General features: G+C 40.9%; 15 protein-coding genes across 16 annotated transcripts in view; 9 read left to right on the top strand and 6 right to left on the bottom strand.

Annotated features, from left to right (window-relative positions):
* Positions 1–1,804, top strand: part of LOC311006754 (ras-related protein Rap-1b) — a 17,284-nt gene extending 15,480 nt beyond the window's left edge. For both annotated transcript variants that reach the window (XM_083999688.1, XM_083999687.1), the window contains exons 7-8: positions 181–273; positions 989–1,804. In XM_083999688.1, coding sequence (XP_083855814.1) covers positions 181–267 — 87 coding nt within the window. In that variant the 3' untranslated portion in view covers positions 268–273; positions 989–1,804. The remainder of the gene's footprint in view (positions 1–180; positions 274–988) is intronic.
* A 5,165-nt stretch (positions 1,805–6,969) lies between these two features.
* mdm1 (Mdm1 nuclear protein) lies at positions 6,970–28,582 on the top strand (the record flags this gene model as incomplete). Its single annotated transcript, XM_083999354.1, has 17 exons — positions 6,970–7,014; positions 7,933–8,032; positions 8,229–8,354; positions 8,493–8,645; positions 9,404–9,495; positions 9,625–9,762; positions 11,000–11,161; positions 11,352–11,473; positions 12,413–12,500; positions 19,538–19,788; positions 20,609–20,693; positions 20,772–20,839; positions 21,009–21,091; positions 21,222–21,286; positions 21,969–22,227; positions 28,314–28,376; positions 28,473–28,582. Exons 1-17 carry the CDS (start codon positions 6,997–6,999, stop codon positions 28,580–28,582), a joined length of 1,983 nt encoding a protein of 660 aa, XP_083855480.1. The 5' UTR covers positions 6,970–6,996.
* Positions 28,583–34,201: 5,619 nt separating this feature from the next.
* Positions 34,202–36,553, top strand: il22 (interleukin 22; the record flags this gene model as incomplete). Its single annotated transcript, XM_083999353.1, has 5 exons — positions 34,202–34,423; positions 35,277–35,342; positions 35,446–35,595; positions 35,821–35,880; positions 36,401–36,553. The coding sequence occupies 5 exons, from the start codon at positions 34,202–34,204 to the stop codon at positions 36,551–36,553; spliced, it is 651 nt and encodes a 216-aa protein (XP_083855479.1).
* Positions 36,554–57,418: 20,865 nt separating this feature from the next.
* LOC311006504 (uncharacterized protein) lies at positions 57,419–59,439 on the top strand (the record flags this gene model as incomplete). The annotated part of the gene is made up of 4 exons (XM_083999352.1): positions 57,419–57,554; positions 58,115–58,189; positions 58,693–58,941; positions 59,359–59,439. Exons 1-4 carry the CDS (start codon positions 57,450–57,452, stop codon positions 59,437–59,439), a joined length of 510 nt encoding a protein of 169 aa, XP_083855478.1. The 5' UTR covers positions 57,419–57,449.
* Positions 59,440–67,231: 7,792 nt separating this feature from the next.
* On the top strand, positions 67,232–70,805 carry LOC311006503 (interferon gamma-like; the record flags this gene model as incomplete). The annotated part of the gene is made up of 4 exons (XM_083999351.1): positions 67,232–67,480; positions 68,248–68,322; positions 69,847–70,101; positions 70,650–70,805. Exons 1-4 carry the CDS (start codon positions 67,361–67,363, stop codon positions 70,803–70,805), a joined length of 606 nt encoding a protein of 201 aa, XP_083855477.1. The 5' UTR covers positions 67,232–67,360.
* A 9,136-nt stretch (positions 70,806–79,941) lies between these two features.
* LOC311006755 (nuclear factor 7, brain-like) lies at positions 79,942–81,366 on the bottom strand (the record flags this gene model as incomplete). Its single annotated transcript, XM_083999689.1, has 1 exon — positions 79,942–81,366. One exon carries the CDS (start codon positions 81,364–81,366, stop codon positions 79,942–79,944), a length of 1,425 nt encoding a protein of 474 aa, XP_083855815.1.
* A 1,678-nt stretch (positions 81,367–83,044) lies between these two features.
* Positions 83,045–87,849, bottom strand: LOC311006502 (uncharacterized protein; the record flags this gene model as incomplete). The annotated part of the gene is made up of 2 exons (XM_083999350.1): positions 86,381–87,849; positions 83,045–84,461 (listed from the first exon to the last, which is right to left on the bottom strand). Exons 1-2 carry the CDS (start codon positions 87,802–87,804, stop codon positions 83,045–83,047), a joined length of 2,841 nt encoding a protein of 946 aa, XP_083855476.1. The 5' UTR covers positions 87,805–87,849.
* Positions 87,850–89,763: 1,914 nt separating this feature from the next.
* On the bottom strand, positions 89,764–95,752 carry LOC311006501 (uncharacterized protein; the record flags this gene model as incomplete). Its single annotated transcript, XM_083999349.1, has 2 exons — positions 94,305–95,752; positions 89,764–91,210 (listed from the first exon to the last, which is right to left on the bottom strand). The coding sequence occupies exons 1-2, from the start codon at positions 95,723–95,725 to the stop codon at positions 89,764–89,766; spliced, it is 2,868 nt and encodes a 955-aa protein (XP_083855475.1). The 5' UTR covers positions 95,726–95,752.
* A 15,217-nt stretch (positions 95,753–110,969) lies between these two features.
* dyrk2 (dual-specificity tyrosine-(Y)-phosphorylation regulated kinase 2) lies at positions 110,970–140,584 on the bottom strand. The gene is made up of 7 exons (XM_083999686.1): positions 140,502–140,584; positions 126,510–126,613; positions 118,780–119,128; positions 117,695–117,858; positions 116,600–116,989; positions 115,525–115,615; positions 110,970–114,991 (listed from the first exon to the last, which is right to left on the bottom strand). The coding sequence occupies exons 1-7, from the start codon at positions 140,539–140,541 to the stop codon at positions 114,312–114,314; spliced, it is 1,818 nt and encodes a 605-aa protein (XP_083855812.1). The 5' UTR covers positions 140,542–140,584; the 3' UTR covers positions 110,970–114,311.
* A 3,456-nt stretch (positions 140,585–144,040) lies between these two features.
* LOC311006500 (F-box only protein 15-like) lies at positions 144,041–154,075 on the top strand (the record flags this gene model as incomplete). Its single annotated transcript, XM_083999348.1, has 9 exons — positions 144,041–144,282; positions 145,487–145,591; positions 145,698–145,934; positions 146,838–147,038; positions 148,079–148,202; positions 148,298–148,380; positions 149,166–149,311; positions 150,366–150,490; positions 153,809–154,075. 9 exons carry the CDS (start codon positions 144,041–144,043, stop codon positions 154,073–154,075), a joined length of 1,530 nt encoding a protein of 509 aa, XP_083855474.1.
* Positions 154,076–160,724: 6,649 nt separating this feature from the next.
* LOC311006344 (uncharacterized protein) lies at positions 160,725–163,385 on the bottom strand. Its single transcript, XM_083999158.1, has one exon. The coding sequence runs from the start codon at positions 163,243–163,245 to the stop codon at positions 161,752–161,754; it is 1,494 nt and encodes a 497-aa protein (XP_083855284.1). The 5' UTR covers positions 163,246–163,385; the 3' UTR covers positions 160,725–161,751.
* Positions 163,386–174,530: 11,145 nt separating this feature from the next.
* LOC311006499 (uncharacterized protein) lies at positions 174,531–190,013 on the bottom strand (the record flags this gene model as incomplete). The annotated part of the gene is made up of 6 exons (XM_083999347.1): positions 189,911–190,013; positions 187,933–187,994; positions 186,125–186,404; positions 185,205–185,996; positions 175,172–175,689; positions 174,531–174,545 (listed from the first exon to the last, which is right to left on the bottom strand). The coding sequence occupies exons 3-6, from the start codon at positions 186,393–186,395 to the stop codon at positions 174,531–174,533; spliced, it is 1,596 nt and encodes a 531-aa protein (XP_083855473.1). The 5' UTR covers positions 186,396–186,404; positions 187,933–187,994; positions 189,911–190,013.
* An 817-nt stretch (positions 190,014–190,830) lies between these two features.
* Positions 190,831–202,547, top strand: LOC311006365 (tetraspanin-8-like). Its single transcript, XM_083999180.1, has 8 exons — positions 190,831–191,041; positions 198,396–198,458; positions 198,841–198,960; positions 199,778–199,852; positions 199,937–200,032; positions 201,351–201,461; positions 201,550–201,633; positions 202,296–202,547. The coding sequence occupies exons 1-8, from the start codon at positions 190,985–190,987 to the stop codon at positions 202,374–202,376; spliced, it is 687 nt and encodes a 228-aa protein (XP_083855306.1). The 5' UTR covers positions 190,831–190,984; the 3' UTR covers positions 202,377–202,547.
* Positions 202,548–231,588: 29,041 nt separating this feature from the next.
* On the top strand, positions 231,589–236,900 carry LOC311006498 (uncharacterized protein; the record flags this gene model as incomplete). The annotated part of the gene is made up of 9 exons (XM_083999346.1): positions 231,589–231,659; positions 232,763–232,828; positions 233,636–233,761; positions 233,839–233,913; positions 234,808–234,903; positions 235,014–235,087; positions 235,817–235,898; positions 236,010–236,093; positions 236,778–236,900. Exons 1-9 carry the CDS (start codon positions 231,600–231,602, stop codon positions 236,898–236,900), a joined length of 786 nt encoding a protein of 261 aa, XP_083855472.1. The 5' UTR covers positions 231,589–231,599.
* A 23,407-nt stretch (positions 236,901–260,307) lies between these two features.
* On the top strand, positions 260,308–270,889 carry LOC311006866 (tetraspanin-8-like). Its single transcript, XM_083999869.1, has 9 exons — positions 260,308–260,527; positions 261,744–261,800; positions 265,228–265,347; positions 265,450–265,524; positions 266,516–266,611; positions 266,786–266,908; positions 267,971–268,003; positions 268,099–268,182; positions 269,311–270,889. Exons 1-9 carry the CDS (start codon positions 260,468–260,470, stop codon positions 269,401–269,403), a joined length of 741 nt encoding a protein of 246 aa, XP_083855995.1. The 5' UTR covers positions 260,308–260,467; the 3' UTR covers positions 269,404–270,889.
* The last annotated feature ends 17,469 nt before the right edge of the window (positions 270,890–288,358 follow it).

The following is a 288,358-nucleotide window of genomic DNA, read 5'->3' as shown; positions in this document are numbered from 1 at the left end:
TTGTAGTTGGGCTCTTGTTTGCCTGTTGCCTCCTATGGTCTAATCTGTTTTCTTTATATGTTGTTTTTGTCAAGCACTTTGTAAACTTTGTGTTTTTAAGTGCACTATATAAATAAAATTATTGTTATAATTATTATTAAGTGTAAAATACAAATCTGAGTGTTGTGTTTTCCGGTGCAGATCTTCTACGACCTTGTGCGACAGATCAACAGGAAGAGTCCAGTTCCGGGGAAAACTCGTAAAAAGTCGACCTGTCAGCTTCTCTAATGACAGGTAGGTGTGTGTGTGTGTAGGTGTGTGTGTGTGTGTGTTGTGTGTCAACACTGCTGCACACACTGCGTCACGTGTCCTTATTGTTTAAAGGGATAGTTCAACATTTTGGCAAATTGGCCCCATTGCAAGCTATTTTTAGAACGGCGGAGCAGAGCCGTGAGCTGCTCAGAGCTACGCTACGGAGGCTTATGGGATTTCTTGGTTTCCCTCATCAAACTCATCAAATACACAATCCAACAACTCCACAACGCTCTGGTGGACAAGTTGTGACCTGCACATTCACCACGCTATGAGATAATAACACAACGTTACCAGACAGAGTTGTTTTAGAGGCAAATACAGAGACTGCTTGATGAAAAACTGTCCCTGAAGGCAACGTGCATCAGCGGTTTTGCATGAATTTCCCTCTAAAACAACTCTGTGTGGTAACGTTGTGTTATTATCTCATAGCGTGGTGAATGTGCAGGTCACAACTTGTCCACCAGAGCGTTGTGGAGTTGTTGGATTGTGTATTTGATGAGTTTGATGAGGAAAACCAAGAAATTCCCTTAGCCTCCGTAGCGTAGCTCTGAGCAGCTCACGGCTCTGCTCCGCCGTTCTAAAAATAGCTTGCACCGACTGCAAGCTATGACTATAGCGATTATTGCAATGGGCCAATTTGCCAAAATGTTGAACTATCCCTTTAAACTCACTCGTTCTCTCTTGTTCTCTCCAGTTTCCTGCTCATCTGACCAACAACCAACCAACAACCAACAAAAACAACCAACCAACCAACCAACCAATCACAGGACATCTTCCAGCTGGCCACGCCCCCTTTAACACAGCCACATGCCATCATCAACAACATCGGAGCCCACACCTCTGACCTCTTGTTTCCATGACGACCACATCTCCCATCCCACCCCCACCCCCCCCCCCCCCCCCCCCCCCCCCACCTCCCCTCCTCTACCCCTCACCACACTGTCTAATGGAGACTGTTGCCTTGGAAACATTAAGACCAAACATCAAAAGACTGCGGCGGTGGCGACGATAATGACGACGACGACAGCAACGACGATGATGATGATGATGATGATGATGATGAAGATGCAGTTGCAGGAAATAACGGGGGAGGGGGGGGTTGGGGAGGCGGGAGGGCTGTCCAATCAACTGCCCAGATTTAAACTACGGTTCCCATCATGCTCTCTGCTAGGCCGTCTTCGCGCTGGGGGAGTGGCTTCTTGCTTTTTAAAAGAAAAAATTTTAAACATTCCTTTCTTTTTCCTTTTTCCTTTTTCCTTTTTCCTTTTTCCACTTTTCCTTGTTTTCCAGCAGCACCGAGCCGTTCACACGCAGCTCGACCACCTCGCCGCCGTCAGCCGTCATGTTGGTTACCATGGTGATGTCGTTTCTAACATGGCCGACTCTGTATGTGTGTGTGTGTGTGGCTCTGGTTGAACCTGTGGAGTCATTCAGTGATGATTATTATTATTATTATGATTATGATTATTATTATAGTGGTTATAATTATGATTCTGTGTGAAAAGATATAAAAGTCATTTAATGTTTTTGTTTTTGATTTTTGAGGGGGGGGTTGGGTGGGGGAGGGAGGGGGGGTTTGGGGGTGCAGCAGGTCGTGATGTCAGCTCACCGTGTTAGCAGCTTTGAGCTAATTCAAGTTAGCGAACCACTTTGAGAGAAGATACTAAATGTTAAAGTGATAGTTCAACATTTAGTCAGATTCTCCTCTCACCATAATAATCCCTATAGTCACAGCAGTAGGTTCATCACCTTTAATTGTCGGTGCATGTTGTTTTGAGATGGGCGGGGCAGAGACGTGAGCTGCTCAGTGAACACAATGGAGTCGCACGGTACTTTCGCTTTTCCCTCATCAAATACACAATCCAACAACTCCATAACGCTCTGGTGGACAAGTTGTGATCTGCACATTCACCACGCTATGAGATAATTCATGTAACATTATGTAACATTACGACACATGAAGCAAATACTCTGAACTACTTTTGCGCTTTTGAAATCCCTCCGCCCAGCAGCAGCCGTGTCTGGAATGTAGTTCCGGCTGCATTTCCCTCTAAAACAACTCTGTGTGGTAACGTTGTGTTATTATCTCATAGCGTGGTGAATGTGCAGGTCACAACTTGTCCACCAGAGCGTTGTGGAGTTGTTGGATTGTGTATTTGATGAGTTTGATGAGGGACAGGGGACTTGTACTGTTCACCTCCATTGTGTTCACTGAGCAGCTCACGTCTCTGCCCCGCCGATCTCAAAACAACATGCACCGGTAATTAAAGGTGATGAACCTACTGCTACGACTATAGGGATTATGGTGAGAGGAGGATTTCTTAAAATGTTGAACTATCCCTTTAACATGTAGCAGAGTTAGCTGTTAGCATTTGTTTTAAAAACATCAATGTGCACTTATTAGCTTAGGGCTACCTCGTTAGCCTAGCAGTTACAATGATGTGTTTGAAACTCTCTGAGCATATTATGTTGTTGCTGTTTTTTAAGTTAGCATTTTTAGCATACGATATTAGCATATTCACACAAAAACAATGAATAGGTTGCTCTAAACTAGTTTGTAAGCCACCATCTTGAGAAATAGTGCATTAGGATCATCGCTAGAAATGCTAATGATGCTGTTGTGTTTCGAATATCAACAACTTCAGCAAAATAAATAAAAATCTTGGAGCATGTTTGTATAGAAATTACAGCTATGAGTGCTGTTAGCTGCACGCTAGCACATAGAGCCAGTAGACATTGGAGTTTATATGATACTGTGAGGGGATGCTAACAATGCTACACTCCCACTGATTTAGCCGTGCGCTAACCTGTGAGCTGACCTCAGATCTGCTGCTCAGGGCGGACATGTTGCCTTTAGACAGCAGACTCACACTGGTCCAGTACCTTAGCTTTGTGTGTGTTTGTGAGTGTGTGTGTATTGTGTGTTTGTGAATGTGTGTGTGTGCAAATGAGCTTCATAACAACAAAGAACGAGGCCAGTTTCTGTAATGACAATTTTGGTCCGGGTGGCTGTTTGTATGTGTGTGTGTGTGTGTGTGTGTGTATGTTGGTGGGGTTGTGTTATATTTACTGAGCAGGACAGCCAGCAAATGTTGTTTCTGTATTATTAACCATATTATTATTATTATTACCTGATAATTAATATCATTAACACAACACATCCTAGAAGGAAACGCTGAGTTATTGGTTGAAGGTCCTGTTGGTCAACCGTCCCTTTAACTGATGGGAATATATAATGAATCTATCCAGGTATGGAGGCCCAAATGTGACAAAACTTAAACAAAATTGACTGAATCAAAACATGCATTTTAATTTTGAAAGCCAAATTTAAACTGATGAAGTGTTTTTATAGACGCGTGGATGTTTTCGATGTCAATATTCTCATAAGTTAAAGAAGAACGTTGAACTAAAATCAGTGTTTCTAAAAAAAAAAAAAAAAACAGTATCATGGCTGAAGTTGAGAAAAGGGGGTTGGGCTTGAAGCTGAGGCCCCGCCCTGATGATGATGAATTATTATTATGTTTTTTTCGGGGGGTTTGGCCTGTGAAATAGCAGCAGCCAGATAAAAAAAAAAAAAAAAAAGCCTTTGAATAATCTGTCTTCTGTCTGAAATGTGAGAGTGGTCGACTGACTCGGCTTACAGAACAGTGTGTTGTTGGACCAGTGACCTCTGTGAGTCCTGCTGTGCACAGTAATAGTTGTACCACCACCAGGGAGCGAACCACGCCAGCTGAGCGCGACGCCGGTCGGTCGGTTTAAATGCCGCCGCCGCCGGTGGCCGTCCTGCTGGTTTTTTCTCCTCCAGTTTGTTCAGTCATGTAGCATGTTGATGTTTCTGTCAGTACTTATAGTCTGACCTCCAGGAGGTGCTGCGACAGTTTGCATGCCAAACAGAAGCTTTCAAGAGACAAAAAAAGGGTCTGGTTGTAGCCGTGGCGGGGCGTTTCTGTTTCTGTCGATTCCACTGTAGCTGTGTCAAAAATACTATTCTGAAAAAGCCTAAATTTCACCATCGTGTTTGTATTTTTGTCGCTGTGAAGTCTCGTTACTGCCCCCTTGTGGGCAGATTGGCAGAAAATACCTAGAGTAAGAAGAACCACATTTTAATCCACACTGAAAAACAAACTAGGATCAATCACACAATGGTGAAATTTATGTTTTTTTTCTTGTCTCAGAAGAGAAAAGAACTAATTTGGTCTAAAATCTTCTCTCTTTAGCGTTTATAAACAGTATATTAACACCTAATAGATGCTTTATAACACACCATAACATCATCTTATGAGGATATTTCAAGTGTTTATTTTGTTAATCAACTCTTCTTACACAGTAAAGTCAATGAATGATTGATAACACAGTATATAACAACAGTAGTGATATATAATTTTTTGTTACTGTATTTATTAACGGGTAAATCTCATTAACATCATTCATTAAGCAGTTGTTGGTGGCAAATTCATAAACACAACATCCTAATAATATATTCGACTACTGTAGAGTGTGTTGTAAACATTTCATTAAGTGTGTGTGTACTGTTGCTAAATGCTAAATTGGTAAAACGACAGACGACAGGTGAAAAACGCCCACGGCTCCACTCAGACCTTCCTGGCATCCAGAGTCACAGAGGCTGCAGCAGCACTCATCTTTCTTATTTTATTTTATTTTATTTTTTAAAGTCTAACTCCGCTGATGAACTGTTTTTTGCGGCTCAGTCCTTCGAGGCCTCAGCGTGCTTCACCTCAACACGGTTGTTTTCTGAACGGTGAAGCTGATGATGATGATATTTGTAGCGTTGCACTCGGTCGTTCATGTGAAAAGTGACAGAAAACGTGAACTTGGCTCGGCCTTATACTTCAACTCCTCACTTCTTCTACTTCTTCTACTTCTGAAGCAAACTGAGGCCTGAGCAGCTCTGATGGACTGGGCTTGTGTGTTTTTTTTTCCACTTTTAATGGAGGTACATTTGATTTTAAGGCCTCATATTTATCATTCATACGCAGTATATTATAAGCATTAGTAAATACTGTCATGTAGTTGTAAGCAGCTGTTTAGTATTTATGTGTTTGCCAACAGCTGTGACTGTATAACGTTCTTACATCTGCTTACAGCTACATTATGATGTGTTATACGCTATTTATTAAATGTGCATGTACTGCTTATGAATGCTAAATAGAGGGCCTTAATATAAAGTGGTACCGGCTAGCAGTTTCCCTCTGCTTCCAGTCTTTGTGCTAAGCTAGGCTAAACACACTCTGGACCTATCTCTGTACTGGACTCAGATAAAACTGATTCTGTCAAATAACAAAAAAAAAACATAAAAACAAAAAAAAAATGAAAGTGTTGAAGAGACGATTGCAGCTGCAGCCAACTGGAATGATTCATTCACAACAAGAAGAAATTATTTTACCTTACTGAAACAAATCTGCTTCTTTTTTTTTTTCTCTGTATGGCATGATGACCAGTGAAATGTAAAAGAAACCAGTTCAGCGGAGTGTCGGTATCAGGTTTATATCCCCGTTCAGCTGTGACTGGGGGTTTAAACACTGGTGGAGAAGTGAGTCTGAACTGGTTTCTTCAGTACAGAAACCCACAGCAGCAGCGGGAGGTAGGGGACGGGGGAGGGGGGGGGTGAAGCCAAATGTAAAGTAAAAACTAAAAAGCCTTAAATGAATAAAAGTGGTGCAATTTTGTAACAGCAAACTGCAATGTGGATTCATTCTGATAGATAGATAGATAGATAGATAGATAGATAGATAGATAGATAGATAGATAGATAGATAGATAGATAGATAGACGGACATGAATTACTTTTTTTTATTGGATGGATGATATACATGTTTAAAACTTTTTAATAACGTAACATTAACACATACACAATATAAATAAATGATAAAAAAGATATATAATTAAATAAATAAAAATACAACACACACATATAGAACAATGAAATACAAATATTTCAATACATTTTTCTTTAAATTTCACAAAAGGAATCTCCCAGGATGTAATTGGTATTAGAGATCGTTAGATAGATAGAAATTATATTGAAAAATATTTTTATAATATACAATATTATTATTATATTAATTATTTTTTCAACAAATATATTCAATTAATTTAGGGCATTAAATAAGCAATCATTTGAATTGATATACATATTTAAAACTTCTCAATTACGTAATAATAACAATAACACACGCAAAAACACACAGATAAGAGAAATACAAAAGGTATCTATTCTGTATTTCTCTTAGATTGATAGAAATTACATTGAAAAATATTAATTCATATTTTAAGAAATATATTCAATTAATTTAGGACATTAAATAAGCAGTCATTTGAATTGATATACATATTTAAAACGTCTCAATTACGTAATAATAACACATGCAAAAACACATAAGAGAAACTGAAATACAAAAGGAATCTCTCAGCATGTAAACATTGATGACGTAACCGATCAACCGTCCTGCTGATGACGCGTTACGCATGACGCTGAGCTCCATGGCAACGGCGGCGGCGGCAGCAGCAGCAGAAGCCGAGGAGGAGCTTTATTAGCCTCCGGTTAGTTAGTTAGCAGCACGCCGGTCGGGTGGTCAGTTAGTTAACTAGTTAAACTAACTACACCACTGTTATAACTAGTTAACACGATGCAGGCGGTGGCGTAACGAGCCGTGGTGTCCGGTCAGCGGCGGGAGCGTCACCATGACGGTCCGCTTCAAGGTAACTAAGCAACAGGTGCAGCTGTTAGCATTAGCATTAGCCACACGAAGCTAACGGCTAACTCCCTAACCGGACTGTTGTTATTGTTTATAAACTGGTTCTGGGTTCAGATAAGCGTCAGTTTTTCCAGTTCTGGTGAACCAGTCTGGTCCTGTTGAACCGGCACGAGACTGCAGAGTCAGGATCAATGCGATTTAATCATCTGAGGTGATCAGATAATCCAGATAATCAGGGACAGATAATAGACCCGTTTGTATTGTGGACAGAGCACGTGACAAACTGACGTCACATCACGTCACGTCATTGTAAAGTAACGTTCTAGTAACGTGTTACCACTACAGTTACAGTTACAGCTACTGAGGATGTGATATGGAGCATAACGTTATACGTACAACTCTGTAAACTCTCTGTATTGATTATTGATCATTCATCAGTAAGTTAAGACTGTTGTCATTGCTGCAGCTGATGAGTATTATTATGGTATGTTACTGAATGAAGTCTCAGTTATATTATATTTTATTACTTAGCAGTGTAAACACAGAAGCAGAACGGATTCACACTGTGGAAACTCAGAGTTTCCTGAGCGTAATCATTAGTCAATTTCAGAATCTAACTTTTATTGTTTGTAATATTATGCAGAATGAATTTTAGACTTATGAGTTGAACCTGCATCTTCCTTTCAATTCAATACAAAGTTATTGTCTAACTAACCTATGATAGTGTCTTACACTGTATGGCTCAAGTGAAGCTGAATCATTCTTATAATAATTAAAATAATAAAACATTAAAATCCAAGATTCTCTGGGTTTTTTCATGGCTGTTTATCTAATGCATCATTTTATTAACTCTGGATTGTTTACTGGACCATGTTTGAGCTCACAGCCACCAAACATGCCTGTCTGTGTGTGTGTGTGTTAGAGTCAGAGTGAGTACCAGAAGAGCTTCGGGGCTCCTCGGTCCAGGAGCGTCTCCCCTCAGCGCTGCACGCCGTTGACCGGGCTCCGCCCTGATCACATGGGTAAGAACTGTTAGATGAACTGTCGTTCTGCGTTTTTATCAGGTTTTTCCTTTTAAAGAATTTAATTACCTGGTTAGAAATGATTAAAATGTCACTTATACCTCCTCCCTCATATAAATAGACCATAATCAATAACAAATATTTATCACTATCCTTCAAAAATCTAAAGTTTAAACACCTTTGCTTTGTTTCTCAGGTAGCAGCAGAGAAGCAGGTTCCCAGCGCCAGAAGAGGCTCGGTCATTCTGGTCTGGCTCAGTCCTGCTCGTCTCTGCTCAGTCCATCAGATGCAGCTCATGTTCACAGAGCAGCGCCCTCTGCTGGTAGGAAGTCTGCGTCGACACTTTACATCCAATAACAGCTGAAGGAACAAGTGTTTCTGGTCACAGCTGGTGGATCTGTTCAGGTTTGATCCAAGACTGCGTTTTAATATTGAATTCCTTCCTCCTCCTCCTCCTCAGACGCCTCCCGGAGCCGCTCAGCCCACAGGAGGAAGCCCTCGCTGGAGCGAAGACCTCCAACGCCTCCTCCTGAGTCTCGGGCAGAATCTGAATTTGCTGCTCAACCAAAAACTCCATCGGGACCACGGCCTGCTGCAGAACCTGGAAAACCCAGTAAGTAATAGTTATATTCTGAAATAAAACAATGGAAACAATGTTATTAATATTAATATTAGTATTAATGTAGTTTGAGTTGGTTTGTGTTAATAACGTCAGAGCAGTGAGGGAATTATAATAATAGACTTTATTTATAGAACACTTATAAAATGAAAGTACAAAGTGCTTAACAGAGAATTTGATAACAGTTAAAACAAGAAAATAAAATCACAGGGGATCAAATTAAAGCAGAAGTAAGCAATCCGGTCGTTTTGGCTAACTTCTTGTCAGCCGATCCCTTGGCTGCACACACAGAGAGGACCGCCCCTTTATGCCGTTCTCTCTCCTCATTGGATAAAGGTTGTAGGATACAAGGAAAGTTTTCTCCTCGGCTTACAGCAGAGCAGAGGGACTGACAGACCCGTGTTTCAGACCAAACACTCTATATAAGTGATTGCTGCCGGAAGATACAACTATTTAAGACTTATATTAACACAAATATTCCGCTTACTTCTGCTTTAATGTACTGTAGTTTGAGTTGGGTTTGTGTGAATAACGTCAGATAGACTTTATTTATTGAGCACTTATCAAACCAAAGTACAAAGTGCTTAAAAGAGAATTTGATAACAGTAAAAACAAGAAAATACAATCACAGGCGATCAAATTAAACATTAAAATGACAATAAAACTGTGTAGAAACAAACAGACACAGACTAAAAAGACGATACTGACTCCAACCAACTTCTTTAATTAATCAATATCGCGTGTCTCCTCAGGAAAGCTCCACCCCTCTCAGCCTGACAGCCAACCACAGCCCGGCCGCCCTCTGACATCAGCGTCTGACGAGCAGCAGCTCTCGGCCAATGAGGTGAGTCGAATCTAAAAAACACTGCACAACCAGCAACAGGAACAAGTGTCAGGATGAAACAGGACCAATGACGACTCCTCTCCCTCCTCTCCTTCCTCTCCTTCCTCTCCTTCCTCCGTGCTGCTGCAGATGGATCAGGCTCTGAGGTGGAGGGCGGGGCTAAAGACCGGAGGTCAGAGGACCGGGGGTCAAAGGTCAGAGTACCACAAACAGTTCAGCTGGAGGAAACATTTACCTGCTGCTTCACCTCTACTGACGGCAGAACGGGTACGACGCTGCATCACGCTAGAAATAAATACACTTCATACAGGGTTCTTACGGATCCTTAAAAAGTCTTAAAAGGCATTGAATTCATTAATCTAAAAACAAGGCCTTAATTGGCATTAAAATGTCTTAAATACATTTTTCAAAGGTCTTAAAAATGTTAACACGTGGTAAGTGGGATTTTATGATTATAATTAGTCTCAAATCTCAAAATAATTGGTAACATTCTGACATAGAGAAGTTAGTGGCGGCCGTCAAGGCTAAATTTCTCCCCGCCACCAGCTCCCAAATCAGTTTTTTTTTTCCCCCAATCATTCATGTAGCAGTCACTTTACCTTGGACCACATAGGAAAGTGGGTAAAATTGTCCCTAACCCTATGTAATAGATGTGGTGACGTTTTTCTTTTTTTTGCATTTGTGTTTATTGTGAAGTCGGTCTTAAATTTCATTTCAAGTGGCATTAAAAACGTCTTAAAAGGCCTTAAATTTAAGTTGGCTTAAGCTGTAGGAACCCTGTCATACTGTTAAATCATACTAAATACTAATATATACTAATATTAAACAATACTAAATAATAAATACTCATATATATATACTAATATTGAATACTAAATACTAATATTAAATACTACTAAATACTAATATTAAATGCTACTACAGGCAGACAACCTCAGTAGCTTCTTTTAAATCTCTTCATACGGTAAATTGATTGTATTGTATTTAAACCCATTCTAATTGACCTCATCAATTAACTTTATTGGCTTTTTATCAATGAACGAAGACTGAAAAAATATCAAAGCAGTCGTCAATGTTAACGAAACTAAAATCAATGTAGGTGAATAATAAAAACAGTCATGCAGCAGGTTGTTTGACAGAAGCTGTGGATCCAGTCTGGGATGGCAGGTTGCTATGGTAACCACAACGGCAGTGTAGTTTATTCAGTTCATGATAAATATAAATAAATCAATAAAAGAACTGACACCCCCTCTGTGGCTGGGGAACAGGTGTGTGTGACTGAACAGGTGCAGTTCTGGGCCGTGTCCACCAGGTGGAGCTAGAACGTCTGTTTGACGAGCTGAACTCAATCAGTTATTGATTAATTGATCGATTGATCTTATGTTTTCAAAGTGGTTTAATGATTCATTCAGTCTCATCACTGTTTTCATTGATAAATATTTAAATGACTTCTCTCTGACGCTGACCTTTTACCTTTGACCTTTGACCTCCACGTGTCCTGCAGGTGCTGCACTCCAGCAACAGGTCCGTCCCTCCCTTCAAGACCGACTGGGTCGCCATGGAAACGGAGTATCAGCGCAACTTCCAGGGCGCCGCGCCCCCCGCCGGGCCGCGCCTCCGGAAACATCTGGAGCATCAGCGAGTCCCGCTGTTCCAGAAACACATGGTACACACACACACACACACACACACACACACACACACACACACACACACACACACACACACACACACACACACACACACACACACACACACACACACACACACACACACACACAGCACTTTTTATTTTGACTTTTGTGAATTAAAAACCTGTTTGACCTCAGTCGACTTGAATCTGCTTCTGTTTCCAGAGAAACAAGAAGAGGAGGGAGGAGTCACAGAAGAAGCCACGCCCACATCCCGACGCCCCCTCCCCTCCACATGGTGATGTCACACCCCCTCCTCCTCCTCCTCAGGTGCGGAGAGGACACAGGTGTGTGTTTTGTTGTTTGTGTGTGTTTGTGTGTGTGTGTTAGGGGCTGTCAGAACGAACAGAATTCAAATTAGCTGAAGCTTCAAATATACGAGCAGAGTTTTTCTAATTGCCCGTCTATTTGGCAAGTGATCCGCAGACCGGTCGTGTGCCGATCCGTGGAAAGATCGGCACAAATCACGGATCAACTGTGATCCGTTGCACCACTTCTTATAATATTTCAATTTCTCTTGAAGTTTTTAAATTGAGTTGGTAAAACTTAAGTGTGTTGCAAACGTTACATAACTGCACGTTCACACCCCAAAAGCAGCGGATTGACGTGCAGTACGGAGCAAAGGAAGCAATTAACAAAAGGCAATGTGATTTATCCACCACAGTAACATCATACCCAAACTTTTACAACTTTGAAATATACTTAAAATATGGCAGAACCGAAAAAAGGAGGATGGCGATTAAACTCAGAACATATACAAATAAATAACAGAAATAACAGCTTAAAACTTTGCAATACAGGAAAGAAACCGCCAAACAAAATACAAATTCAATTCACAACATGATCAGAGCTAATCACCATAAAGTGAACCGAGACTCAACTTCTCGTCTGGTGACGCTCTGGTGGCTCATTGAAAATGAATGACTTCTGGCGTTTTTGAAGCTTCGGAAGCTTTTGGTGTGAACGCACAGTAACGGATTTGGTTGTAATGTCCTTTAGTAATAATAAGCTGGTATCGGTGTAGGCGTATATAATGAGATAAAAAAAAAATAGAAAGTTTGAAAAGAAAATTAGCATATAATTGGAATATTTAACATAAGAAGGGTTAGAAATTCAAGTCTGGTTTGGGGGGAAGACTGATGTGTGCCCTAGTGTGTGTTGTTTCCTTGTGTGTCTCTGTTGTGCGACTCCATGTGTGTTTATGAGCCCGTCTGTCTGTCTGACAGGATGTTGACAGAGTATCAGTCCAGATTTCGTTCTCCCCTCTACAGGATCCCAGAAAAAGGCGGAGCCACGGACGGCGACGCCCCTCAGGTCAGGAGTCACTGTTGTGTGTCTGTGAGGGATCGGGGGATAGGTGGGAGGGGGAATTTTATTATTTTGAAAGGACAGCAGAGGAAGTATGTGAAAGTTTCCTCACCAATAACAGATGGAAGGATGTTTATTTTACTATATTCATTTTAATTCAGTCAGTCATCATCACACACTCCATAAAAACACACATCGAACTTCACAATATCAACAACAAAAAGCCAATAAATATATGATGGTAATGACAGATGAAAGTTTTTATTTGACTATCCTACATAGAATCCTAAATTAAGTGACTCATCAAAACATTATTTATAGGAAAAAAACAAAAAAACATTTCAATCTTAACTTTCAAATAAAAACGAACAATGATCGACAACATTGGTAAATATAAGTCAGCTTCATTTCAGCATCATGTGATAAAACTCTCAGAGGTTTCAGTTTGATGATTCTGATGTAGAATCACAGAAACTGGAGAAACTGCAGCAGAAACTGACGCCTGAGTTTCTACAAACAACTTCACCCACACACACACACACACAGTGACACACTTCACATGTTGCGTCTTGTCCTCTGGTCTCCCTCCATCATGAGTCAGCTGCTCTCAGGTAGATCGGCCCCAAAGCATCCAGCCCGTCCTGATCCGAGCCCGGACACGTTCTGTCTGAACCCGGCCCATAAAGTCAAACCAAGTCAAGTCGACTTTATTTCTATAGCACATTTTAAAAACAACAGGTGTTTGTTGACCAAAGTGCTTTACATACACGACTCACATTCAAACAAAAACAAGACAGACACAGAGAGAAAAGAGGAAAAATAAATAAATAAACTGTAGCTAACTAAGAGCCTGAGCCCGATTTCAACCCAACATTTCTTCAATAAGTCGACCGTTCAGTTCTAAATTAACCGGATAAAGCTGTTTACATGCATCTACTTATGCAGCACAGTATGACGTGTTACTGTTATATATGTGACCTGATGCAGCAAAATGAGTCACAGTGACCCAAATTTCAAAATTGAGATTTTGGTATCAATGGAAATAAGCTTTAAAGGCCTCATGCTGTGCACTTTTCTCTGGGTTTATTTACCTGCTGATATCCCTAACAAGATGTATCATTGGTTTTGAGTACCTGTGATCTGCTTAATATCGTTTCTACTGCCCCTTTCTGTTGCCTCTTTCTGGAGCTCTAGCAGGCACAGGTCATTTGGCCAATCAGAAGAGAGAATGAGAACCTCTCCTCTGATTGGCTCACTGTTTTTGAGTGGCATGTGGTTGGGCCAATCACAGGCAAGTAACTGAAACCTAAGCTGCATTCATAAAAATTGAAAAAAAAAAAAAAAAGGTCACGGTGGGCGGAGTTACCTTGTGTGTGACATCACAGAAAGGAGGAAGTGCTATCTGCTCGTCTTAAAGAGACAGTTCCTACAAATATGCGGTGTGCGTTTCTCCGTTTATGACCAGTTTGATGCATGGGGCAGTATATACGTGGCCCAAAGACCTCCCCAAGCACAAAAACATAACCAAAATCACATTTTTCATGCCATGGGGCCTTTAAAATGACGCCCTGGTCAAAGTCATACATTGGATGGTTTTGGATGGTTTTCAAGATATGACTATTTGAATTAATCTCTTTTTCTGATTAAAAACCTGAGAAAATTGTGTTTAAAGGCCGGAGGAGGAATATTTCACTTCCATGACACTGGCCTCACTTCCTGTACCACGTGATTACACGCACCCTATACGGCCCCTTGTTGTCATATATGCAACATTTAATGCCCCTCGGAAATCAGAGAATCTCACGATCCAGATGCAGTTTACAGCTTGACTCGTCTCTGTCATAAACGGTTTAGAAGTTATTCCATTTTTTGTAAAACATGTGCAAGCATTGCATCGCTGCTACGCTCTGTTTAGCGTCTGTTTCTGTACCACGTGATTACACGGACCTCATACCGTCCCTTCTTGTCATATATGCAACATTTAATGCCCCTCGGAAAGCGGAGAATCTCACGATTCAGATGCTGTTTGCAGCTTGACTCGTCTCTGTCATAAACGGTTCAAGAGTGAGTTAGAAAGTTGCAAGTAGAACGTCATTTCTTTGAAATGAGCTTTTTTCGATTTTTTTATTGGTTTTCCACGTCGTCATCGGCTGATTATCTAAAAATAGAATGTTGCAACTTCCGACTCATTTCGCCAGAGCGGGTGACATAACATTAGACATTATCACAACATAGCTTCATATAGCCTGATTAATAATAATAATAATAAACAAAACATAAAAAAAAACGTACATCACAGGACATTCAGAGAATCTTAACTCTGGTGCACACACTGTTTCTTCTGTGTGCATGTGTGTGTGTGTGTGTGTGTGTCCCACTGAAGACATAAATCTGTTGGCGACTATTTTCAGCTGTGAATTAATCGTCACTGTTGCTGCAGCTTGGAGCAGCAAATAAAAGTGTGTGTGTGTGTGTTTGTAGTGTTGAACCTTTTAATTCACTTTGAGCAACAACAGATCAGAGACATTCAGAGTTGTGTATCTGTAGTTGTGTAGCTGTTTTCTTGTCTCATCAGCTCAGATCAAACTCTGCAGAACTTCGACCACCTGAAGATTTCAACCTGTCGATCAGCTGATTCGACTGAGCGGGGATTTGCCCGCCTTCTAGATAAACTCTGTGTGTTTGTGTGTGTGTGTGTGTGTCGTTGATGGAAAACCAGAGCGCTGAGTGTCAGCGGTGAAACCACAGAGCTTCATTTCAGGGAAACAACGCACTGTTAGTCACACACGCACTCACACACACACAAACGCACACACACACAGGTAGGTTCCCACCAGTCCTGTGGAAAGTGTCGTTGCAGAGGGGGGGCAGCCGCTGAAGAAAAAAAAAAGTTTCTCTCTGCTGACACCAGATCAGCTGAAAACGTCCAACAACTGCAGAAAGTTTGCAAAGAAAGAAAAAAAAAAAACCCAGAAACCACAGAGTCTGAAGCAGAGAGGAAAAAAACTGTCGAGTTCTACGAAAACTGGGTTTTTTTACGCCGTACGAGACCGTACTGGACCTGGACTTGGATCTGATCTGCAGCCGTCGCTCTGTGAAGGCCGAACTGAGAGTTTTTGTCCACGGTGCATTTTCTCTTTTTGCATCGTCACCTGTTCTGTTCTGTTCTGTCCTGTCCTGTCGCCTAGCAACCTTTGCATCATCATAATCAAAAGGAGTTGTTATCGATGTAGAAAAATGAGCTTATTCAGTTTTTTGTTTTCTTCTAAATGTGTACGTGCAGATCAGCAGATCTAAGCAGATCTTTTTTTTGTCGGAGCTTCTTCGTCCTCCAGGAAACTTCTTCTGACAGTTTGTCGTCTGCACGTCGTCACGTTTTAATATCTTTATTCAAAACAACCACAACTTTATTTTCCCACTAAACCACAAACTGTTCATGAACCTGAACCGTTTACAGACTGAAACTCGCTCTTTTTTTCCCACAGAATTCAGTTTTAACATTTGATCTAAAGCTGAGACACAACACACACTGTAAACCTCGGCCTCTGTCTGTTTGGTTCGCTGCCTCACCTGCCTGCGATGCATCTTGGGACAGGTTGGACCACGATGGATCCACCTGTTGCAGCTCGTCCAGCTCCTTTTAGGACAAACATGTTGCTTTTAGAGATAAATGCAGAGACTGATGATGAAAAACTGTCCCTGAAGGCAACGTGCATCAGTGGTTTTGCATGAATTTCCCTCTAAAACAACTCTGTGTGGTAACGTTGTGTTATTATCTCATAGCGTGGTGAATGTGCAGGTCACAACTTGTCCACCAGAGCGTTGTGGAGTTGTTGGATTGTGTATTTGATGAGTTTGATGAGGGAAACCAAGAAATCCCATGAGCCTCTGTAGCGTAGCTCTGAGCAGCTCACGGCTCTGCTCCGCCGTTCTAAAAATAGCTTGCACCGACAATTAAAGGTAACGAACCTACTGCTATGACTATAGGGATTATGGCAATGGGCCAATTTGCTAAAATGTTGAACTATCCTTTTAAAGTCTGTGAAAATAGAAAAATGACTTCAGAAGAAAGTGCAGCTGAGTTTTTTTCCACATTTTTGCTTCGTTAAATCACAAAGTTTTGTTTCTCTAATAAAAGGTGAGGCTGCATGTTTGCAGTGTGAGGTCTGGAGGAAGTTACAACATCATTAAAACTCATCACACATGTGACCTGATTCTCTGCAGATTTATTAAGTTGCACAACCTCCTTCAGATTAATACTGAGTTTTTATTCTGATGTGAAGAGAGATCTCTGAGTCCGTGGGCGACGTGGAGCCGTTGGTCCGATCAAACTTTTTTTTTTCCGTTGTCCTGTGGTAACTCTCTCACTCTCTCTCTCTCTGAGCGACGACGTCATCGCCTGTTCACAGGAAACAGCCTCAGAGCTGCAGCGTCAGGTTTGCGCTGTGGTGAGGCTGTGGTCGCCCCTGACGACGGCCCCGCGCGGGGGGTAATCCAGAGTGTGGACCGAGGTCAGGGTCGAGGTCAGGTTTCGGGTTATGACCAGGTTTACCAGAAGCAGCAGCAGCAGGAGGAGGAGGAGGAGGAGGAGGAGGAGGAGGAGGAGGCGTCAAACGACATTAATGATGAATTTCCCTCAAATATCATCAGAATCTGCAGCTGCAACTTTCTGGATCAAACAGCTGGAGCCGCCAGATGTTCCCCACAAAAGTCACATCATCGTCATTTTTTATGTTTGATTCAGTGAAATTGCAAAAAAGTGACTCAAACTGAAATCTGATCCGTAGATGTCACACGCTGCTCTGTTTAATATGCACAGACGTGGACAGAATAGTGTTGAAGAAAGAAAAACCCACAAAGCAAGACAAGGCAATTTTATTTGTATAGCCGGTTTTTACAAACAGTTTATCTCAAAGGGCTTCACATCGCATCGTAACAACATCCTCTACCCTTAGAGACTGGGTCTGCGTTGTCCTCGTCCCTTGGACCTTGGAGCCCTCTTGAGATTTTCCAATGCAGCATGTAAAGATGTAGATTTGCCTGCTTTTGTTAACTGTCGGTATGCTGTGCTTTTTCATATCACATTGACTTGTTTTTTCTTTCTTTCCACACATTTGGGGATAATGGAGAAAATACATGGAGGCCAGAAATCAGTGGGAGTGGGAGGGAAAGGAGGAGAGTGTGACCCATTCAGTCTAGATGCGTAAACTGTTGCAGTTGGTTTCGTACTAAATATTGATTATGACATGCGTCAGTGAAACACAATATAGAACCTCACATTGACTGAGGAAAAACTCCATGGAAAACCCTTTTAACAGGGAAAAATGTGAGAAACCTCAGGGTGAGCAACAGAGGAGGGATCCCTCACCCAGGACGGACATACGTGCAATAGATGTTGTTACAGACAAGAAAACAGTTTCTAATGCAGAATGTTGGAAACATGGGACAAGTGTTCCTGAAATAACTTGAAACTGACAACAGTAACGGACCAGAGGACGTTCTTGTCCCAGAAACTTCGTGGACAGATGAGACGAAACAAGTCACATCAGCTCATCGTCGTTCACAGATAGAAACATGAAGCAAAGAAACAACTCTGTAGCTAATGTGAAACATGGATCAGACTCGGTTCTGTTCTGGTTCTGGTTTGCTGCACCTGTTGTCTTGAATCTGTGCACGGTTCAATTAAATATCAAGTTTATTAAAGGGATAGTTCAACATTTTGGCAAATTCACCCATTGCCATAATCGCTATAGTCATAGCAGCAGGTTTGTTACCTTTAATTGTCGGTGCAAGCTATTTTTAGAACGGCGGAGCAGAGCCGTGAGCTGCTCAGAGCTACGCTACGGAGGCTCATTATGGGATTTCTTGGTTTCCCTCATCAAACTCATCAAATACACAATCCAACAACTCCACAACGCTCTGGTGGACAAGTTGTGACCTGCACATTCACCACGCTATGAGATAATAACACAACGTTACCACACAGAGTTGTTTTAGAGGGAAATTCATGCAAAACCGCTGATGAGCGTTCCCGTCGGGGGCAGTTTTTCAGCTCGCAGTCTCTGTATTTACCTCTAAAACAACTCTGTGTGGTAACGGTCCCCAAGTGCGACCATGGGAAAAATCCTGAGAAAAATATGTGCACCTACAAAAACACCAAAAAATGATTTTGGATGGGAAAAATGCATCAATTTGAATATAACTGCGTTTTTTCCCATCCAAAAATCTTTTTTTTTCTCCTAAATCCATGTTTTCCTCACGTTTTTGTCTTTGTTGATGGAAACAGTCCCGAGCTCGACAGTCAACTAGTAAGGTCTACCCGGGAAACTAGAGTAAACAGAGCTATGTGACAAAAACTCACATGTAGCACTGCTCTCTCATATTAACAGAGTTTATTCACAGTCAGTGTTGTGTCATAAGGAACAGGTGGATGTTGCAAAGCATGTGTGATATTTTGAGGATAACAGAGGCCAAAATCACGGTTTTAAAGTTCTGCCTTCATTACTTCACTGTTTAACTGCAGTGTAGCGCAGCTAGCAGGAGGAGAGCTAGGTCCGGGCTGCACATATTTGCAGAGTTTGCAGAGTTTTTGTTTCGTAAACCACATTTGGTCTTGTTTTTATTCGTCAAGAATATTATTGCATTATACATTTCATCATAGTTATCGTCACATGACTGTAAAGTTTTAGAAATAAGACTCCGATGCACTTCGTGACTCACACACTTTTAGTTAGCTTTTCAAAACACAAGAATACAGCGTAACTCTTATGCAAAAACCTGTGTTACACTCGCATGCTATCAGTCTTTCTCTGAACCTTATTTCTTCCTCTTCCGGCTTAACCAACACAATAATAACTGAAGAGCGCCTCCTTCTGGACGAACTACAACATTGCATGCACAACAACATTAAAATGACCAACATTTATGTTGCATCTCGTCTCGTTTTCATCACGTTGACAACGATATTTCATCATAATAATTCAAAATAATAATAATTTTCGACTAAAGCAACACTAGTTGACGTCGCCTCCTCTCTCCTCCAGGTGAAGCAGCTGAAGCAGCTGCGTCAGGAAGCCTCTGTGTATCGTCGTCGAGCCTGGGGCATCAACTTCTCCAGAGATCACCTCAACCAGCTGCAGTCGGAGCACAACGTCCTGTGGGAACCGTCCGACACCACCGAGTCCTCCGCCTCCACCGACACCCCCACCCCGCCCCCGCGCCTGACCTTTGACCTCTGTCCGGACGAAGACAGTCACAGCTCAGCGCCGAGCGTTGAAGCTCTGGACCTGGCCAGGTATAATTCACTAAAACTAAAACTAGCAGTGGAACAATAGTCTAGTAAACTGAAATGAAGAAAACTAAAACTAAGACCAAACTAAATAAAAACCAAGAGAATAGTGAATTCCTCAGAAATAAAAAATAAAACTGTTTAAAGGGATAGTTCACCCAAAATTGAAATTTCACTCATTATCTCCTCCCCCTCATGTGGACTAAGGGCTGGGAGAAGTTTCAGAGTCCTCCGTGGCTTCTCTGAGTTACAGGGGGTCTCGGCGTAGCAGTGCATGTCCATATAACGGTTGCAAATGGATACCAACTGTCTTCGTAACAAAAAGACACACCAAAAAACATCCAAATACCTACATGCTGCTTGTATGTAATGTCCGTCTTGTATTGAAGCCCCGAAATGCGAAATTGTCCCGAAAAAAATTAAATAAGTCTATATTTCAAGCTTGTTTGTAGCGGAAGCTTCTCTTCCCAGTTCGTCCAAATTATACCTACACCGAGACCCCCTGTAACTCAGAGAAGCCACGGAGGACTCTGAAACTTCTCCCAGCCCTTAGTCCACATGAGGGGGAGTAGATAATGAGTGAAATTTCAATTTTGGGTGAACTATCCCTTTAATCACTTGTTGAACTCACTAAAACTAAACTGAAATAAAAGATAGTAAACTGAAAAACTAAATAAAAATAAAAACTAATGGATTTTCAATTTTAAAACTATAATAACCCTGGTGTGTGTGTGTGTGTGTGTGTGTGTGTGTGTGTGTGTGTGTGTGTGTGTGTGTGTGTGTGTGTGTGTGTGTGTGTGTGTGTGTGTGTGTGTGTGTGTTGCAGCGGCTCCTCTGTCTCCAGTAAGAGGTCGTCTGTCGCAGGCTCAGAAATAAACAACACAAACAACAAAACCAGACAAAGAACGAACGCACAGAGATCCAAAAGTCCTCCTGCTGAAAGACGCACGGCCTGGGGCGGAGGAGAAGAAGAAGAAAGAGAACAAAAACAAAAACAAAAACAAAAAGAAAGAGAAGAGGAAAAAGAAGAAGAAGGAGGAGAAGAAAATTCAGACGAGTGAGTTTTGACCTGATGTGAAAACACAACATTGTTCGAGCTAACACCAAGAAGAAGAAACGTGGAGCTGCTCGAACGATGTTGTGTGTGTGTCTCTGTGTGTGTGTGTGTGTGTGTGTGTTGTGTTGTGTTGTTTCTGATGCTGACTTCCTGTTTGCCGCCGCTGCAGGGAGGAGGGGAGGCTGCCGACGCCGAAGCTGAAGATCAGACCGGTCCAGAGAACTCACCACGACCTCACCACACCTGCTACTGGTACACACACACACACACACACACACACACACACACACACACACACACACACACACACACACACACACACACACACACACACACACACACACACACACACACATTGTTTAAACCTCTGTCCGTCCTGCAGGTGGCGCTATCCTAGTGGGGAAAGTGAAGAGCGGTGATGAAGCTGCTTCTCCTCTGAGACAACAGGTGACGCCTCCTGGAAATAATGATGATGAATAAAAAAGACACATGTTACAAAGGGTTAAAGGGATAGTTCAACATTTTGGCAAACTGGCCCATTGCCATAATCCCTACAGTCATAGCAGTAGGTTCGTTACCTTTAATTGTCGGTGCAAGCTGTTTTTAGAACGGCGGAGCAGAGCCGTGAGCTGCTCAGAGCTACGCTACGGAGGCTCATTATGGGATTTCTTGGTTTCCCTCATCAAACTCATCAAATACAGAATCCAACAACTCCACAACGCTCTGGTGGACAAGTTGTGAGCTGCACATTCACCACGCTATGAGATAATAACACAACGTTACCTCTAAAACAACTCTGTGTGGTAACGTTGTGTTATTATCTCATAGCGTGGTGAATGTGCAGGTCACAACTTGTCCACCAGAGCGTTTTGGAGTTGTTGGATTGTGTATTTGATGAGTTTGATGAGGGAAACCAAGAAATCCCATGAGCCTCCGTAGCGTAGCTCTGAGCAGCTCACGGCTCTGCTCCGCCGTTCTAAAAACAGCTTGCACCGCCAATTAAAGGTAACGAACCTACTGCTATGACTATAGGGATTATGGCAATGGGCCAATTTGCCAAAATGTTGAACTATCCCTTTAATATATAAAGTGTGTGAACTAAACGACATTGACGCGTGTTCGTCCTCAGAGGAGCGGGTCGGCCGTTTCCATGGCAGCAGCAGCAGCAGGAGGAGGAGACGCCACAGCCGAGCTGCCCGTCAAGCGCAGAGAGGCGTGGTCAGAGAGTCTCCACCCCTCCCCCGACCACAAACCGTCGGCCTCTAAACCAATCAGGATGAAGGAAGCGCCGCCGCCGCCTCCACCTCCCGTGGCCCCGCCCCCTCTGGTCCCGCCGCCGCTGCACGGTTTCCACGGCACCCTGAGACACCCCGACTTCCAGCACAACGGTGAGTAGCAGCACCGATCAGTCACTCAACCTGCATCTATCTATCTATCTATCTATCTATCTATCTATCTATCTATCTATCTATCTATCTATCTATCTATCTATCATTAACAAGATACAGTATTAAATTACCCAGAATTCATTGCACCACAGTGACCATACAGCGATCATTTAAAAAAGTGTATTTATATTAAACCAAGTGGATTACAGAGATTAAAACTGAATAAGTGTAAAAGAAGACAGGAGGACATTTGTCTTCTCCGTTTGTTTATTTTGCATAAAGTGGCCGGATTTAAAACATTTCAACAATCATTCACACGACTTTACAGTTTGTAAAACTGAGAAGTTAATAATTAGAAGAAAAAATAATAATCATCAAGTTGTTGTTTTTTTAACCAAGTATTTATTGGCATTCAGATGTATATATTTTGGTTTACATCAGATTTTTCTGTGTTACATACATATGAAAAATCAAAGTTATTCAAGAAATGTATAAGCTGAGCAGGCGAACAAATAATAGTTTGGCAAACAACTTCGGCTCATTGGATTGTTTCTTCATTAATCACAAAAACACTTATACACTCACATAGTTTGATAGTGTTTTCACATTGGTAGATTTAACTATTTGCTTACGGGAGCCCTTCTTGTTCTGAAAATGTCCATCTTATTTTATTTTAGTTCTTGGTTCTTTATTTTTGCACAATACACATAAAACATGATAGGTAACAATGAAACAGTGCAGGGTGAGGCAAAAAACCATGGTGGGCTTATTTATTTATAAGCCTCCACCTTATAATATTAATATTACAATTTCATTTCATGTACAAAAGCACAAGGTATCAGAAAACATGAAAAAAATAATGACGTAAGTGGTAGGTGAAGGTGTGCTGTTTCTTTATGTTTATGTTTATTTGCACGATTATAAAAGCAACAATAAAATTAAAAAAACAAACATGTGCGGGTGAGGTAGAAACCCACTACGGGCCTATATTTAAATCTCACCTATAAAAGCAATTGCACAAATAACAAAGCAAAACAAACAAAAGAAACATAATCTTCCTTAATAATATGATTCACTAACAAGGACCACGCCACAACAATGTGCCATTAGACGATTTAATGGGATGAAATGATGAACATGAATGAATGATATTGTACGAGAGTGGTAAAGGTGCGGGGAGGTTGATGTCGCGTCTCGTCTGGGAAGATAAACCGGAGACCGGCGGAGGGAGACTCAGAGTGGGGGTTCCGTCTCGGCGTTGTTCCGCCCGAGCTGGATTCGTGCCCCCCAGACGATGCTGTGGAGGAGATCTGAAAGGGAATGCGTTGGTTAAGAAGAAAGGGATGGAGGAAGGGAGGGAAGGATGGAGGGATGAGAGTGAGGATGATCCGGGAGGAGGCTGGAGCCGGGAGGCGCCTAGACAAGGGGAAGAAGGGAGGGTGGGTCGAGAAATCGAGGCAACTGAGGAAGGAAGGGGTTGACCCGGGTATTTGTAGGCTTGACCGGTGATTAGAGGCGTGGTTGAGGCGTGGCCCTGCTCCTGAACTTAAGTTAACTCCGTGAACTTTCATTTCACTAACAAGGACCACGCCACAACAATGTGCCATTAGACGATTTAATGGGATGAAATGATGAACATGAATGAATGATATTGTACGAGAGTGGTAAAGGTGCGGGGAGGTTGATGTCGCGTCTCGTCTGGGAAGATAAACCGGAGACCGGCGGAGGGAGACTCAGAGTGGGGGTTCCGTCTCGGCGTTGTTCCGCCCGAGCTGGATTCGTGCCCCCAAAAGTTGAATTAAATAAAATCGCATCGCGAGCAGGCTGAACAGGTCGTTGTGGTCGTAGTGGAGGATGTGTGCGCGAAATGCTATTGACGACCGACGGCCCGGACCTTGGCGGTTGGTCCGAACATGTCTTGTCTGGCTGCTGAGGACGCAGTGCTTATTCTAGGAAGGGCGAGAGAAGTATGTGGGAATTATTTCTGAGCTGACGGCGTTGCGGAGGTGCGTTAGCTACGTGCCTAGAACTGGTGCATTTAGGGATGATGCGACGGATCGTAGGAGGATGAGGTTGGGATGAATTTGGAGCACCTCGAAGTTAAGACGTGTATAGCGTAGGCGCAGAGTACGAATGCAGAGGGTCGGAAGGGAGTGGCAAGCGTCTTGCTGTGTGAGGAGGCTCCCATTTTCACGAGCCTTGATTAATGCGGTAATGTGAGAATGAGTAATGGAAGGACGATGAGTCCGCTGTGGAAGATGGTACATAACATATACGATGTTACGGCTGTGTGTTTTGTAGACTTAATCATAAACAAAGATTACAGGTTACGGAGCGCGTTTGTGTCGCGGAGCGCAGAGACGAGAGCTGGGACACCGAGGCGGCGACCGTGTAACTACGCTGATGTTGCAAGGTTGGTTTTCAGCAGTGAGACGCCAGGTGAAGGCAGAGAGCCTCTGTTCTCGCTTGTAACGGTCGCAAGTCATGTATTTAACATACTTACTCTGGAGCTTTTATTAAGGTTAAGTGTAGCGTAGCCACCGGGTAATCCTGCTAAGTTCCTCTTTAGATCTATGGCTGTGGTGTTATCGGAGTAGTATTAAAGACATCTGGGACGCTTCGAACCCCCAAAAGAGAGGCAGCGATGAGGAATGGACTGCCCCGTACACGACGAACGAAGGAGAGCGGGAGCCCGAGTCTAGCGAGACAAAGTCAATGAGCCGTGCGGAAAACGAACATTTGCCTACGATAGCCATCGAAGCCCTTGGACAGAACCGAGTCCTGGTAAAGGCGTCGGCACATCAGAAAGTGGAAAACAGAACTAATCTGGCGAGCGACGAGAGAAGAGCGACGGTCCGACAAAGCAGGCCGGGAAAACAGTGCTGCTGAAAGAGAGATTAGTTACATACACACCAATATGCATACGCACCACGGGAACACCTGCGGAAAGAACAAATAGCCGCCAGCGTAATGCCGGAGTTACAGGGGGGGGGCGATGGGATGGCTGGGTGAGCAATGCCGCCGAGACTGAAAAGAATAATAGTTAGTGATGCATGGAGAGAAAACAAACATTTGGGTGATGGGAGGAGGCAGAAGGTAAGATGCCAGAGAGCCCGTGATGGGGCTGCGTGGGGCTGCTGAGCCGGTTGGAAAAGAGGGAGGTGCAGAAGCTGTACCGCCGAGAATGGCTGAAGGCTACGTGGAGAAAGGGACAAAGGGATGCGTACGGGAGGTCTGTGAAGTCTACGGACGCAGGAATGTGTACGGGAGGTCCGTGAAGTCTACGGACGCGGGGATGAGAGGAAGGCAGACGTTGCCTGGGCTGAGAACATATGGTGGATCGACCGCGGAGCACGCGCAAGCTTGTACAATGCGCGCACCGATGCTACAGACCTCCACCTTACCGTTGCGCCACATGGGACGAGAAGTGATGGAAATGTTTTCCTTTTAATTTGAATAATCGATGAATTTGAAACTTATACCCCAGGTGACCGAATGCGGGGTCCGTTCGTGCTTTCGCAGCAAACAGATTCAAGACAGAGACAGAAGTGGAGCAATAAGTAGACGAACGGCAGAAAGCATGTCGCGGTTTTAACGAAAACATTTGAGTCAATACTCACTAGAAATTGCCGATGACCGTCCCTAGCTGCCGAGCCACGGTTTGACATGCAGCTTGGTGACGCAGCAGGAAAGGTTAAACACGAGGAGCCATCGAGGCTGTGATGTAAAGACCTGTGAGCCCCAGAGGTACCCGCCGCGGGTACGAGCCACGTGATACGGAAGTAGAACAAGAAGCGCGTTCGTAACTCCATGAGCTATGGCACGGAGTCGGACGGACCTACGGTAAAGTTACGTTCAAACGAAGTCGGACGGAGGCTAGAGAGCAACACTTTAACAGAAAACAACATTTGGGTGCTGGGGAAGGGATGGGGGTGGAGGGACGAGGGATGAGGGGTGGGGGGGGGGGGTAAGGACAGACCAGGTGGAAATGAAAGAGGCTGCGAGTGAAGAGAGTGATCCCGTGGTTGGACCACTGAGTAGCTGAACTGGCTTGTGAGCCGCCGAGCAGGTAAACGGAAAGGAGGGAGGAGCAGAGGCCGTGGCGCTGGAGGCGGCTGAAGGAAGGGTAGGGGAAAGGATGATGGGATGATGGGATGAAGGGATGCATGTGCACGGGAGAAGCCTGCAGAGATGGGGGACGAGAAGAAGGCAGAAATCGCCAGACAGAGGCGAGAGAGGATACGACCTGTCCGCCGCCGGGAGCCGATGAAGCGGGCGGCGGAGGCCCCGTGACGACGTCGCCAGAGCGTAGTGAGCGACACGTGAGAAAACAAACGTACGGGTGGTGAGGAAGGGATGGGGGGAGGAAGGAAGGGTAGAGGGGATGGAGGTTCGTGGAGCCTGCAGGCGTGGGGATGAGAAAAGGCAGAAATTAATAAAATGCGGTAAAACTCTTTAATTTAAGGAATAGCTATAATTTACAAGAAAGTCCCCGAGCCATTAAGTTAACCTTTTGCAGTTATTGTATTACAAGTTAATGTTTTCATAAGTTCTATGTTGGTGAACACTTATTTTGGTGAATTTGGTGATTTCGGAATCCGCTACAGACGGGAACCAGAAAGCAGACGAATTCGGAGGTAACAGACACCAGGTGACGCGAGGCTAGGAGGTGAGAGGGAGACGGCACGATAGGCTACCTGTCAGTCAACGATGAGGGCAGCGGAGGCCCTGTGACGCCACGTGCGCCGCCGCCGCCGCCTGAGAGTAGAGCAATACACGAGAAAACAAACATACGGACGGTGGGGGGAGGGAGGAAGGGTAGAGGGGTTTGTGGAGCCTGCAGGGCAGGCATGGGGATGAGAAAAAGAAAATTACCTGATGGAGGTGAGAGAGAGCCGGCACGATGCCTGTCAGCCGACGATGAGGGCAGCAGAGGCCCAGTGATGTCGCGCGTGGCGTGGCCGCTGCCTGAGCGTAGTGAGCAACACACGAGAAAACGAACATTCAGGTGTCGGGGGAGGGAGGGAGGGAGAGGGGGTGAAGGGTAGAGGGGATGGGATGAGATGTGCACGGGAGGTTTGTGGAGCCTGCAGACACGGGGATGAGAAGAAGGCAGAAGATGCCTGGTAGAGATGGGAGAGAGGATGCACAGGGAGATACGACCTGAAGCTGCTGGGGGGAGCCGATGATGAAGCGGGCAGCGGAGGCCCCGTGAAGTCACGCGTGACGCCGCGGGCGGGCTGGCCCGGAGGAGGAATCCGGAAGCGCGGTTGACTTGGTTGCAGTCGTTGCCAGCATGTTGATAGAGGTGGAGAAAAGATGAAACGACGGACGCGGAGCCGGCCGAATCCGTGAGGAGGGCGCGCCGAGCCGGGAAGAATACCCGGCGTGGCTGCCCGAGGTGAGCCGCTGCGGTGACGAGGAGAGGCGTGTCGGCGTCGGGGCTCCGCACGCTGCGGCCGCGGATGGAGGAGAGGAGACCGGGGATCCACCGACCCGGCGGAACCGGGAACGGGGGACCGTCAGGAGAGCCGAGGCGAGCGGCTCGGCGGGAGGCCCGAGGCGGGGACGAGACGTGCAGGTCGGGGTCCGCGGCGGTGGCGGCATGGAGCGACGAGGAAGCGCGTCGTGTCCCCTCGAGAAATCGAGGCAACTGAGGAAGGAAGGGGTTGACCCGGGTATTTGTAGGCTTGACCGGTGATTAGAGGCGTGGTTGAGGCGTGGCCCTGCTCCTGAACTTAAGTTAACTCCGTGAACTTTCATTTAATGTAATAGACACAGCTTCCTTAGGGAGTTGCTCCTATAATATAACATTGTGGGGTCAGAGGTTAATCACTGTTCAATATAGAGAATAATTCTTTCCAAATCCCCTCCCAATAATTGTGTGGCCTCCTATCAGGTGACAATCCCTGCAGCACAAATTCATTTTACAATAATCACCAAGTTACAATGTTACAAACTTTTCATCTTTTTGCAATTAATATATGATATTATGTGAATAAAATATATAAATAACATAATATTATAAATAAGATTGTGACAGGCCGTGTGATTGATCGTGTGTGTGTGTGTGTGTGTGTGTGCAGGTGAGCTCGGCCTGAGGTTCAGGGAGCTGCAGTGTTCGGGTCGAGGCTGCGGCTCTGACGACGGTGAGTCCACCACTTTTATCTTTTATTTTATTTAACTTTTTTTTTTTTAAACCTTCACCTCCGTCGTTTACACACTCCTGTCCTCCCGTTGCCCAGACGACCGGCTCTCCGTGATGTCGTGGCGCTCGGCCGCCTCCTGCTCCGCGGCGTCCGTCGTCCTGGCGCGCGCCCAGAAGAGACGGGAGCACTTCTGGGGCAAGAGATGACGACGCTGCTGTCGCCATGGAAACCAGAGGATTGTTCGTAGAGTGTGTTAGTTTATGAATCGACAGTGTAACTATAGCCAGAGTTTTTATTTTTATAGACATCATGTGTGTTTTTTTTCTAATGTTAGTTCACACGTTTGTATTAGAGCAGTTAAATCAATGTGATGATGACACAATGACCTCACTTTGTGTTCCTCAAGTATCAATGGACTGAAATCTAGAAAAAAATCCTGGAAATTATGAGAGAAAACCCCAAAGAAACAAAAGAAAAGTTAAAGTTTCACTCTTTTTTTTAAAAGAAACTAAAAAAACTGGAAATAAACAGAAAAATTCCTGAAACATTTTTTTTTTCCTCCAACTTGAAATATTTCTGTGACGCGTCGGAGACGAAGAGCAAACACATCGTCATCGCTTCCTCCGGACAGAGAGAATGGATTACCTGGCAACTTCTCACACTGTGCAAACACAGACACACACACACACACACACACACACACACACACACACACACACACACACACACACACACACACACACACACACACACACACACACACACACACACACTGTCAACCAGGTGTACAGTAGATAATCTGGCTGAATGTGAATTCCCCTCGTAACAATAAATGTACAGGCCAGAACAAACAATGTAAAGCTGTGTGTGTGTGTGTGTGTGTGTGTGTGTGTGTGTGTGTGTGTGCGTGTGTGTGTGTGTGTATGTGTGTGTGTGTGTGTGTGTCAGGCTGTGTCATGTTCCTGCTGTAAAGTTTCCAGTGACAGTGAATCAGAGCAATCAGTGTTTTAATCATGAGTCGTGTTTTTTATTTCTCCAGTTTTTATTTATTCATAAGATTTTAAATTTAAATCACTGTTTCATAACTAATGGTTTAATTTTCACTACATTAAAAAAAAAATGTCTTTGAACGCCTCAGTGTCCGTCTCCTCTATAATCATCTCCTCTGACACTAAAGGTCCCGAAAGCTGCAGTGAATGAGTATTATTATTATTATTAGTGATTTTTTTATTTTTTTTAAACGCACCTGTAAATTCCTCTGATGCGTTCAGGAAAGTCTGGAAAAATCAGATGCCGGTCTAAATCCAGGGTTATTATAGTTAACTAAAACTAAAACAATATAGTAAACTGAAATAATAATACAAATGACAAGTTTTCCAAAAACAAGAACTAAATAAAAACTACAATGAACAATGATAAACTAACTAAAACTAAAGTGGAGTCAGATAACAGCAGCTTAGTTGTAGTTTTCTTAGAGATGTCTACTGTAAAGCTGCAGGAAGGAAACGCCACAGCTCAATATGGGACGACCCACAAGTAAATAAGAGTGAATGGAACCTGATGAGGACTGATGGGAACATTATGGGATGCAACTAACCGGGAAAATGCCACAAATTTGGAAGTTCATCTTCAGAGGTCTCACTTTCACCTAAAACCTGAAAAAGTAAGACTAAGACTAAGACTGAATAAAAACTAGTCAATTCCTCATAAAATAAAATAAAAACTAAACTAAAACTGCTTAATCAGTTGTTGAACTCACTCAAACTAAACTGATAAAAAAAAAGCAAACTGAAAAACTAAATAAAAAATGAAAACTAATGAAAATTTTGGGCCTGACGTGACATCACCTGAGATCTCGGGTCACTGCTGCTCGCTGACGTTCGTTCACCTGTGGTCACTTCCTGTTCCTCGTTAACCGCGTGCTCCACTTAATTAAACATGTCGCAACATCTAAGTCGTCGTGACTCATGTGACACAGATGTTTTATGATGAGCCGATCAGAGGAATTCCGGGTTGCAAACGTCAGTTATCAGAAAAAAACAATTACATAGCAATTTTTTCCCCCACAAATTGGCCTATTTTGAAAAAGTATTCCCTAATCTAAAGGGATAGTTCAACATTTTGGCAAATTGTGCCCATTTCCATAATCCCTATAGTCATAGCAGTAGGTTTGTTACCTTTAATTGTCGGTACAAGCTGTTTTTAGAACGGCGGAGCAGAGCCGTGAGCTGCTCAGAGCTACGCTACGGAGGCTCATGGGATTTATTGTTTGGTTTCCCTCATCAAACTCATCAAATACACAATCCAACAACTCCACAACGCTCTGGTGGACAAGTTGTGACCTGCACATTCACCACGCTATGAGATAATAACACAACGTTACCACACAGAGTTGTTTTAGAGGGAAATTCATGCAAAACCGCTGATGCGCGTTGCCTTCAGGGACAGTTTTTCATCAAGCAGTCTCTGAATTTCCCTCTAAAACAACTCTGTCTGGTAACGTTGTGTTATTATCTCATAGCGTGGTGAATGTGCAGGTCACAACTTGTCCACCAGAGCGTTTTGGAGTTGTTGGATTGTGTATTTGATGAGTTTGATGAGGGAAACCAAACAAGAAATCCCATTAGCCTCCGTAGCGTAGCTCTGAGCAGCTCACGGCTCTGCTCCGCCGTTCTAAAAACAGCTTGCACCGACAAATTAAAGGTAACAAACCTACTGCTATGACTATAGGGATTATGGCTAATGTTGAACTATCCCTTCAATGAGGGCCTAGTTCTGGGCCAAACCACTCATTCTGGTTTATTTCAGCCTGATGCACGTGTTGTGTCGTGGTTTTTGTTTGATTTTTTTGCTCAGCCGATGTCAGGTGCAGGTCCCGTTCCCTCTGGGGGATTCACACCCACAACCTGCACAATAAACGAGACGTTAAAGAGAAAAACGACCCGGCCACTCGATCCGACACTTCACCACCAGGAAACTCCTCCTGACGGGACAATACTGACGATCTGACGGCGCTTGAACGCAGCACAGACACAGACACACACGGAGGGGAACTGGGTTGTTACTGAGCAGCGTTTATGTAACTGATAGAAATCAGCCCGGAGTCCCTCAGGGAATCGAACCTGGGCCCCAGGAACTTCCCTTCTTCTTCCTCCTTCCTCCACAACCAGACTGACACCATGCAGCTGATTATCATGATATGAAATAATGTTTCTATAATAATGAAAATGTCCCAAATGATAATAATAGAATATAATTTTATTGATCCTTTACATTGAAATTATTGCAGCAGCTCCAATAGAAAAGAATAATAAATACACAATAATGAGCAAAATAAAATAACTTAACACTTGCAATAATAATATTATTGCTAGTACAGTAGGATACAGTAACAAAATCTGTATAAAATTATAAAGAGACATAAAACATATTTACAGTAATACAGTTAGTGCAGGATGAACAATTGTACCATGTAATGATTAAAATAATACTAATAATTATATATTATATTGATTGAACCAGTGGTTCCCAACCTTTTTTTTGCTTGTGACCCCAATTTGATGTCACAAATTTCTAGCGACCCCGTGATCACGTTTAGTTTATAAACACAGTTAAAAATGTTTTACTCATCATTGATAAGCACTAACTGTGTTTATAAACTACATACTAATGAGTATTCATGCGTTATAAATGAATAATTCAGTATTTATTAATGCTTAAAGCAGAAGTAAGTGATATTTTTGTGTTAATATAAGTCTTAAATAGTTATATCTTCCGACAGCAATCACTTACATAGAGTGTTTGGTCTGAAACACGGGTCTGTCAGTCCCTCTGCTCTGCTCTGAGCCGAAGAGAAAACATTTATCGTATCCTACAGTTTTTATCCAATGAGGAAAGAGAACGGCATGAAGGGCTGTGTGTGCAGCCAAGGGACGCCGTGAATGTGGCGACGTAGGGACGAGTGACTGTTATGGTGCGTTCAAGGAAACTCGTATTTTTCCGACCGTTAAGTGGTACCAGTTCAATCTGGTACGAGTTCACCGGTCGGAAGTTACGAGTGGCCGTTATAGTGACTTTCACAGGTAAAACAGGTCGGAAAAACACGAGTGGGTTGCCTGGAACGCTACAAAGTCGTAAGTCGTGACTTGAAGCTGTAATTTACGGTTTCAAAAGCCTGCCTGGAACGCAGCATTAGCCAAAACGACCGGATCGCTTACCTCTGCTTTAATACATGCTTAATAGTGTGCACTTATTATAAAGTGTTACCGCTGCGTTTTATTTGAACTCGATTTATATTCAAGAAAGTGAAAGTATAGAAGACAGTTGTTTAAGATTGCGTCTGGTATTTTTAATCATCATTTTAAAAGAATAATATTTAGTTTAAAACATTTTTTTTATCAGTTTTTTTTTAAAATCAATTACTAGACATTTCAGGCGACCCCATTTGAATTCAAGGTCCCGACCCCAAGGTTGAAAAACACTGGATTAAACCTGTTTCAAGACGCTCAGTTGTACACTTATACTGTATAAATATAATATTCAAAACATATACGTATATGTATTGTCTGTGCATATATAAATGTATTAGTACACATTTATATATAGTAAGTAGTAGTAGTATAGTTTTTTTTTTTACCCATTTCCCCCCCTACGAAACCCAGTAACCAGTAACAATGGCAACAGAAGTAGCTTCACCGCTGCTCACGGTACAGGTCGGTTTGTTTGTGTTGCCGTAACCATGACAACAGAGGCATGGGATTGGGTTTTTTTTTTGCACCCAATTTGCATTTTTTCTTTTTGCTTGATTTGATCACGGAACGCCGACCAGCACATTGGTGTTTGCTGCTGTTGATATCGACTATTAAAAAACCAATTCAAACACACTCAGAGATGTTATATTGGTTCATTGATTGACTGATTATCTGGATTTGAAAAAGATTAATGATAAGTTTACGCAGCCATATGCAGTTCAATATATCTGTGTGGCGGCACCTTTTGTACCACACTGTACCACACGATTATTATGTAATAAATCTGATGCGGCTGCACTTTGATGTGAAACACGTGTTGCATAATGCGATAAAATAAACTCTACTGTACTGTACAAACACGTGCTGCTGCAGCTCGTCAGACTGGTTCGGTTTCTTTCTTTCTTTCTTTTTTTCTCTTTTTTTTTTATTGTCTGTCTGAAGGAAGTTTAAACAACATTGTTGACTTCCAGCTTGGAATCCACCAGGGACACACACACACACACACACACACACACACACACACACACACACACTGACACAAAAGAGGAAATGATGTCACTGTGAAGTACAATTAAAATTCCCTCTTAGCAAATCGATGTCAAACACCATCAGAGGACGTCGTCGTCGTCACACCTTGACTGACTGACAGTTAATTTCCTCTTTGTGCAAGTGACAGTAAACACACAGTTTGCCCCAGCTCAGCACTGACCTGTGTGTGTGTATGTGTGTGTGTTATAGTGTGTGTGTGTGTTAGTGTGTGTGTGTGATTGGGGTTTTTTGGCTGGTTACCTGTCCTATATTTCTGCAGAGGGGGCGGAGGGTTGACGAGTATAAAGAGCCGAGACGCAAGAGTCGTCTTCACAGCAGCAGCATCAGGTGAGGAAACACCAGCAGCTGCAGCTTCACTCGTTTATTCTGTTTCATCTTCATCATCATCTTCATCATCATCTTCACTTTAAACTCACTCTCTCTGTGTCTCTGTCTTGCAGGTGAAACCTCTGTGACCTCCATCTCCTCCTCCTCTTCACTCTGAAAGGATTAAACTCAACTCAACTCAACTCAACTCCAGCAAAGATGATGAAACTCGCCAACATCGCCTCCTCCTCCTCCTCTTCCTCCTCCTCTTCCTCCTCGTCTTGCAGCAGCCAACGTTTCGCTGCCGCCTTGCTCGTCTTCCTGCCGCTGCTTCTGATTGGCTGGGCCGAGCAGGCGGCGGCGTTGCCCGTCGACCGGCCGCTCAGCGAGCCGCTCAGGAACCCGCAGACCTACCAGGCCGTCCGGGACGTGTCGCAGCACGTGAGTGGCTCATTTAATAAAGTTTTATTCTGAATTATTAGACAAAAGAAGAGTTTATTCAAGAATTCAGACCATTTTCCAAAATAAAAGTATGATAAAAGTATGAATTCACTCAATTTGACTCATTGAAAAGTTTGTAAGTTACAATGTGTAAAAAAAAAACTGTTATAATGTTAATTATTGTATGATATTGGACTCAAAAAGTCACAATGAAGCCACTGTTAACTGCCAAATGTTTCATAAAAATGCTTCTTATTCTATCATATGATCCGGATGTAAAACCTGAAATAGCTTCAATATTCACAAATGTAACAACTACACATTACATTCTGAAAAAAATATTTCAAACAATTTTATTTTGAATAATAATTAATAATTTGTTATTGCATTGATTACATTTTTAACAGTGTCAAAACCATAATTTCAACTTTAATGTGAAAAATCTGGATTAAAATCTCATTATTTTTGGCACTGTTCTTCCTCCATATGGTAACCAGTGTTTATATCTCCTCTTGGCACTGATCATACTCCATACATTTCAGCTTCATATCCTTCCTCTATGAAACCAGCTCATATCACAGGTGTTTTTAGACTCAGTGTTTTACATTTTGATTATTTTCTTAAATACATATTAGGAATACATACAGAATGTGTAAGAATTTAATATTATATCTTATTATATTATATTTTATTCATATTATTATAGGTTGTGGAGGGTTTGAAGCAGCGTTCAGGGTCTAAAAGTGACTAAAACAGCGACAGGAAATATAATTAATCAGATGATAGTGAATAAAATGTGATAATAAAATAAAAGCATGAAGCTCATCATGTGTCACTTTTTTCTGTCTCTCAGGCTCAGGCTCAGCAGACGGACGACGACTCCAGCTCCAGACTGATGCCCCGAGTCGACACTGACCCGGTGAGGAGCAGCTCCAGCTCAAAACCATTGATTAACATGTTCAGGTCCAAATATATACCCTGACCTCTCTGACCTTTGACCTCTGACCTCCTCTGCCATGCAGGACCACATGAAGATCTGCTGCCTCCACGCCAACATCCTCAACTTCTACCTGAACAACATCCTGCACCACCAGGTCAACCAGCATCCCAGCATGCACCGGCTGAAGACCGACCTGTCCCGCGTCAGCGAGGACCTGCAGAACCACGGCTGCGTAAGTCTCTTATTAATTATATAGGTTATTATCATTTTTTTTAAACAATAATGACTCAAAGTAAAAAAAGAATATTAAAAAAACAGTGAAAATCAGTCATTGTGAGTGTGGAGCTGCGGCGACGCTTGTGGTCGATCTTATCTGCCGCGGTTTCACACACTCACACAGCTGATGAGGCGATAACGTTCGTGTGTTAACCTGTGTCACCTGTGTGTGTCTCTGCAGAATGTGAGCCACTACCACGACCATCAGCACACCGTGGAGTTTCGCAAGAAGCTCGCCAAGGTGAGAATTCATTGATTTTATTGATCCACAAAAAATCCTGCTAAAGAAAACACAAAACAGCTCATTTAAAAAAAAAAAAATCACATGTCTACACCAAATATGAACATCAAACAGCTGTTTTAAACTTAAATTATTCAATATATTTCCTGTTTTGGATGTTTTAAACACATTTATTTTGAAATTTTTATTATTCAATTTGGCTAAAACAATAATAATTGGCTTATTTAAAGGTTGTATAGTGAAAACTTTAAAGGAAAGGAAATAAACAGAAAGAAAATATGGAAGGTAAAACAATTTATGAGTTGATCAACAGAAAATGAAAACTACGATATAAATTCTTCGATCATTGATTGATAGTTGGTAATTTTTCAATTTTGGTTCCAACTGAAATAGCCTATATAAAGGAGAAAACAGTGTCAGGGACTATTTTCAGCAGTGGATTAATACATCACCCGCTTCTACCTCACAGTTGTGTCGGTGTTTCTATTGTTTTTCTAATGTTTCTCTGTTGGTTTTTTAGATGGGGGGCGAGCGAGGCGTCAACAAAGCCATAGGAGAGATCGACATCCTCTTCTCCTACCTGGCCGATTTCTGCGTCGTCGGCAGCAGCACCACCGGCTCCGCCCACATCACCGACGTCACCGCCGCCGCCGCCAGCTCCACCACCCACTGAGGCCTCCACTGATGTTTCTACTGATTCTACTGTTTCTATTCATCCTATTTATCACCTTTTTATACGGCATTGTTTTATACCATCCACTTTTATACTTTTATTTATTCGTCTATTTAAATTGAGATACATATTTAACATTTTTTTTAAATATTTATAGAGAAAACTCGAGTATGACTGATTAGTTATTGATCTATTTATTGATCAGAGTGTTCCAATACCTTTCCAGGTGTTGATCAAGTTGCCATGTTATGGCCGATTGATGTTTATTGTTGCTCTGACTGTTGACGTGATGAATGAACTGTGTGTTTCAAGATTTTACATGAAAATAAATAAAGTTTGGTTCAAAGACAAAAGTTGTTTTTTTCTGTCAAATAAGAGATTTATTTAAATATTATTTCCTGTCTCAAATAACACACACGGATGTAGAGTAAATGATATAATAAGGAAATGAAGTGTGAACTGAAGTGGAGCGTGTGGTTGTGTTTGAGCAGCAGGATTAAAGGTAAACATCTGGACTCGTTACTGCTGCTAATGTGTCTAAATAAAGTCCAACAATAGGAGCAGATGCTAAAAATGGAAGCAGACTCTATTCTTAGTTCATCAAACATCAGCGTTCAACATCACAGTCTGGTTTGTTTGACTTCATGTTTTCCACATGGACGAGTTGTTGACTCATTCAGTAACGACGAGTGGGTTCAGGAACGTCAGAGTCACTGAGACTCTGTGTCTTATTACTCACCTGTCGCCTGTTTTACCTTTGGCCTTCACTTTACTCTACATTTAGTCTGAAATGGACAAAACATGATTTTTCCAGTCATGAAAAAACTTAAGGCTCCAATTGATAAAACTTTCCGATGAAGGCTGTGTTCAAAACGAGGACATGGGTTTGCGCAGGCCTTTGGACGGTAACTATTGACAAGACCATAACAATATTTAGAAAAAGCAGCCAACTAAGTTAAAAAGAATTTAATAAACACAAGGACTGCAGGTTTCATTTATACATATTCATCCTCCAATAGCAGGACTGCTTTACCAAGTAAAAGATTTCCTCAGAAATTTCAATTGGGTACCATTGGGGGCTTTGCCAAGTTATGATCTCTGTCAACCCTTGACCTTAAAAACCAACCTGTCATGGAACTGTTGTCTGTTATGATGGTTGAGCATTATCTCCTGTAATCAATAAATAAAGTCTGGATAAAATCAGAAGTCATATGACAGAGCTAAATGATCATCTCACTCTCTCTGGCCACTGACATGAAGGAGCTGTCAACCTGTCAGACGAGTCCCTGATCAACACATCGAGCTGGACAGCTCAGTGGGTAATGGCATTGGCTTTGGATTCGGGGGCCGGGGGTTTGAATCCCAGGTGTTAATGATGGAAATGGCGGTGTTGATGGTGTTGATGGTGAAAATGATGGTGTTTAGGGTGTTGATGGTGAATGGTGTTGATAGTGTTTGATGTTGATGGTGTTAATGGTGTCAATTGATGATGGTATTACAGTAATGGTGTAAATTATGGTGTTGATAGTGTTTATGGTGTTAATGGTGTTAATGGTGTTGATGGTGTTGATGGTGTTACTGTAATGATGGTATTACTGGTGTTGATGGTGTAAATGGTGTAAATGATGGTATTAATGGTGTTAATGGTGTTAAAACAGAAGTAAGCGATCCGGTCGTTTTGGCTAATGCTGCATTCCAGGCAGGCTTTTGAAACCGTAAATTACAGCTTCAAGTCACAACTTACGACTTTGTAGCGTTCCAGGCAACCCACTCATGTTTTTCCGACCTGTTTTACCGGTGAAAGTCACTATAACGGCCACTCGTAACTTCCGACCCGTGAACTCGTACCAGATCGAACTGGTATGACTTCACAGGTCGGAAAAACACGAGTTACGAGTTTCCTTGAACGCACCATAACAGTCCTCGTCCCTACGTCACCACATTCACAGCGTCCCTTTGCTGCACACACAGCCCTGCATGCCGTTCTCTCTCCTCATTGGATAAAAACTGTAGGATACGATAAATGTTTTCTCTTCGGCTCAGAGCAGAGCAGAGTGACTGACAGACCCGTGTTTCGGTCCAAACACTCTATGTAAGTGATTGCTGTCGGAAGATATAACTATTTAAGACTTATATTAACACAAATATATCACTTACTTCTGCTTTAATAATGGTATTAATGATGTTGATGTTAATGATGGTGTCAATGGTGTAAATGGTGTAAATGATGGTATTAATGGTGTTAATGATGGTGTTAATAGTGTCGATGGTGTTAATGATGGTATTAATGGTGTTGATGGTGTTAATGGTGTAAATGATGGTAAATGATGGTGTTAATGGTGTAAATTATGGTATTAATGGTGTTAATGATGATGTTGATGGTGTTAATGATGGTATTAATGATGTTGATGTTAATGATGGTGTTAATGGTGTAAATGGTGTAAATTATGGTATTAATGGTGTTAATGATGGTGTTAATGGTGTTGATGGTGTAAATGATGGTATTAATGGTGTTAATGATGGTGTTAATAGTGTCGATGGTGTTAATGATGGTATTAATGGTGTTGATGGTGTTAATGGTGTAAATGATGGTAAATGATGGTGTTAATGGTGTAAATTATGGTATTAATGGTGTTAATGATGATGTTGATGGTGTTAATGATGGTATTAATGATGTTGATGTTAATGATGGTGTTAATGGTGTAAATGGTGTAAATTATGGTATTAATGGTGTTAATGATGGTGTTAATGGTGTTGATGGTGTTAATGATGGTATTAATGGTGTAAATGGTGTAAATGATGGTATTGATGGTGTTAATGGTGTTAATGATGGTATTAATGATGTTAATGGTGTAAATGATGGTATTAATGGTGTTAATGATGGTGTTAATGGTATTTATGATGTTGATGGTGTTAATGGTGTAAATGGTGTAAATTATGGTATTAATGGTGTTAATGATGGTGTTAATGGTGTTGATGGTGTTAATGATGGTATTAATGGTGTAAATGGTGTAAATGATGGTATTGATGGTGTTAATGGTGTTAATGATGGTATTAATGATGTTAATGGTGTAAATGATGGTATTAATGGTGTTAATGATGGTGTTAATGGTATTTATGATGGTATTAATGGTGTAAATGGTGTAAATGATGGTATTAATGGTGTTAATGATGGTATTAATGGTGTAAATGGTGTAAATGATGGTATTAATGGTGTTAATGATGGTGTTAATGGTGTAAATGATGGTATTAATGGTGTTAATGGTGGTGTGAATGGTGTTGATGGTGTTTGACTTGACTCATGTTGATGTTTGTTTGTTGTTATTAAATGAAGGAACTGATTATTGATTATTGTCCGATCAGCAGCTCGTTTGCTCTGATCTCAGTATTAATGTTGTTACTAAACTGTACAGCGACATGAAGGAGTTCATTGTTGCACACACATTAAAATTCCAGTTCTCACTGAACCTGTAGTTTTTTGTTGTTGTTTTGTGCTTCAGTGTTTTCAGATTTTCTGCTCTTGAAAAATCTCTGAGAACTGATTTAAACTTTAACATAAATTATAAAATTATCAGACTGAATTCAATCATATCATATCTGCAGTCTAAGATATTGCAATCTAACACACACACACACACACACACACACACACACACACACACACACACACACACACACACACACACACACACACACACACACACACACACACACACACACACACACACACACACACACACACACTGGCCTATATCACAAACTGGTGCAGAAAACTGCAGAAACCACAAGAACAGCAGACCTACTTATCTACTTTCAATGGTGTAGGTTTGGTTTCAGGTCAGTGTCTGTGTGTGTTTGTGTGTGTGTTTGTGTGTAAATTGGTTCTGTACAGTATGAGTGTGTTTGTATCTGTGTTTGTGTTGGCGGGGTGGGGAGTGCCCCTTCACCTCTGTCTGACCAAAAGTACGACTTGAAGACGAATGAAGAAGCTTCAGACTGAAAGTCGTCAATGATCATAATGATAAAACTTTATTTATAAAAGAATCCAGAGTGAAACAAAAAAACCTGACAGATAGCCTGGCAGCCTGGTGTACGTACTACAGCGTATTTGCACATCAGACGCATTGCTGATATAGTACAGGCCTAGTTTCATCCCTGAGTCGTAGTTTTTACTCATCAATAATCCACCTGCAGCTGGATCTGGATGAACTCGGGCATCAGATTGAAACTGACCCGTGTTCATCAAGATTGGAGATCCTGGAAAAATGGTTCTATCAGGTCGCATTTTGAAAATACACAAGTCAAAAGTCCAAGCTTCTTTCCTCAGCGTTGGGTTCATATCCAGGTGAAGCCTCGCTACATGCAACGGTACCATGGAAAGCCACATACCTCACATTAGGATTAGTGTAGGTCGCACCGCAAAGTATCGCCCAGCTTTTTCTCATGGCTCATTCACGTTAAAGTAACACCTGACATCATAATACATTGTCACCTACCAGACTGGAGTGTGGTACATTGGATCACTGGCGTTGTCTTTTCCGCGGTCGTACCTCGTTGAAGACTCTGAAGACGGCAGCTTGATTGACACATCACGATCCAATCATCCAAAATGTCGTGTTCAACCTGATTGGATGGTGTTTTTCCAGGCTTGTTCATCCACAGGTGACAAAAAAACATTAAATTACTTGGTTGCAATCGGGGTGTGGAGAGGATTTCAAGCAATTCCGTAAAAAATGCCACAGAATAAGATCTTCAACTTTACCTTTAACCTCATTAACAGAGGTAACGTATTTTTCGGGGAGGTATTTTGTGTAAGTGCATATACTGTAGGGTTTTGACCTCTTAGTATTCTTGTTTTATTTCTGTTTTTGTAATTGTCCTAGATTTTTATGGTGCAAATACATGAAACTCAATGACCTAAACAAACTCTTTGAGTTGATGATTGATCAGCAGTTTTTTCAGAGTTGGGTATAAACCAGCTCGGCTACGACTCTTCTCAGTTTCACATCGTTAGGTAACATTTGGTTTTCACTGCAGCTCTGACTGACTGCTTGGTGGTTGATGTCGCTTTCGGGTTCGCCAATCAAACGTCTTACATAAGAGTCAGACAGCCACCGATACAGATGCAGACATCGTCTTGGCGACGGATCGAGAAACCGCAACTCACAATGAATAACTGGGTTTCTACCACCAGAGAAGTGGATCAGTTTAGATATTGACGGCCTGCTGAGAGGCTGCTGTTGCTATGGAAACATGAGTCTGTTCATGGTCCCTCAGGATGAACCATCATACGTAACTTGACTGATCCGCCATCAATAGGACTTTGGGTTATGACCAAAAACCTGTCAGACTACGTTAGTACAGTTTGTGTTTGAACAATTAGTTGATCAAGAGAAAACAAAATCTGCAAATAATCTGATAATTCATATGTAATTTCAATAATTTCAAGACAAAAATGTAAAAATTATTCCCTGATTTCAAACTCAAATGAAAAAACTGTTTGCAAATCTACACAAAAAATGGAAAAACTTAAATTCCTTTGGGATCAATAATGTAAAGGAGACCGGGGATGGTTGTAACAGCATCACTTTCACCAATAAGGGACAACATTAGAGTTATGTGACCTATATCATGTGAACACACTCACTCCCTGACATTGTATGCGAATTTGCATGGCTGTATGAATAATTGTGTTGGTTTTACAGCCAAAAAACTGTTTTTTTAGGTAAGAAATCTTTTGGAAGACTAAATTTTGACGAGTATCGATACCGTTGGAAGTTTGAATCAGGTAACTTGTATAAGATGAAAGAGCAGGTTATTAGGTGAAATGTGGGTCATTTCATTAATGTTTATTTCAATCCACCATGCTGCTGGTCCAGCTGGTCAAACAGTGGCTGTCAGGGGCGGGGGATGGTTGTTACACCTTTTATCTTTGCTGTTTTATTAAGTGTCATTAAGTTTCACCATCTTTACTGGAATTTTACACGGATTATTAGCTGCTTCCTGGTTTACATTCATTCATGTACATCAGAATTATTAAACCACAGGAAGATGCTTTAGTGTTGGAACATGCACAAAAAACGTACATAGATGCATCTATGGTCTCACTTTTTAGTTCTTAAAGAGATAATTCAACATTTTGGCAAATTGGCCCATTGCCATAATCCCTATAGTCATAGCAGTAGGTTCGTTACCTTTAATTGTCAGTGCAAGCTATTTTTAGAACGGCGGAGCAGAGCCGTGAGCTGCTCAGAGCTACGCTACGGAGGCTCATGGGATTTCTTGGTTTCCCTCATCAAACTCATCAAATACACAATCCAACAACTCCACAACGCTCTGGTGGACAAGTTGTGACCTGCACATTCACCACGCTATGAGATAATAACACAACGTTACCAGACAGAGTTGTTTTAGAGGGAAATACAGAGACTGCTTGCTGGAAAACTGCCCCTGACGAGAACGCGCATCAGCGGTTTTGCATGAATTTCCCTCTAAAACAACTCTGTCTGGTAACATTGTGTTATTATCTCATAGCGTGGTGAATGTGCAGGTCACAACTTGTCCACCAGAGCGTTGTGGAGTTGTTGGATTGTGAATTTTAATTGCACGAATGCACTTTAAAGGAGATATGTCCAAATGTATGTAACTTTATTAAACATGAATCCAAAACAGTGGCAAATACTTTGTCCAGAAACCGTCAAAAGCCTCAGTGTATTTGAAGTTAAAAGAAAACATCTTCATCTTCTTCCGCTTAATCCGTTAAAAAAATCCGCTAAATAAAAACTATATGGCTCCATCAACGATAGGTCAAAGGTCACAGCAACAGAATGTGTGTTAATTGCAAAGAAAATAGGCGATAAGAGGCGATAAGGGGAAATCTGGGTTAATTGGTTTACTTCTAATGTGGGAGAAAACATAAACATAAAAAACATCTGGATCTGTGGACACACTATAAATGAAATTAAGAGTTTATTAATTGAGGGATCATAAAGTCAGTTTTGTGCAAATAAACAGCTGATAAACATAAGTATAAATACATACACACTCGGTGAGGAGGCGGGGCTGCCAGCTGTCTACCTGTGTGATGTCATCACAGGGTTTTCCCACACACACAGGTGACCAGGAAGTAGGGAAACAACAGCAAACTTCTCACTGTGTATACATATGTGTGTGTGTGTGTGTGTGTGTGTGTGTGTGTGTGTGTGTGTGTGTGTGTGTGTGTGTGTGTGTGGGAGAGAGTAGCGGACAGATAAGGATCTATGTTTAGCCGCAGTCTTTGTGTTGATAGAAACAGATCAGGTCACAGTCTATTTATAGAAACACTCATGTAATTTCATCACCTGTGTTGTGTTTTTTTTCTTCTCCTGTGTGTTTTCCAACAGGTGAGTGATGGAAACAGAAGAGAACATTAATGAAATGTGTTTCTCTAATTCCTGTTTTTACTCTTTGTGGATAATCCAGTAGAGTTCCTATTATTGTTTATAATAAAACAGCTAAGTTAATGCAAAAGTTACGTAGCTTCTCCTTCCATCCAGGCAGCGTTATTATCATTATTATTATTAAAACTTATTTTACTTCATTCATTTTGCAAGACTGATTAGTTTTGCTTTAATTTCTACAGGAGACAAGGCGCGGGAGTCTTTCCCATCATGCTTTGCAGCCGTCAATGATCATTTGGCAGACATGCATTTCTGAAGCAGAATGCTGTTGTCATTGTGGCGGTTTGACCTGGTTACCGCTCCGACTTCCAGGAACAAGCTCCTTCACCTTCACTTGTTTTTTTGATCATCATCATCATCATCATCTTCTTGGTCTTCTACGGTGCAGAGATGCTGCTGACGCCGTCACATCGGCTCCAAATCTGGGTCGGACGACGATGAAGAAGAAACGAAAAGAAAAGAAAAGAAAAAACCAACCGACCAACCGACGCTGAGTCACAGTTTCCTTCAAAGCTTCAAAGCTTCTTTCAACCTACTTTTATCTGTCCGCAGAATCTACACGCTAAAACCAGGTGAACCGTCAACATCGGAGGGAGTGACATCATGAAGGCCACCGCCATCGCCATCGCCGCCGCCATGTTGACTCAGCAGAAAGATGAAGAAGAGAAGGGGATAAGGAGGTGAAGGGAAGATGGAGAGACGCAGGAAGTGGAAGGAGAGGAAAATAAGGCAAGGCAAGGCAATTTTATTTGTATAGCCCGTTTTTACAAACAGTTTGTCTCAAAGGGCTTTACATGGCATCACAACAACATCCTAAGGGAGGAAGAAAGCAAAGGCCAAAGAGGAGAAAAGAGAAGAAAAGAAAGGAAAGTGAAAACATGGGAGGACATGATGGATAAAAAAAGAGAAGGAAGAGGAAGAGTTGAGGAGGAGAAGATGAAGAAAAGAAAAGAAAAGAAAAGGAGGATGTGGGAATAACGGAGGGAAGCACAAGGAGAGAAGCATGAGGTGACATCACAGCAAAGAGTCCATGGAAATTTGCATGAGTCAGCGATTAGGAAACTTCAGAAACCAGAGGGGGAGGAGGGGGGAGAGGAGGAGGGGGAGGGGGGGAGTGATGAGGGAGGGGGAGGGGGGGCGACGGTATAAATGAAGCACAGGAGGAGTGAAGCTGCTGCAGTTGAAACATGCGTCTCCTTGTCGTCAGGACGACCGCTCCCACTCTCCTCCTCTTCCTCCTCGTTGCTGCAGCCTCCTCCTCCGGCCCCGTTGCCATGGCGACGGCCGGGCGGCGGCCGCTGCTGCTCACCTGCCGGCAGGAGATCCCGGCCACGCTGATCAAAGACCTGTGGAGCTGGACCATCCAGCTGATCGATCGACTGCCGGTAAGATCAATAGATCAATAGATAAATGACCAGGGATCAATAACTATTAGATAATCTTTTATTACACACTCAGGTCCATTATAGGGAGACAATACAAAGACACATACACACTAAAAAATGTTGGGTTATCTCTGTAACCCAATTTCTGAGTTATTGGTGTTGAGTTACATTTTTGGGTTATTTTTCCAGAGTGTAACCCATTTTCAGGGTTATAGGGCTATTCATTTAACCCAATTCCTGGGTTGTTCACGTAATTGGGTTATTTTTCAGTTGGGTCAAAAAGAATAACCCAACCTGTTGGGTTAAAATTAACCCAAAAAAGGGGTTCGTCCTTATTTGAACCAGCAGTTGGGTTAAAATTGGGTTATTTTTTAACCCAACTGTTTTTTAGTGTGTACAATACAAAATATTGTATAGTGTATTGATCAATACAGTGATTAAAAACTGTGTTAAAACTGTATTAATCCATTTCAATTCATGGATGTCAATAATCTCTCTTATTGATTGTTGTCAATATATATTGCTCACTGTCAATTTACCATCAATTATAACCTGTCAATCACACTGACAACTCTGTTTATCAATATATATCTGTATTGATTAATTCACTAAATTATAACTTCCATTGATAAGTCTTCCACTCAACTCTTCAGTTTTCATTCATTGAAGATCATTTAGGTTTTATTGATCGAATCACGATGTCAAATACCAATACCGATCAATGTCAATGGATTTAATGTGAAAAATGACTTTTAATGATTTGTCGTAGATCAATAAGCATGTGATCACATTTTTCCACAGGTTCCAAAAGTAAATACTGATAATTGATTATTACCTGCTCATCAATCAATCACACAATTCAATGGTCAAAATAATGTGAACATGTCGCCGGCTGCAGATCAGTTGATTAGAAAAAAACAAAACAACTCTTTCAAAATAAAAGCCTCTTCCATTGAGCGTTAATATTATTTTTGTCTGATCAAACTGTTAGAGATCAATAAACAGGACGGTTTCACTGTAGCTGAATAATAACTGATATTGATGAGTGACTGAGCGAAGCAGCGGTTCTTCAGTCGACGTTCAGGATCAGACAGGAAGTGAAGATGTGAAAAGCTGCAGGTTTTGAAGCAGATCAAAGAGTTTGAAAAAGTGAAAGTACGAGATGTTTTTTCTCTCACATTGTCACAATATTCACTGTTTCATTTTCGATTCTTTACACACACACACACACACACACACACACACACACACACACACACACACACACACACACACACACACACACACACACACACACACACACACACACACACACACACACACACACACACACGCACACACATTCATCTAATGACGCTTAATTTTATTCAAAAAGATGTTTGATGTTTCCATCTGCAGGAAGAAGAAAACTTCTCCCGGCGTTGGAGACTGCTGCCCAAGTTCTGCACCAAATGTCCTGAGGTCAGTGAACGCCTCACACTCTTATCTTTAAAGGGATAGTTCAATATTTTGGCAAATTGGCCTATCGCCATAATCCCTATAGTCATAGCAGTAGGTCCGTTACCTTTAATTGTCGGTGCAAGCTGTTTTTAGAACGGCGGAGCAGAGCCGTGAGCTGCTCAGAGCTACGATACGGAGGCTCATTATGGGATTTCTTGGTTTCCAGAGTTGTTTTAGAAGTAAATTCATGCAAAACTGCTGATGCGTGTTGCCTTCAGGGACAGTTTTTCATCAACAGTCTCTGTATTTCCCTCTAAAACAACTCTGTGTGGTAACGTTGTGTTATTATCTCATAGTGTGGTGAATGTGCAGGTCACAACTTGTCCACCAGAGCGTTGTGGAGTTGTTGGATTGTGTATTTGATGAGTTTGATGAGGGAAACCAAGAAATCCCATTAGCCTCCGTAGCGTAGCTCTGAGCAGCTCACGGCTCTGCTCCGCCGTTCTAAAAACAGCTTGCACCGAAAATTAAAGGTAACAAACCTACTGCTATGACTATAGGGATTATGGCAATGGGCCAATTTGCCAAAATGTTGAACTATCCCTTTAAGAAATAGTAGTTTTTTTGTAATGGAGTCTGGTTCTTCTGGACTTCACTGAGGTTTCAGCTTCCTGGTGAACCCCGAACCATCTGACCTGAACCAATCTTGGAATTTCTTCCTTCAATCATTAACCTGTCAGACAGCTGTACAGGTGTTGTACATACCTGTTCAGCCGAGTGTACAGTGGGGATTTAGAGGAGGAAGTAATACGACACCTGAAGTGTGGAGTTTCTATACATCGCAGTCGAAAACAGGAAACTGTGTGAGAGGAAAAAATCCGAACAACGATTAAAATCAAGGAAGTAAATGAGAAAAAAAAACTGCCAGACCATTCATATAGATGAATGATCAGAGTTTGATGGTCAAAGGTCAAGGTCAGTTTTAATCCGATGTTTATCTTTAATGTTCCCTCAGGATGAATAATAATGAATCTACGTATATCCTCTGATTCTTCATCTTAAGCCTTGTTAGTTCAAAATATGTTCATGAGTTTGTTTTATGATCAAACAAGGAAATAACTATATATCATATCCATTCTGCTAAATGAACGAACTGCAAGACTTCCTTCCCCGGTTTTGTTAACGATTTTAAGTTACTTTATAGAATAGAAAGCAAAAATGCCAAGAGGGTCCTCTTTTTATTTATTATTTCGCTGCTAAATTAAAATGTCTGATATGATTTATCTTCTGTACCTATCTGTGATATCTATTTGATATTGTTTTGCTTTTGTTTTGTTTAGTTTTCCTTCATGAATCCCCTAATGTTTTTTTTTTCTGCACCTTTATACTTCACTTAAAGCAGAAGTAAGTGATATATTTGTGTTAATTTAAGTCTTGAATAGTTATATCTTCCGACAGCAATCACTTACATAGAGTGTTTGGACCGAAACACGGGTCTGTCAGTCACTCTGCTCTGCTCTGAGCCGAGGAGAAAACATTTATCGTATCCTACAGTTTTTATCCAATGAGGAGAGAGAACGGCATGCAGGGCTGTGTGTGCAGCCAAGGGACGCCGTGAATGTGATGACGTAGGGACGAGGACTGTTATGGTGCGTTCAAGGAAACTCGTAACTCGTGTTTTTCCGACCTGTGAAGTCGTACCAGTTCGATCTGGTACGAGTTCACGGGTCAGAAGTTACGAGTGGCCGTTATAGTGACTTTCACAGGTAAAACAGGTCGGAAAAACACGAGTGGGTTACCTGGAACGCTACAAAGTCGTAAGTTGTGACTTGAAGCTGTAATTTACGGTTTCAAAAGCCTGCCTGGAACGCAGCATTAGCCAAAACGACCGGATCGCTTACTTCTGCTTTAATTTTCACCTGTGTTATTATTGTTATCTCCTTTGAGAGTTTGTATTAGAGAAAAAAAAAACAAGGAAAGAAATGACATCAGGTTTTTTCTGTTTATGGTGCTCAGTAGAAAGTCTTAGCATGCTAATCTGCTAAACTTAGATGGTGAACATGGCAACCATTTTATCTGATTAATATATACATGTAGCATTAGTTACTGTATGTTGTCGCCACTAAAATACTGAACTGAGTAAGTGACAGAGTTGTTTGCTGCCGTCTCCTCCTGAGCAGGCGATTGGCTGGCTGGAGACTCGTGAACTGATCGACGTCTACCAGAAGCGCGTGTTCAGCAGCGAGGTCGTCCAGAAGCTCCTCCCCCTCCACTACAACGACCTGCTGTACCGACTGCAATACACACTGCACCACTGTGTGAGTAGGCCACACACACACACACACACAGCAACACACACACACACACACTGCAACACACACACTGACACTGACTCGTGTTTGTAACTGTTTGACGTTCAGGTTTCTTCGTCCAAACCGTCAAAATCGTTCAAAATCATCAAGAAAATGGAGAAAAAAATCAAAAAGGTAAATATTTAACTATGACTACAATAAATAAAATATGGAAATAAAATATTATAATTCACCAATTATTGATTATAGAATTATTTAGTTCTCATTGATACAGTATAATGTTTCAGTTATCAGTGTGAACAAACTGTTGTTGTGTCTCTGCAGAAGAGGAGGGATAAAGTTGCGCTGAAGGCCGTCAGAGAGTTCACCTTCGTCCTCAGATGGATCAATGATCTGGCACAGCACCACACGCTGTAGAGCATCATCATCATCATCATCAATCACAGCCTCGTTATGATTATCAGCATTATCTCCACCAGCTCTGTCCTTCTCCTCCTCCTCCTCCTCTGGAAACATTATATATATTTTTTTTCTTTTATTCCTAGCCCTTTAAAGTCTGTCAAAGCTGAACTGGTTACTTTGAAAAAAAAGTAGTATTTTTAAGTTACAATGGGTAAAAACTGTAAACAGTGAGTTTTAACCATCACCAGCTGTTTGTCTGGAAAATCCTGGAGATGTCTTGAATCTTTTGCTTAAAAAAAAAAAAATCTATATTTTAAATGTTTTACAGCGAATTTGTTGCTTTGTTTACAAAAGTAAGTTATTTTTTTAGATAATATTTATCGTGTTTCAGTATTTAATGATGCACCCAGAGAGTTAAAACTACCTAAAAGTTAATATATTGATTTAAAAAGTTCATATGTTTTTTTATTGTATTATTTTTATGAATTTGTGAAACTCAGAATGAAATAAATTAGATTTTTACCTTCATCACTGGTGTCACTTTCTGATTCATTGACTCTGAGTTTTAAGGGTTGCCTCCCTCTGCTGGTCAAAATGTGGTATTACAATGTGTTGGTGACATTTCTGCGCGTCTCCACAGAAAAGAAAAGAAACAGATGGGAAGAATAAGAAAAACGGAAGAATGAAGTGAAAGTGGTATGATGAGACAAACATTAGAGAAAAGAAAAAGCCAAGAGAAGTTAGATAAGAAGACAGAAAAAAAACTGTGACAAAACAAAAAGGAAGTTGATGATTAAAGGGGGATAAGAAATGACGCTTTTCGTTCTAAATTTAAACCTTGAAGAAGCAGAACTGAGTCATTAAATTCTCACTTATCTGGGGAGAAACCCATGGTCATGGGGGCAATGCCACCACAAACCCACATCATCATCACCATTGGCATCACCATCACCACTTTCTCCGTGCACAGTCATTCCCATTTTATGTCAGAAAACCGGTGTCCCAAAAGTTTTAAACGTGAACCTCTTTTATCTGTTATCTCCTGATTGAGATGTTTTTTTTATCGGCCTCGAGTCCCAGACGCAGAAAAAAAAACACAATCTTCATCGTCTTATATCAACAGGCAGAAGTTATGTTTGGTTAGCCACACTTGATTTGATTTGACCACTGGTGAACATCTGAGATCTTCGTAGTCCTGAGTTTGTTTTGAAGGGCCGAACCATGGCTGGGACCATGTGTGAAAAACACCCTTAGTACACGGCTGTGACTTAAAAACAACTGCAAAAAAGACATGAAACAACTTCAAGGTGACATCAAGAGACACAAAGAGTCTACAAAGAGATAAGGACCAACTACAAAGAGACGTGAACCAACTACAAAAGAGACGTGAACCAACTACAAAGAGATATGGACCAACTACAAAGAGACATGAACCAACTACAAAAGAGACATGAACCAACTACAAAGAGACATGGACCAACTACAAAGAGACATGAACCAACTACAAAGAGATATGGACCAACTACAAAGAGACATGAACCAACTACAAAAGAGACATGAACCAACTACAAAGAGATATGGACCAACTACAAAGAGACATGAACCAACTACAAAAGAGACATGAACCAACTACAAAGAGATATGGACCAACTACAAAGAGACATGAACCAACTACAAAGAGATATGGACCAACTACAAAGAGACGTGGGCCAACTACAAAGAGATATGGACCAACTACAAAGAGACTTGGACCAACTACAAAGAGACATGAACCAACTACAAAGAGACATGGACCAACTACAAAGAGACGTGGACCAACTACAAAGAGACATGAACCAACTACAAAAGAGACATGAACCAACTACAAAAGAGACATGAACCAACTACAAAGAGACATGGACCAACATCAAAGAGACATGAACCAACTACAAAGAGACATGGACGCACTACAAAGAGACGTGGACCAACTACAAAGAGACATGAACCAACTACAAAAGAGACATGAACCAACTACAAAAGAGACATGAACCAACTACAAAGAGACATGAACCAACTACAACAAAGAGACATGGACGCACTACAAAGAGACATGAACCAACTACAAAAGAGACATGGACCAACTACAAAGAGACATGGACCAACTAAAAAGAGACATGGACCAACTACAAAGAGACATGAACCAACTACAAAAGAGACATGAACCAACTACAAAGAGACATGAACCAACTACAACAAAGAGACATGGACGCACTACAAAGAGACATGAACCAACTACAAAAGAGACATGGACCAACTACAAAGAGACATGGACCAACTAAAAAGAGACATGGACCAACTACAAAGAGACATGAACCAACTACAACAAAGAGACATGAACCAACTACAAAGAGACATGGACCAACTACAAAGAGACATGAACCAACTACAAAGAGTTATGAACCAACTTCAAAGAGACATAAACCAACTACAAAAGAGACATGGACCAACAACAAAGAGACATGAACCAACTACAAAGAGACATGAACCAACTACAAAGAGACATGAACCAACTACAAAGAGACGTGGACCAACTACAAAGAAACATGAACCAACTACAAAGAGATATGGACCAACTACAAAGCGATATGGACCAACTACAAAGAGACATGAACCAACTACAAAGAGACGTGGACTAACTACAAAGAGACATGGACGCACTACAAAAAGACATGAACCAACTACAAAGAGATATGCCTACACACAGATGCAAAACAACCACAATAATGTAAAAATAACGAAACAGAAAACATCTGACACGGAAACATCAGCTCCAAAGCGACAGTCAGGCTCAAACTAAAACTAAAACAACCCAAGTGGGACTTCAAACAACTACAAAGAGACATAACACAACTACAGAGAAATGAAGAAATCGCCTGCAAAAAGATGCAAAGTGACCACAGTGATGTAAAACCAACTATAAACAGACATAAAGGAGCTTTATTGAGTTGGTAGCACAGCAACAGAGATACAGGAGAGGAGGTGAGGCGACAATAACTACAAACGTAAGACAACCATGCAGAAAGGCCGAGCAAATGATGTGATGTCAGAGTTGGAAGAACTACAAAGACACAAAGTGAGACACAGTGAATCAAAATGTCCAGACTGACCAAAGGAACAAAATGTAAAGCAACAGGTTGTGTCTCTGACTCTAAATAACGAAATAACGAAAATACTTTAATCCACGTCCATGTATTTAATCACCTGATGTGTCACATTTTGCAGACGATGTACAACTCTACGTTTCTGATCAGTCAGACGCTTCCATGGGGATTTCTGTCTTGCATTTTTGAAAAGACAAATTAACAATGTATTTAGACAATGCATATCATAAACTGTTTTTAGAGTAGTTTATTGACTCTTATGATGCAAAGTGATGGTGAATTGTCTCTGTAGGGTCAGGGGGTGAGTAAGGCTGATGGCATGGAAACATACATACAAAAGGATGTGGTGTGTGTGTGTGTGTGTGTGTGTGTGTGTGTGTGTGTGTGTGTGTGTGTGTGTGTGTGTGTGTGTGTGTGTGTGTGTTTATATTGACTGTTGGCCCACAAAAGAAAAACACTGTCTGGTTTAGATTTCTAGGTAACACACAAATTCACACAAATGAGATGCAGGAAATTCCAGTTAATTAACTTTTACCTTGAAAGCCAACTGCCAGTGTGTGTGTGTGTGTCAGATTGCATTGCACTAATGGTTTAAATTGTTTAAAAAAGCACACAAATGCTTCCACCTGAGCATTTTCATTATAAAACATTTGGTGCATCTTCATCCCATCATCATAGTAAAGTGCTGTTGGGCCACTTTCACTTTGCATTCTTAAGCTGCTGCAGCATGGAAAGTCCCCCAATGAGGGATCAATACAGTCTTATACTTTCACTTATCTTACCTTATATTATCTTAATTGTATCTTATCTTATCTTATTTTATCTTACCTTAATCTTATCTTATCTTTAAGAGTAACTCAATCCTCAGTTCCTCAGCTCCAGAACCTGCGGGGAGTTTGAGGGAAAGTCCACCTAAAAAAATCGTTCAACCTGACCAACCACTTGTTTTCCCCACACTCTGAGATGATGTATTAGAAAGTGTCCTGATGCCATATAAGGCGTCACCTGTGCAGGACCATCGTCACCGTGGTGATGACTTGCATGGTTAGAATGATTCAAGTGACACTGATGTTCCTCTGATGGAAACTAACCTAAAATATCCTTTAGTTTTTGTTAATTAAACCAACAATCAAATGACTCAAATGTGAATAAAGCTAATTAACATTTTGTTCCAAAGACCAAACATAAAAACAAAAACAGTTGCAATCAGTTGCCAAAAATAAATACTTTCACCCGTTTATATGTATTTATTAGCCTGATGTGTCACATTATGCAGACGATGTTCAATTCTACTTCACTGTTCAGCCGGACGCCCTCAGCTGGTTAAAGCAGAAGTGAGTGATATATTTGTGGTAATATAAGTCTTAAATAGTTATATCTTCCGACAGCAATCACTTACATAGAGTGTTTGGACTGAAACACGGGTCTCTCAGTCCCTCTGCTCTGCTCTGAGCCGAAGAGAAAACATTTATCGTATCCTACAGTTTTTATCCAATGAGGAGAGAGAACGGCATGCAGGGCTGTGTGTGCAGCCAAGGAACGCCGTGAATGTGGTGACGTAGCGACGTAGCGACGAGGACTGCATGGTGCGTTCAAGGAAACTCATATTTTTCCGACCGTGAAGTGGTACCAGTTCGATCTGGTACGAGTTCATGGGTCAGAAGTTACGAGTGGCCGTTATAGTGACTTTCACCGGTAAAACAGGTCGGAAAAACACGAGTGGGTTGCCTGAAACGCTACAAAGTCGTAAGTTGTGACTTGAAGCTGTAATTTACGATTTCAAAAGCCTGCCTGGAACGCAGCATTAGCGAAAACGACCGGATCACTCACTTCTGCTTTAATGCTAATGGATTTTGCTTTATTTTTGCTTTATTTTATTATTTTTGCTTTTTTTTTTTTTTTTTAAATCAAATCAAATCAAAATCAAAAGACAAATCAAAAGCATGTTTAGCCAGTACATCATCTATTGTTTAGTTTAGTAACCAGTGTTGTTTAACGGTAAGCTAAGGCCGCAACCTCAGGCGTTTTCTTGGTATCCAGGTGGAGATGTGTCATGCAATTCAAGGAACTTTGATAGCTACCACACACACACACAGATGAGGTTTCCCATGTATATTCTTTGTGTTGTTCCTGTCTGTTGTTGCCATGGTTAACAACAGTGATGAACCAGGAGAACCCGTGACTTATCAACTGATGATGTAGCAGAATTTTCGACTTAAAACTTAAAAATACAGTTGTAGTTGGATTGGAAAATATAAATATTTGCGTTGGATTTTAAATGAATTAAATGCAAATACAAGTTTATTGGGGAGTCCCTGAAAATGAATTCTTAATTCATAGTAATCACATTTGAACCTGCAGTGATGATTCAGGTTTCGCCTTGTGGTAGTGTTTCCACAGCGATGATGAATCTGCCGTAAATAACAGCTTCCTCCGGCTGCAGCGACTCTCAGCTGAAACTCTAACCTCTGCTGATGATATTTCCGTGTGAGCAGTGGCATCACTACCCACTGGGATGAATGCGTTTCTTTTCCGCCGCTGTGACGCTTTATTCTTAAACTTTTTGATATGACAAAAGTATGTGGACACAGGAACATGATGTAATAACAAGCTGCTGGTTCATACTTTCAGCCACAGGTGCATCACTCCGACTCTGATGTTGGCGATCGAGGTGAAGTCGGAGCTAGACTAGAAATGTAATTTCTTCACAGATCTTTTCCGCACAGTGATTTGGTTTCTTCTTGTTCTGAACCTTTGGTCTTCGTAGGCAATTGATGAAGGTTTTCAGACGGCCCAGGTTGGGACCTACTGGTCTAAAATGGAGAAACCATTCTTCATGGATCTGGTTTTGTGCAGGACTTCATGTTCAAAGTATCATTATGTTGGTTCACAGGGTTGCTCACTCATATAGTGCATCAGATATCTGAGTTAAACTGAGATCAGAGATAATTGTTTGGTGTCAGATTAATCTATGTGTCTGTGCATGTGTTAAGCCTTGTTTAGCACAGACACTAAAACATCACTGATATCAGATCTGTCCTGTTGTAAATTGTTGTACGTCGGGGGTTCCACCAATACACAACACATCGAGATCACAGCTTTAGCCTCCACACACCTACAGAATGAAAGTAAACAATCACCTCAGTGACCTTTTTGCATCATCCAAAGGTCCACCGCCATCTCCCCCAAACACCAGAAGTATCAAGATGACTAAATCTGATGCCATGATGCGCTTTAGTCTTTCCTGAGAATGGGGCTGTGGTCCTGGTTTGATTCAGTAATAATGATCACTAATGATACAGTTTAATGCACCGAAAACTAATGAGCAGAAAAAGAGTAACAGCACAGTGTAGAGTTGTTTGAATCCAGATCACAGCAGTCGAGGCCTTTTCTCACCGGCCCCTGTTCAGTCACGGTCGGGGTCGTAGGGCATCGTCAAGGACACTGACATCTTGTGGTTGCTGTGTTTTCTGACAATTAATTCAAAGTCATTGTTTGAAAGTTCTAGTGAAACTTTCTGACGACACAACACAGCATTTACAACAAGTACAATGAATGATCACATTGAAGACCAATCGATAATAAACGTTTATTATCACTACTGTTGTCTGTCATTTATTGGCTTTTGAGGCGGGTTGTATGACGTACTGACAGACACAGTGCTGCTGCACCAGTATAAATACTTACAGTGGCGTAGGCTTTGCAAAGCTCCAATGCAAAAGTAACCACAGTCATGCACACACACATATAGAAACTACTAAAAGCAAAAATCAAGTCTTTAGATCCAGATCCTTTTCTTAGATACAGTTAGAAAGCCCCCGCTGCCGGTAGCTTGTACCACTGCTCCGTCCTGGCTGCAGGGGCCTGGGTTCGATTCCGGTCTTTCCTCCGTCACTATCTCACTGATCTTATAGATTGAAGACAAACCACCAAGAGAGCTGCAGCCACCCACATGCACTTTACTCTAATTTTCAAGACTTAAAGACGGATTTTGAGTTTTGTGTAACACTAAACTGATTTTATACTATGTTTGTCTTTGCATGAGGTCATTTAGGTCAAACTGCAGTTTTAATAGACTTAAAGACAATTAAGTAAAAACAATAAACAACAAACTCAAATGGCGGGATCATAAAAGTGTCTTAAAGTCAAGTTTCTTACACTGGGGCGACTTGAACTTGTGAGAATTTAGGCCATTTTAAGTGTGTTAAAGAACACTGCACATGCAATCAGATAAATGCATGAGCGTGCATACCAAAATGCATGCACACAACAGGGCTGCATAGTTTCATAAAGCTTACCTGAGGTTTTATGAACTCTTTGAACCACACACGCAGACACACACACACAAGCATCAGCTTTACTTCACTTAGTTTGGCATCTACCTAGAAACACACAGGTTTCTAGGTAGATTGAGGAACTGGTCTTCCTCCCATTAAACCACTGTGACCACTCCTCTTGTGGTGGTGGTGGTGGTGGTGGTGTGTGTGTGTGTGTTCGGTGGATAGAAATGAAGGGAAACCTGACCAGGGATTCTCCTGTGTGTGCGTCTTTAGCAGCAGCAGAGTGAGTTTTAGAGGAAAACGTGTGTATGCTGCTTTTTCTGATGCTGCTGCTGCTTACAAGCCCACAGACCACAGACGAGCATGAGCACAGGCACTCACAATATATAAAGGGCCACAGGTCAACAGATAGCATCAGTGACTTAAGAGACACATCATCACACACTAACCTCACTCCTACGAGACTCTTCATACCTCGTCTGTGACAGATCATCCAGCATGTCTTCGACAGTGTGTCTACTGGTTTTACTGGGAGTTGTGATGGCCTTTGGAAGTCCTCTGAAGGGCGATCTTGCAGTTTCTCAGGACATTTCCAAGCTGCTGGTGAGTTTTACCGCTGGCATCCCGCAGGGCACGATTTTAGATCCTATGTCGTTTTCCTTTTTTCAGCTGAGCCTCCGCTTGTGATTATAGGGATTTATCCCTGTAATTAAGGTTCATTGATGGACTCCTTTTTTTTGGTCTTTTGAGATTAGACAGAAGATGACATCTGACGTCATATTATAGGATGTCTATGCATTAATTCAGAGGTGATATAGGCTTTTTAAATATGTTTGAAAGTGATGCTTATCTTTTATTTACACACATAGATGAGTTTTTCAGCACTGCAGTGACTGACTGCTATTACTCATCAACTGTGAGCCTGAGTCAGAGGTTTTCTGATGAAATTAATTGAAACTGCCTGTGTTTCCTGGTATGAATGAAAGGCAGACGTATAATCAAATTTTTATACTCATGTTCTGTTTTTTGTTGTCAAACAGAAATGTTTACTTTGTTTGTACTTTGTTACTAGGAAACTGAGGAGTAAAACTAAACTGCAAGTTTTTAAAACTTACAACAATAATATAACACAACTATTTTTTTTGTGTTTTTTTTTCTTCCAGAAATTAGACGAACAAGAAATCGGCAGCAAACCTCTCTTCAGTTCTGTCGTGAACAGCATCAACACGTCCTGCCAGGTAGAGAAAACAACCCCCCACCCCACCCCACCACCACCACCACCACCACCACTACCACCACCACAAAACACTTTGCTGCTGCTGTGTTAAAGATCGGCATCGTTTTCGTCCTCCAGTGGAAACGTGAACCGTGGGATTAAATTAAATCTAATTTTGTGGTTTGGAGATACATGGTTTGTAAGGGGTTTTGCCGCAAAGGAAAAGTACAGTGACGCCATTAGGAATCAGTTAAAGAGGAACTAGAATGGGGCCCTGAGGAACTCCGACCAAGAGAAACAGGGGTCCAGTATCAGTATTTACAATACATGAGTTTTCTGTTAATATAACAGGAATATTCTTGGACTAATACCGAAGATTAAATCCCCGAAAAATCATTTAAAAATCCAGCATTACCACAAAACAGTAGTAGAAACATTTTCATCCTCAGTAAACCCTAACAAACCCACCGGTGTCTCTAATCCCTGTGTACTGACTCCCAGGCGTCTCCCTCCTCTCCCCCACAGAGAAAAGAAGACATGGTGCTGTTGAACGCCACTCTGGACGTCTACACGCGCATCTTCTCCAGCATCCTGCAGCACGGCAGCGACCATCATCACGCCTCCACCCTGCTGGAGCATGTGCCCAGACACGACAGGAAGGGTGTGAAGGAAACGGTGAAGCAGCTCCAGGTGAAGATGGAGGCTCTGAGGGGAAAACTGGTTTCACTCAACAACAACAGAGAGGACCTCATCAACAAGCTCAACAATATAAAGGTAACAAATTGTGAATGATGCATTTTGTTTTCTCCTGCAACAAATGTTGATTCATCCGCTGCTAAAAATAGTCCCCAACAACAGTGAGTGAGTGTCTCAGGAAATGTCTGACCTTTCTCTAAATGAGTAGACAACGATATTTGATAAGTCACAGGAACAATTTATCTGACATTTGTTCAGACTTGAAGTCAGACTTCAACTTTATTCTGTGGAAATGACTTAAGAAACAAAACCAACTGTTATCAGGTGCAAGATCACTGACAGTGCAACTTCCTGTGTGCACTGGAAGTGGTTGTTTGGTGTTGCTGATTCAGTTTTTCTCTGTTGATACATTCAAATATTTGACTAATAATAAAACATAATGTCAAAAAGCCTAATTTTAATTATTAATTCATTCATTATTTCTTCTCTCTTCAGGTCGATGACCCCACGAATCAGCGCCGGGCCCTGGCTGAGTACAACGCTGTGTTAGGAGTAGTCTCTTCGATCCGAAGCTGAGGGCTGCTGGGAAGTTTCCACGTCAGCTGAACATCTTCTTGGTCGACATCATCTTGTTTAGTTTAGTAGAGTTTTTAAATGTGTCTGTTAGGATCTGGAATAAAATGTAGCATCTTTTTTATTTTTATTTATACAGAATTAAGAATTTTAAAGCTGTTGTTATTTAAGGGTTACTTCATCATCATTTCTCAATACAGTTCTCCACTTCCCTGAATTATATTTATTTTAGTAATAATTTAAGGTATTTTATTTATAATTGATTTACTTAATTTATTTTTCTTGTTTGTTTGAATAAAAGCAGAAATCAACATCAACCCAATGCTTCATCTTGCCTTTTTAAAAAACACAAAATAACAACAAAAAAACATTTAACTGCCAATTGTATGTTAAGAGCAGACCGTTGGCGTCTTCAACCGCCTATAGAATCATTAGTAGTAAACTGAATTTCCCAAAAGAATCTTGATGTGCAATATCACACGTTTTACAACAAATACTCAGCTGGTTTCATGTGATCTGATATTTTGTGGTTTCCGATCTGAAATCTGAAATGTGAAACGTTGCATCATTGTACTGATGGTGATGGTGAATGTCACTGAACTTCTACAGAAAGAGAAAGTCCAACCATGTGAACGACAGATGTGGTTTTACTGTTCTAAAGTATTAAAACTCACACCCACATGTGGCGTCTGAATGTACGATGAAGAGTTAAATGGACAGAGTTTCACGTATCAGTGCCAACAACAGATTTTCCACGTGAGAGGAACTCCAACACAAGAATCAGACAAGTTTAAACGGCTGAGATCTGTGTGTTCATGCTTCAGGACATGAAGAACTTGGATCAGATGGACGTATAGAGGGTTGTTCGGTCCTGGCGGAAGGATACGATTAGCACCACACATTTTATTTTATTTTATTCATATGAATTATTTTATGATACAAAGGAAAATAATTGTGCAGGAGATTAAAAGAAGCCCAAAGGTCTTACATAAAATCCTCCCCTCCAATACAAAGTCACTAAAACAGATCAACCAATAGAAAAGGGAAAGAAGCAGAAAGGGAAAGAGACAAGGAAAAAACACAACAAACAAGCAGAGTAAAAAAAAGAAGGAAGATAGGAAAAACAAGAGTCTTTTTGGTGGAGGGATGAGCCGGGTCATGGGTCAGTGTGAGGACAGTCAAAGACACGGAGCCAGGAATTAAATTTATCAATATTTCACCTTAATGAAGGCTTACACTTTATAGATAGATAGATAGATAGATAGATAGATAGATAGATAGATAGATAGATAGATAGATAGATAGATAGATAGATAGATCAAAACAAACAAAAAAAGAAGGGTGGGTCAGCAAGAGAAAAGAAACCGAGAAGAAAGGAAGGGTTGGCGAGTAAAAGGAAATAAAGAAAGAGGAAGAACGACCGAAAGACTTCCTGTGTTGAGTTGTGTTATTCCTGTGACATCACTCTTACATCACCGTGTTCCCCTGCTCCTGCACCAATCACAAGGAGGGGTTTCCCCTCCACCTCATGATGTCATCAGACCCTTTAGGGAAAGACTGAGAGGCTGATCCGTGGTCACAGCGCTGGTTATGGGTAGTAAGTCAGAACGACTGACGCAAATCATCCACAACCTCAGGTGCGTTCACCTGCCATACTGGTGTCACCACGGATACGGACCACCATAGGAACCATGACATAAACTTTCACACATCTAAAGTGAGAGGCTTCCTGTTGTGTGTTCCCTCTGATACAACTTTGGTTTCGGTTTGGTTGAGGTACAAATGAACTGGATCAGGTTCAGGTCAGGGTTTGGGTCTAAACAAGCTCAAAGTCCAGTGTGTTAATAATCCCTCTGTCCATGGACACTAGGGGGCGTCGCCTCTTCAACAGAAACATGTTGCTTCTGGGTCAGTTAGTAAAAAGAGGTTGGAAGCACCAGCAACTCATTGGTCATTTTTGATTGGAAGACGGTCTTGTTTATATGGTCAGTCCTCACAGATCTTCAGTCCTGTAGAGCACAGGACTGAACAAGAAAACACAAGTTCAGTTGCATTACACTTGCTTGCATTGTTGAACCAGTTACTGTACAACCCCGTTCACAGCTGGTGTCAACATCTGTTTCAGGTGATCAGATCTGAATACAGATATGAAAACAAGAAGCTTTTGGAGGTGGAGTCCACACAACTGTAAACTGACCACCAAAGGACCATCCGACATCTTCTGAACGACTACCTACTCTACTGACGTCCTCTACAGACGTCCTCTAATGGACCGCCTACTCTACTGATGTCCTCTAATGGACGGCCTACTCTACTGACGTCCTCTAATGGACCGCCTACTCTACTGATGTCCTCTAATGGACCGCCTACTCTACTGACGTCCTCTGGGAGACCGCCTACTCTACTGACGTCCTCTAATGGACCGCCTACTCTACTGACGTCCTCTAATGGACCGCCTACTCTACTGACGTCCTCTAATGGAAGGCCTACTCTACTGACGTCCTCTAATGGGCGGCCTACTCTACTGACGTCCTCTGGGAGACCGCCTACTCTACTGACGTCCTCTAATGGACCGCCTACTCTACTGACGTCCTCTGGGAGACCGCCTACTCTACTGACGTCCTTTGAAGGACCGCCTACTCTACTGACGTCCTTTGAAGGACCGCCTACTCTACTGACGTCCTCTGGGAGACCGCCTACTTTATTGACGTCCTTCAAAGAACCATCTACTCTATTGATGTCTCCATTAGTTCTGTCAGTTTACTTTCTTGTCTTTTATCTCACAGACCAAAGGTGCAATGTACTGTATTGAATTAATAAAATTAAGTATTTAAAGGCCTTCAGTGTTTCATCTGTAACCCTAACCCCTAACCCTGCCCTAATTAATACTGTTTGCTTTACATAAAATGACAGTACATATACTGAGTTAATTTTAGAAGCAATTATGTAAATGAGGAAACTTTGGGGAAGCAGTTTCTATAAAGGTGTTGACATTACGGACTAAACATGGTTTTTCTTTAAAACTTTTTGGTCACCAGGTGTGAAGAGGGAAGGAAGGCATTTTGACTCGAAGTAATTTTCCCGGACTTCACACTGACCATGTTCATCTCCAAGGAGGATGATTCAGATTTTCTAAACTTTAACTTTTTGGTCAGAGGATATCACCCACTCTACTTTGAGTCAAAAAAGTCCCATCTTCACACTGTGTGTTAGGGGGAAACCCCTCCACACATCACCTGAATCAAAATCTGTAAACCTGTAAATCCATTCAGAGATGTGTTTAAAGTTTATATAAATAGACGTGTGTGTGGTTCTCCTTAAGTTATGTACTCACAGAATCTGTAATATTTTATTTTGCAGTCTTTTTTTATCTTGGAATTAAACTTCATCATCTCACAATCTTGTCGTGGCTTTTCAGAAATACAGTAGATGGTATCACTGAAACTTGACAAAACAAATGACAACTTTTTAGAGATAACAGCGAAGTCAAAATCAGTAGGCCTATATATTACATTTTCTTTTCCATTAATTTATTTTCAGATTTTTCACTTTAAATGAATTTTAACTTTATCCCCTGGCTCAACAGTGTGTTTTTAATAGTTCTGGGACAATAAAGTTAGGAGTGTAACATCTACTGTAATCTCAGCAGTTGTTTTCTTTGATCAAGGTCTTTTTTTATTTTTCAAATATAACAAACAAAAGATATACAATTGACACATGAAATAGTCAAGTCTAGTTCCTGTCCATTCAAACCAACCTCCCAGTGCCCCCCACCCACAGTCACTGGACCCATTCAGATATCAGTTTGCAGATTCGTAGATATATAATTAAAATATCTAAGTAAATAAAAGCAGACAAAAAAGACATAACAGAAAAATGAATGAACGAATGAATAAATAAACAAACAAGGTACACACACATTTGGGTTACATAGAAAGTGCAATCTCAGCAGTTTAATGGCGTCATGTCTCTTCTGTTCATGTTCATGGAGACATTTTTTTGGGATTCAAGTGGGATTGGATTTGATTTCATTCAATTGGGATGAGACAGGAAAAAAGACTGTAGTTCTAATATGAAGGACATTTAGGACTAGTGGACTACGGACAGAGCTGTACCAACAGACAGCAGATTGTTGTTGCTAGCGTGTTAGCAACATGTTGATGACAATACATTACTTGATATTTTCTACATGTATTGTAGCAGTCTGTGTATGTCTGTCATTCATACGAAATAAAACAATCATTCATTCATTCAGTGCAGATACAAGAGTGATTTTAATGGGACACAAAAGACAGGAGTGCTTCTGTTGGTGCAGCCATCTTGGATTTTGAAGGCCGTTTCTTCCAACTTTATGAAATAGAAATTTGATTTCGTGGGATGTGGGAACGTGGAAATGATGTTCATGCCTAAACCTGTCCATGTGCAGGTTCTAGCTTGAACTTGTATTGAAGGTTTGACTAGATATTGGAGATTCACAGATTCAGTTTTTAGAAGTTCAAGCAGTCATGTCTCAGAAGAGCCCACATCGCTGCTTTGAGTCCAGCTGTATCAATATCCACGACTAATGGTCACTGCCTGATGTGCATGTCTCTGAACCAAAGGATTGTGTTTGCATTGAAAAAGTTTAACCAAATCACATAAAGTTCATGTTTACTCACACATGCAAAAAAAAAAAAACGTTTTCAGTCCAAGTTTCTGATCAAAACAGGAGATTATTTTGAAGTTGCAGGGAAGTTCAGGGCTTCCAGAGCGTCAGCAGAACTTCAGCAGAAACTGAGTCAAAGATCATTTAAGTTCAAGCTAATTTCTATAAAGAAACGTCTTCGAATTCCTCAAAACAGAGACAAACTCTACCTGTGAAACCTCTTCCTGTTTATGCCTCCTATGTGAAGAGGGGATACCCATGCCCTGCCGTATACTCTTTGACGCCTGAAGAAATCTACTCATCTCTCTTCCTGTTGTCTGCCTTTCATTCTTGCTGAGCTCAACACTTGTCTCAACTTTGCCTTCTCAGGCCCAACACTGGCAGACAATGTTGTTCAGGTTGGTCCTAATCCAGCATGTGGTCCTGTGGCATTCCTGAATGATGATGATTGGGAAGTGAGGAATGTGGTAACCCATTAATTAACTGAACAAAAACACAATGCAATCACTGATTTAAAAAAAACATAAATGCTGAACTTTCAGGCAGACTGTTCAATCTGTTCAGTCACGGCTCGGCATGGCACGGTTTAGGTGCTTTTCCATCACAGCTGAGTTCTCCATAGTACCTCTTCATGGTACCTTTTGTTTTGGTTTTTTTTGTCTCTGACTGGGTTACATTGCCTGGTTGTGTCTTGTTTGCACAGACAAATGGATGTTGGTTGGAAAGAAGCAACGATTTTACTGGTTCTGTTGGACATTTGCAAGCTAATGCTAAAGTTGTGGGTCATGCAAAGTAATTGGAAAATGCCAGGGTGAAAAAAGTCTGATTCAACTGTTTGGTCAAACAGAGCTGGAGTTATTGGTTAATAATAATGAAGGTGAAGTCAATGTGCAAAACTTTGTTGAATTTTTCACAGTTTCATTTTTTGTCTAAAAAAATAGGGATTTTGTGATGTCACAGTGACCTTTGACCTTTGGCACCGAACCTCCAAACTTCCTCGAAGTGGACGCTGGCTCCAAAGTTAAGGACGGTTCTTGTAATATGGCCTTCACAAAGATTTACAGACTGATGGACACTGAGCTCCTGAGCATCACCTCAGATTCTCATTCCCATTCTCATTTACAATAAGACTCTTTCTGTGAAGTTCAGACACTTCTCTGGTTTCACTTTGCTTTTTGTTACTTTTCTTTTGGCACCTTTTACAGGTGTTTTCCCACCTGTAAAACACCTACTGTACTTAATTTCACTGTTACTGCTGCCCAGGACCTCACTTCCTTTGTTTTTTCTGTAATTACCTCACCCTGTGTGTGACGATAACCTTGTTTCGCTGTATTTGAGGGGACCATGAGTTTTACTGTACTGTTGGACCACACAAGTTTGAATGGCTGTTTCAGGGTCAAGACTTGGTTTTAGGGTTCGGGTTGGGATCAGGTTTAGGATAGGGTTAGGTTTCGGCCTTCGGTTGATTATTTCAAGTTTGTGAAGGGACTGAAGAAGGCATTATGTCAACGACGGGTCCCCGCAAATACAGCTTGACGAGAATGCGTGTGCGTACATATACTGTATGTATAAAAATAGGTGTGAGGGTGACAAGAAGAGCCCCAGATTATGTCAGTTTCCTCTTTACTGAATGAGACACTTCTCAGTTGGAGCATTACTCAGTAGAATCACCTCACACCTTCGTGGAGTATCCGCCCCACGACCTCATTTCCTGTCTGTCAGTCTCTGCTTCTGATAAATTATTACCGACGTTACTGTGTCATCACTTCATCAGTTGGTTGTGGTCATTGATTTAATCGTTTCATTTAAAACTATTAAAAGGAGGATTTTGTTACGTGCATATTTTCACATCGTCGACATAGAAACATTCCCTCATCAGCTCACAAATTATTTTCTTTTTATTCAGGATTTATTTCTCTTATTTCATGCTTTCATCGGATTAATACATCACTTTTTTATTATCTGACATGCAGCTGGCAGCCATGTTGAATTTCTATCTAAAACCTCTCAGTCAATACCACAATCAGAATTCCCACGCGTTAGCTTGCTACATGGCTAACCACAGTAACCAGTGCTGCCTTTATTATTATAATGGACACACATGATGTGATTAGCGAACTTGCTAACCAGAGACTGAAACTGACTTGTTCGACTGTTTCGTTCACTCCTGACTGCATTTTGTTCTCAGTTTCCTGCACGCTCGGATTATTATCTTTTGCTGATTAAATGTCTTTATTTTAAAAATCTTTGATATCATCTTGTATTGTCACTTTGAAAAGTGTAATGAAAGTTCTGCTTGCAGCAAAATGCACCTTTATAACGAAGGTAAACTCATTCTGCAGAAAAGGCCCGTAGAGCTGCAGCTGTGGTGAGTTTTCTCTGCAGGTTCACAGAATCATTTAAGGTGTGATGTTATAAAAATAGAGATAAATGCAGCTCTGATGATAAAAGGTCCACATACTGTGGCCCAGTCCGACTCTTTATTTTGAAATATGCATGAAACACCAAATGTTTTCGGCTGTTTTCACGTCTTCACAGGAAACCATGGAGCTGACCGTGTTGAACGGTGGTGCCCAGTGGTTCTCCACTTCCGCCAATCACACCCGCACTAGACACCCTCTATAGTTCCCAATGAAGCCGCAGGTGCAGCTGATTAATCAAGGTTTCCTGACTGATTCCACTACGTTCTACTGGATTCTAATGATTTCCGACGCAGCTGCTGCCTCAGCGTTTTGGGGTTGCACGCTTTCCAATGACTTCCACTCGAACCTCAACATGCTCCATTGAGTTGCATGCAACTGCAAGTGCCTCTGTCCGAAAACAGAACTCCCAGTATGACCAGTAAGACATCAGTTCCAGTGAATTCCATTGGGTGGATTTCTGCAGAGTGCTTGCTTCACATCTGCATGAGTGGGAGACCCCTCACCCACTTCTATGAAGTTTGGTAATTTAAAGGAAACAGAACAACCACATTTTCACACCTAGATCATCGCTGCATCACTCTCTCTCTCTCTCACCCTGTGTGTGTCTATGTCTCTCTGCCCCTCCATTCGCGCTCTCTCTCTAGACACATATAAATATGAAGACAAAACGACAAGTCACTCAGTTTGAGCCAACATCAGGGCAGGAGACACACGACTGTCACTCAGATCTTCATTCAGTCAGATCTTCAGTCAGAGGAGGCCGTCGCTCCAACAGGGATAGAAACACAGCGCTCTCAACAGGCCGGGGAATCGAACCTACGACTTTCGGCAAAGGTTTATTACAAGAGACGATACAATGTCTGCAACCGTGAGGACAATAGTCTGTCTGGCCGTCTGGCTTTCTGTGTGCCAGGTCCGAGGCTTCCACATCCCTCCAAAGATGAACAAGACCATCCAAGACCTGATTCATCACTATGTGAGTATTTCATGTACTTCAGGTACTCTCGGTACTCTCGGTACTGCTGGTACTGCTCTGTATTGATACTTGTGCCTGTGTGTCACTCTCTGTAGCACCACAGACTATTGTAAACTCTTTGTTTCCTCCTCTTTCTCTCTCACCACAAACTCACACATGCGCAAACACACTTTTTTTTTCCATTCTGCACTTGGGTAAAGGTCAGCCCAGGTTGTGTGTGTTTTAAGCCATTAACACACACATAGAATTTACTTAGACATTATTATTTCAAATTGAATTAATGTAAATTCTAAAGTGATGCATTCAGGGACACTTTTAAAAGAAACTTTTTAATGAATGAAACACCCACGTTGTCTTTTGGGGTGCTAGGTGAAATGCTTGGCAGGAAGTATCACTCACGTTGTCCCATACGATGGAGTGTCCTTGAATGCACCACTATGTGAAATTCTAGAAAGTGTAAGAGACACTTTTGCAACTTTCGCACTTCCTCACAACTTCACAAGCTACTTTTAAATATCAGATGTCAGACTGTCTGACTAATAAAGGTTTACTACTGTCCTTTAAAGCACGACTCATCATGACAATATAGGAAAGTGTAAAAGTCATTCATACTGGTAGATTGTTAGATGATTATTTGTCCATTAGATTTACCGAAGATGCCTCTAAGACTCTCAGCTGTCTGATTACCCTACAATGCACCACTGAATGCATGGCTGTATTTACTATATGTGAGACGAGACCTAACATTTGTCTTTTTTGTTTTGCAGAACGTTCCACAAAAGCTGATGTTCACCGGGAGTCCCGTCTTCTCCAGAGAGCTGCTGCTCAGTGGCAAAATGGAGGTAAATAAAAGTCCGGTTTAGATTCTACACAAACAGGAGCGATCAGTATCTGCGGTCAGTGTGTGTTGGGTTGCGGTTTTATATACGATTCATCTGTTCGCTGCCTTTCAACCTCAGACTCTCTGCTTTTAAAACGATCAAAAAAAAAAAAAGACACTGAAAGCAGTCGAGACGGATCATGAGCCTCGAAGACGAAGCTTCCTGTGGGGAGCGTGGGATGTTTTGCCCTGAGTCAGGTCTGCCAGGCGCCATTTTCTCCAGTAATAACCAAACCTGGCAACCTCACCCACTGGTAATAAGCTGGGCACCGTCGCCATAGTAACAACAAATAGGTTTCCATGAACAAACAATTTGGCATTTTCACACGATGTTTAAAGGCTTAATTAATATTTATATGTCAAGGTCGTGTAGAGGTTTTTGTGGCTTTGTTTTCTTTGTTTTGCTGCTGCTGCTGCTGCACTGTGCAAATGTTGTGCAGCTACTTTCACTCTTCACCAGCAGTGATACAAACAAGCCACTTCATTTAAGTTTCATTTACCGAGCAAGTCAAACCACTCAACAAGCTGGAAGTCTTTACATGGAGGTGTTGGTAGTTTGTATAAAAGTAAACATTAAGTATAGAAAGAAAGATGTTTGGTTCAGGTTCAAGACTAAACTTTTTTAATAAAATATTGCCATGTATTGGGTTTTCGGTTGAGTCGGGCCAAATGCGGCTGGTGGTCGGCACAGTCGGCTGTGTTCTGGCATTAGTATCAGCGCTTTGATCAAGTTTGCCCCAGTGTTGGCGCTATTATCAGGATTGTGATATCTGAATTGGCCCACATGTGGCTGTGATCCGGTACAGCTGGACACTGTCTCTATATTGATTTAGTTTTCTTATTGAGCTCAGTTCGCTTTGGTGTCCGGAGCAGTCTCTCTACACCTATTTTAAGAGAAAGTGAAACTAAGTGGTGTTTAGCAGACACCTAACAAAACCCTGCGCTCTGGGTTTTCCCACTGTGTCTCTTCCTCACCACAACTAGTTTCATTGCGTCTCAGCATTTTTGAATCTGTTCCAGACCAAAGGGAAACTATTAGAAACATCCAACAAACCAAACTGGACCGTGTTGAAAACTGTTTTATTTTAGGACCAAGAACCCAAAGAGAAGCACAGTGATTGGTCAGTGCTGTTCGACCTGAGCTTCAGACCTGTTGGACGTTCATTCATTCATTTGTCACTCTTAGTGAGTGGCATTCCCCCTCAAGGGCTTAATTTAACCTGTGAAACCACAGAGTTTTTCCACTGTAAGACATTTTCAATGCACCGAGACTTCTTCTGAGTTTGTGAAACCTGAGAAGACAAGATTATGATGAATTTAAATACCTTTACCACTGTTTTATGTTTTTAACAACCACAATATCTATTTGTATGTTTTATTTCTGACCTTTTTTGTGAAGGTTTTGGTTTGAAATTAACCACAAAAAATGCATTTTATTTGGTAAAAACAGCAACTTAATTATCACCTCTTCATCTCTCCCTCTTAGACAAAAAGAGTGTTTCTGGGCAGCGTGCTGGAGACCTATGAGAAGATCATCAACCACATGTTGAAGGAGCTGCCAACTCCAACTCCTCAGACGGACGCCAGTGTCCCTAATGCTGCTGCTGCTGGGTCACAAGGGAGCGAAGATGTCAAGATGCAGCTGAACTACATCCTGAAGATGGTCCGGGAGCTGAGGAAACACCACTATGAGGAGCAGGACAAGCTTCTCCAGAGACTGCAGGAACTCAAACACATCAAGGTAGAGAGACATGACAAGGAATTAGGTTAAAGAAGGTCATTGGACTGTAGAGAGCCCTTAATATAAGGCTGGTGGAAGGTTTCTCCACCTCTTCAGGGGCTTTAAGCACAAGTTTCATGTTGGCCCTGAAGTAGATTAAGGAAGTTTTTCGTAGGCGACTCATGGAAAGTTTCTGTAGGTCTGTAGGTAGGGAACTTAAACTTGGACTTAGTAGGGTTTTTAAAGGGGCCCAGAAACAGCTCCTGTAGGTCGACGGTAAATCTTTCAGAGGGTTTCAAGTGGGAGCTGAGAGGATTTTATCAGACATATGTAGGACTTGATGAAAACTTTCAGGAAGTCAGATGTGTAGGTAGGACTTCAGGATGTTGAAGTGAGTCCTGTCAAAGGTTCCTCCATAAACCTTCAATGAGCCTCCAAGCTCTGCAGATTCCTTTGTATTCCTATACGTAAACCCTTTGTAGGTGTGACTTCACAGCAGTTGTTGTTGTTTCTAACCTGTTGGTTTGTGTGGTCGTTGTTATTAATGTCAGATTTCTGTCTCCTCGCAGATGGACGACCGTATCATCCAGAGCAAAGCGCTGTTTGAGCTGCAGCAGCTGTACGCCGAGGCCAGTTCGCTGCCCACCGACATCAGGGTGCAGAACAGGCGTCGGCGGCGCCGTCGTCAAGCATGGAGGGTCAAAGCTCAGAGAGCCAGAGGCTGAAACATGAGGAGATGACAAGAAGAAAACGACCAAAAATGACAATAATAGTAAAACATGAGATAGAATAGATGAGAAAGAAGTCCGAACTAATATACAAACCTCAATCACCTTTGTTTTGTTGAGAAGATGATTTCATAGATATTTATTACAGTAAACCAGCAGCCTAAGTCTAATAGATAGTTTTGTTCAGTTAACATAGTTTAAGGAATTAAAATGCTTGATTGATCTGTGAAGGTTTAATTTTTTTCAATCTTTTTTATAAATGAAGCAGAACTTCCTTTCAGTGAAAAGGACTGTTGCTACCTGAGAGAACTGACGATGTTTACAGTACAAAATGCACCAGAGCTTATCACTGATGCTCTTTAGGGAATTTTGTATTTTACTGACATTTTGTAACTTTTCTAAATATTTATTTTGATATTTAAGGTGTTAATTTAATTCTTATAGTTGATTATTTATTATGTATTTATTGATTGGCACATGGAGGCACTGAATAAAAGAGAATGAACATTATTTATTTCTGTTGTTTGTTTCTTTCCGTGATTTTTAGGATTCAAGATACATGACTGGGTTTTTGGGACTGACATTTTTTTTTCAGCTACCGGTCCATTAGCTTCTCTGGATCTTTCAATAACACTACATGCCCAGTTGTTGCATCAATGGAGTTGTTCAAGTTAAGGCAAATTTGGACAAGAGGCCCTTAAACATGATTTCCTATAAAAAAAGAGGTTCATGTGATATGATTAAAAGCTTGTGGAAAGGTTACATGGAACTTTAGTTTGCTGTTTTCTGAATTGTGTCAAAGTTCAAGAATCAACTTCAGTCACTAATTTGCTCCATTCACATAACTGGAGTCACTGTGCAAAGCTGCAACATATACTCGGATGTCATCTGCATACAGTCTGATCGGACTGCTGCAGAGATGTAGAATTTGTTTTGCATAGAAACATGAATGACCATGAACTTCTGCTCCGTTTCTAAGTATTTAACTGTTCACACACTCAGACAATCTTGGCTGCTGGTGACAAACTGATGCATGCAAGAACAGCTGGTCTTGCATGCAACTAATAATAACACAAACAAAAGCCCGCTCCCCTGCAGGCAGGCACACGGGTGGGTCTGGGTATTTCTGCAGCTAGAAAAGCTGCAAAAGCCCACCCTCCCTCCAACCCACAGCTGTCATGTCACTTCCTGTGACATCACTTCTGTTAAGCAGAAGGTCGCCTCGTTTTACAGTAAGTGAAGCTCTTACCCACAATGCTCACTGCTCTGTGTGAGGCTGTGACTTCTAAGAACTGGAGCTGTGCTTCCCCACTGTGAGCTGTGGTGCTGTGTATTTGTGTGTGTGTGTGTGTGTCAATAAGCAGCCTTAAATGAACCACATAAACAAAAACACAGAGACAAATAAACACATTTCTTTATAACACCTTTTCTTTTATAACTCTCCTCAAAGTAGTAGTTAGGTAGGTAGTTGATGTGGATGTCTTCAGAGGTAATGTTGAGTCATTACATTTCACTATGACTCAGCCTTTGACACTGTGCTCATTGTCCCACTGCAAAACCCATATGATCTGTGAGGGGTAAGAATCTAAATATCTAAATATCTTAAATGTGTTAAAGTTTTGCAGAGAAACATCACAGCAAGACAAAATGAAAAGTAAATTATAAAATCACAAACCACTCCCTGGCGATCTCTGTCACTCCTCCTGTCAACAACTCACTGCAACACAATGAATGAATCTGACAACATGCAACAATATCCTATCTATCCACGCTATCTATCCAACAAATGTTTCTGTTCAGGTGGGAAATACCTTGAATTCCGACCGGGACCTTAGACTTGTCTCTATTTTTATGCAACAACTCCGTCCATCTGCCCTCCTCTGCCACGTGGTAAGTGCACATGACAAATGTATGGCTTAATTTCATTTCGAAACTGGACATGTTGGAGTAGAGTCAGTAAAGTTTACAACTCCAAACAATCTACACATTTGCTTAGTTCAAGGTCAAAGTGTTGGGGGGTATGTAATCTGCCCCTGGAGCTGCCTTGTGGAAATGGAGGCCACCACAATTTAAAGGGCGTTGGTAGCAAAGTCAAGGTTTGTGCAAATCAGTTCAGTTATTTTTCCTTTAATAAACCCAACAATTAGACAATGGAAAAGACACAACCATAACCCTTTGCCAACATGGCACAATGGTGATGGTTTGTGCATGATAATGATGCGAATCGTATGATTTTGAGTTTTTTTTTCCAGTGGTGGTGTGATATGTAAATATATCAGTCTGGGGGTGTTTGATGTGGTGGCGGCTAAAAATGAGAAGCTAGATGTGCAAAGAAGGATGCTGCCATGCCCTCTGGACTTCACTTGGTCTTTGACCACGTGTTCCTGCTGCAGGTGGTAGCTGGGGTGGTGGGTGTCGTGGACAGATGACATGGCAAAGGGCACTTCAGCAGGAAAGCAATGGAAACCATGACTAAACACAGAGAGAAACACACTAGGAGTCAGCTTCACCATCACCTAGTTCTGTGGTTTGTGTGTTCATGTGTGTGTGTTCATGTGTGTGTGTGTTTCAGTGTGAGTCAGCATGCTGCAGATGCTCTTGCAACAGGGTTTGCATGACAAATGATTCTCAGCTCTGGCTGCAGGGTGGTGTAATGGATACATCGGTGAACACACACCTCAGTTCACCTTCTTTTTTGTTTTACGTTACCAGTAGCATCATGTTTGCTTAAGACCGTGCACATTGGAAAGATCGACTAGTTGCACTTTTGTCTCGGGTGGTAATGATTGGTCTTGCTGCTAAAACAAGACAGTTCCGTAAAAGTAGAAGACTCTACAGCTAACAGTAGCTCTGTAAGCCTGTGGGGGGTTTAGCTAAATGCTAACATGCTCATCTTTACCATGTAGGCCTATTAGTCCTTTTCTACTGCACGTTCCAATTAGGCTCAACTCAGATTTCTTTGGGGAATGGTCCAAACTTGTCAAGAGGACCTGGTACTTCTTTGGGCTATCACCTCCAAACACCTCTGAACACCGATTGGTTAGAAATAAGCTAAACCTTGCATGCACAACTCTCTACATTGTTCTGTTCTTTTTCTTTTAAACATGTAAAACCGAGATGTGGTGAACTGAGGAGCAGCAGACGTTCCCGTTTGCTTTCCCTCGAATACCGTCCATTTTTGTTTGTGTGTAATGTCGGTAGGCCGATAGGTTTGTGGGTCATTGCTACAAGTGCAAATGAAGTTCCTGGCACCAGTTGAGTGCAAAGTCACGATATGAGTGTGCAGCCTTGGCAGCAGCTCCGACAATGCTAACACACTTGAGTTTTAGTCAGTTATCATTCTAAATCTAGCTACTTAGCAGTGACGAACAGGAATGTGATTAGCGTGCCAATGTATTATCACATAATCTGATCAGATTCATGCTGTTGAGTCAAAATATTTGAATGACTAACTTGTCACTGCTGGCGCTGTTAGCATAATATCAGTTTTTATGTTGGGAGTCAACTTAAAGTAAATGTGACAATGTTTTATTTCCTCTGTGACTCCGGCTGCAAACACAATGAGATGTGTAAAAGATGCATTTCAAGAGATTTAGTGATTTATGAATAACTTCAGTCATGTTCACAGTGGCTGCAACACTTTAATATGACAACAACACAACTGTGAAATCCATCCAGACAAACAGCTGCTGGGTTACAGACCCCATCAGCCAGGTGGCGCCGGTGGTCCCTGCTCTGTGTGAGGTATACAATATGGTTTATTATGATTTAATTTAGTTAAGTGAGTTTATTTCGGTCCTTTTACAACTTGTAGAATCAAATACACACATAGATAAACAACAATATATGATTTAAACATAGGCTAAGCAAAAACAATAATTATTTTTTCTCTTTTTCAAGACGATTGAAGCTTCTTAAATAAACAGTTTTCATCAACTCATTTTAGAAATTGAGAAAAAACAAAACGTGTATATTTTACATACAAAAGGCAGATTTTTACAAGCACACTGGCGTTCATAATTTGGTTTTTGAGTCTATTACCTATCCAAGTGAGTTACATATCTTAATTTCGATTTCTAAATGATTGAGTTTTATCACATAACGCATAATTGAATGAAGAGGTCAAAATGTTCAAAGTGACAAGATGTTGTCAACAATGTGCAGTCATTTATTTATCTTTATTTTTCCTGCTCGCTGATCTTTTCTTAAAAAAAAACAAAAAAACCCAAAATGTGAAATCAGAATAAATCCAAAGAGCTTCTGTGTGTGTGTGTGTGTGTGTGTGTGTGTGTGTGTGTGTGTATTCAGAAGGAAATGTGTGTCTTGCACGCAGACGCATGCACACACAGTCTCAGATCTCTATCTTAACCACTGAAACAAGATAAAATGATGAGGAGATAAAAGCGAGAAATACTGGAGAAGTTGCAGAGAATTTAAGAGTTTATATTTAGAGTCTCAGTCGGTTTGAGGTGTCAACGGCACATGAGCTGCTGGACCCCTTAGAAACTCACAACTAATATATATATAAACGTCTGTTACATATGTGTGTCCTGTCCTCAGTGTATACGTGCACAATACAACATGGTGATATCTGCAGACGGACGGAGGCCTCAGACTGATTAGACCAGGGTTGGAAAAGGTCAAAGCTCAACACATGACAAACGATGATAACTGTGATAAAATACACTTAAATTCCCGTCCACACCTTCCCAATGTATACATATTCTTAAAAATGTGAAATGTAAACAGGTGACATGGTGTTGCGGTGGTTAGCGCTGCAGGTTCTGGGTTCGATTCCCTGCAGGCCTGGGTTCTTTGTCTATGTGGAGTTTTTGCATGTATGTTCTCCTTGTATACTGCGTCCACAGGTTGTCTTCTACGGTCCACCCACATGCACGCTATACAGGTTGAGTGGCGACTCTAAATCGCCCGTAGGTGTGAACATGAATGTGTGAGCGTGTTGGTTTCTATATGTTGTTGCTGTGACACTCTGGTTTTCACAAGTAAAAGTTCAAATCCGGCGTGAAACATTTTGCACAGTTTCATTTACAAGTAGCACGAAGCGATTCTGTTGGATTGAAGTGATTTCACCGTGAACCGCTGCAGCTGCTAACAGGCAGAAAATGAGACCAATTAAAAAGCCTAATTGGAAATACACTGTGATGCATTCATAGCCCAGACTGCAGAGTGTTTGATATCTGCACTCGTGTGTGAATGAAACTGTGTGCGTGTTTGTGCATTAAAAAAAAAAAAAAAAGATGATTCAGTTGTTTTTCAAAGTTTGTGTTTCATGGTTTCAGTGAAAATTGCTGAGTGTTCGAGGAGGGAAAAAAAAGCATCATAGTTTAGTGTCATAACAGACAGAGAGAGAGAGAGAGAGAGAGAGAGAGAGAGAGAGAGAGAGACTCATTAACATATGAGACAGAACATCACTGTGGCATTTCCATGAAGTTGTGTGTTGTTTCCTGTTGCAAAGGAAGTTCTGAGTGGGTTAACAGCATCACCCCCTCCCCCTCCACTGCCTCCCTCCTCCGCCCCGCCCCGCCCCCCTCCACACACACACACACACACACACACACACACACACACACACACACACACACACACACACACACACACACACACACACACACACACACACACACACACACACACACACACACACACTCTGCTGTGTTTCACAATGAGGCAGGAGTGCAGAGGAGAAATATATAGTACATACATTAATATAGGGGAGGCCTGGGATGGTTGTAACATGGCTCAGTTGTAACACTTCCAATTTCTCCAATCAGGAACAAGTTATGAATGGGATCATCCCTATGTTCCCCGGGTCCTATGTCATATATGATCCCCACTTTTCCCCAAAAGGACCCGGGGAACATGCAATTTTTGGTCCCATACCTGGAAGTGCAGTTGTGACTTTGCAGATTTTTGCCTATTTTTGAGTGAGAAGTTGAGTTGTGACTTTGAGTGGGAAGTGTAATTGTCCCATTGGTTGGGTTTAGGCAATGAAGAAAGGAGTTGGTTAAGTTTAGTAAAAAGACCAGGTAGAGACTAGACAGGCCAGATAGATAGAGAGTCCAGGTAAGTAGAGAGTCCATCGACCAGCAACAGCGGGGAACATAGGACCCTTTTTCAGAAAAAAGGTCCTATAGGACCCGGGGAACATAGGTACGCTCCCGTTATGAATCATCTGACTGTGTATCCGCTCAGTTTAGTCCTTCTTCTAACTATGAAGAAGTAGCACGCTGTGGCAGACAGAGACAGTTTTAGAGGGAAAAAATTGTAATTTTGAGGAATGAAAGTATTTTTTACCCCTCCATTTATTTCTGTGATAGCATCCATTGCCTGCTTTGTAGTTAAACTCATCAAACTTAAATCATGTTTATTGTGTGTCTATGTAGATATCTTTCATGCAAGTTGTGCTAATGTTTTAGTTGTTAGCCGTAAGGTGCTAGTTAATGGCCACAAGAGTCTGGGGTAGTTGTAACAGCAATTTAGTATGTTAACCTACTCCAACCCAAATTTTAATTGCATTTATGTTTCCGTTGAACTGCAGCCTATAGGTCTTGAAAGACAAAGACGAACGTGTTAAGATTCAGGTTAGGATAAGACAATTGCCGAAAGTAACAAATATACTTGAGACACCACACGCACCTACACACCTTCACACATGCACACTTATGTTAAAAAGTGATTCCGTCATCAGCTTCATGAGGTCGAATCGTCACCTGGAATGGTTTTTGTTTTCCAACAGTGTTGAAGGAGTTCCCATGAGGAGTTGATCACCTGTTCGGTCCAACTCATCCCAAACCATCTCAGTTGGGTTTAGGTCAGGTGACAGATAACACTTTGGGTTTAATTTACACTTTTGTGTTTACTGCATAACTCCATATGGGCTCCTTCATAGTTTTAAAATCTTTAGTTTGAATCTACAATGTAGAAAGCGATAAAAATAAGGAAGAACCATTGAACGCGAAGGTGTTCCAAACTTTTGACCGGTTGTGTATATATAGATCTAAATTTAGGGTTGTCAAAGTTAATGCAAGGATGATGCATAAATACAAATGAAAACTTTTTTTGCTTTATCCTGACCTTTGACCCCTAGAATGACTCAGGATCAGTCTCAGTCTGAAGCGTCTTTACCAACAGTTTCCACTCTGATGTTTTAATCAGCATCATTTTTTAAGCTTCATTCAGTGAAACCCACAAGGGTTTTTTCTGGACAGTATAGGCCTATGTCATTGTTGTTGGTTCATGTTAAATAAAGTTACATTTGTATAAAACAGCATTTTGTCTGTTATTAAACACTTTAAAGTTTATTTAGAGACAATGTCGTGCAATTGATTTGCATTGAAATACTTAATTTGACTGTATCATATCTGTATCACTGATTGTGTATTTTCTCTGTCAGATCAACATGTGCTCCTTCTCAGAGTTACTTCCTTCATTGTTGGGTGGCAGCAGCCAATCAGGAGCAAGTATCTGATCCGAAAACGAGCTGATCAGCATCTAAAGGTTTTGATTGGTCAGATATTGACGAACATGATTGGACAGATCAAACAGATAATGAGGACGTAACGATCTGAAGCTGCTCACTCAGTCTGTGGTCATAACATAATTTGTAGCCTACAGTTTGTCCTGAAGGTGGCGCTAGAGGAAGAGGTCACAGAGGTCAAAGTAAAACATTGTCATGGTAACAGGGATGTGACTGTGTGGGAGAATTGGTCATTTGTTGATATGAAGCTGTGACCTCAGGATGAAGCTGCAGTTTGAGCCCAGACTGTGGTGTCGATGGTGAGTTATTGATCTGTGGTGAATGTTCAGCTGTTCACCTGAAGTCTCTGCTGACACCCAGTGGACAGAAACTGGAACTGCACCCAGAGGTTGAACCACCTGTCGAGCTGATTTATTCATTCAATCATGATTCCTACTGTTCATGAAGGCATCACAATGATAATTATTGCTATTATATAATTTATTATGTCTTTTATTTTAATTTAAGACTGTGTGATAAAAACCCAGAAAACATTAATCACCACCTGTTGTCAGCACTTCCCTTCTGTACTTAGGGCCTAGATCATTTCCTAATATCTTAAATTGCCACCTCTTCTCACTAGCCTTCAACTCACCTTGACACCTTCATGATTTATTTTGTTATTAGTTTAGGTTTTATTTGTTTTTGTTTTTACCTTATTTTAGTGATTGTTTTTATTGGCCTACTTTACTGTAACTGAAAATCCTGCAAGACAAAGAGTGACCAGACTTTCTATTGTTTATTTGTAAGGCAATTAATCATCAACTAAAATTTCGTGATAGTGACTGACAACCCTAACCCACACATACAGCAGTTAGTTAGTTTTGCATAGAGACACCAAGAAACAGTTATTAATTCCACAAAAGCTCAATAATGACTGCTACACCTTGTTCAACCAGCAGTAAAAAGTTATAGGATTAAACATAATTCTGCCACAGTTCATGAATTTGAATAGTTCTGTAAATTGTCTATAATCTTTGCTTTTCACCCTCTTTAGACATCAAACAGTTTTTAAATAAGATCATGTGAGAGGTCTAAATGAGACATTTTGCTCATTATGTATGTCGGACAATTAACAGATTTTACATTTAATTTTCAACATCTGATCATAAAACTTAACATTTTAAACTAATACTATATTATTGCACCTGTTTCCAAACTATAAAACAGCAAATCAATAAGTGATGAAAGCATCAAAAACATATTTAAGAGAAGCTGAAAAACTAAAACTGCTCATGAACAAACTGTCACAAAACGGAAATGAAATCAAAACGTCAGTATAGTGGATGTGTGGATGGACATGATAAAAAAAGAAGAATTTAAATGATGTAGAACAAGTTTGAGTGAGACTTCATCAAAACAACTCAATGAAAAACATGTGATAAAATAAAAAAAGTGTTTAAAAAAAGCATCAGTTTAGTGAATGTTACACTGTGGTTGATTAAAAACTAAATAAAAAAAACTAAAACTAATGAGATATGAATCAAATGTGTTATAAAGACAAAATGACCGGTGAGCAGGTGTAGAAGCAGGTTGGCTGTAAAGTGTGATGATGAGTTTAAACCATCATGACAGAAAAACTAACGTCCCTGAACATCACAGACTGATCTCAGTGGGGCACATTTTGATATCAGTGGTTTTAGCGTCACCAGATTGTCCAACCCAGAAAAATGGGAAGAGTTTCTCAGTGAAAGTTTCTCTGTGAGAGCAGATGTGAGTCATGTCTTCAGGGTCGTAGAAGGAAACCTCCCCCCTGTCGTAGTCCAGCTGGACTCTGATCCTCTGGAGACTCTTCCTCACTTTTACAGTCTTACCAACAACATCAGTGTATTTTCCATCATGGTGACATAAACACCAGAATCCATGTTTTGGTGAAAATGAACACTCTCCCTTCCTGTCAACTGACTCTTTAACCAAACCCACATACCAGAAAGGATGATCTCCCACCTCCACCTCCCAGATGTGTTTCCCTGAGCTGAAGCCCTCAGAGCCCAGAACACTGACATACTTAGGGAATCTCTCTGGATTGTCAGGAAGCTGCTGATATGTGTCTCCCCATCTCACACTGGTCAGATCATCAGACAGATAGAGACGGGGATATGCAGTGTTTGGGTCCAGGATGACAGGAGTGAAGTGGACCCTCTCCTTGATCTTCTCCCAGACTCTGAAGGACAGGTTGCCCAGGTGTTTGGCCTCATCTGTCAGAGCTCCTGAGAGCAGCTGTGGATGTGACAGTGAGCACTGGGCTCTGGCTCTGGTCTGAGTGGCTTTATAGCTGCTGAGGAACGGGACCTTGTGTTTCAGCAGCTCTTCTTCAACAGCACTGATACTGTCTGACAGAGAGGAGATCTGCTCCTCAATCTTCTTCATCTCTCTGCTCATAGTCTTCCTCTTCTGCTCCTCTTCCTCCCTCAGAGCTGCCAGTCTGGACTCCTCTTCCTCTCTCAGGAGCTGGTGGAGCTTGTTGAACTCTGCTCTGATCTGCCCTTCAGTGGACAACAGCTGCTTCTTAGTGTGTTCAATCATTTCATTGTATGTTTCCTCCACTTGTTTGTGTTTCTTCCTCTTGTCCTGCAGAGACTCTAAGTCAGATTTCATCTGCTGCTTCAGGTCACTGACTGCTTCTTCTACAGGAACCACCTTGTGACTCTGGTGGAGAGAAAACTCACAGACAGGACAAAAAGCTCTTCCTTCGTCTTTACAGAACAATCTAGGCTCCTCTTCATGTTTACTACAAAGCAACATTTGTTTTTCATGTTGCTTTTCAGTCTCTGGTCCAGATTTCTGTCCCCCAGCAAATGAATCAGCCAGATCCTTCAAAGTAAAACTTACTTGTAGATATTCCTTTGAAGATTTCCTTTTACAAATGGGACAGTTTTTGTTGTTAGCTTGTTCCCAGAAGTGTTGCAGGCAGCTTGAACAGAAGCTGTGGCTGCAGCTCAGAGACACAGGATCTCTGAAAGTCTCTGAACACACGTGGCAACTCAGGAAACTTTCCAAGAGAGCAGCTTTCTCAGCCATTTCAGCAAAACTCACCGAGTTACTGAGTCCTCAACTTTCCTCTTACAGTCCTCTAACCGTGTGTTTTCCAGTAGATTTCTCACACCCTGTAATGGCGTCTGAGCTCCGATCAACACTGTCAGATTTACTTTCACTTTCCTTCACCTGTGTCATTACGTAAATGTCACCTGTACACACTGTCATGTTGTGTTGTCACCAGCAGGTGGAGCTACAGACACGTCCAGTGGAGCTGAACATTTTACTTGAGTCACAACTTCATTTCCTTTTCAAGACTCAACCAATGACACATCGTGTTTAATCTTGTAATTCATGAATACAGATGACTTTAAATGAGACAAACAATGAGGTTTGTGGGAGTTTAGGTGTGAACACTTTAACAGTCTGACTGACGCTAAACCAGTTTGACAAGGTTTTTTTCTTTTCTGTCACTGCAGCAGTTTTTACATTATTGTTCTATTAATTTGAAGTCATGTTGATCTTTTTCATTCATTTGTTAAACATTTTATATTTTTGGTCCTCTATTAATGACATCATCACGTTGCGCCCTATTCTTCTTCTGCTCTGGTTTAATGACACATTCATGGAGCCACAAACTGTTTATCTGGAAGAGCTTCATTTCTAATATTCGACAATCACATTTCAATGAACATCTACTGACATTAGCATCATGGATTCAGTGTCAAAACCAATAAATCTCTCTTTTTCTTCTTCATCAGGTTTACATGTGTATTATTAAACCATGTTTAGGCTTAGACTATAATAGTGTCTTAAAATGATCAGAAAAAGACAATAAAATCATTGATCACATTTTTTTGTTTGGCAATTAATCATCAACTAAAATGTCATGGTGACAACCCTAACCACACATACAGCAATTAGTTTTGTATAAAGACACCAAGAAACAGTTATTAATGCCACAAAAGCTCACTAATGACTGCTACACCTTGTTCAACCGGCAGTAAAACAGTATTTATTTGTATCACAAGATTAAACAACATTCTGCCACAGTTTATGAATTTGAATAGTTTTGTAAATTGTCTATAATCTTTGCTTTTCACCCTCTTCAGACATCACACATTGAAAAAAAAAAGAAAAAGATCATAGGTCTAAATGAGAAATCTATCTGTGTAGTGCAGCTTTAGTAAATCAGGACAAACTGAGTGATGGTTTAACAAAGAAAAACAAGTACAAGGAGGGAGGAAACAGAAATCGTCATAACGATAATAGAGAATCAAACATGTCTGACAATTAACAGAAATTTACATTTCATTTTCAGCATCTGATGATAAAACTTATAATTTTAAACTAATACTGTATTATAGCGCCTGTGTCCAAACTATAAAATAACAGATCAATAAGTGAAGAAAACATAAAAAAAAGAGAAGCTCAAAAACGAACAAACTGTCGCAAAACAGAAATACAATCAAAACGTCAGTATAGTGGATGTGTGGATAAATTACTATACATACACCGCTATGTTGTGTGACACAAAACATCAGTTCAGTGAATGTTACACTGTGGTTGATTAAAAATTAAATTCTGATGATCAGTCCAATGAGATATGAATCAAAAGTTTATGAAGACAAAATGACAGGTGAGCAGGTGTAGAAGCAGGTTGGCTGTGAAGTTTGATGATGAGTTTAAACCACCACAACAGAAAAACTAACGTCCCTGAACATCACAGACTGATCTCAGTTGGGCACATTTTGATATCAGTGGTTTTAGCTTCACCAGACTTTCCAACACTGAAATATGGGAAGAGTTTCTCAGTGAAAGTTTCTCTGTGAGTGCAGATGTGAGTCATGTCTTCAGGGTCGTAGAAGGAAACCTCCCCCCTGTCGTAGTCCAGCTGGACTCTGATCCTCTGGAGACTCTTCTTCATTGTCACAGTGTTACCAACAACATCAAGGTATTTTCCATCAAAGTGACATAAACACCAGAATCCATGTTTTTGTGAAGGTAAAGTCTCTCCCTTCCTGTCAACTGACTCTTTAGCCAAACCCACAAACCAGTAAGGATGATCTCCCACCTCCACCTCCCAGATGTGTTTCCCTGAGCTGAAGCCCTCAGAGCCCAGAACAATGGCATATTTAGTGTTTCTCTCTGGATTGTCAGGAAGCTGCTGCTTTGTGTCTTCACGTCTCACACTGGTCAGATCATCAGACAGATGGAGCCATCTGCTTGCAGTGTTTGGGTCCAGGATGACAGGAGTGAAGTGGACCTTCTCCTTGATCTTCTCCCAGACTCTGAAGGACAGGTTGCCCAGGTGTTTGGCCACATCTGTCAGAGCTCCTGAGAGGAGCTGTGGATGTGACAGTGAGCACTGGGCTCTGGCTCTGGTCTGAGTGGCTTTATAGCTGCTGAGGAACGCCACCTTGTGTTTCTGCAGCTCTTCTTCAACAGCACTGATACTGTCTGACAGAGAGGAGATCTGTTCCTCAATCTTCTTCATCTCTCTGCTCATAGTCTTCCTCTTCTGCTCCTCTTCCTCCCTCAGAGCTGCCAGTCTGGACTCCTCTTCCTCTCTCAGGAGCTGGTGGAGCTTGTTGAACTCTGCTCTGATCTGATTCTCTGTGGACAACAGCTGCTTCTTGGAGTGTTCAATCATTTCATTGTATGTTTCCTCCACTTGTTTGTATTTCTTCCTCTTGTCCTGCAGAGACTCTAAGTCAGATTTCATCTGCTGCTTCAGGTCACCGACTGCTTCTTCTACAGGAACCACCTTGTGACTCTGGTGGAGAGAAAACTCACAGACAGGACAAAAAGCTCTTCCTTCGTCTTTACAGAACAATCTAGGCTCCTCTTCATGTTTACTACAAACCACCAGTCGTCGCTTTTCAGTCTCAGAAAATGAATCAGCCAGATCCTTCAGAGTAAAATTCACATGTGGGTATTCCTTTGAAGATTTCCTTTTACAAATGGGACAGTTTTTGTTTTTAGCTTGTTCCCAGAACTGTTGCAGGCAGCTTGAACAGAAGCTGTGGCTGCAGCTCAGAGACACAGGATCTCTGAAAGTCTCTGAACACATGTGGCAACTCAGGTAATTTTCCAAGAGAGCAGCTTTCTCAGCCATTTCAGCAAAACTCACCGAGTTACTGAGTCCTCAACTTTCCTCTTACAGTCCTCTAACCGTGTGTTTTCCAGTAGATTTCTCACACCCTGTAATGGCGTCTGAGCTCCGATCAACAATGTCAGAATTACTTTCACTTTCCTTCACCTGTGTCATTAAATGTCACCTGTACACACTGTCATGTTGTTTTGTCACCAGCAGGTGGAGCTACGGACACATCCAGTGGAGCTGAACATTTTACTTGAGTCACAACTTCATTTCCTTTTCAAAACTCAACCAATGACACATCATGTTTAATTTTGTAATTCATGAATACAGATGATTTTAAATGAGACAAACAATGAGGTTTGTGGTAGTTTAGGTGTGAACACTTTAACACTCTGACTGACACAAACCAGTTTGACAAGGTCTTTTTCTTTTCTGTCACTGCAGCAGGAAACAAGTTCAGCTTGTTTATCTGCATCAGTTTTTACATTACTGTTTTATTCAGTCAAAGTCATGTGGATCATTTTTCATTCATTGGTTAAACATGTTTTACTTTTGGTCCTCTTTTAATGACATGATCACAGTGCACCCAATTCTTCTTCTGCTCTGGTTTAATGACACATGAATGGAGCCACAAACTGTTTATCTGGAGGAGCTTCATTTCTAATATTCGACAACCACATTTCAATGAACATCTACTGACATTAGCATCATGGATTCAGTGTCAAAACCAATACATCGCTCCTTTTCTTCTTCATCAGGTCTACGTTTGTGTAGCCTATTATTAAACCATGTTTAGGCTCAGACTATAATAGTGTCTTAAAATAATCAGAAAAAGACAATCAAATCATTAATCACATTTATTTGTAAGGCAATTAATCAACAACTTAAATGTCATGATGGTGACAGCCCTAACCACACATACAGCAAGTAGTTAGTTTTGCATAAAGACACCAAGAAACAGTTATTAATGCCACAAAAGCTCACTAATGACTGCTACACCTTGTTCAACCGGCAGTAAAACAGTATTTATTTTTTATCAAAAGATTAAACAAAATTCTGCCACAGTTTATGAATTTGAATAGTTCTGTAAATTGTCTATAATCTTTGCTTTTCACCCACTTTAGACATCACACACTTTTTATATAAGATCATGTGAGAGGTCTAGATGGGAAATCCTCAGTGTCTATCTGTGTAGTGCAGCTTTAGAAAATCAGGACAAACTGAGTCATGTTTTAACAAAGACATTTTGCTCATCCTAAGAAAAAGAGCACAAGGAGGGAGGAAACATAATGATAATAGAGAATTGAACATGTCTGACAATTAACAGATTTTACATTTCATTTTAAACATCTGATCATAAAACTTATCATTTTAAACTAAAGTAGCCTTTATTATAGGACCTGTTTCCAAACTATAAAACAACAGATCAATAAGGTAAGAAAACATAAAAAAAAAATATTAAGGAGAAGCTCAAAAATGAACAAACTGTCGCAAAACAGAAATACAATCAAAACGTCAGTATAGTGGATGTGTGGATAAACGACTATACATACACCGGTATGTTGTGTGACACAAAACAAGATGTTGATAACCAGGATAATGATGATGATGTGATACATTTACAGCATTTTGTTTCTCTCAGATATTAATCCTGATGGTAAGAATAGACATGATCAAAATAAAAAGAACTTAAAGGTCGAAAAAAAGAGGCAGAAACAAAATGTATAACCAAATGATGTAGAAACAAAATATCTTTAAAAAAGTATCAGTTCAGTGAATGTTACACTGTGGTTGATTAAAAACTAAATTCTTTCTAATGATCAGTCTAATGAGATATGAATCAAATGTTTATAAAGACAAAATGACAGGTGAGCAGGTGTAGAAGCAGGTTGGCTGTGCAGTGTGATGATGAGTTTAAACCATCACGATAGAAAAACTAACGTCCCTGAACATCACAGACTGATCTTAGTGGGACACATTTTGATATCAGTGGTTTTAGCGTCACCAGACTTTCCAATATTGAAAAATGGGAAGAGTTTCTCAGTGAAAGTGTCTCTGAGAGAGCAGATGTGAGTCATGTCTTCAGGGTTGTAGAAGGAAACCTCCCCCCTGTCGTAGTCCAGCTGGACTCTGATCCTCTGGAGACTCTTCTTCACTGTCACAGTCTTACAATCACCATTAATGTATTTTCCATCACAGTGATATAAACACCAGAATCCATGTTTTGGTGAAAATGAACACTCTCCCTTCCTGTCAAATGATTCTTTAACCAAACCCACAAAGCAGTCAGGATGATCTCCCACCTCCACCTCCCAGCTGTGTTTCCCTGAGCTGAAGCCCTCAGAGCCCAGAACACTGACATAATGAGTGAATCTCTCTGGATTGTCAGGAAGCTGCTGCTGATATGTGTCTCCCCATCTCACACTGGTCAGATCATCAGACAGATGGAGACGGGGATGTGCAGTGTTTGGGTCCAGGATGACAGGAGTGAAGTGGACCTTCTCCTTGATCTTCTCCCAGACTCTGAAGGACAGGTTGCCCAGGTGTTTGGCCACATCTGTCAGAGCTCCTGAGAGCAGCTGTGGATGTGACAGTGAGCACTGGGCTCTGGCTCTGGTCTGAGTGGCTTTATAGCTGCTGAGGAACGGCACCTTGTGTTTCAGCAGCTCTTCTTCAACAGCACTGATACTGTCTGACAGAGAGGAGATCTGCTCCTGGATCTTCTTCATCTCTCTGCTCATAGTCTTCCTCTTCTGCTCCTCTTCCTCCCTCAGAGCTGCCAGTCTGGACTCCTCTTCCTCTCTCAGGAGCTGGTGGAGCTTGTTGAACTCTGCTCTGATCTGCCCTTCAGTGGACAACAGCTGCTTCTTGGAGTGTCTAATCATTTCATTGTATGTTTTCTCCACTTGTTTGTGTTTCTTCCTCTTGTCCTGCAGAGACTCTAAGTCAGATTTCAGCTGCTGCTTCAGGTCACTGACTGCTTCTTCTACAGGAACCACCTTGTGACTCTGGTGGAGAGAAAACTCACAGACAGGACAAAAAGCTCTTCCTTCGTCTTTACAGAACAATCTAGGCTCCTCTTCATGTTTACTACAAACCACCAGTTGTTTTTCATGTTGCTTTTCAGTCTCTGGTCCAGATTTCTGTCTCTCAGCAAATGAATCAGCCAGATCCTTCAGTGTAAAGTTCACTAGTGGAAAATCCTTTGAAGATTTCCTTTTACAAATGGGACAGTTTTTGTTTTTAGCTTGTTCCCAGAACTGTTGCAGGCAGCTTGAACAGAAGCTGTGGCCGCAGCTCAGAGACACAGGATCTCTGAAAGTCTCTGAACACACGTGGCAACTCAGGAAATTTTCAAAGAGAGCAACTTTCTCAGCCATTTCAGCAAAACTCACCGAGTTACTGAGTCCTCAACTTTCCTCTTACAGTCCTCTAACCGTGTGTTTTCCAGTAGAGATCTCACACCCTGTAATGGCGTCTGAGCTCCGATCAACAATGTCAGAATTACTTTCACTTTCCTTCACCTGTGTCATTAAATGTAACCTGGACACACTGTCATGTTGTGTTGTCACCAGCAGGTGGAGCTACGGACACGTCCAGTGGAGCTGAACATTTTACTTGAGTCACAACTTCATTTCCTTTTCAAAACTCAACCAATGACACATCATGTTTAATTTTGTAATTCATGAATACAGATGATTTTAAATGAGACAAACAATAAGGTTTGTGGTAGTTTAGGTGTGAACACTTTAACAGCCTGACTGACACTAAACCAGTTTGACAAGGTCTTTTTTTTTCTGTCACTGCAGCAGTTTTTACATTATTGTTTTATTCATTTGAAGTCATGTGGATCTTTTTCATTTAATGGTTAAACATGTTTTATTTTTGGTCCTCTTTTAATGACATGATCACAGTGCACCCAATTCTTCTTCTGCTCTGGTTTAATGACACATGAGTGGAGCCACAAACTGTTTATCTGGAGGAGCTTCATTTCTAACATTCGACAACCACATTTCAATGAACATCTACTGACATTAGCATCATGGATTCAGTGTCAAAACCAATAAATCTCTATTTTTCTTCTTCATCAGGTGTACATGTGTATTATTAAACCATGTTTAGGATCAGACTATAATAGTGTCTTAAAATTATCAGAAAAAGACAATCAAATCATTAATCACATTTATTTGTAAGGCAATTAATCATCAACTAAAATTTCATGATAGTGACAACCCTAACCACACATACAGCAATTAGTTAGTTTTGTATAAAGACACCAAGAAACAGTTATTAATACCACAAAAGCTCACTAAAGACTGCTACACCTTGTTCAACCGGCAGTAAAACAGTATTGATTTGTTATCATAAGATTAAACAAAATTCTGCCACAGTTCGTGAATTTGAACAGTTCTGTAAATTGTCTATAATCTTTGCTCTTCACCCTCTTTAGACATCACACAGTTTTTATATAAGATCATGTGAGAGGTCTAAATGGGAAATCCTCAGTGTATATCTGTGGAGTGTAGCTTTAGTAAATCAGGACAAACTGAGTGATGGTTTAACAAAGACATTTTGCTCATTGTAAGAAAAAGAGCACAAGAAGGGAGGAAACAGAAGTTGTCATAATGATAATAGAGAATCAAACGTGTCTGATGAACATGACAATTAACACATTTTACATTTCATTTTAAACATCTGATCATAACACTTATCGTTTTAACCTAATAGGACCTGTTTCCAAACTATAAAACAACAGATCAATAACTGATTGAAAGCATCAAAAATATATTAAAGTGAAGCTCAAAAATGAACAATCTTTCGCAAAACGGAAATACAATCAAAACGTCAGTATAGTGGATGTGTGGATCAACGACTATATGACTATACATGTTGTGTAATATAAAACAAGATGCTGATAACGGAGAATGATGATGTGATACACTTTCAGCATTTTGTTTTAAAATTTTCTCAGATGTTAATTTTGATGGTAAGAATGGACATGATAAAAAAAAAGAATTTAAATGCTGAAAAAAGAGGCAGAAACAAAAATGTATAACTAAATGATGTATAAACAAGTATGGGCGAGGCTTCATCAAAACAACACAATGAAAAACATGTGATAAAATAAAAAAAAATATCTTAAAAAAAAAAGTATCAGTCCAGTGAATGGTCATACTGCGGTTGAATAAAAACTGAATTCTGATCATCAGTCCAATGAGATATGAATCAAATGTATTATAAAGACAAAATGACAGGTGGGCAGGTGTAGAAGCAGGTTGGCTGGAAAGTGTGATGATGAGTTTAAACCATCATGACAGAAAAACTAACGTCCCAGAAAATCACAGACTGATCTCAGTGGGACACATTTTGATATCAGTGGTTTTAGCGTCACCAGACTTTCCAACACTGAAACATGGGAAGAGTTTCTTAGTGAAAGTTTCTCTGTGAGAGCAGATGTGAGTCATGTCTTCAGGGTTGTAGAAGGAAACCTCCCCCCTGTCGTAGTCCAGCTGGACTCTGATCCTCTGGAGACTCTTCTTCATTGTCACAGTCTTACCAACAACATTATTGTATTTTCCATCATGATGACATAAACACCAGAATCCATCTTTTGGTGAAAATGAACACTTTATCTTCCTGTCAAATGACTCTTTAACCAAACCCACAGTCCAGAGAGGATGATCTCCCACCTCCACCTCCCAGCTGTGTTTCCCTGAGCTGAAGCCCTCAGAGCCCAGAACACTGACATAATGAGTGAATCTCTCTGGATTGTCCGGAAGCTGCAGCTTTGTGTCTCCACGTCTCACACTGGTCAGATCATCAGACAGATGGAGACGGGGGTCTGCAGTGTTTGGGTCCAGGATGACAGGAGTGAAGTGGACCTTCTCCTTGATCTTCTCCCAGACTCTGAAGGACAGGTTGCCCAGGTGTTTGGCCACATCTGTCAGAGCTCCTGAGAGCAGCTGTGGATGTGACAGTGAGCACTGGGCTCTGGCTCTGGTCTGAGTGGCTTTATAGCTGCTGAGGAACGGCACCTTGTGTTTCAGCAGCTCTTCTTCAACAGCACTGATACTGTCTGACAGAGAGGAGATCTGCTCCTGGATCTTCTTCATCTTTCTGCTCATAGTCTTCCTCTTCTGCTCCTCTTCCTCCCTCAGAGCTGCCAGTCTGGACTCCTCTTCCTCTCTCAGGAGCTGGTGGAGCTTGTTGAACTCTGCTCTGATCTGCCCTTCAGTGGACAACAGCTGCTTCTTGGTGTATTCAATCATTTCATTGTATGTTTCCTCCACTTGTTTGTACTTCTTCCTCTTCTCCTGCAGAGACTCTAAGTCAGATTTCATCTGCTGCTTCAGGTCACTGACTGCTTCTTCTACAGGAACCACCTTGTGACTCTGGTGGAGAGAAAACTCACAGACAGGACAAAAAGCTCTACCTTCGTCTTTACAGAACAATCTAGGCTCCTCTTCATGTTTACTACAAAGCAACATTCGTTTTTCATGTTGCTTTTCAGTCTCTGATCCAGATTTCTGTCTGCCAGCAAATGAATCAGCCAGACCCTTCAGTTCAAAGTTCACTGGTGGATAATCCTTTGAAGATTTCCTTTTACAAATGGGACAGTTTTTGTTGTTAGCTTGTTCCCAGAACTGTTGCAGGCAGCTTGAACAGAAGCTGTGGCCGCAGCTCAGAGACACAGGATCTCTGAAAGTCTCTGAACACACGTGGCAACTCAGGTAATTTTCAAAGAGAGCAGCTTTCTCAGCCATTTCAGCAAAACTCACCGAGTTACTGAGTCCTCAACTTTCCTCTTACAGTCCTCTAACCGTGTTTTTTCCAGTAGAGATCTCACACCCTGTAATGGCGTCTGAGCTCTGATCAACACTGTCAGATACTTTCACTTTCCTTCACCTGTGTCATTAAATATCACCTGTACACACTGTCATGTTGTGTTGTCACCAGCAGGTGGAGCTACAGACACGTCCAGTGGAGCTGAACATTTTACTTGAGTCACAACTTCATTTCCTTTTCAAGACTCAACCAATGGCACATCGTTATAATTCATGAATACAGGTGATTTTAAATTAGGTTTGTGATAGTTTAGGTGTGAACACTTTAACAGCCTGACTGACACTAAACCAGTTTGACAAGGTATTTTTCTTCTCTGTCACTGCAGCAGTTTTTACATTATTGTTTTATTCACTCAAAGTCATGTGGATCATTTTTCATTCATTGGTTTAACATGTTTCATTTTTTGTCCTCTTTAATGACATCATCACGTTGCGCCCTATTCTTCTTCTGCTCTGGTTTAATGACACATTCGTGGAGCCACAAACTGTTTATCTGGAGGAATTTAATTCCTAATATTCGACAACCACATTTCAATGAACATCTCCTGACATTAGCATCATGGATTCAGTGTCAAAACCAATAAGTCTCTCTCTTTCTTCTTCATCAGGTGTACGTATGTGTATTATTAAACCATGTTTAGGCTCAGACTATAATAGTGTCTTAAAATAATCAGAAAAAGACAATCAAATCATTGATCACATTTATTTGTTTGGCAATTAATCATCAACTAAAATGTCATGATTGTGACAACCCTAACCACACATACAGCAATTAGTTAGTTCTGCATAAAGACACCAAGAAACAGTTATTAATACCACAAAAGCTCAATAATGACTGCTACACCGTGTTCAACCAGCAGTAAAACAGTATTTATTTGTTATCAAAAGATTAAACTAAATTCTGCCACAGTTTATGAATTTGAATAGTTTTGTAAATTGTCTATAACATTTGCCTTTCATCCTCTTCAGACATCACACAGTTCTTAAAAAAGCTAATTTGAGAGGTCTAAATGGTAAATCCTCTGTGTCTATCTGTGTAGTGCAGCTTTAGTAAATCAGGACAAACTGAGTCATGTTTTAACAAAGACATTTTGCTCATCGTAAGAAAAAGAGCACAAGGAGGGAGGAAGTTGTCATAATGATAATAGAGAATCTAACATGTCTGACAGTTAACAGAAATTTGCATTTCATTTTAAACATCTGATGATAAAACGTATAATTTTAATATAATACTATATTATAGCACCTGTTTGCAAACTATAAAACAACAGATCAATAAGTGATGAAAGCATCAAAAAAAATATTAATGAGAGGCTCAAAAACTAAAACTGCTCATGAACAAACTGTCACAAAACAGAAATGCATTTAAAACGTCAATACAGTGTGTTAGTAAATGACTATATACACCGGTATGTTGTGAGACACAAAACAAGATGCTGATAACCGGAGAATGATGATGATGATGATGTGATACACTTTCAGCATTTTGTTTTCAAATTTTCTCAGATGTTAATCTTGATGGTAACTGTGCGTTCACACCAAAAGCGATTAAATCGCCTGTAGTCGCCCTGGCCGCTCCTATCGCGTCGCTTGCCAGCTCTAGCAGGGCCTTGCACCAAGCGACCAAAGGGGCGGGACTTTCAAGCTGTGCTGCAGATGTGTCCATTCAGGCTCTCTCAATTTCTCCGGCTGTGAGAATCCCAGTCCGCTATTGGCTGTCGCCGCGGTCGCGCCGCTGCTCATTTGCATAAAGTTCAATCTCTCCCAACTTTCATCGCTCGCGTCGCGTCGCTCCCATCGCGTCGCTCGCGTCACTCCCGCCGCCGGTCGCTCCTCGTCGCCAGTGTACATTGAAAATGAATGGCAGCTGGTCGCCGCGGTCGCTCCGGTCGCTTTTGGTGTGAACGCCCAGTAAGAATGGACATGATAAAAAAAGAAGAATTAAAAGGATGAAAAAGAGGCAGAACAATCATATTTTTCATGCTGCATTCACGTAAAATTGGGCAGACAGCAGATGGACGACAGTCACTGCACGTTACAGCGTAAACAAGCCTCTATGTAGACAAGTGGTCCGTCAAACAATACACGTGACAATGTGTTGTCATGGCGATGTCATATTGTTTACCTGACCCGCGTTTGACAGGTTTTCTCTCGACTTCTGTGACTAAAATGACATCTGGTTTGTTACCGACGGCCGTCTGCCCGACTGCAGGTGAATGCAGCATCAGTGTAACGCTCCATTCCTCCTCACTGCGTTACCGCGGTGACTTTTCACAGACGCCAACTCAACCTGAGCCGACAGCTCCGGTGTCTCCGCTAGTGTTGGGCGATTTTGACATTCTCAGATCATCCATTTCGCCCTCCCTGGAGATCGCCGATAGACCTATCTATCGCCGGGGTACGGGGGGGGGGGCGGCCGTTCAGTACGTGTTCGTTCGACGGGGGGGGGGGGGGCGGCGGCGGCGGCGTATGAGTTTACCGTGCCCTGCTGTCATGCTGTCATGCATGCGCGCTTCTCTCTCTCTCTGTGTGAGGGCTAATAACGGAGAAAGAGTGCTATGATAAATGAACGGAACGATATTGTGTTGCCGAAAGCCGAAAAATCTATTCATGGCGGACGTAATTTATTTGTGGCATATCAGTGAACACCTCGTCGGGCTGTAATATACAGTAACAGGGCTGGCGTCGGCAGCCTAGTCACAGCCACAACACCAGCTAAACCTGTTTCCTCAAATTTGAGGCGGAGTGGCCACCCTGTTTACCACAGTACCCACTGTATAGAATTATATGAACGGCTAATTCAGAGCTGAAAGGAACACTTTAGTTTGTTGATGGGGGGATTACTGATTAATGACAAACAGACTTTTGAACGAAATAATACATTTTCCTGAATAGATACACAATGTCCGTTTAAACCATCATGATAGAAAAACTAATGTCCATGTAGATTACTATAAAATGTGGCGTTATTACATTATGAGGTGAAAATGTATTACATTATCATATATTGTGGCGCTACAGACCCTGAACATCACAGACTGATCTTAGTGGGGCTCATTTTGATATCAGTGGTTTTAGCATCACCAGCTTCTCCAACCCAGAATAATGGGAAGAGTTTCTTAGTGAAAGTTTCTCTGTGAGTGCAGATGTGAGTCATGTCTTCAGGGTTGTAGAAGGAAACCTCCCCCCTGTCGTAGTCCAGCTGGACTCTGATCCTCCGGAGACTCTTCTTCACTGTCGCAGTCTTACCAACAACATTAATGTATTTTCCATCACGGTGATATAAACACCATATTCCATGTTTTGGTGAAAATGAACACTCTCCCTTCCTCTCGACTGATTCTTTAGCCAAACCCACATCCCAGACTGGATGATCTCCCACCTCCACTTCCCAGATGTGTTTCCCTGAGCTGAAGCCCTCGGAGCCCAGAACAGTGGCATAATAAGCAAATCTCTCTGGATTGTCAGGAAGCTGTTGCTTTGTGTCTCCATATCTCACACTGGTCAGATCATCAGACAGATGGAGACGGGGATGTGCAGTGTTTGGGTCCAGGATGACAGGAGTGAAGTGGACCTTCTCCTTGATCTTCTCCCAGACTCTGAAGGACAGGTTGCCCAGGTGTTTGGCCACATCTGTCAGAGCTCCTGAGAGCAGCTGTGGATGTGACAGTGAGCACTGGGCTCTGGCTCTGGTCTGAGTGGCTTTATAGCTGCTGAGGAACGGCACCTTGTGTTTCAGCAGCTCTTCTTCAACAGCACTGATACTGTCGGACAGAGAAGAGATCTGCTCCACAATCTTCTTCATCTCTCTGCTCATAGTCTTCCTCTTCTGCTCCTCTTCCTCCCTCAGAGCTGCCAGTCTGGACTCCTCTTCCTCTCTCAGGAGCTGGTGGAGCTTGTTGAACTCTGCTCTGATCTGCCCTTCAGTGGACAACAGCTGCTTCTTGGAGTGTTCAATCATTTCATTATATGTTTCCTCCACTTGTTTGTACTTCTTCCTCTTCTCATGCAGAGACTCTAAGTCAGATTTCATCTGCTGCTTCAGGTCACTGACTGCTTCTTCTACAGGAACCACCTTGTGACTCTGGTGGAGAGAAAACTCACAGACAGGACAAAAAGCTCTTCCTTCGTCTTTACAGAACAATCTAGGCTCCTCTTCGTGTTTACTACAAAGCAACATTCGTTTTTCATGTTGCTTTTCAGTCTCTGATCCAGATTTCTGTCCCCCAGCAAATGAATCAGCCAGATCCTTCAGAGTAAAATTCACATGTAGATTATCCTTTGAAGATTTCCTTTTACAAATGGGACAGTTTTTGTTTTTAGCTTGTTCCCAGAATTGTTGCAGGCAGCTTGAACAGAAGCTGTGGCCGCAGCTCAGAGACACAGGATCTCTGAAAGTCTCTGAACACACGTGGCAACTCAGGAAATTTTCAAAGAGAGCAGCTTTCTCAGCCATTTCAGCAAAACTCACCGAGTCACTGAGTCCTCAACTTTCCTCTTACAGTCCTCTAACCGTGTGTTTTCCAGTAGATTTCTCACACCCTGTAATGGAGTCTGAGCTCCGATCAACACTGTCAGATTTACTTTCACTTTCCTTCACCTGTGTTATTAAAAGTTACCTATACACAGTCATGTTGTGTTGTCACCAGCAGGTGGAGCTACGGACACGTCCAGTGGAGCTGAACATTTTACTTGAGTCACAACTTCATTGCCTTTTCAAGACTCAACCAATGACACATCGTGTTTAATCTTGTAATTCATGAATACAGATGATTTTATATGAGACAAACAATGAGGTTTGTGGTAATATGGCTGACACAAAACCAGTTTGACAAGGTCTTTTTCTTTTCTGTCACTGCAGCAGGAAAGGAGGTTCATGAAAGTCTGGGGGAGTATTCACACCAAGAAAACAAGTAAAAGCATGTGTGTCCCACAGTCGCTCAATCATTGGATGAAAATTATCGGCGGGATCTTGCATAAAAAAGTACACAATAAGGGTCATGCATGCGTTCCTCACTGCCCTTTGAAATTTGGTATTCCCAGTGGACATGCACCTTTCGTCACTTTCACAACCTCCTGATTGTACATCGTCAATGACACAGATGTGCAAGACGGGTGTGTCCTTTCCAGCATCTGTTTCCTTCTGACCAAATATGGAGGAGGCAGCCTCTTCCTTCTGTGCTCCATGTTTACCCACGGCTCATTTTGGCCGGCACGTTAGCATGTTGCTAACGAGAAATGATTTCCGCATTTTGCATTTGGTTTGGAAAAGGTTCAGATTGCATTCACACCACAAACGAATCGTACCAGGGTTTGTTTCGGACTCTGGTTCGGACCAAACAAGTGAACCGAGTCCCAGCTGAAGAGGTGGTCTCGGTTTACTTGTTTGTTTGGCACCAGAGTTCGGTGGTTTGTATTCACACCGACCCAAAGGTCTACACTAAGGAAAAAGTCAGTTTCAAGTGAACTAAATGCCCTGAGTTAAAGTTTACTTTAAATAAAGACAGTTGCACAAAATACCCTTAGATGTCCTTAACAATCCCATAAAATACTAACTTAAGTATTTAAGGGTTCCTCTTTATCTTAGTCTTATCCGTAAGGCTTCTGACTCTGAACTGTGACATGATGTGAAGAAAATACCTTGCCTGTCCTGTAATAAAAATTTGTCAAAGGGATCGTGAGTGTGCTGGCTTCCCTCCCCTTTACAGTGAAGGAAATTAACAGAATTCCTCACCTTTCAGGCCGTAGCCAGCCTTGTGGAGGGGGGGGTTCTTTTTTCCCAAAAAGTGGACTCCCCCCCCCCCCCCCCCCCCAAAAAAATAAATAAATAAATAAATAATAATAATAATAATAATAATAATGATAATAAAGGCACACACTTCTTTTTTCCCCCATTATAACTTCACTTTGACATCACATGTTTGTCTTGCTCCACTATCCTTTACTGTTGTTCTCATTTACAACAAAATTTTCACCGTGTAATTCATTTTTTCAATTAAAAAAAAGTCTTAGCTTTTTCATAACAATAATCATAATAATCACACACACACACACACACACACACACACACACACACACACACACACACACACACACACACACACACACACACACACACACACACACACACACACAGGTACCTGCAAACTGTAAATGATAATAAAGTAAACCCCTGTAGGGGGGGTGTGGGGGGATCCTCCCCCCAGAAAGTTTTTATGATTTTAAGAGGTAAATGGAGCATTTTAGTGTACTCTGAGAAGAATATAATGGGAAGACAACATTCACTTCAGATAAAAAAAAAATAAAAAAATAAAAAAAACACATTTGGTAGGCTACTGACTGAGGTTTCTATCTTTGTAATGGCAAGAATGGCTGGACTGTATGACACTGGTCTAGTGGACAGCTGTGGCTGGTGAGAAAAAACAAAACTCTTTTTTTTTTTTTTTCAATCTTTTGACCTGGACCAGCCTTTCAAGGCCAGTTTCCTCTGCTTCACCATGAGCCTCTTTAAGACCACACCACCACCACTTCTGCCCTGTTCTCATCTGTATGATGGCTGTAGCTACTGTCAGATAAATGAGGCTCCCATTCCCATTTGGAGGTTGCAGGTATCACTCGCACACATGCACACACACATTCGCACGCGCACACACACCTGTTGCTGTCTCCCTCTCCTCTGCTCTCTGGACTGGGCTGCCTGGCTGTTCTTTTGGGCTACCAGGTGCATGGGCCTTTTGGATTTGAGTTCTCACGGACCGGACGCGTCAGTTCAGTCCGAAAATATGTAGAAATTAATTCGGTCAGGTCGCGCTCCTACTCGGCTTCTCTCTCTCTTTTTTTTTTTTGGGGGGGGGGGGGTTCGGACCAACTTAATTCAGGGTCCGGGTTTCAACACCCGCGGGTCAGACCGGGTTCGGCTTTTAACTTTCAGGCCCGTTCAGCTTGATGCCAGGTAAGGAGCAGGACTTTAGAGCAGCATGTCAGTGCTGCTGACGCAACACACTGCACCGCAGGTTGCAGAGCGTCAACTCGCGCGGCGCCCTACTGCGCTATGATTGGCTAGAACTCACAGGCTTTGGGCTGTTTGCTTCAGCAGCAGTCCAGTCAACACGGGGACACGCATCCCACACCAATCAGAGAGTTATTAGAGAGCCTAATACACGACAAGCACCGCATTTGCGGCAGCGGCGGGGTGGTGGTGGTGGTGGTGGTGTGTGACGGGGGGTTCGAACGAACCCTCCGATCCCCCTTGGCTACGGGCCAGCCTTTAATGATGAGAAGTCAATATGACATCACAGATCTGACCTGGGGTCAGTTTTACTGTAGTTGGATCCTGTACCACTGATGCACGTCCGGTGGTCACATGTCCGGTCAGTCGTCAAAGTTGATTCATGTTCACAGACCAGAGGTGAAGGACAGGAAGTTCCTGTGGAAACAAAAGAAAGATGACACATTGACACCGGCCTCTAATTGACAATAATATAACAACAAGGTATCAGCAGTAAATACATTTCCATGGAAACACAAGAACCTCACCGCCGTAGCTCCTAAAAAACTGAAGCGTCAAAAACTGGAACTTCCTGTTGCACTTCAGCTTTCTGTTGAATTGGTTCATGGACATGAGAAGATGAAAACCTCACAACACAACAGAAGTGATGGACCAAAGGCTAATGACTACTGCTAAGCTAACAGTCCATGTGATCATGTGATATCGATGTTCTAACCAAACAAACTCAGCTTATTGTCAAACCCACTAACAGGAAGCTGTCTGCACAACTTCTAAAGTCAAGAAGAAGAACAACTAAAGACCGGTCCCTCGCTTTATTGTGACTGATTCCTCACTTTATTGAGTCCCCTGACTGGTCTCTATTATTATTATTGTGTCCACCCACAGAAACAGTTCCTGTTGTGTTGTTTTCTGGATTTGTAGCTTGTTTGTGTCTTTGCAGGATGTCCTCTCTCTTTTTCTCCTTCAGCTGATCGACCACTGGGTGCAGCGATTGTTTACAACCAGCAGGTGGTAGCAGAGCATGAACCTGAAATAAAATGCTGCATGTCAACTTTTTTCACACTTTTACACTTCACAGCAAAACAAAACAATGAAAGCTGTCACTTTGCTACAGTGATTAGTTCCAGTCACCTGGACAGGTGCAGCAGCAGCAGCAGCAGCAGCAGCAGCAGCAGACGACACCTGCTGCAGCTCCTGTCCTGACGTTTTGTTCTGCACAGGTTTGACATTGGTCACATTTCCCAGAGCTCCGTCTGTCCGTCCGTCGTATTAATACTTTCATGCTCATTATTATTTACAGCTGGTTCAATAGACTCATGTCAGGTGGCGAATAACAGAGATCAGACCGAGAGTGTGTGACAGACGGTTGTATGATGAAGAGAGACGCTGAAAATAAACTGACCTCTGGCCCGACAAATCTGACACCGTCTGAACACACACACACACACACACACACACACACACACACACACACACACACACACACACACACACACACACACACACACACACACACACACACACACACACACACAGACTGAGTTTTCCATTTGTCCTGAACTCAGAGACCCTCGGTGCAGATCCACCAGCGTCTATATTCAATTATACAGACAGAGTGTGTGTGTGTGTGTGTGTGCGTGTGTGTGTGCGCGTGTGCGTGTGGAGGGGGTCAGGTAGAGCGACAAGTTTCCATGCCTGGTTTTATATTTAGAGGTTTAAACTGTGAGCAGAAGGTGAAATGTTGGAGAAGACAAAGAGTGTGAGGGTCAGAAGCTTCAGTGAGTTTCACACTGAAGGTTCATTCACTCGGGTTCTTCTGATGGGACCAGAACCGGGTCCAGTCTGTGGAGACAACTGGTGCCACAGTGGGTTCACACTGGGAGGACTGGTGTGAGGTTGAGATGTTGTGTTTTGGTTTTCCAGCTGGTTTAGATTTTAGTTCTCTGTCAAAACCATAAAGAAATGGAAATCCTTTAACCCTTTTGGATTGAAACAAGTTACAGTGAAAAAGTTCAAATATGACATACTGTATAAAGGCAAAATAAACAATGTCAGAGTAGTAAATGTCATTGTTTATAAGGGTTAGGACCAGATTTACATCATTTTGATCTATATCTAATAGATATTTCATGTGTTTCATTGTTTACAAAGAGTTTCATATCAGTTACAAAGGTTTTTTAAGTGAGTCTTATTGTGTGTCTTATTTAACTTTAGATGAGTTGAAATCAGTGTAAATTGAGATGAAGAGAAATTAAACTGGGTTAGAATTGGATTAAAATACTGGTTAATGTGAATTCAGGAACAGGGAAACATATAAAGTGTGTAGAGGAGGAGTGATGCATTCAGGGTCTTAGTAAAAAAAAATCTGAATGGGACAAAATGGGATCAATGGTTTTTAAATGAACTGTATTTGATCATGTTCCACAGTCAGACTGGGCTCAACTGGGTTTTAACTGGGTTTTAAAAGAGGTTGTGGTGTAGTGATGATGTGTGAGTGTGAACACGTGTAGAATAAAGAGTGACAGGAAGTGAACTGGTTCCAGTTGGAACGATGAACGAGCTGAGAAACAAAGACGCCAGGTGTCGATTTAAAAAACCCATCCAGAATTAAAATGTAAAAAACAAACAAAAAAACAAACACTCGGAGCAGCTCTTGGAGAGTTTGGACCGGACGTCACCGTGGCAACGTAAACAAAGTCGCCGGTCGCCACAACAACAGGCTCACAACAGCAGGACAGCGAAGCCAACATGGCCGTCAGGTGACATACGTGACACGAGCGCCACCTGTCACTAATTCATCTCCTCTCTCCTCGCTCTCCTTTCTCTCCAGTATGTGGGTCTTTAGGTCAGAACCCCCCCCGCCCCCCCACCTGCTCAGGTGACAGCCCAGTGCATGCTGGGTAAGTGCAGGGTCAGCTCTCTTGTCACAGAGAAAAAGGGATCTGTCATCGACTCGACCTCTGACCCTCTCTTGATCCAGTGTCTCTCTTTGCCCTCGGCCTGGACTGTCAGGCGGCCCCGCCTCCTGCAGAAAAGACAACCAATAAATGAGAAGGGGCAAGGGGGGCACAACCTAACACATTTTGGTTTGGGCTGAATAATTGAATAAACATATATGAGTTAGATTAATCAAGTTTTCATACAACCAAAATACTCACAATACATGGGTGGTTTACATTACCTATCAACCTTGCAATTGACTGATATTTCTGGGCTATTTCTAGACATTATGATGCAATTAATTGTTATTTCTTGGCTATTTCTTGACAGTATCACATAATAACCCGCCTGTAAATTAAAGGGTTACCTTACAGGGTTCAGGGGGGGAAAAAAACTACAAAGTAATCTAATTACCGTAATCAGATTACATGTTAGAATATTGATCTGGTGTTGATGTGTGGGCACATGTAGCCTACACAATAGCCTACGTCTTTTTTATTGAAGAAACTTTGTTCAAAATGAACAAGAGTCAAATAAAACAACAATGTAGCTGTCAACAGAGTCTGAAAAGGCCTGTAGGATGTTTCATTGTCGTTGCACGTAGCTAACACCACAGTGTGACATTTTATTAAGGCCTAGCTAACATTTTCTAGGAGTTGGTAATGTGATTTCAACACTTTGTTTAAGACAACAAGACACTTAATAAGATAATACATAGTTGAATTTGGTGACAAGCTCAGTAGTGATAAAGAAGTAAAAATTTACTTACCGGTACGTTGACTGAAGACACTCTTCGTTGAACTTTGTTGAATCGCATCCAATACTGATGAAAACTGGCAGCTAACTGTCTTTTAGTTGTGTGGGTAACCGGCCAGAAGCATTTAGAGAGGGACCATCGATTGAAATGTCCGTGTTACAACTGAATCTGTGCTTCCCAGCATATTCAAGAGCTGAAGCTAGCTTTTAGCTTTGATGCTAAACTAGGCTAAACACTGTCTGGATGCTACATTAGCCTATTTTAACGGGTTGAAGCTGTGAAGCTGGAAACACAGTTGTTTCAAACATCAAATTAAATGATTTGATGTTTTATTAAGGCCTAGCTAACATTTTCTCAGAGTTGGTAATGTAATTTAAATCAACGTTTTGTTTTAGACAACAAGACATTTAATAAGATCATAGTTGAATTTGGTGACGTACACAAGCAGCTCAGTAGTAATCAAAAGACAAGTAAGGAATTTACTTACGTTGACTGAAAACACTCTTCATCGTTGAACTCTGTTGAATCGCGTCCCAATAGCCTACTAATGAAAACTGGCAGCTACCTGTCTATTAGTTGTGTGGGTAACTGGCCAGAAGCATAGGGACCCCGCGTATAACTGCTTGACATGTCCGTGTTACAACTGAATCTGTGCTCCCCAACATATTCAAGAGCTGAAGCTAGCTTTTAGCTTTGATGCTGAGATAGGCTAAACAATGCCAGGATGCTACATTAGCCTATTTTAACAAGTTGAAGCTGTGAAGCTGGAAACACAGTTCGTTTCAAACATCAAATTCAGCGATTTGATGTTTTAATGAGGCCTAGCTAACATTTTCTCGGAGTTGGTGATGTGATTTAAATCAACGTTTTGTTTTAGACAACAATAAGATCATACATAGTTGAATTTGGTGACAAGCAGCTCAGTAGTAATCAAAAGAAGTAAGGAATTTACTTACGTTGACTGAAGACACTCTTCATCGTTGAACTTTGTTGAATCGCGTCCATATACTGATGAAAACTGGCAGCTAACTGTCTATTAGTTGTGTGGTAAACTGGCTAGAAGGATTTAGAGAGGGACCCCACGTATAACTGCTTGAAATGTCCGTGTTACAACTGACTCCGCGCTCCCCAACGTATTCAAGAGCTGAAGCTAGCTTTTAGCTTTGATGCTGAGCTAGGCTAAACACTGTCTGGATGCTACATTAGCCTATTTTAATGGGTTGAAGCTGTGAAGCTGAAAACACAGTTTGCTTCAAACATCAAATTCAACGATTTGATGTTTTATTATGGCCTAGATAACATTTTCTAGGAGTTGGTAATGTGATTTAAATCAACGTTTTGTTTTAGACAACAATAAGATCATACATAGTTGAATTTGGTGACAAGTAGTAATAAAGAAGTAAGGAATTTACTTACCGGTACGTTGACTGAAGACACTCGTTGAACTTTGAATCGCATCCAATACTGATGAAAACTGGCAGCTAACTGTCTATTAGTTGTGTGGGTAACCGGCCAGAAGCATTTAGAGAGGGACCACCGATTGAAATGTCTGTGTTACAACTGAATCTGTGCTCCCCAGCATATTCAAGAGCTGAAGCTAGCTTTTAGCTTTGATGCTAAACTAGGCTAAACACTGTCTGGATGCTACATTAGCCTATTTTAACAGGTTGAAGCTGTGAAGCTGGAAACACAGTTTGTTTCAAACATCAAATTCAACAAATTTAGGTTAGCTACATTAAGAGAAGCAAAAAAACAACAACAAACCCCCCCCTAAAGTTTGAACGGGAGAATTTGAGTAACTAAAGTTTTATAGTAACCATGGCAACAAGGTCCGGTTGGCTCCTTCAGGGGGAAATTCTGATCTGTTTGTTCAGGTCCAGGTGCTACATTATAAACCACATTGTTGAGTGTGTGTATGTGTGTGTGTTATATGTTTAACATTACACTAAGTGGATATTAATTTGGAACCGTAATCCCTTGCAGCAAGTCGCACTCTCTCAGGTTACCAATGTGTGTGTGTCTGTGTGTGTGTGTTGGTCCTGATATCCTGCTGAGCTCTGAGCTACATCTAGTTTTAAATAGACACACACACACACACAGACCTGTCCAGGTGTCTGAGGTGAGGCTGTGACATCAGAGACGTCACAGATCAAACATGAGTCCAGATTAACCTCCATCACCGCGTCACCGTCAGTGTTTCCCTGCTGCGAGGCGTTCACTGTCGACTCACACTGTCAGGTCAGGGTGCATTCAGGTTCATCTGACCTGCAGGTAACAGAGTTCATCAGCGACTCAGGATCTTAAAGCAGATATCAGCTTCACGGCCGTTTCGGCTAATGCTGCGTTCAAGGCAGGCTTTTGAAACCGTAAGTTACAGCTTCAAGTCACAACTACGACTTGGTAGCGTTCCAGGTAACCCGTAGCTCGTGTTTTTACCATCCTGTTGTCTGTGAAAGTTCCCTATAACGGCCACTCGTAACTTCCGACCCGTGAACTCGTACCAGATCGAACTGGTATGACTTCACAGGAAGGAAAAACACAAAGTACGAGTTTCTTTGAACGCACCATGAGTTAGCAGCCCCCGCCCTTGTCAGGCATCAATTGGTCCTCGTGCTACGTCACCACATTCACGCGCATCCCTTGGCTGCACACACAGCCCTTCATGCCGTTCTCTCTCCTCATTGGATAACACTTGTATCCCACAAGGAAAATTTTCTCCTCGGGTTACAGCAGAGCAGAGTGACGGAGAGACTCGTGTTTAGGCTGAAATACTTCATGTAAGTGATTGCTGACGGAAAATAGGACTATTTAGGACTTATATTAACAAAAACATTCCACTGATATCTGCTTTAACATCCACCGTTTTCAAAGACTAAAAATAAAATGCAACTGCAAAATAAAAGATCTTTATTACACGGCTCTATTGAATGCTGCTCTCTGATTGGTCCAGCGCTGCGTTCTGCGGTCTGTTATTTCTGTATAACGGACCGTCGTCATGTATAACAGACCGTTGCTAGGGACGCCGCTCTGATCAGCGCAGCACAGAAAAGAGAAACTATGCAGGATATTTACCTTGTGTTTCATTTTTACCGTCATTAAACAGCTTCGGACTAATAGCGATGTTAGATAAATGACTTGTAACTTGTTACAAGGAGAGTGGAGGCTCCTTCCACACCGCTGCTGGAAACCAGACCTGCATCAGAGCCTCTGACCCGGTGTCAGCTCTCCTCTCGTCTCGGTGGCACCGCGGCTCCGCGACACAAACGCACCCCGTAAACAGTAGAAGTTAATCGCTTGTTTATGACAGATACGACTACACACAATACACACATCTTAACACGTGTATGGTAATCCATCGATCCACTGATTGATTATCAAAGGCTTCAAATGCACGAACGGGAGGAGGCTCGGCAAAACAGCGGAAGTGACCGGTACGTCTTGCAGATTCGCTAAATGCAATTTTAAATCGATGAAAGTCGTATTTTGATCAACATTATGTTTCAAATTAATTATTTCACTCGTAAACCGTGTAATAAGCGGGATAATGTACAGTTGGTCGGTTGTTATGGAGAAATAAACCCCTTCATGTTGAATGAAACCCCTCCGCTTCGCGTCGGGGTTCCATACAACCTGTCGGGGTTTATTTCTCCATAACAACCTCCGAACTATACATTATCCCTTACATATTTAATTGTGACTGAACTTGAAAGCATTATACATGGTGCGTTCAGGTGTATTCAGTTATAAATACACACTCTTCAGCTGAAACAGGAGGAAACATCAGCTGTTTTTTACCTGCTCCATTCAAACACCTGCTGACTCACCTGGTTCTCTGCTCCTAACTCTCTCTCTCTGATTGGTCGAGCTGGCTGAGTGGGCGGGGCCGAGTTAATGATGCCAAGAGTATTTTGATTAATCCGACAGTGACAAGCGGAAGCTGAGTTGCTTCCTCCTCGTTCACTGAACTGTTTTTAATGATAGGTATTTTTTTAAACTCTTTTGTCTTTATATGTTTTAATCAGTTTTAATGTAAATGTAACTTTTACATTTATTTATATTATTTCAACTTTTATTCCAGGTATTTATCTCCTCTTCTATTCTTTTTCTTTACTATTTTTTCTTCATTTTATTTCTTGTTCTACTCATTTGTATTTTACCTTTGTCACTCAATTGGCTTTATGCACAGCTCCACTACTTCCTGAAATAAGCCAGTACCTTTATTTCCTGTCTTACATTATTGGACCAACTGATTAATCCAGGTGTGCCAGTCAGGTCAGACTATTAATCAACAGATTAATCAGTTGGTCCAATAATGTAAGACAGGAAATAAAGGAGCTGGCTTATTTCAGGAAGTAGTGGAGCTGTGCATAAAGCCCATTGAAAAGCAACTTTAACCACGTCATGATTTCTATTCTGCAACCAAGATAATCCTCATGACATCACTATGACATCATCAGTGCTATTATAAATCAGTTTAAGTTCTCCAGAGCCAGTTCTGCGACTCGACGTGAACTCCCCGTTAATTAGCTGAATACATATTTAAATGAGTTTGAAGCTCTGGCTCTCTCCCTCCTGCCCTTGAGCCAGGCACCAGCTGTTAGCCTCATGCTAGCTTCTATAATTAGCCGCCGTGTCCTTCCTGCTCAGCTCGGCCGCTGCCTAATAAGGAACGCAGCTGCTCCAATCACATGGCCGCTCCTCGTTACCATGGCGAACTAATTATCTTGTCAATGACGGGGGAAGAGGAAGAGGGAAAGAGTGTGAAAAGGAAAATGTGTATGAATGAGAAACTCAACTGTGTGTGTGTGAGTGTGTGTGTGTTGACAGACTGACATCTCTATGTAAAGAAACCAGTGGGAGCTGACAGCAGCACATGAGGTCACAGTGTGTGTGTGTGTGTGTGTTCACACCTCTGTAATGCTGCTCAACACTCTGCAGACGACCTGATAAATATTCATGCTTTCATCACTATCACTTCAGTTTAGCATGTTAGCATGAGCTTGTTTTTGCAGGTATTTTAACATGGATAAAATAAATAAATCAAGTTATCTGTAGTTTAGTTTCTTTTTGCTCTACTTAATATTTACACCCTGCAGTTTTGCACATTTCGTTACTTTGCAAATATATATATATTTTTTTACATATAAATCATCTGAAATTCTTTAAAAATAAAATGCACTGTGAAAAAGTTAAACATTCGTGTTAAAAAGTGGTTTTAAACGTGTGTCTTTCTCTGCACTGAGGTCTTGTACTTGTAGCTACTGGTCTGGTTAACCCAATTATCCAATCAATCAATATTAGTCCTGATATTTCAGTCTGAACTTGTGGTGGAGTTCAGATTTGACTAACGTGGTTTAGAGACTTGTTGAGTTACGTTACGTGACTGAAACTTGTGATTATTTTTTATTGAACGACACTTTTTCTTTCTGAGTGTGTGTGTGTGTGTAGTGTGTGGTGCATCACCTTCTGTTGTGTGCACTAATATAAACAGTGCTATTTACAGTGTGTACAAGTGTGAGCGTGAGTGCGAGTCCGTGTGTGTTTGTGTGTGCTGGTTGTCGTGACAACGTGCCTCGCCGTTTCCTGCTTCCTCTGTCACAGAACTGTGATGTCACATCCTCCCTCCTCACCGACGACAACGCCGCATGCATTAGCACCCCGTGTTGTCGTGGTAACGGCGGTCTCATCCTCCAGACCTAATTACGAAACAACTTGATTCCACTGTCAGCTTGCACCTTATTTACACACCAATTTTCCGGAAACGATGAACAATAAAACTGTTTTATTAATAATAATAATAATAATTTTTTTCCACCACAATAAAATTTAACAAAGGCTCACTAGAAAAGTGTCAACTTCTGTGTTCTGTACAGTAGATACAGTACGTTGTAAAACTGGCCGCGGCGTGGCACAGCAGCGCATTCAACCCAAAAAAAAAAGAAAAGAAAAAAAAAATCATTATTCAAACATTTTTCCACATTATTTACAGATAAAATCCACAATAAAACGCATCTTGCAAACATCACAGATTAATAGCGCAGCTTCACACTAACAGTGGCTAAAAACCTCCGGCTGCTGTGACCTCCCCGACAGAAGCTAATTGGCTAACGAGCTAGCTGGCTCACTGGCTAGCTAGGCTACAGCTGCTTTCACACATCCGCCTACCAAGAGGTCAGTCGAACCAGACTTCACGTTTCCTGTGTGACTGCAGTCTGTTAAAGGGATAGTTCAACATTTTTGTCAGATTCTCATCTCACCATAATCCCTGTAGTCATAGCAGTAGGTTCATTACTACCTGTAATTATCGGTGCATGTTGTTTCATCAAACTCATCAAAAACACAATCCGACAACTCCAAAACGCTCTGGTGGACAAGTTGTGACCTGAATGTTCACCACGCTATGAAATAATCATGTAACATTACTAGTGTCTCTCCCCCCGCGGATCTTAAAACATGCACCGATAATTAAAGGTAATAGACCTACTCCTATGACTATAGGGATTATGACAATGTTAATTTGGCAAAATGTTGAACTATCCCTTTAATATTTAAAAAACAAAACAAAGAACAAAAACATAACACCTTGTTTTTTTCTCCACTCCTCCTTGTTGTCTGAAAGGCGGCAGCTGCTTCTCCTCTGATTGCCTTTTTTATTCACTTGTTATCGTACTTTCTAACTATACCTGTTTGTCTGTTTGAGCGGCTAGCGCTAAGCTAGCTTTGTAAAGGAATGCACTTTGGTAGATTCAACCAAATGCCCTGGGTGTTAGTCACAACAATGACAACAGTAATAATCATCATAATAATAATAATGATAACTGAGCAATCTGAGGTACCAACATGAAAAAAAGAGAATGCTTTAAAACCACATTAATGCTAATGCTAACAGCCTGCGCGAGGAGCTCGACGCGACTGTAGCTCGCAGGTAAAAACTTGCTGTGTGCTACTAGCAGTCAGTTAGCAGTAGGCTAGTACTAGCTTCACTGTAGAGAATATAAACATCAGTGCAGCAGCTAGCGGCTAGACGCTAGCAGTCGTTCGGCTAGTGTTAGCTTAGCCTGACTGTCATCACTTGGCGACAGTTGGCTGATATGTGTCTGTACATTGTGCAGCCATGTTATACAATCCCTCCCCAACCCACCCACCCACCCCCCGTCACCCCAAAACACACACATAGAGAGACACACACACAAACACATGAAGATGTCAGTGTTAGTCAGTTTAAAGCTACAGTCTGTGGGCGGTGCAGAGATTTCTCCCGGCTCTAGAAACAGAAATGGGTTCAATTAAAGCCAGTTTCTGTCGGGAAAATTTAAAAAATAAATTAATTGTTGGAAAAGCACAACAATAAAATTGGAATTATATATATAAAACTGTAAAACTGTAAGACAGCAAATCAAAAGTTTCATGTTTTTTGTCTCATAATTGGTCAAACTTGGACTTAATTCATCAAAATGAGATTAACATTGTCAAAGTTTCTCATAATAACAACTTGTTGTCCTGTCTGGGCTACCGTAAAACACTCCACCAATTAGCATCAGCTATTTTTACTGCAATCAAGACAACTAGTTGAGTATCCAACCTCCTGCTAACAAAAGGGCCAAACATAGTTATTCTTGCCTTCATTAAATCTTTTTTTTTTTCCAAACAGTTTGTACCATGGCCACTTGACTCAACTTCCATCAACAGAGAAGCGTTGGCACCGTCTTAACCATCCTTTGAATAAATTTAAGTATTGCTAATTAAAGTTAATGTTGTATATTAACAGTATGTTTAAATCATTAATCAACTTCCAGTTACCTGGACGCTTCGTTTACTCAAATTTACGTCATTTTCAAAAACAAAGCCATTGTTATTACATTTTATATACACGTTTCACTAAGAGAAGTGACAATTAACCAATTCATTGTTAAATTTATCAACAGAATTTATTTTTTTTATCGAATAATTGAATAATTAACTAAAAATGTCAGAGGGATTCAATTCTTTTGTTGTTCAGTCGCACTTTTGAGTCATTATTTCACATTAGTTATTTTTATACAATTACATTTATCCTATTTATTTTGTATTTTATGCCATGCACTTGCATATCATTATTATCTGTGGCAACCTTCTATGTTAAATATCAGTTTAAAGGATCTACTCCTGAACGTATCTGATTGGTGGAGCTCTCTGGGATAACACGAGGCTTTGAGATAACATTTTTTTTTGTTGTGATCGTTGCCATGACATCACCAAAATGTGTGTATGTGTGTGTATATATGTGTGTGTGTGTGTGTGTGTGAGACATGGCTATGATACTGAAGGCACAAAGTTACGACTCAGCACTCCCTCTCACTAAAAAAACATAAAAAATTAAAAAAACACAATCAATCAACCAACCAACCAATCAAATCTTTAGAAAACAAACAAAAACATCAAAGAGGAACGCCCCCACCTCCCAACCCCCCCCTCCTCCACTACTTCCACGACTTCCATCGTCCTTCAAGAGGGGGCGGGGCTTCCCCCTGAGATGGGCGGAGCAGGTAGTGTCTGTGTTTTACATTATAAGTTCCTTCTGTGCATCACGTCACTGTCGTCCACTTCGTCTGGGATCATCATCCTCCTCTTCATCCTCATCATCATCCTCATCCTCCTCCTCTTCATCCCAGTGTGACCCAGTTTTTCAGAGTGCGTTCAGATACGGTTGTGTATTCATATCGAGATATAGTATATATTTATATATGTATATATGTGTGTGTTTGTGTGAGGGAACAAGCTTTAAGAAAAAACATCTCATAACATCAACATTGCGTGCACACACACATACATACACATACACACACTCGCACTGCTACACACACACCTGACACACACACACATTCAAGTATACGGTATGAACTGCACATCATAGTAAATATGTAGATTAGATTAATAAATATTAAAGTGAAGTAAATAAATAAGAAGCATCTTCTAAACCCCCCCGACCCCTCCCATCCCCCCTCCCCTCCCCATCTCAATCACATTGATTGATTCATTGAGCTTTGATCAATATATTGATATTACCACCAGACAGTTGGCTGCTCTTCTACACATTTGTCATTTGCGTTTTGTTTTTTTGGATTTTCTTTTGGATTATTTCAGCTCATATTCTGTTGTTGCAGCCTCGTACTGAACTACGACTACGACTGCTGCTTTACTTCAAGCTCCTCAACAATCAGCTGTTGTTGCATTAATCAATATTAACATTTAGGCCCAGTCACATCAGATAGAGGAGAGTCCTCTATGCATATCATCAATATAAATTATGATTTATTACATTTCCTGGATGTTTACGACTAAAGGAAACGATAATCAGAGAGGTGAGTCTTGTTTTTGGTTAATTGATAGTTGATGAAACAGCTAACTAATCATGTTTTGAATTAAACACCGCTCCAGCTCACATGACCGGTTATTTATAAAAGTCTTAAAGTTGCTGAACTGGTTCGATCTGTCAGTTTGCATTTGTTTAGTTTGCTTTGAAAGGAAAGTGGAGTCAATGATGTGACTAATTAATCTGTCAGGGAAAACAGGATCTGCAGGGAGGAGACTTCTCCTGCATCTCGGCTGTTTGCAGGCCATGAAATTAAACAAACTGGTCTGACAGGATCACATAGAAATATATACTAGAGTTCATTTTAAGGAAACTCCTATTTCCCACCAACATTAGCAGGAATAAACACTAAAAAGCCGATTAACCCCTTTTCTACCTGCTGGTCGAGTTCCTTTCTTTTCTTTTTAAGCTCATGTAGAGGCTGCGAATCAACTCTTTTTGTCCCTGAGCACGGTGCAGCCTCGCTGGAAAAAAAAAAAAAGGAAAATTAGCACATTCACCCGGGTGTTGTGTTTACATCACTGCCAATAAATACCAACAAGCACTGCTGCAGAGTGATTGGAGCAGGGCGTGAGTGCTGACTGTTTGCTTTTCCAATGTCGACATAAGCCTGAAATGAACAGGTCTCGGCCTGTTTTGTCTGTCTGTGTCTCTTGACCAGTGGTAAAAGGGGTTTTATTACAAGTCGGCTGAGGTGATTCTACCTCTTTTGTTTTTTTTTAATTCCAGGTTCGTTATAATTTCACTTTATCAGTGTGGGAATTAAAATCTGGGTTCAGTGCTGCTGCAGCGTTAACTCGCACACGCTGAAAGCAGAAGGGTATATCTGTATATAAACAGCTGACCTCTTCAGACACGCTGCACAAGTAACACAGTGTTACAGTGTGCAGTCCTAAAATATGACTCACATTTCTGTGTACGGGGCCTATATGTAGAGTCTGTGAGACTATCACTGCTGCTGCTGCTGCTGCTGCTGAGCCTGAGTTACATAAAAGTTTAAGAACTGTCATAAAACGTTCCTTGTTATTCCAGACATGCATGCAGGCCCTTCTTTCTGTCCCTCCAGGCTTCATGCAGAGTCTCGCTTATTTTTTTTCTTCTTAAATTGGAGGATTTTAAAGCTGTGAAATCCTTAAGAGATGCTGTGTTTTCCCAGCAGCCAGAGGGAAGAAACATCCAGTCCTCTCTCCAAACTTTAACACAACATCTAAAACAAACGCCGCTGTATGCTGCTGTGACATTATGGAAGATATTTTGGTGTCATGTGATTTCTGTGATGGCTCAGTCAAGTCTCTCTCTTTCTCTTTCTCTCTATTTTCTTTTTTTTTTTTGAAGCCTGGAATTTGGTCGACATGCTGATATGATTTTGCCCTCATATCTGGAATAAGTCAGATGACAAACAGTCCTTTTAAAAATGCTACTAAAAGCCAGGAGTAGTCTGTCAGTGGCGGGTCTGGTGGAACATTTGTCATCCATGTTTTTTAGTCTGCAGCCACTGCTTCATACAGTATAAACAAGACTTTGGTTTTCTATCACTCCCAGTTTTTTTTATTTATTCTATTTTATTTATCAGAGCCCTTTGACGATAAAATGATTTATAACTTGTCCTTAAAACCACCTTCAGTCTACTTTCCTCTTTCTCTTCACAGCTCTTTCAGCAGCCATTTTGTGTCATTAATAATCACATTTGGTTGATTAAATAGGAAAACAAAATGATGCTGGCTAATCCAAACACCTTCCTCTTTTCTGGTCTTTTTTTTCCTCCTTCCTCTGTTCTCGTGTCTCTTTTCTCTTACTAAATGTAAAACACTTAAAAAATCTGAGGTGTTATAAAACATGTCATTCTGTCTGTGCTTTGTAAGGCTGGGCAGTGGAGAGCTAACAGGCTATGGCTAAAAAGAGGCTAAGGCTAGCCACCAGACTGCCAAGAAAGGCAAATAGTGAGCCAGCTATAGCTAGCTGACTGAGTCTTTAAAGTTTGCTAGGCTAACTGCTAGCCAGATAAAAGGTGTAAAAGAGTTAGCAACGTGACAGCTAAAGACAAACAAACAGCTGTCCAACAACTTCACAGTCGTCAACAGTTAACAGTTGGCTAGCCGACAGGCACAACGCTAGCAAGGTAACACACACTGTAACACGACGGCTAGCTAAGAAAGTTAGCCAGCTAACAGGTAGATGTCTCAGTTAGGGTTGCTAGGATTGTTTTTTTGTTGTCACTTGAGTCAAAAATAATGACTAATGTTCCCCAACACGGAAATAAAACACAAAGTTATTAGTTATTTCAACGCGATATGACGCAAAGACTAGCAAGCTAATCATTGCATTTTTTTTTCAGCTATAGCCTTACTGTTATAAAGATATATCTGACTCATTTGTCAGCTGACCACATCTTGTAATGAGGCCTTATTATTGTATGTCAGATATGACCCTGTAAGACTAAAATCAACGGATAGTTTGGATTTTGGTGTCTAATTGATTAATTAAACATAAGCTCAGCTACAAAAAACAATAAGTCAAAAAGCCTTGTTCCCTCCGTCAGCACCATGTTTTTCTGAGTGTGTTGTGTTTGTGTGTTTGTTTGGAGCTACAGCGTGTAGAGTGTGGTGTGTTTTGATTGTCTGAGCAGCCTCACAATCACTTCCAACACGAGTCCCCGCTGCTCACCACGTTGTAAAACTAATCGTCTTTCTTCCTGACTGAGACTGAGAACGCACCCCCCCCAGTTTATCAAGTTTCAGCCGAGTCATTCTGCACATTTCAGAATCTCAACGCCAAGAAGTTCCACAACTGTGTTTGTTTTGTTTGTCCTGAACGCACCCCAACCAACAACGCTGTGAAAACCAGTGTGTGGGAAAACCAAAATGCTCAACAACAAAACAAAACTGGACCAGATGGACCAGTTTTGTTTGTTCAGTTCCAGCAGCTGGTTTTGCTCGCGGCTGCTCGTCGTGAAGCCACAGCGAACTCGTGGGGTGCGTTCACTCTCAGCTGACCAGTTTGGGCAGCACCGTCCTCGGCTGAATGTTTCCGTTGGCGTCGGTGATGGCCGCCAAGTTAGTCCTGGTTTTGGAGGAGGAGGATGTGGTGGTTGTTGAGGAGGTGGTGGTGGTGGTGGTGGCGGCGAACTTGGAGATGGAGGTGATGGCGCCGTCGGTGGTGGTGGTTGTTGTTCCTCGCTTGGACGACGAGGTCTTCTCCCCCGGGGTGACGGCGGTTCCGGCCGGCGGCTTGGGGAGTCGCCGCCTCAGCCACGGGTGTCGCAGCGCCTGGCTCGGCGTCATCCTGAGGGCCGGGTCCCACTCCAGACACTGTTTGAGGAAGTCCAGGAACAGCGGGTCGTCGCAGCCCTTCAGCGCGGCGCTCCAGTCTTTGCTGCCCGGCGGGCCGCGTAGCTTCCCGCGCCGCGACCGGCCGCCGTTCAGCACGGTGGTGCCGTCGGACAGCGTGGTGACGGTGCAGTACCGCGGGTAGCCCTTGGACGACACGAAGTTCTTGGCTCGCTTGGAGGCGTCGAGGAGCTTCTGGCCGGGCATGCCCACCAGCTCGATGATGCAGGCCAGCTGGTCGGCTTCGTCCTCGCCCGGCAACAGCGGGTAACCGGTCAGCAGCTCGGCCAGGATGCAGCCCAGCGACCACATGTCGATGGGCATCCCATACCTGGAGCCTGGAGGAGGGAAACCAATCAGAATCAGGACTCAAGTTCACTGCAAAAACTCAAAATCTTACCAAGAATATTTGTCTTATTTCTAGTCTAAACAAATCTAATTCTACTTAAAATAATAATCATCACATTAAAAAGTAGCTTGTTTTTAGACACTTTTTACTTGAAATAAGTAGAAAAATCTGACAGTGGAGCAAGTTTTTCTTTCTTATTACAAGCACAAAAAAACTTGGCAGATTTTTCTACTTATTTCAAGTGAAAATATGTTTGAAACAAGTGAAAATGATCTGAAAACAAGTCCATTTTTAGGTGATGAGTATGAATATACAATATTTGATTGAGTACATCTTTGCTTAGCCAGATGGCTTTGAAGTTAGGAAGGCGACCTTTGCCTAACCTTTAGTACTATCGGGAACTTCTTGACTTATGTAATATCATCATTTTCTGCAATTGTCAACTTCCTGAAAGGTGGTTTTCATTGCTCAAATAAACTGGAATCTGAACTGGCAGTGAAAATCCTTTATCTTTCTTCTTACCTAGAATGACCTCCGGCGCTCGGTAGAACCTGGACTGGATGTAGGTGTAAACTCTCTGATGTTCATAACAGCTAGAACCAAAATCTATGACCTAGAGACAAAGAGAGAGAATGTGTTATTGATCCATGATCAGATGTTGGTATTTACACAGGGAACATTTAAAGGGACAACGAGGAGTTTTGGAAAAGCGAAGCGTTTTCACACTACATTTATGAGCCTCCGCACCGTGAAATTCTTTGACCGGAGCAAGACAGACTCATGTTTTCATTCATCAATAATTAAAGTCAGAGGTTCCGACCATAAACGGCAATTCGGTGGCGTTATTCTCATGACCCGCCGGGCAGCGTCCGCGAAACCAAAAGTAAGGAAACGCTGGTCGGTTCGCCCAGCATTTACGCCACCACTAATAATTTTAAATTTTGTTCCTGCTGCAATCGTTTTATATAACACTTGTTAAAATGTTTTTTGTGTTCATCTTTTTTGTGTTATTGTTGTGTGAGCTACTGGACTAACTTGAATTTCCCTGCTAGGGATGAATAAAGTATTATCTATCTATCTATCTATCTATCTATCTATCTATCTATCTATCTATCTATCTATCTATCTATCTATCTATCTATCTATCTATCTATCTATCTATCTATCTATCTATCTATCTATCTATCTATCTATCTAATCTATCTAATAATAAAATAACGATAGAGACAAAACGATATATTTATCGAAAATGGGCCCATTAACAAGTGTGGGTAACGTAGATTCAGAGGCTCTGACGTTTCGACCGAAGTCTTTTTCAAACTGGCTTGAAAAAGACTTCGGTCGAAAAGTCTGTGCTTGCCTGTCCTACAATAAAGAAACATCAAAGGAATATGCTGGCTTTTCTCCCCTCTCAGTCTGCTGCTGTAGCTGTACACCTCTACAAGATTTATCTTTTTTTTGGGGTGAGTGCTCGCTTCTTCCTTTCGTTAACGTAGATTCATCCACATTAATATGAGACTTTTTTATTGTCGCGGAATTTTTCATTCTGCAGACGGAGAAACTCCTCGTTGTCCCTTTAATACTTCTACAGTCGTACCTTGATGCCGCTGCGTCCTTGCTGCTTGAGTAAAATGTTCTCCGGCTTGAGGTCGCAGTGGATGATGCGGTTCTTGTGCAGCGAGTCCAGACACTGCAGGATGGAGTGGGCGAACTTCCTGACCAGCGGGAGGCTGAAGCCCTGGAACTTGTTCTTCTTGATGAGCTCGTACAGGTTCATGCTGAGCAGCTCGAAGGTCATGCAGATGTGGTTCCTGAAGGTGAAGTTCTCCAGCATGTGGATGACGTTCATGGTCGAGTCCTTGTCCTGCTTCCTGAGGTGCTCCAGGATGCGGATCTCCTCCGCCGCCTGCCGGTGGAAACGCTTCTCGTTGCGCACCATCTTCAGAGCCACGTGGGTCTGAGACTTGTGGTCGAAGGCCTTCACCACCTGGAGGAGGAGGAGAAACGAGATGCTTTAAAACCTTAGATCTATTCAACCAGAGAAGAAACGACATTAAAAGGGATAGTTCACCCAAAATTGAAATTTCCGTGGCTTCTCTGAGTTACAGGGGGTCTCGGCGTAGCAGTGCATGTCCATATAACGGTTGCAAATGGATACCAACTGTCTTCGTAACAAAAAGACACACCAAAAAACATCCAAATACCTCCATGCTGCTCGTATGTAATGTCCGTCTTGTATTGAAGCCCCGAAATGCGAAATTGTCCCGAAAAGAATTAAATAAGTCTATATTTCAAGCTTGTTTATCTTCCCGGTTCGTCCAAATTTGACGAACCAGGAAGAGGAGCTTCTCGAAGCTTCCGCTACAAACAAGCTTGAAATATAGACTCATTTAATTTTTTCCGGGACAATTTCGCATTTCGGGGCTTCAATACAAGACGGACATTACATACGAGCAGCATGGAGGTATTTGGACATTTTTTGGTGTGTCTTTTTGTTATGAAGACAGTTGGTATCCATTTGCAACCGTTATATGGACATGCACTGCTACGCCGAGACCTCCTGTAACTCAGAGAAGCCACGGAAGACTCTGAAACTTCTCCCAGCCCTTAGTCCACATGAGGGTGAGGAGATAATGAGTGAAATTTCAACTTTGGGTGAACTATCCCTTTAAAGACATCTTAGTGGTCGTACCTGTCCAAAACTGCCTTTGCCAATGACCTTCAGGACTTCGTAGCGGTAGGAGATGTGGTCATGCGGGACGTGGATGTAGGACCCTTGATCGTCGTCGTAGCCGCCGTTGTTGGCTCCGCCCATGACCCCCGACCTCTTCTTAGCATTTGGACCCACAAAGTAAACTGGAGAGAGAGGAGCAAGTACAGAAGAGAGGAAAGGATCATGATCATTGTCCAGATCAATGTGAGCCAATCACATAATTGTTATTTAGGTAACACTTTAGATCAGGGAACACATATTCACCATTAACTAGGTGCTTATTAATATGCATATAAGTAGCTTACTAGCTCCTTATTAGTAATTATTAAGCATGTATTAATACCTTATTCTACCTCTATTACACCATGAATTAAGATTTTTCCTGATATTAACTCCTAATTATCGCTTATTCATTGTAAATTATTAATGCATTAATGCTATCTACTAATTCAGAGTGATAAAGGAGGAATTACTGTTCTTGTGCTACTGCCCTAATTACCCACTGGTTATTCACATCATTATTCAGAAACAACAATGCATTAATTTACAATGAATAAGCCATAATTAGGAGTTAATATCAGGAAAAATCTTAATTCATGGTGTAATAGAGGTAGAATAAGGCTATGTAGGTACTCATGTTTAATGTATTTAATTTGTGCAATTTCTTAATCTAAATTTTGTAGCTGTGTTTATTTATTCATGATACCTATTCACTGTATTTGTATTATTGCACTTATTGTATTCAGTATATTTTATCCTTCTTTAGCCTGACCACCAGGGACAAAGACTGCAAATTAGCTGAAGCTAGACGTCTTATATGCATCGCATTTTTCATTCTTTGTGGCAATGTTGTACTGTATGTATCGTCCCTGTTAAATAAACATTAAAATAAATAAATAAAATGTATAAGTTGTTAATACGTGCTTAATAATTACTAATAAGGAGTAATAGGAGTACTAATAGTAAGCTACTTATATGCATATTAATAAGCACCTAGTTCATGGTGAATATGTGTTCCCTAATCTAAAGTGTTACTGTTATTTAGAAGGACTGAAGCTGCTCACCCTCGGGGTAGCTGAAGACCTCGTGGTGTTCGAACGAGGACATCTTGGACATGAGCTGCTTCATGGCCTGCTCGGGGGACAGGGGGTTTGGCTTGGGCTTGCCGTCCATGGACTTGTTGGAGGTGGCGCTGCTCTGGCGGCCGTGGTGGGACGTGTCCGAGGCCGAGGTCTGCCGGTCGGGCAGCGGCAGCCCCGGCCGGGTGGAGCCGAGGGGAGCCAGGCCGTTGGGCTGCGAGGTCAGGACCGGGCGCTTGTTGGTGTTGGTGTTCTCCTCGTACAGCTGCGTGATGTGGACCTGGGACTGAGACGACAGCTGGACGGCCTCCGACATGGCGGCTTTAGAGCCTCCCTGAGGGGAAACACACACACATTTTATTTTTTCACTGTGCTGATGTGCTCTGTCTCCTTCTATTGTAATGGCTGACCGCACTTTTTTAATTGCTCTATTTACCTTTGTATTTACCTATGATATTTGAGATGTCTGTTTTTTTGAATATTTGTTATATTTTTCTACATATTGTTGTATTTTTCTACATATTTCTATTTTTCTAATGTCTGTGCATTGTTAATTTCCTGTTGAATGTTGCACACTGAGGAAGACGTGGTCGAAACCGGTCTGTGTATGTTAAGCACCGACGCAGTATGCAATAAAGGACAATGAGAAGGACACGAGTGCTGCTGGCCTTTCTTTTGTTTCTTTAAACACACACACACACACATCACATCAGCCGAGGCCTCACATGGGCATTTTGAGTAATTTTCTAAACCGAGTAACTATACAGGAATCTTGAAGTTAATTTTAATACCTTTTTAAGACTTTTTCAAGACCTTCTCAATATTTTTCACTATCTCACCGCCACTTCAAGCTGTAACCATTTACATCAGTGACACTTTTTTACTTTTTTCAGTTTTAGTTTGTGATAAAGACTAGAGACCACTATGATACAACAGAATTCAAAATAGGCTAGGATAATAAATCAAAGGCAACGTTTATCAAAAAAAAAAGAAAAAAAAAGAAAAACATTGCTCCACTCTCAAAAAAGAAAAAACAACAATCTTCTTTTCTTTTTATGTACGGGTTCATCTTTGTTTTTTTATAAAATGAATAAATTCACACACTTTTACAATGTTTTTTAGGACTCAAACTCTTGGACGGCCAATTCAGAAAAAAATACCTTCAAAATTTAAGACTTTATAAAGTTGTGAAAATACTTTTTAAGGGTCTTAGTTTTCCCAAAATGTATTTATCACCATTTTAATATTTTTCAAGACCTGCGGATACCCTGTAACTGATTCAGTCATTAGCGGTGCTTATTTATTAGTCCACACTACATTTTGGCGACTGCGCTCCTCTCTGCCTCCCATTGTTGCATGACAGAGTTCAATTTCTCAATGACTCGATGAAGACAGACAGATAGTTCCTTTTCTTTGGTATTTTACACACAGCTTTCACACACTATGTTTACATGACACTTGAAAAAAACGAATTATTGCCTTAATCCGACTATAACTGGACAACTGAAGTGCATGTAAACACCTTAGTCCGACCGAAATCGGAGTTGGAGAACTCCGATTAAGACACCCAGATAATGCGATTGGAATGCGATTTTCTCCGTCATGTATACACCTTAACTACGCCTCGGAGTAGGGCTGTTCGATTAATCGATTTAAAATCGTAATCGCGATTATTTGCCTAGGACGATGTTAAAAACGTGAAATTCTAAAAATCGATTTTTTACTCTAACTAGGGTAATTACGGTAAGCCCCCGTTCATGAATCTGCGCTGCGCTGAATTACCGTAATGACTGCCGCCTCCTTCCTCCCATCACGCTCTCCCACTGCTCTCCCCACACACTGTAAACAAGCATGTTGGCATTCTGCTATGACCAGTGAGGATTTCATTGCCGAAAAGACCAACAGCCCTTTTCCACTACACAGTTACAGGTCTGCTCGGCTCGGCTCGACTCGGCCGTCATATCACAGCGGTAGTGATATGACAAGGATTTTCTAAGTTACAGCTGAGTTCTTCAGCGGGGGCGGGGTCGTCATATAACAGCGGCTACGGCCGTGTCGTCTCGATTACGGACCGCGTGGTTTTCCACACAGCAGACATTTAACTCAGGTGACAGAATAACAACAGTTTGTCGGTGTGTTTTTACTGTAAAATGAGCGGTATTGATTCTCGTGACGGACGCATGGTCGGACGTCGCGCTTGCAACTCTTCCGGTGACAACGCTCTGGCCAATCAGTGGAAGGCAGTCAGTTGACGTCACGTTTTTAGCTAGATAGATAGACAGAAATGCTTTATATATTGCATATTATTTAGAAAAACTGTTTTGTATTGTGAAACAAAGTTTTGAATAAGATAGATAGATAGATAGATAGATAGATAGATAGATAGATAGATAGATAGATAGATAGATAGATAGATAGATAGATAGATAGATAGATAGATAGATAGATAGATAGATAGATAGATTTTTTAATTAGACTCTAGGTCAATTTAAAAAGACACAAACAGCACACAAAATAGTTTGTCATTTAACAAAAAAATCGTAATCGTAATCGGAAATCGATTTTTGAGAGAAGAAAATCGAGATTTTACTTTTGGGCAAAATCGAACAGCCCTACCTCGGAGTATAACTGGACAATGCTTGTGCGCATGCTCCACAACAGTAGAGACGGCACAAAGTGGAGCAGAGAAGCCGCCCGAACCCGGCAAAGTAAAGAAAAAAACCCAACATCAGCGCCAATTCAATGCATTTCAGAGAGAGAGAGATGTAAACGCATGTAAACGTACTGACACACAGACACAAAACATGAATGACAAACATTTGTAGATTTAGCCACGCCCCCAGCAGACAATCAGCCCATTGATAACCGCTGGGACCGTAGTAAAGGTGCGCTTGTTTTGAACACCAGAAGAGTTGTAACACACACGTCTCAGGAAATAACTGGGAAGTTTCAGAGTGTTTGTATTTTATGATACCTATCGTCAGCTCCATCCCTACGGCTCACCCCGAGGGAACCACCACATCTTCTTGTAAAAGGTTTGAAAGTTTGAGGCTCGATCCCAAAATGCTTTTACACAGCAAAGAACCATGTTGTTTGATCCAAAGTTGTTCAACACTACGAAAAACACAAACCGTGTCATGATTATGTAGTTTGATCCGATGCCAGACTGTGATCTTTTTAAAGGTTAACTGGGTAATAATTCGTAACCGATTAGCAGATTGCCTACTACCCGGGTAACCACGCACATGCCTAATCTGTGCAGAAGTGGCTCATGGGGGCAGTGGGCTCTATGCACAGCTCCACTACTTCCTGAACTTAAGGCAGCTCCTTTATTTCCTGTCTTACATTATTGGACAAACTGATTAATCCAGGCGTGTCTGACCATTGTGACTACTCAGACACACCTGGATTAATCAGTTTGTCCAATAGTAGTAGTGGAGCTGTGCATAGAGCCCATTAAAGGGACAACGAGGAGTTTTGGAAACCAAAGTGTTTTCACACTACATTTCCCATGAGCCTTCGCGCGCACGGTGAAATTCTTGAACCGGTGCAAGACGGACGAAAGCTAAAGAATTTGACAAGAATGATTTCATCGATCAAGAACTAAAGTCGGAGGTTGGAAGACGATCAGATACCGTCGTAGTTTCGACCATAAACAGCGATTCTGCGTCATTATTCCCACGACCCGCCGGCCGGCGTCCGCGAAACCGAAAGTAGGAAATGCTGCCACTAAATAATAATATCAAAATAACTATAAAGACAAAATTATATATTTATTGAAAATGGACCCATTAACAAGTGGTAACGTAGATTCATCCACATTAATATGAGATTATTTGATAACCAAAAGCAAACTCCTCGTTGTCCCTTTAAGATTATTCAAGTCTTGGCACCTGGTATCAACAAATTAAATCAATCTAACTCAGTCAGATCTGAACCCGAAAACACTATGAACATGTTTTTACTCTGACATTACATCTATTGTTAACAAACGTCCATAGATCAACTTTAAAACATGATGTTTTTAAATTTACATCAGTATCACAGTAATCCAGTGACTGTTGTGCATGGGATGAGCTGCTGATTCAGCTGCTTTTGACTTTATTCCAAAGGTTTTCCGACCTTCCCTACAACTTTTTTTTGCCTAAAGTTGGTCAAGAACATAAAAAAAAATCACCTTTAATTGATGAAGCTGAAGTCGTAACATAATCGTGGTCATTTGTTGCATTAAAAAACTGCAATTTAGTACATGTACCAGATGTCCCAGTGTTCCTGAACGCAGCACAGGACGCTTTGAAAGCCCCGTCCCTGCTCTGTGTTGAACATCATCAATAAATCTGGATAATTAATGTCGGCAAATTGGTGACGAAGAACTCGGTCCACAGACACACACACTGACAACCTGATGCTGATTAATGGGGCCGCGTGCTCTTTATGTCACTCTGTCTCTTTGTCTCTCGCTCACTGAGTCACTCCCTGTTCCCGTGGCGACCAGCACACCTGGGTCCTTTCAGATAACAGAGGTGCATTTGGTTTCAGATCGCTCACACACACACACATACACACATAAACACTCAAAACACACACACACACACACACAATAAAGGTGCAAATGTGTCTCATATCAAAGAGCGGGTGTTTACTATGTAATAATGATGCGTGTGTGTGTGTGTTGTAATTCAGCCAATCAGGGGATTAAGACGTAAAAATAAGGAAGTGAAACATGACATGAACTCAAAACAATAACACACACATGAGTCAGGCAAGTCTGTGTGTGTGTTGTCAGTAGTTACAGTGTCATATGAGAACAAAGTGTTTGGCTCTGGTGAGTCCTCCTTCACCTGACAACACACACACACACACACACTTTCATTACTAATCGAACAGTCACCGCCCTCCGCAACGCCCCTAAGCCCCGCCCCCTAACCACCACCTGGACCAACCATCCATCCAACAACCTGCAGGATTTGGTTCCTCTGAGTGTTTTATTTTGAAATCTGCTCTTATTTTTTATTGGATTAGTCAGAAAACAGCCGGCCAATCAGAAGAGAGTCTGTTCGACCACCATCGATACTCAGTTTACAATGAAAAGCAACACAAAAACGAGTTACTAGTGAGGAAACGGATCAATTAATCCACATTCAAACTAATTTATAATTTGTGGAGATTAATTCCAGTGCTATCCTGACACCACCCCACCCTCTCTTTTGTTTTAGCATGAGGGGTGTCAGGAATTAATCTCAACAAATTATAAATTAGTTTGAACATGGATTGATTGATCTGTTTCCTCACTGGTAACTTGTTTTTGTGTTGCTTTTCATTGTAACCTGAATATTGATGGTGGTTGAAATGGTGGTTGTCGGAATTATGTCAAAGCAAAATGGCGTCGCACTTTCTCCTCAACCTTTACTGTTATGTGTCGCTCTAATTCAGCGTTTGTGTTACTAGAAGTGTAGAATCACTTTGCAGTGGCATTCCCATTCCCACTCTGTTAATTTGTGATTTAAAAAGGTCTGTGCAGGTATGTTGTAGGGACGAAAAAACACTTTCTCTATCTCCCTTATGTAGCTGATGGATTTCCCAAGCAGTACTTTGGTTTTCCGAGGTTGCGCAATGAAACGCATTTACCTCGGAAGTCGGTATTTCTGACCCAGATCTTTCTGAGTTCCGAGTGCAATCGAACGCAGCATTATTCTTCAGTACAGTCTGTGCGTTTTCCAGTGTCAGACAACCTGCTGCACTTATAATAAGCTGCACATTTTGCATTTCAACATTTTGTCGTTTTAAATTTTAATATTTAATCAGCAAATTGATGAAAAGTGAAACCTCCCACACCGTCCGGCCTCTTTTATAGCCGGAAGAAATAAAAAAAAACACTTCTATGGACTATAACACCGATGATCCCAGAGCAAAGGTCACGGATCAGATCTGTGAAGTGAACTGATAACGAGCCGATATCCGTCTGACTCAGCTCGGCAAAGATTATAGATCGATCAAATCTGAGACTTATCCAGGTTTTATAAGCACTCGGAGCTTCAGCTGTTGGGAACTCTGCACCGTTTACGCTGACGATGCTGCACTGAGAGTTTCCACTGTATCTATCTCCAAACACCAACACAGCAGCTGCAGCTACTGCTCTTTAAGAAAACTGATATTTCCTCCAAGAAACTGGTTTTTAAAATCGGCCTCCTCCTGTTTTCACTGAGAGATAAACAGCCTCTAATCTGTTTCCTCATGAGTGAGCATTAAACTTCATAAAAGCCTCTGTGGTAACAGGCCACGGGGAGTTCAGATCATGCTAATAGCTGGAGTGGTACAGTGATCAGCATTGATATCAATTAGTGTGTGTGTGTATGCATGTGTGTGTTTGTGTGTGTGTGTGGTGTCCTTCACTGCAGCCTATAAACCAATCAGCTGTTTAAAGCGTCCTGCAGCAGTGGGCTATTATTAGCCAGGTGGCTCCAGCTGAGAGCCGTCCTGTCCAACGCCACATGCTAATGCTAACAGGCGGCTAGCTGCAGCTTTCTGTCGCCAAGGAGACCCCGAAGCAAAAGCAGCAACCGGCCGGCGTCAGGGACCACGTTTTTATATAATAACGATAGAGAATATTAAAAATACAAATTGGCCCATTGCCATAATCCCTATAGTCATAGCAGTAGGTTTGTTACCTTTAATTGTCGGTGCAAGCTATTTTCAGAACGGCGGAGCAGAGCCGTGAGCTGCTCAGAGCTACGCTACGGAGGCTCATTATGGGATTTCTTGGTTTCCTTCTTCTTCAAACTCATCAAATACACAATCCAACAACTCCACAACGCTCTGGTGGACAAGTTGTGACCTGCACATTCACCACGCTATGAGATAATAACAGAACGTTAGCAGACAGAGTTGTTTTAAAGGGAAATTCATGCAAAACCTCTGATGCGCGTTGCCTTCAGGGACAGTTTTTCATCAATAGACTCTGTATTTCCCTCTAAAACAACTCTGTCTGGTAACATTGTGTTTTATAGAAAGAAAGAAAGAAAGACAAGATTGAAGACAGAGGATCAAGTTTGCCGATCGGCACCAGTCACAGACATGTAATAGAGCATTTTAATCTATCAGTTAACAGTTAATAATCGGTTAATGAGCGTTGGTTAATGGTCAGGGAAAAAAATAAAATGTGCGTCCCTAAATCGTACTCTTTGCGCGTGTGTTTATCATGCACGTTGACGATGAAAATACGATTAATGGCGCAGCCCCAATAGGAACCGATCATGACGATGAAAGTGAAGGTTCTGCAGGCGTCGGCTGCACAGAGCGTTCCTCCTCCGGGTCAGATAAAGACTGATCTGTTTACTGATGTTTGTCAGCTGATCCCTGACGTCCTCGGTGATTTACCTGCATAACAACCTCTAAAACAAAAGCGGCTGATCCAGGACTCTGGCAGAGGTCTATCTAGGTATGTGTTGTTTACATGTTCTCCAGACACCGTTCTGGCTGAAACCTGATTGCTAGATTAGAAAACACAACAAGACCTGTGTTTTAAAAAAAAATGCTAAATGTGCAAAAACCATCACCGCTGAATAAAATAATGTCTGAGGTTACCAAAACACTTAATCCGCTCAAATTCAATAAGACGCTTCGCTGCATCTGACTTTATTTTCTTCTGACTGGTTAACTGTGATGAGTTTGTGGTGAACTCGTGACGATCATGAATCATAAATCCGTGTCCGTACCGTCAGGGGGTTGTGGTTGTTGTTCCGAAGCGGCGGCAGGGCAACGGGCGATGTCGTCTGAGAGCCGCTGTGACCAGGAGAGTAGACCGGCTCGCCCACTTTGCCTGCAAAGAGACGGAAACAGAGTTCACTTCATTATTTAGGTTCTTTTTTTCCTCATTACTCTGGTGACAGGAGGGAATTTTCCACCCCAAACTACATGAAAATGTTCAAGTTTCATCCCAAAAGATATTTTTCTGACTTTATTCTTTGCAGGCTGAATTATACATTATGTGACCATTATTCTCTTAATTGAAACTCCATATTTTCCTTGTTTTATTTTGAAGGTCTGATCCATAGGAAGATTTATTGGAAGTTTTAAGAGCTGAAAAACCATCTCCGGTGTCAGACTATTCTTCTGATTGGCTGTGAAGCATGTGATGATTATGACCGTCATCCTTGATTAATCAGGAAAGATGAATTGATTAATCTTTTTGTGTAACTTTTTCTATTTTATTTTGAAATCCGTAAGAAGATGAAGGCTCTGAGTCTCTCTTCTGATTGGCTGATTGTTTTCTGAGTTGATCCAATAATAAAAATAGAGTGGATTTTCAGAATAAAACACTCAGAGAAACCAAATCCTGCAAGTTGTTGGATGGATGTTTGGGTCCAGGAGGTGGTGAGGGGGCGGGGCTTAGTTGTGACATCACAAAGTGACAGGAAGTCCCGACGGCTGGTTTTAAGGCTCAGTTTCTGAATACAGGCTGTGTGCGTTTCTCTGTGGACTGAGGCTTTGATACTTTCACAGTATTAATATAGAACCTAGAGCTGCTTTATAATCACACTACACATGGACATCTACCTTTATACTGTATGGAGCTTTAATACAAACATCTACCTTTATACTGTATGGAGCTTTAACACAAACATCTACCTTTATACTGTATGGAGCTTTAATACAAACATCTACCTTTATACTGTATGGAGCTTTAATACAAACATCTACCTTTATACTGTATGGAGCTTTAACACAAACATCAACCTACTACTTTATACTGTATGGAGCTTTAACACAAACATCTACCTTTATTTTGAAGGAGCTTTAATACAAACATCTACCTTTACATAACTGAATTCAGGGGCTTTAATCCACAAAATATTAGCAAAATATTGTCAAATGCTTGAGAGTTGAGAAGCAGGATGCAGGAAATGTTTGGCATTAAAAATAAAAAAAAAACACCAAATCACTTCTCCATTAATGGACCAATCACATCAGCTCTACACACCCATGTGCTTGTGGCTTACATTTAGTTATGTAGTCACATTTTCCGTGGTTAATTCATACCAGTTCAGTTCCATCACACCTTCTAACGTGTCTGATTAACATGTTGTCTCTTGTTCATTAAACAGGTGCAGACACGGGGACATCAAACTCCTCGTCCCCCCGTCCCCTCGTCCCCCCTCATCCCCCCCGTCCCCCCCGTCCCTCGCTGCTGCTGCTGCTGCTGCTGCTGCTGACGTTACAGCCGAGGCAGACGACTTGACACCGGATCAAACTCTCAGAGTACAGGATGTATCGCTGGCTCCCTGCAGCCTGCCAAATATTACATGACGTGACCACCACCACCACCACCACCACCACCCCGAAAAGAGCCGCTTATGTAACTCCGTGTATATCAGACAGACACATGCTGCTCCGCGATCTCCGAAAATATTAGAAAGTACGGTAGTCGTCGGGATCCCTGGGACACACGGGGGAGGGAGGGTTATCTGAGGAGAGGAGAGGAGAGGAGAGGAGAGGAGAGGAGAGGAGAGGAGAGGAGAGGAGAAGAGAGGAGAGGAGAGGAGATGAGAGGAGGCAAAGAGACGAAAGGAACGAAGGAGAAGAGAAGAGAGGAGTAGAGAGGAAAGGAACGGAGAGGAGAGGAGAGGAGAGGAGGCAAAGAGAGGAGGAGAGAGGAAAGGAACGGAGAGGAGAGGAGGCAAAGAGAGGAAAGGAACGGAGGAGAAGAGAAGAGAGGAGTAGAGAGGAAAGGAACGGAGAGGAGAGGAGAGGAGAGGAGAGGAGAGGAGAGGAGAGGAGAGGAGAGGAGAGGAGGCAAAGAGAGGAGAGGAGAGGAGGGGAAAGGAGAGGAGAGGAGAGGAGAGGAGAGGAGAGGAGGCAAAGACAGGAAAGGAACGAAGGAGAAGAGAAGAGAGGAGTATAGAGGAAAGGAACGGAGAGGAGAGGAGAGGAGAGGAGAGGAGAGGAGGCAAAGAGAGGAGAGGAGAGGAGAGGAGAGGAGGCAAAGAGAGGAAAGGAACGAAGGAGAAGAGAAGAGAGGAGTAGAGAGGAAAGGAACAGAGAGGAGAGGAGGGAAAGAGAGGAGAGGAACGAAGGAGAAGAGAAGAGAGGAGTATAGAGGAAAGGAACAGAGAGGAGAGGAGAGAGGAGTAGAGAGGAAAGGAACAGAGAGGAGAGGAGGGAAAGAGAGGAAAGGAACGGAGTAGAAGAGAAGAGAGGAGTAGAGAGGAAAGGAACAGAGAGGAGAGGAGAGAGGAGTAGAGAGGAAAGGAACAGAGAGGAGAGGAGGGAAAGAGAGGAAAGGAACGGAGTAGAAGAGAAGAGAGGAAAGGAACGGAGAGGAGAGGAGGCAAAGAGAGGAGGAGAGAGGAAAGGAACGGAGGAGAAGAGAAGAGAGGAGTAGAGAGGAAAGGAACGGAGAGGAGAGGAGGCAAAGAGAGGAGAGGAGAGGAGAGGAAAGGAGAGGAGAGGAGGCAAAGAGAGGAAAGGAACGAAGGAGAAGAGAAGAGAGGAGTAGAGAGGAAAGGAACGGAGAGGAGAGGAGAGGAGAGGAGAGGAGGCAAAGAGAGGAGAGGAGAGGAGAGGAAAGGAGAGGAGGCAAAGAGAGGAAAGGAACGAAGGAGAAGAGAAGAGAGGAGTAGAGAGGAAAGGAACAGAGAGGAGAGGAGGGAAAGAGAGGAAAGGAACGGAGTAGAAGAGAAGAGAGGAAAGGAACGGAGAGGAAAGGAGAGGAGAGGAGGCAAAGAGAGGAAAGGAACGAAGGAGAAGAGAAGAGAGGAGTAGAGAGGAAAGGAACAGAGAGGAGAGGAGGGAAAGAGAGGAAAGGAACGGAGTAGAAGAGAAGAGAGGAAAGGAACGGAGAGGAAAGGAGAGGAGAGGAGGCAAAGAGAGGAAAGGAACGAAGTAGAAGAGAAGAGAGGAGTATAGAGGAAAGGAACGGAGAGGAGAGGAGAGGAGAGGAGAGGAGAGGAGAGGAGAGGAGAGGAAAGGAGAGGAGGCAAAGAGAGGAAAGGAACGAAGGAGAAGAGAAGAGAGGAGTAGAGAGGAAAGGAACAGAGAGGAGAGGAGGGAAAGAGAGGAACGGAGTAGAAGAGAAGAGAGGAAAGGAACGGAGAGGAAAGGAGAGGAGAGGAGGCAAAGAGAGGAAAGGAACGAAGGAGAAGAGAAGAAAGGAGTATAGAGGAAAGGAACGGAGAGGAGAGGAGAGGAAAGGAGAGGAGAGGAGAGGAGTAGAAGAGAAGAGAGGAAAGGAACGGAGAGGAAAGGAGAGGAGAGGAGGCAAAGAGAGGATAGGAACGAAGGAGAAGAGAAGAGAGGAGTATAGAGGAAAGGAACGGAGAGGAGAGGAGAGGAGAGGAGAGGAGAGGAGAGGAGAGGAGAGGAGGCAAAGAGAGGAAAGGAACGAAGGAGAAGAGAAGAGAGGAGTAGAGAGGAAAGGAACGGAGAGGAGAGGAGAGGAGGCAAAGAGAGGAGAGGAGAGGAGAGGAGAGGAGAGGAGAGGAGAGGAGAGGAGAGGAGAGGAGAGGAGAGGAGAGGAGAGGAGAGGAGAGGAGCCTCGGATGGTTTCAGCTGAGCGCCGGCCAATCGCTCTCAGATTAGATATGACTGAAGACGAGACCGAGGAGATCACAGACACATACGGACGTCTATAGATACACACACACACTGACAGATGACAGACAGAGGCCGACATGTTGCACAAAGAGACGGCTCAGACAGTCGCCACACCACAAATTTACTCAAGGGCTTAACAACACAAACAAACGCGCGTCTGTTTGGGCTTTTCCTGAAAACGCCCAACAACAAACACATCTATTAACAATAAAAACTCTGCACATGGCTTTACCTCTAGCTGTTTTTTAAAGAGATATTTCAACATTTTGGCAAATTGGCTTATTGCCGTAATCCCTATAGTCTAAAGGAGTAGGTTAATTAACTGTCTGTACAAGCTGTTTTTAGATCAGTGGGGCAGAGACAGCGTTTCCCTCCTCAAACTCATCAAATACACAATCCAACAACTCCACAACGCTCTGGTGGACAAGTTGTGACCTGCACATTCACCACACTATGAGATAATCATGTAACATTACGAGACAGAGTTGTTTTAGAGGCAAATGCAGCCGGAACTACATTCTAGACACGGCTGCTGGGCGGAGGGATTTCAAAAAGCGCAAGTAGTTCCAAGTATTTGCTTCATGTGTCGTAATGTTACATAATTAGCCTATATACATTATTATCTCATAGCGTGGTGAATGTGTAGGTCACAACTTGTCCACCAGAGCGTTTTGTGGGAGTTGTGGGATTGTGTATTTGATGAGTTTGATGAGGGAAAACGTGGGAAAATACCGTGCGCCTCTGTTGCGTTAGCTGAGCAGCTTGCGTCTCTGCCCCGCCGACCTAAAAATAGCTTGCACCGACATTTAAAGGTAACAAACTATAGGGATTATGGCAATGGGCCAATTTGCCAAAATGTTGAACTATCCCTTTAAGGTATACAGTTTATTAATTCAACAACTAGTATCCGTATTGGGTATTATACGGTATATACGCTAAGCCCAGTTATTGGCATCAGCATCGGTGCATTTCTACTTCGGATTCTGGTATCGGCATCGTAACATCTCAACAATGAGTTGTAAAATCTTTAAGACCACTTTCTGGACTGAAATCCTCGTTTAAAAAGCAGAACTGACCCCTTGTTAAAGCCTCAACAAACAGTGGCAGAACAACATGTGGCAGGTAAACAAACAAAACAACCAAACAGCTGCAACAACAACAACAAAACTCACACCGTGCTTTAACTCCAAAACAACGTCGAGTGAGTGACCACACAGAGCTGCGCTGCAACAGAACCAGATCAAAGCTACGTGAGAGTCGACATTAAGCTCCAAAGTAATGAGCTGTTGTGTCTTATGTGAACCAGATGTTCGACAGATGTGCAGGTAGAGTCGTTCAATCTGCTCATAAATACTCAGATCACCCACTAAAACCATGTTTCACAGACAGATGTGGCAGCAGCAGATGTTCAGACCGAGTGGATGCTGCTGTTTTTCTGTCTTCCCCCACCATCTGACTCTCTGGTGGCTTAAAGGGATAGTTCAACATTTTGGCAAATTGGCCCATTGCCATAATCCCTATAGTCTTAGCAGTAGTTTCGTTACCTTTAATTGTCGGTGCAAGCTATTTTTAGAACGGCGGAGCAGAGCCGTGAGCTGCTCAGAGCTACGCTACGGAGGCTCATGGGATTTCTTGGTTTCCCTCATCAAACTCATCAAATACACAATCCAACAACTCCACAACGCTCTGGTGGACAAGTTGTGACCTGCACATTCACCACACTATGAGATAATAACACAATGTTACCAGACAGAGTTGTTTTAGAGGGAAATTCATGCAAAACCACTGATGCACGTTGCCTTCGGGGGCAGTTTTTCCCGCAAGCAGTCTCTGCATTGGCCTAAGAATATAGGGATTATGGCAATAAGCCAATTTGCCAAAAATGTTGAACTATCCCTTTAATAGTTTATTTTATTTTTTCCATACATGTCAAAGGAAAACAGTGAATTATCACAATTAAGAAGCAGGAACCAAAGAACGTCGATATTTTATGACATTTTAGTGGACCACGCCATGAAAACAGGAAATAATTGTCTGAGTTATCAATGAAGGAAGGAAGCGTTGGAGCCGCTAATGACTGATCGGTTAGTACGACTACAGAAAAAAGACCAGCAACAACAACCAGCTTTGTAAACTCGCTGGGTTTCACACTATTGATCAGACCGTTGATGTTTGACAGATTGTTCTGGGTCGCCGTAGTGACCCGGGACTCTCCGTGGATCCTGCAGGTCGATTGAGTCTAAGGAGGATGAAGGTTTTAATATAGCCCGGTAATCCTGAATGCACCGGCTACCTCTCCCTCTCTCTCTCTGTCTTACTGCAGCTTCACCTCCTTCAGCACTTTACTGCTGCAACTCAACATATCAAACAGTCTCCTGATCAATAAATCAATGAGCTGATGATCAAAGTCTCTGAATCATCATTCATTACAAAAATAAGCAGCAAATCCATCAAAGGAAATATCCATTATTGACTATTTCAATTAGGCTCTGGGTGTGTCTGGATATTGATCTTCTGATCGTTCAATACCGATCAATCACACAAGCATCAGAGAATCCTGCAGCACAAAAACACCTGACACAAGCAAAAGTGAAGGAACTGAATGTTCTGGTTACTGAGAGACATCGGTGACAACAGGAAACTCTCAACCAACAACATGTCTGACATTTTTGACTTTCTGAAAAAAACAAAAAACAAAACACTTAGTCCATAGTTTAAAAAAAAGGTCAAAGGTCAAATTCTCTGTGTAATATCCCTCACTTGTTCAGATGCTGGTGAAAACTCATTAGCTGATTATTTTCTTGATTAATTAATAAGTTGTTTGGTCTGTAAAACCTTTCCCAGAGTGTTGAAGAAATTCATTTAAAGGTGTACAGAAATGGCCGTTTGTCCTGTTTGTCGCGCCGAGTCGTCACGAGTTGCCGCACAAGTTTACCCGAGTAAGGAAAACGAATTTGATTGGTCGTTATCGAGCGGGCGGGATATTCAAAGCTTGGTGCAAGACCGAGCTCCGTGTGTGTGTGTGTGTGTCTTGATTGACGGATGACGGATCAAATATCAGTGGCTGGTGAATCGTGAGCAACGTGACGTATAATCCGTGCGCCTGCATTATCCAATGCGAAAAAAAAATACCACACTTTCGTCCTTGATTTAATCAAAAATAGACTTTTGCGACAGTATGTGGAGATCTTTTATGGTGTTCTTGGAGGGGAGGAAAGCATTGGAGGCATGTTCCCCCTGTAAGCCATCAACAAACAAAATTACCATGTATTTATTATACGTCTGTTTGTTTATTTGTTTTCCGCTCCTTTTATTTTTTATTTGAAATGCTTTTCTCTAAGAGATGATGGATTATTTATATTTTGGACTGTGTAAATAACACATGCTACTGCCCTGTGATGCTTGTATCATGTAAGATGAGCCTTATTGTGACAGTTTTGTTCTGCACCTGTATTTTACTTGTTGTAGTGTGAATATTTATTCTGAAAAAAATAATAAACACACTTGTTTAAAAAAAAAAAAAAATTTGCACAACGTTTGGGCTACATCGTCTGATAGATGAGTTATTACACTAATGTTAGGACCCAGAGTGGAATCAAATTCAATTTTCTTTTCTGTACAGCTTTAAATGATTGATCAATTATCAGCATGGTTGCTGATTAAGCTCCTGTTGATAAAGTGATCAATTAATCAACTGATTGTTTAAGATGTGACTGATTTTTTTTGTTGGTGACAGGATTAGATAACTGATCAGTCATTTCAGTCGTTTACGAAGACAAGACTGTGACGATTCTCTGGCCCAAACAGCAAATCAATGAATTGATAAATTCACCGGCAGCAAATGAATCAATAATGATGGAAAAAATAATAATTGTGAGGACGAGGAGAGGACACAGCTGGAGCGTCATGGAAACGGATCAAAGCGACGGCTCATCTGAATGGAGAGAGACTGATTGAGATGCTGCTGACCCTCGCAGGCCACCGTCCAGGCTGCAGCGGACAGACAGATGGCCTCTGCCTTTAATCTCAACACTGCAACGCTGTAATCCTGCTAATGAGGACGAGTCGGATGGACGACACGCTGCCGCCGCCGCCGCCCGCTGCTGCTGCACGGCGAGGCCAGGCTCAAACACACGGGCCGGGTCGGTGTGAAGCTGCTGACCGACGCTCGACACACTGGGACCGACGTGAAAGCTGCACACACACGGCGCTAATGCAGCTTAATGCAGCTCCACTCCAACGATCAATATCTCTACACACACTAAGAGCGTGATCAATACTCAGACTCAGGTCTTCGTCTGTTGTGAAGCCGACTGCTTCCTCTGCTTCATTAACCCACTACAGGACATCTTAGTGCATCTTGTGTCTTTGGTGTGTTTTACATCATCTGGTATTGATTAGTGATTGATCAGTGAGGATTTTCTGTCACTGTATTTTCAGATGTTTATTGGCCAAATATTGAAAATGATCTTCGGTTGCGGCCATGGCCCTTTAACAAGACGCACAAAGTGTTGAGGAGAGCACAATACGATGCTGAAATTACACATTAATCAATTTATCTGGCAGGAAATGTCAATAACGTTTCCTGGTTCCGCCTTCTCAAATGTGAAGATTTTTGTGCGACAATAAAACAACCTCCATTTTCACCTCGTTGAGCCGTTGAAACACTCAGATCAGATCAAAGTTAAATTTTACACATCACATTGGTATGTTAATCTAAAGAAAAAAAACAACACTTTTCCCTCATGGATTTATTAAAACCGCCCACTGATGAAGAGACGATGAGCAGCTTTGATCTGTTCCTACACCTGCATACAAGGAAATTATTTTTACCAATTGGCTTAATGCCTCTAATGATAGGAAATAGATTCAAGTTGGTTTTCCTGTAAATATTATACTCAAACTTTTGCACAAATCTGCCTATACTCATGAAACAACACCTACAAACTGAGCTCATCTTATAGTGGCTCATCACAAGCAAAAAAATACAATTATATAATCATATTTTAATGCTTTTGTTCTGTAAATTCCTAATTTGCAAACCTGCAAGACCTGTTATGAAAGGTAAAATGCCTCCAGTGTCTCAGGCTCTGATTCTGTGGGTCCCTTCATCGGCCCCGCGGGGCCTCCCCCTCCTCCTCAGCGTGTAATGACACCGAGCTGTGCCTCTGCAGCACATACTGATAATGTAAGAGGAGGGGATCTACACTGGAGAGCATGTACAGTATTCCTTCGCAGCGAGCCTGACACATGCACGCTAACAGAGTGGAACAGCGGTTGAGCCGAATGTGAACTCGACACTGAGTTCTGGAAATGCCAGAGCGCCGGAGAGCGCGGCCGGCATGCTGCTCGACGGGAACGGGCGGGGAGGAGCGGCCGGCGGCAACGTGACCGCACGCGTGCAGCACCGAGAGAAAAAGGAGAGAAAGAGCAGGAAATCACGGAGGAGGAAGGTGCAAACACCAAAATGCCTCCTCTTATCTTATCATTTTAACCCGCTGACATTTTCTTTCTGTCCCTCACTGGCCACTGTAGGTGAATCAAAGCCATTGTTACGACCTCTTCCAACAACACGTTGGAAGATTAGCTTCTTCAGAAAACTCAACAAAGCTCAAACCGCAACAATCAGTGTTTTCCAATAGTCCAATCTTATATAAAGGTAGATGTTTGTATTAAAGCTCCATACAGTATAAAGGTAGATGTTTGTGTTAAAGCTCCATACAGTATAAAGGTAGATGTTTGTGTTAAAGCTCCATACAGTATAAAGGTAGATGTTTGTATTAAAGCTCCATACAGTATAAAGGTAGATGTTTGTGTTAAAGCTCCATACAGTATAAAGGTAGATGTTTGTGTTAAAGCTCCTTTCAGTATAAAGGTAGATGTTTGTGTTAAAGCTCCATACAGTATAAAGGTAGATGTTTGTGTTAAAGCTCCATACAGTATAAAGGTAGATGTTTGTGTTAAAGCTCCATACAGTATAAAGCTAGATGTCCATGTGTAGTGTGATTATAAAGCAGCTCTAGGTTCTATATTAATACTGTGAAAGTATCAAAGCCTCAGTCCACAGAGAAATGCACACAGCCTGTATTCAGAAACTGAGCCTTAAAACCAGCCGTCAGGACTTCCTGTCACTTTGTGATGTCACAACAAAGCCCCGCCCACCACGTGGACCCAAACATCCATCCAACATTTGCAGGATTGGTTTTCTCTGAGTGTTTTATTCTGAAATCTGTTCTATTTTCTATCATTGGGTCAACTCAGAAAACAGACAGCCATCATAAGAGAGACTCAAGAGTCTTCATCTTCTTACGGATTTCAAAATAAAACAGAAAAAGTTACACAAAAAGATTAATCAATTCATCTTACTTGATTAATCAAGGATGACAGTCATAATCATCACATGCTTCACAGTGTGAAACTAGGACACAAAAAGAACAACACTAAAAAGCAGTCACAACTCAGCCTGCAGGAAAAAGACCGAGGGGAGCAGAAATTAAATGAAAAACCACAAATGAACTGGTTTTGTGTGTGAGAAAACACATGAAACATAAACTACTGCTGCTAACACAACCTGCTTTTTTACAAATATGTCACCTGTCATAATGTCGAGACGTGAGGAGACCAACTGTGAAACACGGTCATTCTCTAAACTTCAAACCTGATGATACAAAACAAGATAAATGACGACCTTAGAATCTGGAGTCTGTTCCACCGGCATTAAGATAAATATTAATATTAACATCATATATTATGCGAGCTGCCTGTGTGTTTACATTCATGTGCATTTGTGTCAACGCACTGCAAAGCTGTGCAAATACAGGAGGAACCACAAGGATCAGTCTCAACACTGAGATTACAGGCCAACACTGTTCACATTAGATTAACTACTTCATGAATATTAACATGAGCTTTTGGGGTAACAGTGGGTGATTTAACAGATCTGACGCGACCTGAGGAGCTGTAACTGGAGCCTGTGTTTACATTTAGGCTATAGCCTCACACTACACTGTCTTTGTTTTAAAACACAAAGTTTTAACAGCTTGCAGCTGTTGTGCAGTTGCTGTTGCTCGTTCGTAGCATTTTCTGCAGCTAATCACCTACAGAATGGACGATCTGCTTCCTGTTTACAACAGCTTGTATGGGCAGAGACTGTTTCTGATTGGTGTTAATTTCTGAATATCACTGGTCTTACAAATAAACCTGTATTTAATTAGAATAAACACTACCTACTGGGAAATAATGTTTAAATATAACTCTACTAGCCGTTTGTGGTGAGCTTGTTATTTCAGCTGCTGAAATGTTCATGAAATTCATCATGGGTATTGAACATTTTGGTAATATGACACACTGCAGGAACATTTATTGAGTTTATATGGCCTTCAGTGTCGGGATAACTTGTGTTTTAAGTTAATTTACATGCAGCTGACATCCTTAAAAGCTACGTGGACTGGCCTTGGGGTTAAATATGAATAACACATCACATCGTCCTCAGTTCACCCCTCCCTCTGTACCGTAACAGTACTAATCAGGGTTCCTGTTGTTCTTTCACAAAATGTCCTTAAAAAAACGGAAAATCTTCTAAAAAAAAAAATCACACTCATCCAGTTTGGCTAGTTTGTATTTTTGTTGAAAGTTGTTCCTGTTTTGAACTCAACACAACTGACACCTCCAGGTTCCCAAAGATAACTCTTCATGACTGTGATACTGGATCTGGTCCCAGCTACCTGACGATGGCTTATCTTTTGATTGACTCAAGAGATAATACCACATCAATCTCTATAACCTCACATTACAAGTTTATAAAACTTCCTGATATTACAGGTAGTTGACCCATATAAGTTTTCACACAACAATGCCTGGCAGTGGTTTATGCATCAACACAAAGAAGCAATTTGAGTGCAATGGAAACAGACGTAGTGAATGAATCATGAAAACAGCAAGTCTGTGTGTGGAGAGACAATGACACCTTCACGTCCGTTCACATACACACACAACAAACAGATTGTCCACATTTCAATCATATTTTCTGAGCCCTGTGGCAGCAAACTGGAAAACTGGTACCACCAGGTGTTCACAAGAAACCAACACCTAATATTTTGCACAGTGGACGTTAACTACTTTTAATTAGATGGGTTTATGTAAAGCCTGATAAGATTTGCATTTGATTTGGTTTGAAACCTAGACAGCTGGTCAGTGTTAAATCACCCCAAGCTGAAAAATATTGGGTTTCATATCCACTTGGCACTATCAACACAACAACATCTAGTAATATCATCCCACCAGTAAAACAGTCTTTATATTTACGATGAGATTGTGATAAATCATCATAACATTCTGGAAAATCACCACCACCATGTTAAAACGCTCGAGATAACAAAGTTAGCGGCTGCTTCACATATTACAAACGTTACCAATGTTATAAGCTGTGCAACACTCACTGTAGCTGCTGGTTTGACATGAGTGTAAACGTGGTATTAATACCTATAACACCTGTAATAGCATTAGCATGTGTTATGCAGCCATCCAATATCTGATGACTGTTGTATATTTGAGAAGCTAACAACTGGGTTACAAAACAGGCTAACATTCTGTAAATAACTACCTCAAGGTTAAAAAAAACCCTCTATACAACAAAGTAAATGGCGGCTAATGGTAAAAAATTGATCTTTTAATGTTATAAGCTGCATACTCACTGTGGCACACCTTTAAATTTGAGTATAAACATGTAATAACACCTTTAATGGCATTAGCATGTGTTAGTGGAGCATAAAGTCAAACAGAACCACACTGCGGTGTGTTTAACAAGCTAATAACTGGGCTAAACACCAACTGACCTCTGACTGAACCAAGCTAGGCTTTACAGTGCGTCTGTCTTTTGATCTAGAAGCCAAAAATTACCAATAACAATTGATAGTACATGGTTATGTCATACCACCAGTAAAACAGTCATTATCTTTACACTGAGATGGTAATAAATCATAACATTCTGTAAATCACCACCACCATGTCAAAAAACTCAATGGCGGCTAATAGTAAAAAACTAACTAAAAACTGTGATGTTAGCATGTTTAAGGTGTACACTACTGCAACTTTAACATGAGCATTAAGGTGTAATAATACCTATAACGGCTATAATAGCATTAGCATGTGTTAGTTGGGCTTATAAAGTCACACAGAGAGTCTGACCGTTGTGTTTTTAAGAAGCTAACGTAACTTAACAACAACTGGGGTGAAAACAGGCTAAAACACCAACTGACCTCTGACTGAACCGAACTGAACCGAAGCTTTATTTCTGTCTGTCGAGCTGCTGCTGCTGGAGGCCAAAGATTACCCAGCAACCAACCGACAACACACAAAACACAGACTTAACACACTAAAAACACCACTAAATAGCCTACCACGTCGAATTAACAAACGCGAAGCTAAAAACAACCAACAGTTTTCAGTTGGTATTCTGCTGGACCGAGCGTCGGCCGTTAGAAACGTTCGAAAATAGAACGTTTATTTAGCACGCACACAACAAGGCTAAAAACAACCAACGGTTTTCGGTTGGTAACAGTTACGTTACGGTGCACGAGCGACGGTCGTTAGAAACAAACGTTCGAGACGACAGTGAAGTGTCCGGAGAGAAACACACCGGGAGGAAACCAACCTGCCTCTGTCTGTTGGTTTGGTTAGCCAGCTAAAAATAAACCTGACAGACTGGGAGAGAAAGAACTGAAGACGGTCTGATCCTGGCTGGAGCAGCTTTTTTTATTTTATTTATTGAACTATGTGAGTGTTTATATCTTATCTAGTTAGTCTCTATGGCAGTGCCACATCTTATCCTGTATCTCCTTTGGTCTTTTTTTTAATGAGATTACGGATAATTTAATAAACAGAGGAAAGAAAGCCGAGTCTGTTTCTGCTGGTTGGTTGGCTAGCTGTAACTAGCACAGCTCGCAGCCCTTCCCTCAGTGTTTTCCCTCTCCTGTCTCACTCTGTAATTTACACTGGATTAATCAGAGCAACAATAACAACACAACAACAACACGACACGATCGGCCGGCGGCGTGTCTCCGCCACACTGGCCGGGTTTAAGCGCCCCCCGGCCGGGCTACAGAGGCTGTGCTCACCCGTCGGAAGGACCGAGGCTCCGGGCTTCTTGGTTAACATGGCGGCCGCTCCTCTCCTCTGGACACAGACGAGCAGGACGCCTCCTCTTCCTCCACCCGCAGCTCCTCCTCTTCCTCCTCCTACTCCACCTCTTTCTAATCCCTCCTTTCACCCCTTCACCCCAACAGTGTAATCTACCTTTTCATCCTTACATTCACTATTTCTGACCTGTGGTTTTGCCTGAGTGTGTCTCATTTTAACAAAAATCTCAATTTTTTTTTAAAAGTTTTTTTTTCTGACCTCATTCAATTTATTTGAAACTTTCTCAGAAAAAGCTTATAAATTAATACGACTGTTAGACTGACTTGTGATACAGCCCATAGTATTAGTACTGCCATTATTAGACTGTAATAGAGGTTGACATGGACAAATTGATAGTGTATTAGAGTATTTTACATTACCACCACTGAACCAAAGGTATCTAGATTGATTACATTGTATTTATAAAACATTATCAAGTGATTTTAGTTTTTGTCATTGTATTTTATTGTATTTTTCTCCCTCGTGTTTAGGACTGCATCACCTGTATTGCTCTGCCGCAGCTTTATTATACACCTGTGCAATCCCTTGCAACTCAAAATAACAGATCTGTTGTTTGTTAACAAGTTCAATAGGTTAATTAAATAATGCTTAGTTGATTATTGTGGTCAGTACTTCAGTACAATAGCAATAGCAGCTCCTCCTCTTCCTCCTCCTCTTTCTAATCCCTCCTTTCACCCCTTCACCCCAACAATGTAATCTACCTTTTCATCCTTACATTCACTATTTCTGACCTGTGGTTTTACCTGAGTGTGTCTCATTTTAACAAAAATCTCTATATTTTTTTTAAAGTTTTTTTTCTGACCTCATTAAATTTATTTGAAACTTTATCAGAAAAAGCTTACAAATTAATACGGCTGTTGTTAGACTGACTTGTGATGCAGCCCATATTAGTAGGCCTACTGCTATTATCAGACTGTAATAGAGGTTGACATGGACAAATTGGTAGTGTATTTTTTTTTATTACATTACCACCACTGAACCAAAGGTATATCTAGATTGATTACATTGTATTTATAAGACATAATCAAGTGATTTTAGTTTTTGTCATTGTATATATTAATGTGTGGTACATATTTTTAACTGTTGTATTTTTCTCCCTTGTGTTTAGGGCGACTGCATCACCTGTATTGCTCTGCCGCAACTTTATTATGCACCTGTGCAAAATGAAGAAGTTTCAACCACAGAGGACGCTGGCCGTCTCATTTGGAGGAAAACTCAGTTGAGAGGTTTCTGAAGGTTTTCTCAGCTTCAAGTCCCAGGAAACTCTACATGATGCTGAAGATGTGAGAGCCGAGCTGAGCAGCGTACATCATCAGTTTACCTGGAGTGTTATTGTTAATTGAGCTGCTTGGAGACCAGCAGCAACGTGTTTACATCAGAGACACGGAGAGCTTCCTTGGTGGACAATGAAGTTTGTTCAGTCAGTGTGTGCGTGTGTGTGTGTATGGGCTCAGGTTTCACAGCTTTTAGTGAAATTACAGAGAAGAGCGTGCTTATGTAACTCATACATAATAGCCTGTACTTGTGTGTTGTGTCAGCAGAGAACACACAACCACACCTTGTGCTGGTTAAGACATTGGTCTGTTCAAAGAAGGTTTGACCTGAGTTTCTGGATAAAATTGCTTACTACATGGAAAGACACACAAAAACAAATGGATAAAAAAAGAACAAACCATAAGAACAAAACAAAAAGTGATAAGGGAAGAAAGAAAAGGGAAGTATAAAGAAGTATCCACCCTAACCCTTACCATCACCTTCCTCATCATCTTTCTCAACACCATAAATAGAAAACACAGAGCCCAGCAAGATAGGCCTACATTTCATTCTGTTGAATGAGCCAATACCTGAACAAATACCTGACATACTGTACCTATATAGATAGTTTCACCTTTTTTCAGCTGATAGAGCTGAAAAAACAAAACAACCACCATCTGACGCTGATCCTCTGATAGCAAGTCAGATTTATTCATTACTTTTGACCAGTTAATTTACTTACAGAATGAAACGGGGTCTAATATTTTTTTCTTGGTTCAGTGTTATAGTAGCATTCGGCAAACATGAACTCATACATATAAATTAAAAAATCTTGGTTATCCAAAAAATAAGTTAACAGTGAGCTGCTTCCTTTGGTGCTGATGTTGTTGATAAAATTATAATTCACAGGAGACTTGTGAAAATACACAACCATGTCAAAAGTTTGGGCACACCTTCTCATTCAGTGGCTTCTCTTTATTTTATTTATTTATTTATTTTTTTTATCACTTTCTACATTGTGACAGACAAAAAAAACTATGAAGGAACACATTATGGGGTTATGTTGTAACCACAAATGTGTTAATTAAAACCAAAGTGGTATCTGTCACCTGACCTAAACCCAACTGAGATGCTGAAGGCAAAACAGCCAACAAGTGCTCGGCACCTCTGGGAACTCCTTCAAGACTGTTGGAAAACCATTCCAGGTGACAACCTCATGAAGCTGATGATAGAATGTCAAGAGAATAAAAAATATGGCTACTTCAAAGAATCTAAAATATAAAACATTTTCTCATTCTCATTTCCTTTTTTTCCCTAAATATTACTTTGTTTACTATATAATTGCACATGTGTTCCTTCATAGCTTTTATATCTTCAGTTTGAATCTAGAATGTAGAAAGTAATAAAAATAAAGAGAAAAAAAAAACAGTGTCCAAACTTTTGACTGGTAGTGTGTAAGTAGTTTCAGTTGATGTAAACTATGAAGAAAAGCCCATCTGAAATCTATTAATTACAGCCTTCATGAATCAGCCTGTAAAATATGTGATTTTCTTTTTTTTAAAGCTGATGCATCATGAAAAAAAAGTTGATTTGTTTGATAAATTTGGGGCGAAAAAAAAACTGCTGCAACTTAGACAAAGCATGACTGCCATCTAGCGGTTTGGTGGTGCTATCGCGCCATTAAGACTTTTTTTTAATTTTTTATTAAACATGTAAACATGAAGAACAAATACAATGACATGCTCATTTCTGTCCATATGTGCAAATCAAATCACAGTGATAGAAAAATCACACCTACTGCATTACATAGGAAATCAAAAATATTTTCTATAAAGGCTGAGTACCAGAGCCTATATAAAAATGAATGCACGAAATAAATAAAAGAAGTAATCAAAAGGAAAAAATAAATAAATGAAAAAATACAAATCAAAGATACAAGGGGTTCATCACAATTGAATAATTTCCATAAGTGTATACAGTTTCTTAGCTTGGGCATTATCTATTTTTTCCCCAGACATCTTTGAAACAGATGTCCATCTTAACTCACATGGTAAAATAAAGAAAAACACTAATAACAGGTGGAAGAAAGAAAATTCTTGCCAACGGAAAAAAGTTGCCAACCGCCAATAAACCATCGAAGAAGAAGAAGGAGAACACTCACCGGAAGTGGTGGCGAGCGGCGGTAAATTCTCCGTCAGTGGTGATGGCGGCGGGTCGAGGGGAGTTTTTCCGGAGTTACCTGGAGGGCTTGGAGAGGCTGTCCGTCCAGCCGACCTACGGGAGACCACAGCCAGGACGGGAGAGAGCAAAGCCAGGTCCGGGAGGAGGAGGAGGAGGCTCGAGCAATGGACGGTCGGCCGGGAAAAAGAAGAAAAAACGACCGAAGAAAGGGACGCCGTCGCCGACCCCGGTTAACGTTGGCAACGTCAGCGGGAATGTTTGCAGGTGAATGACTCACATGATAATAACTTACACTTTGTACTCTTTTTTTTGAGGGATTTAAGCCTGTCCACGGCGACTTGCATGGTGATATCATAATTTATCTACCAGTTTCCCCGGACCAAGAACAGACGGAAGAGAAAGAAGAGGTTTTGGTTTTCATCCAAGAAAAAATCCTTCATCAAAGGAGAACCTGTTGGAAAGGTGAGTTGTGCTATAGGCGCCATCTTGAAAATGACACCTTTCTAGTGGTCAAACTTTGGTAAACTTTTAGTATGTTATTAAGGACATCTAATTCTATAAAAAAAACAGCTGAGAAACCTTTTGTTAGAATTTTTTTGGGGTCAAGTCATATTTGCACCTGACAACTAAAAACTACGGTAGGCTACGTAAACACAACTTTCTCCCGCCATTTGTCTACGTCACACTCCTTCTCCTACTACTTCCAACATCTTCAGATTTTCACAGTAAAAGTCTAAAAATCTACTCACTAATCATCTGCTTTTGAAGTTAATTTTGTTTTGAGTTCATTTTCAGGTAGGTGGATAGCTTCACACAATGGATGACTCTGGTCTACAAGGCTCTTCTTGGCATGGTTCCTACTTATGTACTGAACTGGAAGCCGTTATGCCTTACGTTCAAATTACATTTTGTATCTCTCTGCTCCTCGTGTTCGAACTGAATTGGGGGAAAAAAGCATTCAGTTTCTCTGCTTCCTCTTCTTGGGATGCCCTCCAATCTGAGCTGAAATGATCAGAACTTGTTTCATTGGGAGTTTTCCGCTCTGTCTTAGGAAACCGACAACGGAAATCCTACGAACAATTCTAACTGTAACAATAACAACTGCACTTTTAATTGTGAAATTTGCTCGCACTTTATATTTCAATGTTGTTTTGTCATTGTTGTCGACCTGTCTTGTTGTTATTATTATGGCGTGTGCTGCTGCCTTCTTGGCCAGGTCAACGCTTGTGAAAGAGGTCTTGATCTAAAATGGGTCTTTTATCTGGTTAAATGAAAATAAAAAAATACAGATTATTGATTTCACTGATCATCTTTGACCCAACACTTGGCTATTGATGGACTAACTAACACAGGTTTTTGCACAAGAGTTACGCTGTATTCTTGTGTTTTGAAAAGCTAACTAAAAGTGTGTAAGAGTCACAAATTGCATTGGAGTCTTCTTTCTAAAACTTTACAACCTCTTCCATAGTTTGCCGACTGAGCTTCTGATTAAGATCCTCTCCTACCTGGACGTCTCCTCGCTCTTCTGCATCAGTCATGTCAGCAAACTCTTCCGCCGGCTCGCCAATGACGAGTAAGTACAGACAGAACGCAGCATCATTCATTGATTATTGGATGTTGTAATTAATTTACAATCCTCAGTGTCCCAGTGTCTACTTTGTGGCCTTCTCTCACTGTAGTGTCATGTGGCATGAGATTTACGTATCAGAGTTTGGGAGTCAGGTGTGGAGGCCGAGGTCGCCAGACGACAAGGAGGTGAAGGAGGCGGAGGAGGTGGAGGAGGACCGGTCGGAGGGTCATTGGAAGAGGATGTACTTCAGGGCGGCAGCCGGACGAGAGATCGACAAGTGGAGGAGAGAGCTGAAAGAAACCAGTCCTTACACCGGCTTACCCAGGCAGACGGCGTGGGTCCTCAGGTACCGGCTCAGTGACCTCAGTTCATATCTACAAACATAAACATCAGTATCACTTGTTTTGAAATGTTAATGGCTGTGGTCCAGCTGAGGACTGTTATTAAAGGATAGTTCAGCATTTTGGCAAATTGGCCCATTGCCATAATCCCTATAGTCATAGTAGCAGTAGGTTTGTTAACTTTAATTGTCGGTGCAAGCTGTTTTTAGTATGGCGGAGCAGAGCCGTGAGCTGCTCAGAGCTACGCTACGGAGGCTCATGGGATTTCTTGGTTTCCCTCATCAAACTCATCAAATACACAATCCAACAACTCCACAACGCTCTGGTGGACAAGTTGTGAGCTGCACTGGTAACGTTCTGTTATTATCTCATAGTGTGGTGAATGTGCAGGTCACAACTTGTCCACCAGAGCGTTTTGGAGTTGTTGAATTGTGTATTTGATGAGTTTGAATAGGGAAACCAAGAAATCCCATGAGCCTCCGTTGCGTAGCTCTGAGCAGCAAAAACAAACAAACATAGATACGGTATTTGATTTCACTGTGAATGAGAAAAATCTGGTTCTTTTTTTTTATGTGACATAATTATTGGTTGAAATCTCATCAAGGGATCAGTAATGTAATTTTCACTGTTGATCTGTATGAATTTGTGGAGCAAAGCTTTGTGTTTGCATTGACCAGAAAATCCTCAGCAGATGAGTTATTAATGAGAAAGTAATAGGACACAGAAAGACAATGTTTGTTTAGTTTTTGTTTTATCAACTGTACACAACAATAGCAAGACTTTGGAAGACTACGTATACATTTATCTCTTGTCATTCTTCTCCATAGTTCACATGATGAAGAAGCAGATTGTCAGGTTGTCTTTTATCCTATTTCAGTTTTGTGTCTTGTGTTTGTTTTTTTCTCCAGGAACCTGAACGTGAGCTGGGAGCTGACGGTGTGCGACCGCTTCGGGCAGGAGAGCAGGCTGCAGCAGAGCCGGGCGTATTTCTTCGAGTCGTCGGTGATCGTGCGCTGGAACGGAGGCAGTTTCGCCAACTACCGTCACATCAGCACCATTCAGCTGCACGGCGTCAGGAAGGAAACACTGAAGAGCCCCAGAGTCAGGAAGTAAAACAAAAAACAACTTTACCTCCACCACCTCTCCTCTCCTCGGCTGTATTCGAAACCGCATACTATACTGCTAGTACGTACTGATTTGGCCAAAATGTAGTATGCAGTATGCAAACAAAAGCAAAATCTGCAGTATGCGAAAAATTCCCGGATGTCGTACTGATTCGGGAAATATCTCCAGTATGCATCTGACCAGTCTACATTGCATACTGTATCCCACAATGCAATGTGCCCCTGACATCTAACCGTAACCAAAGACGGTAGTATATCTTTGCCATGTACCGTAACTATGTTATATAGTTTGATAAAATAAAACTTAATGTAGACTGATCAGTTCATTGTAAAATATTTATTTATTTTTGTAAATGTGGTGATTTCTGTATACAGAGTCCAATACACACAGGAAGCTTCAGTTTTCATTCAAACAAACTAATGCTACTGCCACAATTGTTAGATTTCATCAATGAGACCAACAATTATCTCCTAAAAATAATTTAACCAGCCGGTGGTAAACCTCTAAAAACCTGCGGGTAAGTTAATTAGCGATCGTTTTCTCCCCCGGGATGACGACGGAGGTTGGCCCGGCTGAGCAGCTCTCCAGAGCAGCTGCCGCCTCTGTGATGTCCCGGTCGCTGTGGAGCTTCACTTCTCCGAAAAACATTGGAGCAAACTTCTAAACAGCCGTCATTTGGATAAACTGGCCGTATAATTGGGATCTAAACAGTTACTCTCTCGCTTGAAAAAATATTAAAACCTAATAAAGTTACATAATAACAGCGCTAGAGCGGGAAATAAAACAGCTTTTCGCCTGTTTTACAGCTACCGCTACCGGTTGCCGCGAAATGCATTCTGGGAAACTCATATACTGCATACTGCGGTGTGAATGGCGTCGAATCCCACATTCAGTATGCAGTATACAGTACATACTAATGCAGTATGTAGTAGGCAGTACGGTAGTAAGCCGGTTTGAAAACAGCCCTCCTCCCCCTCCTCCACTGCTGCACATTCACCTGTTCCTTCCTCCTCTCCTCTGTCAGGCCTGAGTGGCGATCTCTGATTTTAAAGCTGGACTTGAAGACTCAGCACTGTCGCTTCCTCGGCGAAGACAGACTCATCAAACTGATCAGTCTGTCCCCAGGTGTAATCATCGGCATCTGGAGGGTCAGTGTCCAACGGGAAACAAACTCAACTCTCATGTTTTTGTGTTTTTATGACCATAAACAAAAACAAATGTGTGTGGTTGTGTTTGTGCGTAGGGTCAGAGCAACATTGCCTTCATCATGGTGACGCTGCACTTTCACAAGCTGGTGGAGAAGAGTCTGCTCGGATCTCCAGTCTGGTCAGCTCTGCTTTCTGTTTTTTAAAGGGATAGTTCACCCAAAATTGAAATGTCACTCATTATCTACTCACCCTCATGTGGACCAAGGGCTGGGAGAAGTCCTCCGTGGCTTCTCTGAGTTACAGGGGGTCTCGGCGTAGCAGTGCATGTCCATGTAATGGTTGCAAATGGATACCAACTGTCTTCGTAACAAAAAGACACACCAAAAAACATCCAAATACCTCCATGCTGCTCTTATGTAATGTCTGTCTTATATTGAAGCCCCAAAATGCGAAATAAGTTTATATTTCAAGCTTGTTTTGTAGCGGAAGCTTCTCGAAGCTCCTCTTCCGGGTTCGTCAAATTTGGACGAACTGGGAAGAGAACGGACCCTGGTTCGTCCAGGAGCTTCCGCTACAAAACAAGCTTGAAATATAGACTTATTTAATTTTTTTCGGGACAATTTTGCATTTCGGGGCTTCAATACAAGACGGACATTACATACGAGCAGTATGGAGGTATTTGGATGTTTTTTGGTGTGTCTTTTTGTTATGAAGACAGTTGGTATCCATTTGCAACCGTCATATGGACATGCACTGCTACGCCGAGACCCCCTGTAACTCAGAGAAGCCACGGAGGACTCTGAAACTTCTCCCAGCCCTTAGTCCACATGAGGGTGAGTAGATAATGAGTGAAATTTCAATTTTAATGGAAGAATAATAATAATCCTCTCTTCAGTTCCTGAATCTTCTTAGTTGTTGAGTTTTTTACCTTCTGCTTTCCGTCCTGTTTGTCCCTTCCTGCAGCCCGTACGCTGAACCCGTCGAGCGGGCGCCAGCTTACGACTCGGACCCAGAGTTTGGTCTCCATGACTACAGCCTGCACTTCGTCCTGCACACCACCGGCACCGAGATCATGTCGGGACATTTCCGCGAGCTCTCCTGTCGCACACGTAATCACAGTTTGATCTCAGTTGGGTAACGTGATACCGATTAGGAAAACATGGAGAAGATTTCCGGGGCCCAGTTGTTCCAGAAGTAATCCGATCGGATTTTGGATAATGGATTGGATCTTGAAAATGGGTTGTTTTCAAAACCAAAAAACGGATTCTGAGATCGGATTGGATCACGTAATCCAATCTTGGTTTTTATCTGGATCAAACCCTCAGTTTGTGTTGTTCAAAACTTTTTAGTAGGATCAGGAACAAAATGTAATTTAAATTAAATTCAAACTGGTCAAATAAACGATATCCATAATGTAGTGTGTATATATACATTTATTGATTTATATTTTGCACCTAATTTTAAACTATAACAGTGATTAATAAATAATGTTAACTTTTGAATATTCTACAACTGAAAAACCTTTCCCCAACTACTTTTCCCCAAACTGAATTCAATGAAATTTGAAGTTTGAATTTGAAACACATGGGGAAATATTTACATTTTCACTAATGTGCTGTATATTTGCTTTTTTTTTTATGTATTGTAACAGCCCAACCAGATGGAGTCTGGCTGTTTAAAAGATATTGAAGAAACAACAAAGAGCACAGAAAACAATACATACACTCTGTTTTCAAATAAACACACTTTGATTGAGCCCATGCTGCTGTTCTACCTGTTGTTTACAGACCAATCAGCCTTCAGTGTGATGCACAGTCCCATCTAGAGCATCATTATCTGGATTTGGTAATCTTGAAAATTTGGATTTAGATCAGACTGATCCAATCCAATTTTGCTTTGAACAACTGGGATAGAAGTAAGACGGAATTTCAAAATCCGTATAATTTTTATCCAGATTACACCTTTTGAACAACTGGGCCCAGAAGATCAGAACCATGTGAATGAATAAATTTTTTCTTCAGATTTTTCCTCTTGACTATGAGATTTCGTTCATAAAATCTTCATTATTGAGCCGTGGACTTCTATCGTTGAACTAGTCTCAGATCTTTGAGCTGGTAAATTGAACTGACCTTAACACAAGCTTTCCCATTTGTCTGTGATCAGTTCAGATCAGCCATGGCCTGCTGGAGTTTAAGGTCATCGACAGAACCAACCTGTTCCAGCACAGGTCGCTGTCGGGAAACGTGAAGCTGCCCTGGAAGAGCGACCTGCTGGAGGGCTCAGTGGAGGTACCGGTCCTGGTTCACATTTTTTCTTTCTCTCCACGAATGTTAGGAATCTTTTCAAAATTTCATTTGGAGTCAAGCCAATGTTAACTCATTGAGTGCCAACCACGTAATTTTACGCTTTTTTTTTTTAAGCAGAAGTAAATGATCCGGTCGTTTTGGCTAACTTCCTGTCAGCCGATGGAGTTAGCAGTCCCCGCCCTCGTCCCTACGTCACCACATTCACGTGCATCCCTTGGCTGCACACACAGAGAGGACCGCCCCTTTATGTCGTTCTCTCTCCTCATTGGATAAAGGTTGTAGGTTGTAGACCCGTGTTTCGGACCAAACACTCTATATAAGTGATTGCCGTCGGAAGATAGAACTATTTAAGACTTATATTAACACAAACATTCCGCTTACTTCTGCTTTAAAGTATGAAAATAGACACTTTAACACACCTTATGTGTGAATTGGGGACTCTACGACAAACAGAACTGAAATAGATGACGATCAAAAACTCATGACAGCTCACGATTTGGAAGTTTTTTTTTTATCATAACTCGGCTTTTGCAAGAGTCTGATAGGTGGTTTTGTGATAGAACAACAATTGTTCTATATATTTATCTTACACGAGCCCTTTGATCCAGAAATGCGAGTGTCAGAAGAGCGACAGGCACAAACGGAGCACCTTTCATAAAAGACGCTCTATCTCCTTTTCTAGAAAAAAAGCAGGGATTTTGGTGAAATCCAGCCATGTTTAGCTTGAGTTTTCTCAGGAACGGAGGCACGTAGAAACAAACGGTTTGTGGCCATTTGAAGCATAAAGTTTCACCTTTCAAGCGAGCCATAGTACGTATGTGTTGGTGGCAATAATATAGGATACACTATGGCTCTACAAAAATCGTCAAAAATGGTCTAAATTGCTGTTACACTTGACTAAACCTTTGGAAAAGAGCGCGGCACTCAATGAGTTAAGAAGTGCGAGATGAATCCAAGTCCGTGATCATATTTATTGTCTGTGCTTTTCAAGCCAAAATGCACCAACGTGTTGTTTTATATAAAGATCAGCAGGTGGCGCCAGAGAGCGAGTCTGGTACTCAACTCTGATCAATACTGTGGCATCTGAGTAACAACTTCAACTTTCACATTTCAGTCTTTACACTGCCAGTCCAAAAAAAGTCACCACTTGGATTTAACTAAGCTAATAGGTCATTGGATTATTACTGCATGGATGATTATGTTTCAGCTGGCAACAGCTTATTTAACCCTAACTGATGCAGTCTCATTTCTTAAACAACCATGTTGGAAGACAAAGACAAAGATGTTAATCTGTTTCAGAAGGGTCAAATTATTGGCATCAAGCAAATAAAGTTTCTAAGGAGACATTATTAAAGACTGGAAGGAGAGTGGAGAACCATCATCTTCAGGGAAGAAATGTGGTCCAATGTGACCACAGAGTCCAGACCTGAACCCCATTGAGAATCTTTGAAAAATGAATGCAACTTTGGATGTAAATAAATGTTGCGACATTGCAGAACCTCATTGAAACGATGCCACAGCGAATGCATGCTGAAATCAAAGCTAAAGGCGGTGCAACAAAATATTAGAGTATATAACTTTTTTTTTGGACGAGCAGTGTATCTTTTCATATTACAACTCCACACACACTTCACTCATGGACGCAGGGACGATGTTGACGATGTTACACATGCACCGGAAAGAATGGGCTCTATGCACATCTCCACTACTTCCTGAACTTATTGCTGCTCCTTTGTTTCCTGTCTTACATTATTGGACAAACTGATTAGTCCAGGTGTATCTGACCATTGTGACTACTCAGACACACCTGGATTAATCAGTTTGTCCAATAATGTAAGACAGGAAACAAAGGAACAGCATTAAGTTCAGGAAGTAGTGGAGCTGTGCATAGAGCCCATTACTGGATTTTCCTGCGAAAGAAAAATGTTTAATTAAGTCGCCACATTTAATGCAGCAGGGCACTGATACTGTAATAAGTAGGGCTGCCCCCGACCAAAGATTTTGTTGGTCGACCAGTAGTCGTCACTTATGGCGATTAGTCGACTAATCGACCCCCCACCTTGAGGGAAAATTGGGGGTGTGGGTCCGCGGCGTGGAGCGGTGCGGGCATAGACATGTCTATGGGTGCGGGTCTCTGACTGCAGCGGGGACTATCATGGATCTGCTCCGTGACCGCCGGTGAGCGCTGTGGGACGGGGCCGGGGCTCAGACAGCACCGCTAACGGTTGAAAACAGCGGTGATACGAGAGACTGCCGTGCCGTGTAAAAAAACAAAAAGAAAAGTGTCACTTCACGACTTCCTGTATCTGGCCCTTCAAAATAAAAGCTCCATAACCTTTCATATACAGTTCAGTCATTGATGTTGGCTTAATTTTGACTAGACAAGGCTCCAAATGTTTTTTTTTTTTTCCCTGTGACCAATCGACCAATGAAATTTTGGTCGGCTAATGATTTTTTGGTCGACCAGTGCTTGGTCGACTATTTGGGGGCAGCCCTAGTAATAAGTGAAGCAGCCACACTGCCAACACTGGCTGTGCTGGTCTGTCAACACCAAGAGCCATTTGTATAAATACATCATCACTTTGACAAGGTAAGTTCATCACCAGTCGGGGCAACACGTCGTTTTCATTGTTTATAAAGACGCCTACAAGAAGAAACTCTGGGATGAAATTTTCAGGCTGAAAATCACCGGTAAGTGTTTTGAGAGTGTCGTTCGTGCTGGGCGCTACTGTTTACAGATTGTTACTGTTAGAGTGTTAGAGCTGTCGTTAAAGTTCTTGGTGGTGACGGCCTTAAAGGGACAACGAGGAGTTTTGGAAAAACGAAGCGTTTTCACACTACATTTATGAGCCTCCGCGCGCACCGTAGAATTCTTTGACCGGCGCAAGACGGACTCATGTTTTCATTCATCAAGAATTAAAGTCAGAGGTTCAAAGAGGTTCAGTTACCGTCGTAGTTCCGGCCATAATCAGCGATTCGGCGGCGTTATTCTCATGAGCGTCCGCAAAACCGAAAGTAAGGAAACGCTGGTTGGCTCGCCCAGCATTTCCACCATTAATTAAAATAACAAAATAACGATAGAGACAAAACGATATATTTATCGAAAATGGGCCCTTTAACAAGTGTGGGTAGCGTAGATTCATCCACATTAACGTGAGACTTTTTTTTATAACCAAATAGAAACTCCTCGTTGTCCCTTTAAAACATCTACTGACAACAAAATAGGTTTTGTGGGCAGGGTGAAATATGTTCCCAACCCGATTTCCAACTTTGATGGTTGTTTCTTCTTGTGTCACCCAGAACTGCTGCATCATGACGCTGACTCTGCTGGATGAGTTCCAGAAACCCTTCTGGTGCGTCAGCTCGCCCATTTGCATCAAGATGACAAATACGTCGCTGTCCCTCGACTACAGCGGCGAGCACTTTCTGATGACATACGTGAACCCGGATGGTCAGGTGAAGATGAAGCTGGTCTGGTTAAAGGAGCAGAAGCAGTTTTTCCTCTTCAGCCTCACCGTCTACGTTTCTGTTGCCAAAGTCAACAAGCATTTCAGCAGAGAGTACTGAAGCTGAGCAGGACCGAAGTTCTGGTTTATGATGTCTAAAGGTTCAACGAGGTCACTTTGAGTTTTCTCTGGGTTTAATCAATTGTTTAGTTTCATTCTGAAGTCCTAAAGGTTAGACAGTTTTCAGTAGTACAATAAAAAAAATCCCTTTTGTTCATAGCACAAGGAGAGTATCACTGTTTTCATTTTAATTAATACACTTTACACGTGTCAGAAAAGAGTTTACACCTTAAAGACTGAATAATAAGTTAATGTTGACTCTGAGCAGCTTCTGAGGATGTACCTCGGCTATTTTAGTTCCTATCCTGATCACGTGAAAAACCTGCAGGGGTAAAACTTGAATATTTTCTTTTATGTGCAACAGAGAAATAAATGTTTTGTCTTCAAGATTTTGCAATGATGTCGTTTTTAACCTCTTCATTTTTGATGGTGGAAATCGGTTTGAATGTTGAATACGTTTAATAATCCAGTGAATGTGCTGACTCTGTTGGCTCCATGAGCGCAGACAGAAACATCAGACCTGGTCACAAAATTGATATTTAGGTTTAACACAAAAAATCAATGTTCTTAAACAAACAGTTTTACCAAGATATTTTGTCTTGAGCTTAGTTTTTTTCAAAACGGGATCGGTTAAACGTGTACATGTGTACGTTTGTAAGGTCAAAAAGTCTGTTAGTGTATCATGAAAACCACAACCAGAATGTTTCCTGTAAGTGAGCACACAGGATTGACTTCCCTGTTTCAAAGTGAGGCATCTGTATGTGAGTTTGGACTGAGACATCTTCCTACCTCTGCCCTCTCATGTCGGTGTTGTTCATAGCCTGAACTTACTTTAAAAGTAAAAGCAAAATTTACGTAAACTACGTTCAATTTCCAAGTTTGTATCCTCGTTTAAGATGCAAGACTGGAACATGCAAGTTGTGGAAAATTATTTTCTTAGATTTCACAAGATTTTTTAAGATATTGAACATTCATTTGCATTTCCTCCCACAGTAGAACGGCCCCAAAATTGTTAAATAGTCATAGAATTAGGTTTTAACGATCACATCCACTTTATTTATATTGCAGCCACACAATACAACTTCCACTCAACTACTTACATATTGCAATAAAGATAAAAAAAAAATAAATCATACTAATACTAAAAAAAGTTCCTGAAATTTCATGCTTCTATAATCTACCTATAGTAATGACAAATAATTCTCATGTCAAGCATGTCTATTAGTTCACTTTCAAAAACAGTATTGACATAATAATTATATTACACAAATTCAGTTTAAGGAACATATTACAACAGAACAGTATAACAAATTTATCCTTCATGCTGTTTCTTGCAAACACTACCACTGTAAACAAACCTTTATATTAATTAATCGAATCAACCTGCATGTGCGTATTTGACGTGAAGTTTAAACAATAAAAGATGAAAAAACTGAGTGTAGCTGAACCTTCGGCGCACATAAGACATTGCAGAAAGTGATGCTTGACAATAGTAAGTGAAGAATGTATCAAAAATAAAACGAAACAAATGGCAACTTTTAGAAGAATTAGAAATAGTTATTACTGTTCCATTTTAAAGGATCAAAATTCTCAGTTTGACCGTAGCTGAACCTTTACAGCACAGTTCAGAACAATTCAAGAGATTCAAAACAGATTTGCTGTTATTTCAGCAATGTACAAATACACCGTGAGATAAAAGACTTACGTCTGACAAATATGTACCACAAATATCAAGATTAAAACAATGAAAAAAAAAAATCAAGTAATAACAACATTTTACAGAATTTGAAATACAGTAATTACTGTGGATTCCATTTTAAAAGCTCTGGACACATGGTAACTGAATACAAGACGCAATGAAAAGTGTGACTCATCACTCATCAAATTAAATTCCACTGAGTTGGAAAAAACACTTTCAGGTGAGTAAATGCAGACCTCTAGTTTTCTTACTGGCACTGTGTGTTTGTATTACAGCTCAACTAGAATAAGATAAAGTAACTTTGTGGGTGTTGAGCCAGGAACACCAGGAATCATCTAATCATTGTGATTGACAGGAGAAATTATCAGAGGAGCAGAGTTTACACCACCATCACATGTGCAAGGACTAAAGAATGGATAGAGTTTCTCTTTGAAGGAGCAGTTGGTGAAGGAGTAAAGAAGATCTGCAGAATAGACATCATAAAAGGAGACCCGTCCATCATCATAGTCCACAAACACCCCCACCTTCTGAAGACAAAACTTGGGAGAGCAATTAACTACTTCATCATCAATAGCTTTGTATTCATCTCCATTTCTCAAACCCATAGCCCAGATACCATATCTAGGTCTGAGTGTGATGCTTCCCTTCCTTTCAATTGTCTCTTTGGCCACTCCTACAGTCCAGGCTGTCTTCCCTTTAACCTGAACCTCAAAGTAAAATCTTCCAGAGGAGAAACTCTGCTTTCCTAAAACATTAACACACCTGTAAAATCTCTCTGGGTTGTCTGGAAGATTCTTTCTGATATCACCATGATGTACTTGTTTCCCATCTTCAGACAGGATAAGATTAGGGTGTGCTGTATTGTGATCGAAGGTCACCTCCACTTCAAACTGCTGGACACTCTTCAGTTCAGCCTTCCTTCCTTCATATTCTTCATCGTGTTTGACAGGAGATATGATGAGGGGGGCAGAGTTTACGCCACCACCATTTGTGCAAGGACTAAAGAATGGATAGAGTTTCTCTTTGAAGGAGCATTTGATGAAAGAATAAAGAAGCTCTGCAGAATCTACATCATAAAAGGAGACCAGGTCATCTTCATGATCAACAAACACACCCACCGTCTGAGGATGCTGAATGAGTGAGAGACGGACTGGGTGGTCATCATTAGCCATGTACTCTTTTCCATTTCTTAACCATATAGTCCAGAAACCATCCTCAGGGCTGAGTGTGATGTTTCTTTTCCTTTCAATTGACTTTTTGGCAACTCCTACAGTCCAAGCTGTCTTCCCTTTAAACTGAACCTCAAAGTAAAATCTTCCAGTGGAGAAACTCTGCTCTCCTAAAACATTAACACACCTGTAAAATCTCTCTGGGTTGTCTGGTAGTTTATTTCTGAAATCACCATGATGTACTCGTTTCCCATTATTAGACAGGATAAGATTGGGGTGTGCTGTTTTGTGATCGAAGGTCACCTCCTTTGCAAATTGTTGGACCCACTTCAGGGGTTTGGCCTGCCTTCTGTGAAATCCCTCGGTGTGAGCACCAACATCAGGTGGTTTGATGTCTAAAGAAAAGGGCACACATGCATGGTCAGTCTTGCAGAACAGGCCTGTTGGACTGTCAACTTTTTTCACTTTGATTAGACTTTGATTTTCTGTGTGATTGATTAGTTCATGATTTAACCTCATGGTTAAAACATGTTTATTTCATGGTAGGTACCACCTGCTAAGTACATAGTCAATAGTTATTGTGTGGCTATTGTGCTGTTGTCTGCAGTGATGAGGATTAGATTTAATGATGGTACCTTTCAGAACAGCATTAGCAAGGAGAGCAAGCAGAGGATTGAGACTTTCTCTTTCCACAGAGTTGCCAAGAGTGGGAGCCAGTGGATGGGCGGTTTCTGCATGTGAGAATTAGATAAGATACAAGCATAATAATAATAATTGAGATGAGGTTTCTATTTTTATCGTCAATCAACTAACCTCTTGGACTTGATTTGAACATTTTCAAACGTTCCACCAGATCGTTCCTTTTGATCTTCTCCAGAACATTCAAAGTTATCCTTTGAGTGCGATCCTGATATTGTTGTACCATTAGCTCCACTATGTCCACCCTGTCTGCCTTCTCCACCTTAGCCTCTGGGATTCTTGAGCAGCCTTCCAGGACGCCATCTTCTTTAACATAAAACTTGAAGAGCTTAAACTGCTCTTCATTTAAATCTTGCAGAGTATTCAAGAGTGCCTCCCCAAGGGTTGCCATTATGGTTTCCTTCTGTAAACATGAGGACATTTCCAATCAGACTTTTTTATTTGAACATCTGGAATGCAAATAACAAAAAGTAAAGGGAATGTCCTATCTTTATACCAACAAATCAGGGTCCATTACTTAAGTTCACAAAACTACCCAGTGATTAAAAAGTTACAACCTTCTGATGTAACTGTCTTTAACATATTTTATGTAGTGAATCCTAAATAATACACACTTTATAAGCACTAACTGTACAATTGTACAACTGATATTGCACTATTCACTTTGAGTGCAGTATCAGTAATACCAGAACTGAGATGCTGAATAACTCCTTTGATTTTAGCTACCTGACTTCACTATAGTCATTCTTCATATTCATATAGACATCCTCTTTCCACTGTGGCTGAATTTCACTCCTTTGCTGAACCCGTGGCTTCCCTGCAGAGGAAGTATTTCAACTCTATAGAAATGTCCCAGAACAAGACACTTCTTAAAGATTACGCTGGATTATTCCTCTATTCTCCACTTAAATTGTCTACATTGTATTGCAATTTGTTCTTGCATTAATTACTAACCTTAACCACAGATACTGAAATCATTCCAAAGGCGGACATCCTTATAATTGAAGGCTTCACAGCTGTGGATATATAGGTTCTGGACCTCATGAAACACAGTTCAGCACTCAGTCACAGAGTCATAAATGAATTATGACACAATTTAGGACAAATGTCTGTAAGGATAAAATGAATTTGGAACAACTGTTTGTGGCACTTTTAAAGTGAATAACAGAACCAAGGATTGACTTTTTTTCAACTTAGAAACATCACATTCAGTTCTCTCTTTCACTTCAGACTTTTCACTCCACTTCCTTCTGTTAGAACAGACACTCGATTAAAGGGATAGTTCACCCAAAATTCAAATTTCACTCATTATCTACTCACCCTCATGTCAACTAAGAGCTGTGAGAATTTTCAGAGTCCTCCGTTCCTTCTCTGAGTTACGGGGGGGTCTGCGCAGCAGTATTTGTCCATATAATGGTTGTGAATGGACACCAGAGCTCTTCGTCCAAAAAGACACACCAAAAAACATCCAAATACCTCCATACTGCTCGTCTGTAATGTCCCTCTTGTATTGAAGCCCCGACATGAGAAATTGTTCCGCCGGTCAGTGCAAATCACGTGAGATTTGCACTTACACAGGCAGAGCAGTGAACTGAGACACTGGGAGCTTCCGCTACAAACAAGCTTAAAATATAGACTTATTTAATTTTTTTCGGAACAATTTCTCATGTCGGGGCTTCAATACAAGAGGGACATTACAGACGAGCAGTATGGAGGTATTTGGATGTTTTTTGGTGTGTCTTTTTGGACGAAGAGCTCTGGTGTCCATTCACAACCATTATATGGACAAATACTGCTGCGCAGACCCCCCCGTAACTCAGAGAAGGAACGGAGGACTCTGAAAATTCTCACAGCTCTTAGTTGACATGAGGGTGAGTAGATAATGAGTGAAATTTGAATTTTGGGTGAACTATCCCTTTAACACTTTTGGTTTCTGACGTGGTAGGAAAGCACGTTTCAAGAACTTGTTCTGTGACCACAGCTCAGCCTTAGACTGAGATAGGAGGTCTCTTTCTAAACTACTGTATGTTGCGAAACATTGTAGCACCATATAAGGAATAAACATCAAACCTACCCCAAGTTTCCTTGTCAGTCAACTAAAACTAACAACAATTTACAAAATTCTTTTCAGACCTTAAACACTTGATTAAAAATTGGCACCCTTTTTCATTGTTAAAGCAACACACAGTTCATAGTGGAGGCAGCCTGGAAATCACACAAATATATTCACATAGTCAATCATACACAACATCAGTGCTGACTCATTGCTGCATGTGTTTTTTTGTTTGCATTTTGTAATTAAAGTAAACCTTTATGTTGTGCACTTTCAAACAGTTTCAGCTGATGTTCTGCTGGATCCCGGACTAAATTGAAAGTAAAGATGAAATAAGAGACAATGACTTAATTAGTAACAAAGTTCTGAAGAAACACTGAACACTGAAACTAGCTATAAAAATCTAGGTTTTTAATATACAGTATATTCAAACAATAAATGTTTAAAAAACTCACCAAACTGAATTCACCACAGAGTCATTCAAATGTAGAAAGTGGTTATTGTCTTGGCCCCGCTAGAAAAAAGAATTGCAATGAGTCTCCTCCCCCCAACCTGAAACCAACCCTCTGGTATACATCACCACTGATAATGCTTTGGCCTAGTATAAAGAAGATAGGGAAGAGTGGTTATGCTACACTGTAATAAGGAAATATAATAATATTAGGAGAAAGGAATTACAACTCAAGATTTTAGAAACAGATGTAAAATGTTCTCTGTGTCTGTTGTGGGATTTTTTTATTTATGTATTTTTCATAAATTATCAGAACTTGGTAATTAGATATCCAAACTCTCACATTTCAAGAACACAAACTCCAAATATTTTACAAAGTAATGAGGACCATCATTATCTTTACACTATTTCAAATCCGTTAAAAAAAAATGGTCCATTCAAAATACTCTTCAATGATTAGTACTGAAAACAAAACGTGTATAACTTTCTGATATTTCCAACTCTTAACATAGTATTCACACAAAAAAAGGCTCTTAGTGAAGGCATCCTTTAGTTTTGGTTTCTCTTTCTCTTGACAATAGTTTCTGGTATCTGCTTAGCTCAGTCTACTCTGTATGTCAATAGATAACATTTATTACAATGAAAGGACAAACTGTCGAGACACCAAATCTGGCTGTAAAATATTTATGATTGTAATGCAGTTATATATTAACTGTGATGATATTGTTTTGCATGACCTTTGTCTCTTTACTTGTATAATGACACAGCTACATTAAAGCTTAAGATGTTGCCATCCTCCAAAAACTTGGCACAAAGCACAAATTAACAGAAAATACACAACGTACATTTGAATAATATATTTTTTGGAGTAAGGTTAAAAAGCTGCTTTAGACTTGGTTTCTCTTTTATTTCTGCTCTAGCCCAATAACACATCACAACAGTAACATTAACCAAGTTTCCTGGTTGCCTTTGGAACGTAGTAATATAAACACACTGGACTATGGACAATAACCTACATTACAGTCAGCCCAAAGTACATTATTAACTTACTGTAAAAGCTTTTCTGTAGGCAAATGTAGTCCTCACTTAATACAGAGTGAGTCTGAGAAGATTAGTCTGTCTTCAATTTGTGAAAATATTTTGATAGAAAACTCCCTGAAAAATCACTGAACAATAAGTCCCAAAAGGGCTTCACTTCTGTTCATTTTTTTTTGTAAAGGTCGTCACCCTCAGTCTTGAATCTCAGTTTGCATGAAAAAAAAATCTCATTAACTTTGATTGTAGCTGAAACTTTAGGAAAGTTCAAGAGATTCAAAAGAGCATTACCGTCATTTTAGCAATGTACAAGTACACAGTGAGATAAACATAAATGTCTGACAATAGTAAATGGCACAGTGGAATGTAAAAATAAAAACAAACAAATTAGGCAATAACAAAATCAAACAGAATTTGAAATACAGTAATTACAACATCTCACTCACATGCTAACTGAACACAAGAACCCAAACAAAAGTGTGATCTAAAAATCAAACAGTCAGTACAGCCTTTTCTCTCTAGTAATATATGTCAGATTCTGTCACAACTCAACTGGAATAACACGAGTCATCTAACCATTGTTATTGACAGGACATATTACTAGGGGAGCAGAGTTGCTACCATCGTCATTTCCACAGGGACTTAAGTATGGAAGCAGTTTGTCTGTAAAGGAGCAGCCAGTGAAGGAGTAGAGAAGATCTGCAGAATCTACATCATAGAAGGAGACCAGGCCATCGTCATAATCAACAAACACCCCCACCTTCTCAAGATGATGATAGAGAGAGAGTCGGACTGGACGGTCATCATTAGCCATGTACTCTTCTCCATTTCTTAACCATACAGTCCAGTAGCCATCATAAGGATTGACTTTGATATTTCCTCTTCTGTTTATCGACTCTTTGGCCACTCCTACAGTCCAGGCTATCTTCCCTTTAACCTGAACCTCAAAGTAAAATCTTCCTGATGAAAAACTCTGCTTTCCTAAGATACTAACACAGCTATTAAATCTGTCACGGCTGTCTGGGAGTTTCTGACGTTTAGTACTACAATACACTTGTTTTCCATCTTCAGAAAGGACAAGTGCTGGATGTGCTGTATTAGGATCCAGAGTCACATCCACTCCAAACTGCTGGACACTCTTCAGCTCAGCCTTCTGTCTTTCATACTTATCATGATCAACAGGAGTTATGATGAGGGGAGCAGAGTTTATGCCACCTTTATGAGTGCAAGGACTGAAGAATGGAAAGAGTTTCTCAGTGAAGGAGCAGTTGGTGTAGGAGTAAAGAAGATCTGCAGAATCTACATCATAAAAGGAGACTAGACCCTCATCATAGTCCACAAACACTCCTACCCTATGTGGATTCTGATTCAGAGACAGACTGACTAAATTGTCATCATTAGCCGTGTACTCATCTCCATTTCTTAACCATACAGTCCAGAAGCCATATTTAGGTCTGAGTGTGATATCTTCCTTCCTGTCAATTGATTCTGTGGCCACTCCTAGAGTCCAGGCTGTCTTCCCTTTAACCTGAACCTCATAGTAAAATTTTCCCGGGGAGAAACACTGCTTCCCCAGTACATTGACACATCTCTTGAACCTTTTAGGGTTTTCTGGGAGTTTTTTCCACACATCACCATCATGAACTTTCTTCCTGTCATCAGAGAGGAAGAGGGCAGGATGTGCTGTTTCAGGATCCAAAGTCACCTCCACTTCAAACTGCTGAATCCTTGACAAATTAGCTTTCTTTTCTTCATAGTCATTTTGACTAAATTTACCCAAGTTCTGTGTCTTTGGGTTCAGCGTATGATTGACAGGAGAGATTATCAGAGGGGCAGAGTTTACACCACCACCATTTGTGCAAGGACTAAAGAACGGATAGACTTTCTCTTTGAAGGAGCAGTTGGTGAAGGAATAAAGAAGCTCTGCAGAATCTACAACATAAAAGGAGACTAGACCCTCATCATAGTCAACAAACACCCCCACCTTCTGAAGACAAGACTTTGGAGAGAGATTAACTAATTGGTCATCAATGGCTTCGTATTCATCTTCATCTGTCAAACACATGGTCCAGAAACCATATCTAGGTCTGAGTGTGATGTCTCCCTTCCTGTTTATTGACTCTTTGGCCACTCCTACAGTCCAGGCTGTCTTCCCTTTAACCTGAACCTCAAAGTAAAATCTTCCAGAGGAGAAACTCTGCTTTCCTAAAACATTAACACACCTGTAAAATCTCTCTGGGTTGTCTGGTAGATTCTTTCTGATATCACCATGATGTACTTGTTTCCTATCATCAGACAGGATAAGATTAGGGTGTGCTGTTTTGTGATCAAAGGTCACCTCCACTTCAAACTGCTGGACACTCTTCAACTCAGCCTTCTTTCTTTTATATCCTTCATCATGGTTGACAGGAGATATGATGAGGGGAGCAGAGTTTACACCACCATCATTTGTGCAAGGACTGAAGAATGGATAGACTTTCTCTTTGAAGGAGCAGTTGGTGAAGGAATAAAGATGCTCTGCAGAATCTACATCATAAAATGAGACTAGACCCTCGTCATAGTCAACAAACACCCCCACCTTCTGAAGATAAGACTTTGGAGAGAGATTAACTACTTGGTCATCAATGGCTTTGTATTCATCTCCATCAGTCAAACACATAGTCCAGAAACCTTCTTCAGGTCTGAGCGTGATCTTTTCCCTCCTGTTGATTGTCTCTTTGACCACTCCTACTGTCCAAGCTGTTTTCCCTTTAACCTGAACCTCAAAGTAAAATCTTCCTGAAGAGAAATGTTGCTTTCCTAAAACATTAACACAGCTATTAAATCTCTCACGGCTGTCTGGGAGCTTCTTATATACATCACCACAATATATCTCTGTTCTATTGTCAGACAGGATGAGAGCAGGGTGTGCTGTATTGTGATCAAAGGTCACATCCACTGCAAACTGCTGGACACTCCTCAGCTTGGCCTTCTTGCTTTTATATCCTTCATCATGTTTGACAGGAGATATGATGAGGGGGGCAGAGTTTACACCACCATCATTGGTACATGGGGTAAAAAATGGATAGAGTTTCTCATTGAAGGAGCAACCGATAAAGGAGTAAAGATGGTCTGCAGAATCTACATTATAAAACGAGACGAGACCATCATCATAATCCACAAACACTCCTATCTTCTGTAGGTCCTGATTTAGAGAGAGAGAGACTGGATTCTCATCATTAGCCTCATACTCATCTCCATTCCTCAACATTATAGTCCAGTAGCCATTGTTAGGGCTCGCTGTGATACCTCCTTTTCTCTTGATCGACTCTTTGGTCACTCCCAAAGCCCAAGCTGTCTTCCCTTTAACCTGAACCTCAAAGTAATATCTTCCAGTGGAGAAACTCTGCTTTCCTAAAACATTAACACAGCTGTAAAATCTCTCAGGGTTGTCTGGTAGTTTCTTTCTGAGATCGCCATGATGCACTTGTTTCCCATCATCAGACAGGATTAGATTGGGGTGTGCTGTTTTGTCATCCAAGGTCACCTCCACTGCAAATTGTTGAACCCACTTGAGTGGTCTGGCCTTCTTTCTGTGAAATCCTTCTGTGCCAGAACTGACATCAGATGATATGATGTCTGTAGAAAAAACACAAAGCAGATATATGTGGTCAGTCTTGCACAAAGATTGGAGAAGTTATTGGCCCACCTGGAAGGTGCCGGTGGGGGAACTATATTTAATGACCTTACCTTTAATTAAAGCGAGAGCAAACCCCTGGAAAGAATCTAGAATTTTTCCTTCCTCTGAGTTGCTTGGAGTGAGATTGATTGGGTGGTTGGTGGTTGGGTGTGATTTAGTCTCTGCAACTGGGAGTCATGGGACATACAATCAACAAAGACAAATTATTAGAATATTTTAATTCCCAATTTGTATTGAGATGAATGTAGTACCTCTGTTTTTGGTCTTCACCCAACTAACCTCTTGGTTTTGAGTTGAAGTTTTTCAAGCGTTCCACCAGATCATTCCTTTTGATCTTCCCCAGAACCTTCAAGGTTATCTCCAGAGCCCCTTGATCCAGGTATTGGCATAGCATTAGATCCACCATGTCTGGCCTGTCTGCCTTGTCCACGTTTTCCAGTCGGATGCTTGAACGGCCTTCCAGAACACCATTGTCTCGCACATAAAACTTGAAGAGCTTAAACTGGTCAACATTTAAATCCAGCAGTGTATTCAACAGCTCCTCCCTAAGTGTTGCCATTATGGCTTTGTGCTGTAAACATGAAACATTTTCCAATCAGACTTTTGAATATCAACGTCATAATCTCTCATTGATCAGAACTCCTACATTTGGATATTTTAATTCAAAAGATTTTGGTAACACTTTATAATGAGTACACACTATTAAGCATTAGTTAAGCATGAATAAATATTGAATTCATAATTTATAACACATGAATACTCATTAGTATGTAGTTAGTAAACATAGTTATAAATGTTTTACTCATCATTGATAAGCACAGTAGTTATGGATTAGTAAACACTGAATTCATCATTTATAAAGCATGTTTCTGACGTAAATACTCATTAGTATGTGGTTTACAATCACAGTTGTAAATGTTTTACTCTTCATTAATAAGCTCATCTATATAAATGATGGATTCAGCATTCCCAAGCGCTCTTATGCGTTCAGTATGAATGGTTAGTGAGTGTTAGTAAATGTTTTATAAAAACTCACAAATTTAATTTCCAATGGATGACTTATAAACAGTTATTAATGCAGGAATTCATGAATTCAGGCAGTTACAAAGCACTTACTACTCGTTAATTAAGTATTTTGTGTGAGCTCATCTAAAGTGGGCACTATCTATGCCTTATAGAGCATTTACAAATGAGATATTAAGGCTGGCAATGCCTCAAGACTCACAAAAGTCTTGGTTATCTTAACAGACCAAGGAGAGACACAACACAAAGGGATAGTTCATATTGCATTGTATTTATTGCAACTTCCTAACATATTGTAACTGTACAACTGTTCTGTTGATGTAAAACAAACAAGGGTAAGCATGGCTGAATAAAAACTTGCCAACACCAACGGTGGATCACAGAAGTTTAAGTTCAGCAAATAATTCTTTGAAAAAAAAAAAAAATCTTTTGGAGCAGTGTTCCGGTCCATCCCAACACGCTTGAAAACAGCAGACCAAACGGTCAGAGAATTTTATTGTACCGGGACACGGTCTGATCCAGATTTTGGACTGCAATTTAGACAACAAAAATAAAAAGTAGAGTTATCAACAGTTTAAAAATAAGGAAAAGAAAAAAACAAGGATATTTAACTTAACACACACACACACACACACACACACACACACACGCACACACACATTGACTTGTAAAATCAGAACAGACATAATAATAACCTGTGATTTTCAGCTATGATTATATTATCCTTTACAGCAGGCACATCCTGAGAGATGAGAATATTATTGTCAGGTATTGTCCCCCCTCTATTAAATATGAAAGGAGGCTGCTCTGATGATACAAGTCAGCAGTCCTGAAATGTGTGTTTACATCTCGCGGTAGTACGTCAGGGAGCGAGAGCTAACGCCTGATTTCCACCGGGGCCGTCAGTGCCGCGGAACGTCAGCGTCGCGGTTTTGCTCCGTCCCCTGCCCGGCGTCAGTCCCCACCAGACGTGTTACGGCAGCGCAGCGCTGCCTTGCGAGCCAGCCGTATTCACGCGAGAATACGGAACATACGCAAGATCGTTGCTCTTGATACAGTGTAGAGCGGTTGACATTAACAAAGTGGCGACAGCTTTTGATGTCGCCACTCTGTTATATCAACCGCTCTGATACAGTGTAGCTATGACCGGAAATGGCTATGCACTAGGGGTGTACTGCGAAGCCAGTTTAGTGGGTTAGCGAGGTATGTTGAGTCTAAAGCCAGGCTCTCCTGTAGGCTACTACAAAGGTGCTCTCTTTTAACCCGGCTAGATCATGACTGATAGCTCGAGTTTAATCATAAAACCGGCTATAAAAGCGCCACTGTTTCACTATTTTAACTTATTTACAGCTGCGTCACCTTTACTTTGAAAGTCCAGTGCAGCTGGATCAGAACGGAGCATTTGTACGGAGGAAGAGATCACACTGATCCGCTGCTGTTGACTTTCTCTCTGAGCGTCTCCGCCGAGAGTTGTCTCCGCCTCCTCACCCGTTGAGCTGAGCGTCAGGAGGTCATTATATATTATATTAGACTATAGCATATATTTTATTTTATATACAGTCAGTCACCGCCTTTATACAGTATATGGTCACCACTGAAAGAAGTTGTCCGCTCGCAGCAGGACAGACAATCAGATGGATAATCAGTAAAGTTAATAATTTCACTTAATGTGGCCATGAATAAATTAATTCCAATGTTTTGCCTGTTATATATCAGTGTTGCCCAAACGCAAATCTTGAAGTCTCCGCTGTTTTCACATTTAAAAAGGTCTTTGTTGTATTTGTACAGAGACAATATGAGATTTGCTTGTAGTGCAGCAAATAAAACACACACTCGCGTTATAATTACAATCAGTGGAATAGGACAATATAAAACACAATCTAAAATGACAGTTGATGTTGCTCTAGTTTATTTAGTTTAAATTGATAAGCTTCATATTTAATAGCGCAAGAGCTGTCAGAAAAAATAAAAGCAGCCTCCTCTCGTCGTATTTGCAGCAACACTGATGCTTCAGGCTGCGATTGTGCTTTTTTTTAATATCGCTCATACACTCTCCATTAAAGCAGATATCAGTGGAATGTTTTTGTTAATATAAGTCCTAAATAGTCCTATTTTCCGTCAGCAATCACTTACATGAAGTATTTCAGCCTAAACACGAGTCTCTCCGTCACTCTGCTCTGCTGTAACCCGAGGAGAAAATTTTCCATGTGGGATACAAGTGTTATCCAATGAGGAGAGAGAACGGCATGAAGGGCTGTGTGTGCAGCCAAGGGATGCGCGTGAATGTGGTGACGTAGCACGAGGACCAATTGATGCCTGACAAGGGCGGGGGCTGCTAACTCATGGTGCGTTCAAAGAAACTCGTACTTTGTGTTTTTCCTTCCTGTGAAGTCATACCAGTTCGATCTGGTACGAGTTCACGGGTCGGAAGTTACGAGTGGCCGTTATAGGGAACTTTCACAGACAACAGGATGGTAAAAACACGAGCTACGGGTTACCTGGAACGCTACCAAGTCGTAGTTGTGACTTGAAGCTGTAACTTACGGTTTCAAAAGCCTGCCTTGAACGCAGCATTAGCCGAAACGGCCGTGAAGCTGATATCTGCTTTAAAACAATTGCACTCCCCTTGGCTGAAATCAGCCCGTTGTGGATCAATTTCGTGCAGAAGTTGAAGCATATGACGCCAAACGCCCCCTTTGATGTGAACACGCACAGACCATAAAGCTGAGAGCCGGACTTAACAAACCAAGTTGATAACCAGCTTTGTAGTACCGTGTTATCCCGGGCCGGGACTTGAGGCTTTGTTGAGCTGGAAGATGAACACAAAGCCTGGCCATGTTGAGCCTCCTTCGCAGTAGAGTTTTCCATGACGACCGCTTCTGCACCTAGTCCAACACAGCTGACTTTTATTCTCCGACGTAATGTTGTTGTGAAGTATGACGTGCATGTTGTGTTTTATTTTGAAAGGGGGCGGAAGTGTTTTACTTTGATACAGTGTCTGACTTCCTGTCTGGTGCGATCGGCTCTGTTGAGCTTGACGCGATTTAGCAACGGGAGCGTCAAAAATAGAAGTGCTACGGATTGATAGTGCTGCGGCGCGGAGAGCCGCGGCTGGGACGCTGCTGAGACGTGTCGCGGCGCTTCCGGTGGAAATATTAATATTGATTAGAGTGGCAGCTATCGGCAGCAGTGACCGCGACGCTGACGTTCCGCGGCGCTGACGGCCCCGGTGGAAATCAGGCATAAAGCCTTCAGCTGCAGACAAGCTAGCGTTAGCTATCATCCATGGACCATGTGTGGCAGCAAACAAAACAAACACATACTCACCACTAGTGCCGCTGACGGCCGCCGACTTCGATATCCATCTCCACACCGGCTTTTTTCTGGGCCCGCGTCCGCCGGACTCGTAGATTCTGGGCAGAGTTCTCCATTCATCTTAGCTGCTGCACCAGGCTGCACCGGCTGCAGCGTTGCCGCCTCCCAGCGTCGTCACGTTGATGACGTGTTGAGGGCTCGCCGACGTTCAGTACACGTCCAGCGACCGCCGGTGCGCGTGCAACCCAAACCAGGGGGCAAAAGACTGCTTCGGGGTCATGGATGTATGTTCGGAGCTTTATACAGTCTATGGTTCGGAGTGAACTGATATCAATGTAGATGCCGTATTGTTTGTAGGGCTGAAGCCGATATCCGAGTACTCACTCGGCTTGGGCGGTACCCGGGTGCCATTTCACTACTAGGAACCCCCCCATGGGGGGCGGATAGCAATTTGAACACATTAGCTAGCATTAGCATGTTACCGTCACAACACGACCTGTCCATCTGCCCGTGTGTGCGCCAGCGCGAGAGGGAGAGAGTCGCGGCCGCCACAGACTCGTTTATATACAAATGGTAAACGCTGGATGCGCTGGTTGATAAGTTTCGTTTTTTACCAGACCCTTATAATATTCCCAAGTTGCAATAAATACAATGCAATATGAACTATATCGTGTTGTGTCTCTCCTTGGTCTTGATAACCAAGACTTTTGTGAGTCTTGAGGCATTGCCAGCCTTAATATCTCATTGGTAAATGCTCTATAAGGCATAGATAGTGCCCACTTTAGATGAGCTCACACAAAATACTTAATTAACGAGTAGTAAGTGCTTTGTAACTGCCTGAATTCATGAATTCCTGCATTAATAACTGTTTATAAGACATCCATTGGAAATTAAATTTGTGAGTTTTTATAAAACATTTACTAACACTCACTAACCATTCATACTGGACGTGTAAGAGCGGCTTGGGAATGCTGAATCCATCATTTATATAGAAGAGCTTATTAATGAAGAGTAAAACATTTACAACTGTGATAGTAAACCACATACTAATGAGTATTAACGTCAGAAACATGCTTTATAAATGATGAATTCAGTGTTTACTAATCCATAACTACTGTGCTTATCAATGATGAGTAAAACATGTATAACTATGTTTACTAACTACATACTAATGAGTATTCATGTGTTATAAATTATTAATTCAATATTTATTCATGCTTAACTAATGCTTAATAGTGTGTACTCATTATAAAGTGCTACCAAGATTTTTTTTTTTTAAATCTCCAGATTTCTTACAAAGAAACATGCTCCTACAAAGTTTTTTTTATCAATAATACTTTACACTGTCATATTTTTTAACAAAGTTCTGTTCCCTACTTGTATTCCAGCACAGTCTGCAAATGAAACTGAATAAAACTGGGCTCAAACAACAGACTTTATCTCACATCCCTCATCAGAAAATAATGAATTATCAGTTTATAACCTATGAAAAATAGTATATTTACGGTGAATTGAAGATTTCATAATCAAAGAAGGAAATCCAAATACTTTTAAACCTTAAAATGTAAATGCAAGTGTCATAGCTGCTTCCTATTTTGTCTGTTGTTGAGTTTCACTTTGCCTTTTTGGTGACTGGCTTCCCCTCAGAGGAAGTAATTTAGTCCTTATTTTTTATTTATGTTGAATAGACAATCTTTTCTGATAGCAGATGCCATTTTACGGCAACGTCCGATGTGAACACAGTGAATGTCTGAAGAAAGATAAGAGGCCATGACTTAATCGGTAACAAACATCCATCTGCATACTGCACTGTGCTGCAAGAGGCTGGCTGCTGGTAATTAATGATCATCCTGTGTTTCAGCTTTTGCTCCATTTATGTAGCACAGTGTTATGAAAACTCTTATTACTTAGATTTACCTAGTTAACTCCTGGATAGAAACGGATAATTTAAGTACCTGGCACGCAATGGTACTACATTGGCATAAAATGTATACATTTTGTATCTTATCAAACCATAAACACTTTAAAAAAACTCACCAAACTGAATTCACCACAGAGTTCTTCATAAGTAGAAAGATGACCAATACATTAAGATTATTCTGTCTAACAACTAGTGAACATTAGTAAAGATATAAAGGTTGTTTCTGTCTAGGCCTCGATCCTCTTCGCTAGATTTCCTGTTTATAAAAGCGGGGGCGAAGAGGATGTTGGGGAGGAGGAGACTCAACAGACTTTTGGCAACATAAGTTAATCACCAGCCCTTAGACAAACACAAAAAGTAGTGGCTTCTGTGGGAGGTGTATTAACACTTGACGGTATAACTTGTAACTACAGTGGTTTCAGTAATCCAGGTGTGACAAAATAAATGCCTGAAAAATCATCTTAAACTGAGCTGAAAAAGATCACATCTGGGAAACATTTCGATGATGATTAACACATGATTGTACGCGAGTGTTGTACGTAGGTTTTGTTGCTTGCTGCTCGAAACTTCCTGAAAAAGATTTTTGCGACAGGCTTGATCTAATTACAGTCCACTCAGTTTGTCAATATGTAACATTTATCACAATGAAAGGACAAAACTAATTGCCCCGGGTGGGATTAATAAAGTTGGATTGATTGATTGCTTGATAAGAAAGCACTGGAGTGAATCAAAAATTTAGAATTTTAATTTATTGTACAGTGAAATATATCATTCAGAGCATTCAGATCATTAAAATCTGAAGCCTGGTACAGTAAAGATCAGAGCAAGGCTGTACACGTTTGTAACTCATGAGGAAGTACTACCATGTAGAGGGCAGAACATGGTACTACAACCAAACTCCATTACATTTTCTGACGGTTTCAATTCATATCCTTCAACTTCTCGGTTGCTCAAAATATCAAAGCTGATTAGGTGATTAATCACAAACATCATATTTGCTTTTGGCTTTTCCTTTTGATTCTTAAGAATGGTAGAATAGATGACTAGTCAGTGTGGGAACAATCAGTAAAGGTGTGGATAATGTCTGCAGAAAGTAAATTTTTGTCACGATCACCACCCTCAATCTTGAATATCAGTTTCATCATTTGATAGAAAAGTTGAAATTATTCAGATGTGATTTTTACATAATGCTGAAAAAACACTGAACAATAAGTCCCACTTTATTTTACTCTTCAGACTTCCTTCATGACAAATGTTATGCAGATTTCCGTGTAACTCTCCAGTCAAACATTTATTTTATTTCACATTAGATTACAGTATAAAAAGTATATTTTTTCCTCACACTGCTAAATCAAAAGCTTGTTTTGTTGAAGTCTACAAACATGACTGATGTCATCACTTCCTATGGCGCTTAATCAACCCAATTATTTTTTCATTCACCTAAATAAAACATGAAAAAAATCTCATCAGTTTCATTGTAGCTGAACCTTTAGAACACAGTTCAGTTCAGTTTCATTTAAAATAACTTCACTGTCATTTCAGCAATGCCCAAGTACACCATGAAATAAAACATTGAATTCTCACAATAATAAATGCAACAGTTGAAAGTATCACAAATAATCCAAATAAAAACAAATAAATGAAGCAATAACAAAATGAAACAGAATTTCAAATACAGTAATTATGACAGGTTTGCATTTTAAACCCACCTGAAACGTACATGCTAAGTGAACAGAAGAACACAAACAAAAGTGTAATCTAATTATCAAAGTACATCATTGTGAGTTGTTAAAAAACATACCACCATTAGTACTTGAGATGGTAGCCCTTTAAAATGTTTTTTTTTTTTTTTAAATCTCTGATTTGCGTTTATGTGTCAACTGGAATAACACGAGTCATCTAATCATTTTGATTGACAGGACAGATGACTAGGGGAGCAGAGTTGCTGCCATTGTCATTGGTGCAGGGACTAATGTATGGAAGGAGCTTCTCTGTAAAGGAGCAGCCAGTGAAGGAGTAGAGAAGATCTGCAGAATCTACATCATAAAAGGAGATCAGGCCATCGTCATAATCAACAAACACCCCCACCTTCTGAAGATGATGATGGAGAGAGAGACGGACTTGACGGTCATCATTAGCCATGTACTCTTCTCCATTTCTTAACCATACAGTCCAGTAGCCATCATAAGGATTGGCACTGATATTTCCTCTTCTGTTTATTGACTCTTTGGCCACTCCTAGAGTCCAGGCTCTCTTCCCTTTAACCTGAACCTCAAAGTAAAATCTTCCTGATGAAAAACTCTGCTTTCCTAAGACATTAACACAGATATTAAATCTGTCACGGCTGTCTGGGAGTTTTTGACGTACAGTACCACAATACACTTGTTTTCCATCTTCAGACAGGACAAGTGCTGGATGTGCTGTATCAGGATTCAGAGTCACATCCACTCCAAACTGCTGGACACTCTTCAGCTCAGCCTTCTGTCTTTCATACTCATCATGACCCACAGGAGATATAATGAGAGGAGCAGAGTTTATGCCACCTTCATGAGTGCAAGGACTAAAATACGGATAGAGTTTCTCAGTGAAGGAACAGTTGGTGTAGGAGTAAAGAAGATCTGCAGAAGCTACATCATAAAAGGAGACTAGACCCTCATCATAGTCCACAAACACTCCTATCCTCTGTGGATTCTGATTCAGAAACAAACTGACTGAATTGTCATCATTAGCCGTGTACTCATCTTCATTCCTTAACTTTACAGTCCAGAAACCATATCTAGGTCTGAGTGTGATATCTCCCTTCCTGTCAATCGACTCTTTGGCCACTCCTACGGTCCAGTAGCCTGGTCGCGCCCACACTAGTGACGTCACGCCTCGCAAAAGCGCTGCTGACTTCTAGTCTGGCCAACCGTGCTATTAACTGGATTTCTGTCTCCCGAATTTTCGGGAACTCCACCCTCTTTTTCGAGAGCCAATCAACGTTGAGCCTCTCCAACGGATCTGGGTAGAGGCGTGTTCAAGTAAGTGAAGCAGTAGAGCAGCGGCCGGAACCTCATTGTAAACAGCAGCATGGAGCAGCGGACAGAGGAAAGAGCGGTGTGATTGGTTTAAGCTTCGACACCGCCTATTCTGGCTTCGACCAATAGCAGACTGAGGCATTTGAGGGGGGGCGGGTAAACCAGGTTTGAAGGATGCGCTTTGAGAAATGGATTCTCTTAACGTCTTGGCCAGACCCAATGCTGAGTATCAACATTAGAAAGTCGTGCCAACCAGGCTAACGGTCCAGGCCGTCTTCCCTTTAACCTGAATCTCATAGTAAAATTTTCCTGAGGAGAAACACTGCTTCCCCAGTACATTGACACAGCTTTTGAACCTTTTGAGGTTTTCTGGGAGTTTTTTCCATACACCACCATCATGAACTTTCTTCCTGTCATCAGACAGAAAGAGAGCAGGATGTGCTGTTTCAGGATCCAAAGTCACCTCCACTTCAAACTGCTGAATCCTTGACAAATTAGTTTTCTTTGTTTCATAGTCATTTTGACTAAATTTACCCAAGTCCTGTGTCTTTGGGTTCAGTGTCTGATTGACAGGAGAGATTATCAGACGGGCAGAGTTTGCACCACCATCATTTGTGCAAGGACTAAAGAATGGATAGAGTTTCTCTTTGAAGGAACAGTCGGTGAAGGAGTAAAGAAGATCTGCAGAATCTACATCATAAAAGGAGACTAGACCCTCATCATAGTCAACAAACACCCCCACCTTCTGAAGACAAGACTTGGGAGAGAGATGAACTATTTGATCATTAATGGCTTTGTATTCATCTTCATTTCTAAAACCCATAGCCCAGATACCATATCTAGGTCTGAGTGTGATGTCTCCCTTCCTGTCAATTGATTCTTTGGCCACTCCTACAGTCCAGGCCGTCTTCCCTTTAACCTGAACCTCAAAGTAAAATCTTCCAGAGGAGAAACTCTGCTTTCCTAAAACATTAACACACTGGTAAAATCTCTCTGGGTTGTCTGGTAGATTATTTATGAAATCACTATGATGTACTTGTTTCCCATCTTCAGACAGGGTGAGATTAGGATGTGCTGTATTGTGATCAAAGGTCACCTCCACTTCAAACTGCTGGACACTCCTCAGCTCAGCCTGCTTTATTTCATACTCATCATGATCAACAGGAGTTATGATGAGGGGAGCAGAGTTTACGCCACCTTCATGATTCCAAGGACAAAAGTATGGATAGAGTTTCTCATTGAAGGAGCAGTCAGTGAAGGAGTAAAGAGGATCTGCAGAATCTACATTATAAAAGGAGACCAGACCCTCATCGTAGTCCACAAACACTCCTATCTTTTGAGGATGCTGAATGAGTGAGAGACGGATTCGATGGTCATCATTAGCACTGTGCTCATTTTGATTTCTTAAACATAGAGTCCAGAAACCATCCTCAGGACAGAGTGTGATGCTCCCCTTCCTGTTAATTGACTCTTTGGTCACTCCCAAAGCCCAAGCTGTCTTCCCTTTTACCTGAACCTCAAAGTAAAATCTTCCAGTGGAGAAACTCTGCTTCCCTAAAACAGTAACACAGCTGTAACATCTCTCAGGGTTGTCTGGTAGATTCTTTCTGAAATCACCATGGTGTACTTGTTTCCCATCATCAGACAGGATAAGATTGGGGTGTGCTGTTTTGTGATCCAAGGTCACCTCCACTGCAAATTGTTGGACCCACTTGAGTGGTCTGGCCTTCCTTCTTTGAAATTTCTCCGTGTGACTACCAACATCAGATGATATGATGTCTGTAGAAAAACCGCAAAGCAGATATGTGGTCAGTCTTGCACAAAATTTGAATGAATGAATGAATGAATGAGTGTTTATTTCGATCACAGCATCAAAATTTCAACAAAACAAATTCAAGGTAGTAACAAATACTATACCGCTGGTCGAAAAGGGTTGCGGCTGAAGCAAAGCTTATAGCTGCCGCACCCTCATTTCTCATTTCATTATTAAAAACCATAAGCAGTCTGATCGGAATGACGCATATACATACACCCCACACACATACATACATATACCTACACAGTACGTCCCCCACCGACCATCCTATATCCACAAACCTTCACAACTCAAAAACAAAACAGGTCTAAATTTCCTAGTTTACATTACACATCCCATATCAATCCTATAGCTAAGAAACAGTCCGAATCAAACAAACAAGAAAACTTCATGTTTGTTGCAAAATTAAATTAATTATTTCCCTTTGTTGTTCTCTACATTTTCACTTCTGTACTTTTCAAAAATATTATTTTTAAACATTGTTTTTAAATGGGCAACATTTTTACTATCTTTAATATCTTCTGGTAAGCTATTCCAAAGTTTCACTCCACAGACAGATATGCACATACTTTTCAACGTGGTACGAGCAAAAGGTTGCTTTAACTTCCCTCTCCCTCTTAGGTTGTACCCTCCCTCTCTTTCCCCAAACATTTTTTGGATTTTTCCTGGAAGTAGATTGTGCTTTGCTTTATACAAAAATTGTGCAGTTTTGCAGTCCACTAGATCTCTAAATTTCAATGCTCTTGATTTTAAAAACAATACATTGGTATGTTCATGGTACCCCACATTATGCACTATTCTTATTGCACGCTTCTGCATGACACATATCGTGTGTAAGGTGCTTTTATATGTGTTACCCCAAACTTCGGCACAATAGGTCAGATAAGGAAGAACAAGAGTACAGTACAGTGAGTATAACGATTTATAATTAAGTATATGTCTTGTCTTACATAAAATACCTATTGTGCGTGAAAGCTTGGACCTAACATATTTAATGTGAGGCTTCCAGCACAAGTTGTGGTCAATGATCACACCTAAAAATATATTCTCATATACTCTTTCAAGCTTAACTCCGTCAATTTCTACTTCCGTCTGTATATCTAGATGTTTATCCCGCTTTCCAAAAATCATATATCTGGTTTTTTTAATATTTAAAGATAATTTGTTAACATCAAACCACAACTTGAGCTTTTCTAGCTCTCCCGAGACAACCTTCAAAAGTTGATGGAGGTTCTTCCCAGCACAGAAGACATTCGTATCATCAGCAAAAACCACACTGTTAAACATATTTGAGACATTGCATATATCATTGATATATAAAATAAATAATTTTGGTCCGATTATTGACCCTTGCGGTACACCACATACAATTTCTGCAAGAGTGGACTTCGTGACACCCATCTGTACAAATTGCTGTCTCTTTTCAACGTAACTTTTTAACCACTTTAACCCCACCCCTCTGATCCCATATCTCTCCAGTTTCTGTAATAAAATTGCATGGTCAATAGTATCAAACGCTTTCTTTAAATCTATAAAAACACCCACTGCATACTTCTTGTCATCTATTGCACTTGTTAACTCCTCAACCAGTTCCATCAATGCCATTGCTGTTGATCTGCCTGCTCTGAAGCCATACTGACTTTCCATGAGCAACATGTGTTTATCGATGAAGCTGTCCAACCTAACCACAAAAAGTTTCTCCAGTATTTTAGAGAATTGTGGAAGCATTGATACTGGCCTATAATTTGTGTACAGGTTTTTTTCCCCAGATTTGTATAGTGGAATTACTTTAGCCACTTTCATTTTGTCAGGAAAACAGCCTGATTTAAATGAGAGATTACATATATATATTAAAGGGTCCACAATAGTATCGATCACTTGCTTAATTAAATTCATGTCAATTCCATTACAGTCTTGCGATGTTTTGTTCTTGAAATTACGAACAATGTCCATTATTTCGTTTTCGTCTGTATTTCGCAGAAAAATTGTGGCTGGGTTTCTTTCACTGAAATATTTTTCAATGCCTCCCCCCAGTGGAGGTTTTATTTCACTTGCCAGTTTAGGCCCTACATTCACGAAAAAATTGTTGAAGGCTTCCACTGCATCTTTTCTATCAGTGCCTGTCCTATCATTACCTATGAAACAATCAAAGAAACTGGTGCTGGATTTCTTATTTCTGATCATTGTGTTTAAAATTTTCCATGTACCTCTAATATTATTTTTACATTTATCAAGTATATTATTGTAATATTCCTTCTTACATTTCCTAATTATATCTATAAGTTTATTTTTATATTTTTTATATCTAATTTCACTGTCATTTGTTCTATTTTTTATATAGTTTTTATACAATGAGTTCTTTTTTCTACAGGCATTCAACAGGCCCTTCGTGATCCAGGGCTTGTCATTGCCATTTGCTTTCCCCTTACTTTGTATCACTGGGCAGCTTCTATCAAAAATTGATAAGAATATCTCTAAAAAATTGTCATAAGCCGAGTTGGCATCTATTGCTTGATAGACCAACCCCCAATCTTGCCCTGCTAGTGCACTTCTCATTTTTCTAATACTATCCTCAGTTCGCAGTCTCCTCTGTCTTATTTCCGGTCCAACCTCTTTTAATTTAAGTTCACAGTCATATAGTAAAAACACTGGCAGATGGTCACTTATGTCATTTATTAGTATCCCACTGCTTAAATTGCCTTCCAAATAATTTGTATAAATATTATCTATTATTGTAGCTGATTGTGATGTTATTCTACTTGGTTTGGTGATAGTAGGATAAAAACTCATACTATACATTGCAGCACAAAACTCATCAATTGCTTCAACTTTGTTAGGATTTAATAGGTCTATATTATAGTCACCACAAATGAAAGTGACCCTCTGCTCAGTGTTTGTAAACAAGCTTTCCATTACATCAGTAAAGTGCTCTATACTGGAGCTGGGAGCTCTATAGACACAACTGACAGTAATGTTTTTGCTTTTCCCCATGACAATCTCCACGGATATACATTCACACACATCATCGATAGCAATAGTCATATTTTTAATAATCTTATATTTTAACCTTCTATCCACAAATATCGCTACCCCCCCTCCTCTTTTGTTGACTCTATTAATACAATTAAATTCATATCCCTCTAATTCAAAATCTATCCCCTTATCCTGAGTAAGCCATGTCTCTGATATTGCTACCACACTAAAGGGTGTAATGAATTGACTCAGGTACTCTTTTATGTCTTGAAAATTCGCATATAAACTCCTGCTGTTGAAGTGTATGATAGACACTCCGTTTTTTAAATTGACTTTATTTTTAAACTGATTTTCCGTATAATAGCAACAATCACTGTTTACATCATTAAAGAAATTATCCTCAGGGTCAATGTCTGAGTCGTCATGCATATCGATTTAGTAAATTCATAAGGTTACGTGTGAACACAAACATTACTCTATATATTTTACACTCAGTCCCGGCATTTAGTAAATTCATAAGGATACATGTGAACGCACACAATAGTCTATATATTTTACACTCAGTCCCAGCATTTGGTAAACGGTTTGATTGTGCCACTCCTGTTGCCATCTCTTTTGTTCTTTTCAAGCACACGCACCCAATGACAAAACTCCAATAATAGTCGCACATCCCAACTCCGTACACACATCCACTCCCACCCCCCTTATCACTCATCCTCTTGCACATAACTGCTCGTAGTCCAAGGGCTGCTATCCACGTGCGTATAGTCCCCACATCGTGCAACTGTCCCATGATCAGTGGGCAGCGGCGACTCCATTCCACCCAGTTGTCGCGCATGCTTCGGCGCGCACATGCACCGTACCCATATGTCCCTTTGTCCATACTCCACTCTCTTTCCCACTGGACCTCCGAGCTCGCGCGCGCACACACACACACACACACACACACGCACACACACACACGCACGCACGCACGCACACACACTTTATGTCCACCCCAAGGGGCAAAAAAAAAAAAAAAAAAAAAAAAAAAAAAAAGAAAAGGAGGAGGAGGAAGCGCAAAAAAGCGTAAAAAAGAAAAAAGGAAAAAACATAGCGATCCTGTGGCCAGTAGGAAAAAACAAAAACAAAAACAAAAAATAGTCAATGCTCTGGCCCCGAAATAAGCCAGTGTAGACAGGAGGGGGAAAACCCGTACAAAAATGAAAAAGGAAAAAATAGATTACCAGTTCAAAAAGGAAAAAAGGATTTATCTTACCATAAAGTAGTGTCATTGTAATTTATCCAGCTCCCCCAAACTTCTGACGACCAGGACCTTTGCTTGCTCTGGAATAGACCCGTTGAGTTTGATGAATATTTTGCAGTTGGATGTCCACGTAGACTGTATTTTCTTCTGTGTTCGTAGTAGTCTTGCCTTCTTCGCTATCTCCGCATTCCGTTTTGTCAAGTGTTCATTTAAATAGACGCTGGTACCTTTCAGCATACGTCCCTGTTTCAGTAACTCCGATTTGAACCTTCGGTTTGCAAACCGCATGATTACGGTTGGTTTGTCATGACGGCCCGTTGTGGTTCTGCGAGGAAGAAGGTGGCAAGCTTCTATGGTGTTGGTATCCAGCCTAATTCCCTTTGACTGGAAAAAGATAGACACCTGTTCCTCCACAGAACGGGAGTCCTGCTCAATAGGTTCAGTATGCTCTCGTCGCGTCGCATGGGCATAGGATCTTGGTTTAATGTCCAATCCAGACAGAACTTGTGGACACGTGGACTTCATCTGGCTGTGGGAGGTGCAGGTGGGGGAACTATATTTAATGACCTTACCTTTAAATACGTCACCAGAAATGTGAGCAACACCCTGGAAAGAATCTAGAATTTTTCCTTCCTCTGAGTTGCTTGGAGTGAGAACGATTTGGTGGCTGGTGGTTGGGTGCTCTTTAGTCTCTGCGACTGGGAGTCATGGGACATACCATCAAGAAAAATAAATTATTATTATATTTTTGTAACTCGTAGCTACTAATAAAATATTTTAATTCCAGATTTGTATTTAGATGAATGTAGTATCTCTGCTTTTGGTCTTCACCTAACTAACCTCTTGGTCTTGAGCTGACGTTCTTCAAGCGTTCCACCAGATCATTCCTTTTGATCTTTTCCAGAACCTTCAAGGTTATCTCAAGAGCCCCACAATTCAGATATTGGTGGAGCATTAAAGGGTTAGTTCGGGTCTTTTGATATGAATCTATATAGCATCCCCATCACCAGTTAGGTGCTGTGACACTGGCTTTCCCCGGACTGCGTCCCGTGAGCGGAGTTCCGGTCTGGTTTCGGTGCTGACGAATGTAGTCCGGCTAGTTGGCTGGGGTCACGAAAATAAAGCGTTTTTCTTCTCAAAACAATATGCGTTCAAAAGAGTGATATATTTGCATCACAAAACCGTTGTCCACGAAAAAGTCTGACCTCGCAATCGCTTGGCGCTATTTTCTCTCCCTCCGTATCACTGCGCGCTGCCGCCTGTAGACGGCTGTGCACGTTTCCATCAGCTGTTTCACGGAGTTTACTGCTCGGATAGTTCACATAAACATATCTGATTATGACACAAGTCATGAAGCCATCCCTTGTTTTAGCACAGAGCCAAAGGGAGAGCTTTATGAACCTGATGTGATGCTGAACCTCGTCAGATGGAGTTAGAGCCATAGACTGTTAGGTAGGCCTATATAAAAGAGGTGGGTGATCGTTGCAGCGCAGTTCATGGTGGAAGATCAGACCGACAAACATACACAGACAGACAGCGTGCATCACCTGCACCGGACGGTGCTGCTGAAAAAAAAGAAGAAAAAAAAGAACGGCACTACTCTCCAGCCAGCTGACGTGCAGCTCACCTGCAGCGGTCAGAGGAGCCTCAGTTCTCTCTTTAGCCTGGTGTTTGGCTGCACTTTGTTTAAAAGTTCAACATGTGAAGATCTAACTACTATCTGAACACCGGTCAGCTGAGCCAGAGCACAGTGGACGCAGCTGGTGTGGAGGCTCGCTATTTTATAACGGCAAGAAAAAAATAATCCTGATTGTCTGATAGTGTGTGTACATTTGTCGGGCTGATCTTCCATCACGGACTGCGCTGCATTACTGATCATCACCCGGTCACCTTGTCTGTCACAGCTGTGGTCTAACTTCAGCTTGTCACTTCCCTGTCCCTCCTCTCTCTCTCTCTGTCTGCTCGTTTTAACTCCATCTGACGAGGTTCAGCATCACATCAGGTTCATAAAGCTCTCCCTTTAGCTCTGTGCTAAAACAAAGGATGGTTCATCACTTGTGTCATAATCAGATATGTTTATGTGAACTATCCGAGCAGTAAACTCCGTGAAACAGCTGATGGAAACGTGCACAGCCGTCTACAGGCGGCAGCGCGCAGTGATACGGAGGGAGAGAAAATAGCGCCAAGCGATTGCGAGGTCAGACTTTTTCGTGGACAACGGTTTTGTGATGCAAATATATCACTCTTTTGAACGCATATTGTTTTGAGAAGAAAAACGCTTTATTTTCGTGACCCCAGCCAACTAGCCGGACTACATTCGTCAGCACCGAAACCAGACCGGAACTCCGCTCACGGGACGCAGTCCGGGGAAAGCCAGTGTCACAGCACCTAACTGGTGATGGGGATGCTATATAGATTCATATCAAAAGACCCGAACTAACCCTTTAAGTCCACCATGTCTGGCCTGTCTGACTCTTTCACGTTGGCCAGTGGGATGCTTGAACGGCCTTCCAGGACACCATTGTCTCTCACATAAAATTTGAAGAGTTTAAAGTGCTCATCATTCAAATCCAGCAGCGCATTCAAGAGCTCCTCCCTAAATGTAGCCATTATGGCTTCCTGCTATAAACATGAGACATTTTCTGATCAGACTTTTGAAAACCAACATAATCTCTCCTTGATCAGAACCCCTACATTTGGATACTTCCAAAAAACATACTTTTACATAGTTTTATTTTATTTATTTTTGACAAATATTACTTTATACTGTCAAAGTTCTGCTCCCTACTTGTATTCCAGCACAGTCTGCAAATGAAAGTGAATACACTGGGCTGAAACAACAGACTTTACCTCGCATCCCTCATCAGAAGATAACGAATCAGTTTATAACCTGTGAAAATCTGCCATGAAAGTAATACTGATTAGCGACTGGACTTCATCATGCTCATTCCTAGTGCTCAAGCTGGGAGGTCAGACCTCATCTGCTGATCAGAAGCTAAAAGATATTCAGTGTCTTTCTAAGCAGTTGGTAACACTAAAATAAGGTAAGTATATTTACAGTGTATTGAAGATTTCATATCAAAGAAGGAAATCCAAATACCCTACTTTAAAACATTTAAATTTAAGTGCCAATGTCTAGCAGCTTTGAACATTTAAACGTAAATGCCACTATAGCTGCTTCCTATTTTGACTGTTATTGAGTTTCATTCTGCCCTTTTGGTTGAACGTGGCTTCCCCACAGAGGAAGTAATTTGGCTCTATAGAAATGTCACAGAAAAAAATGCTGTGGAGAGTCAAGTCTTATTTTTTCCTCTATTAACGATTTAAATCATCTACATTTCTTTTGCAATTTTATGAGCCCTTGCTTGTGGTAAAGCAGGATTTGTATGGGATTTATGTTGGATAGTTTAACTTTTCTGATAGCAGAAGCCATTTTACTGTACCTTTTTGAAACCACGATTCCACAACTGTGACACAAATACTCAATTGGACATCAAGGATGGACATCTGGCACTTTTGATGTGAACACCGTGAATGTCTGAAGAAAGATAAGAAACCATGACTACTGAATCAGCAACAAACATCCATCCACATTCTGCTCTACGCTGCAAGAGGCCAGCAACTGATAATGTATCATCACCCTGTGTGCCAGCTTTTGCTCCGTTTGTGTACCACAGTGATCATTTTAAAGTACTCAGCAGACAATGGTGCTACCTATGCATAAAAACTATACATTATGTATCTTTAAATGCTTGAAAAACTCACCAAACTGAATTCACCATAGAGTTCCTGAGAAGTAGACAGATGAACAATTAATTACGATTATTCTGTCTAACATCTAGTGAATATTATTAAAGATATAAAGGTTGTTACTGTCTTGGCCTCGATCCATTTCCTGTTTAAAAAAGTACAGTGAGTGGAGGAGGAGGAGGAGGAGACTCAACAGCAACATAGGTTAAACACCAGCACTTATCATGGCAGCCTCAGACAAACACAAAAAGTAGGCTAGTGACCTTTGTGGGAGTCATACAGAAACTTGACAGTATCACTTGTAACTGCAGCAGTTGCAGTAATCCAGGTGTGATGAAACAAAAGCCTGTAAAATTGTCTTAAACTGAGTTGAAAAAGATTAGACCTTTGCGATCTTTCGAACATTTCGATGATGATAAACACAATTGTATAAGTTTTGCTGCGTGCTGCTGAAAACTTCTTGTCATCAGGAGTTTTTGCGAACAGCTTGATCTGATTACAGTCTACTCGGTATGTCAATATATAAGATTTATCACAATAAAAGGACAAAATGCAATGTGTGACACAGCTACATGTGTTATTTAAAACTTGTTTATAAGAAAGTACTGGAATGAATCAAAAACTTAGATTGAAGCATAATACACACTTTTAATTTATTGTACAGTGAAAAGAAATCATTGAGAACCAGATACAACCACCTCTACAGACAAGAATATACCTTCAACACAGAAAATTGAAGAATGGTAAGGATCAGAACAAGGCTGCACATGAGGAAGTAGTACCATCTAGTGGGCAGAACATGGTACTACAACTAAACTCCATTACATTTTCTGACGGTTTCAATTTATATCCTTCAGCTTCTACTTTTCTTTTGCCCAAAATATCAAAGCTGATTAGTTGTTTAATCACAAACATCATATTTACTGATGTTTTTTCTTTTTGATGTGTCTCAAGAATGGCAGAATCTGTTCTGAATGGATGACTGGTCAGTGTTACTGAGGGCAGAGATGATCAGAGGGGCAGTATTTCTATGACAACGACCAGGACTGAAGAATGGATAGATTTTCTCAGTGAAAGAACAGTCAGTAAAGGAGTGGATAATGTCTGCGGAGTCTACATTAAAAAATAAAACTGATCCTTTATTGTAATCCACAAACACACCCACCTTCTTCAGTGGATATTTTACACTGAGATTGGCACCAGAAGCTTTGTACTCATTGGTATTCCTTAAATATATAGTCCAGTAGCCAGCACTGGGACTTGCTGTGATTGATCCCTTCCTACTGGCTGATTCTTTGACAATGCCTAAATCCCAGGAAGTCTTCCCTTCCACCTGAACCTCATAGTAAAATCTTCCTGAATAGAAACTCTCCTTTCCCAAGACGTTGAGAGCAGTGTTGAATCTCTTTGGGTTATCCGGAAGATTTTGTTGTACATCTCCACAATGAACTTGTTTCCCATCGTCAGACAAAATTAGATTAGAATTTGCCGTATCAGGATCTAGGGTCACATCAACTGCAAACTCCTGTACTCTGATCAACTTGGCTTTAGAAATCAACCCCTCTGTCCCATTGTTAAATTCTTCCTTTAGCTGAGTCACAGCACTCCCCACACTCCGTCCATATGCGGGAAGTGGGATGCTGACTTTTGTCCAATCTTTGGTGGGTGGAATAACATCCCTGGGTGAGAAGTTTCGGACAAAGCTGATGTGGTCTTTGCTTTGCGACAGCTTCTCCACCTCAGCACTTCCCTTGGTCAGCTCGGACACTTCCTGCTCCAGCTCTTGGATGAATCCTTCAGCCTGTTTCTGCGTTGTTTTGTCCTTTTCTTCAATTGCTTCGATGAGATTATCCAGACTTCTTTGAACCAGCAGCAGCAACACACCAAAGACCTGCACACTGTCTGCGATGTGTCTATTTGCGGATTCCTTGCTGCGCTCTACTGAGTGTGTCAGTTCCTGGATTTTCATCTGTCTCTCCTGGATCATCAGCTTGATTTCAGCGTTGGTCTTCTTCAGCTCTGCCTTCTTTTTTTCATATTCACTTTCAGGAAGACCATAATCATGGTTCTTGAGGCCTAAAAACAGATCAGATCAGGTCTTCAACAGCAGCTTTTATTGTTGATTGCTGTTATTGTTTGAACATTATAGTAAATCCACAAAGAATATTATGGATATATTAATATTTTTACTCTTCTCAACTTACCATTCTTGATGAGGGACAAATGCTGCACCAGATCATTTCTGTTGATCTTCTCTAAGATCTTAATTGTCAGCTCTAGAGCATCGGGGCCGCCATATTTTTGCACCATCCTATCCACTGTGTCTTGCCTGTCTGCCCCCTCCAGACGGGCCTCTGGGATGCCTGAGAAGCCTTCCATGATGTCATCCTGCTTCAGGAACCACTGGAACTCCTTGAGCTGCTCAGTCGTCAAATTTTCCAGAGTATTCCAGAGACTTTCGTTAAGTTTTGCCATTGTTGTTCCCTGATAAAAAGAAGATAAGAACTACTAATGAAACCACTTTACTGACTTTACTTTAATGAGCTAGGTCTTGAACCAAGTGGTTCTGAAACAGGAACTAAAGAAGAAACTATTCACATTCACAAATGTACTTCTCTTTTCCCCCCCGCAAATAACCTGTCACTTCATTTTCCCTCAAAGTTGGCCTCTTAAAGGGACAACGAGCAGTTTTGGAAAGCAAAGTGTTTTCACACTACATTTACCATGAGCCTCTGCGCGCATGGTGAAATTCTTGGACCGGCGCAAGACGGACGTTTTGCCAAGAATGTTTTTATTCATCATCAAGAATTAAAGTCAGAGGTTCAAAGACGATCAGATACCGCCGTAGTTCCGACCATAAACGGTGATTCAGCGCCGTTATTCTCATGACCCACCGGGCAGCGTTCGCGAAACCGAAAGTAAGGAAATGCTGGTCAGCTCGCCCAGCATTTCCACCACTAATAATAATAACAAAATAACGATAGAGACAAAATTATATGTTTATCAAAAATGGACCCATTAACAAGTGTGGGTAACGTAGATTCATCCACATTAATATGAAACTTTTTTATTGTCGCGTTCGTTCTGCCGATGGAGAAACTCCTTGTTGTCCCTTTAAAGCAGATATCAGTGGAATGTTTTTGTTAATATAAGTCCTAAATAGTCCTATTTTCCGTCAGCAATCACTTACATGAAGTATTTCGGCCTAAACACGAGTCTCTCCGTCATTCTGCTCTGCTGTAACCCGAGGAGAAAATTTTCCTTGTGGGATACAAGTGTTATCCAATGAGGAGAGAGAACGGCATGAAGGGCTGTGTGTGCAGCCAAGGGATGCGCGTGAATGTGGTGACGTAGCACGAGGACCAATTGATGCCTGACAAGGGCGGGGGCTGCTAACTCATGGTGCGTTCAAAGAAACTCGTACTTTGTGTTTTTCCTTCCTGTGAAGTCATACCAGTTCGATCTGGTACGAGTTCACGGGTCGGAAGTTACGAGTGGCCGTTATAGGGAACTTTCACAGACAACAGGATGGTAAAAACACGAGCTACGGGTTACCTGGAACGCTACCAAGTCGTAGTTGTGACTTGAAGCTGAACTTACGGTTTCAAAAGCCTGCCTTGAACGCAGCATTAGCCGAAACGGCCGTGAAGCTGATATCTGCTTTAAGCTTAAGCCACAACAGCTCAGTTTTTCATTAAAATCTGATTCTTGTAAAGTGCAGACTGATATGAATACAAGTGGAAAAAGAAAAGAAGAAACAAAATCTCTGCTGTTTAAAAGGCTTTGAAAGAATTTTGAGGCATGTTCTGACACGCTGGATCTCAACCATGAGAACATTTATGATGAAATGAGAGTTACCAGAGTTAATAATTTGTAGATCTTTGTCAAACTGTACAACAAATTACTATAAGTGAATATTTGAAATTAAAGTTTTCAGCGTATCCCTCTGGAAAGCTATAACGATCATAAACCCACACAATCAATAAATTATTTTGGTGTGAAATAGTTTTACCTGTTATCAGCGATTTTCTTGCCTCTTCTGGAAGATGTTGCCTCTCAGCCGTCGGCGTCTGACTGTTATGAAATCATCAAACTGTCAGTATGACATCAGCGTGGGCCAACCTATGAGCTGTGCCACCATGTGACGTGCTCTAATTGTGAGACAAAATTATGGTGTGGATGCAGCATGGTGTGGTTTGTAGCCAATAGTAATACTGACTGTGTAAACTAGCAGGTAACAAGATCGTATTACATATAGATAAAACAATATGGACCCACAATAAAAGACATCTGGTTAGCAGAGCAGGTTAAAATAGAGGAACTTAAGTATAAACTCTGGTCAAACTGGTTTAAACATGGCTGAGCCAGGAACCAGGCCACAGATTGAGAGGTGATGTGTTTCCTGCTCCCAGTGTGTTTACAGGACAGAGTCAAAGTTGGGAACAGGATAGGCAGGAATGGATTGAACATGCTGGTTTTACATTATGAACTGGCAAAGTGGGAGAGAAGAGAGTGCCTGGCACATTTTTCAGGTGTGTCTCAAAACAATGACCGGTTGCCTGTGTTTTTGCTTGTGGTTACTGTTCCTCTTGTTCCACCACAACTTCCACCACAACAAACAGTGTGTGAGAGGGAAGAGGATTAAATGTTACATTCTTAGTTTAATAAATACTAATTTGCTTTGTTGAATCCAAATAAATATTAATCAAACAGAAAAATATGCTGGTGCATAACATACTGCAATTTACCTTGGAGGCACTTTATGATGGAACCAATGCAGAGCAAGAACGAACCACCAAATGGTTGAAAAACATCTTTTAAAGTAAATACTGTATGCTGGTATTGGTGAGAGACAGATTCATCTTTTAAACCAAAGAGTGTGAGTTCTGTTCCAGAAAACAAAAGTCAAATCCCCCTGGCATCTGTAGTTAACAACTTAATATTCAGCCAGCAGTTGTGTGGTTTGTCAAAAGTAATTGAAAAAAAAAAAGTTAATCACAACAGTTTCAACCTTTAAGCAAAGTTGTGGTGCCTAAGTTTGTTTGTCCAACTCTCATATGAAAGCCTGTCCGTGTCCAGGCTTGTTTCATCTCTAGATTAAAACAAACAAACTACTGTAAAATGGCATTCACTGAAGCACATACCTCCATTCATCCCACACGTCTGTGAGATCTAGATTATAATCTGGATCTGCTCCAGACGTCACTTACTCAGATCTCAACACTATAAAAAAAAGTATGGCAAAAAATCCTGGTTCAGCCCCACACTATATAGATGAGCTCTTACCTGCCCCATGTCACATCCCTTCATCAGGTAAGATCACTCCATGCCGTTCATTCAAGCTAATGTTCTCTCTCTTTTTTTTTTCTTTTTTTTTTTTTTTTTAAATTGGATCAACAACAAAGGTCAGTATGAGTTATGATTGATCATTTTTCCTGTCTTTTGCTAATGTCTCCTTCATCTATTGATCTTTTTATTGTCATTATTCAGAATTTAGATAATTTAATATTGTTCATTCATGCTATGCTGATGGATGAAAAGCAGCTGAGCTTCCCTTCGGAGCCAAGTGAAAGACACAGTCTTGTATTAAAACTGCAAAACTTTGTAAAGTAAAAAGATGAACAGGTTTTCATTACTTTTTCTTGAACTGTCAGATCTTATCCATGTATCTCCACTTTGATAAAACTGTTCCCCTTTAATTGTAAATAGTACAATAAAGTTGTCTTAATTTCATTTATTTGGATTTTAATTATCATTTTCATAGTAAAGTTTATCCTTAACATAACTTTGGTTCAAATCTGTTTCAAATTAAGTTAGAGTTGACTTACTAGTCAGCTGTTGAACCAGACAAAAGGAAGCAAAGAGTTGAACGCTAAGTTTCGTTTTCTTTGATAACAACCAGCTGCACACATAATAAGCACAAGTTGCGTTTTAGTCAAATATTAACCAGCTGGATTCGTCACTGCATCGATGATAATGTGGAAACATACCAGGGTCAAATTTGATGATTCGTATAAACACTGAGCATCGTCCTCACTGGTACAGTAGCCTCCGCTCTTCTTCCTGGATAGCTGCTAACTGCTGCTAACCAGGTGAGGGAGAGGAAACGTCTGGAAGTCAATAGAGAAGTAGTGAGGGGAGGCAACTGTTGTAGTTCTCTGCAGCTGCCACTAAATGGCAGCAGGGAGTCACATGCGACTGACTGCACCTTTAATGACCATGACCAGTTGTTGCTGTTTTCACTCATTGATCTTTACTCATCTTTATGACAAAGATTATACCAGGTAAGATTCCTTGTCTACAACAGTTAAAATCAAAATCATTGTTAACCAGAGTTTTAACAGTTGAGATTTCCTTTTACTTACCTTTATTAAACTAGTATTCTCAGATTGAGGCTGATTGTGTCTGTCTTTAAGCAATGCAGAGGAGGAGCAGGGATGGATGGCAGCAGAGCACTCACCCATGTTGTAGTATCTAAAAAAAAAAGATGAAGGTGAAAGGAAGTTCATGTGTGGGTGGGACACACCCACATTGCCATCTGTAGAGTCATTATCTGCCAGTATAGTAATGAGAGGTTTTACAATAAGAAATATGTGTCTTCAAATGTCTAAGAGATTAAACACGCCTCCATTTGTTATGACCGATTTTCCGCCCAGACAAGTCTTTCAACATTTGATCATCCGGTTCAATTAAATAAGGCATTGAAGATTAAAAAAAACAAAACAAAACAAGAGCCACAGAGTAAAAATGTGGTGACATAGTAAAAAAAAAAAAAAAAAAAGTGTGCAGGATTGGAAAAGAAAAAGACAAAGAAGGAGTCAGCAGGTTGGGATGGAAAAGCAGGTGGCAGATAAGAAAAAGGCGGAAAGACAAAAGGGGGACGTACCACCAGTGAGAGGAAACAGGTAGAGCAGGCTGGTCTGTTTACAAGCCTGAGGGAGTCTCAGTAGTTTCTGCCGTCATTCTATAGGAAGCTTGTGTCCGTCGAGGGCAGTCAGTCCTGAGAGAGAAGTCGCTGAGGAGGAACGAGTGAAGGACAAAAGGAAAAAGGAAAAGGAAAAACCATGGCTGTGAACAACTGCATCAAATACCTGCTCTTCTTCTTCAACCTTCTTTTCTGGGTAAGTTTGAAAACAAAACATATCATTTTAAACTCGTCGATAGTTTGACCTTACATGTGATGTATTACTATTATACAAGCGTGAATAAGTCATGTCATCAGTAGAAATAATTTACCAGGTTTAAATTCTATCTGCTGTGTTTTTGTAGGAGTTTTTAAGACTGCATCAGTGGCTGATGGTTGATTTGGTTTCTGGTTGGGGTGATTTTATTATTCAAATTGTTTGGATTGTGTCGGTTTCAATGCAAAATGAATTTGTTTGTGGAGGTGCTGCACTGCTGCTGGAAACTGAGATGTAGTTTTTGATTACCAACTATTTTCAACCTGTTGAACAGATTTTGGACATTTTAATGTAGTCTTTTATGTTGTCCTTCTTTTTCCTCATCTTTGTAATAATAATAATAATACGTTTATTTGAAAACAGGGACAGTGCACATTAATAACATCACTGTAAATGCGCCAGAATTAGCCAAGAGGCTATTTTTCATCTGTAGTCCCCAGACGGATGTTAAAAAGTCACCCAAAAAATCAGAATATGAATATGATTACAATTACAAAGTTATTATCCAAGGCAATCTACATGCACAGCAATTAACAACTTGACAAAAGAACATACAACTTGACAAAGGAACATATATAACATCAATCAGAAAACATAATTCAATAGCTACATCCCCAACACATGCAGCAAAGACACATGACGCAGGACACATCACACCACAGCATGCAAAGCAGAAGCACAGACACAAACTGCATGCATACAAAGTAAAAACGAGACCACAAAAAGACATGCATGCTGACACAGGCAGACAGACAACAACAAGATGGCTACAGGTTCAGCACAGACGGACCGGAGAGAGGAAGGAAGGTGTAAAAGAACTAGTGCTGACAGAGCTGAGCACCAGTTAACCATCTCTTCAAATGAGCTCTGAATAAGTTGTAAGTATTCAGGTCTCTAATAGTAGCTGGGATGGAATTCCACACTATAGTGCAGCTCTAACAGAGAACTAAACGAACCTTTCCTAAATGGAATAATACAGTCTCCTCTTGTCAGGTATTTCTGTGTTTGATCATTTTTTCAGCTCTTTGTTGTTCAGCAGGCATATCGGGAGCGTAGAACAGGTTGTGTCGGCTCTTTATCATTTGGCCGCCTCTCCCTTTATAAACACACACTTGCTCAGTTTCAGGGCGTGGCCCCGGCGCTCAGCCTCGCACCATCACTCCTGTCTGTCCTCTGCAGCCTCCACCACCACTCCCCCACCCATATTTTGCAAATGAATCAGGAGCCATTGCTCAACCTAAAGAGTGTGGGGGTGTTTCCTGAAGCCTCTTCAGAAGTCACTGTTTGATCAAGCCCACTCTGCTCCACTAACTCTATTTCCTCATATTCTCTAATGGGAGATTCCCTTTAAAACCACATGTTGCGTGCTGGTTAATATATAGTGTAGCTCCACTCAGGCATTTGGGATTAAGCTCTTGCACAACACACACTGGATGTGATTCATCGCTCACAGTGTTTGAACAGTGCTATAGAAATACGCATGTTATTATAAAAGTTGGACGTCAATGCAATTCTGTTTGTATGGCACATTTCATTATATGTATGTGCTTTGCGTTACAGTACATGCAGCAACAAGTGAAATATAGGGTTGGGCTAACAACTGCTTCATCCACTTTTTAGTTTAAACATCTTTTATGTGTTTTTGTATTTTTAATTTCCACCTCAGCATAATGTTGAGTTTGAAAAAAATAAATCTTTAGAATCCAATAATAAAAAAAAAACCAAACTAAACGATCCACCTCCTGGAATGGACTCCGATGTCATTAGCATTAGCAGTAAAGGAGCATCTTAAAAAGTGCATTAAATTTTAACTCTTAAAAATTAGCGTTCACCACAAGGTTGCAATTACTGATTTTCCACAACACAAACTGATGTAAGGCCAAGACAACGACCATTAAACACCCTCATGGAGACATTCAAGTTTGCAACATTATCCCCATCTGTTGTTCAGTTCAAAACATGGACACATTGTGGTCAATATGTAAAACTTCACAATTAATTGCAGCTTTTAATGTGGATTCAAACTTATAAATGACGAAATAATACAATTTAAACATTAAAAAAGTTCAGACAATAGCCAAAAAAAATCAGCCCAGTTAAGTCCTGCAGCAGTTGCTTTATCTGGACAGGTACTGTAACACCTGTGGCTAAAGTTAGCTAACCGCACCGTTATGACTGTTTCCTCTTTTGTGAGTCTGAGTTTGTGACAGAAACTAAGTTGTCTCTGGTTTTATAATTGGACTTTAGAAGAAACGAACCACCATACCTCACCACAGGACACGTTTGTTGTTTCCTGGTTGTGGCGCCCTCTGATGATGTCATCAAGGTAACTGAAGGGCATGCTGGGAAATGTAGTAACACAAACACTCAATGTTTATTATTTTTGAGCAGAAGTTGGGACAGCACAGTTCGTTAACCGTAAAACTTTACAATAGAGTGGCGAAGTCCCGCCCTTCTGTTTCCGGTACACAAAGCGAGAAATTATCAGTGAGATTCAATGTTTGAATTGTGCCATGGATTTCACATATGTTGTTTGGAGGGAAACGGTGATGACGTGATCACATACATAACATGTTGTTTTTCTCATTCTCAAACTCTTGACATGAAAAAAATATAATTTAAGCCTTTAAAGAACATTTGTGTAATCCAAGGCATTATTTTCTGTCCATTGAACACCATTCCTTTTTTACGTCCCCAATGGTCCCATGGGAGTCCAGCGGAAGTAAGTGGCGGGACTTCTTTTTAGAGAAGATTTTAGGGTCTTTTATTTTGTCTTTCATGATTGTCATGGTGTCTCAGCCAATCCCACTCAGCTGTGTTTGCCCACACTTACAGAGAAGGAGGTGTTTGTTTACCAAACTCTGAGTCCGGTTTAAAATAAAGCGCCCGCTGAGTGGACGTCGCTCTGCCACAGGTTATTTCAGTCCTTCTCTCAGGTTTCCAGAAACAATGCTGAATCAATGTTAACTTGATTTCACCCACTCAGTGGACATGATGCGTTTTCCTGATGATGATGATGGTGGTGGTGAGGGTGGGGTTGGGTTTGTTATTTACTGTGAACCCTGTTTACTGTAGTTTTTTTTTTTTTTAACTTGTGGCTCCACATTAGCTTTTAGTTTCTAAGTGAAGCTGAACCCCCGGACCTGACAGACCGATGTAACGCCACGATAAGAGATTGTGTTATTGGAGAGCATGTTGTGAGTTGAGTCACACTTGCATCAGGGGTGAAGATAAGACATGATAGCCTACTGTGGATTATGATGGTCCCACATCAGGGCTGTAACACAACTCTTTGCGTTCTCCAACAACAAACTGCTGCAGACACATCACGTCAAACACGTCAATTGGTTTGATGATGGCCAGTGAGTAGAGATATAAGCAGCTATCTGCCCGTCTCCGGGCATTAACGCCTGCTAATGCCTGAGTGTTCACATCCTCCATTAATTATAGATGCTGCGTTCAGGGACTGTTCGAGTAGAGGAGGAACGAGATGAGTCCAGCGGAAAGAAAGCTTAGCACAACTGCAAACCACAAGTGCACATGTGGGCCACTGCTTATGATGTGGTTGGATTTTGGTCTTTCATGTTACATATTAAAATTGAGGGGAAAAACCCGTTATTTTACTCGATTCCTGACTGTTGGTTTTAGCTGTTTCTGCAAAGCTAACATTAGCATTAGCAGCTGTTTGCTGATCGGTCTTGCCTCGGGCTTCAGCCATCATTGTGTTTAGAAGACAAAGAGGTTAATGATACACCTGCGGCTTAGTGTTACATCTTCAGGTCGGACTGGATTCCGGCAGCGACTCGGTATCGGAAAGTGATGAGACGGGCCGACCAGACGGGAGCTAGCTGGTTAGCATGCATTGCTAACTTCAGTAGAGTAGAGTAGAGGAAGTGTAGAAACAAGATGGCTGCTTCCCACTGATGGTATTTCTGTCTGATTTTAACCTGTTGAGTCAGATGACCCAAACAAAGGAACGGTGTTGGGGGGGCTCATCACTGAAAACACACAAACACCTGTAATTAGCTGAGTCACTGCTGTAGCTACTACTTGTGTTTGTGTGTGGTTATTGTGTAATGCCACAGTCTCGACTCGCCGCCTCACTGGTCTTGGTGGATTTGCAGCAGAACAGTTTGTACAGTATCTCAGTTACACAATGACTCACTACTAGTACAGTATTTGTTGCCTGCGAGTCACTGCTGAGGGACGAACCGACCGCTGTGGATTAAATGACAGAAAGAGCAGCCTTTCAGTCAAATGACCCAGTGATTTTCACTATAATAATGGTTATTATAATTAATGTCATGACGATGCTTATTTCTAGTTACCTAAGGAGAATAAAAACTGCAGATCACAACCTGTGAGATGTAGGAGCCCTGCGGGGACATAAAGGAACAGGTTAAACTGGTGTTACACAACTTTTCACCATTTATCACTCACAATAGATGAAACTATTTTACTAGTAATAAAACAAATGACTATCTCAATCTGATGCAAACTGCCATTTATTTATCAGGATCAAATTAAACTTAGAACAAACACTGATAATTAGGCCTATATTTATCTTTAATCATAATAATATATTAAAATCTGGAAAATCTAAATCCAGATCAACTTTAACATTATTTAGGTTAATTAAAAACCTAATTCTGATCAAATGTTTTCCCCTTTAACCCTGGTAAAAATAATTAGTATTTTCTTTCTTTTTTTTTTATATCATATCTGTTCTTGATTGTAAACAAAAACTAATTTAATCCAGATCATCTTCTCTTAAATCTGTTCTAATGAAGATAAACTGGTTTTAATTCTGGTTTCTAGTTGTTTCCTCTGATCTCAGGTCAGTTTTTTACAGTGCAGATCCAGATCTAGAGAGTCTTTTTCTCTGGATGTGACTCCACCTTTTAAAACAGCAGCTCTGTGACACTGTGTTTTTTTTAACAGCAGATTAAACAGTCGAGCAGAAAAGCAGGAAATCACTCCTCTCCATCCCAGAATTAGTCACAGACGGTTTCCTGTTAACGGATCTCCACTGAGTTTTCTTTACCAGAAGTAAAAAAGAAAAAGAAAAGGGAATAATAAAAACTAGAGGAAGCGAAGAACGAGGGAAAAATAAAATGTGAACATAGATTTGTTGTATTTAAAGTTTTATTGAATTGGAGTGTGAACAGACGAATGGAGGTTTGAGCCTCAGGTGATGTTTCACCAACACACACACACACTCTCTCTCTATGTGTGTGTGTTTGTCGTTCAACCAACCTGAACTTTACAAAAATCCTCTGGACTGAAGAACCTGCTCTCAGATCTTCACGTGAAATATTAAATACTGTAAAACAAGAAGAACTTTAAACTAAATGACTGAACTCTATTCACTGTTCCTGCTGATTGATGGATGGATTGATTGACAGCTTCCTGTGAGGATCAGTAGCCTAACTTTGTACAAAATGCAGCAAAGAAAGAGAAAAAACCTAATTGGATCAGTATCTGCTGTGAGGATCCTTTTTTACCTGTAGAAAAGTTCTGGTTCTTCAGGAGAACTGATCTCCAGGATAAAAACAATCCAACATTCAGGACTGAACTGAGACGAGCTCATTCACCATCTGTCTCTGGACTAATTTCATAGCATTTAAACATCAATTTGCCTTTATATAAGATAAATAATGAATAAAGTGAAGAGTTTTTAGGATAATTCTCTTTTAAACATTTAAAAATGTCACTTTTTTTGTATTTACAGAATTGTTTTCCTCCTGAAACGTTTGTCCTCTGCAGACACTGGAGCATGTGTGCAGCTCTTTCTAGAGATAATTAGATAATTAGATCATTATCCATCTGTTGGACATTGAGATTCAAATCCTGATTGGTGCACAGCGATGACATCACCTTACTCATCAGGACAGACCAACCTGCTGCTTCAGGCGAGGCAGCTTTATCTGGAAAGCACATTTCATATGCATGGGCTGTTGGATAAAACATTCACAATGAACAAGTATAGATATAAATGGTCAAATTGATTACCAAATTAATTACTATTTAGAAATCACCATTAAAGTGCAGAAGGCAGAACATACTGCAATAATATAACAATGTTTAAAGCAAAGTAGTTTCAGTGTTTTGTTATGAACTCCACAGATAAGTGAAAGTGTAAAAATCAAAATAACAGTAAAGTTGAAGTCATCGATGAAGCAAAAACTACAAAACTGAATTATCAATCAATATATTTAAGATTTTTTGACATATTTGAGTAAATAATTTAGTTTATTTTAATTTTTCTAAGTTTCTGTTCAGCTGCTGACAGCTGTGAGGTCGCTATGGAGCTCACACTCACCTGAGGTTGCAGCTGATTGGTCAGAAACACAAGACTGTAGTTGCACTGGTTTCTCTGGTCAGGTGTGTGTGGGTGTGTGTGTTATTGAATCAACGGTCTGGACTAAGAGCAGTGTATAAACATGCTCAGGGTGTGGTGGCTGCACGTACACTGTGTGTGTGTGTGTTGCCATTGTGATCACAGAGGTCGCGTCCTCTGCAGATGTTTGTCACATCTGTTTCCGTTCATTCAGCCGTGAAGTGAATGATCCATCGTTTTCTCTTTAATATCAACACAACCTTTCCTTTCCGCTTTATTTCAAATCTAAAAATAATTTTCGTGTTTCCACAACTTGATATTTCACCTTTCATTGTTTCAAAAATCACATAACTATCATAATATCAATTGTATGTCCTGCTTTTATTTTTGAAATATTTTCCTGAACCTGTCGGAGTGAGTGTGTGTGTGTGTGTGTGTCTGTGTGTGTTTTGCATCCAATTCATCCACATTATCCTGTAATTACCTGCAGTCTGTTGGTCTCCATGGAGACGCCGTGGATGGACGTGTCTCTGTTTTCCGGCTCTGTCTTCTCTCTCTCTCTGTCCCTGTCCCGCCTCCGAGGATGAAATATTGATGCCGGGTTATTATGACTCACAGAGGCCTGTGTGTGTGTTTTTGTGTGTGTGTGTGTGGCGGCTAATTGTCTGAGTGTTGGCGGTGGTGAATAATACATGTCAGTCACCTGTCAGTCACTGTGAAGCCCCGCCCACCACGGAGCTGAAGAACCAGACCTGATGATGATTGATGATGATGTTGTGGTTTAGTTTTTCTTCCATTGTTCACATTGTGTTCAGATGTTTCCTGTGTGTTGTTGTTGATGATGTTGTTGCAGGTTTTGTCCACCAGGTGTCGCCAGATGTTCACAAATCAACCAATAGAGTTACAGTTTGTTGCATGTTTCTAAATTTAAACCTCCTCTCTCTGTCTCTGTAGATCAGTGGCTGCATCATCCTGGGCGTGTCCATCTACCTGAAGGTCAATAAAGACGGAAACGTGGTGAGTTCGATCATCAGAACCGTTTTATAAAGGGATACTGTAGTTCACCCAAAATTGAAATTTTGCATGTCCATATAACGGTTGCAAATGGATACCAACTGTGTTCGTAACAAAAAGACACACCAAAAAACATCCAAATACCTCCATGCTGCTCGTATGTAATGTCCGTCTTGTATTGAAGCCCTGAAATGCGAAATTGTCCCGAAAAAATTAAATAAGTCTATATTTCAAGCTTGTTTTGTAGCGGAAGCTTCTCGAAGCTCCTCTTCCCGGTTCGTCAAATTTGGACGAACCAGGGTGAACTATCCCTTTAATTACAGAGAAAAGACAAGTTCAAAAACTCACTCTTCTTCCTCTTCCTCCTCTTCTTCCTCCTCCTCAGATCACCAATGAGTCTCTCCCCGGCATCGACCTGATGATCGCCATCGGCGTCATCATCATGGTGCTCGGCTTCCTCGGCTGCTGTGGCGCCATCAAAGAGAACCGCTGCATGTTGCTGCTGGTGAGCGTCGCCACGTCAACACACATAAATACTATAAATAATCTAAATTACAGTTTACAGAAATTGTTAATCTTTTTTCTCTTAACTACAAACCAATTAGAGATCAGATGTTTCCTCTTTTTCTCCTTTTAAAAGTTGTCTGACGCTTATGTATCACAGTGTCTCAGGTGTCGTGTGTGTGTGTGTTGTGTGTATGGACCCAGTTACATGTTATTTATTTATTAATAAACTGTAGTTTGAGTTTCACACCTGAATAAAACAGCAGTTTTCCTGTGACTGGTTGAAACCAAAATAACTCAAACTCAAAATCTTTCCAAGAATATTTGTCTTATTTCTTGTAAAAATGTCTAATTTCTAGTCAAAACTAAACTCTTTTCACTTAAAATAAGACTCATCATCTAAAAATAAACTTGTTTTCAGATAATTTTCATTTGTTTCAAACTAATTTTCACTTGAAATAAGTAGAAGAATCTGCCAGTGAAAGCAAGTTTTTCTACTGATTTCAAGTGAAAATATGCTTGAAAGATGTAAAATGTGTCCAAAAACAAGCTACTTTTTAATGTGATGAGTCTTATTTTAAGTATAATGAGATTTGTTTTGACTAGAAATTACATTTTGACTAGAAATAAGACCAAATATTCTTGGCAAGATTTTGAGTTTTTGCAGTGTAACGACAGTTTTAGAGCAGCTAATAATAAGTGAGCTCAGTCAAATTTAAGTCAATAAATTATTATTGTTGTTTAATAGTCAAATTCTATAATATATATATAAAAGTCTTTATTATAATAATTGAGATATTCCTCCTGTGTCTCCTCAGTTCTTCATCTTCCTCCTCCTCATCTTCATCCTCCTGGTGGCGGCAGGAATCCTGGGAGCTGTAGGCGAGCAGAAGGTAAAACAGGAAGTGACTCACAGCGCACACAGGTGTCAGGTGTACGCCCATCACTTTGTCTGACCATTTGTGTGTGTGTGACAGGTGAAGGACTGGGTGAAGGAGCGTCTGGAGAAATTCACTCCATTGTCCAATCAACCAGAAAACGTGAAGGCGGACCTGGAGAAACTTCAGCGGGAGGTAACACACACACACACGTTGCCATAGAAACCCTCCATAAAGGTTCTTTAAAGGAGAAATATGATGGAAATATCACTTTCTGAAGGATCTTTCACATATATTTACTGTACTTTCCGGACTATAGAGCGCACCTGAGTATAAACCGCACCAGCAAAATTTTAAAAGAAAATACATACATATATAGGCCGCACTTGAATATAAGCCACTAACATGAGATATTTACACAGAAAGACAGTAGGGAAGCCGGCAAAAAATCAATAAATGGAGCGGTGGATAACGTTACATAATATATACGATGTTACGGTGTGTGTGTTTGTGTAGTCTTAACCGTCATAAACAAAAGATTACAGGTTACGGAGCGCGTTTGTGTCGCGGTGTGCAGAGACGAGAGCTGGGGCACCGGGGCGGGGAAAAAAGTAGCGGCTTATAGTCCGGAAAGTACGGTATGGTAGGTGTTTTGCCTTCCGGCCCCCAAAATGTGAGAATTGACAAAAGAAAACTGTAATGTGCAGACTCCCTAGGTTAAAATCCAAGCTGTTCTCTCAGTTGTCTTCCAATGATGTAACTAGTTTTCTAATTTGCATAATCCCACCCCTACCTGGTACCAGTAGAAGGGGGCGGGGAAAGCAGTGGTTCATTTGCATTTAAAGGGACAGGCACTGAAGCCAGCCGTTATGAACAGGGCTGTTTAGAGACACTGCAAAAACTCTTACCAGGAATATTTGTCTTCTTTCTAGTCAAAATGTCATTTCTAGTCAAAACTAATCTCTTTCCACTTAAAATAAGACTCATCACATTAAAAAGTAACTTGTTTTTAGACACTTTTTACTTTTTTCAAGCATATCAGAAAAATCTGATAGTGGATCAAGTTTTTCTTTCTTATTACAAGCACAAAAAACTTGCTTTGACTGGCAGATTTTTCTACATATTTCAATTGAAAATTAGTTTGAAACAAGTGAAAACTGTCTAAAAACAAGTTCATTTTTAGGTGATGAGTCTTATTTTAAGTGGAAAGTGATCCGTTTTGACTAAAATTGAGACATTTTGACAAGAAAGAAGACAAATATTCTTGGAAAGATTTTGAGTTTTTGCAGTGGAGGATGAAAAGAGCTGTGATGTTTGATCCTTGGGGGATTTTGACCGAAACATTCACAGAATATGTCTCCTTTAACTTGTTGACCGGGCTGTAGTTTCCATGGAAATCCACCAGAGGGCACACACACACACACACACACACACACACACACACACACACACACACACACACACACACACACACACACACACATGGTCTCATCTCGTTGTGTTTTCCCTCCAGTTGAAGTGCTGTGGTTTGGTGAACGGACCGTCGGACTGGACCCCCGTCCCCGACTCCTGTCGCTGCAACAAGACCGACTCGGCGTGTCCGACCAGCGGCATCTACCAGGAGGTACAGGACAGGACGATGATGATGATGATGATGATGATGATGATGATGATGATGATATTGATATTGACGTTGTGTTTCACCTCTGCAGCCCTGTGCCACTAAAATCGTCTCTCTGATGGAGAAACACATGGAGGTGGTGGTGGGGATCGCCTTCGCCATCGCCATCCTGCTGGTCAGTACAACACACACACACATCTTTTCTTTTTAAAAATGACCAATTTATGGGGGTACTTGTTTTTTCTCTCATTCATTTGTTTTTTTTTTTTTTTTTTTTTTGCAAATTTGTGACACTCTGAGGCTTTTTTTCATATATTTGTGTTTTATTTTTGCATTTTGTTATTTCATATTCATTGTTATTTAGTTTTTTTTATTTTTGTCAATTTTTAATTATTAACAATTTAATAACTCCTTCAGTCATTTTTTTTAAAACTCACAATGGCCCTAATATGCCGTTGTAATTGTATATTACATTTAACAAATATATATACTCATATATGGTATTTAATATTCACATTAACATTTAGATTAGATTAGATTTTTCATTCTTATGCGTGACATAAAATGAAATTGTGTTTCAGACATCCACTTATTAGAGTTCAGTGCAATTAAAACAATAAATATTTTTAGATTTGCATTGTCAATCACAGTGATTGATAAGGATTTTTTTTATGCTGAATATTAACAGTAATTGAGTTGGACAATATATCCTTTTATTCATTTTTAATTCCATTTTTTTTTTTTTACATTTTTTATGTAATTGTGACCAAATGTGACCATAGAAGGATACAATTTGTTGATAAACATTTGACCCGCTATGTCCCGTCCTCTGTCCAGATCTTCGGTATGGTCTTCTCCATGATCCTCTACGTTCAGATCGGCAAGAAGGACGGCCCCACCGGCTCGACCGGCGCCTGAGGCCCCGCCCCCGCTGCACCGCAACGGCCAATCAGCAGTGTCCCAGTGACCCGCGCAGCATAAGCCCTCACCTCAGTGCTACTGTAATTTCACCTGTGCTTTTATTGTGAAGGAACACGCTGATATATTGGCTCATTGATATCACATCACAGCCTGGATCTGAAACGAGCTGCACAGGTTCAATGTATTTATATTTTGGGCAAATATGATATAAGTGTGAAGAATGTGAAATAAATGAGTGATTTAAATGTGTCAGAGAAGAATAACTTAATTAATATGGAGATTAAAAAAAATAAAAAGATAAGTGAGGGAGAAAAAATCTATATGTTTTATATTTAATCAATCAAATAAATCTTTTTCTGAGCAGGAGAGGAAACAACATTATTTCCCACAATATCAGGATGTTCCTTAATGTTACTGAAAACCTGTGGTATCGTATCCGTGGGCATTTTACTGAACATATATATGACAATTGACAAGTCAATATATATAAGTTAATAACTCACATGAGGCCTCAAAGAACAAACATCAGAAAATGGTTGCAAATATTTACATTACACATGGAAGCCAATTACAAACAGAAGAAAATGTATGAATTCATAAATAAATATATAAGCTTTCTCTTTGACAATGCTGCATACTTTAATATCTTATACAACGTTATTACAGGATATTAGTCAGTGAACATTTGATTGTATTAATTATAAAAGCTCATAGCGGCGTTTTGTTTTTCTGCAGTCGAATCCTGTTGATGTTGCATCTGATGTTTTTCTTTTTTTAACTGACTCTGCTTGAAGATATTAAGGTTGTTTTTATGTTTGTTTATTTTTCTCATCCAGCTAAAATATGTGTCATACTGTGTAACAACAAACTCTCTCCAATATTTGCTTGTCTTTTATTTTGAAGTCGACTCCCAAAAGAGAAATAAAAACAACAAAATCTAACTAGAAAATTTCCTCTCGGGAAATTTTGAATGGGCCACGGGAGCTACTGCGGGTTGTGCCATCTCTGTCAACATGGGAATCAAACCCACGATCTTAAGGTCAAGACAGAGCTGATCAGACAGACACATGATCATCTTTCTATAAGCACTGATATGGAGGAGCTGTAACCACATTAGGTTAACTGTGTGTGTGTGTGTGTGTGTGTGTGTGTGTGTGTGTGTGTGTGTGTGTGTGTGTGTGTGTGTGTGTGTGTGTGTGTGTCACATGAAGTTACCTGTAGAGTGTGGGAGAGGAGTGCGCGCTTCCGCGCGCATTTGTATGTTACCTGTGTGTTTTGATGTGTGTGTAACTGTAATCACATGAAGCTGGCTCTAGAGTCTGTGTGTGTGTGTGTGTGTGTGTGTGTGTGTGACTGACTTGACACATAGTTAGTTAGTAGCTGCATCCTGTGTCAGTCTGATTTAGCTGTGTCGGTGTTTATAAACATGTAAACGAGCGCCAGGTGGATTGTTTATGAAGTTAACGAGCTCTGGCCTGAGGATCAAAGAGGTTACCACGGCGATAGGGGCCCCCCCGCAGGCTGAGACAGACAGAAACGTGGAGAAAAAGAGCCATTTTCTGCCTCTGCACCGGTCTCACATTTAGGCTTAGCATGACAAAACGGTAACTCCTATCAGAACAAAACACAGATCAACGTTGCTCTAAGGACTTACTGAAACTTTTGGTACGATTTGGTGTTTCTACAGTAAATATTTTGGCGACGCTGGCAGTTTTAAAACATCAGGCCGTTCTGCTTCTCTCAGAAAATATTTGTATTGGAGTCTATGAGGAGCAGAGACAGACGTGGCCGCACTTAGAGGCTCAGAGTTTAAATTCTGTAAGTCTCTCTGATATTTTGAGCAGATGATGAGTGACAGGACAAGTTTGTCTTACAAATTCTGAAAAAATTATGTGTGTAGAGTGTAAATTGTGGCCGGGCCGAGTTTGGAAAGAGAAAAAATCTGGAGTTTTTCTGGCATCTCTCCCACTCTAACCGACGATGTCACGCACTCTGACACGAACATTCCGTCCAATACACACCCATTATAATCTCATAATTTCTCCAAAAATGATCATGGTCATTGAACAGGGACTGATCAAAAACTATATGACCTATCAAAACGTGGAGTAATACGACAATACACAAGACTTGTGTCTACTGTTTAAAGTTTAAATGGAGTCTCTAGGTGAAAGTATGCCTGAGCAGTAGACTTTTGTTAAACTCCGATGATTGGTCTTTTTCGGTCTTTTTTTTTCGCCCGTCCCATTGACTTACATGCAAAAATTTTGCGCAGTTTTTCGCGACTTACGTCGCGAAAAATTCGTACACTGTTGAGAAAAGTAATAGCACACCGATCCCGATCAGGACGCACGTTTTGATATATAATATGTCCTGCAACTCTTCGAGTTGCAGGACTAGTAGCGAATCGAAAATCGTCCGGAAGATGAAAAATAAAAACTAGAAAAAGATAGCATTTCCTGCAGAAAATGCGTGTGAATGCTGAAAGCAGCTGAACGCTGTTGCTGAAGCAATGCTGAATGAGCAAAAGTGATGCTGAATGAGCTGAAGAAATTGTTGAATCAACGCTAAATTAGTTTAAGAAACTGCTAAAGCAATGTTGAGCAGCTGAACGCTATTGCTGAAGTAGTGCTGAATGAGCTGAAGAAATTGTTGAAACAATGTTGAATTTGATGAACATGTTTCTGAAGCAATAATGAAAAGGCTAATGCTATAGCCACATTAAAGTACTTAAAGCAGTAGAAATGTTATGACAATGTTGAAAATCCTACATGTTTAACTGTATCGGTTGAAGAGTTGACACTTGCTGCCATACACTGGAACCTGACAGCTAAAGAAAACTGATGACAATGTTGACATAGTTCAAGCAGATCTGAGATCAGATTCAAAGTAGAACTTGCAAAACAGGAGGTTAAATGAGATGAAATGGTCAAGCTTGCTGAAAATGCTTAATTAATTGCTGGATATTGACAGTTGAACTGTACAAGAGTGTAGCTACTGCTGTTAGACAGTAGAGGCATTATGTGTCATTTTCATTTGTGTAGAAGTATTAAGTATTTGTTCAAACACAGCATAGTTCTTTCTTCAATGATGTGAAACATCTAAGTATCAAATGTAACAAAGACGTGTGAACATCATGTAGGAATGACTGTCCATAGGATAGTTACAAACTGTCTTTATTAAAGCACTTGCAAGAAGACAAGTTCATTTTATAGCCCATTTTCAAACAGTTTGTCTCAAAGTGCTTCACACAGCAGCCTAACAACATCCTCTGCCCTTAGACCCTCACATCGACTGAGGAAAAACTCCATAGAAAACCTTTAACAGGGAAAAATCGGAGAAACCTCAGGGTGAGCAACAGAGGAGGGATCCCTCACCCAGGACGGGCAGGCATGCAGTAGATGTTGTTAACAAACAAGAAAGCCCAGAATAAAACATAGGGGACTCTGCAGTGTATACCACGTGGTCACGGTCCTGACTGCAGTGGCCCACGTTCAAAACTGACTTGACGGCCATTTGCTGCTTGCTGCACAGATTGGATGGTGCTACCGTGTGCCGTCAGTGGCAGCATGATGGCTTAGTGGTTCTGAGCTGTGTTCCATGCAGCAGTGCACCTCATCACTTGCCAGATGATCAACAGAAGCAGGAGGGTGGTGATCCTGAAAAGAGAATTTTTAAAAAAGGAAAAATTAAGGTCACAACATAAAAAACATGCATGTTCAACACTTGCATCCCAACTGATTATCATTTACCTTCAGTAATCATCTGCCAGATAATCATCAGTCAGTCACCCTCGGTGCTACTTCACACAGATCACAAGGTCCTGAAAAGCTGTCCAGTCCTGTGAGGTAGTGGGCGAGACCTGAAAGGAGAAGACAGTGGACATGATAAGCAGGCGTAGGAGCTGGCGGCAGGATCACATGTATCTGTGCGGTCCAGCAGTGAGGGCTCCACAGACTGACAGTTTGGATGTTGCTGTTGTGTCTGGTCAGTGGCAGCACTATGTTGTTGGTTTCTGCTCAGGCCACCGATCTTCCCAGCAGCAGCAGCAGCATGTCTGAATTAGACTGCACAGCATTGGATGTGCACATGGTGATGAGGTGGTAGGAGGTGCTCCTGACAAAAGGAAACAGAAAGATGTTGCGTGTTATTATTGTGGCATGAAACATATGCAACACATTTAGCCTCTAAATGACCAAATACTGTCAGTCATACCTTCAGTGACCAGAAACACCTTTATAGTCCCTTTGCGAAGACCGACCAGGACAGGCGAAAAGTAGAGCGCGTCCCTGTGGGAACCAGCTGTGGTGTAACAGGCCGTAGTGCCTCGGCAGTGGCAGACTGACAGCCACCATGACCTGGCCGTTTCAAGCTGATCCTCGCAAAGGGGAACTTGGTCTCATATGCAAGGGAAATAAAGCACACAGTTAATAGTCTCTGGTCAGGCAGGGCCATGCCAGCTATTTGGTATGTTGTACTGTGCTGTTGTTATGTTTTGTTATTTTTGTCATAAAAACGAATACAAACTTAAGTATAAAAAACAATATAATACCGAGAACATGTACTTTCAGCAGCTGTATATGACTGTATATAATCATGTAAATGGTCAAATGGACTTGCACAGCACTTTTCTAGTCACTTGGACCACTCCAAAGCACTTTACACTGTTTGTCTCATGGATTGTGAGAATGATAAGAATAAGAATTATTGATGAATTATAAGTAGGTAAAGACAAGCTCTATGAGGTTCCAAAAAGTCTTTTGGCCTGTACATTTACCAACCCAAAACCCAAAACCCACCCTGGTAAATGCACAGGCCAAAACATACTGAGGATCTATGGAATAATAATTGTTTTTAAAAAACATTTTACATTGATTGCAGCAACCTGAACAGATATGATCATAACGAGAAAAAAAAAAAAAAACATTGTCAGATGAGCTATGAGTATAGGTGTATTTTGTAATTAGTTTTTCCTAAGTACACTTCATAAAACAAGTTAATCAACTATGTGGTTACCTAAAAAGCACAACACAATCATAGATAACCCTTACCTGACCAGGAACCTGAACAACCTGAGTACATGGTTATGAAAACAAATGTTTTACCACTTGACATACAAGTCATTTGCAATTTTATTTTTTAGACTCACGTGAACACTGAATCACTTCATGAACTGCCAAAGGACAACACACAGTACACAGGGTTGTGATAACTGTAGTAGGTCTTCAGCACACCAGAATGGAGACGCTGCTGAGGTTGAGAGATGAAAACCAGGTCCAGCACTGTGTTCTTGTCTGTGGTTGGGTCAGTGATGAGCTGTTTATACCCTCTGGACCGAAACATCTCCAGTATTGGCTTGTTTCCCACGGACTGATTCTCATTGAAGTCGCCACAGACGATGATGGGCTGTACATCCATGATCTCCAGTGAGTCCACAAGGCTGCTCAGGTTCGACAGGAACGATCTCACACTGTAGTCTGGAGGTCTGTACACGGCTGCAATCAGTGCTCTCACTGGGGCCTCAACCTTCAAAGCCACAAACTCAAGGTCAGTTACATTATGAACATACTGCTTTTCACGCACCTGGATGTGGTCTCTGACATACACAGCAACTCCACCACCAGCTCTGCTTGCCATCCGGGGAAAATTAGTGTAGGACAGGTGTCTGTTGCGTCTGAACATGTTGTAGCCCTGAAGTTGAAGACTGTCTGCCACAAAGGAGCCCTGCAGGTGGGTTTCTGTTAAACACAAAACATCTGCAAGACACAGTTCATGATGGCTTTTGATGTCATTGATATGAGCTGGAAGTCCCTCTGTGTTGTGGTGAACAATGGTCAGAGTGTCAGGTCGGCTCAGTGTGTCTCTGAGATGAAGAAGTGGCATCATGTCATCCAGGTTCAGTTGTCTCATGGCCTCGAGTGCTTCGGTGATTTCAGTGTTGGCGTAGATTTTACTCTCATCCATGTCCAGCAGGTGCAGTCCACTGAGAGAGGTGACTCTGCTAACAGCCACATAAGCCATGCCAGGCTCAAAGATGTTTTTCAGGGAGACAACAGCTGAATGTCTTGTCATACCTTGAACCTTGTGAATGGTGCATGCAAAAGCCAGCCTGATGGGAAACTGTCTGCGTACTGCTCCTTTCTGTTTCAGGTTGTCCTCTGACCTCTCAATGTAAACAAGGTTGTCAGCTGATCCTGACGCTGTTTCATTATCCATTTGGAGCCCAAGCATGTTGACATGTGCAGATCCAGGCGGTTCAGAGGTAACCACTTTGATAAAAGTAGCAAACGAACCGTTCACCAGTCCTTTGGAAACATCCAGGTTTCTGGTCAGCATGACACGAACACCTTCAGCAACTTGGAGTGTGTCTGGTAGCTCATTTGTACCTCCTTTGAACGGTTTCTCCTGTCGAGTCATTTTTCCACTGCTTGGGTCCTTTTTATAGTCATCTGCATCAATTTCTGTGATGTGTGAGTGAAACTTCTTTAATGTTGCAGAGTTGTGAGCATCTACCTGTTTGTTGGTGGCAAAAATGTGCAGGGCATCAGCGGGGCATTGAGCTGGTTCAGTGATGGCTTGTGATAACAAAGCTCTGTCTGCTTCTGACAACTCCTCTGACTTGTTTTTCACACGGATCCTGTTCAGCATCTCTGCAAAAGCAACATCATCTTTCTGACGCATGATCTCAGTGAGCGTGAACATCTGAAAGTTTTCCTGCCACAGGTCAATGTTTTCTGGATCGTGTATACACAGAGGTTTAGACTGTCGTACTGGTGGCAGCTGATAGAAGTCTCCAACAGCGATGACTGACATTCCTCCAAAAGGTTTCTGGCTGCCTTTGATCTGTTTCAGTCTGACATCAACATATGCAAAGAGGGGCCTTGACACCATGGACACTTCATCAATGATGAGGATTTCAGCGTTGATCAGTTCTGCTCTGACTTCATCCAGTTTGTTACCCAGTCCCACAAAAGGAGGTTTCAGACTTCTGGGGAGCTTCAGCAGAGAGTGCAGAGTTGTTCCACAGATGTTAAATGCTGCGGTTCCAGTGAAAGCAGTCAACAGCACAGTGGGGCCTGATATGTCAGTCTCGTCTGCATGTCTGGGCACTTTACACAGAATCTTTGACGCCTCTGCGTAGATGCATTTGATGAGATGTGACTTTCCTGCACCAGCACCACCATTGATGTAAATGAACAGAGGCTCAGGATTTGGGCCACAAACACGCTTGATGCACCAGTCTCTAATTAAATAGAAGACACAGGCTTGTTTCTGGTTCAGGTTCTGATACATGTGACGTAACACAGCAGGATCCATTGCAGGGGGCTCTCTGATGGCTCTGGCCTCTGTTACATCATTAACCCGGCGATTGTAGTCTGGTACATTTTCTTGTACATTGTCATCATGTGGCTGTGCTTGTAGTTCCTCAATACACTCCATCCTCACCATTTCAGACTCAGGTGCCAGGTTGTTCCACTCATCAATCACTCCTCCGTTCTGTTCATATTCCTCCACAGCTTGCTCAATCTCTTTACTGTTTTTCTCATATTTGTCTTTGTTTCGTTTTACAATGTGTTTAACCAGCTCACCGTGCTCACGACCAGGCAGACGTGCAATGCCACTTTCGTAAAAGGACTGGTACGTGGGTAAGAATGGCCTTTTCAGTTCTGCATCTGATCTGTAGGGAATGTACAGCTTCAGCAGTGATCCATAGTGTTGTTCAGGACTTTTTTCCTTTGAAGGGCGGTAGAATCTGATCACAGCAGGCTTGTCGTTTTTTCGCCTTTGAACAAATCCCGAGTCATTCAGCAAGCGAAGGGCATCTTTACCTTTTGTCTGATTGCCATAGAGAATCCTGCATGTAGCTGCAAAATCAGCAAAACACATTTCCTCAAACTCTGGTGTCTCAGGTCTGTTTTTGTACTTGTCCGTCAGTGATGTCATCCATATGCTTGAACTTTCTGGTGTTGCGTTCTCCAGGGCTGACATGGGCTTACTCATTTTGACTGGATTATCATCTGTGGATAGGAATACAACACCTCGTGAACATTTCTTTAGTTTGAGACCACACGCTCTTGCCACAGCTTCCTGTGCTGAGATTTCTCTCTTTTTGGAATAAGCCTGCATCACTTCTCTCATTTCATCGCATTCGTTGACATGTTCCTTGTTTGAGTTTTCAATGACTGTTTTCAGATAGTCAGACATTTTGGACTCCTGCTTTGTGATGTAGCTGGTCAGATACATGATGCACGAATAAGCATTTAGGATATAAGACACGTCAATATTGGCGTTCCAGGATTTGAGAAGGTACTGATTAAACCCATTTACCCAGCAGTCTTTGGGGTCACGTTTCAGTGTCACTGAGCAGGATGTGGCAATCAAGCTCATGCATTCCTCATATTCTCTGACTGTCAGTTCATAGCGAGCCAGGAGCTGCTCTAAAGTCAGGTCGGCAATCTCAGGTTCGTTCAGGAGCGCGTTCAGTGGTTGGAGTTTCTTTTTGGCCTTTTCCACTGCTTCGGAAATGTCAGTGTCACTTTCAAAAGGTCTGGTGATCATTGTCTCTTTGCAGGGTTGTTTGGGAAATCCAAATCTGCAGGCAGAGCCAAAGCTTCTGAAACACGTTCGAGAGTGGTTTCTGCTGTGCATCTGTAACTCTGTCACCTTTCTGTGCAGTTCAGGTTGTCTGTGTGGGTCAGGGAGCTGAGCTGTGATGTACTTTGACACAAAGTCACACACCGTTTGGTCACTATCCTCCTCAAACACAGGTGCACCTTCTATCCATAACAGGCAGTGAATGTGCGGGCTTCCTCTGTGTTGAAACTCAACTCTGTAGAAATAATCGTTTATTTTTCCTAAAGGCTGTGCCGGGCTGAGGAGAAGGTCTCTGAATAAAGCTTCTACACGTTTATCAAACATACGCATGGCTGTCACAGGATTGCTTCTCAGTATGTCACACTTTGCAGACCAGTCCAGCTCGTCAAAATTGACATCCTCACCCTGTTGTCTTTTTATTGCCTCAATCACCTCAGGCCAACGCATTTCAGCTGCTGAGAATGTACAGAAGAATGTAGGAGTTCCCAACTGTCTGATCATGGCAAACAGATCTCTGGTTGTTTTTTGCCAGTAGGCTGGAGTTCCTCTGAGTGGCTGCATGAACCTCACTGCATCTTTATTTCTCACCAGTCTCTCCACCTCATGTTTATCCAGTAACATATCAGATGTTATTCTGCGTCCGTCTCTGGTCATAGGCTTTGCCTTCCTTAACTGAATGCTCATGCTGTTAGTGGCCAAGTGAATTTCAGTTACAAACTGAGCAAAAAACAAGTAGTTTGTGTCTCTGGCAAAACGATTGTCAACACAGAAAAGCCTTGCTTTGAAATAACCGCTGGGCGACAGCTTAACAAGTCTAGCTTCATCCAGTGTGTTCTGACCTGTAGGAAACTGCACGGGGAAAGCCAAAGACTCAAGATTGGGAGTTTTAAAGAACCCAACAGGTGAGTTTCTTTCAGCAGGCGCCACAGAGTAGATTCCCTCACTAAAACTCAATATGTCCTCTGAAACATCGGTCGGCTGAAGACACGAGTCAAGTGCGAATCCGCCATTAGGAAGGTCTTTTTCTTGTTCCTCATCATCAGCTGTCTGCTCAGTTGGCTGCTCAGCATTTGTTTGTTCACCATCACATGACAACATGTCAACATCCTGCTCATCGTCAGGTTCTACCTCATGGATTGCTTCATTGTCAAACATATCAATTTCCAGCAGATCATCCTCATTGTAATCATCATCGTTCATCATGTCATCCTCTGCCTCATCCACATCAGGAAGTGTAGGGTCACACAGCTCAGCGTCATCTCTGATACTTACATCCTTATACTGTGGGTGAATCTCTTTCAGTTTATGCAGAGCCTGAACCAGTTTAGACCAGGTGACAGTCTGAAACAGCTGATGACCTCTGTAACACAGTCGTCTCTTCAGTTTCACTCGTAACACCTGAGACTCACTTCTCACTCTGGGCAAAGCTTCAACAGTTTCCTGTACTTCAGAGGGGACACACACCACATTACCTCTTATTAAATTTTGTCTTCCTTTGGGAAGAGGAATAATCTTAGCAAACGGGATGCACTTGGCTATGAGATGTCTCTCCAAAATGTTGAGGTCACACAGTTCAGGTGGAATATCAGCGAGCTCCATGTTGTTGGCTGCAGCTAGAGACGGCATGGCTCCACGTTTCAGGTGATCATGACAGGTGTGACAGATCCATTCTTTTCTCCTCTCATCTGGCATCGTGCACTGTTGCTCATTTCTGCAGACGTCATCACAAATATGAACATATTTACCAGTTAGACACGCTGCAACCACATGTGGATTTCTCACATAGTTTGACCTCTTACACTCTTTCACCTGGTTTGGAAATGAGGCTTTTAAACACACGGTGCACACGAAGGTGGGACCAGCCTTAATTTGTGATCTGAACACAGATATTGCCTCTGCAATCACACTGTTGTCTCTCTCTTCTGGTTGTCTAATGATCCGTCTGTATTTCTGCTTGATTTTCATTGCACATCTCATGTTGTGTGTGGTTTTAAAAGCAAGATTGTTTTGATATCTCTCTCGCATTCTTTGCTTCATCAGTGCTCTGTGTTGTTGTCTGTATGTCTGGTTGTGACTGTAAAGTCTCCTAATATAAAGACACTTCTGTTCTTTAAATTCTGAGTCTTCTCTGTATTTTTTTGTATAATACAACTTTTGCCTTTGTTGGAAAGCTGCATCGTTTCTGTACCGTTGTGTGATGTACATCTTTTGCCTGTCTTTAAAACCTGCATCATGCTTGTACCGTTGTGTGATATTTAGCTTTTGTTTATTTCGAAAACCTGCATCATGCTTGTACCGTTGTGTGATATTTAGCTTTTGTTTATTTCGAAAACCTGCATCATGCTTGTACCGTTGTGTGATATTTAGCTTTTGTTGGTTTCGAAAACCTGCATCATGCTTGTACCGTTGTGTGATATTTAGCTTTTGTTGGTTTCGAAAACCTGCATCATGCTTGTACCGTTGTGTAATATACATTTGTTTCTGCCGTCTGACTTCACGATTCATTACGTAACAGTTCTTCATATAGTCTTTGTACTTTTGTTTGATTTCTGCTTGCCTGTCTCGATAGCGTTTGGCCTTGTATCGCTGTTTTTCTTTTCTGTGTAACTCATTACAGTACTTTCTCTTTTCATAACATTTCCTCTTTTCTCTGAATGTGTCATTTAAAGCATAGTTTTCTCTTTGTCTCGTGTTTTTGTCCTTTTGTGTTTCTTTTTTTGAGAGCATTTGTCTCTGCATGAATCTTCTCCTCTGGTTTTTAGGCAGTTTAGACACTTTTTTCAAGATGTCAGATGAGACAGGTTGATGTGCTTCAGTATCAGGCAACCTAATATGATCCTGTTGTGTCACAGTAGAAGTGATGTCAGTGGACAAACCTTGATGAAACATGGTGTCAGACAGATCAGCAGCATCATTTTCCTTTGAAGCAGCAGCCGAAGTGGATTCTTGGTGAGATTCATCATGAGCTGTTAGAGAAGTGACATTGGACTGTATCGGTGATTGTAGTTCAATTTCAATGTCAGTGGATGCTTCATCTTCATATTCAAGTATTTCATCACAGATGTCAGTGATGGGACTTAGATTTGGCTCATTGAGAACAGGTGTTGTGTCAGTGTTGACTGTAATCGGTGCGTCATGGCTGACTTCATTGTGGTCGTTCATACTGAAAAACTGCACAGGTTTCAGCTCATAGTTGCAGGAGGACTTGGTGTGCTTGTGACACTGTTTGATCCTGTTGATGACGTCACGGAGATGTGAAAATGTCACCATGATGGCACAACCAAAAAAAGGATCTGGTAAACCAGTTTCTCCTCTGGAGTGTGGGTCAAAGAAACCATACCTGCCAGATCTGGTTCTGAACACTGCAATGCATGTACCTTCCATAATTAGCAAAGCGTACTGCACTTCTGACAGAAGACAGCTCATTCCAGCTTCTAGGTCACGAAAGGACTTAACATATTCACTACCAGGTTGTCCAAATGTGCCGTAACGGGACAGCTGAGTCATGTTTACATAATACACATTTCTGCGTGCAGTCAAGATGTCAGGGATTTCATCTGTAGCCAAGTGGACGGAGTTAGGAAAACTTGTCATGGCTTCACCGTACAGAGCATTACCTTTGTCCAAAACACAGTTGAGGTCTGCTGCCTGGAAGTGTTCGTCCTCATAAAGATAGGCTAGAAACATCAGAGAGTTACATGTACATTGCCTGTTACCGTATTCACCGTATTTATAGTGATTCTGGCTGTAGGATGCACGGACTCTGATCTCAGTGGGCCGGTTGATCACGTTAGCACTGTTAGCATGAGAAGCTGCAGCTACACACAGATTATCAGTTTGTTGTCCTCTCTTTAAGAGGTCACCATATGAAACCTGAGATGGACCTGGTGCATCATGTTGTCTACGAGACTTTACCTGGTTAATGCGAGAACATTCTGCTTCAAGTGGTGTATCACTGGGACGTTTACCTTTTAACACATCTCCACGAGAACCTTTTGGTGCAGCTGAACCACCATGTTGACCACTGGGCTTAACAACAGTAGCATGTTCTTCCACGCACAGGGAATCAGTTGGGCATTTACCTTTTACCACATCTGCATAGGAAACCTTGGATACAGGGGACTTCTGTTGACCTCTCTGTTGCACAGATGGACCGGGAACCGTGTCAGACTCACTGCTATGTGGACCAGGATTTTCTGCTTGGACACTTGTTTCTGCTTCAAGAGACTCCAGCTTCTGCCATCGGACTTTTGCAGCCACAGACCTTTTGCCCTTTCTTGGCATTGTTATTTATTTATTTCAGATACCACAAACACAACAAAATACTCGTATATAGTGATTTATTGAAATTATCTGAGTGTGTACAGCAAATATTCAGACCTAAACCTGTGAAAATCCAAAAATTAGTGGCAAGGAACAAATGCTCTTCAAAATTACTACTGAGACAATTAGCTTTTGTTTATATTTTATATCAAGGTCAACTTAAGTAAATCAATGAGTAAATATCTCTCTACTGCAAATGTGACTTCTCCTTGAAGTTATGTTCAACAGAAATGTATGATTTATTTTCAGTACAATGTTAGTGATCACAAATCTGTGTCACGCAATTCAAACTCAGTTATTTCTCACAACTATGCTATATGTTTAGTTGCTGAATAAAATCTATTCAGTTAAATGGCCAAATGTTTCTTAATCTGATCGATTATCTTTCTTTCAGCTATGTTTATCAAATAATGTTTAGACTATAGATGTGTGAAAATCAATATTAAATAACAAAAGACAGAGGAGAGACAGATAGAGGGGGTGTAAGTGGAGAAACTCACAGGTTCAAAAACAGAAAGATCAAGTTGTTTTTAAAGTGTTTTTCAAGGGTTTTTCAAAAGTTCTCAAAATTCCAACGAGATAGAGCGGGACAGAGAGGGATACAAGACAGAACACCTTCAATTAGATAGAAATGGGTAGATGGATAGGAGAGATAGAAGATTCATAAATTAGTGGTGAGTTTGTAGATGAGAGGGGAGAGTTGTGAAATCTCTTTGGGGATAGTGAGGCCTCTATATGAGCAGAGGGATCGGGAGGGTTGGGAGAGGTGGAGGAGGATGATAGAGGGACACGACGACACCTGCAAGACAGAACAAAACCCCTCATTAGTCACCTGTTTCAATAGTAAACATTACTTCAAATGTGAAAGTGTGAGGCTGTTTTTGAAACAGCCTCCTACTACTAACTACTGTGCAGTAAGTAGTACAGTATGTTGGGTTCACAGAGCAGTAAGCAGTATACAAGTGTCCCAGAAGACATTTCACTCCCACCAAAAAAGCTGTTTTAAATCCTGCTGTGGTGCCATTTAGGATCGATTTCATTTCAATTCTGTTATATCGATTCACAGGGCATGAGATCGATTTTTTCCCCCGGCAGTGAAGTAGCAGCGCGGTTACGTCTGACGCTCTGACTCACATTAACTACAAGCTGAGTTTCTTTCTTCCTCTTTGTGACTGTCCAATGTGTTTGATACGAATAAATACCAAAACAAAACAAAACTACGAGCAGAGTTCACGTCAGCTCAGGTGATCTGCAGGTTATTGTTTCTCCGACGCTGTGTGTGTGTGTGGCGACGGTGTAGCGCTGACACACACACACAGACATCTACAGGAACCGCATGTTCTTCAAGCCGTAGTTGAGACAACATATGATACGTGTTACCGCAGAATAAAGGACACGAGCAGCTCCGTGTTTTCAGTAGGACTTTTCTCCACTTTAATGACCGTTGGATCATAACACATGACGCCCAGACTCTGGAGATAAGCGACGCGACTGGGCCAGTCTCATGAACCGCTCCACAAATTCACTGTCACTATATTTACCATGGGCTCCGTTTCTACACATTTCCTGGAAACGAGGGAGGGAGGGACTTGACTTGACTTGAGACTGAAGTTTACTTTTAGTTTTTTTTGGTTTTGTTTACCATTAATATTTTTCACTTAAAGAAACAATGCCTTAATTATAAATTAATTAATTAATGCAATTCGCAGGAATGTTGCAGTTCAAGTTCACTTTCACTTGCAATTCCTTTCTGTCAAATTTACAAGTTTCCACTTAAATACTGTTGTTTATGGTGAAAAGAAAAAAATCAAGAACATTGTATTTTTTAACAGAGTTGAGCCATTTTCATTTTTTAAGAGGGGATTGAATCGATTCTAATTAAAGTGAATCAAATCGAAACGTGATTCAGCGATTTAGAATCTTAGGAATCGAAATCGAATCAATCCAATTCAATCAATATACAGCCCTGTATGTCACTTTAGTTTGTTTGAATGAAAGGGGAGCTTCATGTTCATGTTAGGAAGGAACTTACGTTGTTTGGTTCCAGGGAGCCACCAGCAATAGCTCTGATCTGCAGTCAGAGACAGAGAAATATGGCAACCGGAAGGAGGGAGAAGAGAGAATAAGCTAGAGTTTCAGTATCTGATTATAATGTCATTTTAATTTAATCAGAGGAAACACAAAAATCATGTGTCACCTTACCTTTCAGTCTGTGACAGCCTGGACTAGCAACAGTGGGAGACAAAGGTGGGGGTGCAGGGGAATGGAGGGGAAGGAGGAAGAGGGAGATTTTAATTTCAATTTCAGACAAGAAATTCCTCACAGATCACTTCAACTTCAGAGCTGACATAACTTACAATGTGTGTGAATTTAGGGCCTGCATTTGCCAGGACGAAAAGGGTGGCCAGAGAGAAAAATATTATTTACATTAGATATAAAAATAATTACACAACAGTTAGTTCCGACCGGTCCCAACCGAGCAATTTGATTGGACAAGAGACGTTCCATGAGTGCTGATATACAGTATAACAGAAACAACAAAACACTGCGACTTTTTACGGACGTTATCACTCCACTGTTCAGCTGGACAGGAGCTAAGTCAGAGCCAGGCTCCCCCAACAGGGGCTGCCCCATCTCTCTGTTGCTGCTACAGTTATAAACCTGAACATTAAACCATCTCTCTGCTGCTGCTACAGTTATAAACCTGAACATTAAACCATCTCTCTGCTGCTGCTACAGTTATAAACCTGAACATTAAACCATCTCTCTGCTGCTGCTACAGTTATAAACCTGAACATTAAACCATCTCTCTGCTGCTACTACAGTTATAAACCTGAACATTAACCCATCTCTCTGCTGCTGCTGCTGCTGCTGCTGCTGCTGCTGCTGCTGCTACAGTTATAAACGGACCTGAACATTAAACCTGGACCTGACCTGGTCCGTCTAATTGGTGATAAGTCTCTACTAAACCCGGCTGGAAAAAAATCGCCGCGGGGGCAACTACGTGCGATGTGTTTTGATATTAGCGTTAGCTGTTGTTAGCCATGTAGCTCAGCTACTTAGCTTCAACTGTGTTTATATTGATTAGCTACGACCGAATCACAGCCGTGCTGATATACAGTACAACAGCACTCCCTCTCGTGTGGTATTGCTTAAATGCAGTCCGCAGATACGCGGTCATTACTGATAAACAAAGCCTCGACTGGTAAAAGTAGCATAGCCGTTAGCACAGCCGGCCGTTTTTGTGAACTAGCTCGATGCTAACTTCCGCTAGCGGTTAGCAAAACGGCTACATTCGCGTTAGCATAGCCGGTGTTAGCACGTTGCTAACACGGTTTTTACTGTGGAAATGTCTCGCCCTTCGACTTCTTTCAAGTCCGTTTAAGTTTGAGGCCAATCATGAAACGAAAAAAGTGCATTTATAAAGTTTCACAGCTGTCCGTTGGGGCACTTTCATTCGCTGCTACCTACCGTTACAAACCTCACAGCCGAATGACGTTAGTTCTCGGGAGGACTGGATGATGCGTTTAAAGGTACTCGGAAATTCCAAACTCAGTTACTGGGAAAAGTGAGACACTCTGCGCATTTCGCTTCTTTAGGTTTGAAACATCAAAATGTTATCACTGTTGCAGACAATTTAATCATAAACATTAGAATGATCTAGTCGTAGTGAGGAAAATAATAAATAAATAAATAATAATAATCTTAAGAGAATCGCATCGAGCGGGACGCGATCTCGGGCAGCCATAATGAAAAATTTACAAATCAGAAGTACAAACCACTACACCACAACAGCACATAGACAAAACTGGGTCTCCCTGCGTTTTTGTCATTTTCATCATTACCCTGGTAACGTTTTGATTTGATCTGACCTGTTCATTACTGTTACAGGCGATTTAATCATAAAAATAAAAACGATTCCAGAAGTTTTTTATTGAATTTGTATCATGGATGTTATATGATTAGTACGTACGATGGCGTCCAAAGTTACCAACCACACAAAAAAAGGAAAGTGAAGAGTCTTCCCAAAATTGCACCGACCTGGATTCGATCTCGCGCAGCAAAAGCATAAAATTTCCTTAGGGGTCACTCAACCCACTGAGCTATATCACAGCTGTGTAACTTTAGTCTTCCTGCATATTTGGCATTTGTATTACAAAGTGAATGAGTTCAGTATCTTTTCTCGGGCATTATTATTATTATTATTATTATTATTATTATTATTATTATTATTATTATTATTATTATTATTATTATTATCATGATTGTTATTATTATTATTATTATTAATATTATACATTTAGCCTATCATGTGCAAAGACACTAGACAAAATAATAAACCATAATATGCCTGCTGACTTGTCTGAGAATAATTACAAAGAGAGCCATTGTTCAATTAAATAACATTTTATTAAACAATATTTCATTTAACAACATACTTAACAACGTGTCGTTCTTTCCAACTCTTCTTACTTCTCTAATACCCCCCCATCCCCTCCCTCCTTCCCCTCCCCTCCTTTTTCTTCTCCTCTTTCACTACCTGTTACATCTATTTTTTTTATACCCACTATCACTTTCACAAGTATGTGTGTGTGTGTAGTGTGTGAATATGTGTGTGTGTATGTGTTACAGGGGTGTGGCCGCAATAATTTTTTGGCCCCGTCTTTTTATCAGCACGCTCAGTGGAGGCGTCACGAGCTTCTCAAGAAGGGGAAGCCACAGGTCTTTCTCGAGCAGCATCAGGTCTCCATTTTCGAGGATAACCTCAAATTGATGCTCCCCTTTGGGATTGGCCCCCAGAATGCCGACCTCCTCCTCTTTCTCCTCTTGGTTGATCTAAAGAGACAAAGATTTTTTTTTTAATGGAAAAAACATAACATGATCAACATCATTATTTTCACAGAAAAATATTACTCATCATCTAACACCCCTCCCGCCCCCTTTCTTCTGAATTCACCTACCTCAGCTGAGCTGAATGTGGTGCTGTGTATCCTTAGTCCGTAAGACGAGTCCGTCCTGCGGAGGTGGGTGACAGTCACCCACTGGCCAGTTGCCAACGGGGTCACTGCCAGCTCCCTCCACAGGGTTATCTCAACCTCTGTTTTCTCCTGAAAAAGGTAGACAAGAAAAAATACTTTATCTTGTTCATTCGTAGAACATAATGCATTCACTTTATCATTTCATAAATAAAATTAATTGCTTACCTGGCGCAGTGTCACTGTACGGAGGGGCACCTCCTCCCTCCCAACACGCATGGGTTTGATCTGTCCCAACTGAATGACAAGAGGAAATTATTATAGCTACAACAGGCAGGCAGGCCTAAACTGTAAGTCAGAAATTTCAGAAATTAAATAACTAACCTCCACTAGCTCCCCAACAAGGGTTAGGAGCCCCATGGACCCCCTCACCCCATCCAGTGGGGTCACAGTGGAGGGGGGGTCCAGGAGCTCCTTGCCTCTTTTATAATGGTCTGCTGGCACTGCCAGATTGGCAGTGCCAGCATAGAATGTTGTGGCCCTCGTGATGTTTATATCGTACGGGGGCCCGTCTCCCCGGAGTGAGTATCCTTTCATTATGTAGGAAGTGTCATCCTTCACTTGGTGTTTTAATTCCTCAAAGAAGGTAACTTTTTTGACTGTCCAGCCATCGGATATGGCTACTAGCATGTTGTGTTTTGTTACGTCGGGGACAGCCTCCCCCTCCCCAAATGTCCACCTGAGGACTTTCGCCTTCTCTTTGACCCCCACCACTTTTATATGGAGTGGTGGGGGTCTAGAGAAGGGGCTGTCCGGCCTCTTTTCGGTGACATCTCTTATGCGTTTCATTCTGAAAGCAAAAAGCAAAAACATGCATTAAAAAAACAAAACAAAACGGATTTTGATGCATTATTAGTTTTTATGTAGTTTCAGTTTTTTTTTATTTTTTATTATTATTATTTTTTATATATAAAACTCTAAAAAGAACTAAAAAAAGAATCTAAACTATGATAACTCTTTTTAGGATTACTTATAAAATGTATTATACATAAATATGCTGGCGTTTTATATTCATATATACAGTATATATAAAATAAATCCCCAAGACATAAAGTATATTTACATGAGGAACGAACAATACGTGTGCTTCCGGTTTATTCGCTTTTATTTTGAAAAGCTTCAAATCAACTTCCGCGCAATGTCACTGTCACTATGCCTGTCATCTTCGGCCTCACTGCAGTTGTCTCCGCCACAAACTCGGACTAAATATGCAAGTAATCATTTTGGTGTTGGGTTTTCTGATTTATTTTAGCACTTGGTAAAAGGGGCAAACGTAGCTTCTTGTTGTTGTGGATTTGTTTAAGGTGCCGGGGCCGGGAATCGAACTGGCATCCAATGGAGTAAAAATATTACTAGTCAGAATGCTTAACCACTAGACCATCGCCACAGTCATGGTATACTAGCCGTATTTACACTATATAAAATGTAGTGCGTTATTATTGGATTAAAAAAAAAAAACTCAAACATTCAGAATACGATAACTCCATTAAGGATTACTTATAAAATAAATTATACATAAATATGCTTACATTCTGGTATACTCGTTTTTTAATTATATTTACCTAAATAAATCAAAGTTAACTAAGAGTGTTATTAGTAATAGCAGGGAGGACAATGAATAAATCAATAGAGAGGGATTAACGTAGCAGACGTCTGACGCACTAGGACCTGTTGCTAGGTCACAGCGGAAAAAAAAAAAACCAGTGTGACGTCACCAACTCATTCGCGCGTCTGGCGAGTGGCGGGAAGCTCTGAAAAACTGCACTATCACTATGGCTTCACAACAGTAGTCTCTGCCACAACCTCTCTGATAAAATAAATTACAAAAAACGTATAAAAATGATCAGTGACACTGACAAGGTCATTGCTGCCCAATTTAGATTCATGTTACTAACTACATAGAGATTTTAGTTCACATATTTTATGGTTTATTAGTGCCAAATAATATTTTTCATCATCATCATCCCTTTATTCACGCACACAAAAATCATAATAATGTTATATCTGAAATAAACATTGAAAAATCAAGGTGTTAAATTTTTTTCTTACCTTTCTCTTTTGTTAGGGTTCTTTTCTTTATTGTTAGTGTGATGGGATGGAGGGAAAAAAGGGGAAAGATGTCATGTTTTCGGCAATTGACAATATTTTCCCAAGTGAAATGTAAGTTAAACAATGGTTAAATTAAATTAAATTAATAAATTAATAAATTAAATTGATTTTATACAGTTACCCCTAATTTTAAATGGTAAAAATTTTAATCAGAAATCAAGCTAGTTTTTAGAAAGAAAAAAAATGTAAGGGCCTCTTACCTGGATGATGATGATGGAAAAGGAATATGGGAGGGAGTTAAGAGTATTAAAGACAAAACAACCAGTCAACCGACCAATCAGAGTGATGTCGTCATGGTGAGGAAAAGCCTCCCATTGGCTGCGTGTGTAGCCAATGGGGGATTAGGGGAGAGGGGGACCACAGCAACAGGGCAGCAACTGGTGGGGTGGGGGGGAGGTGGTGGTGGTGGGGGGGAGGGGGTGGTTGGGGGGTGGTGGTTGCCCGGTTACGGGAACCTACTACTACCTACTTCTGACCTACTGAAAACTCCTGACTTCACTTGGCTTAAGACCAATAGGACCTGTAGGCTACAATGGATTGTGAAGTAATTTCAATTATATTTATTTACTAACAGGTAATTAAATGTAATTACCTTGTAATTACTAAGTACTTACCAGGTAATTACCCAGTATTTTGTTGGTAATTAGCAGGCCAATATCAGGTAACTACCAGGTAAATAGGTGGTAGCTACATCTTACCATCTTGTAAATACTGGGTAATTACCTGGTAGTAATTACAAGGTAAGTACATTTAATTACCTGCTATTACTTAGTAAATACATCTTATTACCTGTAATCACCCGGTAATTACCAGACTGTAAAATGACCCTATTCTTCACTATTAAAAGTGCAATGAACTTCCTAGTACTGGCCTAAGTTGTAGTATAACCGCACCCCCTCCCGAAGTCTCTGTGAAACTGTTGTGGCCTCATATAACCAGTAGTAGTATTTAAGCAATCACTGAAAGCCAAAGAAACTCCAGCATACACTTAGTTTTTTTTGTTAGCCTATAAGCAGTTCAGAACAGCATCAGAGCATGCACTGTGGTACAGTGTGTGTGTGTGTGTGTGTGTGTGTGTGTGTGTGTGTGTGTGTGTGTGTGTGTGTGTGTGTGTGTGTGTGTGTGTGAGTGTGTGTGGTAGTTAATGTGTGTTCATTTGTGTGTGTGTGTGTGTGTGTGTGTGTGTGTGTGTGGTAGTTAATGTGTGTTCATTTGTGTGTGTGTGTGTGTGTGTGTTCATTTGTGTGTGTGTGTGTGTGTGTGTGTGTGTGTGTGTGTGTGTGTGTGTGTGTGTGTGTGTGTGTGTGTGTGTGACCGACACACAGAGAATGTGTGTGCATTGCCATGGTGAATAAGCTGAAGCAATGCTGAATAAGCTGAAGAAATCATTGAAAAAGTCTAACGTTGAAGCTGAAACATACAAGATTAATGCCTTTTTAAGGACAAAAAGCAGTAGAAATTAAAAAAAAAAAAAAAAAAAAAGGTAGAAGAAAATGCAAAAATCCTGCATGTTGAAGATGTTTAACAGTTGAGTTGAAATCTGCAGCTAGCCACAGAAAGGAAAACTGATGAACCAGCAGTAACATAGCTGAAGCAACAAGTGAGAATAGATTAAAAAGAAGGAACATGTAAGCAGGAAGCTGAATGACATGACATTGGTGGAAAAAATCCTGAATTGTTTAGGGTTAAGTGTAATAAATATGTTTTTAGTCTAAAAGCAGTAGAAATGTTGAAAAGGCAGAGGAATGTGTTGGAAAATCCTGCATTATTAAGTCTAACAGTTGAGGAGTCTGCAGTCAGCTGCAAAAAGCACTGCTACAGAAAACAGATAAACAAGTGCTAACATGGCTAAAGTAATAAGTGAAAATAGATTAACAAATGGAACCTGTAATATATATTATATATAATAGCATGAATACATTGTTGGACAATTACTAATATAGATTAAACAATATCTAGGTGGTTGGAAATTATTTGAATTGTTGAAGATTGTGGTGAAAGAAAAATTAACATTTTAAGTACACTCAAATTACTCTAATAATGTAAGTTATAAAATTAACAGCTTGAAAACATTTGTTATATAAATGTTAATAAAGATGAGGCAATGTCTAAAGAGTAGAACTTTTAATGAGGAGGCTGAATGACATGAAATGCAGGAAAATACCTGAATTGTTAAAGATAGGTGTAAAAAGAAAGGGTAAAGATATATAGGCTAAACATTAATAAATTAAAAATGTAAAACTCCTAAAATGGTCGAGTTTGAATTGTTGGAATTAATGAGAAAAGGCAAAATCCTTCAAAGTAAAATGTACGGGTTAAAGAGGTGGAAAAGTCTAAAGCCAGGACATGAAGAAGCTCCAAATCCTGAAATCTCCATTACCTGAACAAACTGAAATGTGTGTAGACAAATAACTTTTTAGATATGTTTAGAAATTCCCCTCAAAGATATGAAATCATTGAGAGGCTGATTAATGAGCTGTAAACCAGTGTGTGGAAAGGAGACAGAAGCAAGCTTTTTGTGTGCATGTGTGTGTCTGTGTGTTTGTGTGTGTCTAGCTGTCTGTGTGTGTGTGTCTCTCTCTCTCTGTGTCTGCACCACACAGAGCAGAACAGTGAGATTTGAGCTCAGTGCAGCTCCCGAACAACCGCCTCTGAAAAGAGAACCGTAACTCTTATATGAGTGTGGTAGAGACTGGCTGGTTCAAAAGAGCTTCCTGAGTGTGGTGATGTGCATTAAATGTTTGTAGGGCAAAAACTTTTCTCACAGTAGCAGGTAAGATAAGGAGGTCATTTCTGCTTTTCTCCGAAAATCAGCTCCTACTTTTGAATGGGACTCAATGAGAGGAAGAGAGGGAACTGGCTGCACTCGGAGGCTCCCAGTTTAAATTGTGTAAGTCTCTCTGGTTTTTTGAGCACATGAAGAGATCGAGGATGAGCTTGTCTACAAACGTGGCAGAAATTATGTGTGTAGAGTGTAATCTGTGGCCGTGCTGACAGGAAAGAGAGAAAAATGTGAGAGGATTTTTAGACCCTCTGTCACTCTGCCAACTGCCAACGTCCGAACATTCCGTCCCATTGACTTTCATGTTAAATCTGAATTTTGTCAGAAATTTTAATGATTTTAAAACTATACATATATCTGAAACTGTTGAAGATATCAATAAGCTGAGATATAGCTGAATAGTTGAAAGGTTTGTGAACAGTTTAAAAGTTGAATGAAGTCTGTAGCTGAAAGTATGCTGAAGCTATTAGAGGCTGAATGAAGCAGAAGATTTGAAGAGTTTGAAGACTGTTTCAATGTATTCCTATGGGAAAAAAATTGCAGAAAAAGTTAAATATTTTAAAAAGTATAAATAGTTGAAAAGAGAAAAATAGTAGCATAAATGTCCTGAGAAAGCTGCACGTTTTGATATATGAATTGTTGAAATAGCACAAAGTATGAAGAAGGAGTTAAACGCAGAAAAAGGGTGAAAGACGTAAGAATAATAATAATAATAATAAGTATAAAGATTTGAATAACAATAGTGTGAATGCTTCCAGCATTCACACTAACTAGGAAAAAATCCACACAATAACAGTAGTGCCCGGGCTTCGCCCGGGCACTGGTCCCTGCAGCTATTTCATAGCTGTTGGGACCAGTGCCCGGTGCGATTGCCCGTGGCCCTAATTATTGTGTGAAAATAAAATACAATCACATGAGAATCCCATAATTATTAGTGAGTAAAATTCAAACTCTGATATGAAGGTTTTTATTAAAGGGATAGTTCACCCAAAATTCAAATTTCACTCATTATCTACTTGCCCTCATGTGGACTAAGAGCTGGGAGAAGTTTCAGAGTCCTCCGTGGCTTCTCTGAGTTACGGGGGGGTCCGCGTAGCAGTATTTGTCCATATAATGCTTGTCAATGGATACCAACTTTCTTCGTCCAAAAAGACACACCAAAAAACATCCAAAATGATCCAAAATCCAAATACCTCCATACTGCTCGTCTGTAATGTCCCTCTTGTATTGAAGCCCCAACATGAGAAATTGTTCTGCCGGCGTGATTTGCACAGACACAGGCAAAGCAGTGAACCGAGACACTGGGAGCTTCCGCTACAAACAAGCTTAAAATATAGACTTATTTAATTTTTTTCAGAACAATTTCTCATGTCGGGGCTTCAATACAAGAGGGACATTACACACGAGCAGTATGGAGGTATTTGGATGTTTTTTGGTGTGTCTTTTTGCACGAAGAAAGTTGGTATCCATTGACAGTGAATTCTCACAGCTATTAGTTGACATGAGGGTGAGTAGATAATGAGTGAAATTTGAATTTTGGGTGAACTATCCCTTTAACTAAACTATAAACAGTATGTGTAGCCTTTTTATATAATTGTGAAAAACGAACAAATTCGGAATCGGAGGATCTCTAATGGGCCCCCGATGGGCCCCGGGCCCCATATGGAAGGCGTTTGATCCGGCCGTGTTCCATGCGTGAGCGTCTGCAGCCTGATGTTTATAAAGGTTTTATCGCTGCTGTCATGACGACGTAAACGCTGGAGGGAGAAGCTCCGTCTGCTGCGACCGTGGAACAGAAAAAAAAAACATTTAAACACTGAGAAAAACCAGAACCTCCTCCTGCTCCTCACGGACCTTTAACAACAGGAAGAAGAAGGAGAACGGTCGTCACCATCCACTGTTCTCCACACAAACAAGTTAGTGTTCCCAGGTTCTAAGTCACAGCCGCTGAAAAAATCTCAGATCAAACATGTTTTATTGACAACTTTTAACTATGGAACCTTTGATTTGATATTTAAAGGGATAGTTCAACATTTTGGCAAATTGACCCATTGCCATAATGTAGTAGTAGTAGTAGTAAACCTTTATTTAACCAGGCAAGAATTGCTAAGAATACATTCTTATTAGGGCAATGGCCTGGTAGGAGGTGAAGACCTCCTATGGGGCAAGGAAAAGGGGGAGTATAACATTAAAGTATAGACAATAAAAGCACATATGACAACAGTGACACAAGAGAAAAGAAGAATAGAGACATAATCCCTATAGTTTTAGAAGTAGGTTCGTTACCTTTCATTGTCGGTGCAAGCTATTTTTAGAACAGCGGAGCAGAGCCGCGAGCTGCTCAGAGCTACACTAGGCACAAGTTGTGACCTGCACATTCACCACGCTACGAGATAATACAGAACGTTACCAGACAGAGTTGTTTTAGAGGGAAATTCATGCAAAACCGCTGATGCGCGTTGCCTTCAGGGACAGTTTTTCATCAAGCACTCTCTGTATTTCCCTCTAAAACAACTCTGTGTGGTAACGTTGTGTTATTATCTCATAGCGTGGTGAATGTGCAGGTCACAACTTGTCCACCAGAGCGTTTTGGAGTTGTTGGATTGTGTATTTCATGAGTGTGATGAGGGAAACTCATGAGAAATCCCATGAGCCTCCGTAGCGTAGCTCTGAGCAGCTCACGGCTCTGCTCCGCCGTTCTAAAAATAGCTTGCACCGACAATTAAAGGTAACGAACCTACTGCTATGACTATAGGGATTATGGCAATGGGCCAATTTGCCCTGATCAACTATCCCTTTAAGTGAATGTTCTCTTTTATATAAAATGTCCTCTCTCTGACACTGAGCTCTCCACATCAGTTAACTGTGTGTTGTTTTCTTTGGCTCAGTAAAAACATTAAAAAACAAACAAACAGGGCGCCATTTAATGAACTAACCATTCAAACTCTTGTTAGCGCCCCCCGGAGGCTGCAGGGGGAACTAACTAACCATCAGACAGTGACAGCAGCAGCAGCAGAGCTACACCAGCAGCTGTGGTGGATGTTTCCACTGCTCCGACCGACAGGTGATGATGACGGATGGAGATGTTCCACTCGACCTCCATCACACCAGCAGCTGCAGCGTTTATCTTCATCGGCCCGACTCAGCCGATGATACTACAGATATTTATACGTTTGAGAAACACAGTGAGTGTCTGCTGTTTATGACCGACCCCTTTACACACACACACACTCACTCACGTCAGGACATAAACACGCACACACACACACACACACACGCCCAGACAGTCGGTCCGTCCCCTTCAGTTATTTTTAGTCTAAAGTCAACACAGCTCTCAGTCTGATGACTCTAGTCTTCCAGTCGATAAAACTTTACTCGACGTGACATTTTCCATAGAAGAATAAGATAAGCGGCGAGACAAAACTGTTAAAACGTCTGTCGGTGTGATGATCGCTGTAAAACTATTAGCAGAAAATAAACAAATGCATAGAAACAACACATTTGTTTTTAGTTTGGCAGTAAAAAAAAGAAAAGAAAAGAAAATGAAAATCACATCTCTCACTTCACTAGCAGGTGGCGTTTCTCTGATGTGGTTTAAATGGGAACTATGCAAGTCTGGTTGCTTTTTACACTGTTTTGGTCTCTTCTTTTCTCTACAGCGCCCCCTAGAGCAGGGGTCTTCAACGTTTTCCAGGCCAAGGACCCCCAAACTGATGGAGAGATGGAGCGGGGACCCCCTACTTATATATATTGTATAAAATTGTGTTTTATATTTAACTGGTCCTACATAAGAAATGATAATACATACATAGTCTATGAAAAAAAGTGGAAAAGTCAGGGGGCAGGGGCCCACTTTAGTATTCTTTCAGGGGGCCCAGAATTCCTAGCAACGGCCCTGGTGCCATATGCCAAAAGTACCGTATTCTGGACTATAAATCACGCTTTTTTTTAGGAGTTTGGCTGGTCATGGGACTCCTATATTTCAAAGAGACTTACATAAAAAATATATGCCATGCCATCTATGATCACAACAGGTCACAACTACATTGATTTAACCAACACTAGGACTCTGGAGCTGGTTAATTAAGGTAAAAAAAAAAAAAAATCTAAGCATAGTTCCTCTTTAAAATCTCCAAGGAAATAAAAAAGCGAGTGGACCTTGAGTCAAGAGTTAATGTTTGTGGCTGACTGAGTGAGTGAGTGATATAGTTGTGTGAGGAGGTGACATGAAATGGTTTTGGACTTTTCCTATTGGCTGTTGCCATTTCAGAACATCTGTGTGTTTATTTGTAGAAGTTAACAGGTCTTTATTTTTAATTTAGTCTCTTCAGGAACTTATTTTTTGTTCACAGCCAAAAATAGTCTTGTATCCTGATGAATGAAAAAATAAACAAACTTAATTGTCACTCTACTGCATTACAATGAGATTAAAAGGTATTTACAGTATGAAACTGTAGTGCCCCATTACATAATAATCTGCCACATTTTGTAATACAATTATTGTAAATTGTATAAACTTTGCTGCATTTTGCATCCGTTCTTACAAAATGGGGGTGTTGCACTTTTTTTTATGAATAAAAATGTAATAAATGTGGTGCATTATTTAACAACTTATTACACAATGTGGCTAAGTTTGTTACATATTTCATTCAAGAATTTTATTACAAAATCATGGCATTATGACATAATGTGGCGCTTCAGAGACAAATATCACAATACAAACCGAAAACATATAACCTACACAACACTTTTTAGCATTCATGCATTCATTTAATATGATTCTGAACTGAAATACTTTCGATCCTGGTGAAATATTGTGGTTGTTTTGTCTGAATCTGTGACTTCCTGCTGAGAATCCGCCTCTTTGCAGACGATGTGATTTAGTTTCTCCTGAGTCGTGGACCGGTCCCAGTGAAGCAGTTTCTGTATCAGACAGACGAGGCATCACCTCCTGATTGGATATAATGTTTATCAGAGTTTATCAGTGTTTATTGTCGGTCAGTGCAGGAGTTAGTTAGTTAGTTCGGTTGGTTTGGGCGATCTGATTGGATCTGAGAACAGGAAGAGGAAGTAGTTAAGGCGGCGTCGGGGATGTTTTGTTGAGTCTCCCGGCTGCTGCTGCTGTGCAACAGTGTGTTACATAAATAAACATTTTATTATATTAGATTTGTTATGACCCTTCACCCACTCTTTGTTTTCAATCTGTCTCTCATCATAATGATACTCACACTTTGGGTTTCTTCCTGTTTTTCTCTTTCAGTCGCTCCCTCCCTCCTCTTCTTGATAAGAGGTTGTTTTACCTGGAGGAACTGATCCTTCTCTTTCCTCTCCTCCGCTTTCCTTCACTGTCTCCTCTCTTCTCCTCTCATCCTTTTCTTTCCTGTCTGTTCCTCTCCTCTCTTCTCTTCTTCGCCTCTCTACTCCTCTCTTCTCTTCTCCTTCGTTCCTCTCTCTTCTCTTCTCCTTCGTTCCTTTCCTCTCTTTGCCTCCTCTCCTCTCCTCTCCTCTCCTCTCCTCTCCTCTCCTCTCTGTTCCTTTCCTCTCTACTCCTCTCTTCTCTTCTCCTCCGTTCCTTTCCTCTCTTTGCCTCCTCTCCTCTCCTCTCTACTCCTCTCTTCTCTTCTCCTTCGTTCCTTTCCTCTCTTCTCCTCCGTTCCTTTCCTCTCTTTGCCTCCTCTCCTCTCCTCTCCTCTCCTCTCCTCTCCTCTCCTCTCCTCTCCTCTCCTCTCATCTCATCTCCTCTCCTCTCCTCTCCTCTCTTCTCTTCTCCTCCGTTCCTTTCCTCTCTTTGCCTCCTCTCCTCTCTTCTCTTCTCCTTCGTTCCTTTCCTCTCTTTGCCTCCTCTCCTCTCCTCTCCTCTCCTCTCCTCTCCTCTCCTCTCCTCTCCTCTCATCTCATCTCCTCTCCTCTCCTCTCCTCTCTTCTCTTCTCCTCCGTTCCTTTCCTCTCTTTGCCTCCTCTCCTCTCTTCTCTTCTCCTCCGTTCCTTTCCTCTCTTTGCCTCCTCTCCTCTCCTTTCCTCTCCGTTCCTTTCCTCTCTACTCCTCTCTTCTCTTCTCCTTTGTTCCTTTCCTCTCTTTCCCTCCTCTCCTCTCCTCTCCTCTCCTCTCCTCTCCTCTCCTCTCCTCTCCTCTCCTCTCCAGCTGATCTTCCAAACTTGGTCATGTTCTTCGTTCTGCAGCCAAACACTCTCGAGATTTAAACAACATCCATCACACACACACACACACACACACACACACACACACACACACACACACACACACACACACACACACACACACACACACACACACACACACACACTCTCACACACTCGGGCTCTGCTCTTTACTCAGTTTCTATTTTAGCTCGACCCTCTCAGACGACAGTCATCATGGCTCGCTGCAGGAGTTACTTGCGTGGACTCGCAATCTGTGTCACTGTGTTGCTCCTGGTAAGCTAAGCTAACTGCTAATTGCTAACCGCTAATTGCTAACAGCATGTTTGTGTTTGGTTGTGACAGATGATGATGATGATGATGACGATGATGCACCTGGAATCTGAAGCAGCAGGAAGTGACATATAAGGAATCGGGGAGTAAAACGTGTTTTAACTTTTAAAGTTTTCGCATCAATAGTTTATTTAAATCAGATTACTTACTATTTTAGTTCATTGCTTTATAAGTGTAAAGCATCGATTTGTTGTTCTGAAGCTTTCACTCACATCACATGATCTTGATCACATGAAGTCGACAGCGCAGGTTTCAGGACTGTTACTTTTTTCCCCTGAATGCTTAAATTAATTTCTTAGGCTTCGAAAAATAACGAAAATATCGTAATCAAAAAGATAAATATACAGTTTTTTTTTACTCTGCTATATTTATTAGACAGATTTTTTTAAATATAGTTATTTTACAGTGTTATATTTTTTATAATCTATATAGATTTTGATGTGGAGCTGAAAACATTCCTCTGCAGTGATTCCTGTTTCCTGCTTCCTGCTTTGGCTGCTGCCTTGTTAATGTTTACACTGTATCAGCTGATTAAAGTCATTAGTGTGCATGTTTCAGAGATGATGTGAGTGTTTCACCTCGTTGTTATTGTTGTTGTTATTCAGAGCTTCACTTTTCTGCATCGTTTAACATTTTACATCTTTTGCTAAACTTTTCAGACATTTGAATTATTTGTGCTAGTTGTTTCTGACAGAATGAAACGACTGTTATTTTTTATTTGCTGTTGCGTTTAAGTACAGCTCAGTAAAAACAGACACGGATGACGGAGGTTTAGTGTGGGAAGCTGTGGAAAGTGTGTGTGTGTATGTGTGTGTGTATGTGTGTGTGTGTTTATACTGTAGCTGTGACGTGTGCGATCCAGCTGATGGGAGTCTGATGAGCGTCTCTCTGGGGAGGAACAGCACTTTGAGAGGAATGTTGTTGCTGCTGCTGTTAAACACTTCCTCCTCCTCCTCCTCCTCCTCCTCCTCCTCCTCCTCCTCCTCCTCCTTTACTTTAACGCTCTTTCACTTTCCTTTGACTCTTTTCCTTCATTATCTCTGCAGGTGTCTGGTGTGGTGATGATCGGAGTCGGATTTTCCTCCATCGATGGAAACATACCGGTTGCTGAGGTAATGCTGCTCCCTGCTGGGCTGGAAAACCGAGAGCACCAACTGAACCCAAACAAATATGTGATTAATTATATAAATAAATGATCCAATGTCCCTCCGTATTAGAAATGTTACAAGAAATAAACAAATCACACTGAATCAAAAATGATGTTAAGACGGTTCAACAATCAAGTAAAAAATATAAACACAAGTTATATTAATTCAAAAAAATTATGTTACTAAATGGTTCAATATCACTGCGTATTACAAATGTTCATGTACAAATCACATTAAATCAAAAAATGATAAATTTTTTTCCAAAAATCTAATCAAAAATGCAAACACAAATTAAACTGTTAAATAAAGAACTACTGTATGTTAATAAATATTTCAATATCTCCCCATAAATGAAATGAAATATATAAATGAATGTAATAACATATAAAATTGTATTAAAATAATTGATAAATAAAAATAATGCAAATTGAAAAGAAAAAATATCAAATAAAAATGTATAATGGAAAAGAATCAATATCTCTCCATAAATAATGAAATTAAATTTAAAACAAGATTTAATTATAAAATTATATTTAAAGTGATTCAAGGCTATGCATAGATTAAATAAAAATTAGTTTTAATAAAATTAATAACAAAAGTGATAAATCATATTGAGCAAGATAATTACGTTACAAATGATTCAGTATCACTCCATAATCAAATGATATTGAGAAATTAAATAAACAAAATATGTAATTTCCAAACTTAAAATTGAAAGAGCATTTACCACTATACTCACATTTAATCTACTCTCTTTGTCTCTCCCCCCAGTTGTTTAACCAGTTGTCCAGCAGCGATGGTTTACTGGTTCTTCAGGTGTTCGGTCCAATCACAGTGGTTTTGTCTGTTCTGGGAATCTCTGCTGCGACGTTGGACATGAAACCTCTGCTGCTGCTGGTGAGATAGTCACATACACACATATTGTACACAAACACACACACAGACACACACTAACCTGTGACTGTCCTCTCCAGTTTTCGGGGCTGATCTTCGTGCTGTTCGTGGCTCTGATGGTCGTGGCCTCTCCTCTGGTTCAGGTCCAGAGTCAGGTGACTACAACCTCCTGTCCTGTCTGATGCTGCCCCCTGGTGGCTGCTCCGCTCAACTACATCAACTAAACATCTTCTATCCATCTTAAAAGAGGAACTATGCAAGGTTTTAAGCTTAACTCTGCTTCATGCTACATTTTTACTTTAAGTAGTAGTAGTTCACCCGAAATTGAAATTTCACATATTATCTACTCACCCTCATGTGGACTAAGGGCTGGGAGAAGTTTCAGAGTCCTCCGTGGCTTCTCTGAGTTACAGGGGGTCTCGGCGTAGCAGTGCATGTCCATATAACGGTTGCAAATGGATACCAACTGTCTTCGTAACAAAAAGACACACCAAAAGACATCCAAATACCTCCATGCTGTTCGTATGTAATGTCCGTCTTGTATTGAAGCCCCAAAATGCGAAATTGTCCCGAAACAAATTAAATAAGTCTATATTTCAAGCTTGTTTTGTAGCAGAAGCTTCACGAAGCTCCTCTTCCCGCTTTGTCCAAATTTGACGAACCGGGAAAAGGAGCTTCGAGAGGCTTCCACTACAAAACAAGCTTGAAATATAAAAAAAAACACCGCCACACAAACGTAATGCGCCCCATAACCTGTAATCTCTTGTTGATGACAGATAAGACTACACAGATATACACATGGTAACATGGTAGATGATAAATAACCTTATCCACCGCTCCATGGATTGATTTCTCACCGGCTTCGTTGTTGGAAACAAATGCACATGGAGGAGAGGAGGGTTAGAGACACAGAGGAGGCGAGACCTCACTTGCATAATTCCCCTTTAATCACTTATTAGTACTTTTATTGTGTACAGTATGAATCAAGTTTTAGCAACCATACAAAATGTCTGTTCAATTGTGTTGTGTTGTGTTGTGGTGTTGTGTAGATGGACAGTGAGGTGGACGAGGTGTTCCTGAACGTGACGCCCCTCCACAAAACAGAACTTTACATCCAGACGGAACTGAACAAACTTCAGTCGTCAGTAAGAAGACGAAACCGATCGATCAGTCCAGATTGATTATGATTGTGTTCACAGCATAATAACAGATCTTTCTCTCTCTCTCTCTCTCTCTCTCTCTCTCTGCTCCTCAGTACTTTTGTTGTGGGTTGAGGAACGCTGAAGACTGGAAGAACGAACTTCCCACTTCCTGTTTCTGCACCCCAAAGTAAGACAGCAAAACTCTCTAACCTCTAGAAGAACTGGGTTGAATGGGTTTCCAGAGGAGATTCTGATTTCATTGAACCTGTATTCCAGGTTCTTGAATAATTTGTTAACGTTTACAAGTGTTGCTGTTGTGTTCCTCAAAGAGAATCTGCGGCACTAGAATATCTGGGTCTGGAAGAAGTTTTGAGTGTCTTCAAGAGTCTTTGACCTTCTACACAGTTTATGGTTGAGATTTCTTTTCTTAAAAATCTTGTGAGGCTCTAGAATAATGAGCTCCTACAGACTCTTGTGCATTTTTCGATCTTTAGTCTTGAAAAGAGTAGAGATTTTTTGAGAAGAGCAACATCTAACAACCTGTGTCTAGAAGGTTTGAGTTTCTTGAAGATCTTCTCAGCTTCTAGACTTCAAAAACCGCTGTTGATGTTCTTGATTGATTTTGAGTTTTATAATGAGTGTTTGACTTTTAGAAGAATCCAAGTTCAGTCTTAAAACATTTGAAGAGATTTTTGACTTTTCACTGGATCTTCGAGCCTCTAAAATGTCTAAGATATTTGGAAACACTAAAGGCTTTTGAGCTTCTCATTGGGTTTGCAAGATTCTAGAAAAGCGCAGAACAATTAGTCTTTTGTTGAGATGATCTGACACTGACATCCTGACTCTGTTGATGCTTTTTGTCTTTTAAAGGATTTTATCTCAGTTGCTTCCTCATGTTTTCTTCTTCTCGGCTCAGTAATTCCAGCTCTGAAGATTCCTGTGTGATGTTGGACAATGAGTTTTATCCAGCAACCCAAAAGTTATGGGTTCACGCTGAGGTAACGATCTCATTACTTTGCTCACTTCTACTTTTTCACTTCCTCTTTTCTAACAGTTTTTTTAACCACTTCTTCTTTTCCAACCGTTGATGTGTTTGATCTTTGTGGCAGCCCTGTGGTCCCGTCCTGAAGAGCTACCTAAGCTTCCCCATCAAACTCAGGATAGGAATTATTTCAGCCGTGGCCACCATCACGGTAAACACGCACTGTTTTTATCCTAACTTTGACTCTTGAAAACTTCAGTTACTTTTATCATTTAATTTGATGATGGACAAAAGTTTCTACAAATGTGATGAGATTCTGGACTAAATCAACTCTAGTTCATAATTATCTGGAAGTGTTACAAGTATGTATATTAAATTAAGTTTCCGATAAGTATTTACAACCAGTATGCTCGGGAGATTCGGCATACGCCATGTGTTTCAAGTTAAAGTTTCAGAAATGTTATAATTTTCAAAGACTTTATGGGTTTCTAGTTGTGGGTTTCTACAGTAGAAATGTCTAGGAGTTAAAGGAAGAGATTAAAGAAGATTCTAGATAATTTGTCCCACAGTTCACGAATGTCTAGAAAAATTGAGGAACTGAAGAAATTCTAGAAGTTCTAGAATAGTTGGTCCCACATGAGGCCATACTTTATATTTCTAAGTTTGATTCTCTTGTAATTTGTATTTCTTGAAGTGTACTGTAACAAGGTTCTAGAAAAAATACCAATGTTTCCAGAGGTTTTCCCAGGAAGCTTAGTTTCAACAGTCACAGATAAATACATAACTTCCCCAAACCATTTTTCTATAACATGGTTGTGGTTGAACATGTTCAGATTCAGAGTTAAAAGATTCGAGTTCATCACAGTGATGCTGTAATACACTGTTTGTGCTGCAGATGGCGGCCATCGCTCTGTGTCTGATTCTGGGTCTGGAGGAATATTGGAAGAAGCCTCCGGTGGAAACCACAGTTGACGACTTCAACAGAGTCAAGTACCAACCCAAGCCCACACTCACCTGACCTCTGACCTCTGACCCAGAACCAAGGCACTGATACGTGTATAAAACCCATGTCGTCCAGGTTTACGAGAGATTGTAATTGTTTTTGAAAACAGTGTATTTATATTGAACTTGCGTCCGGACTGATGCCACCTCACTGAGCTTTCTCTAATCACTGATCTTATTTAACCAGAAGATTTATTTTGAGACAATGAACCAATCAGCTCTTCAGACCCCAACGCTTTCCTGCCACGTTCTTCCACTGTGTCACTGCAGGACCAGACAGGTGAAACTGGGAATGGGTCTGTCAGGTTGAAAACAGGAAAACTGACATGCATGTTCGTTTATTCCAAGAAAGGACAAACAACGATGTGCTAGTTAACTACTTATTAAATTGGATCATCAAACGAATCAAATACAAGAAACTCTCCTGTTCAAGAAATCGCAGTCTGCAAGCAGTTAGCTGCAATCGCCATCCCAAGAGAGCGAGAATTCTGGGGAGTGGCTTTTGGTTTAGACTTAGCCCTCCCTTCGTTGGTGCACTCAGGCTGGCACAGGTTGGTCCCATCTTTTCAGCACACGAACCTCTTGGCCTGAATCAAAGCAGAAATCCTGCCTACACTGCCACAACTTTTTGTCCCAGGTCTCTGAGAGTCCAAGGCCATAACACAGATAATTCAAAACATATTCTGCACAATATGTTCAAAGCAAGGAGCGCTACGTGGACTCCTTTCTCAAATCTAGAGGTGCTCTTTGGAGAGGGATTCAAGGGATGTGGAAAAACAAAGAAAAACTCCAAGGCACTCTCTTGAGTTCATAAAAATGCCTTTAATTCATCTGGCATTGTCACAATGACATGTTTAAAATGACTACAACGTGTTCCGACATTAAGCCTTCATCAGGGAGTCAAACTGATGAAGGCTTGATGCCGAAACACGTCGTAGTCATTATCATAGTCATAGTCGTAGTCATTTTGCAGATGTGATGTTCATGCGATTTTCATACGTTATAGACTAAGTCCCTGTCCCATTTTGACCAATTCCACTCGATTTCGGCCCTAGCACTCGGCTTTTGTGCGTTCTCGTAAGGGTTGGGTGTCCCAATTCTTTAAAGAGCAAACAGGAAGTGGTTTTCAACCCTTAAAACAGCCCCTTCAATCGGAGGGGCTCCAGGTTTATCAGACGAAGAAAGATCATCAAGGTAACACAACCTTTGGAGCCGGCATTTTCAAACCTGAATGAAAACCCCCTCCAGGTTGTGGCTCCTATTTCTAACAATTCCCACTTCATTGTCAACGGGTTTCTTCCCTTCGGAGGCCTCTCCAAACAAAGCGCTGGTGTTGAGGGAGGAGAAATGGGACTGGGCCAAAAAACTTTCTCCTGTTTGCTCCACTAAGGTTTGTTGTGGCCTTTTAGTTGCAGTTCCCCTCTGCAGCCACAAGATGGCAGCGACATGATGAACGCACTCAGTTACAGTCAGCTCAGCTTCTGCAGGGAAACTACAGTATTTACTACTATACACTCAGTGAGCACTTTATTAGGAACACCACACTAACACTGCAGGGCTGCCTTCTGTGTGGGATGGATGTTAGAAGCTTTTGGGTTTGTTTGGGTTTTTTTTCAGCGAAATGAACCTTAAAAGTCAAAGTATTTGTTGACTAAGAATGAAACCTTTGATTTTTTTTATACTTTTCTTACTGCCAACAAATTGTAATAAAAGACTGTGTGATTGTGCGTGACTGTGTGTGTGTAAAGGCTGATTTATCTATTAAAAACACATCAGAGTGTTGCACCACTGCTCTGGCTGATATGGTCCTTCATTATGAAAATATGTGAGCGCTGTGTTTATTCCTCAACAGCCTCTGTTCCCAGTCTCTGGGGAGAACATCCTGATTGGCTGACGTCCAAGATCCCATTCAGGAACATTACTCATACTATAAACGATCACTTTCTTTCCTCCCCCGCTTCTCGGAATACATGAAATGAAGTTCAATCAGACAACTCTGGAATGAGAAGAAATCATTTATTGAGCATAAGCATAGCAAGCTGAAGCACAGCATGGATAGCATATTCTTGAGCATGGTTGCAGCAGGTTTGGCGTCAGGCTCTGACTCATATTCGTTCCCTGAATGATCTGCCTTGCCAGACATTTACAGGGAATGAAGCTGACCCCCCACAAGGGATCAAGAGACAGAGCCCACAGGTGGATGCTGGGGAGGTGGTGGGTTTGCAAAACCTCATGGGCAGCAGGGCAGCAGAAGCAGCAGCGGCGAAAGCAGAGCAGCGGCGCAGCAGCAGAAGCATAGCCAGGAGCGAGCAGGTGAGCTGGGAGATTTAAATAGCCCGCCCTATCTGGGCGAGGAGAGCATGTGACTGATCAGCTGATCAGGATGGGCGCGGCTTGAGTCATCTGCCTGAACTAGCTTCGCAGGCTTCGCATCATATCATTTGACACATCAAATTAAAATGGTGGGATTGGAGATGATTAAAGTGGAAACAAGAAAAACTAAGCTCTGATTCAGAAATCTCTTGTCATTTATTTTAATTTTTGACTATTCTTTAATCTTTGTTTTGTTTGGGGTTTTTTTTGTGATCAAATATTTATTATTGTATTGTCTTGTCCCATAGTTCTGGATGTTTGACAGAAAACATCAGCCCCTGTTTACATCTGACGCACTGTTCTGCTTTTATACCGTATGGAGCTTTAATAGAAACATCTACCTTTATTTTGAAGGAGCTTTAAGTATTTAATTAAATCTAAATGGAAGTTTTTCTCTCCAGTTTTCATTATGATTGTCTGACAAGCTCAGATGTTTCAGGTTGACTTTGTCTCCATGTGTCTCTATCCGTCTTCGCTCAGCTGGATTTCCGCCGACCAGTGACTGGCAACTTTCATGTGCACAGGAAAACACTGGATCTAGTGAGGAATGTCTCCGTGGTCTCACGGTTCAGCTCGGCTCTGATCGGATGGAGCAGCTGTCACCTCAACTTGTGCCAGTTCATAATTAACTAAAAACTCTGTCACTACGACGTCGTCAAAGCTCTGATGTCTCTGATGTGTGATTGGTCTTTGTTGAATATAGTGTTCTAGGGTGGAATTTCCTGGTCTATGCCAACATCCTGTTTCAGCCTGTTGTTTATGAAGCATGCAACCCCCCCCTCCCCAATATTTATGTGACATTCTTGTGGCAGTGATACTGTATGACAGGAGATATCAGATACCACCAGCCAGGCTTGAGCTGTGTTTATATTATACATAGATAGAAAGACTTTATTGTCCACCGTAGTGGAAATTTGTCTTCGGCCTCTCCAAGACAACAAAGCACAAGACAAATCAAAGCACTCCACAGCATACCCTCCCTCTGTAATAATTACAGTTAAAACTGAAATCATAAGTGCAAAACCAACCTTTTCATGGATACGGAAGCCTTACAACATAACCAAGAGATGAGAAACAAATGGGATGATAAATAATTGTTTTTAGTGTGTTTTACAGCTGACTCAGGTCAAAACTGACCCGAACACCATAGCTGGTAGCAGAAAGCTGACAAGAGGAAGGTTCAATTGAAGCCAAGGGTCATACTGACAAAAAAGGCCAAGGGGCCCACATCCAAAAATATTAAAACCAATATTTTCATGGATAAGGAAGCCTAACAATGTAACCAAGAGAAGAAAAACAAATTGGATGAAAAAATAATAATTTAGTGTATTTTACAGCTGATTTAAAATACGGGTCAAAACTGATCCGAAACACCATAGATGGCAGTAAAAAGCTAACACAAGACAAAGGATACACTTAAAAAAAAACATAGAAACAAGAAACAAATTGAAATGTTGTGCAAAACAGTCATAGACAACAGCAGCAGCAGATACAACAGCCCTCTAAGGGGGTTGCCATGGTGCAGTCAAACAATCATGACATTCAGAGCTTGTAAGGCCTGAGGAGGAATAAAGGATTTCTTAACTCTTCGGCCGGATGGGAGCAGTTTGAACTCTGAGTTTATGGGATGTGTAACATCATAGTTGACGTTACCGAGCAGCTTCCCTGCAGGATTTACTCAGAGATGGACAGAGTACTCGACCCCAGTACTTGAGTAAGAGTACAAATACTACTGGTCAAAATTTACTCCATTACAAGTAAAAGTAGCTCAGTCGACATGTTACTCCAGTAAGAGTAAAAAAGTACTTGCTTTTAAATTTACTTTAAGTAAAAGTAAAAGTAAGAGTAAATTTCTTATTTTTCACATCAATGAATCACTATAATAGTTTGTAAATGAATTTAAGGAGCTTTTAACTCTTGTTAGTGAGAATGAACTCTTTGAAAGCAGCTGCACTGATGTGCTGCTTTTAGGGGTTAGGGTTTCCTTCTTCGACAAACACAGCTTGTGTCCAATAGGATTTTAGAAAAAAAAAAAAAAAGAGCAGACCTGAAAGTAACAAGTACTTTTCAGCCTTCCTAGAAATCAACTTGAGTAAAAGTAAAAATATTTGTCTTGGAAATGTATTCAAGTAAGAATAAGTACCAAAGAAATCTAATACTCAAGTAAAGTACAAATCCTCTGGATATGTACTTGAGTACAGTACTCAAGTAAATTTACTCTGTTACTGTCCACTATCGAGGAAAGCTTCTCTTTGTCATACCAGGCAGCTATATTAAACTGCAAAATACTTCCAACAAGGCCTCTGTATGTCATTTCCAGTATATGACCAAAGCTCTTTAGTTTCCACTTTCTGAGTTCTCATTGAAGCTCAAGGCGTGAGCAATGATATGCATTACATTACATTGACCTACGACCTCCACAATCTGGTTGTTGAGAGCAACGGGGGTGACATTATAGTAACTTCTTGGATCAGACTCAGTGGACGACGTTGTTTTGAGAAGAAGCAGCTGCAGCAGAGTCATAATGAGCCGTTTACTGTGGCTCCATCAACGTGATGTGAAAACCACTGAGATCCGTCTTCATCGTGACTGAAGGTTGTTGGAGCGCTGTGGTTCTGGGTGGTTGTAAATATGAAATGATCTCAGCCTCTCGTACAGTCGCTGCTCTGTAGAGACTCTGTACTGTACCTGTGTCCCAATTCGAAGGCTCTTCCAAATCCGGCCTTCCTTTGCCTGTTCTATAGGAGGATGCACCCCACCTCTCCTTTGCTTCCTCCCGTATCCCAAGATTCTTTGTCCACCATTACTTATCAGCCACCTTGCAGGTCTGTCTTCCTAGAACAAGCAAAGGAAGGCCTGACTTGGAGGAGCCTTGGAACTGGGACAGTTTGCCGTTTGCTGTTGGTGAATAATGAAATAAGAGACTTCGTTGGCCGACAAGCTTTTATTTCCTTGCAAAGAAAGTCAGTCCTCACCCGAGCGGAGATGGTAAAGAAAAGACAAAGACAATGGGGAGACCTAAACATTTATACCTGAGGAACACCCCCCTCAGGTATATTCCACACCCCTTTGTCTGCTGCAGGGGCGTGAATTAAGAGGTCTAATCAACGCAATTTAAAATACAAAAGGGAGTATATCATGAGAAAGTGAAAGGTTGGGTGTCTCCGAAACTTGAAATGCAATTCAAAGGTCTAGACATTAAAATACACAAATGGGTAACAAACAAAAGAAGATCTGATACCTTGGAGGGAAAGCAGGGGGTGGGGATGTCACAAGTGATTAAAACAAAGAAATATCCAAATTTACACCTTCAAATGCCGCCTATGCAGCTGCTGAATTGTGACACAGCTAAAATTGCTCCTCATCTTCTTCCTTGATTAAAGTGTTTTGTGAAACCTGCGAATGTGCAAGTGATGGAGAAGAAAATGCAGTTTGACAACACATTTTTAGACAAGAGGAAGAAGAAGAGAAGTGTTGTGAACGTGCACTCCCTGATTCCACACAAGGCGTGATTGCTGTGCTGGGAAATGAACTCCAGTAAACCAAAGTAAATATGAGTGAACATTAGATTCTCACGTTGTTTTCTTCCACTTTGCAGCGTCTGCGGTCGACTGAAGCTTTTACTGAAGGTCCATTAGAAACAGAGAAATCTAAGCTCCTTTATTGATGTCATTCTGAGCTCCACACAGGACGACCGGTGCCTCTGCGTTGTTTTGGAGTCAACCTTGAGGGACCTCATGGGAAACACAAACCCCACAATCTGATACTGCCACTACACGAGTCGGAAACACTATTGTATTAAACAGCAGCGTCGCTGCAGCTTTAAGATTTCCTCTCATTACAACTCAGATGAAACAAACCAAAACATGGGCATACTCTGACTCTCACGTAGTGGTCATTACTAATTCAATAACAGTTCTCGAAAGAAACATAAACCGTGATCAGACACAAACACTGAGAAAAATAAACTCGTGTCCAGTTTGATTTAAAACGGAGAAGAACTTGATCAAGAACTTAAGAATTAAGAATCAGACAAAGACGCTCCTTCGGTATAAAGGTAGATGTTTATGTTAAAGCTCCATACAGTATAAAGGTAGATGTTTGTGTTAAAGCTCCATACAGTATAAAGGTAGATGTTTGTGTTAAAGCTCCATACAGTATAAAGGTAGATGTTTGTATTAAAGCTCCATACAGTATAAAGGTAGATGTTTGTGTTAAAGCTCCATACAGTATAAAGGTAGATGTCCATGTGTAGTGTGATTATAAAGGAGCTCTAGGTTCTATATTAATACTGTGAAAGTATCAAAGCCTCAGTCCACAGAGAAATGCAAACAGCCTTAAAACCAGCTGTCAGGACTTCCTGTCACTTTGTGATGTCACAACTAAGCAGTCACAAAGGTTTTCAGGGCCTTAATCTGTTGGATCCAGAAAACCTCGTCTTTAACACGTTTTTCTCCAGTGACTGAAACAAACTTAAAGTGTTTGGATGTAAAAAAGTGTCTCTATCTTTGTCTTTAAATTGGTAGGGTTTTTTTTGTGTGAGGTTTGTTCAGACCGTTGTCAACTCCTGTCTTCACTTTCTTTTCTGAAGATTTGGAGAGTTTTCACTCCACGGTTTTGTTCTTGCTCTGTCGCTCTGTGTTGATTCCTGTGCTTTCACACAGTCAAACTACGTAGAAGATACGAGTGGAGCTGTCGGAGAAGTCGGGCATGATGATGAAGAACAGATAACAGATAAGTATGACACAAATAACAACACAAATCTTGTATTAAATCTCACAGCAGAGACTGGTGAGACCAGATGAGCCTGATCAACCCCACCCGCCCCTCCAGGCTCCTGCAGACATTTCTAACACAATTCATAATCCACAGTTTATTCAGTCTTTTTGCGTGGTTGCATTCTTTTAGTTTGACCTTTAAGAGGAATCCACAGTGTCTCCACACGTTGAAATTGACATTTCAATCGGCTTAAATTAACCACAAAGAGCTTAATGTCTCGTGTTATGCTGTAATCAAAACTGTCGTCTTCTGCCTGGACTTGTAGTCATGCCTCAGGGTCGGCCACTATCACTCATTTAAATCTCTTTATACAGCCAAATCAAAACCAAAACACAAGTTCCTGCATGTTGAACAAACTCAAATGTCAACCACTTTTTACTTGTTCACATTCACACATTTTATACCTGAGGGGAAAAAAATTCAGAGCAATGAAAGAAAAAAATTAAAAAGAAAAAAAAAACTGTAAAAGAAATAGATTCGTTATAAAAGTAAAATGTATAAAAGATTAAAAAATATATATAATTTAAAATTGAGAGCAGATTTCAGAATAAAAGACTTAAAAAATAAACAAATCCTGCAAGTGTTGGGACGGTGGGTGGCGGCTTTGTTGTGACATCACAAAGTCACCACATCTACATTTATACTATATGCTGCTTTAATCTAAACATCTACCTTCAAGTGACATTATGTGTTTGAATGTTTTAGAAAGAAGAAAAATCCACTTCAGAGGAGCTGTTTTACTTGAGGCCGGACCAGTTTAGATTTAAGGACAACACAACAATATGTCATAATGAAACACTCATTAACAAGCATCAATAATTTAATTTACAGAAGAAAAGTGGATTTAAAGCTGCTCAACTTGGTTCATCTTTGCCCATCTGTGCTGAGCAGCAGTTTCATGTCTGTTGAAGTGAAAGTAAAAAGTCAAACTCTGTAGAAATGAAACCTAGACCACAGCGTGGTATAGGCCACACACACACGCACCTGCAGGCTGCCGGGGTGGGGGAGGAGGAATATGAAGATGTTTCCTCATCATCCCCATCATGTATATTTAATGAAATCCCACTCAGGAAGTTGAGGAGCTCGGAGCCTCTAAATGTAAACTGAAGCTAATTGAGAGCTGTCTGACTGAGCTGAGAGTGAAGAGAGACGACGACACTTCACCTCCACCTGGAAAAACTACACTGTATCTGAGATGTTTGAGATCTGGGCCTGTGTGTGTGTGTGTGTGTGTGTGTGTGTGTGTGTGTGTGTGTCTGAGTGCTGGGTTATTGCATGTGGAGGAAAGTGTTTCAGTAGAGTGCAGACACCCAGTCGTCTGTGGTTCCCCTCCTCCTCCTCCTCCTCCTCCATTATACCCTGAAATCATCAAACCAACTGGAAAACTCTGCTAATGACTTCTGTTTTGTTTGCACCCACAACCCAGACACACACACACACACACACACACACACACACACACACACACACACACACACACACACACACACACACACACACACACACACACACACACACACAAACACACACACAAACACACACACAAACACACACATGCAAACACACTCAGCGTTTATACAGGTTTATCTAAGGTATGAAATTACCACATGATAACTACCAGGCAGCCATGAAGCCTCTCTGACAGTCCTGGTCGCCAGAGGATGAATCCTAAATGATTCATGGTGACCAGATAAGGGGAAGTCGTTTTTTTCATAGTGTTGCCATTAAACTCTTGGAAACAACATTGTGATTTGTCTCTTATTTACACCGTTTTTTAAAGGAGAATTACGGTCATTTTTGCGAAAAACGTGACTAAAATTGATGCAGGCAAACCGGAGTTACACCATGGCTACCCGGCGCTAGGGATAGCGACAACGTTAACCTACAGTGGGTACTAGTTTCATTTGGACGATTTCACGCGAGATTCACGCGTGAGTCACGGGAGAGTCACGCGGATTTTTTGTGGAGGAGTTTTGTGTTTTCACCAGAAGCTGCAATGTGCCCAAACAACCGCCAGGTGGCATCTGTGAGCAGCAGGACGCCTCCATAAGACAGCAGCACGGAGCAGTGAACACATTCGGGGAATGCAATATAATAATAATACAGTATAGTTTTTCAATGAGAAAAATGTGATGACGGCAGCTACGTCTCACTCTCTTTTATCGATCCTCAGTCTTGTCAGCTCAAAACACACCGTCTGTGTTTTTAAAATGAGCCAACTACTGTACAGTAGTGCCGCAGATTTCGCATTCCCCACCTTGTTTGATTGAGTGTTGCTGGATGATTTGTCGTGAATGAACGGGCAAGAGCCTGTGTCACTTTCGGGCTGGGCGATAAAACATAGGATATCCTGAAATACTTTTTCCTCGATAGAAATAGGCTACAAGACGCGGCCGATACAAAGTTGATAAGTTTCATTCATCCATGTTTTGACAGTGTGTGTGTGTGTGTGTGTGCCGAGCGGACCCGTTTAGAGAGACACGCGTCTGTATGGGACAGGCTTTTATTTAGAACAAACCTTATGCTCAGCAAAAATGGAAAATATATAGTCTAATATAATAAAATGGTTCTGTTGTTTGGCCACTGTTTGAAATAGGTCTGATCGATTCAGAGCAGCATTCATTTACAAGTTTAATCAGCACCAGTTAAACTTCTTCTAAATAAACGTAAACATTCAATAACTGGGTCAGGCCGGACCATGGGCTTCTTTTTTTCTCTTTTTCCTCACAGGAGAAATGAGGTGTGCGCTGCGCTCAACTCGCTTCTCTCTGACGCGTCGGTGCTCTGTTTGTGATTTGTCTGCTGCCTTGAATCCGCCCTTTATACGTGCGCGTTCACAGATTCACAATAAGACAGTGTTGTGAAAATCGCTATGAACTGGTGCTCTGGTTTTTAGGTGTTCTGCAATCTCATAGTTTCAAAGAAAATGGATTGATTGATTTTTACTTAACGAAATGAAACGAAAACATTATTATATATTGTTGTAATATTTTACTATATTCCACCTTCTCAGCTCTATTGAAAGTAATGTGCTTAATAGACATATTAGCAATGACCAATAGGTGTGCTTGTAATAATTGCTGTGACGACAGCTGGACACAATGTAACACATTAGCGACACATTAGCCTCCTCTTTATCTCTGACCAATGGGTGTGTTTGTGGATACTTCACTCAAGTACATTGTCAGACAGAAGTCCTGCCCCCCACAGTAGGCTACTTCACACAGCTGTTTGCTTTGAACAGAAAAACCGGTTCCTATAGTAGCCTAGCTCTCCTAACACTTTTCAGTTCATAGTCTAAGTGAATAAATTTCGTTGTGTTTCATGTAAAAAATTTCACATGTAAGGGGAGCTGAACATAAAGCCTCCATTCAGAACTCCAAGACACATGTGCCAGACATGCGTAAAACACAGATTGAGACCACTTCATTATGTTTAGTTTTTTTTTGTGTGTTAATTTTCGTTTCTTTTGGATTTTTGTGCGTATTACTGAGCCGTTTTGATCCATGTTTGTAAGCCCCTTTTCCCCTGGATTATATTTTCTAAAGTTGCAACAATATAGTAATATAATAGGCCTATAGGCCCTATATTGTTTTCGTTTCATTTCGTTAAGTAAAAATCAATCAATCCGTTTTCTTTGAAACTATGAGATAGAGCACCTAAAAACCAGAGCACCAGTTCACTGTAGCGATTTTCATACACACACCCAGTCTCGCTTTCAATAAAATACACTCGCATTCTATTACAATCAGTTACCACGTTTACATGATGTTTTTTAATTCGGAATTAATTATTCTGAATTAAATAGTTCGGAATTAAAATATCCTCCTTCGAGTTTACATGGAAATAATAATTCCGAATTGGGGTTTACATGGAAAACACATTAAATAGCCTTTATTTAATTCTGCTATGGGGGTCGGGAAGCGTTCTGATTGGACAGGGGGTACACGTGTTTACGTATTTACGTCTACCGGAAGAAAACAAACTCCATTCTCAGTGTGTGAAGTGAACAGAGCTGCAGCCGCGAGCCGCTCCGCTGCTCCTAAACTTAACAACAACTTAGAAGCAGAAAGTTTCTCCTCTTAACTGCCAGGATGGCCTTCCCTGGGTGTGTGAGCATACTGCAAAAGTAGGCACACACACAACATAACGTTACAGCCGCAGTGTTGTGAGTGAGTCATGTCGGGACCAGAGCGATTGCTGGTCGGGACATGACTCACTCACAACACTGCGGCTGTAACGTTATGTTGTGTGTGTTGTAGCCTACTTTTCACGGTTAAGTTATCACCGCGACACACAGAGCAAAAACAATATATAACACAAATTTAAAAAAAATGACAGTTGTTGTTGCTCTAGTTTTTTGTTTGGATAAGCTTATTTAAAAGCGCAATGTTCAGCTGTCACAAATTAAAAGCAGCCTCCTCTTGTTATAGGCTATTTGAAGCAACACTGTTGCTTCAGGCTGTGATCAGCTTTTTTGTAGGCTATCGCTGCCTACTTTCCATTAAAACAACCTGCTGCTCTTGGCTGAAATCAGCCCGTTGTGGCTCCATTCTACGATTAAAGTAGCATCAACAAAGTCACTGTTAACAAACAAACAATTCTTCTTCCATTCCTGCAGCCTTTTGTCTCAATGTTAACGATGGCAAAATGTCCAGATATTTTATTACTTTATGAAAATAAGTGAGTTAAAAAAGAAGTGGGCTACGCATTTCTGATTTGATTTGGCTTTTCGTGTATTTGTTTAAACACATATAAGTAACAGGAGAGAGACAGTGAGAGCGAGAGAGACGAGGAGAGAGAGAGGTCCGCTGGGTGAGCTAGATTAACTTTTAACGGGAGAGAGAGCGGCGCACCGCGCTGTCAAAGCTCGTCTCAGCCATAGGTCTCAGCAGATGTGTGCTTTCAAGGCAATATAGACACGAACGAGTCATTCAGGAATAATTTCCAACTCTGTATGTTAGTGTTATTTTTTCCTAAGTAGTGGCCCATCCAAAATTACTGTGGCCCGTCCAAAATTGAAATCCTGGCGCCGCGCCTGCTGTAACCACTGTGATAGAATAAAAAACAACAACATTGATCTAATTGACCGGCGTAGCGGTCCCTCTCTCCACTCACTCTCTAGCTCTCTCGACCACAGCTGCAAATGAAGTACCTATGACCTATGAACAGCGCCACTCTCCATTGCAGCTACGTTGTGGTCAAACGTGGAATTATCCCGAAATCTTTTGAGCTGCATCTCAGTACGATGCTTCCACCTAGTGGCTACAATGTGACCTACAATTTCACGCAACGCGTGAATCACGCATACCGTGAGGGAAACGTCCAAATGAAACTAGTACCCACTGTATGGGGGCAATTTTTTCAACCACAACAAACACTCAGAAAACAATCAAATATCTCTGGTACATGACTGGAATCCTTAGAGACACCACTGAACTCATATAGTGTACAGTATAAACAGTATAAACTTTGTGTTTTTGCATGTAGCCACTCACCTCAGAGAGCCGAACTCTGAAACATCCTGGAAAGACATTACTACATTACGACATTATCCGATCGCAGAGTGCCTGCTCTTCCCGCCACTGAAACACACACTTACAAAAATAAACAATCGGAGTCATGTACCATAGATATTTGATTGTTTTTTGAGTGTTTGTTGTGGTTGAAAGAACTGCCCCCATAGGTTAGCGTTGTCGCTATCCCTAGCGCCGTCTAGCCATGGTGTAACTCCGGTTTGCCTGCAGCAATTTTAGTTGCGTTTTTTGCTCCAACCAACACTGGGTGACCATCAGGACAACGATTTAGGGGTCAAAAATGACCAGGATTCTCCTTTAACACAACAATGTAAATAAGAGACAAATCACAATGTTGTTTCCAAGAGTTTAATGGCAACAATATGAAAAAAACGACTTCCCCTTATCTGGTTTATTTTTGTAAAGAAATCATCACAACAAGGAAAACGTGTTTAATTGTTTCTGTGGCGGGGAGAGCAGGCGCTCTGTGATCGAATAGTAATGTCTTTCCAGGATGTTTCAGAGTTGGGCTATCTGAGGTGAGTGGCTACATGCAAAAACACATAGTTTATACTGTTTATACTGTACACTATATGAGGTCAGTGGTGTCATAAGGATTCCAGTCATGTACCATACATATTTGATTGTTTTCTGAGTGTTTGTTGTGGTTGAAAGAATTGCCCCCATAGGTTAGTGTTGTCACTATCCCTATAGCGCCGGGTAGCCATGGTGTAACTCCGGTTTGCCTGCATCAATTTTAGTCTTGTTTTTTGCTCCCCCCAACACTGGGTGACCATCAGGACAACGATTTATGATTTTCATCCTCAGATCTGAAAGAATCTGATGAATCAGTTTGGATGCATAAAATGTTGATAATCGGCCTAATGATTAGGCTACTTGAAAAAAGAAAAAATATATAATAATACTAAATATACAGAGCAAACTGACAGGCACAGACAGGCTTCAGGTAAACGTTGCAGATCATAAATGAATTGTGAAACTGTGAAAAATATATGTTTTGTTGTTGTTTTACTATTGACAAGAGAACATCTGTCAAAACCAAAAAAGTGAAAGAAGAAGTGAAAAGTTCCAAGAAGAGAAAATGCAAAGAACATGAGACGTTCATCCAAAAGTGACTGAACTTTCTCTTCCTCTAATTATGAATCTGACGAGTCACTGCTCTCATGGTCATCTATATGAACTTTTTAAAAATTCTTTCTCTTTTTTTTAACATGCTCTATTATTCAACATCAACATAATTTTATTCTGATATTGACTGTTCATTTCCTTCTTTCACTTCCTGTTTGTTCAACAAAATGAAAATCTCTCTGATCAGATAAAAGATAAAGACCAAAAATGACATCTGTGTATCTATGTATAAACTTAGGGCGTATTCACACCAGGCTCGTTTGGTCCGCTTGAAACGGACTTTTCCTCTGGTGCATGCAGACTTTTTGGGGAGGTGTGAATACAAACCAGCGGACTCTGGTGCAGATCAAACAAGTGAACCGAGACCACCTCTGCAGGTGGGACTCGGTTCACTTGTTTGGTCCGAAGTGATGAATAAGCACAGGACAGGTGCAACTGGAAAAAGGCAGCGAGAAACGCATTCATGTGGAAGATCCCGCTGATAATTTTTATCCAATGATTGAGCGACTGTGGGACACACGTGCTTTTGTTTACAAAGTTGTTTCGCTTGTGAAAAAATGCAATGTGAATACAAACCGCACCAAAGCAAGTGAACTATCGGACTTTCCTGGTGTGAATACGCCCTAAAACATTATAATGTTCAGTTTATTTTCTGCTCATTCCACAGATACACAATCCTTACAAGTTGTACCTGGTTGTAAAGACGACTAATCAGACTTACCAACGATATAAAAGACAACACCAGTTGGTTTTATTATAGAGGAGAAATGACTCACAATATGTTTCCGAACTTTTCAGACATTTCCACACTTTTTTTTTTTAAAGGAGTTTATATGATGTAAACAGGAACAGGTGTGTGCATGGTAGAGTCAGGTGGACGGCTGGTTTCCTGCCTGGCCGGGTCTGAACATCCGATCCGATCATCCAACATCCGTGGGATGTTGGATGATCGGATCATTCGACAATTTATGATATACTGTGAAGCTTCAGTCTCGACCTCAACCAAGTGCTCAAAAACATCCTGTGGTTTCAGATGCAGGAAAGATGTAGCAGGAAGTGCCTCTTACCAAAACCACTTCAGACCACAAGACAGTCACATGATCATTCATTTAGACTTTTATTATCTGCTCTTCATTATTCATTCAGTGTTCATATACAAAAGCGAGTCCTTGTCTGGAGACTGATCTCATATTCACTCTGGGCTGTGAATGTAAATGTGTCTGAGTGACTGAGAGATGAAGGTAAACGTTTCTCTGTTTGTTGCTGTTTGACTCAACTCAGCCTCTTTATCATAAACCACAGATCGTTCTTTGATAAAAAAAGATGCAGGTTACGGATGCTGTGGTTTTTGTTTTGAAAAACCTCAGTGACTTCCTGCGGATGAGAGCTGAACCGAGCTTTAAAAGTGGAAACTGTGAATTGAGTCTGTATCAGCAGTTGTTTGGTTTGGACGGTGACCTTTTCTGATTATTTTAAACAGTTTAATCAACTTATTACGAAAATATTCTTCACATAATTTTCATCTTTATCTAACTATAAACACCAGTAACATAATAAAATTCCTATCTCTTTATATTTTGATGCCTTTAATGACACAAAGAAGAACTCAATCATGAGCTTCATCAATGAAGTTGAGCAGAAAACAGTTTCTGGATCGAGTGAAGTGAAAGAATCTTCTGTGATTGGACGACCGAAGATCGACCAAAGTGAATCATGGGAGTCAGAGTTTGTTCATCTTCTTAAAGGGATAGTTCACCCAAAATTGAAATGTCACTCATTATCTCCTCCCCCTCATGTGGACTAAGGGCTGGGAGAAGTTTCCTTCCTCCGTGGCTTCTCTGAGTTACAGGGGGTCTCGGCGTAGCAGTGCATGTCCATATAACGGTTGCAAATGGATACCAACTGTCTTCGTAACAAAAAGACACACCAAAAAACATCCAAATACCTCAATGCTGCTCGTATGTAATGTCCGTCTTGTATTAAAGCCCCGAAATGCGAAATTGCCCCGAATTAAATTAAATAAGTCTACAAACAAACTTGAAATATAGACTTATTTAATTTTTTTTGGGACAATTTTGCATTTCGGGGCTTCAAAACAAGACGGACATTACATACGAGCAGCATGGAGGTATTTGGATGTTTTTTGGTGTGTCTTTTGTGGTATCCATTTGCAACCGTTGGATATGTTATACGCCGAGACCCCCTGTAACTCAGAGAAGCCACGGAGGACTCTGGAACTTCTCCCAGCCCTTAGTCCACATGAGGGTGAGTAGATAATGAGTGAAATTTCAATTTTGGGTGAACTATGCCATTTAAGGACCGGTGAGGACTCAGATCATCAGGTGGTTTGTGGTTGACACACTCAGGTCTTCATACGTACTCATTCCTGTGGACTTCACCTGCTGGAATTACCCACGGTTCATGGGTTTCCACAGTAACCAGGGGAACCACAGTGACGTTAACAAAACACTATACAGTACTATAGAGAATAAAAATCTCCTCCCAGCCGTGAAAACAGTTGATGAACAAGAAGTGCAGTTTCCTCCAGACCAGAGCCCGAGGTCAGAGGTCAGAGCCTTGAAGAACAGTCCGAGCTGCAGCGCTCAGTGGTCGGTGATAAAACCAAAGGAAATGTTATTGTGTGACACTGAGTCATCAGACAGAGTTGAATGATTGGACCTCACACGCCAAAGTTTTATTAAAATAACCCGGTTGGGTGGAAATGAGAGGGAGAGAGAGGGAGAGCGAAAGGGAAATGTGAAAACATTAGTCACGTATAAATGCGAAAAAAGGGTTTCCATTACACTTTTGCGATCTACACATCTGAAAAACCACCTCATGAGAGCGTAAAAATGTTTGTTTGACATGTATGTAGGTTTTTCCATTACCAGCTTTTAATTGAGATATTTAGGTTTTACTCAAACTCTCACTTCTCACTGTAATAAACAACAACACCGACAGTTTCTCTACTCCCACTCTGACGACTTCTTAATATTTTTCTTAATAGCTTTATTTATATAGCACCTTAGGTTCACAAAGTGCTTGACAAAACAACCGATACGAGACAAGTCACAAATTTGCAAAGTGCACAACAAAAACATACAGTATAAGAGACCAGTCACAACCAATTGCAATTATAAAACCATGAGAGATGGACCGCCCAAACAATTATATGGCAACACAGGCAATATGAGACCCAACAACAAACTGAGACCAGGAGGAGTCCAATCAAAATGAAGGATGCTGTTAATAAGATTAAATAATAAAAAGGGGTCTGTACATGATAAGAGGACATAAGATGAGATATAATAAGAAAAGAAAAGATGGGACAAAATAGTTGAAACAGAAGGCAGCGTTAAAATAGAGCTAAGAACATCTGAGTTAAAACTATGAGATAAAATAGGGCAAAGGGCAGTGGGGGACTAAACCAACTAAGAGGGTAAGGGTATAAGACAGAGAATCAAATGATAGGAAACTAAATAAAAACAATAAGAGGGTAATAAAAAGAAGAGGGTAATATCACATAAAAGCAAATCTGTAAAAATTGGTTTTAAGACGTGATTTAAAACTTGAGCTTTGACAGTTTCAAGTCAACTTTCTCCAGTTTGAGTAATCACCGTCAGGTCTTCAGACTGAGGCTCCTTTCCTGTTAAAGTGTGGGGTCTCGTCAGTTCAGCTTTTCCTCTATAAAAACTTAAACAATGAGGCTCGTAAATCCTTCGAGCACATTCCTGAACACACACACTCACACACCGACTCCGAACGCTGCCAAGGATCCCGGGTCCTGACTGACTGGTATCTGATAAAACCATATAGACCAACCTATAGACAGATACCTCCTCCTCCTCCTCCTTCATTCAACAATTACAAAATGGAGTTTGCTATTTAAGCATTTGATTAGATGTATTAAATAAATAGGTCTAATCAATGTGATGATTTGAATCTTGAACATTCAGGTGTTTTTTGTTACCGTAGTTCACTAGAGACTCACTTAAGTTGGAATTTCTGAAATTGAATTGGTGGAAATTGACAGAGTTGAGAGACGGATGGTGATTGGATGGACGAGTCATCACAAAGCTCAGCTCAGTCCTGAATACTTGACTGTTTCCATTAAAAATAAAACCGTTTGGCCTCTTTTGAGATTTCAACATTGGAACTGCTGAAGAGACTCACCAGCAAATATATACAATGTCTGTGAAATATCTAAATAACCAAAACTATGAAATATCTATAAAATATCTAAATCAATGAAATAGTCAGTCAACAACTATGTTCTTGTATTGTAAATTGATAAAGTCTCAAATAACCATTTATTTAGACAAATTACTGAAGAACCATTTAAAGGAGGTTCTTCAATGACCCAGTTAGGACTTTATTGAAAATGGTTACATAAAGTAGGCTACCTATTTTTGTTAAGGTTATTTGGAGAACTATTTACAGAGCCTCAAATAACTGTTTTTTGATGGTTAATTGGTTATTGGTTTTTTGATTATAATAGGTTCTTGACATCATGGCATGGCATCTCTCCAAAGAACCATTTTTGGTTCCAGATAGCACCTTTATTTTTAACCAATTAAAGCCTGAACCATCACAAAATTGAGAGAAGATTCAATTTTCTTTATTGGAACTTCTGACAAACAATTTGACCAAAAAAGAAAGAAAATTTCAATTACTAGCTGAAGCTATTTGGTACAATCAATTAGTGTTTGTCTGATTTACTTACTTACTAAATATCTTAAGTCTGCTTGTGTATTGGGTACTGTTTCTGTAAGTTAATGTAATTATGAGGAACGTATGTTGTTGAACATCTGATTATTTCACAACTATTTCACAACTATGGTAATAGCTACACTGTGGATTGTATTGTTTTTGTTTTGTTGTTTTGTCTAATCTGTGAAGGTAGACTCCAGGAAGCATAGCGATGGCATTTGCCGAAGCTAATGGAGATCTAAATAAATGAAATGTATCCGTGGCACGGATGTATTGCTCACTGTTTATGGGATTGGATTTTATGTTTTAGACGGTGATGGTGTGTAGAGGCTTCAAAAACTGTGTGTATCTAATATGACAGACTTGGCATTTAAGGGTTAAGGGTGTACAGCAGTGGAGATGTGGTTTAGATCCAACCACAGCAGCACGTGACGCGAAATTAAATCAATTTCAATTCCTATCAGTGGATCTCAGCTCAGAGCAGCAAACGATATTAAAGCTCGTTTACCATCAGAACCGACAGGAAATGAACTCACATTGATGAGTATCAGCGTCACCAGCTCTGAAGCGGCTCCCTCTCTGATTCCTGTCGCTCATTAAGTTGTTTTAATGTAACAGACAACAGAGTCGGACAACAGGGAGGATGTTTTCACTTTCTAAACTGGTCTGTTTGGCAGGAAGTCGAGTTGACTGTGTGTGGGTGTAAATCTGCAGCCATGAGCCGTTAGACCGCTGGAGAAGAAAGAGAACATGATGAAATTATGCAATAACAAGGTCACATGGCAAAACATCAAACATGTGTAAAGAAAATATTTGATTAATTTGAGAAGCACTAGTCTGCACAGATCTTGATTCATTGACCAGTTTGAACAGGTGGAGACAGACGCTGCATCTGTCAAAGACCATCACCGATGACTCAACAATCTCCAAACAGAAAAGACGGTCACAGCGGTGGATGAACAGGAAGTGCGACCTTCAAAAGTTGTGCATTTGTCTGAAGCTACGAGTCGCATTACAAACCAGTTTCACTTTTTGCCATCTAGGACGTAGCGCTTCAGCTTAACGCGCGTTACCTTATACTGCTAAAAATTAACGTGATAGTATAAAAACATAAAGTGAGGGAAAAAAAATAGATGAGCAAAAAACATTAAATGAAAACATTGTAATTGATTGATTGATTGATTTATTCAGATCCCCATTAGCTATGGCAATGCCACAGCTATTCTTCCTGGGGTCCATACAACATCTTTACAATGTATCAATGCAATTTATGTCTCATATATTATATTTAAAGGGATAGTTCAAAATTTTGGCAAATTGGCCCATTGCCATAATCGCTATAGTCATAGCAGTAGGTTCATTACCTTAATTGTAGGTGTAAGCTATTTTCAGTACGGCGGAGCGCAGCGGCTGGCTGCTCAGAGCTACGCTATGGAGGCTAATGGAATTTCTTGGTTTCCCTCATTAAACTCATCAAATTCAACATCCCAAAACTCCACAGCGCTTTTGTAGACAAGTTGTGACCTGCACAACCACCACGCTATGAGATAATGACGGAACGATACGAAACGGAGCCGTTTTCGAGGTAAATACAGGGTAAATACGGAGACTGCTTGCTGAAAAACTGTCCCTGAACGCAACGCGCATCAGCGGTTTTGTATGAATTTACGTCGAAAACGGCTCCGTTTCGTATCGTTCCGTCATTATCTCATAGCGTGGTGGTTGTGCAGCTCACAACTTGTCTACAAAAGCGCTGTGGAGTTTTGGGATTTTGTATTTGATGAGTTTGATGAGGGAAACCAAGAAATTCCCTTAGCCTCCATAGCGTAGCTCTGAGCAGCCTGCTGCTGCGCTCCGCTGTACTAAAAATAGCTTCCACCTACAATTAAAGGTAACGAACCTACTGCTATGACTATAGCAATTATGGCAATGGGCCAATTTGCCAAAATGTTGAACTATCCCTTTAAAGCAGAAGTAAGCGATATTTTTGTGTTAATATAAGTCTTAAAGGTGTACAGAAATGGCCGTTTGTCCTGTTTGTCGCGCCGAGTTGTCACAAGCTGCAACACGAGTTTACCCGAGTGAGGAAAACGAATTTGATTGGTCGTTATCGAGCGGGCGGGATATTCAAAGCTTGGGGCGAGCCCGAGCTCCGTGTGTGTGTGTGCGTGTCTCAGACGTTTGAATGACGGATGACGGATCCAATATCAGTGGCTGGTGAATCGTGTACAGGCTGACTTATAATCCGTGCGCCTGCATTATCCAATGCGGAAAAAAAACACACTTTCATCCCGGATTTACTCAAAAATAGAATTTTGCACAAAGTTTGGCCTACAACGTCTGAAAGATGAGTTATCACATTAATTTTATGACCCAAAGTGGGCTCAAATTCAATTTTCTTTTCTGTACACCTTTAAATAGTTATATCTTCCGACAGCAATCACTTACATAGAGTGTTTGGTCTGAAACACGGGTCTGTCAGTCCCTCTGCTCTGCTCTGAGCCGAGGAGAAAACTTTTCTCGTATCCTACAATTTTTATCCAATGAGGAGAGAGAACGGCATGCAGGGCTGTGTGTGCAGCCAAGGAACGCCTGAATGTGGTGACGTAGGGACGAGGACTGTTATGGTGCGTTCAAGGCAACTCGTAACTTGTGTTTTTCCGACCGTGAAGTGGTACCAGTTCGATCTGGTACGAGTTCACGGGTCAGAAGTTACGAGTGGCCGTTATAGTGACTTTCACCGGTAAAACAGGTCGGAAAAACACAAGTGGGTTGCCTGGAACGCTACAAAGTCGTAAGTTGTGACTTGAAGCTGTAATTTACGATTTCAAAAGCCTGCCTGGAACGCAGCATTAGCCAAAACGACCAGATCGCTTACTTCTGCTTTAATGTCACACAATAAGTTTCAATAGCCCGTTAATATTACATTCAGTGCCATCGAAACTCAGTCTCAAAATCAGATTTGACTAAATTAAAGCAGATTTGACAGTACAGTATCCCATTTTGATATACATCTTCAAGAACTGTTTCTGTTTAGGTGTCATGCTTGTATCTTTCCGATTGTTGTTTCCGATTGATCAGAAATGAACAGAAACTGTTTGTTTGTGTGTGTGTGGGACTATTTTCAGCCGTGGGTGGATTAATCCACATGTAGCTCTGCAGTGGTTTTGTTCACCTGAGCTGCAAAGGTCAAATCAAGGGTTGTGAAACCTGAGGCAGAGGATTGTTAACGTTATTTCATTGACAGAAAGGTCAAAGTCAAGGTCAAGTGACATTATTTGTAGGTAGATTGAGCGTAACGAGCTGCGATAAGAGAGTAAAAGGTAAATACAATATCAAAATAATAATGAAGAAAAGGGTCAAATAAACATGTAGAAAAGAAAAGGAAACAAAAGAGGAATGTGAGTTGTTGACGTCAGGTACGCAGAGGAAATGAGGCTTTTTAGTTCTGGTGTAAATTCACACTTTTTTTTATTTTTAACGACATTGAAGACGACATCGGAAACAGTTACCTGGAAGTTTCCAGTTTGTTTTAGTCACAGTGATGATCGATCGGTTTATCTTGTTTCTCCGAGTCACATTTGATTGGACGAGTTCATGCGAGATGAGTTGGTGAGTCTGACAGGAAGAGAAAAGAGACTTTCAAACTAAAATGCTCAAAGATCAGTCAACGAGAGGAAATCCTGTGTGAAGACGACGAGCTGCTGCTGCTGACCGGAAACAGCTCTGTGACCCCTCGCCCCGTCCCTCCACACGATTGGTTGATGTTTGCCTGAAGGTGATTGGTTGAACGACGACTCTCTGTGTCTTTCTGCAGTAAAAACAAAACATATAACAATGTTTGTTCAGGTTAGGCAGTCGACATTTTTGTCCGTGGTGTAGTTGTGCAATTTCCACTTGAGGGGCATTGTCTCGTCAACATCTGCTTATGCTCAGCTCAGTGTGTGTGTGTTTGTGTAGGTGTGTGTGTGTGTGTGTATGTGTGGGCGGGAGTGGAGGGGGATGGGGATAGTAAAAACTCTTGCCTGTGAGCTGCCACAAGTTTTTCCTTTTTTTCTTTTTTTTGAATACCTCTCTCTCTCTCTCTCTCTCTCTCTCTCTCTCTCTCTCTCTCTCCGCTTTACTATGGGGAGTGGTCTATAAGTCAGACCGGCTGTAAACACTTCATAGATCTAGAGCAGTTAGAAAGGACACACTGTAATACTGATTTCATGTTAATAATCCTTTTTAACTGGAGTTTGTGTCCAAACCCACCTCCTCTTTTGTTTCCTTTTCTTTACATGTTTATTTGAACTTTTTCTTCATTATTATTTTGATATTTTATTTACCTTTTACTCCCTTATCGCGGCTCGTTACGCTCAATCTACCTACAAGTACAAATAATGTCACTTGACCTTGACTTTGACCTTTCTGTCAATGAAATAATGAAATAACAATCCTCTGCTTCAGGTTTCACAACCCTTGATTTGACCTTTGCAGCTCAGGTGAACAACACCACTGCAGATCTACATGTGGATTAATCCACCCACGGCTGACACACAGCAGTTTCTGTTCATTAGAAATTATGAATGAAGTTTTATGAAACGTGTAACGACAGATTTGTGGCAGTTGGAACGAGTCCGACGAGGGAAACCCATTTCAAGATGAATTAAATTAGGAAAAGAACACATTTAATCAGAGAAAAAACATGTCAGAATGAGGGGCGTCTTAATTCTGGCCTCTTTATAACAATAAGAATATAATTAAATATGGAGCAGCTTTAATGACTTGGGTTTTGTGCTGCTGTTTGAGCTGTGACTCCCGTCAGACGTTGTGATTTTCCTTTGCTTGAGTTCAGCCCCTTAAATTGGATGCATGTGTTTGGCTGCAGTTCAGATCTGTGTGTCGTAGCTCTGTGTTCATCCTCGGGCGCACCGACTCTGCACGCACTTCATCACTGCTGCACAACATCTTATTCATCTCACACACAACACACAACATACATACATACACACAACACTGCGCCTGTGAAACGCTGCTTCACTTCTTCATCAGAGCAAATCACCAAAAACTGAAAATGGGGAAAATTAATGGATGCCTCAAGTGCCTCTTCATCTTCTTCAATGTGCTGTTTGTTGTAAGTAGAAACAATTCTTTTACTTACTTTTTTTCGTTTCATATTTGTGTTTGAAGCAAAAGAGGGAAAAAAGTAGTTGTGTTGTGTAATTTTCTTATAGTTTAATGTTTGTAAAGTTTGCTTGTTGAAAAATCTTTTTAATTTTTAGCTTTTGACTGAAAACAGCACCAGTAAGTTTCCTTTCCTGAAAACTACACGTGATACAGATTTATTCACAAAAAAGACTTTACTTTAAAAAACTGTTAATATTGCATGTTAAATACAGCACTACAAACATCATGTAGGTGTTGTAAAGTGATTAAATGCTTAATTATTTGTAACTATCTTGTTTTTTTGTTTTTTGCTGCTAATCAGTTAACCATCACTTCCAGTAAACGGGAGAGAGAGAGAGAGAGAGAGAGAAAAATGAAGACAAAAACTAAAAGAAAATGAGTTCAGCCGAGAACAGGCTCATATTTCAGTCCGCCCACATTACTGCCTATACTCTACCATCCTATAGAGTCAATTTAAAGAGGAAAGAACATGTAACATGCTCCATATTCTTTAATTAACAGGCAATATATTACATATATATTACATTGTTACATGTAATATTATGCATTATATAACATAATTATGTAAACATGATTGAAAAGAATAAAAGAACAAAATAAAGCAAATCATGACATTCAATTAGTCCAAAATGAAGTTCAAGAATGAAAACTGTGAAGTAATTATTTTACTGGATATAAATTTCCAAAAGTAATGTTTCCATTTATCTTCTCATGCCAGCCAAGGCTTCTTCTTTTTTTCCTCTGCCTGTGAGCATCATCGGTCTGTGAAGTTCAGATGTTAGAGCTCTGTCTCCCTCTAGTGTCTCCGAGCAGAAACAACACTGACACAGATCTACGACAGAGATCAGAGCAAATTATATGAATATAAAGTAATATAATAAAATTAAATAAGAAATATAAATGTCACTGTTAACTTTATGAATGTTTAACACGAACCTGAATAGAAAAAGGCTAAAATAATTAAAAAACTTCCTCAAAGTGATGATAATTTATTATTTTTAACAATTTTAAAAGTAGGCTATCTGTAAAAAAAAGAAAGAAGATGATTTAAATTATAACTTCTATATTTAGATTATTACATGTTTTATGGCAACACAGCTTCTATACCTTGTGTTTTTATTTTGTTAAACAAAAGGCCTATAACTGATGTCATGTGTCCTCAGATCATTGGATGTGTGCTGATCTTCGCGGCGGTGAAGGCCACGGGCGTAAGCAGCCAGGTAAACAACAACAACAGTTAGATTGGAACCACTTCATGTTATTTGTATCTGTGAGGACGTTACACATCGTTTTTCTTTTTTTCTTTTTTTTTGCCATTGGATCGGTCATTGTTATAATCAACACTCGGTGACGTCTGACGCTGCCAACAGATTGGCAGAACAAAGTAGTGACTAGTGTTTACTGTACATTCATTAGTAAAAATGGAAAACATTGATGATTAAAGAAATAACTAAGTCATTTTTAAACACGTAGTAGCCGCTACAGTCAGACAGTAAAGCTGCTTCATCCTGAGCTGGAACGGGAGGAGACAAAACTGAACTGTGGTTTGTTACGACAGAGTCACATGTGGTTTTGTTTTGCATTAAATAAACTAGTTTGACATTTCGGGAAACGTTTGTTTTCTTGGCCAAGAGTTTAATGATGACGGGGGTTGAGCCAGAGGCTGATTAGCTAAGATTTAACTTAGCTCGGTACTGAGGTTAAAACACCAAGACTTTAAAGGGATAGTTCACCCAAAATTGATATTTCATTCACTCATTATCTACTCACCCTCATGTGGACTAAGGGCTGGGAGAAGTTTCAGAGTCCTCCGTGGCTTCTCTGAGTTACAGGGGGTCTCGGCGTATAGCAGTGCATGTCCATATAACAGTTGCAAATACCACATACCAAAATACCAACTGTCTTGGTAACAAAAAGACACACCAAAAAACATCCAAATACCTCCATGCTGCCCGTATGTAATGTCCGCCTTGTATTGAAGCCCCGAAATGCGAAATTGTCCCGAAAAAAATTAAATAAGTCTATATTTCAAGCTTGTTTGTAGCGGAAGCTTCTCGAAGCTCCTCTTCCCGGTTCGTCCAAAGAGGAGTTTCTGCTACAAACAAGCTTGAAATAAAGACATATTTAATTTTTTTCGGGAAAATTTCGCATTTCGGGGCTTCAATACAAGACGGGCATTACATACGAGCAGCATGGAGGTATTTGGATGTTTTTTGGTGTGTCTTTTTGTTACCAAGACAGTTGGTATCCATTTGCAACCGTCATATGGACATGCACTGCTACGCCGAGACCCCCTGTAACTCAGAGAAGCCACGGAGGACTCTGAAACTTCTCCCAGCCCTTAGTCCACATGAGGGTGAGTAGAAAATGAGTGAAATTTCAATTTTGGGTGAACTATCCCTTTAAAGGTGACAAAATCTATCTTATTTCCTCTAAACATCAGTCAAATTTTAAAATGGCCGATTAATCCTGACAGTTTCTTGGCTCCAACTCCTATTTCTTGGCCGTCCTGCCACGCCACTTGTCATGAAAAGAGGAAACACAGGACACAATAAGCTGCTCATTTCATGATAAACATCTTACAGGTCCCTGTTTGGCCGCTTAGAGGCAGCTCGTAGAAGCTCTGCTGGGTCAGATCAGGTTAAGTCAGTGGTTTTTAATCAAAACCACTCACAGCTGGTTTGTATTTCAGAGAATCGTGGCTGGCTCTGTTTGGCGAGGACGTTGCACGTATGATCCTAAATGAAAAAAAAAACCCTGATGAGAAATGTTTACAACAAACTTAAGTGATGGATAATGAGTCTTGAGGAGGTGAACAGCTGCCCAGATGTGCTGCAGGCTCTGGTTTCTAGTCTTAATGCAGAGCAGATGTTGATGGAGGTTGCTGGGGGTGGAGATTTCCATCCTCGCAGTCGACAGAAAAACAGGATGGTTCTCACAATGTTACTGTTACCAGAACAATGATGGGCTTGGCGACAGAGGATCTATATTTATGGAACTTATCTCATTGTTTTTGACTAATCAGATTCACCATCCATTTCTGTTGCCGCAACCTCAGGTTTTAGATTTCCTGCTTTTAACTTGTTAATGGACTGAAACCTGATGCGATATGGTTGGGGTCATTGGTTTGGGGTCTAAAAGGGTTGTAAACAGAGGTGGGAGAAAGTCTCTATGTTGCAAGTCCAAGTAGAGTCTCAAGTCTTTGCTCTCAAGTCCCAAGTCAAGTCCAAGTCCTAAGATTTTTGTTATGAGTCCCAAACAAATCGATTATAATTAATGATACATAAAGATCATGACCACGCCTCAATTGTTAAGTTGTTTATATTTTATTGTTAATGTTCTGCCATTCAAATTGTTTTTATATTTACGATTGTCAGCGCCAATCGTTTTACGAGCCGATTGTCGGGAGAATTTAAATCTTAAAAAACACATCTTAAAATATAATCTTAAGAGCCTAAGATAATCGGGCGATTTTTGTCTTTGGTCGGAAGGGGGAAAATCGGGGCAAAATCAGCCAGATTATCTTTATGTGTGTGGTAGGCATTAGTGTGTGGCATTAATTAACAGCCAAGACTGATAACAGGAGTGGGTTCTATATAGAACGTCTCTGGCTGGCTTTTAAATATTTTAATATTTGTGCTTGCTGCATTTGACTTGACCTGAATTTCAAGTCAAGAGGGTTAAGTCCAAGTAGAGTCTCAAGTCGTTGCTCTCAAGTCCAAGGAGAGTCTCAAGTCTTTGGCATCAAGTCCCAAGCGAGTCCAAGTCTTTTTTTGATTTGATCAAGCAAGTCTTAAGTCATCAAAATCGGGACTCGAGTCTGTCGTGGAAATTCTCTGTTGCTGGTGAAGAATGAAATAGAGACTCGCCGGCCGACAAACTTTTATTTCCTTTGCAAAGAAAGGGTCAATCAACATGCGAGCGGTTCAAGATGAAGAAAGACCCCGAACATGGGGAAAACCTATACATTTATAGCTGAGGGAAGGTCCACCTCTGGGGTGTGTTTGTGTCCTTTAGCCGGCCCCTTCCCTGATTGTCTTTTCACACCTTTGTCTTTGAAGGTATCGTCACCAGTCTCCCGAGGTATGGAGTCAAGAGATACAATTTAAAATACAAAGGGGTTTGAGTGTGAATTAGGAAGTGGGAAGTTGGGCATCACAGATGGTTAAGTGTAAAGGAACTTGAATTCACAAAGTACAGAAGGAAGTCTGGGGAAGCAGAAGGTTAGGTGTCTTAGGTGGTTTAAATGCAAAAGAACTTGATCATATAATTACAATAGAAAGTATCTCACAAAGGAGGTAAAAATGCTATTACAAGTCCAAGTCCCGAGTCCAAGTCCCCACCTCTGGTAAACAGACCTTTACCTTGGAACTATGTGAAGACACGTAATCCTGTAGGTCGGTGGTTTATTATAAACAAAAGGACAAGGCTGTGAGGGTGACAGAAAGTGGTCAAAATATTCCAAATATATCGGACACTTGTTTTCCTGGATGACCCTGTCCACAGCAGCACATTTCTGGGAGCGCCAGTTGAAGACAGATTGGGAATCAAGATTTCTTTTGAGCATGATTTTTTTGAAGGTAAGAAAAATGTCTTTTGATATGCGCAGTGTTTCAGTGTTTGTGTTGTGTCTCTGTCGTGCCGCAGATGTCCGGGTTTGGGGTCCCGGGCCTGGGCTGGTTGTGGGCCTTCACCATCGGTGTCCTCTGCATCTCCTGCCTGGGAATCTACGCCGGCTGCGCAGAGAAACCTCTGGTCCTAAAAATAGTATGTACAAAAGTGACAGAAGTAATAAATACCAACTTCTCACTGAGAGTTTTTGTTTTGCTCATTTGCTAGAATTTTGGTTTTGTTCTTTTCCCATCACAGTTTGCAGGTTTCATGGGGGTTGGAATGGTCATCATGCTGATCTGTGGCATCGTAGTCGTTGTTCAAAGAAACAAGGTGAGATACCATCATCTATCTATGGATTTGACCCAATGAATACAAATAATTTATTAATATAGAACCTAGAGCTGCTTTATAATCACACTAGACATCTACCTTTATAGCCTACTGTATGGAGCTTTGATACAAACATCTACCTTTATCCACCACTTTCTGGATAATGACACTCGGTGTCGCCATGACACGCCATTCCACCGCTATTGTATTGTTGATAGCAAAGACTGGTTGATAAACATTGGCCGTGATGACTTTATTTATAATCATCACGTAGCCTAATTTTAATGAGAAAAATACGGACAAGGTTTTAGCTAGGCTATATGTCACATTTTCACGTCACTATATCACCGTTGCGACTACTCTGATGTTTATGAAGTCTATAAAACGAATTGTTGGACAAACATTTTAGATTAGCTGGGCTATCCGTTAGCTGTTAGCCGTTAGCCGTTAGTAGCGTCAATAAACAATAACGCAAAAACGGCCCAAGAAAAAAATATTTTCTCCAGCGGATATCCTAGTTACAACATGATTGAGCTAACTGGAGTAGTTTCATGTCGTGTCCGACAACGGGAGGGTTTTGACAGCTGACGTTAGTTTGCTGCTGCTGTTAACTTAGCTGTCAGCAGCAGCAAAGCTAACAACTATGATAACCATGACTAATTACAAAAACGTGCACACAGAAATAGTAATGTTTGTTCAATAATTTGTTTTATAGACTTAACAAACATAAGACTTAGTCCAAACAGTTTTGGCAGCCCGGAGCCCCCACATTTGGTGCCTACACCGGTGGCTAACGCTACCAGTTAGCCGCTCGCTAGAATGCTACTAAAACCGACTTCCGTTGTGGTGTGACGCAATGGATCATGGGAAAATAAAGTGGTGGATACTGTATGGAGCTTTAACACAAACATCTACCTTTATACTGTATGGAGCTTTAATGTCTGTATGATCTGTGATCTTGATTCTACTGTTGTTATTTTGTGCTTTGCAGCTGCGAAATGCCTTCGCTGAGGCGACCGAGCAAACGATAAAGCCAATCATGGAGAGTGAGGGGGGGCGTGCCCTACTTGAGAGTTTCCAGCAGTCGGTACTGTTTTCTGTGTATTGAGTTACTGAAACGTTCCTTCACATTTGAGCTACAGTATATGAACCCAACCACACAGCACATGAGGATAATACACTGGTTCTGAATGCAGCCTGTAGTCAAGACTTTGTTTTACAATTTCAACCCATTGAAACTCACTCTGTCATGTGGTTGCAGATCCACTGCTGTGGAATCTCGGGCCCCAGCGATTGGGGAACTGAAATCCCAGATACCTGTGCGTGCAACAGAGATTCATACAGCCCATTTGGAGGACGTGACAGCTGCATCAACAAACCTGCGGTTAGTGACTCTAGAAACACTGGTTAATCTCAGATTCTATCATTATGCTCCCCAGAGGCTTTTACCATTAGGATAATGCGATATATATCTTGGAGAACGAAGTCTTTACAAGATGAAGAGTGAGTCTGTTTGTGCTCATGCAGAACTTAAAGGAATAGTTCACCCAAAATCTCATTATCTACTCACCCTCATGTGGACTAAGGGCTGGGAGAAGTTTCAGAGTCCTCCGTGGCTTCTCTGAGTTACAGGGGGTCTCGGCGTAGCAGTGCATGTCCATATAACGGTTGCAAATGGATACCAACTGTCTACCAAATACCTCCATGCTGCTCGCATGTAATGTCCGTCTTGTATTGAAGCCCCGAAATGCGAAATTGTTCCGAAAAAAATTAAATAAGTCTATATTTCAAGCTTGTTTGTACCGGAAGCTCCTCTTCCCGGTTCGTCAAATTTGGATGAACCGGGAAGAGGGGCTTCGAGAAGCTTCCGCTACAAAACAAGCTTGAAATATAGACTTATTTAATTTTTTTTCAGGACAATTTCGCATTTTGGGGCTTCAATACAAGACGGACATTACATACGGGCAGCATGGAGGTATTTGGATGTTTTTTGGTGTGTCTTTTTGTAACGAAGACAGTTGGTATCCATTTGCAACCGTTATATGGACATGCACTGCTACGCCGAGACCCCCTGTAACTCAGAGAAGCCACGGAGGACTCTGAAAATTCTCCCAGCCCTTAGTCCACATGAGGGTGAGTAGATAATGAGTGAAATTTCAATTTTGGGTGAACTATCCCTTACATAACCTCACAAGTTAAAATGTAGGAGGAAAAACGCAGCCCCTGATTACAGTTTGTGGTTCTATTGTCTGGAGTTGTGGCGCAATGTCTGCGCATGAGCAATTGTGAAGCTCTAAACTTATCTTAAGTGGCGTGTGAAGCCTTGCAGCAATGTTCATTGTGTCCTCTGAGTATATAGCAAATTAAGTTTGATTTTACTTAATTAAACAATGAATTTGTCTGTGTGTGTGTGAGAACTTTGTTTTCTGTTGTGATTTTCTTACAGGGAACCACCGGCCCGAGCGAAGTTTATGCACAGGTACTCAATCATTCAGTCAATCCAACAAGCAACCTACAGTAACAGCTTGGTGATCTGCCCAGATAACGACCTTTTCTCCATCCCATTGTCCACAGAGCTGTGCCGATGGTATCTTTGCATGGCTGGACATCATCTTCAAGATCGGCATGGGCTTCTTCTTTACATTTGCTGTCACTGCAGTAAGTTCAGCTGTCATTTTGTTGTTGTTGTTGTTGTGTGAAAACATTTTATTCATATATTGTAAAGAACTTCCTTTCCAAAAATTGGAGTTCCATTATCGCAATAGCTTCAAGGGAGGGAAAATAAACCAATGAAAACAAGAAGTTCAGCTTGTTCTAATTTTACTTTTGAAAACAACTGAAATTAAGCTAGGATGCTAAGCTAACTTCACTGCTAGTTACCTAGATGACAAATAGCTAACAACAGACAATGTGGTTGTTAATTGACCTTAAAGGGATAGTTCACCCAAAATTGGGAGAAGTTTCAGAGTCCTCCGTGGCTTCTCTGAGTTACAGGGGGTCTCGGCGTAGCAGTGCATGTCTATAACGGTTGCAAATGGATACCAACTGTCTTCGTAACAAAAAGACACACCAAAAAACATCCAAATACCTCCATGCTGCTCGTATGTAATGTCCGTCTTGTATTGAAGCCCCGAAATGCGAAATTGTCCCGAAAAAAATTAAATGAGTCCATATTTCAAGCTTGTTTCGGAAGCTTCTCGAAGCTCCTCTTCCCAGTTTGTCAAATTTGGATGAACTGGGAAGAGGACAGACCCTGGGTCGTCCAAATTTGACGAACCGGGAAGAGGAGCTTTGAGAAGCTTCCGCTACAAAACAAGCTTGAAAAATAGACTTATTTAATTGTTTTCGGTACAATTTCGCATTTCGGGGCTTCAATACAAAACGGACATTACATACGAGCAGCATGGAGGTATTTGGATGTTTTTTGGTGTGTCTTTTTGTTATGAAGACAGTTGGTATCCATTTGCAACCGTTATATGGACATGCACTGCTACGCCGAGACCCCCTGTAACTCAGAGAAGCCACGGAAGACTCTGAAACTTCTCCCAGCCCTTAGTCCACATGAGGGTGAGTAGACAGAGTGAAATGTCAATTTTGGGTGAACTATCCCTTTAAAAGTCAAACTTCAGGTTACTAAATCCTGATTTTATTAACACTGTTATCTGCCTTAGCGACTTAACAGTTAACAACTCGTGTTGAACTGGACAGACAAATGATTGCTCTCATAGCATCTTTCACTTCAGCTTTGAATTCAAGGTGTTTGAATGTTTCCAACTGTCTCCACAGCTGATGGGCCTGTTGATCTCCATCCTGATGGTCTATCAGATCAGACGTCACGACGGCGCCGGAGGAGCATCCATTGCCATGAAGGGCTACTGAAGGGAACCACTCTCAGCCTGTGACCTTTCACCTCTGCACTGTAACTGGAGGGCACAGCAGTCAATAAATGACTTATTTACTTTACATTTCTGCCTTTTAAGAGAATGAAAGCAAGAGACGAAGGGACGATGCTGCAGGAAGATTTCATTTGGGAGAAAACATGTTTTCTCCAGCTTTCTGTTGTAAAAAAATTTAGCTTGAAGATTCTATATTTTGTTTTACTTGGTGGCATGCAGTATTGTAGAAGTCTTACATATCAGAGACATATTGTAGGAATGAAGCAGTTTCTAAGCTCAACTTTCCTCCATATCTCACTAAAATCTCAGAGGAGGTCCCAACAAAAAGCAACGACAGAGTAGTCTGTGAAATGGAACTGGCTATTTAAACGCTAACATTGTAACATGCTAGGATATTCTTTCACTTAAGGTAGGCATTTCACCTCTTCCAGCTGAATGTCTGGCATGCTAACTGTAATTTAGCTTCAAGTGATATCCTACAGTGAACTGCTACCTATCCAGGTAACAGTCATTTAGCAAGCTAGCTAACTGTTTCGCATTTCAAAATCAACCAACCAGCATACACTGACAGAAAACCAATATTTTATGGCCAAAATGTCCTTCCTTGTGGAAAAAAGTGAAAATAATTCAAGGCATTGAAGTGTGATGTAGAGCTAAATAGAAACATCTGAGCTGTTTTTTCACCTTCTGGGTGAATCGTAGCCAGTTTTGGTCCAATGGCGCCAACGGGAAGTGGACAGGCTCTCTGTAGACGGGCTCAGCTAATAGGATTGCATCCACCATATTAAACACATTTTTTTCATTCTGTCAAAAGGTCATAAGGTCAGCACTGTTGTGTACTGTTGGTCTGCAGCACAGTTTTGAGCATCGAACATCTGCACTATTCTCAAAACGTCTCTGTGGATTTACAGCCATTCCACTGTGAGGGGAAAACTGCTAGCTTAGCTTTAGCCGTCTTGTTTCACATATTACCATTGTTACCAGTGCTTTAATCTGATCAGCATAAGCTTTTGTGCTCAGTGTTTCAGTTTTTCCCGCACCCAGACACAGTCACAATACGAGGAACTCCCCCATGTCCAGTTGTTTTTTAAAGACCAACAAAAACGTACCAACATAAACCTGTGAGGTTAATAATATTTGTTTCCTGTACAGAGAAAGGAATGTTGGGAAATGGCGATCCCAGAAAGGCTTGCAGTACCAAACTGAGCTTATAGGTCTGCTACTAGAAAAAAGCAACGTTGCATTTGTGTTGGCAGTTATAGTCTCTAATGAAGTTGCCAGTACAAGAAGAGATTGTATAACTCAGAGCTTCACTGAGGATAAACAACCACTTAGGTTAGTGAAGCAATCAGGTCTCCCACAGGCCGTGAACACCTCACAAAAGTAAAAACATGATTAAAATTGAAGAGAAACGAACTGTATTGAGAAATCTTTGCTCGTGTAATTTCAGAATAAACAGTATAACCACACACCGCTGCTCTCGTGCCTGAAAGTTATTTCCTCTGATGGAAACTAAGAGGGAGGGATGGGAGGGATTTCTGGGGGTTTGGATTCCACCACAGGGGTCAAACAGTGGTTATCATTCACCAGACTATGACTTCCTTTTTACGCCGTACCAGCTAGTAGTCAGGACTTGGGGATCACTTCTCCTCCTGCCACTGATTGAATGAATCTTGTCTGAGGTTGGTTACTGTGTGTGTGGGTGTAGATCTGCAGCTATGAGCCATTAAACTGCTGTAAAAGCAGAGAACATGATGAAGTTATATATAAAATATCAAGGTCACAACATCAAACAGCACCATAAACAGGAAGTCATCCGTGGTCTGTATACGTGTCTCATTTGTTTGTTTTACTTGTAAACCCTGGTCAACCTTTTTGACCTACAAAACTCACAAATGCATCTGCTGCTACAACAAACCACTGACTTTCCCTTTGGTTGAGTTCAGATGCATTTGTTTGGCTGCAGTTCAGAGCTGCGTGTTGTTACTCTGTGTTGTTTCTCAGGCGCACTGACTCTGCACACATTTTTATTACTGCTGCACATCGTCACCTCACACACAACACACACACATACAGTACACATGTGTCTGTGAAACACTGCTTTACATTCTCATCAGAGCAAATCACCACAAAGTCAAGATGGGGAAAGTTAATGCTTGCCTCAAATACCTCTTCTTCCTCCTCAACGGGTTGTGCCACGTAAGTAGAAAAACTTTTTTTTTTCTCTTTTTGTTATATAAAAAAATGAAATAAGTATTTGCATATTTTTCAATATCATAGTCTATCAATCTAGTCAATCTAAAAAACAAAACAGTATTAAAAAGTTTGTTTGTCAAAAAAAAGTTTCATTTTCATTTTTTACTCAAAACAGAAATAGGTGTCACTTCCTCAAAACTGCACGATACAGATTAATTTACAAAAACTGAAACCAATAAATTTAGACAAGAACCAAAGTCCTATTTGCATAGTATAATAAATATGACACTAAAAACTATGGTGATGAAGTGAAATATACAGTATATGTGTGTGTGTGTGTGTGTGTGTGTGTGTGTGTGTGTGTGTGTACAGTACAATATATATATATACAGTATGTACATCTATATTGCATAAACACTATTATATATTATTGTATATAACATAAATGTATAATCAAATAAACTTTTTATCATGTCCCTTTAAAACATTGAAACTGTAAAAATGAAGCAAATGGTAATTAAATGATTGAGAAAAACACAAAAAAGTTCAAGAGTGAAAAAACAAAGTTGTGAAACTGAAAAACTGACAACAACAACAAAAAAGTGTAAAATGTTTCATACCAGCCAAGTCTTCTTCTTCCTCTTCTTTTTTTCCTTTCAGTCTGTAAAGTTTAGGTGTTAGATCTCTGTCTCCCTCTAGTGTCTCTAATAATGTTTTAATTTTATTTTTATTCATTATTTTAAACCCGATTTTTTTCATCACCAACCTCATTATGTGTTTCATCTTTAACACAACGCGCCCCTAAGTTCTTTGTCTAGTATGGAGACACTCTTTGGCCTCAATACACTCTGCTTTTATTTTGTTAAACACCTCACTAATGGTAGGCTATGTGTCCTCAGGTCTATGGATGGTTCATGTTCATTGCGGCAGTGAGTCCTCCCAGCACGGTAAACAGCACCAATAACAACAACAATCCACTCCATGTCATTTGTACCTGTGAAGCCAAACAACAAACAGGAAAAAAAGAAACCACATTTTTTTGTTTATTACAGCTTATTTCATTGTACCACTGATTTAATCATTAATTAGAACTTAATCAATTATCACTGACAAAAGCTGATCAATGACAACATTTATTTTAAATGTCAAGTCAGACGGAGAATCACAACTTTCATGCCTCCGTCCGGTCTCTTCATTGTATTTTGAATTTTAAATCATGTCTGTTATATCTCGGGGTAGAAATTAGCATAGTGCTAAATCTGATGTGCAACCATCTTTTCATTTGTTGTGGATGATTAATGTTACTGCACATTGTCCCCTGATAAATAAACTAAACTAAACTAAATATGATTTGTTGAAAGTAAGAAAAATGTAATTTTTTAACATAAATTAATTTTTTTGTTGTGTTTTTGTCCTGCCATGGCGGAGAAGATGTCTGTATTTGATTGGATTGAAACCATTGGCATCATCTGCATCTCTGGACTGGGATTCTACGCAGGCAGCACAGAGAACGTCCCGGCTCTGAATGTCGTACGTACAAAAACCAGAGAGAGAAATTATAAGCAACAAATTCTCACTTGGATATTTTGTTTTTGCTTATTTGTTAAAACGTTCTTCTTTTATTACAGTTCGCAGGTTTTATGGGGGTCGGAATGGTCATCATGGTGATCTGTGGTTTCGTAGACATTCATAATAGACAGCAGGTCTGAGTAGGCTGTGTGCATTTCTCTGTGGACTTTGATACTTTCATATAGAACCTAGAGCTGCTTTGTAATCATACTACACATGGACATTAAGCTAATGGGGTTTTCAATCAATTTCAACTCTGTTTCTTGCTGTTTTCAGTTCCAAGGCGATATCAACAACGGTTTGAATGACTTGACGAAAGAAGAAGCTGAGTTAATGGATAAGTTCTTCCAGTTCGAAATCGGCATCACCTTTGGACTTGTAGCCGCTGCAGTAAGCTGAGCTGTCTTTCATGGTCCTTGTTGTCTGTAACATCATTTAGATCCCAATTTTGACCCAATACCTTTAGAGAGGGAAAATATAATAAGAATGGTTCAGCCTGGTTTGTCGAGCTAGGATGAAATCAGCCCCAACTGTAAGCACTTTTAAATCCAGGTTAAAAACATTTCTCTTTTCACGTGCTTATAGCTGAGAACTTAAAACTTTACCTATTTTCTTTTATTTTACTTTTATTTGCTCTTGCTTTTAACTCTGTTTTTAGTGTTTTGTTTGTATGAACAAACAGTGGTCTAATTTGGGTTAATGCTCATTTCAATTTTATAAAAGTGTGTTTTAGCAAGAATTAGGCTACATTAATTTTTTTTGTGTCTTAACTTTGCGAGTGAATGTTTAGTGTAGCTTCCATGTTTGAAAATTAAACCAATCCCAAAAGATCAAAGCGACGAGCCCCCAATTTATCCCGGACCAGCCCCCAATTTATGTTACGACCCCAAACAACCACTATGTATGTTCACGGGAAGGCAACATAAGTGCGGAGACAGGAGTTTCAAATGCACGTAAAAAAGGTTTATTGTTACAAATAGGAGGGATAAAAAAGACAAGCGGAGCAACGGAGGCGGCTGGTCTGGCAGGCAAACTGAAACAAAAGGAAAAAGGAAAGGACGTCCACCGCAGCCAACCCACACAGGGCCGTCGGACCCGGCACCGACCTTCTTCCCTATCCCAACAGAACCAGAAACTAATCCCTAAAATAGAAACAAAAACCGAATCAAAAGTCTGCCAGCCAGCCACGAGCACCACGCTCCCGGACCCACGAGAGGAAGCGTGGCCAAGTGGTGGAGCGCAGGACCAGAGAGGGAGGAGGGAGCGAGAGCGCGCAGAACCTCCGCCCTTATATACGCGCCGCAGCAATCACACACACCTGAATGGAAAAAGAGCACAGGAGAGATTATTGCCAGGCCAGCAGAGGGGGACAATGTAACACAGAAGTAAGCGGAATGTTTGTGTTAATATAAGTCTTAAATAGTTGTATCTTCCGACAGCAATCACTTACATAGAGTGTTTGGTCTGAAACATGGGTCTGTCAGTCACTCTGCTCTGCTGTAAGCCAAGGAGAAAACTTTCCTTGTATCCTACAACCTTTATCCAATGAGGAGAGAGAACGGCATAAAGGGACGGTCCTCTGTGTGTGTGCAGCCAAGGGATGCACGTGAATGTGGTGACGTAGGGATGAGGACCAATAGATCCATGACGAGAGCGGGGACTGCTAACTCCATCGGCTGACAAGAAGTTAGCCAAAACGACCGGATCGCTTACTTCTGCTTCTATGGAAGTGAGAAAAAAGCATGAACATCCTCGTAGCCCAATGTTGGGTGGGTGCTGTACCAAAAAACATAAAATGAAGGTGAGGAAAAGTCCGCAACACCAAAAAGAGCTCCAGTGCAAAAATAGATTTATTTAAAGGGATAGTTCAACATTTTGGCAAATTGGCCCATTGCCATAATCCCTATAGTCATAGCAGTAGGTTCGTTACCTTTAATTGTTGGTGCAAGCTATTTTTAGAACGGCGGAGCAGAGCCGCGAGCTGCTCAGAGCTACGCTACGGAGGCTCATGGGATTTCTTGGTTTCCCTCATCAAACTCATCAAATACACAATCCAACAACTCCACAACACTCTGGTGGACAAGTTGTGACCTGCACATTCACCACGCTATGAGATAATAACAGAACGTTATGAGACAGAGCCATTTTTGAAAAAAAAAATGAATGGGTTTGCATTGGAGCTCTTTTTGGCGTTGCAGACATTTTTTCACCGCATGAACATTAATATCTAACGATCAGTGAGGATCAGACAGATGGTTGCTTACGTAGCATCTTTCACTTACGATTTGAAAAGTGTTTGAATGTTTCTCAGACAGACGAACTGTCTCCACAGGTGATGAATCTGGTGATGTCCATCATGATGATCCGTCAGATTACCGCCACGCCAGCAGAGGAGCCACTTCCTTCAGCATGTAACAGGGAACCACCTGAGACTCAGAGCCTCTGAACTTTGCCCTCTATTGGATCATTCAGCAGTCAATAAAAACCTATTTACTTTACATTTCTACCTTTTAGGAGAATTAAAGTGCTTTATTTGGGGGAAAAAATACATTGTTTTTCTCACAGCTTTCTATCGCTGAGATTCTTGCTTGAACAAACAAATATTTTTCTGGTTTCTAAACTCTTCACCTCGTCAGGCTTAAGTTTTGACATGCTAAGATTTAGGCTAAAGTTACACAGCTACCCAGATAAAGGCTGCTTAGCAAACTAGCTATTTGTTTTGCATTTGAAACTCCTCATTGTACATCAGACTAGCATACAATACATAATGGGCTAGTCACATTTTATTGGTCAGCTTTTCCTTTTCTGTAAAACAGACCTTAGAATTATTTAAACCTGTGGCGGAACATGTGCTATTTGCAAAAATTTAGATAAAATGTATTTTTTGAACACCCAATTTCTATTTTCCATTGTGTTTTTCCATTCAATTTTTGTCTGCAACTAAATTCAGAGATTGCAGCCATTCCATTGTGAGAGGAAAACTAGAGATTTAGCTGTGTTGTTACACATGTGTCAATGTTACTATTGCCAGAATAGGTTGTAAAAGTCACCAGTAGCCTATGAGGTAATAACATAATGTTCACTGAGGATAAACAATACGTTTCCCCATAGGCGGTGAACACCAACATTTAAAAAATGATTACAATTAAAGAGAAATGTGACTGAAGCTGTTTCTTTGCTCGTATCATTTCAGAATAAACAGTATAACCTCACACTGCTGCTGTCATGTCTGAAAGAGGGGTGGGAGGGATTTCTGGGGGTTTGGATTCCACCACAGGGGTCAAACAGTGAGCCTGGTTATCATTCACCACAGTGTGAGCAGGAGAATCCCCAGGAGACTTGTTGTCAGCATAAAAGTTTCAGCGGTTCTGGGGCCGGTTTACTGCATTCAGGTCACTCCTTCTGAGGAGCTTTCAGAGGTCAGAGGTCTCCGAAAAACAGAAATGGAGTCTTTGCTGCATCTTTCATCAAAGACGAGGGCTGTGTCCATTTTGTAGTGGTGTCCGAATGTTTAGTGCACGCAATGTAGGCTACCCCACAATTCACTGCAAAATGTAGACGTTGATGTGCAGGAGAGAGAGAGCTTCAAGATGCCTGTCATGACGTGGGTCAGACAACAGCATGCTAACATTTGGTGAATTTAGGAGAAATCTACAGACAAACAAAGACACAATGAAGTAAAATAACCACCATAATTTGGATTTAATTTTTTTTTTAACCATTTCTTTACTCTCATCTGAAAGGAGACATGTCAAGGAAGCAAAATAGCCCAAAATCTTAAAATTGATCAGTGCAGGAAAAATGTTTTTGCCCCTAGTGTTTCACATCTAATTCAAAGTCTGGAATATCAACTCTTGACTTGCTTTTAGTGCACATTTTTTTCCACAGACAGCGTCAGGTGGCTACTCAAACATGCGCCAAGAAGTTTTTTTTACTTGAAGCAAGTCAAGAGTTGATATTCCTGTGTTTATGACACAAACGGTAGTTTTCCCACTGCACCTGAACACACCGAGCACGGCAACTTGGGTCTCTAGCGAGACTCTGGGAGACTTTGAATTAGATCTAGTTTTACAAACATGTTGAAGTAAATAAACTTCTCGGTGCATGTTTGAGTAGCCATCTGACGCTGTCTGTGGAAAAAATTGCGGCTTTGAGGGATGTAAACAGCCTAAGCTGTTATTGAAGTTATTGACAAAATTATCACCACCTCATAAGTACCAGACCCTCTGGGTTGATAAGGACTCTTCAGTTATCCATATGGGCCATTTTAACAATATTTATTCTGTGTATTCATCCTCTTGGACTTGTGAGGACTTCTTCTTCTGTCAGATCATCAGATGGTTGACACTTTCTGTAGACTTCACCTGCTGGTATTACCCACAGTTCATGGTTTCACAGAGGCAACAGAAAAAGAATAACTGAACATTAGGGGTTGCCTATTCATCTGGACATATGTAGAGGCAGAAGTGTTTTTGACCGACGATGGTTCCAGCACTGACAGAAAATGAACTCACATTGATAAGTATCAGTGTTATCAGGAGTCTGAAGCTGCTCTTCAGTTGTTTTTAATGTAACAGACAGAATCAGACCACAGAGAGGACGTTTTCACTTTTTAAACTGGTTTGTTGTGACGATGCTTCATGACCAGTCTGGGTTTGAACAGGTGGAAACAGACACTGTAAACAGGAAGTCGTCCGTGGTCTGTATATGTCTCTTTTGTTTTTTTTGTTCCTTGGTTGACCTGGTCGACCACGACCTACAAAAGTAACAAATGCACCTGCAACCAGAAGTCAAATGAACCAACAGCTGAGCTTTGTTTCAGTTATGAAAATGACAAAACACACAGTATGGGTGGGTGGGGGGCAGCACAACATCTGCTGGTTGCAGGGCAGCTAAAGGCCTCAGAAATTCAGATTCAGATTCAGAAAACCTTTATTGTCCCCTGCACATAGCAGTGAAATTTTTTCTTAAACGTGTGCATACGTGCACATAAAAGAAACATAAAAACACAGTTTAGTATAACATAAAACAGACAACAAATAGATGTATAATGACACAAGCAAGATACAGAAAAAACAGAATAAAAACCTTAAAATAACATTAAAAGATTTCATAGTGAATTTTCTTTCTTCCTCCTGTCCGCACTTTCACCTCTGACACCACGTAAATGATGGAGAAGGAGTTACTCGGGTTTCTTCAGCAAGCTTTTATTGTTTTCCACTCGAACCGTAACAACAACACTTTTCTCTAACTTCCTGCTTCACTCTACAGGTACTTTGGGTATGCAGGTGCATCTGGCTACCGTATATGACATAAATAATCCCCCAAACCACAGCAATTCAAATTCGCCGCCTTTCAGGCCACAATTCGGCTTGTACAGTATATACATAAGTTGCCCACCTGTTATCTCAACCAGCCCACTCAAATACAGCAGGCTAGAACTGGCACTGCATCACTCTGTGTTCATCCTCAGACTCTGCACACAGTTTATTACTGCTGCACATCATCATCATCATCATCTCTCACACACTCACACTGTGTCTGTGAAACTCTGCTTCACTTCTTCATCAGAGCAAATCACCACAAACTGAAGATGGGGAAAGTTAATGCTTGCCTCAAATACCTCTTCTTCCTCCTCAACGGGTTGTGCCATGTAAGTAGAAAAACTTTTTTAGGGTCCGGGCAGCTCAGCTCCCCTCCTAGGGGGGGGGGGGGGGGGGGGGGGGGGGGGGGGGGGCACAATAAGCGTTTAAATTTAAAAAATTTAAAAATTCCTACCAAACCAACGGTAGATGCTACAGTTTTGAAACTTCACCACAATGTAGCCTCAATACTGCTGAAAATGTTGTCCACTTAAACTTATTACAAATTATGAAGTCCATCACTCTGTTTTTTTCAATAACTGTAAAACTTTTAAAATGTATCTCCTCCCACAATTTTTGCTCAATTGTCACCAAACTTGCTACAGAGCATCTCCAGACCTTCCTCCACAAAACTTGTTTCTCTGATTTTTGATTAAGCAAAAATTGAGCCTACAGTGCATGAACACGTTTGACTGTAAACAGTACTGTAAACATATACCATCCAATTCTTGATAAATACATTTTCAATCTTCCTGAAAAAAATGAGAATATTCTGGAGTCATGGTTGATGAAGTTTAGCAAATATCAGAATTTTATCTCAAAAACAGAATTTTCTAGAACATTTTGAATTCTGCTGTCATGGGAACAACTGCAGTCAATGTAAGAGTGACATTTTTAAACATCAGATTTTCTCTTATGAAGCAAAACACTTATCATTAAAAACAAATCACCAACATTTCTATGCTGTCAAGATGCAATTTATGTATTAACAGATTTTTGTTTAGATAACAGAATTTCTGACATTTTGACCATTGTATCACAACAGCTGCCCGGGCACTGACTCACCTGAGTGGATAAATGAAGCTACACAGCAGGTCTCACTACCAGCTAATTAGCTCAGCGAGTTAAGAGCTGGTTCTCAGTGTCAGATATTGTGAGTTTGAGACCCAGCAAGGGTGATGATGATGATGATGACAGATCAAAATGTCAGATGTCCTCAACATGAAACACAAGACAGTTGTACTGATGGTGGCATCACAGCAAGCCTCTAAATTTAAAAATCCAAATAGCTTGGACTGGACCATGTGTGAAGGCTCCTAACATCTTAGACTCATAGTAGATGTTTAACAAATACATATCAGAATTTTACCTCAAAATCTGATTTTACTTTTTACTGTGGTTTCAAATCTGCCTGCACGACAGTGAATGGTTTACTCAATTTGTGAAGCCACTGTTGAACTGCTATTTGCCAGTTAGCTCAGTGCGATAGATAATGGTCTTTGGTTCCAGAGGTTGTGGGCTCAATCCTCAACTGGTGCAAAGAGAACATTATAAGGTCAACTGTCTTGTCTTCCTATTCTCCTGTTTGTTGCTCAGAATTTGCTTAAATTTGCCAAAATTAGCCCGGACCCGACCCATTGCTGCGCAGCAGTTATAATTAGGGCCACGGGCAATCGCACCGGGCACTGGTCCCAACAGCTATGAAATAGCTGCAGGGACCAGTGCCCGGGCGAAGCCCGGGCACTACTGTTATTGTGTGGATTTTTTCCTAGTTAGTGTGAATGCTGGAAGCATTCACAGTATTGTTATTCAAATCTTTATTCTTATTATTCTGGGTTCTTCTGCCGTTTTTCGCTGTTTAACTAGTCCTTCATACTTTGTGCCATTTCAACAATTCATATATCAAAACGTGCGGCTTTTTCAGGACATTTAGGCTATGATTTTTCTCTTTTCAACTATTTATACTTTTTAAAATATTCAAACTTTATTGACATTTTTTCCCCATAGAAATACATTGAAACAGTCTTCAAACTCTTCAAATCTTCTCCTTCTTTGAACTTCAACTGCTTCAACATACTTTCACCTACAGACTTCATTCCACTTTTAAAACGATCACAAAACTTTCAAGTATTCAGCTATATCTCAGCTTATTGATATCTTCAACAGTTTCAGATATATGTATAGTTTTAAAATCATTAAAATTTCTGACAAAATTCAGATTTAACATGAAAGTCAATGGGACGGAATGTTCGGACGTTGGCAGTTGGCAGAGTGACAGAGGGTCTAAAAATCCTCTCCCATTTTTCTCTCTATCCTGTCAGCACGGCCACAGATTACACTCTACACACATAATTTCGGCCACGGTTGTAGACAAGCTCATCCTTGATCTCTTCATGTGCTCAAAAAACCAGAGAGACTTACAGAATTTAAACTGAGAGCCTCCGAGTGCAGCCAGTTCCCTACCTTCCTCTCATTGACTCCCATTCAAAAGTAAGCGCTGATTTTCTAAACGTCCCAAAGTTTCCAACCTGCGACACAATCAACAATTTTTACTCTAGAAACACCAAAGTGACATGGACGCGTTCAGCAAGGTCTTATGGTTCGGAAAATGTAAACCTTTTGCTCGTACTAAGTACAGATTTGTCGTACATTAGATCTGTTTGATGGTGTCACAGAGCAGTTAAAGCCTATGGTTAAAGCTGCCACCATGCCTTAAAGCCACCAGCCAACAGTTACATGGTAACCTCAACATGGCAACCTCACCATGGTAACCTCACCATGGCAACGTCACCATGGCAACGCACACACATTCTCTCTGTTTGACTGTCTGTCGGTCATACACACACACACACACACACACACACACACACACACACACACACACACACACACACACACACACACACACACACACAAATGGACACACACTCACCATACACACACATCCAACACACACACACACACACACACACAAATGGACACACACTCACCATGCATACACATCCAACACACACACACAAATGGACACACACTCACCATGCATACACATCCAACACACACACACACAAATGGACACACACTAACTACTACTACTACACACACACACACACACACCATACACACACATCCAACACACACATACACACACACACAAATGGACACACACTCACCATACACACACACACACAAATGGACACACACTAACTACCACACACACAAACACACACACACACACACACACACACACCCAACAAACATACAACCACTTACCAAACACATACACAATTTACACAATTACACACAAACAGACACACATGCACACACAACAAACACACACACAAATGGACACACACTAACCATACACAAACAGACACACACGTCCAACACACACACATTTCATACAGTTGTCAGGTCAGAACTTTTTGTATATCTTCCACACACACACACACACACACACACACACACACACACACACACACACACACACACACACACACACACACACACACACACACACTTTTCCTACAGTTGTCTGACTGTTTTGTATGTACCTCTCTATCTTCCTGTTGTAGTTAATGGACTCGTTGCTGTTAATTTTGTTCTTTAGCTATTTAAACTGAAAATACACATTTCCCCATTTTGGTCATGTTGAACACATTGTTTTTCACGTATCCTAAACTACTGAGGCTCTTCTCAACCATTTCACACCATTAAACCCGCTGTTTACATGTTCTACTCCTCAGCTAATGCTCCATCTTCAACAATGTTCTTCTGCTGTCAGTTTACAATGTATTTCAGTAGGCATTATCTTTTTTCCTAATTCAGGAATTTTTCAAACTCTTCTTTGACAATTCAAGTAATTTCCAGCCATTTCATACAAAGTCTCACATCTTCTACTTTTAAATATATTCTCAGCCATTGCTTCGGCTATGTTAGTGCTAGTTCATCAGTTGTCCTTCCTGTCAGGTTAGCTACAGTTTTCAACTATTTAACCATTACATTTAAACATGCAGAATTTCAATGTTTTCTTCTCCCTTTAGCATTTCTACTGCTTTTTACCTTTAAAAAGGCATTCATCTCACACTACAAGTTATATGTTTCCGCTTTTTCCCTCCTAGGGATGAATAAAGTATTCATCTACTCTCTACTCTACTCTAGCATTAGTCTTTTCAACATTGCTTTAGCAGTTTCGTCAACTAATTTAGCATTGATTCAACAATTTCTTCAGCTCATTCAGCATTGCTTCAGCAACAGCGTTCAGCTGCTTTCAGCATTCACACGCATTTTCTGCAGGAAATGCTACTTTATCTAGTTTTTATTTTTCATCTTCCGGACGATTTTCGATTCGCTACTAGTCCTGCAACTCGAAGAGTTGCAGGCCAAATTATATATCAAAACGTGCGTTTTGATCGGGATCGGTATGCTATTACTTTTCTTAACAGTGTACGAATTATTCGCGACGTAAGTCGCGAAAAACTGCGCAAAACTTTTGCATGTAAGTCAATGGGACGGGCGAAAAAAAAAGACCGAAAAAGACCAATCATCGGAGTTTAACAAAAGTCTACTGCTCAGACATACTTTCACCTAGAGACTCCATTTAAACTTTAAACAGTAGACACAAGTCTTGTGTATTGTCGTATTACTCCACGTTTTGATAGGTCATATAGTTTTTGATCAGTCCCTGTTCAATGACCATGATCATTTTTGGAGAAATTATGAGATTATAATGGGTGTGTATTGCACGGAATGTTCGTGTCAGAGTGCGTGACATCATCGGTTAGAGTGGGAGAGATGCCAGAAAAACTCCAGATTTTTTCTCTTTCCAAACTCGGCCCGGCCACAATTTACACTCTACACACATAATTTTTTCAGAATTTGTAAGACAAACTTGTCCTGTCACTCATCATCTGCTCAAAATATCAGAGAGACTTACAGAATTTAAACTCTGAGCCTCTAAGTGCGGCCACGTCTGTCTCTGCTCCTCATTGACTCCAATATAAATATTTTCTGAGAGAAGCAGAACGGCCTGATGTTTTAAAACTGCCAGCGTCGCCAAAATATTTACTGTAGAAACACCAAATCGTACCAAAAGTTTCAGTAAGTCCTTAGAGCAACGTTGATCTGTGTTTTGTTCTGATAGGAGTTACCGTTTTGTCAGGCTAAGCCTAAATGTGAGCCCGGTGCAGAGGCAGAAAATGGCTCTTTTTCTCCATGTTTCTGTCTGTCTCAGCCTGCGGGGGCCCCTATCGCCGTGGTAACCACCTGGAGTTGCCGTGGTAACCTCTTTGATCCTCAGGCCAGAGCTCGTTAACTTCATAAACAATCCACCTGGCGCTCGTTTAAATGTTTATAACAGAGACACAGCTAAATCAGACTGACACAGGATGCAGCTACTAACTAACTATGTGTCAAGTCAGTCACACACACACACACAGACTCTAGAGCCAGCTTCATGTGATTACAGTCACACACACACACACACACACACACACACACACACACACACACACACACACACACACACACACACACACACACACACACACACACACACACCTTCATGTGATTAAAACACAGTTAACGTGCAACAGAATTTAAACTTAAACCATGATTTAATCTGGTTTTAAAGTTAAACCTTGTTGGTGTCAAATGCGTCAAATGCCTCTCGTGGGAGCAGCTGATAGAGTCCCCCCCAGCTGAAAGCAGCCCACCCCACCAGCCAGAGGGTCCAGGACCATAGGGACTGCAGTGGAGGAAGGCTGCCTTAACACCCTGCACAATGGCACCCAGTACACAGAAGTTAGAGTCAGCCCATCACCTGGTCCGTTCAACAAATCAGTTTATGCTACTGTGATTTATGTAGCCTAGTTCTACTACAGTAATCATCATAGTGTATTGGCAGGAAAGACCATTTAAATCTGTATCAAATATCGATTAATGAATTAATCGATAATTTGCATGTTGGTCTTGGTTAAGTAAAAAAAACAATGTTTTGTTGCTATTCAGTCATTCAATGGTATACTAAAATCCATGTGAAAAAAATGCTTCTCACTGTTCTCATGTCAAATATTGATATGCGATTAAAATGCAACTAATTGCGATTAATTAATTACAAAGCCTCTAATTAATTAGATTAATAGTTTTAATTGAGTCCTGGCCCTATTACACAAGATAAACACACACACACACACACACACACACACACACACACACACACACACACACACACACACAGGTAACCTAATGTGGTTACAGCTCCTCCATATCAGTGCTTATAGAAAGATGATCATGTGTCTGTCTGATCAGCTCTGTCTTGACCTTAAGATCGTGGGTTTGATTCCCATGTTGACAGAGATGGCAAAATCGGCAGTAGCCGTGGCCCATTCAAAATTTCCCGAGAGGAAATTTTCTAGTTTTCTTTTTGTTATTTCAATTAGTTAAATATTTGTGTTTGATCAAAAGATTAAAGAAAAAAAATGAAATAAGTATTTGCATATTTTTCAATATCATAGTCTATCAATCTAGTCAATCTGTAAAACAAAACAGTATTAAAAAGTTTGTTTGTCAAAAAAAAGTTTAATTTTCATTTTTTACTCAAAACAGAAACAGGTGTCACTTCCTCAAAACTGCACGATACAGATTAATTTACAAAAACTGAAACCAATAAATTTAGACAAGAACCAAAGTCCTATTTGCATAGTATAATAAATATGACACTAAAAACTATGGTGATGAAGTGAAATATACAGTATATGTGTGTGTGTGTATACAGTACAATATATATATATATATATATATATATATACAGTATGTACATCTATATTGTATAAACACTATTATATATTATTGTATATAACATAAATGTATAATCAAATAAACTTTTTATCATGTCCCTTTAAAACATTGAAACTGTAAAAATGAAGCAAATGGTAATTAAATGATTGAGAAAAACACAAAAAAGTTCAAGAGTGAAAAAACAAAGTTGTGAAACTAAAAAACTGACAACAACAACAAAAAAGTGTAAAATGTTTCATACCAGCTAAGTCTTCTTCTTCTTCCTCTTCTTTTTTTCCTCTCAGTCTGTGAAGTTTAGGTGTTAGATCTCTGTCTCCCTCTAGTGTCTCTAATAATATGTTTTAATTCTATTTTTATTCATTATTTTAAATCCGATTTTTTCATCACCAACCTCATTATGTGTTTCATCTTTAACACAACGCGCCCCTAAGGTCTTCGTCTATTATGGAGATACTCTTCGGCCTCAATACACTGTGCTTTTATTTTGTTAAACACCTAACTAATGGTAGGCTATGTGTCCTCAGGTCTATGGATGGTTCATGTTCATTGCGGCAGTGAGTCCTTCCAGCACAGGGGTAAACAGCACCAACAGCAACAACAATCCACACCATGTTATTTGTACCTGTGAAGCCATTACAGACATAACAGAAAAGAAAAGAAACCAAAAAAGTATGTTTATTACAGCTATTTAATCACTTCTACCACTGATTTAATCATTAATTAGAACTTAATCAATTAACACTGACACTTGACACCGTAGATTACAAACAGAAATATCAAGTATATTCTATTATCTGGGCCAAGTGCCTCAATCACAGAACTGTCCCAGAAGAGAAATTCCCTCCAATTTTCAAGGTATGGTAAAACGGAGGTGGTTAGGATGTGGTCCTCCTGTGTTTTGCCATATCGCATTGCCAGTCACATCACATGTGGCCCAAACATATATTCTATTATCTGGGCCAAGTGCCTCAAGTAAAGAAGAGAAATTCCCTCCAAATTTGAATATACTGTATGGCAACGTGTCGGGACTAAATTAGCATAGAGCTAAATCTGGTGCAACTAGTTCAGTGTTTGTGTTGTGTTTTCGTCCTGCCATGGCGGAGAAGATGCCTGTAATGATGTGGATTCAAACCATTGGCATCATCTGCATCTCTGGACTGGGATTCTATGGAGGCATCAAAGAGAACGTCCTGGCTCTGATGGCTGTACGTACAAAAACCAGAGAGAGAAATTATAAGCAAAAACTTCTCACTTGGATATTTTGTTTTTGCTTATTTGGTAAAACTTTCTTCTTTTATTACAGTTTGCAAGTTTTATGGGGTTCGGAATTGTCTTCATGCTGATCTCTGGTTTCATAGACATTCGTCACAGACATGAGGTCTGAATACAGGCTGTGTGCATTTCTCTGTGGACTTTGATATTTTCACAGTATTAATATAGAACCTAGAGCTGCTTTATAATCACACTACACATGGACATCTACCTTTATACTGTATGGAGCTTTAACACAAACATCTACCTTTATACTGTATGGAGCTTTAATACAAACATCTACCTTTATACTGTATGGAGCTTTAACACAAACATCTACCTTTATACTGTATGGAGCTTTAATATCTCAATCAATCAACGCTTTCAACGCTGTTTCTTGCTGTTTTTAGGTCCAAGACGCCATCAAGAACCGTTTGATTGACTTGACGAAAGAAGAAGCTGAGTTCGTGGATGAGGCGTTCCAGCTCAAAATCGGCATCACCTTTGGACTTGGAGCCGCTGCAGTAAGCTCAGCTGTCATTTCATGGTCCTTGTTATCTGTATAATGATATTGTAAACAACCTCTGTTCTAAAATTCAATTTTGACCCAATAGCTTGAGAAGAGGGAAAATAAACCAATGAAAACAGGATGGTTCAGGCTGGTTTGTCAACATATTAGATTGAGCTAGGATGCTAGGCTAACTTCACTGCTAGCTGCCTTTATGACAAAAAGCTAACATTAGTAAACATTATCCTTGAACTGTGAACAAACAGTGGTTTAATTTGGGTAATGCTAATTTCAATTTCATAAATGTGTGTTTTAGCAAGGATACATTTTGTCTTTTTTGTGTGTTAGCTTTGGCAGTGAATGTTTTAATGAATTCAAGGTGTTTGAATGTACGTATCTGACAGACGAACTGTCTCCACAGGTGATGAATCTGGTGATGTCCATCATAATGATCAATCAGATTACCGCCACGCCAGCAGAGGAGCCACTTCCTTCAGCATGTAACAGGGAACCACCTGAGACTCAGAGCCTCTGAACTTTGCCCTCTGTTGGACCATTCAGCAGTCAATAAAAACCTATTTACTTTACATTTCTGCCTTTTAGGAGAATTAAAGTGCTTTATTTGGGGGAAAAAATTCATAGTTTTTCTCACAGCTTTCTATCGCTGAGATTCTTGCTTGAACAAACAAATATTTTTCTGGTTTCTAAACTCTTCACCTCGTCAGGCTTAAGTTTTGACATGCTAAGATTTAGGCTAAAGTTACACAGCTACCCAGGTAAAGGCTGGTTAGCAAGCTAGCTATTTGTTTTGCGTTTCAAACTCCTCATTGTAAATCAGACTAGCATACAATACCATAATACTCACATTTTATTGGTCAACTTTTCCTTTTCTGTAAAACAGACCTTAGAATTATTTAAACCTGTGGCGGAACACGTGCTATTTGAAAAAATTTAGATAAAATGTAGTTTTTGAACACCCAATTTCTATTTTCCATTGTGTTTTTCCATTTAATATTTATCTGCAACTAAATTCAGAGATTGCAGCCATTCCATTGTGAGGGGAAAACTAGCCTAGCTTTAGCCGTGTTGTTACACATGTGTCATTGTTACGGGTCCATGGCACTGGTCCGACCTCCCATTGGTCCGACAATCGGAGTAATGAGAGTTCGAACTAATGGGAGGTCCTCATTAGTTCGAACTGGACTAATTAGCATTAGCCCAACTCTCCATTCTTACCGTTCACTATGCATTTATAT

This window comes from Trachurus trachurus, assembly GCF_905171665.1.
Source record: "Trachurus trachurus genome assembly, chromosome: 23".
Lineage (NCBI taxonomy): Eukaryota > Metazoa > Chordata > Actinopteri > Carangiformes > Carangidae > Trachurus > Trachurus trachurus.
The sequence above is the reverse complement of the archived record's forward strand: the minus strand, read 5'-3'. Positions and strand labels throughout refer to the sequence as shown.

Excerpts from the sequence above, each read along its gene's own strand:
- dyrk2 (XM_083999686.1), bottom strand. The coding sequence starts at position 140,541 with ATGTTAACCAAGAAGCCCGGAGCCTCGGTCCTTCCGACGG. Across the intron at positions 126,614-140,501 it reads AGCCTCGGTCCTTCCGACGG|GCAAAGTGGGCGAGCCGGTC; the intron begins GTGAGCACAGCC and ends GTCTCTTTGCAG. Across the intron at positions 119,129-126,509 it reads ACAACCACAACCCCCTGACG|GGAGGCTCTAAAGCCGCCAT; the intron begins GTACGGACACGG and ends GTTTCCCCTCAG.
- LOC311006344 (XM_083999158.1), bottom strand. The coding sequence starts at position 163,245 with ATGTGTTTGACAGATGAAGATGAATACGAAGCCATTGATGACCAATTA.
- LOC311006866 (XM_083999869.1), top strand. The coding sequence starts at position 260,468 with ATGGGGAAAATTAATGGATGCCTCAAGTGCCTCTTCATCTTCTTCAAT. Across the intron at positions 260,528-261,743 it reads TCTTCAATGTGCTGTTTGTT|ATCATTGGATGTGTGCTGAT; the intron begins GTAAGTAGAAAC and ends ATGTGTCCTCAG. Across the intron at positions 268,004-268,098 it reads CGAGCGAAGTTTATGCACAG|AGCTGTGCCGATGGTATCTT; the intron begins GTACTCAATCAT and ends CATTGTCCACAG.
- LOC311006365 (XM_083999180.1), top strand. The coding sequence starts at position 190,985 with ATGGCTGTGAACAACTGCATCAAATACCTGCTCTTCTTCTTCAACCTT. Across the intron at positions 191,042-198,395 it reads TCTTCAACCTTCTTTTCTGG|ATCAGTGGCTGCATCATCCT; the intron begins GTAAGTTTGAAA and ends CTGTCTCTGTAG. Across the intron at positions 200,033-201,350 it reads TGGAGAAACTTCAGCGGGAG|TTGAAGTGCTGTGGTTTGGT; the intron begins GTAACACACACA and ends TTTTCCCTCCAG.